Source organism: Dromiciops gliroides, chromosome 1 (assembly GCF_019393635.1).
Source record: "Dromiciops gliroides isolate mDroGli1 chromosome 1, mDroGli1.pri, whole genome shotgun sequence".
NCBI classification, from domain to species: domain Eukaryota; kingdom Metazoa; phylum Chordata; class Mammalia; order Microbiotheria; family Microbiotheriidae; genus Dromiciops; species Dromiciops gliroides.
Window position 1 is genome coordinate 605,698,656 of NC_057861.1, and position 288,358 is coordinate 605,987,013.

The following is a 288,358-nucleotide window of genomic DNA, read 5'->3' on the forward strand; positions in this document are numbered from 1 at the left end:
TCTGTAGTCACTGCCCTTGTATTCTAGAAAGGAAACAATCCAATCCAAGGTCAGTGATTCCCAGTCTTGAATTTGTGGTCTTTCCTTCCTTTTCCCCTTTGTCCTGAAATAATTTTTTATCATAGAATTATAGATTTAGAGCTGAAGGAGACCTTAGATATAATCTAATCCAGCTACTTTAAAAACATAGTAGAAAACCAAAACCCAGAGAAGTTAAAATATTTGACCAAGGTCACAAAAATAGCAAGTAGCAGAATTGAGGCTAAAAGCCAGATCCTCTGACTCCAAGTCCAGCATCTTTCCCACTGTACTATGCTTCAGTTTAAAAAATTTAAATAGTATGTGTCATCCAGAATAGTTATGGGCAATAAAGAGACTGAGGATAGCATGGATCATCATCACAAAATCAGAAAGGAGCATTTCGGTATCTTAAAGTTCCCTAAAAGTCGGGGATCAGTAGATCAGGAACATGAAGGTTGTAGCTCTCACCTTGCCCAGAATGTAGTTTCTTTATACTGTATCAGGTTGGTGACGTGGGTGACTTGACAGACATCTGAGGAGAGATAGAGAACTAGAGAAAATGAAAATTTGGAGGTCTAATGGCCAGTGTAGACTTTGGGGGACTAAATTTGCTAAGAATGGGGTTAGGTTACCTATTTGGTCGCATCAGAGCTGAAAAGCCTAGTCTGTTTTGTTAAAACCCTCAAAGAGAAAAAATCTGTAGCCTACTTAAAAACATTATAATTATGTTTGCCAATTATTATAGGCAAGAAATTCTTCCTTACAGCTGAGCCAAAACAAAAGCATGGGGTCAGAAAGGAACACAAAGTCTCTCCAGGCTAACTCATAGGTTTTTTTTTTTTTACCTCTGATAGTTAATTATTTTTATTTTTCAGATATTTTATTAATCTGTCCCTCCCACTATCACCCATTTATTCAATTTTTTAAGAATCCCCCCAAAATAAAAATCATACTCGTCAATACATTGTTACATCGTCCAACAAAACAAATCCCTACTTTGACCATGTCTGAAAACACCTCTTTCAACACCTCTCTGTCAGCAGGTAAGTTGACATGTTTCACCTTCATTCTTTTGGACTCATGGTTTTGTCAGATTTCCAAAGTTTTTCAAAGTTGTTTTTCTCTTTAATGTTGTTATCATTGTTTAATGGTTTTCTCCTAGTTGTATGCCCTTTACTCTGCATCAGTTCATGAAAGTCTTCCCACTTTCTTCTGAAATTGTCCATTTCATCATTTGTTAGGAAGTCATGATAGTCCACTATAAATATTCATGTACTACAATTGTTTTGTCATTCCCCTGTATGAGTATATTACTTTAGTTTCCATTTTTTGGTTACCATGGAAAGAGCAGCTATAAATATTTTTGTACATATAGGTCCTTTTCCTCTTTTGTTTTTTTGGGGTATATAGGCCAATCATTCTGTGAACCAAAGCACCTCTATAACATCACTGACCAGTGGTCCTGCCTCTACTTGGAGACCTCTGAGGTCCCTTTCAATTCTCTATCTATGATCCTCTAAGTAGAAGCACACCATTCCTTCTGAAGCATTCCATTCTACATTTGCACAGCTCACTTAGAGCATTTTTCCTGACATCAAGCCTGTATCTTCCTCTCTTCTACCTTTTGGGACCTGTTGAGGCCAGCAGAGAAGAGTACATACACAATACAGATTTCCCTTGTACACCAGGGGATTTGGGAAACAGGCAGCAAACCTGGCCAAGGAGAGGCCCTACACAAGGTACCATGGGGACAGTATTGTCAGCGGGTGAGCAGGCTGTGGGACCAAAAAAAAAGGTCTAACCTTACCGCTATAGGGTGAACCTTTAGGCATTTGTAGATAATTATTGTCTCCCCTTAAGTCTTTTCTTTTTTTTTTCTTTTTTTTTTTTGCAGGGCAATGGGGGTTAAGTGACTTGCCCGGGGTCACACAGCTAGTAAGTCTTTTCTTCTTGAGGCTAACCATCCCTAGTTGTTTCAATTGGTCCTTGCATGATACCACCTATCATAAACCTCATTGTCATCTTGTTTACCAAATGTAGCTCTTTAATTTCCTTCCTAAAATGTAGCACCTAGAATTGCACATTTGTTGTTCAGCTGCTTTTAGTCATATCTTACACTTCATGATGCCATTTTGGGTTTTCTTGGCAAAGATACTGGAGTGGTTTGCCATTTCGTTCTCCAGCTCATTTTGCAGATGAGGAAACTGAGGCAAACAGGATTAAGTGACTTGCCCAGGGTCACACAGCCAGTAAGTAAGCTAGTAACTCAGTAAGATGAGTCTTCTGGGGGCAGCTACGTGGCACAGTGGATAGAGCACTGGCCCTGGAGTCAGGAGGACCTGAGTTCAAATCTGGCCTCAAACACTTGACACTTACTAGCTGTGTGACCCTGAGCAAGTCACTTAACCCCAATTGCCTCACCCTAAAACAAAAAACAAAACAACAAAAAAAATGAGTCTTCTAGACTCCAGACCTGACACTATCCACTACACCATGTAGTTACCCAAAGTATATAGAATTGCACACAGTACTCCAAATATAGTTTCATGAGGACAGAGCATGATAGAACTATGATTTCCCTTGTTCTGGACACTATGCTGCTCTTAATGGAACCTAAGTTAACATTAGTTTTTTTGAACTGCCATGCCATTGACTTGCATTGTGCTTACAGTCCACTTTAACCCCATGATCTTGTTTTTTCTCCCCAGTGGAAATTATTGTACATGGGAATTATTTTGAGTTTTTTCTTTTTACATAAATCACATTGATAATTGAAAGAGATGATATCTGAAGTCCCTTTCAACTCTATGCAGTAGACATATAGAGTGTTGGAAGGACACATACTAGTTTTCTAGACTATAATTTTGATTTGGGGGCTGTGTCAACAGATGCATTTAGCAACGAGTGAATGTCTCGGCAATATGTTTCATAGATGAATAATGAAAAACAAAAACAAAGACCTTAGCACTTAGTAATGGTGAAATAAAACACCATACTACCTTTGGACAGATTGGATTATTTATAATTGTGCACAAATTATCAGTGACTTTCAAATCATAATAAAAACTGTTAAATGGCTCTTGCTTTAAAGTGTGTATCTATTACGAAAGTTGCATTTGATGTGTCCTTATACAGGATGGGCCAAAAGTCACAATGTTTTTTGGGTTTTAAAAAAAAATATTAAATGATCATTAGGTCACTGATTTTTTGGGGGGGCCAGAGCAATGAGGGTTTAGTGACTTGCCCAGGGTCACACAACTAGTAAGTGTCAAGTGTCTGAGGCCTAATTTGAACTCAGGTCCTCTTGAATCCAAGGCGGGTACCTTATCCACAGTGCCACCTAGCTGCCCTAGTCACAATATTTTAATACTTGTTTGAAAATTTTTTGTATTTTTCAGCATTTACAAGATTCGATTTTTTTCACACATAATGTCAATTCATTTCCTATATATACTGTATCTGATGCTATGGCATTATAAGTGAAAAACAAAAAAAATAAAGGAGTTATTAAATATTGAAACCCCTTTGTGACTTTTGGCCCACACTGTATAAAAACTTCTGAAAATGACTTAGCTCTCTTCATACTATGCATTAAGCAAATCTCCAAGGTTTGCTTTGAGGAAGGAAACATAGCTACAAAAATGATGGAAAGTCAAGAAAGGGAGATATGGAAAGGTTTTTTTTAAAGTTTCATTGAATGGATTTCTATATTCTATGAAGTACAGCATTGATCTCTCTTGCTTAAGACATTTTTAATAATGTGAATTTCTTTTTCTTTTCTTTTCTTTTTTTGCGGGGCAATGAGAGTTAAATGACTTGCCCAGGGTTATACAGCTACTAAGTGTCAAGTGCCTGAAGCCAGATTTGAACTCAGGTCCTCTTGAATACTGGGGCGATGCTTTATCCACTGTGCCACCTAGCTGCCCCCTAACAATGTGAATTTCAAATGCATGTCCTTCCTGTGCCGAGAGCATGATACCATTGTCATGGGGAGATATACTTTCATTTGGTGTTCCAGTAGCAGAAATGGGTTGTCTGATTAGGCTTCCCTTGTGGCCTGTGTCATGTATTTGCAAGACAAATGACAAGTTTCAGGACAATTTTTTTTTCCTACGCAAAGGTTAATTGGCTCATATAGAGATCCAGTCTATATATGCCCTCACAGTACTTTGGCTAGTTGAGGTAACAGTCAAAAAAACCTGAACTTGAGGCAATGTGTCAATGGAAAGAATGATGGATTTGATGCATGTATATCTCATATCTGATTGTTTGCTGCTTCGGGGGTAGGGAGGGAAAGGAGGATAAAAATTGGAGCCTAAAACTATAAATAATTTTTTTTATTTTTATTATTATTATTATTATTTTAGTGAGGCAATTGGGGTTAAGTGACTTGCCCAGGGTCACACAGCTAGTAAGTGTTAAGTGTCTGAGGCTGGATTTGAACTCAGGTACTCCTGACTCCAGTGCCAATGTTCTATCCACTGCGCCATCTAGCTGCCCCTATTATTTTTTAAAAAGAATGCTGGATTTGGACTCCAAGGACCTGGGTATTTGAATTCCAGCTCATCCATTTAATAGTGTACCATTTAACCTGTCTGCACCTTGGTTTCCTCAGCTATAAAATGAAGGCGTTGGGGTTGATAGCCTCTGATGTCTCTTCTATCTCTACATCTATGATCTTATTATTCTCAGCTTTAATTAACTTTAGATTTTTAGTGAAATGTTTACTGTCTGGCAAGATGGAAAGAGAAAGTGTGCGCGTGTGCGAGAGAGAGCGAGAGCGAGAGCGAGAGCGAGAGCGAGAGAGAGAGAGAGAGAGAGAGAGAGAGAATGAGAAAGTTGAATGATTTGGAATAATACCTATGTTTGCCTGTATTTTTCTTTTTCGAAAGGTGTGATTTCATCTGTATAGGGAGTTCCTGATGTGGAAATTGTTTCTTTCTTTCTTTGGGGCAATGAGGGTTAAGTGACTTGCCCAGGGTCGCACAGCTAGTAAGTGTCTCTTGTCTGAGGCTAGATTTGAACTCAGGTCCTCCTCAATCCAGAGCCAGTGCTTTATCCACTGCACCACCTGGCTGCCCCCTGAAGTTCCACAGATGTAGATCAGCAGCTATTCTGCAATTTGTAGCCTTATGAGTTGACTGGGACAACCAGAGGTTAAATGACTTGCTGCCCCGGGTCACTCAGCCAATGTATGTCACAAGAAGAACTTGAAAATGGGTCTTCTTGCCTCTAAGGGTGATCCTCTGTCCATTTTCCCATGATGCCTCTCATCCACTTTGTCTCTGTGTTTCTTTTCTCTGAAGAACTCATTGCCATTTTATATGCCCATCTCACAAATGTACTCACTCTATGGCTCTGGCTGAAGTCTTCTCAATTTGGGGGAGTAGGAACGACTGAAACCAACATGTGTTTGTACAAATAATGGCCAGAACCATTGTGCAAAAAGCCTAGGTTAGTAATCATGGCATTGAAGGAAAGAGGTGAAAAATGGTATCTGGAGTGTAAGCAGGGTAAAAAACAGGCATTCAAAAAGTATTTTTCAAGCATGTTCTATGTGCCAGACCCTGCAAAGTTCTGGGGAGAGGATACAAAAAGGGGCAAAATCAGTTTTTGAATTGAATGGGCTCCCACCATATAAATAAGTAGGGATGATGGAAGGCAAGCTCAGAAAGAAAGGCACCAGCACCTATAAGAAGGGGAGGGACTGCAGAAGGCTGACCGTGGAAGTCAGGCTCAGTAATGTCCAAGGAAGACTACTGAGAACTACAGGGAAGGTTGCAGGGTTCTCATAATGAGGCAGTCCGGAAAGGTTTGGGTCTGGCAAAGATTTCTCTAAATATTTTGCACTTATTTTTCAGGGGGTACACACACACAAACAAACACACACACAAATAAAAACAAATATATATACACATACAGATATACATACATACAAAGACACACACATATATAAATAAAGCCACAGATATACACACATATATAAATAAAAACAAATATACATACATGCACACATATATACACACATAAATTAAAACAAATGTATACACATATGTATATACATATACACAAATACACATACATACACACGTATAAATAAAAACAAATGTATGCACACACACGCGCACACATAAATAAAACAAATGTATACAATGCACATGTGTATATACACACACATACATATACATGTACACATACATATACACACACATATAAATACAAATAAATATATACATACACACATATAAATAAAACACATACACAGACCTTTATGTGTACATGCACATATACATATACACACACACACATATATTTGTTTTGGTCTATCCTTAAGTGTCTGGTTCTGCCCTTTAACTTCCTCTAAATTCATCTCAGGTGGATGGCTCCCTCCCACTGCTATAACCCTTGTTCCTTTCCATGGCCATTGTTTTTCTTCAGGCAATGCTTTCTGTCAAGGCCCTTTTACAATAGGTTGAAGGCCTTATCGTTTTCTCATGAAGAGTGGCCAATTCATTAATCACAAATAAAAAGAATTTAGCAGTAAATTGAAACATCTCTCAACTCTTTCCTTTTTAAAAAAATTATCATAATCACAGAATTTGAGTTAGAAGGAACCTCAAGGGACAACTAGTCCAACCTTTAAGTGATGGAATACACATTATAACATACCCAACAAATGGTCATTTAATTTCTGCTTCTGTCCCTGTTTCTGTCTGTCTGTCTGTCTGTCTTATCTGTCTTCTTCCCCCTTTCTCCAACCCTTTTTTCTATCTGGTTCCTGGAAACTATTAATATTGACTTTGTAGGGGCAGCTAGGTGGCACAGTGGATAAAGCACTGGCCCTGGATTCAAGAGGACCTGAATTCAAATCCAGCCTCCACCACTTGACACTTCCTAGCTCTGTGACCCTGGGCAAGTCACTTAACCTCATTGCCCCGCCCCCCCAAATATTGACTTTGTAGTACATAATCATTTTTTCACATTAACTACTGATGGGTTGTATAAATACAATTCCTCATTGAATACTTCCCTTTTATTTAAGAGAACAAATTAAGAAAGCAAACATTAAGATTTTGTGTATGTTTGATCGAACAGATATTTATTTAGTCTCCATGCAGTGCAGAGGACTGTGCTAGGCACTGGAAACAATACAAATGTTAAATTTAATGTGGTCCCTACTTCCAGAGCATTAGCAGTCTATAAAACAAACATTTTTGACCAATTATAGAATATCTTTAAACTTTACAAATAATGGGGTATTCGAACACTTGGCTTGGAACTACAATACAGCAGTTCAAAACTTTTGTGGCTGGATGAGTCACTTTCTCCAAGCCTCAGTTTCTTCATCCATAAGATGGGAATAATAATATTTTCACTGCCTGCCTCATAGCATTGTTGTGATTATATGCCTTTGTACACTGAGCTACTAATTTACACTCTCATGGGTGGCTAGACTCCAGCAATAGTTTATCTAAAAGTCATAGCAGAACTGTATTTAATTGAAAGATTGGGTGATTGTGTTCGTTTTTGTTGCATAATTCCTGGCACAGGGCCATGCTTTGTGCATGCAATGAAATAATTTATGCAAAGTTTTTCATTAATTTTTTTCACACAAGACTAAATCGTAGAAAATGTAGCCTTTTAACATGTAAGTGATATTGCTAGGCAGCATGGCATAGTGGTTAGACAGCTGGCCTTGGAGATGGAAAGAACTGAGTTCAAGTCTAGCCTCTATGTTAGTAGGGTAGAAGTCATTTAACCTCTCAGTGATCCAGGCAAGTAGCTAAGATGATAAATTACAAAGTGCCAGTTCTACATTGGCACCAATGGTTCTCCACATTTATATAAATCTCACGTGTAGACTTTAAAAAAAAGGAAAAAAAGAAAATCATTCATGAAATGCTAAGACTCCTAATTCATGGATTTGTAGCTCTATTGGAACTTAAATCATATAGTCTAACCCCTTTCTTTAATAAATGGAGAAACTGAGTCCCAAAGAGGCAAACTCACTTTGCCCAAGAACACACAGATAGTAAGTAGCCTGGCTGAGATTTGAACACAGATCTTATTGTAGCAAATCTGGCATTTAATGCCTACACTATGCAAGGTACCATGTTAGGGGAAGGAAATAGTACAAGTGATAACAAAGTCAGACCTGTGCATTAAGGACAATTAATTTGGCAACTTTGTGAAGGAGTAATTGGAGTTTTCTTGAACTAATGCTCTAAGACCTCTTCCTTCCCCACCACTCCGAGCTGGGGCGGGGGGGGGGGGGGGAACTTCAATGAAATACATACAAAGAAGTTTCTTAAATTGAGTATAGCTCAGTGTTAATGGTCTTGAGTGAAATTTGACAAAAAAGTAAACTGAGGCAAATTTCTGCACAAGATAACATTTATTAATATGGACATGCTATCTGCCAACAAATGGGTCAATGGATTACCTCTATTTAATGCCAAAGACTCCAAGCAAAAGGACAGTTCTCTCTTTCTCTCTCTCTCTCTCTCTCTCTCTCTGTTTTTGTTTTTTGTAGAGCAATAAGGGTTAAGTGACTTGTTCAGGGCCACACAGCTAGATGGACTGTTCTCTTTATATAGGTTTTGGGTAGTACAGAACAAACAACAGGGTAGATGACATCATGGAATTGAGTGCAACTTGACTGGTTACAAAGGGAACAACATGATTGGCTGGAAATTTGGTAATAGGGGCTGATGAGACTAAGAAGTGCTCATTGTCAGAGTTCCATTGTGAAATAGCAAGTCTGGCATTTGGACAGCAAACCAGATGTCTTTGAAGTATAGTGTGGTAGAGGAAAGATATTAGGCCCAACCTCTTTTGTGTTCACATGCATTCTCCAAGGTCAGTTAAATTCCTTGAGGCAAGAAAAACTGAATTTTTAAACTTAATCCATTATAGGCCAGTTGAACTCTGAACTAAATTCAGAGACAAAGAACCATGACTTAAGCAGTTATAGGACAAAATCAGTTATTGTAAATAGAATCAATAAGACAATGATACAGGATCAGTCTTAATCTTCTCAGAACCAAGCAAAAATATTTGAGCAGAGAATGTCTGGAAATCACAGAAGAAAACCTTTAGTTTGCTTATAAAAACAAACTCATGGGGCAGCTAGGTGGCGCAGCGCATAAAGCACCAGTCCTGGATTCAGGCAGACCTGAGTTCAAATCTGGCCTCAGACACTTGAAATTTACTAGCTGTGTGACCCTGAGCAAGGCACTTAACCCTCATTGCCCCACAAAAACAAAACAAGAAAACCCCCACAAACTTTATTAATATATCTTGGTTTTATCTTGCCTAAATTTCTCCCTATATTACTCTCCCTACTTCTCCTGGGGAGCCATCCTACATAACAAAGATATATATATATATATATATATATATATATATATATATTTTTGCAGGGTAATAAAGGTTAAGTGACTTGCCCAGGGTCACACAGTTAGTAGGTGTCAAGTGTTTGAACTCAGGTCCTCCTGAATCCAGGCCTGGTGTTTTATCTACTGAGCCACTTAGCTGCCCAAGAATTTTTTTTTTTTAAGAAAAAAAGAGGAAGAAAACAAAATCAGTAAATCTAATAAACACACACACACACACACACACACACACACACAAGTCAAGAAGTACAATGTTTCACTCTTGTGGACCTCCCATTTGCCCATCAGTACTAAAGACAAGCCCTTCCAAGAAATAGCAATAAAAAAGCAAATATCTCCTTGTCCCTTGGATGGATCTGCTCCTCATTTGGTTTGTCTTACTTGTGAGAAAACCTTGTAAACCTTGATGAGCTATATTTGATTTAAAGAAAAGTAGAACCCTCCAAGAGGAAAAGCTTTTAATGGTTTTGAACCAATTGCCAATTAAAGATGTACTGACTCTGTTGAATGCTGGGCAATGCTACTCTCTTTCATGAAGAGAGATGACATCTTGGCCTGTTGGTTGCAATGACTATTTTGGAAGAATGTATCTGCTGAAGTCTTAGGGACTTCTACATTAGTAGCTCTAATCATGAACGGGTTGAGAAGCAATTTAGTAGAGTGGGAAGAATACAGGATTTGGAGAAAGGAGACCTGTCATCAACACTTGCTTTTGCTACATGATAACTATAACATCAAGAAAGTCATTTAACCTCTTAACCTCAGTTTTGTCAACTGTAAAATAGAATTGGATTAGAAAACCTCTAAGATCCCCTACAAACTCTAAAAAGTAATCCTATGAAGCAGTGGGGTGTAGTAGGGTAAATAACATATTTATCCTTATTAGACTAAATAAGAGATTTTGAATTGAGTAACACAGGTGATAGAAAAGGTGCTTATTAAAAGTCAGTTTTGGGGGCAGCTAGGTGGTGCAGTGGATAAAGCACTGGCCTTGGATTCAGGAGGACCTGAGTTCAAATCCAGCCTCAGACACTTGAAATTTAACTAGCTGTGTGACCCTGGGAAAGTCACTTAACCCTCAGTGCCCTGCCCCCCCCCCCAAAAAAAAGTCACTTTTACATGGAGGTGAAGTAGGTAGGTAGCCACTTGCAGAACATTCCGATTTCATGGACATGGGATAGGACCTACTGCTCACGGAAATAGCTTCCCTCTGGGTTCCATCTGGGAGTTGAAATGATTGTGACATGAGGACAAAACACAACAATAAAATGGATTTTAGAGGAAAAAAGAAATGCCACACCTTCCACTTTGCTGATGCTAAAAATTTCCTTAAGAAGTGACAAAACCTTTCATTCCATGATCAGAAATTAAGATTTTGAAGAAGATGAAGGTGGTGGGCTAAGGAAAACTTGCTAAATCATAAGTACCTTTTGGGGTATATACAAGAAAACCTTTTGTGCCTGCTCAGGTTGTGCTGGCCTGCATGATTCTGGATTAGTAAGAAAAGAAAAAATTCTAGCTAAAGCCAACCATTGGCTCTGCTTCAGTGAGAACTGGAGGAGGCTAAGCCTCCCGTTACAAACATAACTTAAAAAGGTAAATTTGATGTCTCTAGACTCAAACATGTGAGTTTCTCTGGAAACCCCATTTCACTGTGTTCCCTTTCATGGAAGGCAGAGCTTCTGCTGAGTACTCAACAGTACCATTTCCCATCTGTCTGTTGTGGATATAAGCTACCTGAAACTCTTCCAGTTTCCTTATCTGTAATTAGGTGCTTATCTAGAGTTTGTTTTGGGCAGCTAGGTGACTAGAGGGCTGGTCCTGGAGTCAGGAGGACCTGAGTTCAAATATGACCTCAGACACTTACTAGCTGTGTGACCCTGGGCAAGTCACTTAATCCTATGTGCCTCAATTTCCTTATCTGTCAAAATATCGAAAGAGGGAAGTGGCAAACCACTCCAGTATCTTTGCCAAGAAATGGGGTCATGACGAGTTGGACACAAAATGACTAAACAACATAGGGCTTGTTTATGACTTTGGATGCCTCTATAGATCCTTAATGAAGATTGTTTTTCCATTTGATAAAGATCGATGGAAGAATTCTTTATATTCAGTAATTTTTTGTTAGCTTGGATTAAATTTGTAGTTCTAATTTAACATGTCACTTTAAGCCTGATGATGACACCAGATCCCTGATAGCTATTGTGTAATTTAAGATTCTAAATGTGGATTCTAATCTGTTCCCCCAGTTTTGGGGGAAACTGACTAAAATCACTGATTAAACAAGTTTAGGTTTTTAAGGGTTTATTGGAAAATAGAAAGAAAAAGATTGAGAACAGATTTCCAACAGCCTGGCATTCCTATCTTTCCTCAAATTTCCTGTGAAGTCCTCTGCCGCCACCACCATCCAGTCAGGAACCCAAAAAACCCCAGAGCTCTCTGCGCAGGCTCCCTTTCCTCCTTCCTGTCTCCTCCCAGACCATAGGAGGCTCCTCAAGTTGATTGGCTGGTAGCCTTGATAGACAGCCCCCATGAGCAAACGTCATTTCCTGACGCCAAGGAAAAGCCACAATGCCTCTGAGGCATTTTCCTCATGGTGGAGCTTTCCCACAGCAAGTCTCCAGTAGGTGGCATCATTCCAATCATTACACTATGATTTACAGACTATTGGCAGTTACTGATGCCAGTGGTTGGTCAAACTCCCATGTCATCATGCCATACAATTACATATTTACATATTAGGCAGTCAGACAGAACAGTCAGGGAGAATTAAATTTAAAACCTGACGCATAAATTGTGTGGCCTTGGACAAGCCACTTGACCTCTCTCAACCTCAGTTTCTTCGTCTTTAAAATGTGGATAATGATATCACCTCCCTTACAGTGTTATAGTGAGGATCAAATGAAGTAATATGTAAAATGCTATGTAAATGCTAGCCATCATCATCATTGTTGTTGTTGTTACTGTTGAAAATCTCCACTGAAGCACCCTTCTAAAGTTTCATCATGGTATAGAGATGACATTTGGATCTCTAAGGCTTTACCAATGGAGAATCAAGCTTTGACAGCTACCACCAAGCTGGAAAAAATTCAGATACAGATTCCCAAGTGGGCAATATCTGTTTTATGAAGACCAGCCAAACTGAATTAAAAGAATCATGGCCAGGTTGGTTGCAAAGTGATAGATTTTTTAGCCAAAATACTACCCACAGGGATATAATCACAGATTCTTGAAATAATGAAATGTGGAAGTTAAAATGCCAACTTTCAAAAAATTGTCTCCTACTTGCACTGATTCTGTTTTCTGGTTTAGTTTTTTTTTTATTTTTGTATTTTTCCTTGTATGATTTCTCCTTTTCTGACTCTACAAGGCAAGGTATAGGGAATTCTTAGTATTCAACATAGATTTATTGCTGGAAGTGACCTTGGAGGTTATTGAATCTAACCCCCTCATTTTATAGATGAGGAAACTGAAGTTCATAGCAGGTAATGTATTTGCCCAGAGTCAAATAGAAAACATCTGGGACAAGATTCAAATTCAAGTTACTTTAACTTCAGTTCTATCAGTCTTTCCACTATAACACCTATTTACCTGGAAGGGACTTCTGAAGTCATATAGTCCAACTGATAAATGAACAGGCATCCCCTCTATGCTCTCCCTAAAAATGATCATCCAGTCTCTTATGGAATACCTCCTGTTAGGGGGGGCCCACTAGTTCTGGAGGTAGCCATTATGCTTTGGGATAACTCTGGTGGAAAGTTTTTCCTTACCATAAATCTAAATCTGCCTCTGCAAGTAGGACCTGTTCAAGTAGAATTGGAGGTTGCTTTGCAGCTGTTGGTATTGCCAACTTAAGAAACGAAGCAAAATGGAGACAGAGTAGTGGATGAGGCGATTAAACTACTGGACCTGAATGGCTAGAGCATTGCCTTCTTCAGAAACTTACAATACTCCCTGTTTTCTAGTTTTCTCTTCATTTTCTCTGTTGCTCATCTTTTACTTGGACTATGTTAATGTTTGTTTGTCTTATCCACTTCCCCACTTCTTTCTTTGTTATAATCATGGAACCCTTTCCTGATGATCTCCAGCTGTCATAATTTAATGACTGAAAAGCACTACAGTTTATGATCATTACATATACATATATATAATACATTTATCATTATCTATCTATCTATATGTTTTTTGTTGTTTTAAACCATCCAGGAGCTGAATGTTACAAGCTGCAGTGGTCCCAGACTGAAAGGAGATAAACTTCTTCTTTATGCAAGTACATTTTGCAACAGGGTGACCGTAGTGGATATAAGTTGGACTGGGGCTACAGACTTGGGTGTGTTAGCTCTTGTTGAAGAAGCTTCAAGGTACAGTATCAAAAATTAATGTTGTCTTTCCCCAAGTGGAATTGTTGCTTCTCCTTTTCCTATGACCAGTATCTATAGAGAGAAAAGAGAACACCATCTTACTGGTTATAGCAGCCAGTTGATTTTGTGTGTACAATGGTGGACTTGGAGTCAAGAAGACCTGTGTTCAAATCCTGCCTCGGATTCTTAGTAACTATGTGACCCTGGGAAAGTTACTTTACTTCTCTCACCCTCACTTTCCTCATATATAAAATGGGGATAATAATACTACGTCACAGGGTTTTTTGTGAGCATCAAATAAGATAACATATTTAAAATGCATTATTTTAATCCTTTTTTTCTGGCCCTTGTAATAAGTTATAACCCTAGCTAGTATTTTGTAGTAATGGCTCACTTGTTCTCAATTTGGGGTTTTATTTTGGTCTTTATTTTTTCATCAGTACTGGGAACTTAGCTCCCAGTATAGAGACTTTTTTCACCCCTGCAAATGGGCAATTCTGTAATCTGAAATCTTTGAGATTTGCCTGGGATCACTCAGGGTTTCAGTGAGTTATACTAGTCAGGCATGTACTGGCAAATATTAAAAAAAACCCAAAAAAACTTGCTCTCCAAAAAAACTTATGCAGTCTATACTTTTAAATTTAATTCATTTTATTAAAAAAGTCTCCATCTCTTTAAGTTGAGAAAATCAACAAAAACAATTTTTCCCACTTAAAAGTAGTTTATTTTTTCCAATTACATGTAAAAATAGTTTCCAACATTCATTTTTGTAAGATTTTGAGTTCCAAATTTTTCTCCCTCCCTTCCTCTTTTCCTTTCCCCTTTCCCAAGATAGCAAGCAATCTGATACAAGTTACGCATGAACAATCATGAAAAAAACAAAATGTAAAAGCCCTGATTTAGGGGCAGCTAGGTGGTACAGTGGATAGAGCACTGGCCTTGGAATCAAGAGGACCTGAGTTTAAATCTGACTTCAGACACTTATGAGTTGTGTGCCCTGGGCAAGTCACTTAACTCTGATTGCCTCAAAACAACAACAACAACAACAACAACAACAACAAAACAAAAACAAAAACAAAACAACCCAGCCCTAATTTGTAGCCTTAGTTCATTTATGAGGTGTAAATTCTTGCAATGAATATTTAGCAATCCTCTATCAGTTCCATCCACTATATCCCTGGCCCTTGTGTGTGTCACACACAGACCTTGACTTTTTATCTTCCTGGCTCCAAAAACCTCCCTCTTAGCAATATCAGTAAGCGACATGTTAACACTGTTTCTCAATTTGTGCTTATATATGTTAATTCTAGAAGAAACAGACTTGAGTCACCCCACTCCTGTCTTCTCCCTTTTAGGATAAGTATCCTTAATCCTTTCAACCTGTCTGTATGGGACAGACTAGATGGGACAACTGTCATTTCCTTCACCATAAAAGTTACTTTTCTCTATACACCCTCCTCCAGCTTTCAACTGTTTTAAAAATGTGGTGCTTAATTTTCGACATAATACGTTTGATATTGCCTGAGAGAGTATGGCCGAACTATCCCATGACTTTTTTATTCTATCCTTCTGTTAATGCAGTCTAAAACAGTCTTTGCTTTTTTGGCAGTGTGTCACACTGTTGAGTCATATATAACTCTCAAACCAGGAAGAGCGATCGCTTAGTTCTAGTAAATTGCCTTGTCCTCCTTGGATTAAAAAAAAAAAAAATTACCTCCGGTAAACCCTTGAGTAACCTTAAGGTCCAGAGGCTGAAATAACACGAATAATTACAACGTGCAAATAATCCTTAAACCAAATTAAGCCATTTATTGAGACCATACTTAACCCCCTTTTCTGAGCTCCTGTCACACTTATCTATATTACTTATGTTGGCACTTTATCATATAGTGGCTTGCGTTATTACTTAACTATTTAGAGTCTGTATGCATTGCCTAAAACCTTAGATTTCTTTTTTCTTTTTCATAGCAAATACTACATGCATGGATCTCTATTTGTATAGATATCTATTTAGGAATCTATATAGAGCTATAGATAGCTATATCTTTATATATCTATATATGCCTATATCTAAATATAGATCTATGTCTAGATCTATGCAAAGGCATATGTATGGATCTGTATAGATATATTTATATGGATAGAGATATATAGATATAAATGTATCTTTTTTAAATAAAGAAAAAACGTGATTGAAGTATAACTACAATTTTGTTCGCTTTCAGCCTTCAAGGATTATCTATTAATGGATGCCAGATTACAGACAAAGCCATCAGAGCCTTACTTAAAAAACATGGAAGCAGGTAATAACATTTAACCACCTTTCATCTGCATACAACTATCACATATTAGTCATGGAAACACTGAAAACTTCTTTGGGTGTACTTATTGCTGAATTACTGGTAATTTTGAATATACATACATACACATTTAAAAGCAAACTGTGAAATTAAATAATTAGGGAAATTACTCTTCTAGGTTTTATTTATTGCTTTGGGATGAAAGAGTTAATCCCATTTAGGGAAAGTACCTATAAACAAATCTATAGTAGAGCATGGTGATTAGAAATTTGCCCCACAGTGGGAAATTTAGAGGGTGCCAGTAGCACCGATTTGAGAACATTTCCATTAATGCTCATGGTGCCTACCACAGTGACAGTAGTGGTGGCCTCATCTCAAAGGCACTTTCTCCCTCTTTTTGCAGCTCTTTACAAATCTTGTGAGGTTCTAAGGAGTGATTCCTCTTTCTGGAGCCTGTGTTACCACTGCTGCTACCTGCACCTGGTACAAAAATAGCTAATTACAGCTCTGTCTCCAAAACAGTGTATTACCCCCACGTATAAGATGGGGGAATATGGCTGCAGTTTATCTGGAAAATAATCTTTTAAAAATTTTCTGAAAATGTAATAATAATAAATAATTTCATATAGCTGCCAAGAGAGTTAATGTAATATTAGGATGCATTAAGAGATAGTATCGGGGGGGGGGGCAGCTAGGTGGCTCAGTGGATAAAAGCACTGGCCCTGGATTCAGGAGGACCAGAGTTCAAATCCAGCCTCAGACACTTGACACTTACTAGCTGTGTGACCCTGGGCAAGTCACTTAACCCTCATTGCCCTGCCCCCCCCAAAAAAAAAGAGAGAGAGAGAGAGTATCCATGATAGTTCTTTTGTGCTCTTCCCTGGTTAGAATATATCTAGAATATTATAAAATATATCTCTAAAGGCCCTTCCAATTCTGAGATTCTGTGATCCTGAAATGGGGATTGAAATGTAATGTTATATTAGCTGAAGACAAAAAGCTATGGGATTTTGAAGACTTCTCATAAAACAGGCTATTTTGCTCAGTCTAGGGGCAATGGCTATAGTTATCTTACCCCCATATTCAGAAGGACCTTCATTAGTAGTAGTTTTGCCTTTGTTCTTTTATTTTGAGGCATCTGTTCCTCTTTGACAAAAGTAAACTTGGATTGGGACACAAATTACATGGTTTTTTTGTTTTTTGTTTTTTGTTTTTTTGTGGGGCAATTGGGGTTAAGTGACTTGCCCAGGGTCACACAGCTAGTTATTGTTAAGTGTCTGAGGCCAGATTTGAACTCAGGTACTCCTGAATCCAGGCCCGGTGCTCTATCCACTGCACCATCTAGCTGCCCACATGTTGTTTTTTAAAAAATCTCATGGAACATGACTTTTGAGTAGTTTTGATCATCAATTGTTTGCCTCCCTTCTCATATAACACAGCCTTCTGTATATATCATGATTCAGACAAGAATGGAATATAGAATGGATATGTTTAGATACTAGAAATTGTTTACTATCTGTGGTTATTTCTGCTATTTCAAACTTTCTACTTGGTAGATAAAAATATGTGGTTATTTCTGCTATTTCAAACTTTCTACTTGGTAGATAAAAATATGTGGTTATTTCTGCTATTTCAAACTTTCTACTTGGTAGATAAAAATAGTCTACCCAATTGACTTAAAATCATTGCCCCCCCTTTGTTTTTAGTGAGGCAATTGGAATTAAGTGACTTGCCTAGGGTCACACAGCTAGTAAGTGTTAAGTGTCTGAGGCTGGATTTGAACTCAGGTACTCCTGACTCCAGGGCCGGTGCTCTATCCACTGCTCCACCCAGCTGCCCCTTTCCACCCCACCAGGTCATTGACTATGGGAGGTTTCAGGATGACTTACCTTGTTCTAGGATGCCTGCGCTCCTTCTTATTCTCTATGTAAATCCTACTTGTTCAAGTCCCACCCTCTCTATAATAATCCTTCTTGATTATTTCAGGCAACAATAGTTTCTTTGGTAGTTGAGCTCCCATGACATTTATAAACCATAAAGCACAATCAGATGTCCCCAAATAATTGAATCTCAAAATTTCATTGTTGGGACGGCTGTCAGCTGTCATTTAGTCCAACTTAAAACTGAATAAGAATCTCCACTAAAGCATGCCTAACAAATGATTATTCAACCTTTGCTTGAAGCCCTCCAAAGAAGGGCTGCATATTAACTCCAGAAAACCCCTGACCCTTCTACTTTTGAAATAACTCTCATTCTTAGGAATTTTCTCTTTATGAAACAAAACCAAAACCAACAAACACAACAAAAACCAAAAAACAAGACAACACCTAAATATGCCTCTTTGCAGCTTTTACCCTTTGCCTGAGTTCAAATAAAACAAGACTACTATCTTTTTTATGGTTTTTCTTTTGGGGGGGGGGGTTGGGGCAATGAGGGTTAAGTGACTTGTCACACAACTAGTAAGTGTCAAGTGTCTAAGGTCGGATTTGAACTCAGGTCCTCCTGAATCCAGGGCTGGTGCTTTATCCACTGCACCACCTAGCTGCCCCAACTACTATCTTTTTTACATGACTAGCCTTCACATATTTGAAGACAGCTTTATATTGTCTTCCATGATAAAGATCCCAAGTTCCTTCAACCAATCCTTATATATCATAGACTTGAAACATCACATTCTCCTGGCTGCTCTCCTCTAAACACTCTCCTACTTATAAATATTCTTTCTGTATATATGATATACTACTTTATTTTTGCTTTGTTCAGTCATTCAGTTATAGCCAACTTTTCGTGAACCCATGGACCATACTATCCATTGGGTTTTCTTGGCAAGGATGTTGGAGTGGGTTGCTATATTCTTATCCAGCGGATTAAGGCAAACAGAGGTTAAGTGACTTATGCAGGATCATACAATTAGTAAGTTTCTGAGGACAGATTTGACTCCAGGCCCAGTGATCTATCCACTGAGCCATCTAGCTTCCTTATATTACTTTATGCTGCTCATTAACTAGTTCATGCATGCGTGTGTATATGTGTGTATGTGTATGTGTGTGTGTGTGTATACCTTTCTCCCAATAGACTGTAAGGTAAAAATTTATTTTCTACTCCTTACATATTTTCCAAAGTGCCATACTACTATTCAATAGAAGTTTGTTGAATTCTACTTTGAAAAGAAGCATTTACCCAAATCTTCAGTAGAATGATAGACAGTGATGTAACCATGTCTTCTACATATGTGGAGCGTCCTACCATTCAATGTAAAGAGAGAGTCATTGAGAATTAGGTCTAGAAAAATAGCGTTAAATATTATGTCTTGCCATACATCTCATATGATTCAAATCTTAGCTTCAATCATTGGTATATTGACTCTAAGATATCATTTAATCATGAAGTTAGTTATAGCAACTTTTAAAAGTAACTGTAGGGGCAGCTAGGTGGCACAGTGGATAGAGCACCGGCCCTGGAGTCAGGAGGACCTGAGTTCAAATCCGGCCTCAGACACTTAACACTTACTAGCTTTGTGACCCTGGGCAAGTCACTTAACCCCAATTGCCTCACTAAAAAAAACAAAAGCAAACAAAAGTAACTGTAAATTTCAGAGTTGAGATATACACACACATATGTGTTTGTGTATGTATGTATGTATACTAGGGAAAGGACTGAGTAGAATGCACAAGAATTGTCAATGTCTGTCCTGTCCATCTCCATTCCAGTCTCTACTAGGACAGAATACAGCTAATAGGGAGCTCAATTAACATGTAAGGGTTGCCTTAAGGCATTAGAAGATGTTAGAGTACATCAGGATAAGAGAGTCCAAGCCAGGGGCTCTGGTACCTAAAGTCATGAATTATGATGGTGTTGATGCACATTAATTTGTTGGCACTATGGTGCTTTCTTCACAACAGCTGTGTGAGGCTGATCTCTTTTATAGATGTGGAAACTGAGGCTCTGAAAGATTAAGTAACTACAGAGCTAGAAACAGTTTAAGGCAAAATTCAAACATAGATGCTCTGACCCCACATTCTGTGCTTTATCTACCACAGAGTCTAGAGCAAAGCTTCTTAAACTGTGGTTCATGACCCACATAGCTGAATGTGGGGGTCATGAAAAATTTGGCAGTAAATGTTTCATTTGTATATCCATTTCATAGACCTATATACCTGGGGTCACATACATTTTCTCAGGTGAAAAGGGGTCTCGAGTGAGAAATGTTTATGAAGCCCTGGTCTAGAGAGTGCTAGAGTGACTTTTCCATTGTGCCAGTGAGTTGCAATCAAGAAGCTAAAAAGGATGTCTAAGAAAGGCTTCAGCTAAGTCAAAGTCCAGTTAGAAGAAATATGTCAACAACAAGGATGCATGGGACCAAGGGCAAGGGATCACTAACATGGAGGCAACATTCATCATTCCACTGTTTTCTTGCTTACTTTTCTGCTAGAGAGCATGGCCAAGCATGCATCCCCATTCTTCTTGGTAAACTCCAGTTATTGCTATAAATAGCAAGTCCATCTTTGTTACTGTATTGCAGAAAGTATAGTTTAATTGTCCCAAATCATATATGTGTATACATGCACAAATGCATCTCTACTATTTTAGTAAAGAGAGCAGTTAGAGTAAGATCTGAATGACAGTCAGTCAATAAATACTGGTTAAGCACATACTATGTACCAGGCAATGGGGAGACAACAAAAGACTAAAGGCACTCTCAGCTTCTAAGGAGCTCACAGCCTAATGGGAAAGAATATGAAAGCAATTATTTACAAACAAGATACACACAGGATAAATTGAAGATAATCAACAGATGGAAGGTATTGGCAGTAAGAGGGATCAGGGAAGGCTTCTCACAGAAGATTTTATTTGGGACTTGAAGGAAATCAAAGAAACCAAGAGGCAGAGATGAGGAGGGAGAGTATTTTCAGACGTGGAATAGCCAGTGAAAATGTCTAGAGTCTGGAGCTGGAGTGTCTTAAGCAAGGAAAAGAAAGGAGGCCAGTGTCATTGGATGCACGTCTTAATGCTGGGGAAGGAAACAGATTAAAGTATAAGAAAACTAGAAAAGTAGGAGGAGGCTAGGGGTTGAGGACTTTGAACACCAGATGATTGTATATCTGATCCATGGGGTGATTGGGAACTGTTGGAGTTTACTGAATAGGGGGAAGACGCAGTCAGATCTGCATTATAGGATGATTAGTTTGAATAGAACATGGATTGGAGTGGGATGAGACCAACCAGCAGGCTATGGTAATACTTCGGGTGTGTGGGGGGATGAGGATGGTGGCAGTGTCGTAGGAAAGACTTGCTTCTTGGCTACTGCATCCAGTAAAAGCATTTGTGCCAGGACTGGCAAAGTTCACTTTGTAATCTTGGGTGTCAGGAGAGGAGAAGTAGCGATCAGAAACTGTTAGCCCCTGGGAATAGTAGAGATGTATTAGCCCTGATAGGGGGCCTGCCCAGAGGAGGTCCTGATGTTTGTTCTTTTACATAAATTTGGGATGGCTAAGTTACATTAGTTGTTGCATATCAATCCTTTCAAATGTTAATCAATAAAATGCATAGCTCTGCTGAGAGTTTATAGCATTTTCTTTTTTTTAATATAGAATTCTAAAGTAATGTAATGCCTCTTTTAGACGACATCATTTACAGAGGTCAAGGCCAGCATAGATCTATGAATCAAATGGAATGAGAAGCTCTAATTATGAGACCAAATCTTTTCTTTCCACTTTGGAAGTTAATTCAATGCAATTATAGAGATTTAGCCTTTTGATGAACCCATGAAATTCTCATTAACGTTGAGGAAATAACATACAATCTCATTGAGAGGAGAATATATGACAGTGCATCTCAGAAGAAATATGCATGGCTTTTATAAGATGGTCTGAAGCTTGCATAGGGAGAGAAGCACCAATTTTTGATTAACAAATTGCTGGCATGGGGCACTTTGCTTCAATTTTCAGCAATTTAAATCCCAGCATTAATCAGCTTTTGTAGAATACCACCTGCTGTTCACAAAACAGCAAGGAAGGCATTAGCTGGAAATTGTAGCAATAGCATTTGATCAGAGACCATGTTGGCTGCTGCCTATGTTTTGTTTGAAGACAATTTTTATTATTATTATTATTATTATTATTATTATTATTATGGAGTTGGACCACGCATACCGCATCTTCATCAAATGGCTTTTCTGAGAGCTTTCTTTAAGGACAACGAGTGGTGGTGATAAGGCATCAGACCTCCTGCCAAGGAGATCTTCAATATGTGTTGTATGAACACATTAACCAAAACCAGAATTATGGAAACACAGAAAGAGTTATGAACTTGTAATTATGTAGTTTTCCTCCCTTTTGAAAAATATGTCTGTCTCAGTGCACCAAAAAAGCCTGTCTCTGAAATGATGTCCATTGGTTTTATCATCTATTTTGTGTTCATTCCCTTAATCAATATTTCTTGAATATCTATGATATTCAAGGGGGTGTGCTAGTAGTAATCACCAGTATGGGGACACAAAGGTATACAGCAGATCTGCCCTCAGAGAGTTTGCAACATTCACCTATTCCATATTGTTTGTTCCTAGACTTTTTTTCTTTTGTAGAGGAAATGTGATACAGTAATTTAATTTCTAGGCTTGGAGACAGAAAAATCTTGGTTTAAATGCTCCTTCTAACTCTTACTAGCTATGGGAACCTGGGCATGAAGTATAAGAGGGTCAGCCAACTAAGGGCATGCTGCACATCTCATTTGTGGAGTGATACTTCTTCATCTAATGGTCTAGCTTCTCTCCCCTTTCCTCCCCCCTAAGGTGCCAAGGCCTTTACAAGAGCAGGATTCTCTCAGGAGACTAGTGCCCTGGTCTGAACCTATAATTTCACTTTAGGGAATTCACACTACCCAGACATGTCAGCATCTTTTTTTTCCAACTTAAAGCCTTAGAGAATTGCCTGGAGTCTAGAGCCCAGAGAGAGGCTAGGTAATTTGTGTATGATCACATTGCCAGTATGTGTTCATGGTAGGACTTGAACTCAGGTCTTCCTGTATTCAAGGCCAGCTCTCTATCCACTGTACCATGCTGTCTGTCACACTTAGCTTTTTTCCCCTACCATTTGCTTTTTTCTTCCATTTGCTCATTTAGCTCCTTAGGTACTAAATGTGGTTCCATTTTCACTGATAGAGAGGATGATTTGGTATAGTAATCCTGCTATGTATTTTCTATCGGTAGTGCATTGTCTTTTTGGTTTTATCCTTAGATGCTCTTGATGTGATGGGCTTAATTTAATGCTAGAGAAGCCATAAAAGGTAATGAGATATTAGGCACCATTAAGAAAGGCCTGGTACCTATGAATCAAGAGGTGCTACTTCCCTTCTTCTTGCCTTAGACAACATCTGGAACATTTTGTTCATCTGTTTTTTAGTTACATGTTGATGGGTTGAGAGTATGTGTGACAGAGGGGATAGAAGACCAGGTTTGGAATGAGGAAGGTCCCTTCAAGGATTTCTCAGATAATCCTATCCTGGGACTTGGATTAAATCCCACCTCTGACACTTGATAGCTGTGTGACACCACTTAAGTCATTTAATCTTCATGGTCCTTCAGAAACACCCTACAACTCATCTACTAATAGGTGGATGGAGTACAATCTACATTGGTATATTAAGTTCCTATTCCCTACATTATAAAATCATAAGCCATTCCTGTATGAATAAATCTAGAATGACCACAGGAAGGTGACCCGAATGATCAAGGAGCCAAAGGTTATAGTATATGAAGATTGAAGGAACTGAGCCTGCTGAAGGGATTTTCCTAAAGCAGAGATCTGACCATGTCACTCTTCTCTATCAGCTCTAGAATCTAATATAAACTCCTCTGTTGGGTACTTAACATATTTTACAGCTATGTAACCCATTGGATCAGGACATTGGGCTTGGAGTCTGGAATATTAGAGTTCAAATCCAAACTTAGACACTTAGTATCTATGTTAACCTGAGTCACTTAACCACTGTCCACCTCAGTTTCCCCATTGATGTTATTATGATCAATGAGATAATATTTGTATAGCACTTAGCATAATACCTGGCGAATAGTAGGAGCTTAATAAATAGTTGTGCCTTCTGCCCCTCCTCCCTCCCCACCCCACCTTACAATCTGGCTCCAACCTAGCTTTCCAGATTTATTAACCATGCTTTATCTACACACACTGGATTTCTTTTTGTTCCTCACAAAATTCAATTTCCCTTCTCTGAGTCTTTGCACTGGCTGTTCATGGTAGCTAAAAAGCCTTCCCTTCTTGCCTCTATTTCTTTTAAATCCTTCTTTCCTTCAAACTTCAGCTTAAGGGCCTCCTTATATATGAAATGTTTCCCGATGGGAGATTTGGGCTAGGTAAGAATTCTTAGGGCTAGGTAAGAATTGGTAATCAGTAGGTCAATATCATCTTGGAGGGAAGTCTCTAAAGGAGAATCCTAGTAATGTTCCTGGCCCTGTAGTTTTCTAATAAGTCTTTAATACATATTAATTTAATAATTACTATCTAATAATTGATATTTAGCAAGTATATAATAAATATGCTGAGTATTTTTTATTAATACCTTCAGTGAAGTTTCTAAATATATCAAGTTTACAGATGACAAAGCTGTGAAGGATAGCTAACATGTTAGATGATAGGGTCCAGAGTGTTTTGGGCAGGTTAGAATGATGTACTTAATAAAATGAAAATCCATGAGGACAAATAAATTTTGGGCTCAGAGGATCAGCCACATAATTGCAGGAAGGGGGAAGTGTGACTAGATAGAAATTCTAATAAAGTTATGGGTTGGACAAGATGACCTCAGAAATCCTTTCCATTCGTGAGACTTTTTATGGTATGTTTTATACCTTTTGACTACCTTGTGATGAGTTTGGGCTGTTAAACATTTTATGGTGAAGGTTGATAAGAAATTCATACCTATCTAGAGGTCATAATAAGTATATGAAATTAAAATAAAAGGCTGCCAAGAGTACTATTCTGAAAAAGAATCTAGGAAATGCGTAGTTGTTTACCAAGAACAGCGCCAGTAACTTTTCAGGATATGTTATAGCGATCTTATTCTTCCAGTAAAGAGAAAAGCTCAGTATATATGGTCATCTATTTTACCCAGTGATTTCAAGTGTTCTTATAATCTGATAGCATTGCTGTTTTTATAGGTTCAACATTGTATCTGGCCTATTAAAAATCAACATTGATCCCCTATCGGGTATAGTTCTATGGAGCATTTTGATGAGTGAGTTCTTTCTGTTGTGATTTCCTCTTATTGCAGCGGATGCTTTAAAGGTTCCATGTTACATCTTTCAGGGGTCTCACAAAGGAATGAAGATTGCACTCTTAGGATTGCTTATGCTCATTTTTTTCTTTGTTGACTTGCTCAGAACAATAATTGCACATACTTTTTTTTTTGGCTTTGGTTATCTGTTTCTCTGAACTGGGAGAAAAACAGTTTTCCTAAGTAAGAAATTTGTCATATTTTTATACTTTTAAATAGAATTTATAAAATTAAAATTAAATACAATTTTAAAATTAGACAAATACGGAAATTTATATTTTATATTATATTATTTTATATTGTTTCTTTATTGTATTTTATATTATGTTATTTATGTAAATTATATGAAGTATAATTTATACTTTTAAATATAAAGGTATCAAAAATTCATCAGTTGCATGTTGATAAAAAAGAGACGGAATGGTTTCTTTAAGACCAAGATAGTTCCAAGTCTCTCCTAAGGGAAAACTTTGATGCCAAGATATCTCTGTCTAGAGTTAAGGTGCTTTCCCCGTTATGTCTACTTGACACAGTAGGAATTGCCTTGCTCACCTGGGGTTCACAAGAAATTTCAACCTCTCCAATTAAGCAACTCTCAGTGCTGTCCAAATGCTGTCTCTTGTGAATGGAAGGAAAAAATTCAAGATTTTTCACCTGTCTGGGGAAATGCTGTAATTGGGTTGGGGTTCTCATTGTGAAATCATCACAACATGTTTATTCCGTTTTTACCATTAAAAATTTAGCTTTGTACCATAAGTGGGTTTTGTTAGGCATTTGGCTTGTGGAAACTAATTTCAGCTTGGAGACATTTGACCCCTCCAAAAAGATTCAGACCATTTAGTAGTTTTAGTGAGACTAGAGGCAGAACTGGCTGAGTATGGAATTGGAAGTCATGGTATGAATAATAAATGCTGCATAGTAGAGACTGGATTTTTGTATATAACATATCATCCTTCTGATAGCCCCTGCTATGTGACATTTTGCTTCTGGGGACCTTAGTTTCTCAATCTCACTTTAATGTTTTTCTACAACTACCTAACTTGCCAAGATGATGAAGTTTTAAAAATTTATCCTTCCCAAGGTGTGTGGCAATGTCAAATAGAGGGGCCATCTCCTGGGGGAACTTTGAATGTAATTGCTTCAGGCAGATGTTTCTGTTCTCTTAGCCCTGTGATATGGGGAATAGCAGAAAGAAGGAAGTTATGTAGCACTATTGCAAATTTTGTGGGATCAGTGGTACCATTTTTGCTTGTCAAATATCAAGAGAAGGCTCTTTGTCTTGAGTTGCTTTTAAGAATAAAATGATTTAGGTGGGATGGGGGAAGACGACTCATAACTGATCTCCAATTACTTTATTTTTAAAAATTTAAACTTCTTTTAAAAATAAAACTTCATTGGTACTTCTTTTTACATCATATTTAATTCTAATTATACCTTTCCCCTACCCTGTGAGTCCTCCCTTCTAACAAAGTGGATAGAGTCTTAGATGTGTCACAAGACCTGAGTTCAAATCTCTCCTCAGACACTTAATAGTTGTGTGATCCTGAGCAAATCACTTAAACTCTTTGGGTCATCTCCTTTTACTAAAGAAGTTTCCAAGGACACAATGATGTTTAGTGGCTTGTGCAGGCTTAGGAAGTCATGCTGTCTCACATTCCAGCCCACTTTCCATAAAGATTTTCTTATTACCTAATAGGTCCTCACTCCAGATGGGCTCTAATGATGCCTAATCTGCCTGTACAGTTTTCCTTTCCCATCTGACCTGGTTGGTGCCTAGACTTCCTGCTTTTTCTCTTGCTCTGGGTGAGGATCAAAACCTTAATACAACTGAAGAAGTTCACAGAGGTAAAAACAAAACTTTAGTAGAAAATTAAGAGGAAAGCATTAGCAAGCCAAAGTAGTGGCAGAAAGCTTACTATGGTCATATTAACATAGACAGTATTGTTTTTTTCTTTTAATCCTTTCTGATCCTGACTACTTGATCTGGAAAATTCCTTTTTCTTTAATCTCCATCCTTTTCATGAGGAGGTGGATTAGATTCTCTTTGAGATCTTTTCCAGCTCTGAGATTCTGAGTCTAGGTTAGTAATATATGAAGTCAGAAATGGGCAGCTAGGTGGTACAGTGGATAGAACACTGGCCCTGAAGTTGGGGGGGACCTGAGTTCAAATCTTACCTCAGATACTAGCTGTGTGACCCTGGGTAAGTCAACTCCTCAAATATCCAGGGCCATTTCCAGTCATCCTGATATACATATATATATATATATATATATATATATATATATATATATATATACACACACACACACACACACACAGAGAGAGAGAGAGAGAGAGAGAGAGAGAGAGAGAGCGCGAGCGAGAGAGCGCGCCACTGGACCAAGATGGCTCTGGAGAAGAGAGTGAGGTTGGTGACTTTGCACAGCTCTCCCTCACTTAAATCCAGTTGACTGAAAGTCATGATATCACCCCAAGTTCATGGTCCTCTTTGTTTTATTTTGTTTTATTTTTGTTTTTGTTATGTGGGGCAAAGAGGGTTAAGTGACTTGCCTGGGGTCACACAGCTAGTAAGTATCAAGTGTCTGAGGCTGGATTTGAACTCAGCGTCATGGTCCTCTTTGAGAATGAAGGACAAACAACCACAAATAAGAAGTCAGAATCAGGATCAGGGGAGGGGAAGGACTCCTCCCAAAGGGAAAGAGGAGAGGAAGAGAGAAGGCAGGAGTGAGTCACCTCTCGTGTCATTTGGGACACTTTAATTTTAGAGTATTAGTGGCAAGCTTAGATTTCACTTTTCTAAAAGGTCAAAAAGCCCAGTATCAATCAACAAGTCAGTAGGTCAATCAGTAAGGAATTATTAATGACATAGCATTCATTCAAATGTTCTATCATTAGGTTAGGAGTCAGAGGGAGAAAAAACATAGCGAGTGAAAAGCCAATCTTCCCTGTCCCCACTTCCACCCTCTTGGCTCTGACAAAGTTAATCTGAGTCAGGGTGGGAGGGGGTTTGGGTTAGAAGACTGGAGTAGAAAGCGGAGAGATCAAAATCCAATAGGAAACTGATATAGCAAACAGGACTTTTTGTATGTGTATTTATGTGGAAGTTCGTGCTTCAGGTTGGGATTGAATTCAATGATCTTTCTAAGTCCATTTCAGTTCTGAAAATCTGAAAATCTTCAAAATCAAGATGGTTTAAAAGCAGCACCAGAGTTCAGGTGCACAGGACAGACCAAAGAAAGGAGAATGCTTTGGACTCTTAGATGCCTGCACCTGGTGGTGACTCATCCTTGACTGATGTAGAGGTTAACATATATTATCCAGCCCTTCTCTAATGAGCATTCCTTTAAGATAGAGATGGAAGGACTGATACTTCTAGAGTCTTAGGAACCTACCTAGAAATCAATACAAAGAGGGGGCTTATGGGAGTTTTGTCATTCCCTGGAGCCTTTTGAGATAGGTATTAGCAAAAAGACAAGTGATTATCTATTTCCATGCTGAACTTTACATCCAGACAACACTTGAAAAACACATGAAACCACCAACACTATCTGAAGCATATAGACTCTTCTGCACTTCAGTTCATACAGTATGGGTAACCTGATGTTCATAAGCATGGATGCTTTAAACATGACTCAGCTTTATTTGTTCCTCAGGTAATCCTCAGGGATCACATTCTTGTGTATCCAATTAGTTTGGAATAGAATATGAGACCAAGGGGCATGAAACTCAAGTATTATTTGAGCTCTGCTTATTGGAAATATATCATATTCTGTAAAATATTCCAGTGTCCCCTTTATGTCATCATTTTCAGTACCGTAAAATTAGCATGGGTTAAACTTGGAGAGCAACTGTGTTTGGTGAGTTTTATTCATCTACTGACTTATTTGTGAGCTCACTTCATGTTATCCAAGCCTATTTACTTGCTTCTTGAAAATGTCATTGAAACAGTGACTTTCCCCAAAGAAGAAATGGAAATGATGTACAGGTAACTGTTAGCTAATTGTTTTGCATATATATGTATGTATGTATGTTTGTATGTATGTATATATGTATGATTTGGGCCTTTAAGTATTATTGATTCCTTTTTTCCCCCTCTGCAGCCTCAATAAACTAGAAGTATTTGGCTGTCATGCTCTCACAGTCAGGTGTGTGAGCTGTTTGGCATTGTCCTGCCCCAATCTGAAAACTTTGAACATCGGTAGAGTCCCCAAGATCACTGGTGCTTGCTTTGCCAAGATACTGGGAAACTTGAAAAAAGTAACTACACTTAATGTGACAGGTCTTGAAATGGTAAGGATTCTTTGATATGAATTTAAGTTTTCTCATGGTGTCTTGTTCTCTTGGTTCTTTTCTTTTCAGGATCCTAAAAAATGTTTTTATAATATATAATACTCTCAAATTTTTCCTATGTATGACTCATAATTTTAAGAGAGGAAAAGGTATGCTGAAAATGAACATGATAGATATTTGTATGGCCTTTTCATATGGCCCCACTTATTTCCATGTAATCCAAGAGTATTGAAAATTGCATACAAAGCAGGAGAGAATGAATTTTTTACCTCATCATCCCTCATGACTATCCAGGAAGGTAGCTAGATTTCTAGATTCAATAGATAAAGTATTTGAAAGTTGAGGAAGCAAAATGAGTTCTCCAAAGAAATACAGTAAATTAATTGGGGAGTAGGGGATAGGGGCCAACCAACATTTAGACTTTGTGCTTCACTTGTAGTGATTTTTATGAATAAATTCACATGTATAACAATCTCTTGAGCTATTTAGTATAGTAGAAATGGAAATTAACCTTCTGTATGTATAAATGCTCCTTATTTGCTGAATAGAATTAATAAATATGTTGATAAAATGAAGAGAAGTTTATTTTTATTAATCATCAAGCATAGGTCTTTAGCATCCTTTATACCCTTTCCTACTACTGCAATGGAAGAAGCAGAAAGAGGCCACATAGGATGGAGGGACATTTTGGATTTTTATCCCTTTGCTGTGGTAAAAGGATTCATCATATAGGAGCCAACCTGTATCTCTAGGGATAAATATCTCTTCACTTAACTTGGCCTGTCCTTGGAATGCAAAGCCTGAAACTATATTGGAAGACTTTCTTGCTGGATAAAACCTGCTAGAGTCTATTGGCTTGGTCTTTGAGAGGCTAAGGTTACCTTCATACCAAAATGTGACATTGGGGTATCACCCTTTGGAGATCACTTGCCACTCCAAAGAGAGTGACCATAGCAACACACATAGGAAAAGCCAAATTGAAGAGTGTATATTGCCTGACCAGTCACAGTTCTAGGAGACTGATGATTCAGCATGTTTCCCAATATTTGGCACAGAGGTGATTGTCTAGATGTGCAGAATGAGATATATATATATATATCTTCAGATAAAGCCAATGGTGACTTTTTGTGTATAATGGTATTTATTTGTTATAACCCATGGTGTTTTTTGTGGAGGGACTGAGTTGGTAGAATTGGAGGGTATTGATACTTATACAAAAAAGGGGAAGAAAGGAAAGAAAAGAGTATCAATGAATCATTAAAAATAAACAAAGGAGAGAAAGGAGTTCAGGATGAAACAGACAAGTAGAACACACTGTTGGAACTACCATGTGTAATTCATATATATATATATAGTGTGTATACATATATACATGCATATTCATAAACAAACAAATAAATGTTGTGGTGATTCACAGTTTTTTATGCAGACCTTTTTATTCCTTCTGAAGGAAGATGTTTATGTTTGTTGACATTTGTCAAATTCATAATAGGAAAAAATTTTTAAATTCCCAAATTATGACAGCTAGCATTTGTATTGCATTTTATGAATGTTTTCTCATTTGATCCTTTTGACAACACAGTGAAGTAGGTGGTATTATTATTGCCATTTTACAGATAAGAAACCAGAGGCTGAAGGAGGTTAAGTGACTTGCTCAGGGTCACAGAGGCAGTAAGTGTCTGAAACAGGATTTATACCCAGGTCTTCCTGTCTCAAAGTCCAGCAACTCTATCTACTGGGCCATTTGGCTGCCTCATACCCACTGAGCAAGTCTCTCAGTCCATACCAATACAGGTAGACAGTGGAATGGATCCTGAATTGAAGAGGAGGAAGAGAGCTGGCTCAAACTACACTTGAGAAATTGGCCACTGTTTTCAATGATTCCTAAAGCTGCTGTTAGCTTTTGCTACTGCAAATAGCAAAATGAGCTATTGCTCTTCTTTCTTAAACACTATTATTCTTCCAAGGATATTCTAAGGCTGCAAATTATGGAGCCCTGCAGTCCCAGAAGAATACAAATTTTAGGTAATCCAGCTGGCTGTGGAAAGATACACAGTGGCTACTCACACATACTTATCTATCAGCAATGATGAACTACATACAAATTAGGGGGCCGTGTGGTACAGTGGGAAGTGTTGGATTTGGAGTTAGAGAGGCTGGATTCAGATCCTGACTTTACCTGTGGGACCTTCTGGTCCTACAAAAGGGAACGGGAGTAATCATTTATGGAGTACCTACTATGTGCCAGGTACTGAGCTAAGTGCTTTTACACCTATTTGGTCCTGACAACAACCATGGGAGGTAGGTGCAATTATTATCCCTCTTTTACAGTTGAGGAAACTGGGGCAGACAGAAGTGAAGTGATCTCTCCAGGGTCACATAAGTTAGCAAGTGTCTGGGGCTGAAGTTGAACTCGGATTTTACCAACTCTAGGCCCAGCACATTATCCACTGTACTATACCCCTTGCCTCTGGGAAAGTTCCTTAATTTCTCTGGTCCTAGTTTCCCTCATCTGCAAGATTAGAGGGCTATAATAGATGATATATATCTAAGGTCCTTTCTAGTTCTAAACCTATTATTTTATGATGCTAAGTGGTTTAAAGATTGTCCAGGAAATGTATCATTGAAAAAGGAATTAGGCCATTCATGAAGCAGGTTAGGAATAATGGTGCAGGGGCCTTTTTTCTTTTTCACTTCTTCTCACTTGCCCCTAGTTTCTTGTTGGCCATTATGCCTTAAACGTCTGTACCATGTGGTGACAAAAAGTTTGGGGTTTTTTTTGGGGGGGGGGCAATGGGAGTTAAGTGACTTGCCCAGGTCACATGGTTAATAAGTGCTAAATGTCTGAGGCCGGATTTGAACTCAGGTCCTCCTGACTCCAGGGCTGTTGCTCTATTCACTGCGCCATCTAGCTAACCCCCCAAAAGTTTTTAAGATAGACAACCCATATGTTGTTGTGGCATGAATAAAATATCAGATAAATTATATAAAGGTTTTCCACACTTTGTCTAGATCTTCTATAGAGGATTTATGAAGGACATGGATAAGAATCACATAGCATCAGAAAGCAAGGATGAGCCATTATTTATAGCAGTGGAGGAAATGTTTGTATCATCAAGAATCAGTGAAGTGTAGAATGTAGATTGTTGAAAAAATTCAGTGACCATTCATGACTCCAGAGGAAGTGATGGATTTGGGGTTTAGAAAGAGACATGCATTTCTGTGTACAGGCATTGGGGAAATTTGTTTTGCTTAATTATTTGCTTAACTATTTCTTGCAAAAAAGTTATTTTTCTTGTAAGAAAAATTAAAGTTATTTCTTGTAAGAAAGTTTTTTGGGGGGGAGAGGAGAGTAGTGGTGGAAGGGAGAGAAAAATCTATTTCTGTTATTTTTTTTTTAAATAAAGAGGTAGGGGATACTAGAGATGTGAAATGTTGCATGTATTTTCAGATGTGGTCACAATTATTTTAATTGTGTTTTACTTTGTTACAATATATCTCTCACAAAATGGGAGTGATTTGCAAATATATGTCAAGTAAAAACAAAGCACATTAATATAACTGAAAATGACCACTCCCCACCTCCAAGCCCCAAATGTTGGAAAGGAGCAAAGGACCTTACTGAGTACTCAATACATTCTCTCTTTTTAAGTCCAGGTTGTTTCATTCTTTGTTTTTTGTTTGTTTTATTTTGTTTTGTTTTTGTGAGTCAATTGGGGTTAAGTGACTTGCCTAGGGTCACACAGCTAGTAAGTGTTAAGTGTCTGAGGCCGGATTTGAACTCAGGTCCTCCTGAATCCAGGGCCAGTGCTCTATCCACTATGCCACCTAGCTGCCCCTCATTCTTTGTTGAGAATTAATTTCTAGGTTGTGATTAATGTGTGTTTGAATAATGTGAAATATGATTTAGTATAAATGATAAAATGATACCAGATCATATTTAAGGTGAGCCAGAATTCAACTGTGCTATGCCTTGGTTGAAATTTTTGATGTACCATCACATTGTAAGTTTGCAGTTTCCCGTCATCATAAGTGAATGTGATATGCTGCTGTGTTATTACAACAAAACAAAACAAAACAAAAACTTTAAAAAGAGTACAAAAGGAAGAATGCTTCAGATAGATACTTTGCCAGTGTGGGCGGGGAAAGGCTATTCCATCAGAACAAAAATTTGATGTAATTGAATGGCACAAATGTGGTCGCACTAATTCTAAATAGGACAAGATGTTAGATTGCATGAATCTGCAGTACAGAATATTATAAAACACGTAGGTGAAATTGAAAAAAAAAGTCATCTCAGCTTTTTGTGGTTTGCAAACAACTACAAGGAATAGAGTTGTTCCAGTGATAGAAATGGAGTGTCTTTTAGCTGTATAGATTGAAGATTGCAATAAAAAATGCATTCCTCTTAGAGTACCCATTCAGATAAAGGCTTTGGGTTTATTTAAGGTAGTGAAAGAAAATGGAAATGAAGCGAATAGTGAAGAAACTTTTATTGTAGCATTGGTTGGGTTGATTGCTTCAAAAATTGAGTTCAGGTACATGATGTTAAAATCACCAGAGAAGTGGCCAGGGAAGATGAGGACACCAGCAACTAAATTATTCTCTTGTTTCAAAGACAATAATAAAATAAAGTGGACAAACTAATCAACAAGATTTTTATGCAGACAAAGTAGGCTTATTTTGGAAAAGTATGAGTTCCAGAATTTATATTTCTAGGGAAGGAAAAAAATTCAACCTGCATTTAATTGGGAGGTAATGCAGAAAAGATTTTAAATAAATACCAGTGTTTATTTGTTGGTTTCAAAATTCTTGGGCTTTGAGAGACTACAATTATCAATGGTTTTTAGTTATATGGTGGTTAAATAAAAAAACATGGTTGACTAATACGGTTTTTGAAGACTCATTTTTCAAGTTGTTTTAGCCTAGCTGTTGAGAAATATTGCAAGGATAACATTATCGCATTTGAAGCATTACTGATTTTAGATAATGCCTCAGGTCTTTCAACTACACTTGGTTCATTGTGTGAGAATGTGAACATGCAAATTTGCTGAGACATGAATAAAGCTTTTTGCATGTAGAGAATGTAAAAAAGATTTAAGGAAAGAGTTCAATCTACACTTCACAATATTTTAAAGAACCATAATGAACCATCATATTGTCATTGTAGGCTTATCTTTAGTTATTCAATTTTTTAGTTTTTTTAAAATCTGCTTTCTCTAATCACTTTATTACTTTTTTAAAATCTTGAATCATAAATACATTTTTCCTATCCTTTGCTATTATGTTACATTAACAAACAGTTCAAAGGCTTATTTAAAAAAAAATCATTGTATATTTCCATTCAGCTGGAACCAATTACTTTATTTTACATATAATTATAACTTTAAAAAGGACAAATTCAAGTAATGTAACTGCTTCATGACATTCATTACTGATGCTCATAACAAGTTGTATTATATTTGTACTGAAAAGGAGCAAAGAGTCTTGGAGATCCCTTAATATAGCACTTCATTTTACAGATGAGGGATCCAAAGTCCAGAGAAGTTAAGAACTTGCAGGTGGCCTTGTTGAGGAAAGAGATTCTTGTAGTCTGTATTTCTACCTCCAGTGCCTACCACAGGGCTTAGTGCATAGTAGGTGCTTAGCACATGATTGTTGAATCCTGGCTAGGTCTTTAGAACCTTTTTTTCCTGATTCCTAAGTCAGTCTTCTGGGTTGATCATTACATTGCTATTTTGTATCTTTTGGGGGGGGCAATGAGGGTTAAGTGACTTGCTCAGGGTCAAGTGTCTGAGGCCAGCTTTGAACTCAGGTTCTCCTAAGTCCAGAGCTAATGCTTTATCCATTGTGCCACCTAGCTGCCCCGCTATTTTCTATCTTGCTGTAAAATTTAATTTGTTAAAGTCTTCTGGCTGAAAATAAATTCTCATGATAGGATGCTCATAACTTTAGTTACACTGATTGATTATAGTGTTTTCACTCTGTGGGCAAACATAGACTTCTGTAGAAGCAAGTGAAAGGGTTATCTGACGTATGCAGTTGAATTAATATTTTTAATAAGCTCGGTTTTCTGTTTCACCAACGCCCCCTTCCCCCACCCACCCACACCCCAGGCTCTGAGGTACTCTTGTTCTACCACAGTGCAGAGTGAAGTAATGAAAGAAGAAAAATACTTTTGGCTTTCTTTAATCAAAATGTAGCTTCCCTGAGAGGAATTCTCCATTAAAATCTGACAGTCTGCCCTCAGCTCACTTGATGCTGTAATTAGATATGTTTGGGGAAATCTTTCATAGACTCAAACTTCTGAAAAGAAATTTGCTTTAACCCTTAATCTCTTTTTATTCAAAACAACAAACAGCCCAGCCACAATGATTTTATTTCCCTGTAATTCTGGGTGTCATTGCTCGAATTTAGAAGAATGGTATTATGTGACTCTTGTGAGACTATCTCACGAGTTTGTCCTTCATTCTCAAAGGTGACCATGACATTGCAGTGATGCCATGACTTGCACTGAATTGGGTTTTAAGTGAGGGAGGGCTGTGCAAGGTCACCAACCTCACTCTCTCCTCCAGAGCCATCTGGGTCCAGTGGCAAAATATAAACATCAAGACAATTAGAGATGGCCCTGGATGTTTAAGGCAATTGGGGTTTATGTGATTTGCCCAGGGTCACACAGCTAGCAAGTGTCTGAGGTGAGATTTAAACTCAGGTCCTCTTGACTCCAGGGCTAGTGCTCTAACCACTGTGCCACTTAGTTGCCCACATCATTTATAATGGTGGACTTAAGAGGATGCTAAAAGTGGGCAATCTTATAATTAGTGGAACTCCCCCCTGGGGTATGTTCAATCAGCATTCTAATCAGAGGATAGGGTCTGGTTCTAGCATTCATGAAAGGACATACACCCTCCCACCCCCCAACCGTGGGACTCTGCCTAGACAGCTTTTGACTGCTTTCTGTTGGCCAGGGTGACTTGGAAATTTGTAGAGTGTGGTGACAAAAAAAATCTTTTAACTGGCTGCTAAGTCAGCAGGCTATAGCTATATTAAGGGGGGAGAGGGGTGATTCCCTTCTCATAGGCTTCTTTCTATTGGTTTCAAAATAGAAGAATTCTCTGAGTTGCCTAGAAGATTCATTGTTAGATGCTAGTTTTATAAATATCATTGCCACCTAATATGTGTTTCTCATCTTTGTTTAACTGGCCAAAATGAGGAATTTCTCAAAAGTACTTGTTCTGCATTCATATTTTTGTGATCCTGAGACAAGAAGGGCATTTGTGTGTGTTAAGATTGGTGTTCCTCCATATTGGGAAGTAAGCCCACTGAAATTAGCTTGGTTGTAACTGTTAATTTTTTCTAAAAGTCATAAACTTTTTTTATAGTTTTGAGGTCCAATTTTTATCCCTCCTTCCCTCCTTCCTATCCCCCTTCCCTGAGGCAGTAAGCAGATATAGATTGTACATGTAAGATTATGCAAAACATTACCATATTAGTCATTTTATATATGAAAACTTGAATAAAAGAAAGAAAATGAAAGAAAGCAAAAAAATAGCATGCTTCAGTCTGTGTTCCATGAATGTCAGTTCTTTCTTTGGAGGTGGATAGTATGCTTCATCATTTGTCCTTTGGGATTGTCTTGGATCATTGTATTGTTGAGAATAGTTAATTGTCTTTCACAATTCTTCATCACACAATATTGCTGTCTTTGTGTACAAAGTTCTCTTGGTTTGGCACTCTTCACTATAAATCAGTTCATACAAGTCTTTCCAGGCCTTTCTGAAGTCATCCTGCTTGTCATTTCTTATAGCACAATAATATTCTATCACCGTCATATACCACAGCTTGTGTAACTGTTAAATTAAAAATCCTTGTGAGCTCAAAATGGAAGAAACCCCAGGTCCAAAAAGGGGGACCTTGAATGAACCAGAGTCTGATCACAGTTTACAAAGATTATAAATGAATTTATTGCCTGAGAAGAAACTTGCAAGCTGAAACAGACAGGGTCCATGTCTGTTCAGAGAGAAGTTGGAAAGAGTGAGGCGTTTATACATTTTTAAACAAAGGAAGGCAGAGAATTGGGAGAAATGTGGGAATTGGGCAGATCCCAGACAGGAATGAGGCAGAGAGCCCCCATCCCAAAGGGAGGGGAAAATCCAGGAAACAGAGGGAGTAAGAAATTCCAGGTGTCAGAGCTGTGACCCTTTGTTACATAGATCAGAAGGCAGTCTTGGTGAGAAGCAGTCCACAGTTCAAGGCTTGAGCACAGACAATAAAATAAGAGGATGTCTACAAAAAACATAAAACAGGATTGTGTCTGAGAGCCCCATAACCAACAGTTAGGGGAGTCTTTGAAGATAAGGATGTCTCTTAAAGGTCTGTAAATCACCAAAGTCTGTCCCAGCTCCTGTTCATTGCTTCCATGACACTATCTAGCCATCTCTATGATTCTCTATCTATCTATCTTTGACTTCTTTGGGTTTCATTTTCCTCATTTATAAAACAAAGGAGGTAGACAACATGACTTTAAGGGTTCCTTCCAGTTCTAAATCTATGCACTTATGTTGGCCTGTATTTAAATAGATGGATAAGGCTCCTAAAATTCTGTTATATCATAATCCCCAGGAGCAAAAGAATCAAGTCCAAGCACAGTGAACTTTGAGCTGAAATGGGTCTCAGCCATTATGTAGTCTAGGAGCCTCTCAGATTCTTTCCATCTTCAATTCTGCATATCTCTTTTCTGAAAGAAAATAAGTCTTCAAAGGTCACACGAGGATCATTATTCAAAGCCATATCTCCATATTCCAAGTCCACTTCACCATAGGTGTCACACACACTGTAATTGGGAAATATTTAACAAAATAAAAATACAATAAAATATAGATAACATTACATTTTAAAAACTAAGTCAATATGCTGCCAGAAGGGATCCTTATGTACAGATTAGTGACACCATTGGATACTTACTTTCTTCAACCTGTATACACAGTGTTTAACGAAGCCTGAAGTACTTACAGGTGCTTAATAAACACTTTTGATTTTATTGATGATGAAGAATAGTAGGACAAGAGGGAAATCAATATAACTTTACCATGAATAGAATACTAAATAGTCCCTAAAATGGTATCATAATGAAAACAACACAAAGTTGCTCACTCTGTTCCTTTCAGATGTTTGCACAACTAAGGTGGTGAAAATAAGTAGTGAAATCAATTCTAATTGCAAATACATGCTTCAATTTTACTCGCTTCAACTGGCCAAATTTGTGATTAAATAAGCCTTGATTTTTTTTTTTTTGGTACCTTGCCATTTAAAAAATAATGCAAACCACTTGAGAGCTGTTTGCAAATTATTACCATCTTAAATTATGCAAATGCTATAGCCAGCTAATTTTTGATATCACCAACTTATCAAGGTCTCTGTCACTTCTTGCTTTCTTAAAAGGCTATCTATTACTGGTTTGCATGTAATGACTTGAAATTGATCCCAACTTGCTAATGTCTTATATCTGGTATCTGAACAAATCCCTGTTCTAACTCTCTCACTTTCTGTTTCTCCCATGAATGAGGAATGTTGTTTTGTTGGCACGTTCCATGTGGGAAAAGTCTAGCACCTGAAAGGAAACCTTTGTTTGCCTTCTTTTCTGTAGGTGAGTGATCGAATTGTCCATCTCATTGTGACGCAATGCCCGAATCTGGACTCTTTGGTTCTTAGTTCCTGCTCCCGGGTTACAGATGTAAGCTTGCTGGAAATTAGCACCTACCTGCAAACAATCAGGTACCACTTATTGTGGGAGCATCCAAACTAGAACCCCCAGGCAGATTTAGAATGTTGCAGGTAGCCTAACGCTCATCAGAATTGGCTCAAAGACCTCAATCTCATTAGAATTGACTCAAGGAGGAAATAATGTACACACTCAATTGGGTGGAATAATCTCTCTAACCCTTCAGGAAAATAAGAGGGGAAGGGGATAAAGAGAGAGGGGCAAAAGAAGGAAGGGCAGAGTGGGGGAAGGGACAGACAGAAGCAAATCCCTTTTGAAGAGTGATAGGATGAAAGAAGATGGATAATAGAATAAATATCATGGGGAAGGGAAAAAGATGGAAGGGAAACAGTTAACAATAGTAATCATGAAAAAGAGAAAAGGGGGGGAAATTGTACAAAAAATATTTATAGCAACTCTTGGTGGAGGCTAAGAATTGAGAATCAAGGAAATGTCCATCAATTGAGGAATGATGGGAAAATCTGTGCTATATGATTGTAGTGGAATGGTCTTGTGCTACAGGAAATGACAAACAGGATGATCCCAGAAAAACCTTGAAAGACTAATGAACATTGATGTATAGTGAAGTGAGCAGAGCTGGGAGGACATTGTGCGTAGTGACAGCAGTATTATTCAATGAGCAATTGTGAATGACTTAACTACTCAGCACTGCAATGATCCAAGACAATCCCAAGGAACTAATGAGGAAGCTTACTATGCACCCCTATAGAAAGAACTGATAAAAATAACACTTGTGGATTGTACATATATAACATGATTGCGATCTTGTGGAAGGGTTAGGAAAGGGAGGAAAGGAGAAAAATTTGGAACTCTAAATCCTATGGAAATGAATGTTGAAGAATGTTGCAGGTAAAAACTGCTCTCACTCCCAAGTTAATCCACTGAAGTCAGCCAAAGGAATAAATTCAAGTTAATTTTTTTCCTGTTTGTATACTAAAAGCTCTTTGAGGAGAGAGACTATTATATTTTTGTATTTGTAAACTTGGTGCCTTGCATATAGTTATTTCCTAACAATTGCTGAATTGACTTAAGCTGGGAGAATGAGACTTTATAGGAAGCCACCCTCCAAAAAAGTTTCTTTCTTAGGAGTATTTTGAGTGTAATTTCATCAGTGCTTGGGTGGGGTTCACAAAAATGGTACTATGTTGAATACATGATAGATAAGGTTTTATTGTTTGGTCAACCTGTAAAATTTTCATTGTGGGGGTTTGCTTTACCAATAACAAATCCCTGTCTTCTCTATAGCTTTGCAGATAAGTTCTAGTTAAGAATCTTGAGGAACATAGAGCTTAAGTGACTTGCCTAAGGTCATCCAGCTATGAAGTGTCAGGGATTGAATTTGGACCCAGGTCTTCTTGAGTAAAAGCCCAGCCTACTACTTTACACTGCAAAACAGACGGTGAAGTAACATATACTGCAACATGATTTAGATAGATTTAGAGATCAAAAGGACCTTTAAGTACCAACACACTCAAAAATACCCCCAAATTTATGGATCCCCAGGTTAAGAACCCATGATATAATAATAATGATGATAATGATCATAAGCTAACATTTATATAGCATTTACTATGTGCCAGAGACTGTTAATCACTTTATAATTATTATCTCATTTAGTCCTTAGTCACAACAATGCTGAGAGGTAGGTGCTATCATTATTCCCATTTTACAGATGAGGAAACTGAAGCAAACAAGTTAAGTGACTTACTTAGGGTCACATAGTTAGGAAGTATCTGAGGATGGACTTGAACTTGAGTCTTCCTGACTCCAGGCCCAGCGCTCTATCCACTGAGCCACCTAGCTGCTCTTAATATTTGATTGGCTGTTTGGTTGACATCCTCCAAAAGCATAGCTTTTTAAAAGCTTTTCATGTTTTTCACCCCTTCTGAAGAATTAGTAAAAGGTTGATAAACTGACTTCGATGGGAAATCAGGCCAACAATTAAAGAAAGATTGTATAGAGGGGATGGTCTGTGTGCAAGTGTGTGTGTATACCTTTGTGTGTGCTTGGAAATGAATACTTCAGCATTTATCTGTTGAAGCGATGGCAGAAACTAGTGTTATTTTTGCTTCTGTAAATGTATGCAATGATTTTTCATGTAGATTTTGCTTTAAAAACTCTTCAGGCATTTCCCATATGTTTTTTATGAACCAGATATCTATGGTTCAAAGAAAGTCACAGTAGAACAATTTGGCCTTCTTTTATGCTCCACTCACTGAACTCATGTTTATTTATGGTTTTTCTTAATGCCTTCCTTTTTTCCCTCCAACTCCCACATACTAACCTCTTATGACCAGAAAATTGAGTGCAAAGCCAGGAAGGGATGAGCTTATTTAGAAGCTTAGCAATTATGGAATTTTGCATATATTCTAGACTTAGCCAAATGAGCAAGGGGTGAGCAAAGGACAATTCATTATCATCTAAGGAGACGATATTTTGAATTATGAAAAATTCTTTTAATTGCTTTGGCATGCTTTCTCTTTCTATCACTGCATTCCACTTAAGTGTGTAGTGTAGCTTAGTTAGCTTGGAGAGGCAGCCTAGCATAGTGCAAAGAGCACAGGACTTGGAATGTAGAGTAACCTGGGTTTGAATCTTGCCTCCTAAATTTCCTAGTTGTGTGAGAATGGTCAAATTCACCTCATCTTATTTTCCCCACTTACAAAATGGGAATAATAACAGTCTTTACCTCACAGGGTTATTGTGAGAATTCAGCAAGATAGTATTTGTACATTGCTTTTCAAACTTTGGAGTGCCATGTAAATGGAAGCTATTATTATTAATTAGCATGGCCTGGGGGCAGCTAGGTGGTCCAATGGATAAAGCACTGGCCCTTGATTCAGGAGGACCTGAGTTCAAAGCTGGCCTCAGACACTTGACACTTACTAGCTGTGTGACCCTGGACAAGTCACTTAACCCTCATTGCCTCACCAACAAAACACAACAAAACAAAACAAAACATTAATTAGCATAGCCTGTAGCTGGTGCACTGTTTTGCTTTTTTTTTTTTTAATAAAGATCCCATCTCTTCTTATCCTAAGTACTGGGAAGGTGAGTATAACTCTGCTTGTGATTCTGCAGAATAAATCTATTCATCTTAAATCTACAGATATCTTGATGTGAGTGGATGTAAAAAGGTCACTGACATTGGGATCCAAGCTTTGGTAAGAGGCTGCCGCCAACTTCATTATCTTGACCTGAGTTCGACAGGGACAAGCGAAAGAGGGTAGGAGATTTTTAAGCTTGTCACTTTCCATTTCAAGACTTGTGCCCTTTAGACTATTTAGTCTCTTTTCTCTTCTTTAATTAACCCATTAATTAATAGGTTGAGTTGTCTGAAGATTATTTCTTTTTGAGAATAATTTTGCCAACCACCTTGGAAAGTTATGAATCCACTATGTCATCCATCTGTGCAAAAGATACTTAAGACAGAAATGGAGGAATCCAACCCTGTGCTTATGCTTTAAGTTTTCTATTTTGTTTACTGATGAACAGGAAAACTTCCTTTCCGCAATGACCAACTTTTAGATCAGATGTCCTCAACAGATTGAATCTTGGACCCTGACCAGACTGTCCCCATAGCTGTGGCCTGAGGCCCTATCATACTCTTTGAGGGCAAAGGATGTATGAAATGTTAGTGAGTCAAAGGAAGGTAAATTAGGCAGGAGATCTCTATAGGAATGCCAGGCTTGGTGAAGCCTAAGGAGGTTTAACATTACAAATCTACTCCAATTAAGTGGAGACATGTCCAGAGGCTGCTGACAAATCCCGACTTTACAGCAGATATTTTAATGGATATGGGGGATAGGAAGTAAGGGATAGTTAGAAATTGTTGAGCTTGAAATGTGCTGTCTATTGACATATCCTTTTGCTACCTAAAACCCTTGAGGCTTCCTGCCATGACCCATCCTAGACATACACTTCCCCTCTAGTAACTTCCTTCCTGTCTTGGGATTTTCAGTAGCTCTGAACCTTTGCAGGTAATGCAATTCAAAATTCACTTTTTCTTCTGGTAAAACTTTTGTATTCAAATTGGATAGCATGGTTGCTTCTTGAAATTAAATCCAAATATAATCCTGATTTCTTTATCCTAGGTCTGGTGTGATAAGAGATGATGAGAGTCACTGCAGGTTATTGAATATATGAGTAACCCCATTAAAATTGTATACAACATAAAGCTAAAGATTTGTGATTTCCTCAGTATAAGGAATGTCCTATGTAGGAATTCCTTACCCTGCCCCCCAATATGGATGTCAACCTTTCTATCACTTAGGAGAAAAATCCTGGGGAGTTACCTTGGTATTTGAAGTATTTAAAAATGGAATTTGAGAAAATGAGTCCAAGCAACTATATGTAGAGTGGGTTAGGATGATGGCATAAATGTATAGGATATGTATCTCTATCTCTATCTATCTATCTATCTATATCTTAGTGTAAATCAAAACTTGACCATTTCTACCTAAGATGTCATTGGCAGTGAGAAGCTATCTTGATGAGAATGCAAGATTCTTCCATGCATAGACCTGACGATCTCATTTTGCAGTTAATATTTCCAGCAGCAGCGCATGGCTTCACATTAGCAAGGCAGATCATCCTTGTAGGTGTGCCCTTGTCAAATTCTGTTATGAGAGGGTTTTAGTGACAATTAAGAAATACCTCGTTAACCAGGAGGACATCTTGATCATTAGTGAAGCTCACTGATTCAGAGAGCATAAGCCCAGATTTTACTGAGGTTTTTTTTCCTTTCACATTCTTGACTTTAAAAATCACAAGTGGCTATCAGTTGTATTTTTCACTATCTTTGCTTTTCATCTTAAAGATGACAAGGGTTGTACCCAATTCCATATTGTTCAGATACCATTAACTGTCATTTTTTTTTTTAGGTCTGGGTTTTCAAGGTGAATACTCTAAATGCTTTTAAAAATTTTCTGTACCTAAAGGAAGAGACTAAGGAATCTCTGTCACACCAATATTCTAAGTGGACTCTAGTGCTAATTAACTGTATAACCTTCTATATTCACTTTCTCTGCCTAATCAGTCCTTTTAATTCCCTTATGGCTAACATGTCCTTCCATCTCACTTCATTGCACCTTTGTCCCCAAATCCTTTTCATCTATCTATACTTCTTTTTTTTTTTAGTGGAGGGCGGGGGGGGGGGGAGGCAATGAGGTTTAAGTGACTTGCCCAGGCTCACACAGATAAGTGTCAAGTGTCTGAGGTTGGATTTGAACTCAGGTCCTCCTGAATCCAGGGTTGGTGCTTTATCCACTGCGCCACCTAGCTGCCCCCATCTGTACTTCTATGTCCCATTCTGCTGCTACCTATCCCTATCTTTCAGTCTCCCTCCCTGTCATTCCATATTTTCTTCTGTCTAACCCTTCCACTGCACACTTTGGAAGTTCCATTTCCACTTTTTTTTTTTGGTGGGGCAATGAGGGTTAAGTGACTTGTCCAGGGTCACACAACTAGTAAGTGTCAAGCGTCTGATGATAGATTTGAACTCAGGTCCTCCTGAATCCAGGCTGGTGCTTTATCCACTGTGCCACCTAGCTGCCTTCCATATCCCTTCATTCTGAACCTTGTTTTTCTACACTTAATTCTCTTCTTGACATTATCTGAAGCTTGGTGTTCCTCTGAGGACATAGTACCTCTAATGTTTGCCTCTCCTTACCTTGCTTGTCTATTTCTCAGGGCCTAGAGATGGAGTCAACATACTCCTTGATCCTCTCTGGCTCTTCTACACTCTCACTTTGCCATCATCATTTAGTAGTTTCTCCTTTGACATTCACATTGACCATTACATTCTCTTCTAACCCTTATTCTTGTCACCAATTCAGCTCCTGAGTATTTCCACCTTTTTATTTTGTAAATGGGGAACTTGGTTCACAGGCTTCTTTATCATTTCCTATCTTTCTTCATTTTTTCCCAGGCCAATGCAGTAACAATTTAATATTTCTCCTAACACTTTTTTTTCTCAGTAAATTCTCCTTTATTTAAAGTTTTGAGTTCCAAATTTTATCCCTCCCTGCCTCCCTTCCTTCCTCCCTCCCTGAGGTGGTAAGCAATTAGATATAGGTTATACATGTGTAATTATATAGAACATTCCATTTTAGCAATTTTGTATAAGAAAACCTGAATAAAAGAAAGAAATGAAAGAAAGTGAAAAATAGCATACTTCAGTCTATATTCAATCAATATCAGTTCTGTCATGGGGTATAGAGTACCCCAGAAATGCTCTGGAGCACATCAAGGAAACTTCTCCTTGAGAAACTAAACCAGAGGACAGATAATGCCTAGAGAGATAAGTGGAACCAAATTGGACTGAGCTAGTTTCAGATTCCCACCCTTCATTCTGGTCTCCCTTACCCTGGGGAGATAAATTTGGGTGTGGCTTTGGCCTTTGTGTCCTGAAGAGAAATCCATAGTCACCCCTTACCCAATTCCTCCAGTCACTACCAGTGGGGGGATGGTCCTCCCTCACTAAGGAACTTTCCACAGGCAGATGGTCCACCCCCATCAGTCCTCTATAAAAGTACCTTCCAGTCTCCTGTTCGAGGAGATTTGGTACCTCTGAGCCATGTGCTTTTGTGCCTGTCTCCCCATGAGAAGTCCTAGGATTTCTTTCATGGCTTCCCTCCCCCCACCCTTCCCTTCCCTTGGCCCTAAATAAACTACCATCTTATTCTAACTACTTTTGTGTGCAAGAGGGTGTAATTCTTTAAAGAGGAATTCCCAAGAACCCCAACCCATACCCCATTCCTCCCATTACAGTTCTTTCTTTGGAAGTGGATAGCATGCTTCATCATTAGTCCTTTGGTATTGTCTTGGATCATTGCTTTGCTGAGAATAGTTAAGTCATTCACAGTTCTTCATCAAACAATATTGCTGTCACTGTGCACAAGGTTCTCTTGGTTCTGCTCACTTCACTATACATCAGTTTGTCATGGGAGAATGGGGTACAGGGTTTGGGGTAGGCGTTGGGATCCTTAGGAATTCCTCTTTAAAGAATTATACCCTTTTGCACACTAAAGCAGTTAGATTAAGATGGTAGTTTATTTAGGGTCAAGGGAAGTGAGGGGAAGGGAAACCAAGAGAAATCCTTGGACTTCTCATTGGGAGAAAGGCATAGAACGTGGCTCTGAGATACCAATCTCCTCGAGCAGGAGACTGGCAGGTACTTTTATAGAGGGCTGATGGGGGTGACCATCTGACTGTGGAAAATTCCTTTAGTGAAGGAGGACCATCCCCCACTGGTGGTGGCTGGAGGAGCTGGGTGAGGGGCAGCTGCATATCTCCCAAACCATCTCTTCAGGACACAAAGGAAGTAGCCACACCTAATCTTATAGCCCCTGGGTTGAGGGAGACCAGAATGAAGGGTGGAGGTCCTGAAGCTAGCTCAGTCCCATCTGGTTCCACTTATCTCTCTAGGTGTGTCTGTCCTTTGGAATAGTTTCTCAAGGAGAAGTTTCTTTTGATGTGCCCCAGAGAACTTCTGGGGTGCTATGGGCCCATAACAAGTTCATACAAGTCTTTCCGGGCCTTTCAGAAATCATCCTGCTTGTCATTTTTATAGCACAATTATATTCCATCACCATCATATGTCACAGCTTGTTTAGTCATTCCACAATTGATGGGCAATCCTTTGATTTCCAATTCTTAATCACTACAAAAAAAGAGCTGCTATAAATACTTTTTGTACTGTGAGAAATAAAATTATTAATAATGCTTTTGGGGGAGACCCAGTGACTGTACCCCCACCCAGGAACTCTGGCTGTTTTCTCAGAGCCAGCTCAGAGTCAGTAGAAATGCAAAAAGAATGCAGATTGACTTTCCTGACTTCCTAAAGGAAGTTAACTCACCTTGGCGACCCCCCAAGGCATGTCAATCAATTGAATTGAATGATACAGGCCAATTGGCTTGGATCTATGTACAGTTTCCAGCATCTACCTGAGAGAGGATAAAAATCCTTGGGAAGGGGGGGGTCACTCTCTCTCTCTTCTTTTTCTTGCAGCTTCTCTCCCTGATACTGACTTACCTTACCACAGAGCCCCCCCCCACCCCTTCCTGGGATTCTATGCTGGGTTTACATGCAGTCAAATTAATAATAAATGCTTGCTGCCAAAACTGGTGCAATAGTCTCTAATTAATAAATAGCAATATATTAGAAACCCCAGCTAAGTTCCCCAGTAACTTAGAACAGAGACAGGTTTCCATCCAGTAATTCAAATGACACAGTACAAATAGGCCTTTTTACTCTTTTTTGGGATGTCTTCTCAGCATTATTTCATTGGGGGGGGGGAGCAATGAGGGTTAAGTGACTTGCCCAGGGTCACACAGCTAGTAAGTATCAAGTGTCTGAGACTGGATTTGAACTCAGGTCCTCCTGAATCCAGGGCTGGTATATTATCCTCTGTGTCACCTAGCCACCCCCTTAGCATTATTTCAACCTCTTTTTTCTTCATATCTAGTCAGGATCCTACTGTTGATCATTTCAAAAATATTTTCTCCTTTGCCCATGAATCCCTTGTCCCACTGACTTTTTGCTGACTTTTAAATTCTGTAACTGTGGTAATGGCTACCAGTTTATTCCTCCACTCCAACCTTCAAATTGTTGAACATTTCTAGGGGAATCACAAAATCACTTTGGATCCATGACAAATTCAACTATTGTACCTGCTCATCATGTATCTCTCCCACCCCCATAAAGTTATTTCTGTTTGAAGTGCTCTGTGGATCTGTGCCCAGTCAAACAGATAGCTCACAAGTCCCCACCAATATATGTGTTTTTATTAGGCTAGAGGATATCATTTCAAAGCAAAAAGATTTCTCTCTCCTTGTACAGATAGGATAAAATTTAAGTAGTTCCCATACCACCAATGGGGAACGCACACAAACAGAGGCCGGGCTTGACCATGAAACATGACTAGAGGTTATCCAAATAAATAATATAGGTAGCCAGATATTATGTGTGATGGGGTACTCATGTCAGTAATCAGGATGTTTTAGTTAAGAATACTTGTCTTTTCCAACACTTGGTCTATCTTTTTGCTTGTTCCTCAACTACCTCAACTACCCATCTTGGCATGAACTTGTACATGAAGAGGAAAAGATAAATTAGTATATATCTGAAGATTGTTTGGAGCCACAAAACCATGACAGACAGGATGGGAGCATAGATTTAGGGCTGAACGGACCTTATAGGTCATCTATTCCAATACTTTCTTTTTACAGATTAGGAAACTGAGACAAAGACATGATAAGTGATGGTAGCATCCATATTATCTAACAAGGAAGGAGATATCATAAATAATGTTTTCTATAAAACCTAGTATCAAAACCTTTCACAAAACAACCACTTTTCCCTCCTTTGGGACGATGAGGGTTAAGTGACTTGCCCAGGGTCACACAGCTAGTCAAGTGTCTGAGGTCAGATTTGAACTTAGGTCCTCCTGAATCTAGGGCCAGTGCTTTTTTCACTGCACCACCTAGCTGTCCCTAGAAATAACCACTTTTGATAGAAATCTTTCTAAAGTGCACTTCCCTGTCATCTTGAATAGGGTACATGGAACACAATCTCCCCTTTCCTTCAGTTTATCCACTCAAGGTTGGCATTATGAATATCAATAGTTGTTCTCTGATAAGGCAATCATCTCCAAAACTGCCAGTGTGTGTCTGGCTCTTTTGGCCTGTACTGGAATGCTGTGATTCATGAATTCTTTCTCCCTCCTCACAGCCAGGCAGGCAGCTACTGTAACTTGCTCCTATAAGGATATATGCAAGTTTTCCCCTCCCTCCTTTCCATTCTGCTCTTCTTAATCCACTAGTCTGGAAAACCAGACGAGGGTAATAGGATTGTGTCTAAAAACAAGGGTAATAGCTTCCAAGTGAGAACTCATTCTCCAAGTATAAGATTTGAGGCTTAGCACACTGAGTTTATGACCTCTATTGGGGCTATTCAGAACCTCTTTTATTTTCTTCCCTAGTTTCTCCTCAGTACAATGCATTCTACTTGAGGGGAGACATTGTTTCTCATTTTTGTATTTGTATTTACATTCCTTTTCAAGTAGTAGGTACTGAAATGTTTATTGAGTTGCATTGAATCAAATTCCTGGTTCCTAGCTCTGTTTTGAATGATGGAGGCTGACTCCTGGTACTATTCAGTAAATGGCTCCTCCCTTACTGTACTTCTTTGTGTGTGTCAAGTGCAATACTAGACACTTAATAGATGCTCAGTGAATACTGATGGGTCAATTGCTTAGCACACCTGTTATCCCTGGGTCTTTTTTTTTTTTAAATTTATTTTTTTTTTTATCCCTGGGTCTTATTAATGGTCTTTCTTTAGTAGGGAAAAAAATGAAAGAAGGGGAGTCAGCTAACTTTTATTAAGTGCTTACTATGTACCAGCTACTGTGATAAGCACTGTGGCTACAGAGAAAGGCAAACCCCAAAATAGCCCCTGCTCTTAAGGAGCCCCGTCTGGTGGAGTTAACAACTCTGTTTCAGATAAGATATATACAGGATAAACTGAAGATAATCAAGAGAGGGAAGCCACTAGCCTGAAAGAGGGATCAGGAAAGGGTTCCTGTAGAAGGTGGGACTTCAGCTGGGATTTAAAGGAAGTCAGTGATCTAGGAGGCAGATAGGAGGGAGTGCATTCCAGGCATGGAGAGACAGACAGTAGAAACACTTGGGATTGGGAGATGCAGTTTCTCGTGTGAGTAACAGTAAGGAGGCTGTTGTTGGATCACAGAGTGATGAAGAATAAGGTTTGGAAGACTAGAAAGGTTAGAAGGGACCAATTTAAAAGGGGGTTTAAAAAGCCAAAGAGAGGAGTCTAGTTTGTACTTTGAGCAGGACTGACAGAAGTACATGACTTCTGGTCTCAGCTTTGCCTCTTATTAGATAATGCTGGTCAAACCACTTAACTATGATGCCTGGGATTTTCTATCTATAAAATTTAATAAGAGTTCTGAGCTACCACATTAACTGTGGAATCAACTCTTTATGATTGCAAGATATTAATGGACAACTGTGATTCTAGGTATTATTACAAATGATTATTCTTATTAAAGTGAAGAGCGTAGGTGGGTAGAGGCTCTGTGAGCTTACAAAACATGATGTTTTTTTTTTTCCTGGAAATGAATTAATATGTCCTCTTTGCTACTTCTTCTCATTTATTTTTTAATTTCAAAGAAAACACTGTTGTGGTCAACTGCTTGTTCTATAGATTTCTCAAGCTGAGGGTTTCCAGAATAAAAATATTTTGCAGTCTTTTCCAGCTACCAAATTTAATTCACAAAGAATTCACTGAACCACTTTCTTTGCTCAGTACTTATGCTAGGCACAGTAGGGAAGTGATAACAGCTGTGCAAGAAACAAAGGAAGCAAAAGATATGGCCCCTGCCTTGGGGTGCTTACCATGAAGTCGAGGAAATGAAATATAAATGTGCACATAAACACGTGTATGTCTAGGCAGCTATAGATCTCAGCTATGTGATAACACATAAGATAGTTATCCAACATAATTTAATTTTGGAGAGTTAGAATAAAAATGCATTACAGAAGACACTTCCTCTTTTTGGACTTCATCATGAAGGATGTTCCACTTAGTTTTATATTGGATATTGCAAATGAAACATTTAATTCAGTTCAAACACGTTAAATAAATACTGTGTTCAAGGCCCCATGATAGGCAATGGAGATGCAAAAACAAAAATGAGAAAGATCCCCTGCCCACAAGGAACTTAAAAGAGACTTTAAAATACACACACACACACACACACAGTTGTATGTGTATATACACACATATATGTATATGTATATATGTGTGTATATACACATACATATGTAAATAATCGGGTGTTCCAAAAGTAATCATGCACTTTTAAGCTATTAAAGCACATTTGTGTGTATATATGTATATATATGCAGGCACACATGTATATTTTGCAGTCTTTTCCAACAACCAAATTTAATTAGCAAATAATTCATCGAACCTCTTCTGTGGAAGAAGAAGAAAGAACTCATGAACTGCAGCATTCAGGTCTTCTAGTATAAGACAAAAGAACTAAGCGCATCTTGGTAGCCTCTGAGATTTTATACATACGTATGTTTTAACATTATAATATATTTAGATTTTTTAATATATATATATATACATATTTATATATGTATAGTTATATATGTATATATAATTTTATCTACTTTTCTATATCTCTCTCATCTCTCTCATTTCCACCTCTCTTTCTATCTCTCCATCTCTATTTCTATCACCTCCATCACCTCTATCATTATATATACATCTGTTATTTCTTTAGTGGTGGTTGTGTTGTTGAATCATCTAGTCATGTCTAACTCATCATGATTCCATGGACCATACTGTCCATAGGATTTTCTTGGCAAAGATACTGGAGTTGGTTTACCATTTTCTTCTCCAGTGGATTAAGGCAAGCAGAGGTTAAGTGACTTGCCCAGGATCACAGAGCCAGTGAGTATCAGAGGTGGAATTTTAACTCAGGTTATTCTGACTCTAGGCCCAATGCCACATAGCTGTCTCTTTTTATTGATGTGGGGAGCTCCTGATGAGAAACTTTCTTTTCCATAATAGATTGACAGTTTCTCTGTAGATTGCAAACTAGTTAAATGATGTGCCCAGATTACACACGTCGTATATATCACAGTTGGGACTTGAACCAGATCTTACACAATCTGAGGTCAGTTCTCTATTCACTATGCCATGCTGTCCCTCATCTTTAAATAGTATAATTAGATACTCATATGATGAGTATACAATTTATTCATAACTTTTTCAGTGGTATAGAAAAATACTTTGAGAGTTCAGAGGAGAGAAGAGATTGTTGGGTCATAGAGTTGGAAAAGAATTTTATGGCTATCTAGTACCATTCCCCTCATTTTATAGATGAAGAAACTCATGTCTAAAGAGGTCAAGTCGTTTGTCCAAGGTTATACTTGTGGGTAAGAGTCAGAGACTATAATAAAAGTAGTAGTACTACTACAAGTACTAGTAGTAGTAGTAGTAGTAGAAATAATGATAATGATCATTGTCATTTATATAGTACCCTAAAGTTTGCAAAGAGCTTTATATGTGTTGTCTCATTTGATCCGGTATTTGAACTCAGGTCTGTGGACTCCAAATCTAGCACCTTCTGTGATGGGTATGGTATCTCTCTGCCTCTGGTAGAGGAATATGAGTTGTCATAGTTGGGGAAGTTTTCTTGGAAGAATCAAGAATCTTATTCATGCACTAGTTAAGCACCTACTACATAGAAGGCACAGGTGCTGAGTATATGAAGGCAACCATAGATTTTCAAGCACGTGGGTTTGGCTAGGCAGAGAGCAGAGGGAAGACATGCTAGTTGGGACGAATGGAAGGTCTCTTGGTAAGTCATGGTAGCGTTTAGCTATAATTTCAGAAGAAGAAAGCTGCAATGTGGGGGGTTTTTAACCTAAATTTGATATAGGCAAAACATTCTTCATGCTTGTATACAATGTTTTATTGGTATAAAGCCCCAATGTTGAAAAGATTAGGATTTTGTAATATAAAGGCAGATGATACAAAAATTGAATCATCATTACTATAACAACAAACTTTCATTTAATTATATCATGATGCTTAATGGCTGATGAAGAGGTGAGCACTATTTCCAGATATGTTTAGAGCAGGTGTTTTTCTCTATCAGGAGTTTGAGTTTATTTATTTATTTTTTATTTATTTATTTTTTTGGTGAGGCAATTGGGGTTAAGTGACTTGCCCAGGGTCACACAGCTAGTAAGTGTTAAGTGTCTGAGGTCAGATTTGAACTCAGGTCCTCCTGACTCCAGGGCCAGTGCTCTTTCCACTGCTCCACCTAGCTGCCCCAGGAGTTTGAGTTTATTACCAAACCTCCATAGAATTTTCAGCAAGCAATTACTAAAAAGGCAGCATTTGGTCTTGGCTCTGGATGGGTTTAAGAAATGGAAAGTGGGGATAGTCCAAGTTAATAGGCCACAAATTCCATTAAGGTCTGTTATTATCTTTGTGATTGACAAAAGGACAATCACTTCAGTGTACATTTTAGCTGAAATGGAAATAATTTATAAAAATGTAAACTTGCCCAAGTAATTTGGGGATCATTATCCAATATAATCCATAAATAGATCTTTAAAAGAAGATATATAAATATGTGTTCACATTTTACCTTTTCTTCTCTCCTTGAGCACTTGTCTCCTTCCACACTGAGCAGATATTCCTACCTCCTTTTTAAGTTAGGAGACCATACTGTATGAATTCCTTCATCTTTTACAGTAGCGGGGGAATTACTTAGGACAAGCCATAATTTGAAATGGTTTTATTTTGTGACTGACATGAGACTGACTCACTTTGACCAGATGAGCTTGAAATGAGCTCTTTTAATCAGCTAAAATTAGTTCTTTGTGTTGGATTCCATGCCATACACTTATTTCATTGCTCTTTTGGGGGGGTGTTTTTTTAATTCTGTCATCTTAAAGAATAGATGTGAATTCAAGAAAATATTCAAAAGTAGTAGTAGTTCAGTGAGGCAGTTGGGGTTAAGTGACTTGCCCAGGGTCACACAGCTAGTAAATGTTAAGTGTCTGAGGCCGGATTTGAACTCAGGTACTCCTGACTCAAGGACTGGTGCTCTATCCACTGCGCCACCTAACTGCCCCAGTAGTAGCTCTTAAAGAGCACACTTTAGTGACTATTTGAGATATTGCAACAACATTTGGTATAGGGAAAACAAATATTTCAAGTAGCATTCAAGCCAAGAATGAAATGGGATCATTAGCCATCAGGTACAGAGGCAAGTGCAGTTGAAAATGAAAAAACAAAAAACCAAAACACCACAATATAAAGAACTGGCAAATTATTGCTAAAATTGCATAAATAATGCACAGCAAATGAGCAAAGATCTCAGAGGCATCTTGTAGCTGGAAGGGTAGTTATTGATTCCTTTATAGTACAAGGTAGCTTTCTTAAATTTGGAAGAATGGCAAGATGACCAGTAAAAAAAAGAAAGAAAAAAACAATCTTATTTCTTATTTTAATGTAGGATTTAAGCATATGTTGTTCATGTTTATTTTCCTTTCCATATACTATAGAATTTAGAGCTGGAAGAACTTAAGGATCATTTAGTACAACTCCTTCATTTTCCAGATGAAGAAACTGAAGCCCAAAGATGTGAAATCACTTGCCCAAGTTGGCATAAGTATGTATCAGTGGATAGAGCACCAGCCCTGGAGTCAGGAGGACCTGAGTTAAAACTGGCCTCAGACACTTGACACCTACTAGCTGTGTGACCCTGGGCAAGTCACTTAACCCCAATTACCTCACAAAAAAAGAATGATGTATCAGGAAAGTCTGGTACCTCTGTTTTGTGTTATATGGTTAAAAAATGTCCCAGTTCCAAACCCCTGATTTTTTTTGGATAATTTGTTGTGAACAAGAGAGTTTCATATTAGCCATAGCAGTACTATTCCTTGCATTATCAGTTGTTGGCTTCAGTGCAAGGCCAGGTCAGTTTTATTTTTTTTTTTAATTAAAGAAGCATCTCCATTTTACAAAAGGAGGCCACATCTCTGATGGAGATGATGTATGTCAGAAGCTCCCAAGCACCATGACGACAGATTTGCTGGTAGGCTCAACGAGAGCACTTAGTTCATTGGGTTCCTTTTTCAGAGGCTAAGAGCCCTCTAATTAAAACACAGAGAAGAGAATGACCTGGGACTTAAGAGCTTATTTTGCTACATTTTCAATTTCTAGTTCAGAATGGGAGTGCATTAAAATTCCAGGTTGCATTTTTATGGTAACCATAGCAACATCCCTATTTGGTTGGCTTTTGTGCTGCTCTTACATAGGATTATCAGGTTAGTGCCTCTTTGATGTTTTCCATTTGTGTTTACCCCCTCATGTCTCAAATAAAACACCCAATTGATTTGAAATATATATGTATGTAATATATAGATAATATATTATAAATGTTTGTTATCACATACATACATATACACATATATATCCTTATGTGTATAGCAATACACACATATATACCCAAATCAGATTCCTTGTTTATTCTGCCCAATTTAGGGAATTTGTCAAATTTTCAATCTAAAGTCTATATAGATTATTATTGCCTAAACCTTTTAAGATACATGTATTTGCCTCTTCATTTGAATAAAACACTTTTAACAATGGTATGTACATGGCTTATTAATTAATTAATTTGATCGACCCTGTAATTTTTATTGGCGAACAGAGAGATGAGGAAGCAACATGGTTCAGTGAAGAGAACACTGACTTTGTTGTCAGAGGACCTGGGTTCAAATTCTACCCATGACACATTAATTATGGGACTATAGGCAAGCTCCTTAACCTGTCTGGGCCCTAGTTTCCTCATTTGTGACATGAAGGGGTTGAACCATGTGGTCTCTAAGGTCCCTTCCAGCTCTTATGATTCCAAGATCCTAATCGCAAACAGTATAATTCTGGTTTCATAGTCTGAAACACCCGCCAGAGCCTTCCTTTTCTTATCACACAAACTGTTTTCTTGGTTGAAGCTGGAACGTTAACCTAATGCCACCATCCCTGCTCTCCGGGCCATTCTTTATGTTTGTGCTCCCTTCATGTGAAACACTTGTTATGAAAATAGATTCTGAAGATGCTCAGTGAAAACCTATTAATGTATTCTAGAAGCTTTTCTCTTGGCTTTTGTAGTATTATCATTCGTAGTTGGGCTAAAATTAAAGCCAACTACATAAGAACAAACATTAATAGAATAATATAGATAAGAGAGGACAGCTAAATAACTAAGCTTTCAAGAGTGAGAGCCAAATTATCTTCCCATTAAACTCAGTGTGAGATTTCCCACCAACAACAGAGATTTACTTAAAAGTCTAATTGAGATCTTCTGTTCCTTCAATGTGAAGGGAGCTGTGCCCTCCTGAAGCATAGGATGCTGGCCTGAATTGCCTGTCCTCATGTGGGCCAGTAGAGCACATCAAAAGGATTGCAAAGGTGAACCAGTTCATCCCTCACACAAAACACTAATCCTCCATCTATAACATCTCAGACCTACAAATAAGGGACATCCTGGTCCTCAATATACTCATAGTTGTAGCCCTGGTTGTCCCTTCCCTCCTTCTTCTGTGGCTGATGAAACCTGTTGCCTCTCAAGAAACTCTTACTGGTCATTCAGGACTTCCCAAGAATCCCATAGAAGACACACTGTGTAGTTGTACTTGTTCGTATTTCCAGTCACCTTTTGCTCTCTGTTTCCCACAAAGAGAGAGCGAGTCCTGGGTAAAGTTTGTACTCTCCTTTTATGATTTTTCATTCATCTTATCCATGTTGCCAGGAGATGCCAGGAGGAAACATAGATATGTAAATTAGATAGTCATACTTTACTTTGAGAGTTTAATCTATTATACTCTAATAATCATGAACTGAGCCTTTGCTAATTGTTAATAGGTTCTCTTGCTAGCTTGCGAATATAGGACCATAAATTCTGCTGATTCTGTTCATTTTGTTGGCCTCTTTAACCTTTCATTTAACCCTTCATTTGCTGAGCCAGTGGTTCCTGTGTCTTCTTCCCATTGTCTTTTCTCTACCCCCAAGGTCAGTATGATAATGATAATAATAAGAGTTCACATTTATATGAATGAATAAAAAGCAGTTATTAAGCACTTTTGTCAGATGCTATGTTAAATGTAAGAGAAATGAATATAAACAATGAGGCAAAAAACCTTTCCCAAAAGACCTCCCATTCTAATAGAAGAATGCTGTCCAAGTAAGGATGCATCCTTCTCAAAGCATGTGTAATATTGTCTTGATTACTGATTCCAAAGAAGAATGTGGAAGGTAGGGTAGGTAGGGAGAGAGGCATGGTTACATGCCAGGAAGATTGGGTGAGGCATAGTCTTAGAATCAGAAATCTAGTTATTGGCAAAGCCAGGATTAAAATAATCAAGGTAGCCTGATTCCGTAATAAGTGTTCTTTCTATACTATTATGCTAAGCCTCAACCCTAAGGAATTTTCAGTCTGGAGTAGACTGACTCTTTCTTCTTCACAAAAGATTCTACCAAGGTATTTTTCACAGGAACATATATGCCTGATTTATATGAAAAAAAAAATCAATAGGAAAAACTGATTTCACTATTAAGGCATTCATTTTAGAGCCAATTTTCCTGGAGTGCATCTAATTCCATAAAACAGAAGATAACGTCATTTGACTGATTTAAATGGATTCCCTTATTTATGTCATTGAAAATGTCTACTTTTTTAATTTACTTAGGTTGAAGTTTTCTATCCTTCTTTGATTTTCTGTCTTAAATGTACATGAAAAAAAACCCTGCAGTTAAAATGACTACTTTCTTTAAGTTTTTATGATAAACTCTAACTTTAGTGCTTTTCGTTTTGATCATTAGCTTGACTGCCACAGCTCAAGGTATTCTTGGAATGTTAGATCTCTAGATCAGGCAGTGAGCAAGCTTACAGTGAAAGAGTGGAAAAAAAGCATTTATTAAGTGCTTACATGAAGCAACAAGACAGACAACTCCTGTCTTTGAGATGTTTATATTTTAATGGAGGGAGGACAACACATAAAGGAGAGATGGAAATGGATGGATGTACCAGTCTGGCATAAGAATATAGAAATGTCACTGAAGTGGAATGGGATCTGGTTCTGAGGCAAATATTCACTGCCCAGGGTACTAGGGCAGTGTCCAAGTCCTGATGGGATGGGTATGAGGAATATAGCTGGAGTGCAAGGCTGCATGGCTTTTATAATGGCCAGAAAGTAGAAATGATCATTTAGTCCCTATCTTCATAATATAGAACAGGAAACTGAGGGAAAGGGAAACTAAAAGACTTGTCTAAGATTGCATAGTTAGCTAGTGTTAGGGCTAGGGCTAAAACCTGTCTCTTAACTCCTAGCCCACTAGTCCTTCTCCTGTGTTATGTTGTGTTTTTTTTCTTTTTTGGCAAGAAACTAATATGGCATGTCTTTGTGTTGCCCATTAGGTACCCTGCCATTTTGATTCTTCAGAGTCTGTATTCCTTGAATCACATTCAGTCATCTCTTTTTCTCTGTTATCTCTCAGCTGATGATCTCCTTGGCTTCCATGTGTTTAATAATCAGCTCTATGGAGATGACGCCTAGATCTATATATCAAGCCCTACTTTCTTCCCCAAACTCCAGTCCCAAATCACCAACTGCCTACTAGACAATTTAAAATGAAAATCCTGAAAATATCTCAAATTTGAAATGTCTAAAATAGAACTTATCTCTTTTCTCAGATATTCTTCCCCTTTTCCAAACTTCCCTCTTTTCACTTAAGGACATCACCATGGTTCCAGCAATTCAGGGTGAGAACCTTGGTGTCATCCTCAACTTCTCCCTTGCCCCACATATCTAAGCAATTTCAAAATCTTGTTGCTTTTACCTCCATAACATCTCTCTGCTCCATCATCCTCTTCTCTCCACTCACATAACTCGTATTCTATTCTATTACCTTATCCTTGCCTGGTCTATCCCCACTTTGACAGATCCTCCACAGTTACCAAAATGTTTTTCCCAAAGTGCAGGTCTTATCATGTCCCCTATCCACCCACTAGGTAAACTCCAGGAGCTCTTTATCGCCACTAGGATCAAATAATAATTTCTTCATTTGTCTTTTAAAGCTCTTTGTGAAGTAAGCCTACCTTACCTTTACTGACATTATATATTACTCCTTTCCTTGTATTCTCTAGTTCCATCAAACTGGCCATATTGCTTTTCCTCATACAAGACATTCAAAATCCCCTTCTCTGGGTCTTTTCACAGTCTACCCCTGCCTCCATGCCTGGAATGCTCTCCCTCCTCATCTCTGTCTCTTAGAATCTCTAGTTTCATTCAAGATTCAATTAAGCTCGAGGCAGCTAGGTGGTGCAGTGGATAGAGCACTGGCACCGGAGTCAGGAGGACCTGAGTTCAAATCTGACCTCAGACACTTGTTAAGGCTAAAATTCTAGCTAAACTGTCTAAAATATCTAATGAGTGGTCGCCAATAAATTATAAACTTTAGCAAGAATTAGACTTTTAAGCATTTATTAAGGAGAATAAGAATTTGGTAAAGAGAGAGAGAAAGGCCTAGATTTCTATCTATTAAAGGGAGAGCACATTTTTAGCTCCCTTCTCCGCCAGCGTCCTCAGGAAAGAGCCCGAGACTGAGCGCCAGTCTCTTCCTTCCTCCTCCCACTAGCCCGCGTCACTTCCTGACACCAAAGAAAAGACTCCTGGTCTTGCCCTCAAAGACCTTCGCTTCATGGGCAGAACTCTTCTACAGTAAGTCTCCAGCAGGTGGCGTCATTCCAATCGTTACACACTTAACAAGTGTTAAGTAAGTACCAGCTGTGTGACCCTGGGTAAGTCACTTAACCCCAATTGCCTCACCAAAAAAAAAAAAAAGATTCATTTAAGCTCTCCTATTTTGCAGGAGGTCTTTATAGATTCCCCTGGCTGCTAGTGTTCTTTTTTTCCCTGTCAAAGTTACCTTGTATCTGCTTGGTATTTATTTTTATATATGCTTATTATATGTGTTCATATTTTTCTCTTTAGAATGTAAATTCGTTGAGTACTGGAACTGTTTCTCTTTTCTTTTCATTTCTAGCACCTAGTAGTAGTGTATTTAATAAATTCTTGTTGATTGATTGAGTTTTAAACATATAGTATCTCTGAAAGAATACTGGCATTAAAATGATAGGTTTTTGTTTCAGGGAGGAGTTTGTGGTCATTGAAAGCTTTGCATCATTTCCAAAACACAATCCTATCTACTTCCTTCCTCCTATTCAATTCTGTGTCCAGCTCAAAGTACATCTTGTCAATAGACATCTTTCATCCACTTGGTTATTGCAGTGTGAATCATTAAAACTTTTTCAAATCATTGTGAATCTCATTAAGGAGAATCCAAAGAATCCTGAAACTTGATGAATCCATCATGTAATCCACAGTATCTGAGGGATCTCATCATCAATAGGGAATCCTTCCAGTTTTATTTTATGCAGCATATCCTCTATGACTGTGACAAATACGCTTGGTAAGCAACCATCTTCCCAGCTTTCTTCTTGAAGATACTATATACATATATGTATACATTTACATTTCGAAATATTGATATAGATACCTATATATATATATATGGGTAGCTATATTTATATATCTAAATCGATCTCTATATCTTTATCTTTCTTATACATATGTGTATATGTATATGCAAATATATTTTTATATTTGCCATCCTTCCCCATGCTCACTTTTGCATTGAAGTCACTAGATACTCAGGTTGGTATTGATTTGATTTGGAGGGTGGGGTTCTACAGATTGTTTGTAAGATCTCTACTTTCTTATCCTCTCTGATGGCTCTTTGCACATAAGCCACAGTTATTTTCATGGTGCTCAGTTTGCTTATGCGTATTTTGAGCACTGAGTTACAAGAGAACCAGGTGTCCTGTGTGAAGTAATGATTTTGTTGCCTTTTGAAGCATGATGAAACTTACTCAGTTTCCACCTTTATTTTTTATTCTCCCAAAGAGAACCTATTAGTTATCCTTCCATTTGGCTTTATTCTCCTTATATCTTCCTTACATCTTATATTTATATTGAGAGTGCCAATATTTATATAATTTATTTCCTCCATTAGCATGTCAACTTTGCCATTAAATAAGGACCTCATATTTTAGAGCACTGGTAGCTAAATAATTGTGATTCTTGGGCACTTTTCATCAGCTTTTACCACCATTCTACCACCATTAGGAAATGAATGAAAAAAAGATAGTGTTTACCATGTGACAGTACTTAATAGCTTGGGAAGAAATTTGTAAAATATGATAAAAAACAAGATCTCTCAAGAATTTTACATTCTAATTGGGGAAGTCAACATGTAAATGGTGGTAGTGGTATCTTGGGAAGGGGATCTTTTTCTAGAAAATCATAGGGATGATTAACTGATTTATAGTCAACAGTCAGTTGGCATACCCAAAGTATCAAATGCTGTGTTCAGAGCAAGAGGTGAGAAAAAGTGGGAGATAATGTAGGAGAGGAGCACATGGCAACAAGACGGATGATAAATGGTCCACCTGGATATCCAGACAAGCTATAAAGTACAATCTGGTTTAGATGTGGGCTGACTGTAGTGGGGTAGTCAAAGTTCTACTTGTTGATTCATTAGTCAAGACAACCCAACTTCAGGGCAAGAGTTCCAAAGCAGAACAAATGAACTTCTCTAGGAACTAATAGCATTGATTTGGTAAGTCTTTTACATAGGATGCTGGTCCATCAACCATGACTAGGCAGATGGCAAGAAGGCTGTGCGGAAGGCCTGTGCGGAGGGGATGCAGCAGGGGAAATCAGAGGGGAAGGGAGTATGTAATAGTGAGCCTATTTTATATTTTTGTATTTTTTCTTTGTTTTATGACTTGCCATTGTTAAAAAAATTATCCCACAGTATTCAGCCTGATATCAATGAGTCTCTCCATACTTAATTGGAATGTGGGCCTCATAGAGCACCCACATACTGTCCCAGGAAACATAATGGAAGTCTTTTTTAGCATTATAGAACATGTGAGAGTTTTTCTCATCTGACACAGCCTTCAAGGACTTTTGGTCAGATCTTTTTCCATAGGATTAATGATGAAACTTGGCTCTCTCCTTTCAGTAGAGATTTAGGAACCTGAGAAACTTCAAAATGCCACCAACACTGTAAGGCATAGTCAGTTTGGGTTTCGTTATACCATTTTTGTTATAAAGGAGGAATTATGGGGATATATTGTTTAGTAGTGAATTGATATAAGTTGACAAATTTTTTAAAAGAAACTACTGTAACTTCTGTGCCACAGTGAGATATCCCAGTAGGACATTTATGTAGGTACCTAATGAATGCTGATGGGAAAAAAATTTTAGTTCTATAAAGTTTAGGAAAAAAACCATTTACTGGTACATTTTTATTTATCCTAATGAAATCACAGGTCCATTTCCTGTTCCTAAATGATGGAAGAATATTTATTGGTACTTTTTTATACTCAAATTCAAACAGCTATTTCTATGAATAGGTAGTTATGAGCAAATATTCTGGGCAGTGTAGTCAATTTGAGTTTCTTGTTTGCATTTAGAAATATATTTAGCAAGCAAAATAGATTTCATAATTAACGAGTTGTTCCTAAGTCTGAAAGAATTTCATGCTCTTATTAGAGACCATCTGGAGTACTATTTTTCTCTCCACTGCCAAAGTCACGTATTGAAATTGAGGTCAGGAAGATGCCCTCTCTAATTCAGCCTTCAGGGTTCAAGATAGGAATTGAGCTTTGAGCTTCAACTTGTCAACTTCACTAAGATTCATAAGTAACATGAAACACCATACATTTAGGAACTTTCAGAAATCCAGTCAGCTTTCACTTTGTCTACAATACAGACTGAACCAAAAATCTTCAGAATCCATTCTCCCCTTAGAGATTTCTCTAGAAAATCCATTATCTCTCATGCTTAGTCTCTTATCTCTCTTCCTGGCCTTAAGATCATTTTCACTGTGGCCAACCTTAAAGAATCGCAGAATCTCTTAGTTGAAAGAGACTTTAGAGGTCATCTAGTTCAATTCACAACCGAACAGGAACCCCCTCTTCTTCATCCCTAATAACTAGTCATCTGGTTACTGCTTGAAAACTTTTGGTGATGGGGACCTCACTATCTCAGAATATAGCCTGTTCCACTTTGGGATAGCTCTAATTATTATGAAGTTTTAAATTTATATCAAAATTAACTATGCCTCTCTGGTGTTTTTTTCTTACTCATTACTTCTACTTCTGCCCTCTGGGGCCAAAGAGAACAAATTTAATTGCTCTTTTAAATGAGAGCCTTTCAAACACACAAAGTTAGTTTTAATGTCCATCCTAAATCTAAACCCCCCATGTTTCTCTGGACTATCATTTAGTAGGGCTTCCAGGCTTCTTGGTGCTTATTCTTTTTTTTTTTTTTTTTTGCGGGGCAATGGGGGTTAAGTGGCTTGCCCAGGGTCACATAGCTAGTAAGTGTTAAGTGTCTGAGGCCGGATTTGAACTCAGGTACTCCTGAATCCAGGGCTGGTGCTTTATCCACTGTGCCACCTAGCTGCACCAGTGCTTACTCTTTTCTGAATTTCTTCTAGATTCTCCATGCCTTTTCTAAAATATGCCACCCATAAGTCAATGTGGCTCTCTAAATAGGGTCTAATAGGGTGTAATCAGGACACAGCATGCCAAAATGACTACCTCCCTCAGCTTGTGGTAATCTTTATCCTTCTCTGCAGAGGAAGACTGTGTCATTGGTTGTTGCTGACCACCTTTTCCTCCTGCATACTTTCCCCTCTCTGAGTTTTGGTAATACTGTTTTCTCTTGGCTCTTCTCACACCTATCTGACCACTTCTTCCTGCTCTCCTTTGATCCATCTTCATCCATGTTGTTCCTACCACTTGGGCATGTGTGTAACACTCTGTCCTCTCTACCCTCCATCCTCCTTCATGACCCTTTCCTCTTGGTGATCTAATTAGCTGTCATGAGGTTATTACTTCTGTGCAGACAGTTCATAGATCTGTAAGTCCAGCTCACATCTCTCTGCTTTCATCTTGCATTAATAGCTTTCTATTGGATATTTCCAACCTATATTTCCAACTCTATGTATCTTAAACTCTATGTATCGAAATAAAACTCATTATGTGTTTCCTGAAATATGTCCCCCTCCCTTCTTCCAAATGGCTCTATTTCTTTTGACGGCACCATTATTTATTTATTTATCTATTTTTAATTAATTAATTAATTAATCTATTTATTTATCTATCTATTTATTTATCTATCTATCTATCTATCTATTATTTATTTATTTTTGTTTGGCAGTTGGGGTTAAGTGACTTGCCCAGGGTCACACAGCTAGCAAGTGTTAAGTGTCTAAGACCGGATTTGAACTCAGGTCCTCCTGAATCCAGGGCCGGTGCTTTTTCTACTGCGCCACCTAGCTGCCCGAGGGCACCATTATTATTTCTGTTGTCCATGTTTGTATTTTCAGTATTTTTCTCATCTCTTCACTCTCCTTCACACTTCATATCCAATCAGTTGCCAAATATTATGATTTCTACTTCATTGACATCTTGTATCTGGCTTCTTTTCTCTACTAGCAGTTACCACGTTAGTTCAGGACCTCATGGTCTCTTGCCTAGATTTGTCAGTGGTCTTCCAAATGCCTCTTTATTTCTTTTTTAGGTCCCTCCTTACTCCATTCTATCCCTTATACAGTATCTTAAGTGACTTTCCTTAAGCAGAAATCTAAATATGTTTCTCCTTTGCTCAATAAACTTTAATGGTTCCCTATTACATCTCAGCTAGAATATATATGCTTCTATTTGTATTTAAGGCATTTAAAATTTCATTATATATTATTATATATTATATTATATATAATTTATTATATATATATATATATATATATATATATATATATATATATATATATATATATATATATATATATATATATATATATATATATATATATATATATATATATAAAGTTTCATTATATATTATTCCTCATGCTTCATTCTGTGATCCAGCCAAACTGTTCTTTCTGTTCATTGCATATGGCCCATAATTTCTCATTGCTGTGTCTTTGCACTGGCCATATTCCATGCCTAGTATGCATTCTTTCCTTACTTCTGTTTCATAATATCTCTAACCTTCTTTAATACACAGCTGAAGTACTACTTTCCTGGTTCTCCCAACTGCTAAACCTTGTGTTTAACTACTTTATATTTATTCTGTATATAATTTTATGCATACATATTGTCTCCCTCGGTAGAAAATTAAGTGCTGGGACAGCTAGGTGGATCAGTGGATGAAGCACCGGCCCTGGATTCAGGAGGACCTGAGTTCAAATCTGACACTTACTAGCTATGTGACCCTGGGCAAGTCACTTAACCCTCATTGCCCCGCAAAAACCAAAAACCGAAAACAAAAACAGAAAATTAAGTGCTTGAGAGCATGAATTATTTTATTTTTTTGTGTTCACATTTCCCATGGTTAGCACACAGTAGGCACTTAATAAATGCTTGCTGATTGACTTATTTATATCACATGAAACATGAAGCAATATTTGAAGGCTCCATTATCATAGAATCACAGAATCTTTGAGTTGGAAGGAAACTCAGGGGCATTTGTTCTAACCCAAACAAGAACAGAAATCATCTCAACAACATTTTATAAGTGGTCATTTAGTCTTTGCATTTAGATCTCTAGTGAGAAGGAATAATGTCAGCAACAATAATAAATAACATTTATATAGACTCTAGGTCTGGCATTCTAGTCACTGTGCCACCTAGCTGCCCTGGTGCTCTTATTATCCCCATTTAAAGATGAGAGAACTGAGGTAGATGGTGGTCAGGTGACTTGCCTAGGGTCACACAGCTAGGAAGTGTTTGAGGCCGGATTTGAACTTGGGTTTTCCTGACTCCAGGCCCAGAGCTCTGTCCATTGTGCCACATAGCTACCACAGGGAACCCATATCGTCCTGAGTTAGTCCATTCTACTTTTAAATAGCTCGAATTCTTAGAAACTCCCCCCCTTAAATCAAACCTGTTTCCCTCTTTTCTATATCCATGCATTATTCCAAGTTCTTGCCTTTGAGGCCAGACAGATCCAGGTCCTCTTTTGTTATCTTCCTTCAATCCCTCAAATACTTGAGGATGGCTATCATGCCCTATCTAAATCTTCTTTTTAGAATAATCATTCTCAGTTGCCTCATCTGATCCTCCTTTGGCAGGAGCTCAACATGCTTTCAATATCCAGCCTGCCTTCCTCTGGACGATCTCCAGATGACAAAAGAATGTCCTTCCTAAAATGTGGGTCCTGGAATAGAACATAGCACTTTGGATGTGGCCTGACAAGGGCCAATCAGTGCTGACCTTTCCCTTCCCTTGTCTTGGATGCTTTCTCCCTCTTAATGCAGTTTAACTCTTTTTTTTGGCTGCCATATCCCATTATTGATTTGTATTAAGCATACAGTCCACTCAAGCACATTGTTTTTTCAAACTAACTGTCTGATCACATCTCTTTCCTGACTTTGTACTTGTGCAATTGACTTTTTGAACCTATGTGTCAGTCATTAAATTTATTCCTGATATCAGAGAATCTCAGAGTTGACAGAGACCTCAGAAGTCAGTCAGTTCAACTCATACCTGAGCAGAAATTTCATCTATGACAATTTGGAGAAGTGTTTAGCATCTGCTTGAAGACCTTTGGGAATGGGGAACCTACTACCTCCTGAGAGTCTTGGCATCTATGATTATTGGGCAATTCATTTCACCTTACATAAAGCCTAAATCTTAATTTCTGGAATTTCATCCCAATATTCCTGATTCTGCCCTTTAGGATCATACTGCCTGCTTTCACATGAAAGCCCCTGAAATATTTGAAGATAGCCATCATTTTGCCCCTAAATATTTTTCCTTCGTACTTAAGATTCCATTCCTTCACCTGATCCCTGCAATGATTCCTTGTACAAACTCTGGATATACTCCAGTTTGTTGCCATCTGTAAAATGCAGCATATGGGGCAGCTAGGTGGCACAGTGGATAAAGAACGAGCCTTGGGTTCAGGAGGACCTGAGTTCAAATCTGGCCTCAGACACTTGACACTAGTGTGTGACCCTGGGCAAGTCACTTAACCCTCATTGCCCCTCCAAAAAAATACAAAAAACAAAAAACCCCTCACAGCATCCACCTCAAAACACAATACTCCAGATAAGTTCTCACTGTGGCAGTGTACAGTGGGACCATAAACCTCAAATAATAGCAGTGATAATAATTATAATTGTGAGCTCCTTGAGGTCAGGGACTGTCTCTTAGCCTTTCTTTGTATCTCTATTTACTGTCTGTGTGACTCTGGTCAAATCACTTAACCCCAATTGCCTTAAATATTCATGGCCATCTCCAGTTGTCCTAATATTTATCTTGCCACTGGACCCAGATAGCTCTGGAGGAGAAAGTGAGGCTTGTGACTTTGCACAGGCCTCTCTCACTTAAATCCAATTCACTGCATTACCTCCCAATGTTGTGTTCCAAAGTCACTTAACCTCTCTTTAGGAACTGCTAAGCTCCAGTGGATAGAGCACTGGCCCTAGAGTCAGGAAGATCTGAGTTGAAATCTTGTCTCAGACATTTGGGTGACTCTGGGCAAGTCACTTAACCCCCAACTGCCCCAAACATCCAGGGCTATCTCCAGTCATCCTGATGTATATATTGCCACTGGACCCAGATGGCTCTGGAGGAGAGAGTGAGGTTGGTGACCTTGCACAGCCTTCCTTCACTTAAACCCAATTCACTGGAATTTATGACAACACCCTTTCTTGGTCCTCTTTGAGAACGAAGGACAAACAACAGTTGCATCTCCAGTGCTAAGCATAGTTCCTGGCATATAGTAGGTGCTTAATAAATGCTTGCTTACTGACTGTCATAGCACTTTTTCCTCACAACCACCCTGTAAGACAGTACAAGTATAATTATCTCTATTTTACAGATGAGGAAACAAAAGCTCAAGAATTTTAAATAACATATGTGTGAACATTTAGTTTGTGAGTATTAATCAGAGCTAGGATTTGAACCCACATTTCCTGACTCTTTTCCAATACATCATACTATTTCTCACTCAGAACTGATACTATAGAAGCAAACTAAGCTTGAATTAATTCTCCCTCCCCCCAACCATGCCACATATATTCTAAGCTATGATTAGCAGAGTATATGTACATACTGTAGGTATATGGCACCTATTTTAGTGATATAGAAAATAATCGCTATGAATTTAGAATTAAAACTCTAATGGAACAAAAACAGAAAATAGTGGATGTTGGAGGGGATGTGAGAAGACTGGTATACTAATCCACTGTTGGTAAAGTTGTCAAAAGATCCAACCATTCTGGAGAGCAATTTGGAACTATGCTCAAAGGGCTATAAAACTTTGCATACCTTTTGATCCAGCAATGCCACTACTAGGTTTCTATCCCAAAGACATCCCCCAAAAGAGAAAAAGACCTATTTCTACAAAAATATTTATAGCAGCTGTTTTTGTGGTGGCTAAGAATTGGAAAGAAAATAGATGCCCATCAATTGAGGCGCATCAAATGAGGTTAAATGAGCTGTGGTAAATGATGGTGATGGAATATTATTGTGCTATAAGAAATGAAAAGCAGGATGATTTCAGAAAGGCCTGAGAAGACTTGTGTGAACTGATGTATAATGACATGAGCAGAACCAAGAGAACATTGTGCACAGGGACCAATACTGTTTGATGAAGAACTGTAAATGACAACTGTTCTCAACAATACAATGATCCAAGACAATCTCAAAGGACTATTGATGAAACATACTACCCACCTCCAAAGAAAGAACTGATATTGATGGAACACAGACTGAAGCATCCTATTTTTTACTTTCTTTCATTTTTTCTGTTATTCAAGTTTTCTTGTACAAAATGACTAATCTGGTAATGTTTTACATCATCATACATATATAACCCATATTTGATTGCTTATCACTGGATGGGGGGAGGGAGGAAAGGAGGGATAAAAATTGTAACTCAAAACTATAAATAAAAATGTTTATTGTTTTTAAAACCCTCTATTGGGTTGTTTTTATAAGTGCTAGTATTATCATTTTCATATGAGGCTCTTCTACATTTCATTGCCTTATCCTTCCTTTGACACTGTCAGAGTGGATAATCATCAAATATTTGAATATTATATTATTCCCAGTTCTTGTATCTGGTGACTCACCTTCTACTCAGTCTGGCTCTAGTCTGGATTTCTCTTTTCCTTTTTTACCCTGCCCCATGTATATCTTCATGGTACTGACATCTGACAACCTAATTAATATAGCATTTTGAAGTGACTGTATAATTCCTTATTGAAATGAAATAAATAGTAATTAAAGGCGTCATAGGTTTAACACCTTTCATTTTACTTATTTGATTGCCTAAGAATATGAATAGTATGTTTATGAAAATCATCACCATTAGCACTTAGAATTATTCAATTTCTCTTTCAGTCAGAAGTACAATAAAAGGACTAAATAGAAATTTTCAACCATTTCCCTTCTGCAATCTCATGTGCGTTTAATTAAGATTCTCAGAAATTTCATTCATTTATTCATTGCGCAAACTGACTAAATTCAGGGACACAAAGATACAATGTAGTTTGTGTCCTCAGGCAGCTTATAGTCTACAGGGCATACAACACTTAAGCATATAAATAAATACAATCTGAGGAGGACATGTAGATATCTCTTCTATATACCTTAAAATACTCTTTACCATAGTAGTGATGTCTTAAATTCATATATCACTGCCTAATCAATAGATGCCCTCTATTCAATAAACTGCAGGGGTTCCCTATTACCTTCAGGATCAAATATACAATTCTCTTTTTGTTTTTTAATGTCCTTTATGACTTGACCTCTTCTACTTTTTTAGTCTTCTTATACCTTACTCTCCTTCTGAGTACTCTTCCATTCAGTGACACTGGCCTCCTTGCTGTTCCATACCCAAGATGCTCCATCTTCTGACTCACAGGCTGTTCCCCATGCTTGGACTCTCTTACTCCTCCTCATCACCTACTGGCTTCCTTCAATTCTCAGCTAAAGTTCAGACTTATGCAAGAAATCTTTATCAGTTCTTTTTAAATTTTTTTCTCAAATTTATTTTATTTTTAATTTATGGAATAAAACAAGTATTTCTATGCCATTGTATAATTTTTTAAAAAAATGAATGAAATGAGATTTCAAGCCTATTATTATTCCTTTTAAATATATAATAAAGTCATCATGAAATGCTTTTCCTTTTTTTCTTCCCCTCACCCTAGAGATAATTACCATTAGATACAAATATATACACATACACATACATACACATGTTAAGTAATAGAGCTAGGATCCTCAGGCACTCAGACTGAAATTTATACACACAGACACACATATATATGTGTATACACACACACATATATGTGTATATATATATATATGTAAAATTGTCCTATACATACTTCTATTTATCAGTTATTTCTCTGGATGAACAATTTGTGATATTTGATTGTGATGGAATACTACTATGCTATAAGAAATTATGAGCTCAATGATAGACTTCCACGAAATAATGAAGAGTAAAGTGAGAAGAACAAGGGAATGTTGCATACAGTAACAGTAATATTGTTTTAAGAATGACTTTGAATGAAAAAGTCATTTTGACTATTATAAATGCCCAATTAACTACAAAGGACATATGAAGGAAGACACTATCTGCATCTCAGTTCTTCTTAATCTTGGTGCCTTCCCTCTGAGATGATCCCCTATTCATCTTGTATATAACTTATTTATTTATGTTTCTTTGCATCTTGTCTCCTCCCATTTGACTGTGAGTTTGTTGAGATCAAGGGCTGACTGATTTTTGCCTTTCTTTGTATCCCCAGTGCTTAGCACATTGCCTAGTACATAGTAGGCTTGTTGACTGACTACTTAGGAGTTCAAAGTAACACTTTCACTCTAGATTCTTTTCTCCTTCTGTTATTTGATTTTCATGCTATGGTAATTTTTTGTAAGAGATCTAATTGTGCATATTGAATATAAAAAGAAGCTTCTGTTCCCTCGGATCAGTAAGGAGAAAAGCTGGAAAAAAAGGAAATGATGAGTAACTAGAAGAAAGGATAAGGGCATAAGAAAGACATTAAGTTTAGTTGGGGTCAACATGAAATTTTTGGATTCAATGATTTGAGATGACTATTTACAAGAAGCTATAAAAACAAAGTCTATCTTGGAATGTTAACTAACGTATTCCTTTATCTTATTATGATCTCTCCCTTTCCAGGGTTAGTTTGTTGGCTAGCTATTGCCATGGCACATTGGAGTGTGTGAAACTCAGTTTCTGCAAGGAAATCACCATGGATGTTGTTAGAAAGCTTTGCAAAAATTGCAGACGGTAAGACCTTAACTTTTCTTTAAAAAAAAAAAAAGAGGGGGCTGCTAGGTGGCACAGTGGATAAAGTACTGGCCCTGGATTCAGGAGGACCTGAGTTCAAATCCAGCCTCAGACACTTGACACTTATTAGTTGTGTGGCCCTGGGCAAGTCACTTAACCCTCAAAACTGCAAAACAACAACAACAAAAACAACAACAACAAAGTGTGAAAAACCTAAAGTGAGCCATGCATTCGTTGCCCGTTGGCTTACCTTTTTTCTTCTTCTCCATTTTGTAGTACACTATTGTTCATGAATGCATAAACATTTCCCAGAAAACAGTTAGAGAATATATCATATAATGGATAGTAGAGAACGTCTTTCTTATTTGTATTGGGAGTTTTGTGTATTTTTAAAAAATGTTCAGAAAAGATTTCTTTTTCTTTCCCCAAAAAGCCTTTCTAAGATTGTTGGGTTTTGTCTTAGAATCATGGGATTTAGATCTGGAAGGGACCTTAGAGATTATGAAGTCCAACTCCTTTATTTCAGAGATGAAATCAAGGCATAGGATGTTTATAACTTACTTGTTGTCACCTACATGCTAATTAATTGAGCTAGAATCCCAAAATAGGTCATCAGACTGAAAATACAAGGCTCTTTCCACTTCTCTGCACTGTTGGCCAAGAGCAATAAGTTATAAAAAATTATGAGGGGCTGCTAGATGGTATAGTTGATAAAGCACCAGCCCTGGATTCAGGAGGACGTGAGTTCAAATCTGGCCTCAGACACTTGACACTATCTGTGTGACCCTAATCAAGTCACTTAACCCTCATTGCCCCACAAAAAAAGAAAGAAAAAGAAAAACAACCAAAAATTATGAATTACACTGATTTGTATACATATATATAATATATATATATGGTATGCATTACTATGTATCCTAATAACTAGATGATATTTATAGGGTCTACTTTTCTGACATTTTTTTTTCATGTTTCTGAAATTAAGTATCCTAAAGAAGTATTTAAAATTCACCTTACTTAGCTCATCACTGATTTTCAGAAGTTACATCAGGTAGATAGGTGGTACATTGGAGAGAACTCTTGACTTAGACTTAGGAAGACTTGGATTTGAATCCTGCCCCAGACACTTACTAGCCCTATGATCTTAGCTCTTCTTAGCTTCAGTTTCCTCATATGTAAAATAAGGATAATAATAGCACCTACCTCATAGGTTTATTGGGATGATCACATGAAAAAACATATATAAAGCACTTTGTAAATTTTCTAGTGTTATGTAAAGCCTGATTATTATTAATAATAATATTGATAGTCTTTATTTTGGGAATGCTATTAACACATTAATATATTATTGACTTTTTGAATTTGTTTGGACAAGTCCAGTGCATAAATGGCTTCATGTGACTGATTAGGGCCCTTTTGGTTTTTTGGTTTTTTGGGTTTTTTTACGGGGCAATGGGGTTAAGTGACTTGCCCAAGGTCACACAGCTAGTAAGTGTCAAGTGTCTGAGGCCAGATTTGAACTCAGGAACTCCTGAATCCAGGGCCGGTGCTTTATCCACTGCGCCACCTAGCCGCCCCTAGGGCCCTTTTGGAAACATCAAATCTTTTAAGAAGTGAGAGTTCTATTTGGTGAAGTCCATCTAAATGGAATACTAGAATATATTAACTCAGAATAATAAGATAATTAACAGAATTAGAGAGTGATTTTAGGTTAGTCAGTTGTAATGACAAAAGCATTAATTGAAAATTCTCTCTCTTTTAAAAGAGAATATGATTCTCTTAAAGCTAACAAATGGTAAAAAGAGTTCTAGATTTGGAATTAAAGAATTTAGGATCATGGGTAATAATCAATGTGACAAATCTCTTTATTTCCCTAGGTCTCAGGGATTTGGATTAGGTGATTTCGAACATCCCGTCCAACCAATCAATAAACAAGCATTTGTTGAATACCTACTATGTGCCAGGCACTAGCTAAGTGCTGGAGAAACCAAGTCATAGATTTAAAAAAATCCCTGCCTCAATGACTGAGTATTTTAGGGGTGGGGAGAAGGAATAGGCATATATTAACATAGAACTACATACAAAATAAATAAATTCAAAATAAATACAAGGATGGAAGCATTAAAAGCTAGGGAGATCAAGAATGGCCTTACGGGGGCAGCTAGGTGGCGCAGAGGATGGAGCGCCGGCCCTGAATTCAGGAGGACCTGAGTTCGGGTCCGGCCTCAGACACTTGAGACTTACTGGCTGTGTGACCCTGGGCAAGTCACTTAACCCCACTTGCCCCGCAAAAAAAAAAAAAAAAAAAAAAAAAAAGAATGGCCTTACGAGGAGAGAACAGTGAAAGTGAACTTTGCAGGTAGCCAACGACTATAAACAAAGGTAATAGAGGATTGCACTCTAGGCATGGGGGACAGCTTGAGCATAGGCACAGAGATGGTAGATGGAACTTTGCTGATCAGCAAGTAGCCAAGTGAGCCTAAAACATGGAGTACATGAAGGGGAGCCAGGTTGTAAAGTTTTAAATGACAGAGATGCTCATACTTAATCACTTAATCCTATATGTATTAGGAAATCCCTGGAGTCTAATAAGGAGGGGAATGACACGATCAGACATATGCTTTCACTTTGGCAGTTGTATAGAAGGTGGATTGGAGTTGGGAGAGACTTGAGGAAGGGACACCAATTAAGAGGCTCTTGCAAATAGTCTAGGAAAGTGATAATTATGGTGTAAGTTAAAAATTAAAGTAGACTGAGACACAAAGTTCTGAGTATGATTAATTTATTAGTAAAGCTCGAATTTACCAATAAGTAGAATCTCAGCTTCCCCAGCAAGGCTAAGACCCAGTTATGGGGTTAACAGCACATTTTATAGTTTGGGGGAGTACAGAAAAATAGGCAGGCTAGCATCATAGATGGAAGATAATATGATTAGATGGAGATTGGAAATGGAGGCTAGCAACAATCCCCTCCTTCCCTCCTGTGGCTAAGAAATGTTCATTCTTTGAGTCTAGCTTCACCTTAAAGGATAGTGATATCAAACCAGACATCCTTGAAGGATAGCTTGGTGGTGTCAGGGTACTAGACTCTCTGGTATCCACCTGCAGCCTTCAAAGTTGACAGATTTCCTTGACACAAAAATAGAACAAGAATAGTGATTAACAGGAGAACTGGATTTCTAAACTTGATTCACTACAGGCCAGCTAAATTTCTGAATTAAGTTTAGAGACGAAGAATCATGACTTAGGAAATTAAAAAGACACAGAATCAATGTGATTATTTCAATTGCCTGACCTTGGGTAGTAGTTATGTGAGCATAGAGAAGTTAATGGATTCAAGAGATGTTGGGAAGGTAGAATTAACAAGACTTGGCAACTAATTGAATCTATGGAACCAAGGAGAGTGAAAAGTTGAGGATGGTGGTAAGGTTTCCAACCTGCGAGACTGCAAAAATGGTGGTACCCTTGATAGAAATAGAGAGGTTCAGAAGAGAAGGAATTTTGTGGGAAAGACAATTATTTCTGTTTTGGATAAGGAGAGTTTGAGACACCTATGGGATGTATAAGCTGGATTTTCCCACAGGCATTTGGTGAAAGGAGAGAGATCAGGGCTGGGTATATTTATCTAGGAGTCATTTGCAAAGAAGGGATCATTGAACCAATGGGAAAAAGGGTCCAGGACAGAGCCTGAGAGGAAAACCACAGCTAGAAAGGATATTATGTGTGATGACCTCGTGAAGGAGGTTGAGAAGTAGTGGTTAGGCAGATAGAAAGAAAACTATAATCGTATTATGTAATTTATATTGTACCTGCCCCCCAAAACCACCTCCGAAAATATGGCACCACTCATGCCCCCCAAAAGCTTTTGGTGGGGCAGCTAGGTGGTGCAGTGGATAAAGCACCAGCCCTGGATTCAGGAGGACCCAAGTTCAAATCCGGCCATAGACACTTGACACTTAGTAGCTGTGTGACCCTGGGCAAGTTACTTAACCCCCATTGCCCCGCAAAAAAAAAAAAAAAAAAAAAAAGCTTTTGCTGATGGGTATTGTGGATTTCTGTGCAATCTGATGTTTTCATACATTTTCCCATGTCACCTTTCTAATTTAATCTCATATTTTAGCATCAAAGACATATAAATTAAAGCACAATGTATTGGGGAGGTGTTACAATAGAATATCATAATGGGAGACAGGAGACCTTGGTCCAAGACTTAGGCCTGTAACTTGCTATCTGTTTGACCTTGAGAAAGCCACTCCACTTGTGTAAGTCTAAGATCCCTTATCCATATAATATAAATACCTATAATACTTATCTCAACAGGTTGCTGTGAGGCTCCCTATCTATAAAATAAAAGAGCAGGACTAGATGACCTTTGAGGTTTCCCTGGGCCCCTGACATTCTGTGAATTCATAAGGTAGAACCAGAAATCCTAATTTCAGTATCTCTAATTTCTAGTACTTGGTTTAAGAGTTAAGGTCCGAAATTATTGTTCAGCTGTGACTCCAGGGGAGTGGCAAAATTGACCTTTATTTGGCTATTCTGTCCTGATATTTGCAGAGAATATCGAACTTCATAATACACTCCAGAGGACAGAGTGTAATTTTTAGAGCATTGTGGCCATCTCCCCGACTTGTCCAGTTTGCTTTGCTTTTCACTTCTGGGTCATGTGAACTCGACTCTGTTGTCTAAACAAAATGAATGGATCCTTTAACATTTCCTCGAAGTGTCAATTCTTAGGAGTGACCTTAGTTTTGTTTATACCTTTCTGCTTTCAAAGCCAAGAAGATGAATAAATTTATTTTTTGTTGTTGTTTTGGAAAGAGAAAGTGTGGTATAATGTGTTTAGAGTGGGCCTCAAAGCCAGAAAGACCTCTGACATATAATCACTGTGTAACTGGACAAGTCACTTAATCGAGTCATTGAGCAAGTCACTGAACAACCTTAGCTATTGTTCAGTCATGTTCATCTCTTAGTGACTACACTTGGGGTTTTCCTTGGTAAAGATACTGTAGTGGTTTGTCACTTCCTTCTCCAGTTCATTTTTTAGATGAGGAAAATGGGGTACATAGGGTTAAGTGACTTGCCTAGGGTCAAATACCTAGTAAGTTTTTGAGGCCAGAGTTGAACTCAGGTCTTCCTGACTTCAAGACTGGCACTATATCCACTGTGCCACCTAGTTTCAGAGAAGGTGTCAGTCTTCATTGGTAGGAGTTCCCTATATCAATGAAATCACAAGTCTAGTTCCTATTCCTATAATTTGAAAGAGATATATCTACGCATCTTTGAACTATGATTTCCCTTATTACTTGGAGATAGAGGAGTTTGGGGAAGGGGTTTAAGAGATGTACTAGAGGAAGCAGCTAGGTGAATCAGTGGATAAAGCACTGTCCCTGGATTCAGGAGGACCTGAGTTCAAATTCGGCCTCAGACACTTGAAACTAGCTGTGTGACCCTGGGCAAGTTACTTAACCCTCATTGCCCCCCCCCCGAAAAGTTTGTAGAAAGAAAACCATAATTTTGTCATATAGTCAATGTTCAAGTTTCAATCTTAGATTGCTTAATATTGCTTTTCTGAAATGAAAAGTCTTTGTTGAAGAACAATGCTTATAAAGTTTCCAAATGAAATTGAAAATAATGGTGAAATTATTCAAAAAGAAAAGATGATGTGGCATAGTGAAGAATGTGATGGACTTTGATTCAAAGACTTGGGTTCAAATCCCACATTATATACAAACTTACTGGCTGTGTGACTCTGTGCAAGTCATTTGCTCTTTCTAAACCTCAGTTTCCTTATTTGCAAAATGGAAACCCATGTAATAGTTGTTTTACAGGATTTTTGTGAGGTTCAAATGAGATATTCTATGTATGGCGTTTTGCAAACCTTGGAGTGACATATCAGTTATTATACAGGATGTCCCAAAAATCTTAGTGAAGTTTTAACCTCTTAAATCTTAAAAAAGGAAGCATTAAAAGAGTAAACATTTAATAAATGCATATTGACTGACCATAACCATCTCTCTATCTTTGCAAAAGTTAAAAAAATCAGAATGCCTATTTCAAATGAACCCTGAATGTTTTATAATGACCCACTGTAGATTAGGCATCCCTTTTAACATATCATAAACTCCTCAATGAATCTAGTTAAACCCATGGACTTCTCAGAATAAAGCTTTTAAATAATTGAAGGCGATGTTAAATCTTAGTGTTCAGTGAAAATAAGGGTGTCATTGTTTCCCCATCCAAATTCACAGAAAACTATCTACAGACCCCAGGTTAAGAACCCCTGGTATAAATCCTAATTAGGCTCTTTTAAAGTTGCTAAAGAAAAAAAAAACTGGTCCCAAATCATCACTGCCTGTTTTTCTGCACCCTCTCCAGGCCTTAGTTTCCCCTCTGTTCTGTCCTCTTGACCTCCCTTCACTCTCAGAGCATGAAGGAGAGGGTCTGAATTTGGTGTGGATGGGCTTTGGGTAGGAGGGGGAGTGTAGAAATGGAGCGTTTCCATAATATTGTATAAAGCCACTCTGTGCTCCCACTGTTAAGGAATCCTCTTTCCCCTTCTTTCACATCCATCTTTATGTTCCATTTATGCTTAAGAATCATAATGCCTTTCCATCCTCCTTGCTTACATGGAGAGTAATGCTGGCTTCCACAGCTAAGCCATTCCCTACTCTTCCCCCCTTACCATATCCCAAAGAGGTCAGTTCTGCACCTGTCATTTTCAAGTTTGGCATTATCTCTCTCCTTTGAGAAACATAAGCCAATAATCCGTTTTGCTTTAAGTACTTTTCATGCTTCAAGAACACCCTCATGTTTCATATCTAGGCTTAATTCTCCCCATTTCACATAAGCCATGGTTTTTCTTTTAGATTGAAGATGCTGCATCTCTACGGCTGCCATATCACTCCAGACCTGAGCTCAATAAAAGACATTTATAAAACAGTGGAAGTATTTCACGATGGTTCTGCCTCCAGCTGCTAATGTTTCATGAGAAAGTGGAATTCCAGAGATGATGGATTTTATTTTTCATCAGACTTCATAAAGTCTAGGATTATAGTCATAAGGAAATTTCCATTTAAGGTAGAGATCTAAATTTTATGTAGCTTCATTCAATTGGAGAGACCCACTTATAAGGTCTTAGAAATGGTTTCTTTAGCTAGAAATGATCCTTCCTACTTGAAATCACTCATTACATTTTGTTTGGACTTAACTTTTTCACTCTTTACATATAATTTCTTTGCCTATTTATGTATCTCTTATCTAACCTACTGGAATGTAAGTTCCTTGAGGGCAGAGTTTGTGTTTTTTATTTCAATTTTTATACCCAAAACTTATCATGATACATTGCACATTAGGATGTGCTTAATCAGTGTTTGCTGAATTAAATTTTTGAATGAAGACTTATACATACCTAGAATTTACGTTGAAGAATATTTATATGTGTTCAATTATGTACTAATGTGTTTTCTATAACAGATAAAAATTATAATAAAATAATAAAGTACATGGTATAAAATCCTAACATGTCTATTTTTCAGAAGAAGCTAGTATTTGGTATTATAAACTTTAGCCACTGCCATTTGTTTTTCTTTACCCATTCAATCAATCAGTCTATCAGTTAACAAGTATTTATTAAGTACCAAGTATGTGTGCCCTGGTCAATCAGTCAATTAACATTTAATAAGTGCCTATTATGTGCCAAGCACTATGCTAAGTGCTAGATACAAAGAAAGTCAAAAGACAAGCCCTGCCTTTGAGGAGAGACAATATGCAATTAACTAAGTACAAATAAGCTATTGACAACACAAATTGGAAATAATCAGTGGACGAAAGTACTAGAATTAAGAGGGATTAGGAAAAGTTTCCTGTAGAACCTAGTCCTGGTAGGTGCCTTTTATTGCTTGCTTCCTCATCCTGTGTATGCCTTTGGGTATGTACCTACCCCCTGTAATGATTGGAATGACACCACCTGCTGGAGACTTACTGTAGCAAAGCTCGCCATGAGGAGAAGGCCTTTGAGGGCAAGCCATATGGTCAAGGTCCTTAGCATCAGGAAGTGACATTTGCTCACAGGTATTGTCTATCAAGGCTACCAGCCAATCAACTTGAGGAGCCTCCCATTTCTGGGAGGAGGACACGAAGTAGGAAGCAGTTGCAGGTGAAGGGGTTCTGTCTCTTTTGGTTCCTGACCTCCCCATGGTGGGTCGGATGATAGGGTCTCTTAGAAATAGTTAGATTTTTACCTTTCTCTCTGATCCTAATGCTCTTTAATAAATACTTAAACACTTAAATGCTCTTGCTAAAGCTTATAATTTATTGGTGACCACTCATTAGATTTTAGATAGTATAGCTAGAATTTTAGCCCCTTACACCCCAGTAGTGGTATGTTAGCCCATGGAAGAGTACTTGGGGGAATCTTCTTTTATCACTTTATGTGCTGGCCTGTCATATTGTTGGGGAACCACCTATTGATTGGGTTAGCAATTTCAGGCAGTGTTGCAATAGGAGGCACATAATGAATGGTTGTCGAATTATCAAATTGAATTCCAAAGCTTCAGTTTCATAAGTATATTCACAAAGATTTAAAGGAGTTACTTCAAGTTAAACCACATCATAAATTATGTGGAAAAATCAAACAATTTTATGAAATGACCAGACAAATATACCCAAAATAATGTTTAACTAGGGCTGAATTGAAGACTTTTCAATTGCATTAATGGAGAAATTAATTCTCAGCATATTATTTATCTAATTTTATACTGATATTTGTAAATAGTAATTAAGAAACTGAATGGGTCAGGATGCTAAATGTGGTCATCTGATGAAATGCTTCTGAAAATTTATTCTCAATTTGATTTATGAGTAGGAGCTATCAATAAGTCATTGAGGCATTTATTTGTTTTTTTTTTGTTTTGTTTTTGTTTTTGTTTTTGCAGGGCAATTGGGGTTAAGTGACTTACCCAGGGTCACACAGCTAGTAAGTGTTAAGTGTCTGAGGTCGGATTTGCACTCAGGTCCTCCTAAATCCAGGGCCAATGCTCAATCCAATGTGCCACCTAGCTGCCCCCCCCCTTGTGGCATTTAAAATTATGTGGTTGCCTTATTTCCATCCCAAGTTTAGGGAAAATTAAATGGGGTTTCTAATATATTTGTTTCTTATCAATTAGAAGCTTTAGCACCAGTTTTGGGCATTAAGTATTTATTAAAGCATACCAAATATTAGGAAAGAGAGAACACTTGGCTCAGAAAGTTAAGAAAAGGCCTATCTAGTCTAGAGCTTAGCCTGGCCTGCTTCTTCCTCGAAGTCCTCCTCCCCGAGTGCATCAGAGAGCCTAAATGAGTGTGGAAGCTTCCTCTGGGTCAGAGGAGAGGCAGCCCTTCCACCCAGCTCAAAGCTAATTGACTAACATCCTTCAAGTCTATTGGTTTACTGGACTTGAGGGTGGTCCATGAACAGAACTTGCCAAGGTCAGAGTCAGAGAGCATACCCTCCCCTGAGGGCCAGGCCTTAAGGTAGGTGTGGTTCCAATCAAGTTAACTCCAAATCAGAAAAGTCAATCCAATCAATCTTAATATAATCTTCTTGGGGGGGGGGGGAAGGGGGAGGGCTCTGGGCGTCCCCAAACCCATTATTTTCTCACACGGTTTCATACAATATTAGTAGTGTGGACCATCTTTTTTACTGTACCGTTTGAGAAAATATATACAAGTTTATAGAAATATTTGGCAGAAACCTTTTTATGTTCAGAAAGACTGATGGAAGGAGAATTTAACATGTAAATGTTGTACTTAATTTTTGTCATAAAAAATCAAAATAGTGAGAACTAGAAAGTCCTGGGAATGATATAAAAGAGGAGAACCCAGTAATAACTAATAGAAATGCTGGGGTGGGGGAGATAGAAGGAGAAATGCTAAATAAGAATAGGGAACAGGTAATGTGGATGAAGTGTAAGTCAAAATAGCCTAAATGCATTAAAAAAAATGATATCATATTGGGAAAGATAAGGGTGAGCCATATGACTGACTCAGCTCTTTCAACTCACCAAGGGGAACAAATCACGACCTTACACTTATTCTAGAAAGAAACATCTGACATATTTACTGAGGAGCATATGTGAACCATGACCTATGTGACTAATATCCTTTTTCACACAGAGGAACACTTTTCAACCAGTCTGTCCTTTCCATGCTTACTAAAAAAGTGATTATATCTGTAATCCTGCTTAAATTAAGCCTCTTTTTAATATTTGAATATGTCCAGGTTTGTCCTTTCACTGTAGTGAGAACTCTGATTTTTTTATCAGTAACTGGACATACAGCAAATTAGTAAGGATAGTTCAACCCAAGAGTTGGGATTTCAGGGGCAGCTAGGTGGTATAGTGGATAGAACACTAGCCCTGGATTCAGGAGGATCTAAGTTCAAATCTGGCCTCATACACTTGACACTTACTAGCTGTGTGACCCTGGGCAAGTCACTTAACCCTCATTGCCCTGCCCCCCCCCCAAAAAAAAGAGTTGGGATTTCCCAGGCTGAAAGGGTCAGAGGAAGTCATCCATTAAGTCATAGAGGAAATATAGTTCAAGAAAAGGTTATGCAAATGCAAAAAGAAACATTTACAGAACTTTATCAGGGCTGTAGAGGGACAGTATGGCCCCATGGTTAGACCAATGGCCCTGGAACCAAAAAGACCTTGGTTCAAACACTGCCTTTGACATATCCTAGCTATGTCAACCCAAGCAACCCACTTAATCTTTCAAGGAGAAACCCCCTAAGAGTATAAGTTTCAGAGAAGATGCCAACCTTCCTTAGTCTAAGATGTTTTCTCATCCCAGGGTTTGCCCCTACCAATGAAATCATGGTCATATAGTTAGTAAGTAAGAGTCTGAGGTAGGATCTGAATCAATTTTAATACTCTTTACCCTCAACTCTCTGCCTCTCTAATAATTGCTGACATTGATCTAGAGTTATACACATTTTCCTATTTGATCCTCATGATCCTGTTAAATAAATATTGTTATCATTGTACAGAGATGATTGTGGGCATAAGAGAAGATTGCTGGACTTGGAGTCAGGAAGAGCCAAGTCTAAATCCTGCCTCTCACGTGTACTAATTATGTAATCCTGAGTGATTCACTTAACCTCTATCAGCCTCGGTTTCCTCAACTGTAAATGCTGTTAATAATACCTTCAGCACCTATGTGTGTGTATGTATGTATGTACTATGCTAATGCACTTTTGGTATCCACCTAGCATTCAATTCTCACCTCTGGCTCCAAAAAGCCACAGCATGGGCAGTGTCCACATCCTAGTAAACTATCTTAGCAGATAGGGTACACTAGGTTGAGGATAACAGACTGGCCTCAAACTCATTGTTTAGTTAGGAGGATGTCTACTCCAAGCATAGGAAGACTTTTTCTGGTGGAATGGGCTGATGAGAACAATTTCTTCTAATAGCCGTGAAGGTGGTTGAAGCAGGCACTGTGATGCAATCAGAGTTTTGTCAGATATCAAAGACGCCAACATCATCTACTGCATCCTGGTCCGTTGCCAGTCATGCTGACTTATGCCTTGCCACTGGACTTCAATATCTCTTTTTTTTTTTTTGAGATATTTTATTTTTTCCGTTACATGTAAAGATAGTTCTCAACTTTTGTTTATACATGCTTTACAATTTCAGATTTTTCTCCCTCCCTCCCCTCCCTCCCCCCTCCCCTAGACAGCAGGTAATCTGATATAGGTTATATCTATATATCTCTATACATATACATATAGATATATATATACACACACATATATATATATACACATAATAACATTAATCCTATTTCTGCATTAATCCTGTTACAAGAGAAAGAATCAGAGCAGTAATGCAAAACCTCAAAATAGAAAAAAAAAAAACAACAGCACCCAAAACAAAAGAAATAATATGGTTCAATCAGCATCTATACTCCACAGTTCTTTCTTTCTTTTTTTTTTCTTGGATTTGGAGATCCTCTTCTATCATGAGTTCCCTGGAACTCTTCTGTGCCATTGCATTGGTGAGAAGAATATAGTCCATCACAGTAGGTCAACACTTAATGTTGATGATACTGTGTACAATGTTCTTCTGGTTCTGCTCATCTCACTCATCATCAGCTCACGTAAGACCCTCCAGGTTTCTCTGAACTCTTCCTGCTCATCATTTCTTACAGCACAATAGTATTCCATTGTATTCATATACCACAACTTGTCCAGCCATTCCCCAATTGATGGGCACCCCCTCAACTTCCAATTCCTTGCTACCACGTAAAGAGCAGCTATAAATATTTTTGTACATGTGGGTCCCTTTCCCCCTTCCATGATTTCTTTGGGCAAAAGACCTAAAAGTGGGATTGCTGGGTCAAAGGGTATGGACTTCAATATCTCTTGAGGAAAAAGTGAGGCTAATGACTGTGCAACTCTGCCTAGCTCAAATCCAATCATGCATGAATCAAGATATTATCCTGTGAGGTCATTAGTCCTCTTCAAAAACAAATTACAAATGACAACACACACATATATGTATATACACATAAAGACATAGATATAGTGCTTCCCAAAGTTTAAAATACTGTATGTGCCCATGATTATTATTATAATCATAATTATTATAAGGAAAATTAGTCTTAGGAAAGATCAAGTCTTTGTCCATAATCCAATAATTAGTAAGTTTTAGTGATGGGATTTAAACTCAGGTTTTTCTTGACTTTACGTCTAGCATCAGTTCCCTTAAAGCATTTATTACAATAAATGCAGTTATAAAAAGGATAAGCATTACCATTGACTTTGCTGCCACTGCTTAAGGACCTGTGGGCCTCTCCATCTGTCCTTCAAGCTAAACATTTCTCCCTATATGAATAGCCATCCCCTATTGAATGTAAACTTGAAGACAGGAGCTGTCTTGCTTTTCCATTAGTATTCCCAGCTTAGATCAGAACTTCCCATGTAGTAAGTGCTTATTAAATGCTATCTAATTAATAATTCATCCATCCATCCATCTATTCATTCATTCATTCATTCATTCATGTATATAGACACCTAAGGTGATGACTTCAAAGGCTACACTCATTTGAATGTAAAATCTCGTCAATGTTTGTAAACAAAAAAGAAGAAGGAAAAAAAATAAACTCTATTCTCAGAAATAACCATAAACTCTCAAAAAGTTCTTAATGGAAATGAAGTCTTTAATAATAATAGCTAACATTTATATTTCACTTTAATATTTGTTAAGTGTTTTACAAATATTATTTAATTTGATCCTCACAGTAATTCTAGGAGGTAGATGCTACTCTTATACCTATTTTGCAGATGAGAAAACTGAAGAAGAGCAGCATTTGAACTCATCTATTTATCATGCTAAATCCATCACACCACTAAGCCTGCTTGCCTTATTATGTTTTACCTGTTTTGCATGTTTATACCAAAATTGTACAGATTCTGAGATGCAAGCGTGATTCCTTTAAGGGAAGGTGATTCAAAGCACACAAGTATGAGCATGGCAAACTAATAAATATTTATTGAATTGAACTGAATAGGCAGTAGGGGTCATTCTAGTTTGATTTGCTTTTCCTTGGCTTTCTTGACACTTTCTGCTTGATTTGAATTTTTACCTTCTGCCAGATATAAGGGCAGCTTTGAAACTACTGAAACCAATTAAATGAAGTAAAGATGGAAATGTTCTAACTTGAGGCTTGCTGTGTACCAGGTAAATGCCATTCCAAGTATTTTTGGATTATTGTCTGAATTGCTACCATTTTCTGGAAGTGGTCGGTGTCATTAACGTCTGCTAATGTTTGGCTGCAAGATCTGCAGCTTGAACAGGAATAGCAGCTAATTATTCCTTAGTCTTCCACTTAATTCAGAATGGAATGTGGGAATATTAAGACATCCTTTTGAAGTATTTATAACAATTAGTTTTGCAAAATGAGAGTTACCAAATCCTCTTTATTGGGCCTAGAATGAAAGATCTTCTAATGACGTATGTAGGCACCTCTGCAAAGTAATATTAGACAATTAGCTTAGATACCTAAATAGGTGAGAATATGTCTCAATCAATTAATCATTCATAGCCCTAAGACTGAATGCTAAAAGACTTTGAACTAGAATACTGTTGTACAAAAATGGTTTTTGGATAATGTAAGGCCACACTAAAGATCATATGAAAATTATCAAGCAAGTTGAAAAGGTATTTATTTCCAGAAGTTGGAGAAAATGTGGATTTCTAGCACATCCCTGAGGAGGAATCACCTTTGAACAAGTAGAGGTCTCAGCTTCCCCCTTGGTCATATCTCCTTTCTCTATTGTTCCACCCCATCAGTTATATACTCAACAAAAATTCAGCAAAGAAATTATACTATGCCAAAGGGGAACTTTTTGTGTACTCCATGAATGACAGAAAAGAACTACCAGTAAGGAGGAACTTTGTTACCCCTTGGCTACATCTACTTTCTATGCTTGAACCCTCTTTTCTCTGGATTCTATGCCCTTGTGGGAGAGTTTGTCACAGAAATTTGGGAGGATGTTTTATTCTATCTTATTGTCCTGCTTTAGTAAATGCTCCTTTCTAGAAGCTATTTAAGGCAGAATGACTAAAATGATTCTCAAGTGATAACCTTGTGAAGAAGCATACTGATGAGGACCCAAGCCATTAAAGAATTACCCATGACTCCTCAGTGATGCCCCTAGCATACTGAGGGGGTAGACATATGTCCTTGCTTTGGGGACCTGAATTGTCAGCAAGACCGGGAGTTGAAATAAGGACCCCAGAGCTTAAATAGGTAACTCAGTCTTCTGCCATATGTCAGACCATCAAATTTAATGTACTTGACCAAGCCTACCAACTCTCCCATCATGTTAGCTGTTTCTATTGTTAGACCACTTTTCTACAGTGGTCTTGGCTATAAATCTTGCTATCCCATTTTAACTTTTTGTGAGCCCGTAACAAACAGCTGCAAATGAGCCATGTTTGACTAGTTTTTAAAGTATTTGATCTTTGTGAAAGCTAAGCACATATTAGATTAAGGAATGTTATTTTCAGGGCAGCTAGGTGGTGCAATGGATAGAGCACCAGCCCTGGATTCAGGAGGACCTGAGTTCAAATCCATCCTCAGACACTTAACATTTACTAGCTGTGTGACCCTGGGCAAGTCACTTAACCCCAACTGCCTCACCAAAAAAAAAAAAGAAAGAAAAAAGAAATGTTATTTTCCTTTTAATAGAACAAATAATATTGTGCAGTGGAAAATAGTGCTGAAGTTAGAATAATAATATCTGACTTTAAATTTCAAGTTCTGGTATTTGCTTGCAAAAGTCACTTAACCTTTCTTAGCTTCAGTTTCCTCATCTAGAGAATGAGGTAATTTGACTAAGTGGTTGCTAAGGTCCCTTCCAACTATAATAATCTATGGGTTTGTGAAAATATCAAAACAAAAAGTTTTCTATTCTATGAAATTGCCCTCCCACTGCCCATATCTGGTATTCATGAAGTTAATTATCTTGCTTAACACTAGAAAAGTTGGAAATTAAGAATACCTTGAATGACCAATGTTCAACAATTGATGCTATAGATGTCTTTTTATCCATAGGACAAAGAAAAAAGATACTAGGATGAACACTTTTATTTCTTTTTTCCCCCCTGGATTTATTTATTTATTTATAATTTCCCCCAAGTTACATGTAAAAAATGAATTTTTTCACATTGATTTTTAAAAATTTTGTGTTCCAAATATTCTTCCTCCCTCCTCACCCCCCAAAATTAAGCAAATCAATATTTTATACATGTGAGGTCATGTAAAACATCTCCACATTGGTCTGGTTGTGAAATAAAACAGACAAAATATCTCTAGAAAGAGGAATTAATAAAAAAAAATTATGTTTCAACCCGTATTCAGATACCACCAGTTCTTTCTCTGTAGATGGATTGCATTTTTCATAAGTCTTTCTGATAGCATCCTGCTCATCATTTCTTTCACAGTTACTATTGCTAACTGTATTGCCCTCCATCCTATTCCCTCCTCTTGATATTTAATCTATTTTATATCTTCTTTCACCCTATCCCTCCTCAAAAGTGTTTTGCTTTTTACTGCCCCCTCCTCCAATCTGCCTTCCCATCCTTCACCTCTCCTCTTTTATCCCCTTCCCCTCCCTTTTCCCCACAGGGCAAGATTATTACTATACCCACTTGAGTGTGTATGTTATTCCCTCTTTGAGCCAATTCTGATGAGAGCAAGGTTCACTCACTCCCCCACTCCTTCCCCTTCTTCCCCTCCACTCCATAAGCTTTTTCTTGTTTCTTTTATGTGAGCTACTTTATCCCATTCCACCTCCCCCTTTCCCTTTATTCCTGTAACGATTGGAATGACGCCACCTGCTGGAGACTTACTGTAGAAGAGTTCCGCCCATGAAGCAAAGGTCTTTGAAGGCAAGACCAGGAGTCTTTTCTTTGGTATCAGGAAGTGATGTTGGGTAGTGGGAGGAAGAAGGAAGAGACTAGTGCTCTGTCTCGGCTCTTTCCTGAGGACGCTGGTGGAGAGGGGAGCTAGAAATGCGCTCTCCCTTTAATAGATAGGAATCTAGGCCTTTCTCTCTCTACCAAATTCTTATTCTCCTTAATAAATGCTTAAAAGTCTAACTCTTGCTAAAGCTTATAATTTATTGGCAACCACTCATTAGATATTTTAGACAGTTTAGCTAGAATTTTAGCCCTTAACATTCCAGTGCATTACATTTACCCCTTAACTTTATTTTAAATATGTCATCATAGAGGCAGCTAGGTAACACAGTGGACAAAGCACCAGACCTGGACCCAGGAGACCCCAAGCCCAAATCCGGCCCTAGACATAAGTCACCCCATCCTGCCTGCCCCACAAAAAAGGATAAACAAAAAATAAATGCTCTACAGATATCATCCCTTCATGTGCAATTCCCACCTGTGCCCTCTGTCTAAATTTATTTGTTTCAGCTGCCCTAATACTGAGAAAGTTCTTATGAGTTAGAAGTATCATCTTCCCATTTAGGAATGTAAACAGTTTAACCTTTTAACATCCCTCATAATTTCTTTTTCCTGTTTACCCTTTTAGGCTTCTCTAGGTTCTTGTATTTGAAAGTCAAATTTTCTATTCAGCTCAGGTCTTTTCATCACAAATACCTGAAAGTCCTCTTTTTCATTGAAGTCCTATTTTTCCCCCCGAAAAATTATACTCAGTTTTTTCTGGGTAGGTGATTTTTGCTTGTAATCACAATTCCTTTGCCCTGTGGAATATCATATTCCATGCTCTCTTATCCTTTAATGTAGAAACTGCTAGGTCCTGTACTAACCTGACCATGCCTCCACAGTATCTGAATTGTTTCTTTCTGGTTCCTTGCAATATTTTCTCCTTGACCTGGGAGCTCTGGTATTTGGTTATATTATTCTTGAGAGTTTTCATTTTGGGATCTCTTTCAGGAGATGGTCAATGGATTCTTTCAATTTCCATTTTACCTTCTGCTTCTAGAATATCAGGACATTTTCCCCTGACAATCTCTTGGAAGATGATGTCTAAGCTCTCTTTTTGATCATGGTTTTCAGGTTGTCCAATAATTTTCAAATTATCTCTCCTGGATCTATTTTCCAGGTCAACTGTTTTTCCAAGGAAATATTTCACATTGCCCTCTACTTTTTCATTCATTTGGATTTGCTTTATTGTGTCTTGATTTATCATAAATTCCTTAGCTTCCATTTGTTCAATCCTAATTCTTAAGCAATTATTTTCTTCAGAGAGCTTTTCCATTTGGCTTTTCAAGCTGCTGACTTTTTTTCATGACCCTCTTGTATCACTCTCATTTCTTTTTCTATTTTTTACTCTACTTCTCTTATTTTCCCCCAGCTTTTTTTACTTTATCTTCAAAGTCCTTTTTGAGCACTTCTGTGGCCTGAGACCAATTCATATTTTTCTTGGAAGCTTTGGATGTAGGAGCTTTGACTTTCTTATCTTCTTCTGAGGGTGTATTTTTATCTCCCTTGTCACCAAAGAAGCTTTCTATGGTCTGTATCTTTTTCTGTCTGTTCATTTGGCCAGTCTATTTCTTGATTTTTAACACCTTCTTAAAGTGGGGCACTGCTTCCAGGACATGTAGCAGCAGGGCTATGGTTCACTCTCACCCTGGTACAACAGACCTTTCCTGCTGACCTGCTAAGCCATCTTTTGCTGGAAAATGATCTCATGCCATCCTTTTGTGGGTTCTGCTGCTCCAGGAATTGTCTTCTGGCATTATTTAGATATTTTTGGAGAGATTGTGTGGGGAGCTCTGAGAGATTTCTGCCTTTCTTCTGCCATCTTGGCTCTGCCCCCCCCCCATTACATCAATAGATGCAGAAGAAGTTTTTATCAAAATAAAAACCCATTCCTATTAAAAACAATAGAGGGAAATCTAGGTGGCACAGTGAGTAGAGTGTTGTCCCTGGAGTCTAGAGGACCTAAGTTCAAATCTGGTCTGAGACACTTGATACTTACTAGCCATGTGACTCTGGGCAAGTCACTTAACCCCAATTACCTTGCCCAAAAAACCCCAAACACCTCCCCCCCCCAACCCAAACACTAGAAAGCATAGGAATAAATGGAGCCCTTCTTAAAATGATAAAAAGTATCTAAAAAACCAAGGCAAGCTTTATCTATAATGGAGATAAGTGAGAAGCCTTCCCAATGAGATTACAGGTGAAACAAGGAAGTCCATTATCACCACTGTTATTTGATATTGTATTAGAAATTCTAGAAGAATTTTAAAACATAAATGAATGTTAAAGTATATATGTTTTTAGAAGATGTGTCTTTGTTTCACAGAGAAACTTTGGGTCATTGAAATAGTTTTGTTGCATGATTTTCCAAATGTAATCCAGTCTGCTCTCTTCCTACTATTTAATTCTCAATGAAATCAATATTCCACCCCTAATGTTTGTCCAAAATATTTATATTGATAAATCCATTAATCAGCTGCACATCCCACTGGGTGGGCAGCTAGATGGTGTGGTGGATAGAGTGTTGGCCTAGGAGTGAAAAGAACCTGAACTCAAATCCTGTCAAAAGTACTTACTAATTATATAGCCTTGGGCAAATGATGATCTCTCAAACTCAGTTTTCTCATCTGTAAAATTGGGATAACAGCACCTACCTTTCAGAGTGCTTATAAGTATCAAATAAGGCAGTATTTGTAAAGTGCTTTAAAATTGTCATCAAATTTTCTATTTATTATTATTATTATTTGGAAATAGGCATTTTTCATCATGGTTTTTCCCATGTAGATTGCTCTGACAAACTCTTTTGAGTAGTTCTGAGTCTCATACAGGAAGCTCTATAAAATCACAGGACTTGAAATCAGTAAAATGCCATCTGTAGAAGGGAACATGTTGAGGACCTCATCATCTGCAGAAAATCTCTATTTTATTTGGATTCTTAACTGGTTATCCTCCATGACTGTGGAAAATATAGTTGATTAGTTTATATCTTTTAATAAGAGGATAATCAAAGAAATTTTGCATCTATTAAGGCACATTGACATGTGCATGGGTGACATCTTGTTGAAGGAGAACCTTCGTATCTACATTTTGGTTTTCTAAATCATGATTTACTTTTATATTAAACAATAATATGTCTATTATTCATTAATCTTTAAAAATCATGATGCATTTCCTGTGCCTTTCTATCACTTAAAGGAAGATGTGTTATGCTGTAGAATGTCATTTGCAAAAGTCTGCCTATTCTCTTTTCAAATTTTAGTAAGAATGTTCTCCATGTATGTGTTGATCATATTCATAACTTTTTTCTTTCTACAGAGGTAAGAAACTAGGTATATAGGATGATAATTATTGATATCCTTTTGATCACATTTATTAAGTGGTAATACCACCTGTAATTTTTTTTCTAGGTGTTTGACATCTTTGTCTCTTTAAGATATTGTGAATTGAACTGATGCCTTGACACTCTCAAAATGTGTCACTTCCATCAGAGAACTCCCATGTGTATATTTCACAGAATCACAGAATTTGAGAGCTAGATGGGACCCTAGCTGCCCTTCCTGTCTTCATTACTACTTTCTCATGTAGCACACAGTGATGTGAAAAAATACAGTATAAATGTGGTAAAGAAAACAGTTTGTTACAGTGATATTGACAGATCTTTCCCTTTTTTCCTTTCTTTTTTTCTTACTTTTAGGTTCACCCTTAGATAATCTTGGTGTGATTTGCCTTACATGGATTTCTGCTTTATATGCATGACAAGGTGCCACTAAATACATTTTTCCCTCCACTGCTTCTCAATGTTTTATGAGGCCACATGGCTCATAATCTTCAGTCATCATCCTAGTTGAGCTTTCATAAATTAGTTTATATTTTAAACTGGTATTGCCCTGGGCTTTCACATCTCTTTGCCTGGCAAGGAGATCAACAGTTTATTGACTGAAAAGGTTTCAAGGCTCCTTTGGCATTGTCTCATTGATTGCTTCATAGCAGTTAAACTTTTGTAAGAAAGTTTTGTAATAATCCTTGCTGTCCTAAATTCCTTTATTCATTCTAATTCAGTATCATTAGTTTAATAGGTCAGATTATGCACAATTATTCCCATCTTTATCATTGCTTCTAATTTGATTTTGATCTTTGATTTAACAAGTTGTTGGCCTGATATAGCTGTGTTTCTGTACATTTGTTTTTTTTCCTTCCTGGAAAGTCAGTTCCCTTTTAATTTCTCCTCCTTCTCTTCCTCCTCTTCCCCCTCCTCGTCTTCATCGTCCTTCTCCTCCTCCTCAATGTTCACCATTGTCTGACTCTCTTCTTGAAGGAAGTATACTTCACACGATAAAAAGATGTGAAGTTATACTTTGTATAGTCTATCATTCTTTGGCTTATTTTGTTTCTTGATCCCTAAGCCATATATATATATATATATATATATATTTTTTAGTGAGGCAATTAGGGTTAAGTGACTTGCCCAGGGTCACACAATTAGTAAGTGTTAAGTGTCTGAGGCCGGATTTGAACTCAGGTACTCCTGACTCCAGGGCCGGTGCTCTATCCACTTCAACACCTAGCTGCCCCCATATTTTTCAGCATGCCCACTTCTGGACTGAAGATAATGATTTCATTTGGAAGACATTTATCACATTTGTAGAATGTCTCTACCTTCTTATACTATTCTTTGCAGCAAATATTGGTACAAAAACTATACTTATCTTCATGATGTTCTTTTTTTTTTTTTTGCGGGGCAATTGGGGTTAAGTGACTTGCCCAGGGTCACACAGCTAGTAAGTGTTAAGTGTCTGAGGCCGGATTTGAACTCAGGTACTCCTGAATCCAGGGCCGGTGCTTTAACCACTGCGCCATCTAGCTGCCCCCCATGATGTTCTTTTTACTTATGTTCATGGCACATGTAAGATGACCAAGTGTGTCCCATAAAATGCTCTTTTTTTTATGTCTTAGGACACCAAAGGACGCCAACATATCCAGCTCCTTTATTTGTCTCTCCAAAAAGAAACTGTCAGCTAGCCTTCTATTTATCTGTGCCTCATATGTCCTCTGGGTTCTTTTGTAGTGCAAAGAGTAGCCACATAATGCAATTGTAAATCTCATGCCTGCAGTAGTATTTCAATTAGAAAAGGTAGCTTGTCTAAATTTTGAGCCTTGAGTCAGAAAGACTTTCAGATCTTTCTTCAGATATTTATTAGATATATGACCTTGGGCAAATCATTTAGTATTCCTCAGTCCTAGTTTCCTCAGCTGTGAAATGGCAGAGTTGTACTAGATTGTCTCTAAGTTTGTCCAGTTCAAAATCTATGATCTTATGACAATGGTCTCACATTTACAGTATCAAAATTTGTTATTGTAATCTCATGACCTTAAAGATGTCTTTAGCATAACACTTCCTACCCCCTTTATTGTTACTTTCCTATCATTCCTGCAAAAGTGGAAGGGGGCTGTTCAAGAATGAAGGTAATTTGGCATTTCTCATTTCAAGATTCACTGTGAATATCTCTGTCCTTAGCAGGGATGGCCTTTGGATAGCAGACACTGTCCAGGAACCATACAAGACATCTTTTCCTGTTAGAACTTTCATTCTTCTGGCATTCTCTTCAAATATCCATGGCTACCTTTGGGCCTCAAGGAAGCCTCAGAGAGTAACCACCAAAATTCCAGAAACCAAGTTAGGCTAATAGTCAACAAGTGTCTCCTCTGCTCTTCTACCTTTTAGATTTGGAAAGTGAATTTTATAGCCCTTGGTATCTCTTATTTTATTATCAACATGATGTAAGTAAGCTTCTTTTTTAAAAATTTAAATTAATTATTTTTTTTGCAGGGCAATGAGGATTAAGTGACTTGCCCAGGGTCACACAGCTAGTTAAGTGTCAAGTTTCTGAGGTCGGATTTGAACTCAGGTACTCCTGAATCCAGGGCCGGTGCTTTATCCACTGTGCCACCTAGCCGCCCCTGTAAGTAAGCTTCTTAAGGACAGTAATCCATTTTTCTTTCCTTTCTTCCTTCCTTCCTTCCTTTCATGATAATACTTGTCAGATTAAATTATTGGACCTCCAAGGCTGATACTACAGAACTATAATTATTTTTGTTTAGATACTATAATTTGACAACTTCTCATGCATTTGCAAACTGCTTGATAGGCAAAAATTTGCCTGGATTTTCCTGTGAAGCAGAGCAATACGGAATCTGTAGAAGCAATTGTGGCATCACAGGATTTGGGATAGAGAAAGTTGAGTGTCACCAGACAGAGACGAAATTGCTGATAAGAATGCAATTTTTGTCCCCCTTCCTTTTCCTTTCTGGCTAAGTACCTTCCCTCGCTCTTGCCAGCGGAGTCCCTTGGCACACGGAGCTCTTGGCAGGGCTGGATAACAATGTGAGCATTGACCTGAAGACCAACAGCTGGGTGAGAAGGGAGGCGGGAGGAAACTGAGGCTCTCCCAGGGAGAAGCTGCTGCTTCCCTGACCCCCTACACCTGCCGCCTTCCCGCTTCCACTTCCTTCTCCCCACTCCCAATTTTTGGCAGTAAGCATGAAGAGAGAATCCCCCGCCCCACCTCACGGAACTCCCGGAGGCATGGGGATCCGAGACTCCATACTCCGCCCTAGTCATTGGGGAAGTCCTGAGCGGGGGAGGAGCTGCAGAGCCGCTCCTGGGAAAGTTGGCCTGGGAGCAGCTGCGCTCTCAGTTGAGCTAGTGCTACTGTGGGACCCGGACCTGGCTAGATACTCTTCCAATTAGCTCGGGAGTCTTGCTGAATTTGAGAAGAGTGGTGCCCCTTTGGTCTGCGGAATATCCCTTCAGGGGGGTAACTGGCCAGCTGGAGCTTCTGTGTGGAAGCTCAGCTACAGAGGCGCTTTGGTCCTGACGGGACCTCTTCTCAAGTGACGGAACTAGCCGGGCCAGCCAAACTCGCAGGCAGTCCCAGCAGGTGGCCCCAGATCTTCCTCCAAACTCTCTCCCCGGGGGAGGGGGAAGAGGGCGGGATTGGCATCGAGCCCCAGTGGGTGGCTGCGGCTTGTGGGAACTGCTGAGTCGCCTGGGACCGAACAGGACCGAACCGAGGCGGGATGGAGCCCGACGACCAACCAGAGGAGATCAACAGACTCCGTTCCCTCTTCTTCGCTTGCGATGCTAATCGCTCCGGGCGCATCGAACGGGAAGAGTTCAGCGCCTTGTGTGCCGAGCTGAAGGTCCGGCCCGAAGAGGCCGAAGCGATTTTCCAGCGGCTGGACGCTGACTGCGACGGGGAGATCACCTTCCAGGAGTTCGCCCGGGGCTTCCAAGGAGCCAGCCGGCGGCGGCGGCGGCGGCGGAGCTGGGACGAGCGGCCGCCGCATCTGGCACAGGTTGCAGTGTCGGAGGAGACGGACCAGGAAGAAGAGGGAGAGGCAGCGGCTCTGGCTGCTCCGTGGGGCATGGAGAGTTTGGGCCAAGCGTGGCACGACTTCCAAGTCCGGCTCGGGGAGGAAGCCAAGTTCATCCCTAGGTAAGTAAGGAACAGGAGCAGGGAAAGCATTAATTGTCTCCCCCCCCCCCCGCCTTCTTCCAGGTTTCCTTTCAATGTTTTTCTCTTCTCCCTAGAGGTCTCCGGTGTTACTCTTATCTTTTCTCTCTCAAAGTTTCATCACTCTCCCCCGTGCCTTTCTATTTCAGTTTTCAAAGTCTTTCAGTAGAAATTGAGCAGAGAAAGCAACTTACGCATGAGAATGTTAGACCTCAGACCTTTTGATCAGGACGCATTCTTAATTACACTGAAGGGAGAGGTGAACTCATCTTAACGCTGCCCTTGAAGGTTATATATACCTTTCTGTCTGCGAGATAGTGGAAGAACCACCTTCAATTCACAGAGGGACAAGCTAAGGTTCAGGAAGGTTGTAAAAATTTGCCCAGTCACAAAGCTAAGTGAATGTGGAAGCTGCGCCTGGAAGTTAGGTGTTCTAACTTCAAGATCGGTGATTTTTATCACTCCTTTAAACTCAATGAAATTAGTATTTCCCTACACTCTCGCCTTTTCCATGATTGCTGTGGTGGTTTTTCCTTCATTTTAAAGCACTCTCTGTTGAGTGTGACATAAGATAATTAGAGCTATCTAGTCTTTTTACTCTTTTTTATTTTATTATTATTATTTTTTGTAGATAACTCCTTCCTTAGGAAATCTGAGTGTTCCGTAACCACACAGTATTGCCCCTTTGATTTCCCTTTTCAGAATTTAATTTATCTTCCAATGTTTTGTGGGATGCTTCCATTAATTAATTTCTGAAATCAGCAAACTTTTCTGCTTTTTGGATGTTTGGTGAGATGTATTTAAACCGTCTCTCTCTTTTATCGTGGAATGAAAAAGTCAGCATTTTGCTTGGCTAAATGCTCCTCTCCCTCCCCCAAAATGTACCTACCACCTGACACAATATGTAGTCAGAAAGAACAAGTAGTTAAAGGAAACTACACCTGGGAGCAAACAAGGCAAGTAATGAATGAGTGGGCTCCCTCTTGTTCTCCAGGTTCCAGGGCTCAGACTTCCCTTTAGGAAAAACCTCATTTCCTTCTTCCTCTTCCTTCTCACCCCCTCACCCCCCCCCACCCAGATCCAGTGTGGCTCTCACTGTAACTTCTTAAGGAATGATTTACTACAGAGTCAGAAGAATTAGGCAGAGAGAGTGTAGGGGAAGAAACTGTTCTGTTAAAAAAAAATTAAATCCTCCTCTGCAAAGCACGCAGGTGGACTAGATAACTTCTGAGGTCCTTTCCAGCATCAAGTCCTGATGATCTTGAAAAGCAAAGAGATACAATTGGGGTTGATTTCACAATCCGGAACCCTGAAACTCTCTAGCTTGCTTAAGTTGATAGGTGATGTCTCAAGGTGCTTTTCCTTGCTATTAAAATAATATGAGTGCTTACCTCTCTCTCATTTGGATTGATTTATCTCTTTCTTAGCTTGACCCCAGCTAGATGAAAAAAGTAATAGTTTTTTAAAAAGGAACAGACCCTGACATTGACAAGGTGAACTTTTATCGCATCTGTAAATCATTTAAGACAATGTATTATAGTTATTAAAACGCTACAAGCTACTGAGTGTCCTTTATTCAAACTTGTCAAGCCTTTTCTTATTATTAATAAATGATTAACACTTAAGTGTCTATATAAGAAAATATGTAATTATTTGGTTTCAAAGTACAGGCTAGCAATCCTTATTATTGGTGATTATTGTATCACAGAAATTGTGCCTTTCCCCAAACTTCAAACTTTATTAACTTTAATGGGTTCCAATGTCACCTGCTTGAGTTTGTCTTCTAAGCACCACCCCTTTCAGACCTGAGATTAACAAGTACAATATTTGCCTTCCTATACTTGTTCAAGTGGAAAAGAACTGAATTGAGTTGCTTCATCTGATTGTAACCATGGCAGCTACCAGTTGTATTTGGTAAATTCGAAACCTCATTCACTTCCTGGTGCTTTCTGTCTCCTTACCAAACCTGAAGATGGAACAGCACTTCCTGATAAACCTTTTTTAGTTCTTGGTAACAGGAGCTAAATTAAATGTAAGAGGAATTCTTTCTGTAGTAATCAGTCAGCCAATAGACACTTATTAAGTGCCTATAGTTTGCCAAGTACTGTGCTAAGTGCTGGCAGAAGTGTCTTAATGAATTAAGAAGTGGAGGATTGCTATTCTAACAGAACTTGTGTACTTATATGCAAAATTTTATTCATTTTAATTAAATCAACTTAATTCTGTTCATATTGTGATATAAAAATGTATATTACCAAATTTCAGAAGGATAAAAATGGTCTCAACTCTTGCATTAGAAACAAGTTTTAATCTACCCACCAATACCAAAATAATGACTTTGTAAATTTTTCTGTACCTAATTGTGTCAGGTTTCCTTTTTTATTGATAAAATGGGATTAACAATACAATACTAATGGTTGAAAGATAAAAAAATAATATAATGTTCTGTCTTACAAAGATGTACATTAGGCGGCAGCTAGGTGGCGCAGTGGATAAAGCACCGGTCTTGGATTCAGGAGTACCTGAGTTCAAATTTGACCTCAGACACTTGACAGTTACTAGCTGTGTGACCCTGGGCAAGTCACTTAACCCCAATTGCCTCACCAAAAAAAAAAAAAAAGATGTACATTAGAGAAAAATAGAGTTATAGCAGAATTGACAAAGTATAGTTAACATGACATGATGGTTCATGGATATATTTTTTAAGTATCAACTTTGCCTACATATGGTGCCCTGAATTTAAGGTAGCACTTGAGTAATAGCAATTATATTATGATAATACTGATATAGTTAAATGATATATACATATTATAAATTTTCCTGTGTTATTCAATATAACATACTGAATACTATAAAGATAGTTTTTTGAGATTTGGGTTTTTACTTCAGGGATCTTAATAACTCATATTTCTATGGCTTTTTTTATAATTTAAAAAGGACTTTACTCAATTCAATGAGATTTGTTAATGTGAGTTTTATTTTCTACATTTTATAATAGGAAAACTGAAGCTCCAAAGTTTAAATCGTTTTCCCAGAGTCTGACATATAAATGGTAGTGTCATAATTGTAAGCCTAGGACTTTTTCCACTGCACCATGTTGCCTTATACAATATAGTAATACCTTACATTTTATGGCTATAAAATATGTTTATCACAATGTCTCATTTGATTATCTCCACATAGGACAAGTGTATTGAATTGTAAACTCCATATAGTCAATGACTGTGTCATTGAAATTTATCATACAGTTAAGCACACAATGGACGCTTACTACAGGGTTGTTGAATGACTGAATTTCCCCCTTTTTTGACAGATAAGGAAACTGAGGTTAGTAGGGGTTAAGTGAATGTCCAAGGATCTACTGAGACTTGGATCCAGGTCTTCCCACTTCAATTGTAGTATGCTTACATCATCTTTCTTCCTACAATACCTGTCTTACTGATAGCAAAGAAAAAAAAATACTTTGCCAAAGGAAAGTGGCCAGGGTGGTATGGTTTACCCTAAATATCTATGGTAAAGAGTTTAGAATGATTTCCTGAAACAAACTAGTTCTTTTCTTTTTTCATATCAATGTCTTAGACTTTCCATATAGCAATGGCTTTGTGAGTGACATTATAAAAAGGGAATTTTAAGAGTTGTAATCCTTAGCTTTGATGCCCATACTTTCTCATACCTAAAGATAGGGTTAAATATTGGTATAAAAGAGATTGAAGTATAATTTTATTTGCTAGTTCCTCTTTTTAAAATTATTTCAGGGGCAGCTAGGTGGTGTGGTAGATAGGGCACTGGCCCTGGATTCAGGAGCACCTGAGTTCAAATCAGTCCTTAGACACTTGATAGTTACTAGCTGTGTGACCCTGGCAGGTCACTTGACCCTCATTGCCCTGCAAAAAAAAAGAGAGAGGGAGAGAGAGAGAGAGAGAGAGAGGGAGAGAGGGAGGGAGGGAAGGAGGGAGGGAGGGAGGGAGAGGTACAGAAACAATTGTAGACTTGTTTAGTTTGAAGTGAGTAGAATGGCATTGTAGAAAGCTAGCCTAGGAGCCAGGAAGACCTAACCCCAGTCCTGCTCCTGACAGATATTAAATGTATGACCCTGGGCAAGTCATTGAACTTTTCATTGCTCTAGGCTAGTGGTGTCAAACTCAAATAGAAAGATGGGGTACTAAAACCTATATAAAGATGCCTGTGGCCCACACATCAACTTAGAAAAGGCACATATAACTGTCATCTATATTATATTTTATTTTTATTTCTTTTGTCAAATATTTCCCAATTAGATTTTTTTTTTGGTGGGGCAATGAGGGTTAAGTGACTTGCCCAGGCTCACACAGCTAGTAAGTGTCAAATGTCTGAGGTCAGATTTGAACTCAGGTCTTCTTGAATTCAAGGCTGGTGCTTTATCCACCGTGTCACCTAGCTGCCCCCTCCCAATTAGATTTTAAGCTAATTCTGGCTACATTTTGAAGTAGGGAGTGTTGCCCCTGTTTTTGACACCTCCACTCTAGGCACATTTCTAATACTATAAACAAGAAAATTTCTTCATCTAGGAGCTTCCTACAATGATGAAACCATGGGTCCAGGCTCTTTATTCCCTATAAAGAATTTACTATTTCTTCTTTAAAGTGAGATTTTTGTAAAAGGAGATGTGAAGATCTTTGGAACTGAGGAGGTCAAACTGTGAGGCCAGGGTATTAGATAAGTCAGGATTATGGCTAGCTGTCCTGAGGTCTCTGATCTCTCTGTCTCTTTGCTCCAAAATTTCTTTGTCTGCCTTTGCTCTCTCTTCAGCCTAGGTAGCCTTCCCATTGTCAAGGAATGTTCCCTCTTCCTGTGAACATTAATTCAAACCTCTCATAGCATGGAAAGAACACTGATTTCGGAGTTGAGCGTTTGTTAAAAAATTGCCTCAGTCACTTGCTCTTGGTGTGACATTGGACAACTGAGCTAAAGACTCAGAGACTCAGTTTTCTCATCTACAAAATGACATGGTTGGATTCTGTGTTGTACCTATGTTTCTTTTCAACTTTAAGTTCCTGAATCAACTGAATAATTCTTCCTCTTTCTTCTGATACTTGGTCCATCAAACATTACCTTCTCATCTCTCATTAGTGGCTTCTTCCCATATTCCTATAACTATGTTTATGTTTCTCCTATTCCCTTTTTTCCCTGTTTCCCCTTTCCCCCTTTTTTCCTTTAAAACATTCTAAATTTTATGAACATCAAATTAAATAAACATTTTAATTTTCAAAAGAAAACAGAAATAATTTTTCTAATGTACTGCTTTTCTTTTCCTTTTAAATGCATAATAAATGCAACATGTAACTTTCAAAGCTGTCCTGCTTGCCCATTATTTCCTTTTGGCCTTCCTTATATTCTCTTCTGTGCATTTTAAAAGTTTCCCCAATGGCCTTTCCCCCTCTCTGGCATCCCTATTGCTAGATCCCCTTTATTTTTCATTTTTCTTTTTCCACTTCCCATTTTTCTCTCCCCTCCCCTCCTCCCTCTCTCCCCCCTTCTCTCCCTCCATCCCTCCCTCACTCCCTTCCTTGATAAATAATGCTTTTGTCACAAATATCTATAATCAAGAAAGACAAATAAAAACTCTCATATTGGCCATGTCAAAAAACATATGCTTTGTTGTACTTCTTGAGTTCATCACCTCTATGCTGGGACGTGGGTAGTAGTATGCTTCATCATTGACCCTGTGATATCATGGTTGGTCATTGTATTGATTACACTTCTTAAGTTTTATTTTAAAATCAATTTTCATTCATTCATTAATTTATTTATTATAGTGTATATAACTTTATTGTTCTCTTTTTTCTGTTCCATTTATTCTGAGCAATTTCATACAAGTTTGGTTTCACTCCAGCTCTTCCTCTTGCCATTTCTCATGCCACATTACTACTCTGTTACTTTCACATTCATATATCCCCAAATTGTGATTTAAACAAAAAACAAATAAACAAAAAAAGCATTAAACAAGCAGTGTTTAATAAACTACCTACTATGTTCCAGACACTGTGCTAGACCCTAGGGATACAGATAAAAAGAATGAAGGGGAAGGGAGTAATCATTTATGTAGTGCCTACTGTATGCTAGCACTTTTACAAATAGCTCCTTTGATCCTCACAACAACCCTTTGAGATAGGTGCTATTAACATACCCGTTTTATGGTTGAGGAAACTGAGGCAAACAGAGGGTAAGTGAGTTGTCCAGTATCCTTATACCAGGTGTTATGATTATCCCCATTTTGTAGTTGAGGAAACTGAGGTAAACAGAAATTAAGTAACTTGCCCAGGATCTTGAAGCTAGTAAGAGTTTGAGGTCAGGGGGCAGCTAGGTGGCACAGTGGATAAAGCACCGGCCCTGGATTCAGGAGGACTTGAGTTCAAATCTGGCCTCAGACACTTGACACTTACTAGCTGTGTTACCCTGGGCAAGTCACTTAACCCTCATTGCCCCACCAAAAAAAAAAAAAGTTTGAGGTTAGATCGAGATTGGAATTTAGGCTTCCTGACTCTAGCCCCATTGCTCTATCTACTACACCACCAGCTGCCTCAGTAGTATTGAGATAATCCCTCTCTGAAAGATATCTACATTCTGTTCCTTACTCCTTGTGGAATTTCTGAATAGTGAGTAATAAAGCATTTCATAGGCCATCTTAGTGGGGAAACATTGTGGCAAGAGAATATATGTTTCAGGCACTACTCAGGTATTAGCTGAGGGTGCATAGGACATTAGTGAGGTCTAAGTGATCTTTTGGCCTGACCATCTCCCATGCATTCTGTAAGAAATCATTGGTTTGAAGATCAGACATCTTTTCAATGAACTTGATGTTTTTTAGGAGGTAGGACAATTTCAAAGGCAATGACTTCAACATGAAATATCCCTAACCCCACTTTTGTTATTGTATGTGAAGTCTTAAGTATCTGGCATATTCCTAAGTAAGATGACTTAAATTCAAGAAATATTAGAGTGGCCATTGTGTATTCAACATACAGATATGAACCATTAGCACTGATATGTCCAGAGAGATCAACTACTGGCTCATACAACTATTGCTAGACTTGTAATTGTGTCACTTTTTTATAATTTGATGACTTAACACTTAACTGTGTTCAATCTGCAACCATTTCCTCCAGGGTTAAAGTCCTCAGAAAAAGGCAACAAAAGGAGTGATGGGCATTGAAACAATTTGTTCAACTATCCCCTAATTGATGGGTACTCCCTTAGTTTTCATTTCTTTACTGTAACAAAGAGATATTATAAATCTTTTTTTTTTTTAAGTGAGGCAATTGGGGTTAAGTGACTTGCCCAGGGTCACACAGCTAGTAAGTGTTAAGTGTCTGAGGCCGAATTTGAACTCAGGTACTCCTGACTCCAAGGCCAGTGCTCTATCCACTGTGCCATCTAGCTGCCCCAATACTATAAATCTTTTAGTATGAGTCATTTTCCTGTTTCTTTGTTCTCTTTCTTTGGGGTATAGACTTTGTGGTGGTATGGTTGGGTCTAAAGATATATACAGTTTAGTTAATTTGGGGACATTGTTCCAAATTGTTTTTCAGAATGAAAATTAACAGTTCCATCAACAATACATCAATATTACTGTTTTCCTACAGTCCCTCCAATAATTGTAATTTCCCCCTTTTTGTGGTCTTTATCAGTTTGATGAGTGTGAGGTGAAGTCTTGGACTGTTTCAATTTGTATTTCTCTAATTAGTGATTTGGATAGTTATTATAATTACTAGGGATTCTAGGTAGTTTTCATTCATTTCCCCCAATATTTTAAAGTAGTCCTTTGTCAGTTTGGTTTTGGCACTGAACAAGTAAATTAATAAAACAGTATTGTCATTTAAAAATTATATTTGCATAACCTAATCATAAGCAATTAATGTTTCTCCAATTCTTTAGGTGTCTATGTAAAGAGTGTTTTACAATTGTATTAATTTGTTCTTTTGGGTGTCTGGTGTTAAGGGCTATTAAGAGGTCCTCTGAACTTGCATGTTTTCCAAAAACACTGGACCCAGAGCATTCAGGCTGCCCTGAATGTGTCAAGGATGAACTCTCTACACAACAACTGACATAATTTGTTGTCTGAACCCCAAGCAGCATCCCTTGTGTGTCCTTGAGAAGCAAAACAGGTGCCAGCCAGTCTGTGAAAATGATTGTGTAGCCGAGTCTTTTGTAGATAAGCAAACCCTCCTATCTTCATAGTCTAGCAATTCCCAAGGGAAAAGAACATGGCTTTTGCAATCACCTTGCTTCTCCACTTAGGGAAGGTTTTTCCCCCATCTTTACTGAAACTTTCCCCTCCCATGCCTCGCCCCTTCCTATTGTTCTTCTTTTGTTGTACTGTCTTAAATATACAAGCTTCTGTAAGGACTGTGTACTCTTTGGGTTCCACATACATGTTCATTTCTCTTGTAATAAACCTGGTTTCACATAAATCTTGTGATATTGTGTTTGATTGCCTTTTGACTCTGGGTGATCAGATTCCCAAATATTTTATATGTTGTGTAGTCATTTCGAATGCTTTCCCTCTTTCTATCTTTTCTTGTTAAGTTTTGTTAGTAATATGCAGAAATGCTGATAATATTTTAGGATATTTATTTTATATCCTTCAATTTTGCTGAATTTGTTTATTGTTTCAATTTTAGTTGACTGGATTTCTTTTATAATCTGCAAAAAGTAATAGTTTTGCTCTTATGTTTACTTTGTCAATTTATTTTTCTGGTTTTTTTCTATAGATAATATTTTCAGGACTTTCTTAAATAGCAGTGTCAATAATGGACATTCTTGCTTTACCCCCATCTTATTAGAAAAGCTTTTTTAACCTTTCTTTATTGCATACAATGTTGGCTCTTGGTTTTAGATAGATCCTACTTTCCAGATTTTCAAAAGGTCCTGTGCTTTTCAGTATTCATTAGAAATGGGTATTAAATTTTGCCAAAGACTTTTTCAGCATCTGATATAAATATTTGGTTTTTACTTTTTGTTATTTAATATGGTTATGCTTATAAATTTCCTTATATTGAACCAATCCTTCATTCCTTATATAAATCCAGTCTTGTCATTTTGTATACTATTTTCAAAATGAGGATCTTTTTCACTTTTTATTAAATATGTTTGTATCAAAACCATTAGGGATATTGATTTGTACTTTTCTTTCTCTGCTTTGTCTCTCCTTGGTTTGGGTATCAGCATCATATTTGTATCATAAAGGAAGTTCGTTAAGATTCTTTTTTCCTATTTTTGTAAGCAGTTAATTTGAATTACTTCTTTGAATATTTTGTAGAATTTACTTATAATGCAATCTTGTTCTGATTTTTTTCTTTCTTTTGGGAGATGATTTATGGTTTATTAATTTTTTCCAAGATTGAGTTATTTAAATTCTCTATTTCTTGTTCTTTTAATTTTGATATTTTATTTCTTTGCAGAAATTGATTAACTTTATTTAAATTGCCAGTTTTGTTGCCATAAAATTGGATGACATAACTTCTGAGAGTTTCCTAATAATTAGCTAGGTGTCAGACAATGGATACCACATTGGGTCCGGAGTCAGGAAGTTGTTTCAGTTGTGTCCAACTCTTCCTGATGCCATTTGGGGTTTTCTTGGCAAATATACTGGAGTTCTTTGCCGTTTCCTTCTCCAGCTCATTTTACAGATGAGGAAACTGAGACAGTTAAAAGCGACTTGCCTAGTATCACATAGCTCATAAGTGTCTAAAGCTCGATTTGAGCATAGCTCTTCCTGACTCAAGGCCCAGGGCTCTATACACTGCATCACTTCAGAACACCTGAGTTCAAATTTAGCCTCAGATACTTACTGGTTGTCTGACCCTGGGCAAGTTACTGAACCTCTGTTTGCCTCAGTTTCCTTATTTGTCAATTGGAGATTATAAAAGCACCTACTTTGCAGAGTTTTTGAGGATCAAATGTGCCTGCACATAGTATTTATTTATTGCTGTTATTTCATCTTCAAGTATTGTGAATTCTCCTTTTTAATCTTTTAATAATGGCAACTTAATTTTCTTCTCTCATTTTAAAAATCAGACTAGCTGAATGTTTACCTAATTCCCTGGTTCTTTTTAAAACCTAGATCTTAGATTTATTTGCCAAATAAATGTTTTTCCTTTCAATTTTCTTATTCTCTTTGATTTTTCAGAACTTCTGTTTCTCCACTTAATCCTGTGCAACACTTCTCCATCTTTTCCTGCATATCCAATATGTGGAACGACCAACCTATTCAGATTCCAGTGGATTAGGTAGATTGTCCTCTGTTCTTGCTGTTATTGGACTATCTTTTTTCCTCCCTCCAGTCTTATATTTTTCTGACATCTTTTGTGCCATCTCCCCCTGCAATTTGTTGTTTGTCAGAGGTTTCTGACTTATGCAATCCTCAACCTCAAGTAAATAGACACTGCAATTTTCCTTGACTTGGAGACACATAATCACAAGAAGAATATTGATGATAAAAAAGGACCTTTGTTTCACAGAGAATTTGGAGAATCATTAAAAAGATGTGTATGATATCCCAAAGGAAATTCAGGGCATGATCCTATTCTTTTTAAATTCTGGGCCTAACTCAATTTCCATTTACATCAGGGTGTGTGTGTGTGTGTGTGTGTGTGTGTGTGTGTGTGTGTGTGTGTGCGCACGCGTGCGCATGCTCAAAAAAGAGAGAGAGAGAGAGAGAGAGAGAGAGAGAGACCCCTTTGACAGTCTGATGAAGCTTATGTACCCCATCTCAGAATGCTTTTAAATACGTAAACTATTTTACATAGGAAAACAAAAGAAAACAAAAGTTTGTGAAAATAAAGAAATATATATTTTTAAAATCCAGTTTCACTGATACTCCTGACACCTGTCCACAGACCCCTTGGGGTCCCATTGACCCCAGGTTAAATACCCTTGATTTTTACTGTCAAAATGTATATTCTCCTAGATCTCCTTTCTTCACTCAGTATTAGTTTATACAAGTATCTTAGTCTTTCTTGGTAGCTAGGTGGTACAATGGATAGAGCACTGGGCCAGGAAGTCAGAAGAACCCGAGTTCAAATTAGGCCTCAGACATTTAGTAACTGTGTGATTGTGGGCAAGTCACTTAATCCTGGTTTGTCTCAGTTTCCTCATGTGTAAAATGAACTGGAAAAGGAAATGCCAAACCACTCCAGTATCTTTGCCAAGAAAACCCCAATTGGGGTCACTAAAGATTGAACACTGAAATGACTCAACAACAAATAAACTCTCTTTGGGCTTTAGTGCTTTCACACCTGTAAAATGGAATGAGAAAATTGTTCCAATGGCTTCCCATCAGGATAAGATGGAATAAGGGATGAGAAATTGCTTTAAAAATACAAAAGCGTAAGCAGTGTTAACAATATATGAATATGCTTAATTTAGGAAGTCTGGCTTAAATATAAGGTCATGGTATTTTGAAATTTAGCTAGAACATTATCCTCTGAAAAGTCTGAAGAGAAGAGAAATTCCTATTACACAGTATGGCTCCTGATATTCACGGAATATTCAGTGAGCAGGGGAAGACCCTTAGCATATTGGCAGCTCCTACATGGATTATAGGACTGTGGTTTTAGAGTTAAGAGATGTCAAAGAGATCATCTCATCCAGTCCTTTCATTTTATAAGTGAGAAAAGTGAGACCCAGAAAAGCTAACTGACTTGTCCAAAACTACACAGAGAGTAAGTAAATAGTAGAGCTGGGATCTGAACTAATTTTCCATGATTCTGAGTTCAGTGCTTGCTAAAGAATTTATGGAATGATGTGGATAAGAATCATAGATTCAGTGGAACGAGTATCCATGTGGACCATCATGTAGCACCATCATGTATTTATCTTCCTTAGACATTTTTTTTTTGGTGAGGCAATTGGGGTTAAGTGACTTGCCCAGGGTCACACAGCCAGTAAGTGTTAAGTGTCTGAGGCTGGATTTGAACTCAGGTCCTCCTGACTCCAGGACCGGTCCTCTATTCACTGCATCACCTAGCTGCCCTTTTCTTAGACATTTTGATGTTACTCTTAGCTCCTCTTCCTAAGTAATGCTATAATAGGAGTTAATTGTTGTTCAGAATTGTTGTTCATTCATTTCAGTTATGTTGGATTCTCTGTGATTCCATTTGGGGCTTTCTTGCCAAAGATACTGGGAGTGGTTTGCCATTTACTTCTCCAGCTCATTTTCCAGGTGAGGAAACTGAAGCAAACAGGGTTGAGTCACTTGCCCATGGTCACACAGCTAGTAAGTGTCTGAGACTGGATTTGAACTCTGGTCTTCCTTCCTCTAAGTCCTGCACTCTCTCCACTGTGCCACCTAGCTACCTTTATGCCCAGCATTAAAGGTGCTAAAAACACAGAATGTTGACTTAAATTGAAGTAGAGAACATTGAGCAGGGCATGATAGAAAGAACCCAATGCAATAGAGAGAGGTCTGGACACGAACTCAGGAGGTGTGGGTTCAGACTCTCATTCTGACGTCGACTATGTATTTGGGCGAATCAGAAATCTCTCAGCTTCGATTTCCTCTACTTCAGGATGGGTTTAAACAGGCTATAGCATCTTACCAATGACAGGTTATATGTAGGACCTACTTACAAAGAGGAAGCTCTTTGTAGCTCATAAATCAGAGGTGTGTAACTCAGCAGAAACAGTGCAACTGAATTGTCCTTAAGTAGCCCTGTATACCCCACATTGTCTTAGAAAACCACATATTAATATTAGCTATGTTCTATTGTATTTTGTTAAATATCTCCCAATTACATTTTAATCTGGTTCTAAGCATCACTTGGGATGGTTGAGGCCTGCTAAAGCTGATTGTAGACACAGGGTAGTGAGGGGTCATTATTTCTGCTATCAGCATCTCTTCCAAGGCAAGGTACAGCACAAAAATAATTTTTTACCTTGCTATTCACTTTCTTTCCTTCTGAGAATTGAAACAGACTTGTTTGTATAATAAATTGACCTAGGGCAATAAGTATTTTGTTGTTGTTGTTTTTTGTTTTGTTTTTGTTTTGGTGTCTGAGGTCAGATTTAAATTTTGGTCCTCTTGACTAAGTACTCTATCCACTGTATAACCCAGTTGCCCCAGGCAAAAACTATCATTCCTGGGTGTTAGTGTATTCTGGATCATCTGCTTTGTAGACACCAGACATCCTCAGATAAATCTTTGTCATTTTGTTCTTCCAGGATGTGTAACCATCAAAGCCTTCTCTAGCGGCAGTAATACTGTTTTCAGTGGAAAAGATCAATCAGCTAGCATGAATTTCTCCCATACATCCTTGTTCTTCCTACAGCACCCTTCAATAATTTCGATGTGACAAGTAGGTGGGTGCCATGGGAATAAAGCTCTCTACAAACACTAAGTGTAATGGAATGACCTATATCTAAGGTAAGGGGATTTACAACCAGGCCATAATATTGGATCACTGTGTCTGGCTGACAGTACTGCCAATGGTGGTTTCATAGCCATAGATCAACAAGGGACTGTAGAGATCATTTTGTCTGAACACATCAATTTATAGATGGAGAGTTTAAGGTCCACAGAAAGGAAGTGTTTTATTCAAGGTCATCCACATAGGTAAGACTTGACACTTGAACTCAGAGTCTCTGTTTCCAGATCCAATGATTTTGGGTTGATTATTTTGCGGCTCTAGGTTTGTCATCAAGCAAGATATTTCTTTTTTTGGAGGGGGGTTGTCATGTTTCAGTCACATCTGACTCTTTGTGACCCCATATAGGGTTTTCTTGGCAAAGATACTAGAAGTGGTTTGCCATTTCCTTCTCCACCCCATTTTACAGATGGGGAAACTGAAGCAAACAGTCGAGTGACTTGCTCATAGTCGCATAGTTAGTAAGTGTCTGTGGCTGGATTCGAACTCAGATCTTCCTGACTTCAACCCTACTATATCACCTAACTGTCCCTAGCTTGCTTCAAGCAAGGCGCATGTACACCACAGATCAGTGAAAAACTTTTTTGGGGGTGAAGGTAAAAAGGACAGATCACTGGAATTTGAATCAGAAGATGTGAATTTGAATGTTTGCTTCAAACCTGAAGAAAAATATGAACCACAGTCAATTCAGAATTACCAACAGATATATTCTTGTATCTGCCTTCACTATTCCTCCACCTCAGAATCAAGGTAGAATTGGTGTCAAACACTGAATAAATAACTGAATGCTGGTCTGATTATTCTAAAATTGAATTAATGTTTTTGAAAGACTTACTTGTTGGATTACTTTGTGAGCTCACCAGATAAGAATTGTTTCATTTTTTGTACAAGTGGTACAGTGGGACTTGGAAGACCTGAGTTCAATTCCTGTCTCAGACACTTATTAGCTGTGTGACCCAGAGCAAGTTACTTAACCATTTTCTGTCTCAGTTTCTTCATCTTTACAATTGAGATAATAATAGCATCTATATCCCAGGGCTATTGCTAGGATAAAATGAGATAACACTGGGAAAAGTGCTTTGCAAACCTTAAAGAACTATACAAATATAGTTATTACATTTTTAGAATCTCTTTAATTTTTTTAGACATTTGTTATTTAAAGTTTTGAGTTCTAAATTCTATTCTTCCTTCCGTCACCCTCCAACACCATAGTCAAACAGATATAGGTTATACATATGCAATTATGTGAAACATTTACATATGAAAAAGAAAAAAATGAGAGTGAAAAATAGCATTCTTCAGTCTGTATTCAAACAATATCAGTTATTTCACTGGAGGTGTATAGTATGCTTCATCATTAGTCCTTTGGGATTGTCCTGGATCATTGTATTGCTGAGAATAACTAAGTCATTCACAATTCTTCATTCAACAATATTGTTGTTACTGTATACAACTTTCTCCTGGTTCTGTTCACTTCACTATGCATTAGTTCATCTTAGTCTTTCTAGGTTTTTCTGAAATCATCCTACTTGTCATTTTTTTTTTTTTTTTTGGTATGAGGCAATTGGGGTTAAGTGACTTGCCCAGGGTCACACAACTAGTAAGTGTCTGAGGCCGGATTTGTCATTTCTTATAGCAAAATAACATTCCATTATAATCATATACCACAGCTTGTTTAGCCATTCCCCAATTGATGGGCATCCCTACAATTTCCAATTCTTAGCCACCACAAAAAGAGCTGCTATAAATATTCTTGTACAAATAGTTTCTTTTCCTTTTTTGTGGAGCAATGAGGGTTAAGTGACTTGCCCAGGGTCACACAGCTAATAAGTGTCAAGTGTCTAAGGCCTGATTTGAACTCAGGTCCTCCTGAATCCAGGGCTGGTGTTTTATCCACTGCACCAACTAGCTGCCTCTCTTTTCCCTTTTTAATGATCTCTTTGGGATATAGACCTAGTGGTGGTATTGCTGGATCAAAGGGTATACACAATTTTATAGCCCTTTGGGCATAGTTCCAAATTGGTTTCTAGAATGGTTGGATCAGTTCACAACTCCACCAACAGTGTTACTTATTACTAGTGTTAGGTATTACAGCACCTAGTACAGTGCCTGGCAAATGGCAGGCTTATTTCCAGTAGAGTGAATTCAATGAACCATATAGTTTTTGAAGAGCGGTTTGTTAGTTTGTAAATATTTATATCATATAACCTACTTTGATTGAGTCCTTTCAAGAATTATAAAGTCATAGTACAACCACATCCTCCAGTTACTCATTGTGGTGTAGAATCATTTCAGTTGTGTCCATCTCTTTGTGACCCCATTTGGGGTTTTCTTGGCAAAGATAGTAGAGTGATTTGCTTTTTCCTTCTCCATCTCATTTTACATATGAAAAAACTGAGGCAAACAGGGTTAACTGACTTGCCCAGGGTCACACAGCTAGTCAGTGTCTGAGGCTGGATTTGAACTCAGGAAGATGGGTTTTCCTGACTCGAGACCTTACAGTCTATCCACTATGTCACCTAGCTGCACAGTGTATAGAGATAACCTTAGATTATTTTTGGCTATTCCCAAAAAGCATAAGCTTTGGGAGCTTATTAAGCTGGAAAAGCTTCAGGTATGTGCAGGCTTAATGATGGGACTGAATGTCCATCACCCTAGGACCAACCTAGCTAAATTAGAGAGATTCATCAGCCATCAGATGATGAATGGGTGAGAGTCCAATAACTCATCAAGACCATCTCCTGAGGTACAGGGACTACGTCAGGGGGCAGAACTGAAATCAAACATCCTTGAAGTATTGACCTAAGTGGAACTGAAAGCAGTGATCTAACAGCTTAAAACACACTGTGCTGGTTGGTGTGAGTGACATTCTCAATAAAACAGTTTTTTTTTGATCAGCTGCCATTTTTCTTCCCAGCTATGCTGACATAGTTCTGCCCTAGAAAGGGGGAACATGGTTTTGCTCTAAATAAAGTGCCATGATTTAGAACTCATATATTCTCATTCTTTCCTTTCAGAAGTTCTCCAAACCGATGAAATGTATAGGGTATCTGAAGACTAGGAAATGTTGAATAGTGTTTGCTGTAGGTTAAATAAAGTTGTACTTATAGTCAGTTGTGGAACGTGGGCCCAATATTTGTCAGAAAGGCAGGTATTCAAATGTATTACTAATAGGCTCCCCCATCCCCCCTCCATATACACATAAATACATTGTCTTTAAAGACACTTTGCTTTAAAAAAGATAGAAATGAAGACTATGGAAGCAACTTTTCCACATCCTTACTTTTATACTTAGTAAACCAATGAGCGAGTGCAAAAAGGCTAAAATTTGGATTATTAACAATGGGAAGTCAGAATAAAGACAGATACTTTTTTATTGGGTTATCAGAGCCCTGAACCTAACTGCTAATTGTTGCCTCAAGTCTGGTTTTAGGAGTAGATTGTTGCCTTTGAGTTTCGATTTAAGAGATAGGAAAAAGTCTGCATTCTAAAGTATCATCCTCTAGGGAGAGTCCCATTGTTATTGTTTAGTTGTTTCCAGTCCTGTTCAGATACTTCATGACCCCATTTGGGGTTTTCTTGGCAAAGATACTGGAATGGTTTGCCATTTCCTTCTCCAGCTCATTCTACGAATGAGGAAACTGAGACAAACAGGGTGAAATGGCTTGCCCAGAGTTACATAGCTAGTCAGTGTCTGAGGCCAGATTGGAACTCAGTAAGAAGAGTTTTCCTGACTCCAGGCTGGGCACTCTATCCAGGCACATTATCCACTGTGCCACCAGAATCCCATTAGTTTCAAGCATTAAAGATTTATATTTTCAGCTGATTAAGCATTTCCAAAATCTCCTTATGGGCCTCATTTATAATATTAATACCTTACAAAGCAGTTTGCATAAATGATCTCATTTGATTCCTAGAATAACCCTAGGAAGTAGGTGATGATATGCCCATTTTATAGATGAGGAAAGTGAGAGATAAAGTCAAATGATCTGACCAGAGTCACATATCTAGTAAATATTTGAGTAGGGATTTGAATTTGGTCTTTCTGATACCCATCCAATTCCCCCCCCCCAATACGCTACTTTATTTAGTTGCCTCTGGAAAGAATAATACATCACATTATTTCCACCTTGGTATAAGCTAAATTATGAGTGATTTTTAATGGAAAAGGAGTTTGGGAGCCTGAGGGGAATTAGGGTACCTCAGTGAGTAGAAAGGATTCTGGAGGAGGTAATAGTTCTGGAGATAGTTTGGCCTTTTCACAGTTTTGCTGCAGGTTGGTCCTGCTTGCCTATTCTGAATTTTGATGTATTGATTTTATCATATAAGATAAATATTTTATATTTAACTGAATTATTCTTTGCATACAGCAAATGTAACCTTAAGGGCAAAATTTTAATCTCTATGTTCTATACATATTTTCATACAGGATATGTCCTAAGTGTGCTGAAAAATTGTTTTGCATGCTGTTTTCTGACTGCTTATGGAAAGGGTTCCAATGTATAGGAACTTGGGAAATAACAATGGAGAGAAATAAATAAATGTTGTATATTGCATTTTTGCTTTATTGATGATAACACTTTGGATAACATTTTAATAAAGTTACTTTGTAAACCCTGAGTAAGATGGCTTTGAAAGATTCTCCTCATACCAAAAGAAGAATTCCCCCTTCCCAAGACACAGATATTAAAGCTCTCTCCTCCCTGTTAGCTTGGGCATAAGCCCAAGAGGCATCTGCTAGAAGGTCTTAAGCCCTTATTTATGCCTTGTGTAGAGTGCTTTTCAAGACCAATTTCATAGCAAACAATGGTGCTATTTAACAAGCCTTTGTGAGAAATGAGTGTACATTTAGGGAAATGCAAATTACAGGAACCAGAGCTCTGGCAAGGTAGGAAATAGAAAAGATATGGGAAAAGGGCATCAATTGTGGGAAAATGTAAATTGAGATAAATGCAAATAAAGGGTTTCACTGAAATTGCTTTTACTTGGGATGCCGGGGAGTCCTGTGAATGAAATGGATGGCTCTTTTCAAAAAGGAAGGATTTTTCTTTTAACCCTTCTCCCAGGGGTCTGGTTCAGGTTGCTTTGGGAGACATTGTTTGCCAGTCAGAAGATTGTTTGCTATTTTTGCTTTTACTATGCTCAATGTGCTATTGTATAGTGAACCTGCAGATCTAGTGATCCCTGAATAATGTGCAAAATCAGATTTTAATGGGATTTTTTGCCTTCTTACCTCATTTTAATCAAAGCCAATCACCCTTTGATGCTATAGCCAAATATAAAAAGTAATTCACTTCAGGTCATTGGATACTGTAAAACCATGTAAGATATTCTATGCATAGACCTAAAGCAAGAGGCGCCTTAGGAATATTTCAGCTTTATGCAGAGTACTCCTATGATCTGTAGGAGATGCAGGGCATACTGAATAGTCTCATCTATGTGCTGCATTATGTTGTTTTCTGGGGACAATTCTCAAATCAACAGTGTTTTCCTTCAAGAGGAGAATGAATGAAAGGAAAATTGTTGCAAGAGGTGATAGATTCAAAATGCAAAAAGGTATGTGTTTTTGGACACGACCAGTGCAGGACTTTATTTTGTTCAACAATGTATATTTGTTACAAGAGATTTATTCTCACTTTTATTTTTCAGTGGGACAGGTAGTACATGAAAAAGGTTTGGATCTTGCCTTTGACACTTTTGTGATTTGGAGCACTACATTTAAACTGAGTAGCCTCATTTTCCTTCTCTATACAATGAAAGGATTTGCACCAGATGGCCTCTTCCGTGCCTAGTTCTTTGATCTTATTATGACCTGATATGGGGAGAAAGCATGTGGGTCCTTAGGATTCCTCTGTAAGGAATTACACTCGAGCAAGTCCTATTTAGGAATAAAAGAACAGGTTTATTGGGGTACAAGAGAAACTGGCCGGGAGGAAGGTTTTGGAGAAACAAAATGCTTTCCTCCTCCACTAGCTTGGGGAGCACTCTTTTATAGGGTTCAGATGGCATGGGTAAGAAAGTCCCTCACTGGGTGATGGGCTGAGGTAGGTGATGATCGGTCATGAGCAATCTGGTGATGGGCGTTAACTCCATCCTGGTGGGTCTGAGCAGTCTTCTGGTGGGCGGTTCCAGGTGGTCTTCTCTTGGTGTAGTCATGCCCAACAGGATTACCTCATCCAGGTGGTCAGGAGGGTTGGAATGTGGGGTGGTGGTCCTGGAGCATGCTCAGTTTGATCTGGTGCTGCTTATCTCTTTTGGGAGTGTGTCCTCGATTGAGCTCAAGGAGAGGCCTAATTGATTTCAAGGGAAAACTCCTGAGGTTTCAAGGAAAAAGTTCCTTGACCTCCCCAGACAACTTCTGGGGTAACCGGGGCCCATAATTCTACCATAACAGATCAATATAAAGGACTTTAATTTCAGATGTGAAAAAAATCAGGTGTCATTATGAAATAGGATTTTCAGCTTGTAACATCATGGTATTTGAGATAATTTATTCTCCACATTTTTAGAAGAGTTACATAGATTATAACAGGTCATCACTGTTTCTAGATTATTTTCTTGCTAATCTCTCTAGTAATCAATATCAAGGTTAATATTTAGGGAATTAAAAAAGAACTAGTCCCACATAAGCATCTAGTTGCCATCCCTGGACAATGCCAACTCTAAAAAATGTCAGATTTTTAGAATGGATCATTTATTACCTAGCACATATTAGCCATTTGATAAATGATTAAAGTTTTTTTCCCTTTTTCTTTCTTTTTTGTTTTGCGGGCAATGGGGGTTAAGTGGGTTAAGTGACTTGCCCAGGGTCACACAGCTAGTAAGTGTCAAGTGTCTGAGGCCGGATTTGAACTCAGGTCCTCCTGAATCCAGGGCCGGTGCTTTATCCACTGTACCACCTAGCTGCCCTGTGTCATAGATTTAAAAACTTTAATAATTGGGGCACCTAGGTGGCACAGTGGATAAAGCACCGGCCCTGGATTCAGGAGGACCTGAGTTCAAATCCGGCCTCAGACACTTGACACTTACTAGCTGTGTGACCCTGGGCAAGTCACTTAACCCTCATTGCCCTGCCAAAAAACTAAAAACAACAACAACAAAAAATAAAGTCTATGATACATTCAAAATCTATCTATACATTGGTTTAAAAAAATCACTTAATTACAAGACTTAGTTGCCTCTTCCTTTGGAGTCACAAATTCTACTATTTAGTTTAAGATACTGCATACTTTAAGAAATTCTTTGGGAATTGGGGAAAAAACACAGGAAACTTCTTTTCTATACTGTAAATGGGATATAAGGACAGAAGTATATTACTCAGTGTTTCAGGTGACCTGGTGAAAGTTTAATTTTTGTTTGGAAAAAAAATGACTTTATGACTAAAAGTCAACTATTAAAACATTCCATTAAGTGAATTATGGGGTATGGTGATTAAAACTACATAAGAATTGTTTCTCTCTTTAAGTTGAAAATTTTCCTTTTGGATCAAGGGACTTTTAAAAATTACAATCCTCTTGAAAATATCCTTGAACTTGGAATGAAAATGCTCCTCTTAAAAATTCCCAGTAATAATACTGGGGCCTTTAGGCTCCTATTGAGAACATTACTAAATCTTTTTTAGCTCCTCATTCTTAAAAAGCTTGGTTATCGGGGCAGCTAGGTGGCGCAGTGGATAGAGCAACGGCCCTGGATTCAGGAGTACCTGAGTTCAAATTCGACCTCAGACACTTAACACTTACTAGCTGTGTGACCCTGGGCAAGTCACTTAACCCCAATTGCCTCACAAAAAAAAAAAAAAAAAAAAAAAGCTTGGTTATCTCATTTCTCGTTTCCTGGCAGATTGGAAACTTCAGACTGTACATGGGTTGGGGGAACTGCTAGAAACAATAGCATTAACATTCAGATTGTGAAGAAGAGAAAGGAAAATTTTAATAGATGCATAACTGTGTTCTATAAAAGCACATTATGGAGAAAGACTGTGAGTTACTCAGAAAAAGTTCCATTGCCTTCACTATCTTCTATTTGAGAAAGCAAGGAATCACATATTTTAATTTCATTTTTTTCTTAAAGTCACATTTTTTTAACAAGGTGAATTTAACTCTATAGTTAAATTAGTGATCCAGTGGTTGGCATGGTGCCTGACACACAGTAGGTGCTTAATGGATGCTTGTTGATCTGACTTGTTAAAAAAAGACACTTCCTCAAAGATGCTGGATTTAAAAATATCATTCTTGTATATTCATTTACAAATCTATTTTTGTTGGTGGTGTATCCCCCACATATTTTTGTTTATCCTTCCAGTGACTTCACCAATATCTACTGGGGGGTGGGACAAAGAGGGTTAAGTGACTTGCCCAGGGTCACACAGCTAATAAGTGTCAAATGTTCAAGGCTGTATTTGAACTCAGGTCATCCTGACTCCAGGGCAGGTGCACTATCAACTGCACCATCTAGTAGCCCCCTTCTATTTACTTTGGCAAATAAGATGATTGAATGTTTCTGAGAGAGCTGTGAAATGAATCCTTTCAAGTGCCCTGTGTGTGTTTGTGTCTGTCTGTCTCTCTCTGCCTGTCTGCCTGCTTTATGAGCCTTGTAGCTACCTCTGAGCTATGAAGACTTTTGATAAAGGTCAGTCAAACAGGATGTGCTTCTTCTAGGTGTACTGGGATTGTGACCTTGGATCCATAAAGGTTAGGATAAAGGTATGATATTTACCAGGATGGAAGTTAGTGTGAGGGATAAAACTAGAAGTTAGGATGTTCTCCTTTTGTTCTTTGTGGCCTGAGGTAACTCGGGAAGCTAGAATCCAAGACTAGTAGAGCATTCACTTAGATCTCATGGACTTGAAATTTTTTTTTTAAATTTTGGACCTAACGCCTGAACATTGGGATCTGGGGAAAGCTACCTACCATCCAAATGCATGTTATTGCCATGAATGATAGTTATAACAGGAAATGATTCCCAAAAGTGATCAAGAGAGGCTGTGGAAAGGGTAACTGAGGTAGGTCCTGACAGGACCTCATGCAGAGAGTATTGAGGGGGCCACTGTGGGAGCGAGTGATTTCCAAAGAAGTACAGTGACAGTAGAACGGTGTTGTCACTTGTGAAGGAGATGAAGTTGGGGCTGTGAATTCATTGGGAATATTCTGAAATCTTAGATGGAGAGTAGCTGATGGTAAATTGTTTCTGTTGTTTTCTTTTTCTTTTTAATTTATTTTTTGGTGGGGCAATGAGGGTTAGGTGATTTACCCAGGGTCACACAGCTAGTAAGAGTCAAATGTCTGAGGAGGGATTTGAACTCAGGTCCTCCTGAATCCAGGGCCAGTGCTTTATCCACTGTACCACCTAGCTGCCCCTGTTGTCTTCTTTTTCTTTCTTTTTTAAAAAATTCTTGTCTATTAATAAACATTTTTCCTTGTGAAATGTTTGTGTGCTTCCTGCACTATAGAAAGCTCTTAGAAAAATGAACCCAAATTTTTGGATGGTCCCAAGAGCCTGCCCAGGCCTTAGTCATTATTGAGAGACTGCGAATATCAAACCCTCAGATGAGATCTTGAGCCACAGGCTCCATAGGGGAAAACCACTTATAGCCCCATGCTGTAACTAACTAGCAATCAAAATGAAAGCCTTCTAATTAGCTAACTTTCCAAATATTAATGGCCAGCATTTAGAAAAACTTTAAGGTTTGCCAAGCCCTTTACATGTTACCTCATTTGAGTCTCTCAACAACCTTGTGAGGTGGTTGCTATTATTGTGCCAGTTTTACAGATGAAACTGAGACAGAGAGATTAAAGGACTTGCCTGGGGTCACACAGGTCTTTCTGACTCCAAATCTAGCTCTCTATTTACTCTGCCACCTACCTGCCTGGAGTCAGGAGGATCTTAGTTCAAATCTCATCTCAGACACTTAATAGCTGTGTGACCCTGGGAAAGTCCTATATATATATTCACACACACACACACACACACACACACACACACACACACACACACATATATATATGTATATATATATATATATATATATATATGAATGAGAGAAAAAATATTCTCAAGATATAAGGGAGGTCTTCATAATAAGGTAGCTGGGCCCTGGGAAAGAAAAAGAATTTTACTAAGAAGAGATGGGGAGATTAGCATTTTCCAATTCATGGTGACGATTGAAAGGTTTTGGAGTGGGTGATATTGCTTCTCCTCTTGCCTAAATGTAGGTGCTTTTCTAAAACTCTTTCCTTAGCCCTCTTCCCATTTCTGAGTGCTTTAAAGAAAAATAGGAGAGGGGGCAGCTAGGTGGCGCAGTGGATAAAGCACGGGCCCTAGATTCAGGAGGACCTGAGTTCAAATCCAGCCTCAGACACTTGAAAGTAGCTGTGTGACCCTGGGCAAATCATTTAACCCTCATTGCCCCACAAAAAGAAAAGAAAAGAAAGAAAATAAAAAGAAAAATAGGAGAGCTGTCTTGTGAAATATATGGGAGGAGAGGGAGCATCATTAGTGTCATATTCTGCAGAGGTCTTAGGGGAAATAAAGCTGAAAAAAGACAATTGGCTTTTGTTAAGTATGGAAGCCGGCCATAGTGGTTAATGATGGGGAATGCATAGTATAATGGGAAGGAAAGTAAATTTACAATAGGAGTAATGGGGTTCAGTTTCTAGTTCTACTAGTTGGCCTGTGTAACCTTGAACAAAATTATTTTCCTGATCTGGGCACTAAACAGGATCATTAAGGAGTTATGATTTATTTGTATAGGATAAAGGAGTCTTCATGTGTTTGGGTTTTTTTTCCATGTAAATATTTTATTTTTTTCCAGTTACATTGAGAGAATTTTCAACATTTGTTTTTATATGATTTCTAGTTTCAAATTTTTCTCCCTCCTTCCCCTCCCACCCCTCTCCCCAAGACAGCAAGTAATCTGATGTAGGTTATGTATGTACAATCACATTAAACGTATTTATACATTAGTCATGTCATGAGAGAAGAATAAGAGCAAAAAGGAAAAACCTCAAAAAAGAAAAACAACAACAACAAAAGCAATAGAAATAGTATGGTTTGATCTGCATCTAGATTCCACATGGAGAACATTTTCTATTGTGAGTCCCCCAGAACTATCCTGAGAACATTGCTGAGAAGAATCAAGTCTATCACAGTTGATCAACACACAGTGTTGTTGATACTGTGTACAATGTTCGCCTGGTTCTGCTCATCTCACTCATCATCAGTTCGTGCAAGTCCTTCCAGGTTTCTCTGAAATCCACCTACTTATCATTTCTTACAGCACAATAGTATTCCATTACATTCATATAACATAACTTGTTCAGCCATTCCCCAATTGATGGGCAACCCTTCAATGTCCAATTCCTTGCTACCACAAAAAGAGCAGCTATAAATATGTTTGTTCATGTGGGTCCTTTTCCCTTTTCCATGATCTCCCTGGGAAAAAGACCTAATAGTGGTATTGCTGGGTCAAAGGATCTCCATATGTTTGTAGACCTAGGAGTGGATGAGAGAAAAGTGTTAGTTATTGGAATAAAACCTAGAAGCCAAACAACAGAACATCAAAGATATAGGTTTGGCTTTGGCAAGTAGGTAATAGGATACCTCATCCTTTTTGAGACAGAAGAAAGGAAGAGAGGGTAAGTGAAATTCAGTTTTAAGATGTGGACAGGTAGGGGGAACAGTTGATGTCTTTGATCTTTTTGTAAGCTAAGAGGAGAGATCATTTACTAAGAAGGAAGGAAGTAGAGAACAAGTCTTTACTAAATACTTACTGTGGACCTGGCACTATGCTAAGTACTTTACAGATCTCATTTGATCCTTACCAATCCTGGGAGGTAGGTGCTATTTTTATCCTCTTTTTGCAGTTGAGGAAACTGAGGCAGGTAAAGGTGAAGTGATTTGACTAGGGTCACACAGCTAGTATCTAAGACCATATTTGAATTCAGGTCTTCCTAACTCTAGCCCTAGAACTCTATCCATTGTGTTACCTGGCTGCTTAAAGAGTCGAGGTTGATAGAACTATATATTTGAAAAAGAGAAGGTTTGGAATATTGACAGTTGAGAAGGTGATAAGGAGTAATTAAAGAGGATTAAGAGAATTGCCATGTAACTTGTAAGAACTCAATTAAAATAAGATTTCCAAGATGTAAAGTAGGCATAATCAATTTGTGTGTGTGTGTGTGCTTTAACAGTATTCATTGCATTGAAAATAATAGAGAAGGCATATGGAGAAGGTATCCCAGGTATCGGGATTATCAGGGGAAGAAACAATAGATGGGTAAACAGGAAAGGGTTCTTGAGATAGAGGGAAGTGGGGCCATGAAGTGGCTGGGTCAAGACTGGCAAGGACTGGATAAATAGAACTGGGCAAAAGAGGGGCTCATGGTATCATAGAGCTGGAATTGGAAGGGAGCTCAGGAATTATCTAATTTCATACCCCCCATTTTGCAGATGATGAAACTGAGCTTGATCCTCCAGTTGAGCAGCTCCATCACCACCCTGAAAGAGAAATTAGCTGCTTTTTATGCCCTGGAATGTTAGTTATCCTCTCTCCACATTTCAGGGGCTAGGGGCATGGTACTCCTCCCCTCTACCCCACTTTCCTCACAATCTGGAAAATCAGAGTAAAATGTCTTGGCCCTCCCATAGTACCAGAAAAGAAATCTAAATTATTATGGTATCAAAAGATAAAATATGTTGATATTTTACAATACAATATGTATATTTTATACATTTATGAGTTTGTAAACTTTTTCTGTGTCATCTGCTGGCCTTTGAGTGTTATCTGTGGCTTCTGCTAAACTTCCCCCAAATTCCCATTTAATTTCTTATGCTGACCTGAGATATATGGAAACCTTGATGGGGACGGTTGTGATGTGGAAGGGATAAATTTATATTCATCAAATAGAGAATGCTTAGGACCTGCTTTTTTGGGGGGAGGGGGATTTTCGATGGGCAGAACAGTATAGGGAATTTGTTGAATGAATACTTGGCTTTTGTGCTTAATGCTGCCTTCTCCACTAAGCTCAAAGTCCAGACTGAGACGGCTGAAGGTAGGATTCTACCAAATCTACTAGTCATTTTGGACAACTGATCATCCTTTGGTTGTGAAAAAAAAGTGCTCTGTTTTCCTGTGCCTTCTCTCCTAGATCATTTCTCCTATGTCGAGGAGTATTTCCTGAAACCTGGAGATTTCAGGTTCATAGGCAGTCGGTCCAGGAGGAAGGCAAGGAGGCTTTGTATGTGGTCACCAGGGCTGTATGCCCTGATTGCTGAAAAGACATTAGTATATTGTTTACAACGTTTTGCTACTTTACCACAAAAGTAAACTTTTAGGTCACATTACAAGTTTTCTGATATTTTCCCACACCCAACAAAAATCTCATTTCTTCATTGTTACTTTTGAGTGAGGTGTTAGAACAAAGCTGTCTGTCCTGATTAAAGCAAACAATATTAAGGTATAAGTGAGTAATGGCTTTTTGACTTCCCCCATCTCAAGGCATATTGTCTTAACAGACCATTAACCCAAAGGCACCTAAGTGGAGGAATCAGGACCAGTGACAAACTGAAATAGGCAGTTTCTGATGGCACAGGGCTTTTTGAAATCCCTTAAATTGATAAGGCCATTCCCCAAAGGGTGCATTAAGAGGCTAAGAGTGTTAGTCAACATCATCTGTCTTGGTATTGGAAAAATAGGACAGAAAAACAGTATATATTTTTGGTCCCCTCATCTACTCTTAATTCAAGTTGTGCTAGTTGATCGGGATAGATTAATGAGTGTACTTTAGTGTGCTTTAAAAAAATTACCTAGCAAAACTGAATAGAATTTCTCTAGCCTGTGAAAATGAATGAGAGGGTTTCATTGTTAGAATTAAGATTGAGATCTTTTCCCACAATGAAAGCTATTAGAGGACAAAAGAACTTTATGTTGAAAGGAAGACACTATATACATAGATATACATACACACATGAACATATGTGTGGAAATTTATTTTGATTTGGGGACCCTAGAAGAAGACGAGAGGCAGAGAAGAGGACTGAGGGGCGCCTGACGATATTAGAGAGGTTCGGACGAGGAGACGGGAGGATGGACAACAAGAGGTCAAGGGGCGGCTGATGAGATGGCAAAGGTTGGAGAAGACAGACAGGGGGCTACAAGGATGCAGAAGATGAGAAGGACTAGGAGCAGGGAAAAGAGAGGCCGAAGGGCAGACTGACGGACCAGACAGACAGAAGATGGGTGAGAGAAACACAGGGGTTCAGCAGTGACAGTAAGGAGGGGAAAGTTAGAAGCAGGGGATTTACAAAGTGAAAGGGGTTCGGAGTTAGAAGAAAGTATCTGAACAGGGAAAGTGTAACATACCCTGAGGCGAGAGGCGGCTAAGACCCTTCTTGTATTAAAAAAGTTCGAGGCACAGCAGGTGGGAAAGAGATGCACTGCAATGCAGTCAGGTTGTACATTTTATTTCCCTGTATTCTTAATTTTAAATAGTATCATAAATAAACTCTGCTTGGATTATTTAGTTAATGGGCTTCTTAATCTTTTGCTTATCAATTTGGGAGTGGAGCAGTGTGGTAGAACTTGATAAACGGCCCACATTAAATTTACAGCAGTCAGATAATCTGGGACTTTTGACTGTTTGGCTAAGTACCCCAGTTAGATTAGTCCCCCCATATTAGGCCTAGTAAGTCAAAATATTTCTACATTTGAATGGCAACTGCGGCAGGGCTTATGGCCCAATTATAGTTTTTCTAAACTCATAATTTGTCATATAATCATAAATTTTTCATAACTCAAATTATAAATTTTTTCCAGGTTAGATTAGTTAGCTAATAATAATAATTTTTTTACATATGCATGCATGAAAACAAATCTACAATATGTATGTATGTGCACATGTACACACATACATATTTTGTTTATATACAATATATTTGTAGCCTGTATATAAACATTTATATATGCCAAATTGGTATATTACCAAGACTATTATTTACTACTTCATCTAAAAGTAGTCATCTTTTATCTCTCTAGGGCTGGAAGGGAACCTTGAAGGTCATCTTATTCATTTCACTCATTTTATGCTTGAGACATCCTACTTGCAGATAGCAGTACTGAAAGAATGCTAATGTTTAAAAATGGGCCTTTAGGGGCAGCTAGATGGTGCAGTGGATAAAGCACTGGCCCTGGATTCAGGAGGACCTGAGTTCAAACCTGGCCTCAGACACTTGACACTTACTAGCTGCGTGGCACTGGGCAAGTCACTTAACCCTCATTGCCCTGCAAAATAAAGGGGGGGGGGCTTTAGGGGTCATTAAAACCCTGTACAATTTCTTCAAGTGTAATTTAACTTCTTTTGCTCCTCTTTAATTCTTGGTCAGGCTTACAGTCTTTGCACAGTGCTTGTCCAAGAATATACAAACTAACAGACCAGATTCATTAAGCTCCTTATCACAGTCTATAACTAATAGGCGTTTCCTGTGTGAATTGTTAGGCTAAAATCTTTTGAGTGATTATGTAATCAATATGGCAGGGGGCAACAAATTATAGTCATGATGGGCCATACTTTGCTGACCCTTGATAGATGAAGAAGTTCACCATCTGTAAGGAATCTCTTCTTTTGAACTCTGCACTGGTAGAGTGGCAAGCACCTTGGGCAAGTGTACATCTCCTCATTTTAAGACTCACTTGATATTAATAATCAGAGGGTCATGTAATAATATCTGTTATTACATCTCTCAAGGTATGAGACTATGATATGCATGGGTCATACCCTCCTGTAGGAGCCACCTTTTAAAGCTTTATTTTATTCTGCTGGATGAAATAATTTTTACCATTGAAAAACACAAGAAGGATCTTACATTCTCTGTATCTTTCATTCAGTTGTGAGACTATGAAAATCTGGTCTGCTCTATGATATTGTTTGAAAAAGTCTACACCTTCCTTTCCTATACATACAAGGATGTCTTTGATATCAAATTCTCAATTGATTCTGTGATTTCATCAATTCAGAAGTTCCTTCCAGTGATGGTGGTAATAACTTATCCATGTCTGCCCATACTATATGCAACTCTATGTGCTCTTACTAGTTCTCCATGGAAGGCCAACCCACCATCTTAGATAGCCTCTTCCCTTTCTTTTGACATCATCTAGTGACAATGAAGCACTCTGGCAGTCAGTCATTTTTCACCAGGTGACCAACCCATGTTTGCCTATCATCATACAGTTCCTTGATAACATCTTTTACTCTTATTAGAAGAGAATGTTATTAGTTGCAGCCTGTTCATACCCACCACGTGGCTTTCTACTCTATTTGATATTCACGTTTAATTCTTTGGAAAATGTTGTTTTCTATGTTTTTCTTCTATACAGAAATCAAGTGGAATGCTCATATTTTTTTAAAAGACTGCTTTCATGGGAAGCTTGGCATCTATAAAACTATGATCCATTGTTGAATATCACTTGTGAAAAAGCTCATTCAATCTTTATTGATGCCCTCACTGGTGTTTGATATCACTGGTGGGTGATATCAATGGAACTATAGATGACCTATGAAGATTTTGTTTAGATGAGAGAGTAGACATACAGGTCAGTAGTTTTTTGGTTTTTGTGGGGTTTTTTTGCAGGGCATTGAGGGTTAAGTGACTTGCCCAAGGCCACACAGCTAATAAGTGTCAAGTGTCTGAATCTGGATTTGAACTCAGGTCCTCCCGAATCCAGGGCCGGTGCTTTATCCACTGTGCCACCTAGCTTCTCCTCAGTAGTTATTTTAAAAGAATATTTTATTTTTCCCCGAGTTACATGTAAAGACAATGTTTAACATTCATTTTTTGAAAATTGAGCTCAAAATTTTCTTTCTTCCTCTCTCACCCAACCCTTTCCTAAGACAGTAAGCAATTTGATATAGGTTATACATGATCAATCATGGAAAACTTGGTTGTGTTGTGAAAGAAGACACAGACCCAAAGGGGAAAAACATGAAAAAACATGAAAAGTGAAAAAGAGTATGCTTTGATCTGCATTTAGACTCTATCAGTTCTTTCTCTGGAGGTGGATATCATTTTTCATCATGAGTTATTTGGAATTATCTTGAATCATTGTGTTACTGAGAATATTGCAGTCATTCACAGTTGATCAAAGTATAGTATTGCTTTTACAGTGTATAATGTTGTCCTGGTTCTGTTCATTTCACTTTGCATCAGTTCATGTAAGTCTTTCCAGGTTTTGCTGAAATCTGCTTACTCATCATTTCTTCTAGCACAGTAATATTCCATTACAATCATATGCCACAACTTGTTCAGCTATTCTTCTGTTGATTAGCATCCCCTCAATTTCCAATTCTTATCAACTACGAAAGAACTGCTATAAATATTTTTGAACAATGAGGTCCTTCCCTCTTACCCCCACCTTTTTTATTTCTTTGGGATATAGACCTAGTAGTGGTATTGCTCAGTTTTATAACTGAGTCAAATTGTTATTCAGAATGGTTGGATCAGTTTACAACTCCACCAATAGTACATTAGTGTCCCAGTTTTCCCACATGTCCTCCAACATTTATTATTTTCATTTTCTGTCATATTACAGTTCAGTAGTTTTTATGAGCTGTATTTATATATCAATAAAATTTGAATTTTTTCCCTTCCTTATGTATACACTTGGCCCATTTTATCTGCTTTTCCTGTCTTTAGTGTCATTTCTATTTCCCTTCTAAGCAGTTTCCTGGACTGTGAAGTTATCATGTATGTTGGTAAGTTCTTCTTTTCTTGATGGAAAAATCAGTTTACTATAATAATCTTTACAGATATATTTTCCATTTTTATTCTGTACGTTGGTCTCTTTCTAGTTTTGTCCTTAAATGCCCTTGGGGTGACTTTGCTTAGCTGGCTGTCTCACCAAAATTTCATTTTTACCAATTTTACTCTTCTGCTCTCTGCTTTGTTAGACAATACTGCAAATAATCTATCATTGAGCTTTGTAATATTTTGAAAATGAGAATTTTAAATTGATGTGGCCTTAGGCAAGTAGGCCATGTATTTGTTGATGCTCTCACTTTCTGGGTTCATTTGATTTCTTTGTTGTAGCAGTTAATTTATATGTTGTGAAACTTTGTGAAATTATTATAATTGCTATTGCTATTATTTCTGTTTATTTTAATTGCAAATTATTTGTTTAAATACTTCAGAATTAAGTTTTTTCAATTATGTGCCATTTCTTTTTAACATTGCTCTTCTTTCTTTTTATTGATTCTCATCTTAGCTCTGAAATGTTGATGGTCTGACTGTACATAGATAGTTGATTCAAGGATAATTCACATTAATAACAAATCTTTTCCCTTGTGTTAAAACATAATCTCTTCTGTTTATTGCAGTGTTATTTGGTGCTTACCACATCCTTTGCCTCTTAATTCTTTTCTTGAAAAAAAATGTTCAAGATATTAATACACAAGTCTTAAATGTTATCTGGACTCTCATTCCTTCTTTTTGAATGATGATTTCCCATGTATCTTCCTGTTCTCTCTTTTCCTAACCTTTGCATTGAAGTCACCATGTCATCTGAGTGTATACTGATTTCATTGCAATTATTTTTCAAATTCCTCAATCAACTTCCCTACCTCATCATTCTTAGCAACTGATGTTGATACACTGCAATTATTTTTTTCATTTCCATTTGTTAGTTGAAGCTTTTTCCCCTTGGGTTTTGGTTATAACAAGAATGGCAAGATTGATATGATTTACTTCTGCCAGCAATATGGTCATTGGTCATTGGAATAGATTTTCACATATAGAGTACTAATTATTTATTTTGATTTTACTTATAGTCTAAAAAACTGTGATTCTTACCATCCTCTATGTCCATGTCATCTCTCTGCCACTATCACTAAAGAACCAAAGGGAGATGGTCACACAGAAATGGTGGACATTTTGTATTTTTTGATGGGTTGAAATAATCAAGGAAATATCCATTAAGTGGCTAGCCTATTGGTGATCTCCCTCTTAGTACTCAGCTAGAATGGTCTTCATAAAATAGACTCGCTATAGATTTTGGGACCTTGGAGTCTCCTCTATGCCATAATGAATCATTGGAAGATTATTTTGTGGTGGAGGCCTTTGATATATGTATAAATTATTCTTAAATGCTTTTTATGGGGAATGTAAGCATCTGTGGTGTTTATATTTTTCTTTTGCCTTTTTATTGATATTAGCCCATCATTTCCAACCCTCTCAAGCATTTAACATCCCATCTTCTTTTTTGATATCTTGACAACTGATCCTCAATGCCTTCAGAATTTTGTCACCTTCAGCACATATTTGTGCTGCATATATTTGATTTAGTCCAGCTGCCCTTCTTAATTTTATTTTAAGTTTTATTTTTACTTCCTTATATGAAAATTGGGGACTATGATGTTAGAATTCAGATTTTATTGTCATTGATAAAAATGGTTTCTTATAGAAATCTTGGCAGATCTTACCATTTTTTCCCTTCTCTTTGTCCTTTCAGTTTTATCTTTAAATGATATCAGGATGGTCTGACTTAACTGACTCTTTAATAAAGCTTTCTGCAAACTTGATTTCCCCCATACTGCTTCTTACTGTTTTTGAAGTGATGCTGCTCATATTTTACCACATACCTTTATAATGTTGTATAAATATATTTATATTCTTAAACATTTTTTGCCTTTGACTACCAGTATCCCTCTGCTTGTCAAGGAGATCAAGTATTTGCTGACTAAGGAAATTGCTTGGCTTCTCTTGTCTAATTGGCAATTGATTTGCTGTGGTAGAACGTTCTTAAGAAACTGTGATAGTCTCTGTCAATGTTTATTCATTTACACAGTTCTCATTATGGCACATTAACAGCTTGCTAAAATAGGTCAACTTCAAGTTGCCTGACTTTGATGGTGTCATCTCATTTTTGTCTTTTAAATAAGGTTCTTGATCCTTGTTCTAATACTTTGATTACCAAAGAAATGATTTACAAATCTTTGTTTCCTGTTAGAATCAAATGAATTTCTTTTTTCTGAGTGTTATTCAGTGATTACTGTGTCTAGTGCATCACCACTCTTCTTGAAGAAAGTATATATAGAAGCTTCATACCTATTTACCCATGTGGGTGGGATAAGTCTGCAAACCTATGTCTTCTCATTTCTTCTCATCCATTTTTTCCAGTGCTTTTCATCATCCTTCATCATGCTTTCTACTTCTGCCTAAATGATTGTTATCAAGTGCTTTTTTGGGGTAGGATTAACTGCTTCGTCCTCTGAAATAGATGCTCATGCATAAGAATCAATTTGTTATTGTTCAGTCATGTCTGATTCTTCATGACCCTATTTGGGATTTTCTTGGCAAAGATAGAGGAGTAGTTTTGCCATTTTCTTCTCTAGTTCATCTTACAGATGAGGAAACTGAGACAGATAGGATTACATCACTTGTCCAGGGTCACATAGCTAGTAAATGGCCAAGACTGAATTTTTGAACTCAGACTTTCCTGACTCTAGGCCCAGTGCTCTATCATACTACCCCACCTAGCTGCCCCAAAGAATCACTTTCTCAGTCGGGTCTTCCAGAATCCAAACCTAGATCTTGAGCTATACCACCAACTTCCTTCCTTCCTTCCTTCCTTCCTTCCTTCCTTCCTTCCTTCCTTCCTTCCTTCCTTCCTTCCTTCCTTCCTTCCTTCCTTCCTTCCTTCCTTCCTTCCTTCCTTCCTTCCTTCCTTCCTTCCTTCCTTCCTTCCTTCCTTCCTTCCTTCCTTCCTTCCTTCCTTCCTTCCTTTCTTTCTTTCTTGTGAGACAATTGGGGTTAAGTGACTTGCCATGGGTCACACAGCTAGTAATTGTTAAGTGTCTGAGGTTGGATTTGAACTCAGGTCCTCCTGAATGCAGGGCTGGTGCTCTATCTACTGTGCCACCTAGCTGCCCCAAGCACCAACTAGCTTTAATGGAAAAGATGTTGGGTTATTAAAGGAGCATATACATAGGGCAAGAAAATATGCTCAACAATACAGAATAAAAGCCTCTGACTCACACAGCTGTTCTCAGCATCAAAAACTCTTATCCTTATTCATGTGGATGAAACCTCAGGGTTCTTAGTAGTACAGTTTAGGCTGCTTTGCAAGATGGGACATGATATTAAGGTATAAGTCAAATTACATAGTTAATAACAATATAATTATACAAGAAGTACCTCATTCATTATGAATGTTTTGGTGTTGAGTCATTTCAGTCATGTCTGACTCTTTGTGACTCCATTTTTGGGTTTTCTTTGCAAAGATACTGGAGTGGTTTGCCATTTCCTTCTCCAGCTCATTTTACAGATGAGGAAACTGATGCAAACAAGATTAAGTAATTTACCCAGGGTCACACAGCTAATAAGTGTCTGAGTCTGGATTTGAATTCAAGTCTTCATGACTCCATGCCTGGCACTCTATCCACTGTGCCACCCAGCTGCCCTAAATTACATTTTAGCTTCCTAAAACCCTAGAGATGAAGTGGAAGTCAATAACGTTAGCTGATAATTGATATAGAAATCTCATTATTGCTTAAAATTGATGTGAACTTGGATTTGCTTTTTTCTCTTTCTTTTTTTCTGGAGGGGTGATGATGTCTTTGGTGTGTGATTTCATTAGTGTGGGGAACAACTGGTATAGGAAACTCGACTGATAGAAATCAGCAACTCACTGCTTATATGCATATGCACACATGTATGTGGACACATATATGAAATCCATAGGATGCTTAGCATATTTTGCCAAAGCTGGAGCTTGTTCTAGGGTATATTTCAGAAGTTAGGAGACTAATGTGTGTAATTAAGGAAATAACTGTTCTAGTTCAACTTTAGGGCATTCTTCAACTGGTCAGTGGCTTACTTAACAGAGAAAAACTAGTCTTGGCGACTTGTCTGTCTAATCTCAAGACTGGATCTTATATCAAACCAGGTATTTTAAAGTAGGCCTTCAAGAGGCTGGAAGGGTATTTGGTTGTCTAGTCATTAAAAAGTAAGGGCAGGGGGCAGCTAGATGGCACAGTGGATAAAGCACTGGCCCTGGATTCAGGAGTACCTGAGTTCAAATCCAGCCTCAGACACTTAACACTTACTAGCTGTGTGACCCTGGGCAAGTCACTTAACCCCCATTGCCCTGAGCAAATAAAAAAGTAAGGGCAGGGCCACCCCTCCCCTTCCCCGCCTCAGGTTCCCCCACCTTCCCCTCCCCGTCAGGCCGCACGGAGAGAGCGCCCCCCCCCCCCCGAAGCCCCAGGAGGAGGCGGCCGAGGCTCCCCCGAACTCCGGAGCGAAGCCGCCCGCCCCGTGTGGTGTGTGAAGTGAAAGCCGCCCGCCTCCCCTCTCCCTTCTCTCCTCCCCGTAGCCGGTGAGCACGGAGAGACCAACCACGATGGAGCCGAAGAGACCTCAGAAAAAGAGCAACAGGAAGCAATTGAACATATTGATGAAATATAGAATGAAATAGACAGACTGAATGAGCAAGCCAGTGAGGAAATTTTGAAAGTAGAACAGAAATGTAACAAACTCCGCCAACCTTTCTTCCAGAAGAGGTCAGAATTGATCGCCAAAATACCAAACTTCTGGGTAACAACATTTTTTAACCACCCCTAAGTGTCTGCACTGCTTGAGGAGGAGGATGAAGAGGCACTGCATTCTTTGATCAGAGTTGAAGTGACAGAGTTTGAAGATATTAAATCAGATTACAGAATAGATTTTTATTTTTATGAAAACCTTTACTTTGAAAATAAAGTTCTCTCCAAAGAGTTTCATTTTAATGAAAGTGGAGATCCATCTTCAAAGTCAACTGAAATCAAATGGAAATCTGGGAAGGACTTGATGAAACGTTCAAGTCAGACACAGAATAAAGCCAGCCAGCCGGAAGAGGAAGCATGAAGAACCAGAAAGCTTTTTCACTTAGTTCATTGACCATTCTGATGCAGGTGCAGATGAATTAGGGAGAGGTCATCAAAGATGATATCTGGCCAAATCCCTTACAATACTACTTGATTCCTGATATGGATGATGAAGAAGGAGAAGGAGAAGGAGAAGAAGGAGAAGAAGAAGGAGGAGAAGAAGGAGAAGGAGAAGAAGGAGGAGAAGGAGGAGAAGGAGGAGAAGGAGGAGAAGGAGGAGAAGGAGGAGAAGGAGGAGAAGGAGGAGGAGAAGGAGGAGGAGAAGGAGGAGGAGAAGGAGGAGGAGAAGGAGGAGGAGAAGGAGAAGGAGAAGGAGAAGGAGAAGGAGAAGGAGAAGGAGGAGGAGTCGGCAGCTTGGAGGATATTGATGAAGAAGGTGAAGAAGGTGATGAAGGTGAAGAAGGTGAAGAAGATGATGAGGGAGAAGAAGGAGAGGAGGATGAAGGAGAAGATGACTAATAGAACACTGATGGATTCCAAACCTTCTTTTACCTTTTTAATTTTCTTCAGTCCCTGGGAGCAAGTTGCAGCCTTTTTATTTTTATTTTTTTTTCTCTTGTGCACATTTGCCTTGTTCTCTTGAGGTCTCTTTCTCTCCTCTTTACACCATGGTTCACAACTTTTTTGGGTGGGGGAGGGGGGAAATACCTTGAGCAGAATACAGTGGGAAAAGAATCTCTACCATTTCTGTTCCAAGTTCATATTTTTATCCCTTCCTATCCCAAAACAAACTGTTTATGGAATCAACACACACTGTGTTCTGTGGGAAAAAAGAAACCTGTTCCCTTCACACTGCTGGAAGCTGAAGGGTGCTAGGCCCCTGTGTAGTAGTGCATAGAATTCTAGCTTTTTTCCTTCTTTCTCTGTATATTGGGCTCAGAGATTACACTGTGTCTCTATGTGAATATGGACAGTTAGCATTTACCAACATGTATCTGTCTACTTTCTCTTGTTTAAAAAAATGAAAAAAAAAAAAAAACAAAAACAAAACCGCAAAACCATGGGGTTATAGCAGGTCAAAAAGGGTGGGTTTGAGATGTTTGGGTGGGTTAAGTGGGCATTTTGACAACATGGCTTCTTCTCCTTTGGCATGTTTAATTGTGATGTTTAACAGACATCCTTGCAGTTTAAGATGACAGTTTTAAAAAAAATTCTCTCCTAATGATGACTTTGAGCCCTGCCACTTAATGGAGAATCAGCAGAACCTGTAGGATCTTATTTGGAATTGACATTCTCTACTGTAATTTTGTTCTTGTTTATTTTTAAATTTTCTTTTTTGTTTCACTGGAAAGGAAGATGCTAAGTTTTAAATGTTAAAATGCACAAGTTGCTTTGTTACAATAAAACTAAATGTGTACACAAAAAAAAATGAAGTAAGGGCAGGTCACTGAGAGAAAACAAAATGCCTTGTTCCAGCAGTTTGGCCCATACCTATTCCTCTAACTCTGATATGAACTTAGCTAGATTGGGCACAGGCAGAAAGAGAGCAGGATGTATAGCCGATGTGTTGGCGTTTATTTGTTTAACCTTTGATGTCAGAAAAAAACACACAACAAACACACACGTAGAAGAGAGATCAGTAACTTTAACAATCTTGGAAATGGAACAAAAGAATTATTCCATTTGTGTTTTCTCTTCCTCTCCTCCTCTGCACCCCCTATTAAGTTATGAAAGAAATGACATAATGCTAGAACAGGAAGAGACTTTTCAATGATTAGGAAACTGAGGTGCATAACATATTTATTGTGCTTTTAAGGTTTGCAAAGTACTTTACATGTATTTATCTCTCTTAATCTTAGCAGCATTCATGGGATGTGGATGCTAGTGTTACCCCATTTTATAGTTGAGGGAATTGAGGCAGAGGCAGGTAAAGTGACTTGCTAAAGCTCACACAACCAGTAAACAAATGTCTGGGGCAGGATTTGAACTCAGGCTTTAATAACTCCAACTCTGTCTTCTAGTCTACCTTATTGTTTCAGAGAAGTTCAGTGACTTGTCAAAAGTAAAATGGGTTGGACTTAGTACAGTTGAGACTGTAAATTTGGTCTCCTGACCCACCACTCTTTCCATAGTACCATGGCTGTTAAGTTGATGCTTTTGGGGGGATGTGGAGGGCATACTCAGCTGCTATTTTAGGGCAGTACATGGGAATCTTATCATATGCATGAAGGATGATATTTTTCAGGCTTCTAATTTAAGATCTCCAAGTGCTTTGTTTTTGTCTTTTTTGTTTGTTTGGTGGGGAAATGACGGTTAAGTGACTTGTCCAAGGTCACACAGCTAGTAAGTGTCAAGTGTCTGAGGCTGTATTTGAACCCAGGTCTTGCTGAATCCAGGGCCTATGCGTTATTCACTGCACCACCTAGCTGCCCCCTCCAAGTGTTTGTTAGCACAGATTCCTAAACTCCCTGGAGTCCAAATGGGGACTCTAGGTTCACCCAGATGGTTATCCCACCTTTTATTTCACGGATGAAGCAAGAGGGTGAAGTATGAAATAAGTGAGAAAAACCAGTATTGGGGCACCTCATTTTGCACAAGAGTTTTTAACCCCCCAAATTTGAAATTCAAATCTTATTTGATTGCACTGGGGTAATAGATCCTTTTAGGGAAACCTTGCAGTGAATATTTTCTAAAGTGGAAAATTATTTAGTAATGAGAGGAATAATCCTCCTAGCACAGCAGGTTGTATTGGATAGAGTCAGGATTTAGAATCGTAGCACCTCAATTTAAATCTTAGCTCCCCTATTTATTTCTTCTGTAGCTGGGCAAGTCAGTAGATGAAGTGACATGTTCTAGTGGAAAGAGCGATGGATGGATAATCAGAGGACTGAGGCTTAAATTCTAATTTTGCTACTTGGGACTCTGTGACTTTGGGATAGGCATTTCTCTCTGGGTCTCTGTAAAGTTAGGATATTGGACTAGATATGTCAAAGGCCCCTTCTGTCTCTACAACTGGGATCATATTTTCTTCAATTCAATTTTACAGGCATTTATGAAGCCCCTACTATCTGCAAAACATGGTATTACATGCTGGGCATGCAAAAACAAAATGAACAGTCCATTCCCACAAGAATCTTCTATTGGAAGGTTCCAGTGTTTCTAGAGATAAGTAAAGTCAATATAATTTGAAGAGGGGGATATTTTAAACAACCAGGGGATCAAGAAAATCTTTCTGAAGTAAGTAGCACCTTAAATGAGATTTAAAGTAAGTGAAGGATTCTGAGAGAGTGGAATGGAAGGAGTACATTTCATTCTTACAAGGACACCTTTGGATACAAAAGCTTGGAAATAGAATTTGGAGTTTTGGGGATAGTTTGGCTGAAACTGAAGTGTGTCAGAGGGAGTAATGTAATAAGCCTGGAAAGGTAGGAGTGGAGGCAGATATTCAAAAGTCTTTGCATTTTAAGTTAAGTTTGTATTTTATCCTAGAAGGCAACAGGAAGCCACTGACAGTTCTTGAGGAGGAGAGTTACAGACTTTTGCTTTAAGATTATTTTAGTCAAATCCGACCTCAGCCACTTGACACTTACTAGCTGTGTGACCCTGGGCAAGTTAACCCTCTTTGCCCCACCAAAAAAAAAAAAGAGATTATTTTAGAAGTAGAAGGATCAGAGAGGAAAGAGACTAGAAACAGGGGGGGTGATGAGGGAATAGAATGTATGTGAGAGATACTGTTCAGGTAGAGTTGCCAGGATTTGGAAAATGATTGGATGGAAGAGAATTGATTAGGGAGAGAAAAGAGGCAAGTATGACAGTGGTGTTCTGAATTTTGGGGAAAGATGATGATGTGCTCAATAGGAAATAGGGATATTTGTAGGAAGTGGGTTTAAGGGAGAAAGATAACTCAGTTCTGTTTTGGATATAATGAATTTGAGATGCCTGTGGGTCAACGAAGTAGAGATAGCCAAAAGGCCATTGACAAGGTAGGACAGCTAGGTGTAAGGGCATATAGGTGGCACAGTGAATAGACTGTTGGGCCTGAAATCAGGAAGACTCATCTTCCTGAGTTCAAATCCGGCTTCAGACACATACTAGTTAAGTGATCCTGGGCAAGTCACTTAACCCTGTTTACCTCAGTTTCCTCATCTGTAAAATAAGCTGGAGAAGGAAATGGCAAACCACTCCAGTATCTTTGCCAAGAAAACCCAAAATGGGGTCACAAAGACTCAGACTGCACTGAACAACAATAATGTGAGACAAGAGGGAGAGGGGCAGCTAGATGGAGCAGTGGATGGAGCACCGGCCCTGGAGTCAGGAGTACCTGAGTTCAAATCTGGCCTCAGACACTTAACACTTACTAGCTGTGTGACCCTGGGCAAGTCACTTAACCCCAATTTGCCTCACTAAAAAAAAAAAAAAAAGAGGGAGAGAGAGAGATTAAGGATGGGTGTGTGGTTTGAGGAGGCATTTGTATAGAGATAATGATGGATCCCTTTGAACCCAGGTTTGTGATCACCAAAGAGAAAGTAAGAACAGGAACGGGTCCTTGTTTATTTTTCTAGATCTTGTGTTTATGGTGTGTTTATGGTATTTATGGCATTGAAAAATATTCCATAAATTCAGAATTATGCTTTTTATGTCCTTAAGTTGCTGTCAAACAAACAATAAAATATAATCTCTAAATTCCATAGGAAAGGAACAAAAAGCACATGGATTTTCCTTTTTCCCTTAAATTTGTATAATTATTGTGTATCCTTTGTTTTATTGCTTGTGAGTCAGCTATTTTTCCCTCAGTCAGTTGAATAATAAGGGGTTTGTTATTTTTTTTTTTTAAGTTTGAGAGTTGGAAGGGAGCTCTTTGACCAAACCAGCCAGAAGAGGAATCCTCAATATCACGTAACTGACAAGTGCTTATTCAACCTCTGCTTAAAGATCTATAATGAAAGGGAACCTACCACTTCTCCAAACAGCCCGTACCACTTTGAGGCAGTCACAACTGTTAGGAAGCGTTTCCTTGACATGAAGCCCAAATTTTCCTCTTTGCAGATTTTACCCTTTACCTTCTGCTTCTGCCCTCTGGGGTCAAATAGAGGAAGTCATTTCCTTCCTCGTGACCGTCCTTCAAGTACTTGGAGGCAGGATTTTTTGTTGAGTTATCTGAGAGGACAGGATGAGCAGATGACTTTCTAATGCTTGACATGTTGTTGGTGTTCAAAAATAATAATAAATAATAAAGTGACGATGATGTGTTTTCAAAGTCTTGCTGTCTAGGAAAGTGCAGTCTATAAATATTATTCATGATGATGACAATAGACTCTTAGCATTTTCCTAAGAGTATTAGACCTCATAGGAGGGGCCAAAACTCCTATGTTCTGTACTACTGCATAGAAGATACTGTTTGCCTCATTTGTTTATGCTTTATTTGTGCAGTTTGGTTGACTTGGTAATTGGCCCCAGGCAAGCTTAAACTGGTTCTGTAGATAGGGAAACTGGCAAGAACTTGTAGCCACGTGGACACCCTCAGGCCATCCTTAATTAAACTTCCTAATTGGACTGTGCATTTCATTTGTGATTTCACACAAGCTCATGGATAATATAAAATATTGGATTTTTTCTACTTATTAACCCTCAAAATTTTGGTTTTCAAGGGGATGCTGAGTTGTCATATTTTGCTTGATTTTAGGGAAAAATAGACTTTGAAGCTGATATTTGAACAGTGAGAAGGGAATTGAAGATCTTTTCTTTTTTTTCTTTATTCTCTTTTTGGTGGGGCAATGAGGGTTAAGTGACTTGCCCAGGGTCACACAGCTAGTAAGTGTCAAGTGTCTGAGGCTGGATTTGAACCCAGGTCCTCCTGAATCCAGGGCTGGTGCTTTATCCACTGTGCCATCTAGCTAACCCCTGGAAGTTGAAGATCTAGGGAGATCTTGGTCTACTGTTGGATGAAGAGAGGTGATCTGATTAATTGGAACTGATTAGACCTTATTCAAGGCAGCTAGGTGGTACAGTGGATGGAGTGCAGGGCTTGGAGTCAGGAAGACTCAATCCTCCTGAATTCAAATCTGGCCTCAGGCACTAATTAGCTGTGTGACCCTGTGCAAGTTACTTAACCCTGTTTGCCTCAGTTTCCCCATCAATAAAATTAGCTGGAAGAGGAAATGGCAAACCATTTTGTTATCTTTGCTAAGAAAACCCCAAACAGGGTCATGAAGAGTAGGACATGACTGAAAGTGATTGAATAACAAAAAGCCTTATTCATAGCCATGAAAGTACTAGTGAATGCCCAGATTGTCAGAGTTATAGAAATGTATTTAGAGGGAATTTTCTCATCTCAGAGTTCCCTGTCTCCATGAAGTTGCTGATCTACTCCCTATCCTCATTCTGTAAAAAATATGTAGCATCTTTTGGCTCAGTAAACAGTGCTAGACTTGGAGTCAGGAGCATCTGGATTCATATCCTTCATCTGATACTTAAAAGATGTATGACCCTGTTTAAGTCACTGTACTCATCCAAATCCCAAGTTCTTCATCAGTAAAATGAAGAGTTTTGACTAGGTGGCCACTAAGACTCCTCCCAGCTTTAAATCAGTTATCTTGTAACTCCCAAATGTATAACCCTATGATCTTTCCCTTAGGGATTTTCTTTTGTGTGAAGAATTGTGTGTGTGTTCATGGGATGTTCAGGCTGTGTTCGTAAGTCAGAACTTTTTTTTTTCTCAGCTTGTAATGCAGTAATTTGAAAGATAACTAATTTCAGGAGTGTAGGTCCTGACTCTGATTGAGACAATTTCTAGGCTTCAGAAGGTGGGTTCATTCAATTGGAACTGTGACCACAAAACATTCATCATTTGATAGCCAAGCTTTGTATTTATCTAAGCTTTGCTTTTGATGGAAGACACAGTGATTCTTGAAGACTTTACAACTTGGCAGGATCTGCCAGTATTATGTTGTAAGGAAGGACACCATATATCAGGGAGGCAGCTTGGCCTTGTGAATAGGGAACTGGCCTTGAAACCAGGAAGATCTAGGTTCAAATTCTGCTTGTGACATATACTGGTTCTGTAACCCTTAGCAAGTCATTCATCCTCTTGGGGCTCTAGACCAGTGGTGCCAAAGGCAAATAGAAACAAATCTTGAGCTAAATATTGACTTAGAAAAACCACAACTTAACATTATTTATATTGCATTGTATTTTTATTCATTTTATTAAATGTTTCCCAATTAAACTTTAGTCTCCTCTTTTTGATGTACCAAATCAAGCCCTGATTTGTAGTATTTGCTGATTTTTGAGGTGTAAAGGCTCATGTTGAAAATTTAACAGTTGGTTTTTATTAGCTGTCAGTCAGTATGTATGTCTATATACATGTGTGTATAAAGTATATATGTATGTAAAGTATGTGTATACATAAAGAATTTATATAGCCACATGATACATATATGTACAGGTATATGTATAGGTGTATGTATATGTATCTGAATCTGTATATGTATATGTATAAAGAATTTGTTATGTGCCAGGCAGAGGCAACTGTGTGGACCACTGAATAGAATGCTGGACCTGGAGCCAGGAAGACTTGAGTTCAAATGTGGCCTCAGATACTTAGATGTGGGCAAGTCACTTAACTTGTTTACATCAATACGCTAGAGAAGTAAATGGCAAACCATTCTAGTATCCTTGCCAAGAAAACCCCATGCATAATATTGATGTGCTATAGGGCATCTAGGTGATGCAGTACATAGAGCACTGGCCCTGAAGTCAGGAGGACCTGAGTTCAAATTTTACTTCAGACACTTAGTAGCTGTGTGACCCTGGGCAAGTCACTTAACTCCAATTGCTTTAAACATCCGGGACCATCTCCAGTTGTCCAGATGTATTATCTTGCTAAAACTTGTATTATCTTGTCCAAAAACTCTTAGTACAGTATTAAGCCTTCCGGACTAACCTGTATATCAAAAGAGAAGCATTCCATTTCAGGAATTAAGTGGCAGTTTTTTGATGGGTCCTATCTTTCTCCTACTTTAGAGTTCTGTAACTTGTTACTAAATATAAACAAGGTTATTTGGGGAAATATAATAAATGATATTTCAAATGTGTTAAAGTGATTGGAATGAATGTAGCAGAAACTTAACAACTGTTGATTTGATTTCTAATTTACTCTTTGCTCAGAACCTGTGAAATGCAGCCTCAGTAACCAAGAGCAGTCCATGTGGGAGAAAATGTTATTGGATTGGAAAATTAACCAGGTAGAAAACATCATGAGACTGGAGAAATTAACCACATCTCCTAAATTATTGGATTCTGTATAGTCTGCTAGCTAGCATGGCATAGGCTTGGCACTTGTGTGGTGCCAGGTGAATGCAGAAAGAAGTATGGACTGTCATTTTGATGCTAATGGATGACATCTAGTGTTTTGAAATACTATGAAAAATTGGTAGATGTTGGGAGTGGAGAACTTGAAACTTTATATACAGTGTGAATATGACATAGGATAAGAAGTCCTCCTGCCTATGTAGGTCATGGTGGGGGAAGTGCCTTCTAGGATGCTCAGGGTTGGCCATAGCATCTGTGTCACTGAAAAGAACCCTACAAAGTATGACAAATTTTTATTTAAAAAAAATCACAGTCGACATTTTATACTGCTTTAATGTTTTGAAGTGCTTTAGAAATACTTCCTTAATTTAACCTTACAACAACCCCTCCTCCTCTTTTCCTTTTCCCCTTCCTTTTTCCTTATTCCCTGTTCCTCTTTTTCCTTTCCCCTCCTCCTCTTTTCTCCTTTCTCTTCCTACTCACTCTCCTTCCTCCTTTTCCTTTCTTTACTTCTCCTTTCTCCTCCATCTCTCTTCTCTATCTCTCCTTCTACTTCTTCCTTCTCCCTCTTCTCCTTCCCTGCTCTTCCTCTTCCTCATTGCTTTATTAGAAATTACTTCTCCTTTGTTACTTGTATTTTCTCCCTCTTCAAGATGAAGATGTTGTGCTAAAGGCTTCCCCAAATTGAACTTTAAATCCTATGCAAACATTGTATGATGATCAACTGTGATAGGCTTGGCTCTTCTCAGCAGTGCAATGATCCAAGACAATTCCAAAGAACTCATGATAGAAAATGTTCTCCACATCCAGAAAAAAGAACTGTGGATTCTGAATGTAGATTGAACCATAATGTTTCTAATTTTTGGTGTTTTTTTCTTTATTTGAGGTTTTTCCCTTATGTTCTGATTTTTCTTTCACAACATGACTAAGGCAGAAATATATTTAATGTGATTGTACAAATATAACCTATATCAGATTACTTTCTGTCTGGATAAGGAGGGAGGGAAGGGAGGGAGGGAGAAAAATTTGGAACTAAAAATCTTATGGAAACAAATGTTAAACTCTTTACATGTAACTGGAAAATAACAAAGTATTTATGCTAATAGCATAATAGTATTTATGCTAAATTTAGCATAATAGTATTTAGCATAATAGTATTTAATAGTATTTAAAAATAGTATTAAATAGTATTAAAAATATATTTAAATAGTATTTAAATAGTATTTAAAAAATAGTATTAAAAAAAAATCCTATGCCAAACTTGTTATTTGGATGTGATTTTAAATATTGTTATTTTTAGGCCCCAAAGTTGTTAATTTCTTCTGGGAAACTGTAAACCCCTTTCCTACCCAATGAAAAAATTTCTAACTTTCGTTTTAGGAAGTGCTGCTGTGACCACAGTAGATTCATGGCTGAAATTAATGTTATTAGACAATATCAAGGCTGGCTTCTCACAAGGGATAAGAAAGAAAAATGGACTTGTAATTCTATGAATGAGCAAGCAGTCCAAGGAATGAATGAATGAATATGTATGTATGTATATGTGTGTATATGAATATTATGTATCAGAAATAGTGTATATATAAAATATATACATACATACATCTATGTATATATAGAGAGAGAGCAAAAAAAGAAACAATGTGCTAATAAAGAAAAACTTCAAAAAGGTAAAAAGTATGGCTCTGCTCAAAACCTCCTATGTACTTTCATTGGAATGTTCATTAGGAAAACATCCATTGGCTCTATCTTATCCTTTTCCTCTAAGTTCCTCTTTCTAATTAGGGAAACTGTCCTGAATTAGGTTCTGTCCTACCACTGAGACCTTATTTTCTGTTACTCTCCAAACACATTCTTTCTGTTCTAGGCAGCCTTGATGTTCCATGGGCTACTTACATTCCTACTTTTATGCCTTGGATTTGCTTTTGATACCATTGTCTATAAAGTGTTCATTCTGCAAATGGGTACTCATTTTTTTTTTTCTTTTCCTTTGGCAGAAAAGAACAAGTTAGCGTTCTGTATCAGAACATCAACATTTTGGAGCCAAGATTAATTCAACCTTACGAACATGTTATCAAGAACTTTATCCGAGAGATCAGACTTCAAAGCACTGAGATAGAAAACCTAGCCATCGCGGTGAAAAGGTAGTTTAAAAAAAAGAAATGTATATGTGTGTGTGTGTGTGTGTGTGTGTGTGTGTGTGTGTGTATCCTCTGATATTATTGGTTTAAGGAATGCTCAATGAGGAAACCCCTTCAACCAATTCATATTAGTAACTGCTCTGCTACTTAGTGTCTTAGAGAATTTCTCGGAGCATAGGGGGATCTCTGTGATTTGCCCAGGGTCACATAACTGTATAAGTATGTCATATGTGGGACTGGAGCTGAAGTCTTCCTGACCCCCAGGCTGGCTCTCCATCCTCTATGCCAGCAGTTTTCAAACTTTTGGGTTTCAGGGCTACCCTTTACTGTCTTAAATTATTGAGGACCCCAAAGATTTTTTTGTTTATATAGCTTATATCTCTAGATATTTAGCAGGCTAGTAATGAAAATATCTTAGTATTAATGTAAAAATAATTTTCACTTTGTGGATCTCCAGAAAAAGTCTTGATGTCCACTTTTCCTCCCATTGGGGTCCCTGGCCCACTTATTGATAATTGCTGACTGTCTAAAATAATATTAAAATTGTAATATGTATCCCTTAATTTTATTTAAAAAGTACTTTTAAAAACAGCTAAACCTTTGGATTAATTAATGCTAACTGCATTTTTTTTTGGTGAGGCAATTGGGGTTAAGTGACTTGCCCAGGGTCACACAGCTAGTGAGTGTCAAGTGTCTGAGGTTGTATTTGAACTCAGGTCCTCCTGACTCCAGGGCCGGTGCTCTATCCACTGCACCACCTAGTCGCCCCCTCAACTGCATTATTACTAGAATATTGGTTGAAGCAGTTCTTTGCAGTTCTATCATCTGCACTTTATCACTTACAAACTATAAGACTATGTGCAAATTGCTTCACTTCCTGTCTCCTTATCTATGAAATGGAGCCTGGTTCAATACCAGGAACATGGTAGATGCATAATAAATGCTTATTGGATAGTTGATTAATATATGTCCTACATAATCCATGCAATTGTTGTAAAGATCAGTGATGATTTTGAAAGAAGTATAATGACTTATGAAGAAATATTTACTCCTAAAACCATTTTTTTTTCCAAATTGTGGAGAAAGAATAAGGTTCTGGCCTCTTTAAAAGATCTGAGGACAGTAGTTCTGAATGGAAAAATTGGAAGTATATGGGACAGATAGTCACAATTCTTTCAAAAAGTAGTTTTGGGGCAGCTAGGTGGTGCAGTGGATAGAGCACCAGCCCTGGATTCAGGAGGATCTGAGTTCAAATCTAGCCTCAGACACTTAACAATTACTAGCTGCGTGACCCTGGGCAAGTCACTTAACCCCAATTGCCTCACCAAAAAAAAAAAGAAAAAGAAAAGGAAAAGTAGTTTTGAATCACTCTTAAGATAGCTGAGAATAGATGCTAAAATTTATTTATTTTTAAAAGAAACTTTTATTTTCCCCAATTACATGTAAAAACCAATTTGTAACGGTCTTAGTCTTTTTATATTTTGTCTTCCAAATTTCCTCCTTCCCTTCCCTCCCCTCTCCCTTTCCTGAGACAGTAAGCAATTTGATATGTTAGACATTTGCAATCATGCACTACATAATTCCGTATTAGTCATGTTGTGAAATGTATTAATTAAATTATTGGGGACTTGATTGTTTTTAGCTAAATTATTGGGGGGGGCAGACTGAATTTTTCAAAAGACTGCTACTTATAAATTGATGGCTATTGCACCAGTTTAGGTAGTAAGCATTTATTATTAAAGTACATTGAAATGTTAGTACAGAATTGATCATGTGGCATTTAACAAAAGCACAAAAAGCCCCCAGTGCCATATTGTCTCTGAGAGAGCACATTGCCTCAAATTGAGTGCAGAAGCCCTACATTACCTACTCTGGCCTAAGAGGAGAGTGCTCGCCAACTGACCGTGGGTCCAGACCAAAAGTGAATTCCAAGATGGCGCTGGCCAGGAGCCTCCTGTGTTCCTGACTTTTATCCTCTTTTAATAGAGGCGTGTTGCTACACACCGATCAAAGCTAATTGGTCAGCATCATTCAGTTCCATTGATTGATGTGACTTGAGGATGGTCCATATTAAAGTGTAACATGATGACATCAGGGTCTAATGGGAGACCAACTGATTGCAAAGGTGCATTCAAATTGGTGTGGTTTTAATCCCTTCACTTCACTGGACTAGACACAAAGGGTCTTATTTCTATTTCTTGGATTCCTCTTGACCACACTCCTAATATTGACTGCTGAAGTGGGGGGAGTTAGAGAAACCCGACTAGAACTGGGTCCCTAGGTCCCCCCACAAAATCTATTATTAATAATTATTTTCTCACAGAAAGAAAACACCCCTGCCAAAAAAAATTTTTTTAAATAGTGAAAAATAGTATGCTTCAATTTGCATTGAAACTCCAATAATTCTTTCTCTGGAGGTGGGTGATGTTAAAATTTAAAACCAGATGTCTGGACCAATGGTTTATATTGGGAAAAACTAGGAAGAAATTGTGCTGCCTTAGGAAGTAGCCCTTCCCTGCAAATATTCAAGTGGAGGATGAATGACAATTTGTCAGAAATGCTATAATCAGTCAATAAGTGTTTATTAAATGCTTACTATGCACTAGACAGAGGCACCTAGGTGGATCAGTGGATTGGGCACTGGGCCTGGAATCAGGAAGACCTGGGTTCAAATCTGGCCTCAGACACTTAATAGCTTTGTGACCCTGGGCAAGTCACTCAACCTCTGTTTGCTTTAATCTACTGGAGAGAGAAATGGCAAACCGCTCTTGCATCTTTGCCAAGAAAACCACATGGACGGTATTGAAGTGCTATGGTCCATGATGTCATGAAGAGTCAGACACCACTGAACAACAACAATACTACAATGTATACCAGACACTCTTCTGAGCACTGGACAAAGAGTGCTAGTCTTTTAGGATCTCGCATTCTAATAGGGGAGACAACATGCAAATGACTGTGTGTGTAAATGAGATATATACAATGTACAAGAAAGTTAATCTCACAGAGAAGTGACCTGCAAGGGAGCTGGGGTGGAGAAGGGACCAGGAAAGGCCTCCTGCCAAAGAACGTGGTGTCTGACGTGAGACTAAGAGTGAGTCAAGATACAAAGGTGGGGAGAAGGAACATTGTAGCAATAACGGATACCAGGCACAAGGGCTTAAAGATCATGGTGTGTAAACAAGACCAGTGTAGCTGAAACATTGACAACATGGAGGAGATTAAATGATAAGAAAACTGGAAAAATAGGATGGGGCCATATTGAAAAAGGCTTTAAATGCCAAACAGAATTTTAATTTTGATCCTTGAGGTAATAGGGAGTCATTGGAGTTTATTGAGATGAGGATGGAGGAGCTGGTCTTCACCTAGCAGCCGAACATAAGAGGAAAAAAAATGGGATCGATAGAATCAAACTACCATGGCCTGAGCAGCCTGTATTGGAAATAAGTTTAAAAATAGATCCTGGGGCAGCTAGGTGGCGCAGTGGATAGAGCACCGGCCCTGGAGTCAGGAGTACCTGAGTTCAAATCCGGCCTCAGACACTTAACACTTACTAGCTGTGTGACCCTGGGCAAGTCACTTGACCCCAATTGCCTCACTAAAAAAAAAAAAAAAAAAAAAAAAAGATCCCAAACCATATCATTTTAAGACTAAAAGTGCTTTTTTTTTTTTTTTAGAGTTCATGTACTTAATTTACTTCCCGCATAATATTGAATTACTAGGAACTGAATGATGCATGAAAAGATTTAAAATTAGCTGATTATTAAGCATAAAATACAAATCACTTTCAGTATTTTTTCCTGTCTACTCCCCCTCCCCAATTTCAGATTTTTAAAAGATGATTTATTCTTGGAATTAAGTTAAGAATCAAGTCTCATTAAAGTGTAAACTCATCTTCCATGAACTGGAATTTTAGGGACTTTTATTAGAATTCAGTTTTATCATTCTGGGAATTTGTCATTCTGTTCCCCTGTGACTCCCCCACTCTACCACCATTTTAACCTGTGGTATGATTGCTATAATTAAGTTATAAAATGTACTGTAACCGATATGTGTCTTTATTACCTTTGTTGAGGAAGCTGGGTAGTATGGTAGTAAAAGCTGTGGGCCCAGAGTCAGTAAGATGTGAGTTCAAATCCAACCTCAGACACAATAGCCCTGTGACCCTGGGCAAAAAGTTGGTTGGTCTCTGTTTGCTTGTTTCTTTAACTATAAAATCAGAATATTAATGGCATCTACCTTTCTGGGTTGCTGTGATAATCAGATGAGGTAATATTTGTAAATCCCTTAGTATGGTGACTAGCTCATAGTTGGTGCTATGTACTTAACCTTTGCCTTTACTGTTCAATATTCTTGTAGCAAAACATGCTAGACTTGGAGTGTGAATCCCAGATGAGATGGTTACAAACTTTGTGACACTGCACATATCACTTCATCTCTTCAAAACTCAGTTTGCCTATTTGTTAAATGGGCACAACAACACGTTTTTACCTACCTCAGAGGATAAGTATGAAGGAAAATGCCTTCTAAATCTTAAAGTGCCATAGAAACACGAGCTTTTTATGCTTGGCGGTTGTGGTGGTTACATGATTTAAAGAAGCAGATATTGTAAAAATTAACTGCCAGCCCCAGTAGTTTGGTGTTTATCTATTCAGTGACATATCCCTAGGGGGTGGTTAGAGTTCAGACTGTGTGCATGCACATGAAGGAAATGAAGAGAGTATCTCTTGTTATTGTGTTTTCAAATAACAAAGGTGAATTGGAGTCTGTGCCCTTTAAAATTTTCAGAGCCCAGGACAAAGCAGCCATGCAGCTGAGTGAGCTAGAAGAGGAGATGGATCAGAGGATCCAAGCCACAGAACATAAAACGAGGAAAGATGTAAGTGTTTCCTATTGCCATCACCTCCAAACGTCAGTGCTGAAGATGACCCTACTCATCGCCTCCTGCTACGTCTGTACCTGTCAGCCTTGACACAGATCCTGTCAAAGCAAATAGTTCTACTTCTGTTTATTTGAAGGATACATGCAGCCTGTTTCAAATTGTGACTTCAATAGGTCTCTAAATTTCATTGTCATGCATTGGAACTTAGCCATTTGTTTTTCTTTAATTACAGTTTGCTGCTACTGCACTGTGAATTGAAGGACATTCTTTCCATCCAGACTCTTCTTTTTCATTAAGTAAAAGTAGAAAGCAAAAGTCTCTAGTTAACATTAGAATATTTTCCCCAGGCTTTTAGCAATGATCCCACTCAGTTCCACTTTTATTGTTTCCCTGGCACTATTGATTTTTCTGTTTTCTCATTGTACAGGTGTTGTTTATTAGCTCAGTCATGTCCAACTCTTCATGACCCTATGGATCAACTATCCATGGGGTTTTCTTGGCAAAGATAATAGTTTGTTTTCCTATTTCCTTTTCCAGTTTTATGCAGGCAGGGATTAAATGACTTACCCAGGGTCACACAGCTAGGAAGTATCCGAGGTCAGTTTTAACTATGATCTTTCTGACTGCAGGTCCAGTGCTCTATCTACTGCAACACTTAGCTTTCCCACATTGTACAAACTTGGCTCCTTTCTAATCCCTCAGATTGAAAACTCTTCTTTTTTATGGGCTCCTAAGCTCCCTTGATTTCCAACTGGCATTCGATCCCAGGGTTCAGAGCATTCTTTGATATATATCTGGTGGTGGCTGGAGTTCATAATGTAGGTTTGCATATGGAGAATAAAAATAGTAGCATCCTCTCCTCCCTTCCCTTCCCCTCCTTTCCATTTGATGTTGGATCTGAGTTCAACTCTAATGTCTGACAATGACCAATCACTACTTCACTCTGGTTCTGAATCTATGCTTCTTTGATTAAGATCCTCTTTTTATGCTTCATTCTGCATTCAAACACCACCAGTTCTTTCTCTGGGGTTGGATACCATTTTTCATCATAAGTGCTTCTGAGTTGTCCTGTATTATTGCATTGCTGAGAACAGTGAAGTCATTCACAGCTGATCATCTTACAATATTGCTGTTACTTTGTCCACAGTACATTTCACTTTATACCAATTCATGTAAGTCTTCCCAGGTTTTTCTGAGAGCATCTTGCTTATCATTTCTTATAGCATGATATTATTCCCTCATAATCACACACACTTTGTTCAGCCATTCCTGAATTGATGGAAATCCCCTTGATTTCCAATTTTTTGCCACCAGAAAAGAGCTGCTATCAGTATTTTTCGTATATAACCGTCCTTTTCCCTTTTGTTTTCTATCTCTTTTTGGATATAGACCTAGTAGTGGTATTGCTAGGTAAAAGTATACATGGTTTTATAGCCCTTCAGACATAGTTCCAAATTGCTCTACAGAATGGTTGAATCAGTTTACAATTCCACCAACAGTACATTATCTATATCCCCTATAATATTTGTGATTTTCCTTTGCTGTACTATTATCCAATTTAATAGGTATGAGGTAGTATCCCAGAATTGTTTTGACTTATATCTTTCTAATCAATAGTGAGTTAGAGCATTTTTAATATGGCCATAGATAGCTTTACTATTTCATCTGAAAATTTCTTATCTTTTGATAATTAATCAATTGGGAATGGCTTTTTAAAATAAATTGACTCATTTCTCTATATGTTTGAGAAACGAGTCTTGTATCAGACAAACTTGCTTCAAATTTTTTTTAGTTACTATTGCTATATTTCTTTTGATCCTATTCCCTCTCCACATGGTTTATTCTATTCTCTATCCCCCTTCACTCTGTCCCTCCTCAAAAGACTTTTGCTTCTGACTACCTTCTCCTCCAGTCTGCCCTCCCTTCTATCACCACCACCCCCATCCCCTTCCTCTCCTTCTTTCCTGCAGGGTGAGATAGATTTCTATACCCAATTGAGTGTGTATGTTATTCCCTCTTTGAACCAATTCTGATGAAAGTAAGGTTCACTCACTCCCACTCATCTCCCCCATCTTCCCCTTTACTATATACACTTTTTCTTTCGTCTTTTATGTAAGATAATTTACCTCATTCCACCTCTCTCTTTTCTTTTCCCCCAGTGCATTCTTCTCTCACCTTTTAATTTTATTATTTTTAGATATCCCTTCATATTCAACCTACACCTGTGTCCTCTGTCTATATATGCTCAATCTAACTGCCCTAATAATGAGACAGTTCTTATGAGTTAGAAGTATCATCTTCCCATGTAGGAATGTAAACAGTTTAACCTTTTAAAATCCCTTGTGCTTTCTTTTTCCAGTTTACCTTTTTATGCTTCTCTTGAATCTTGTATTTGAAAGTCACATTTTCCATTCAGCTTAGGTCTTTTCATTAAGAATAGCTAAAAGTCCCCTCTTTCATTGAATGCCCATTTTTCCCCTTAAGGATCATATTCAGTTTTGCTACGTACATGATTCTTGGTTGTAGTCCCAGTTCCTTTGCTCTCCAGAATATCATATTCTAAACCCGCTTATCCTTTTATTATAAAAGCTGCTAAATCTTATGTTATCCTGATTGTGGCTCCACAATACTTTTGTTTTCTGGTTGCTTGCAATATTTTCTCCTTGACCTGGGAGCTCTGAAATTTGACTATAATATTCCTGAGAGTTTTTATTTTGGGATCTCTTTCAGGAGATGATTGGTAGATTCTTTCAATTTCTATTTTACCTTCTGCTTCTAGAATATCAGGGTAATTTTCCTTGACAATTCATTGGAAGATGATGTCTAGACTCTTTTTTGATCATGGCTTTCAGGTAGTCCAATAATTTTCAGGTTATCTCTCCTAGATCTATTTTCAGGTCAGTTATTTTTCCAATGAGATATCTCACATTGCCTTCTATTTATTTTCTTCAGTATTTTTTTGTGTCTCCTTTACCAAACTGTCGACTTTTTTTCATGATTATCTTGCATCACTCTCATTTCTCTTTCCATTTTTTCTTCTACCTCTCTTACTTTATTTTCAAAGTTCTTTTTGAGAACTTCTATGGCCTGAGACCAATTTATATTTTTCTTGGAAACTTTGGATGTAGGAGCTTTGACTTTGTTATCTTCTTCTGAGTGAGTGTTTTGATCTTCCTTGTCACCATAGTAACTATCTATGGTCAGGATTTTTTCCTATTTACTCATTTCCCTAGACTATTTCTTGACTTTTAACTCTTTGTTAAAATAGGGCTCTGCTTCCAGGGTGGAGGGTGCACTGTCCTAAGCTTCAGGCATTTTGTGCAGCTGTTCTTAGAGATACTTCTAGGGATTTTTAAGTCTTCAGTTCTTCTAAGGTGATATGAGCTAAGGAGAGGTGTGTTTACTCTGCCTGCCTATGCTCTAGTCTGTGACTCACCACAAGCCTGCTTTTCTGCCCTGAAACTGTGAGGAGAGTCCCTGCTCCACTCTGGCCACAAGCTCTGGTGTGTTAGTGCTTCTCCCCACTCTGGGACTGCCACCCAGGACTGGCCCCTGGATACAAGTATGGGCAAAGCAATGGAGTCCTGCCTCAGTGCTAGCAAAGAGACCCCTGTTATCTCCTTTTGGCCAACTGTTTGATCCCCTTACCATCTGTGGGCTAAGATTTCTAGAAGCGGTTGCTTTTACTGCTGATTCAATGTCTCCCAAGGCCTGTTCCTGGTTTTCTAATTATTTTACCCTTTCCTTTTGTGGGTTCTACTGCTCCAGGAATTGTCTTATGTCATTATTTGAAGGTTTTGGAGGAGTCTTGGGGAGAGCTCAAGTGTGTGCCTGCCTTTCCTCTGCCACCTTGGCTCCATCCCCCCTTAATATCTTCTTTATGCTTGGATTAGGCATTATTTTCCTACTCAGATTCCCTGACTCCATCTCATTAATACTACATAGCTAATCTTCATGAACTACTATTTTCATCATATCCTTCTAAAAACTATGAAATGCTGCTTTATTATCAAGGTCAAATTCCTCTGCTTGACATTCAGTGGTTTCATTATCCGACCTCACTCTCAAAACTGATTATCTAACTTTATTTCCCATTGCTATGCATAATAAAAACTCCTCTCCAGTTAGGGTTCAGCTTATTAAACTTCTTCAGTGCCCCACTTAAGACTCCCCCACCTTCCATGAGACATTACTTCATGACTTAATGCAAGACTGACATCTGACAACTTGACATTTTTTCTTTTTCTTTTTCTCCTTTGTTTTCTACTTGACATTTTAAATCAATGTTATTCATTAGTACTTATTTGTTCTCTAATTGCTTCATATATGTTCATTCATAATTCCCTTGTGGATTATAGGCTTCCTGAGGTCAGGACTCCTGTCTTAAAAAGTAAATAGCTCAAAGGGGCAGCTAGATGGCACAGTGGATAGAGCACTGGCCCTGGAGTCAAGAGTACCTGAGTTCAAATCTGGCCTCAGACAATTGACACTTACTAGCTGTGTGACCCTGAGCAAGTCACTTAACCCCAATTGCCTCACAAAAAACCCAAACAAACAAAAAGTAGTAAATAGCTCAGGAACTAGATAATGGAAGATTTATTCTGTTAAACATTAAAGCTGTAATCTACCATTTTGGATAAGAATATAAATCTATTACTTCCCTTTCCTGTTAAGCAGAATATTCTGAACATCCCTGGACTGAGACTTAGGACCATGTTTATAAACAACAGTTATTATACTATTATTTACTATTTGAACTCACTATGAATCTATATATCTACGAATAATACACTATTATTTATCATTTACTATATATTATCAGTTACTATATTATTCTATAATAGGATTATGCCCTCAGGACCTGTCTGAAGGTATACAGAATGACTGGATCCTCTACTAAGTGGCTCTAGATTGCTTTGCTTTTTGAGTGCTCGTGTCTGCTTTTCATAAGTACTCTGTCTTCTTTCTTCCCTGTAATGTTTTTTGCTTCTGTGTGTGTGCCTGCCTGTATCAGCCACTATTTCTTTTTCCAACTTGCTGCTTCTGTTCTGTGGAGGACCTGAAAAACAAGTGAATCACATTTGTTAGAAATGTGTCTAAATGAGACTAAATAGGCCCAGGGAGGGCAAGCTGGAGCTCTATAATTAGAGCCATTAGCTTCCTTGCTTGTACTTTGTGACTTCTATTTTGGTTTTTTGGATGTCTTTTTTGTTTACTCCCTGATTCTTAGCTGGGCTCTAGTTAAATGAAGTTGCCAAATAGTGAAGGATTCTTTTATATCACCCACAGAGTTTGGCATAGTATTGGGCAATAGAAGACGCTCAAATACTGGTTGGTTGTCTATTAAGAGGTGCTTTTGCCCACATTAGCCAGTATTTCAGTTAAGTAGGGGGAAATATATTATTTTTTGTTTCATCTCATACATAGATTCCTGAGAATGGATAACAATACCCCATAAGCCTTTTGAATTCAGCATTGGAATTAATGGCTGCTTACGATTTTGCCCAATATCACCACTGCATGTTTGCTTCATAATACACAGCTCAGGAGTTTAGGGCTCTTACTGTTGCTGTCTTCTCTGGGTAAGCAGCAAGTAAGATGAAATCCCTTCCTGATTTTGCCCTGGGGACAAAGAAAATAAAATGTTTCTGGAGGGAAATAGTATAATTGGTTTTTATTGTCTTTGTTTTATGGAGATTATCTACTTTGGGACTATTGCACTGATGTTTGGAAGAGCATTCTGTGATTCCCTTTAAAATACTTTACCTTGGTGAACATAGCACTTAAGAGATTTAGGTTTTGTCATGCTGATAGTTATCCCCATCTCATTTAAAACCCTAGTTTTCCTCTAGCTACAAGGAAATACACTTGGATACACCAGGATAATTTGTTCCATATGAATTATTTGAAAGATATTTCAATTTTTTATGCCCATTGAAATGTGTACTGTATTAAGAAGCTATGGCAAGGTGATCTAAACTCCTTGAATTTGAAATAAGGAGTCCTGTTTCTGATACTGGTTTATTGAGAAGACTTGGTGGAATCACTCCTTAACTACACCTCAGTTTTACTCTATTATAGAATGTATAGTACATGCATGCTGAAGCTGTAGTTCAGTAAATGGAAAGAGATCTTTGAATAGAAAATGTAGGATCATAGATTTAGGGCAAAAGGTCATTGAGTCCATCCCCTTAATTTTTCAAATGAGGAAACTGAGGCCTATAGATGTTAAATGACGTGCGGGTAAGTGACTGAGCAGGACTTGAACTTGGTTCTTTCTGATTCTAAACCCAATATTCTATTGATGCTATTCAGGTGAAAGGTCATTTTATTATTCTTAAGATATATTTCCCTTTTACTAACATACTTACCATATAGATACTTGCAAAACACACTACTGAAAAGTCAGGAACTACACTTTCTTTTAAAAGTAATTTAGACTTTTATTTTAAATTTAAATTATTTCTTCAGGGATTAAAAACAAATCAGGAGAGGGGGCAGATAGATGGCACAGTGGATAGAGCACTGGCCCTGGAGTCAGGAGTTACCTGAGTTCAAATCTGGCCTCAGACACTTAACACTTACTAGCTGTGTGACCCTGGGCAAGTCACTTAACCCCAATTGCCTCACTAAAAAAAAAAAAATCAGGAAAAATGGGAGGTCAGGATAAAAAAACACTTGATATTTCTCTAGCACTTCAAAATCTATCAGGTACTTTAGGCATATTACTGCACTTGATCTTCAGGGCAGCTATCTTGGAGGTAGATACAATTGTTACCATTTTACAGATGATTCCAAGTCCAGCCTTCTTTCTACTTACTCTGTGCAGCTATTCCAGCTTGAGTTTTAAATTAATGGTGATAATGGGGTAGAGAAAAGCAAGAATTGGTATAGGCTATAGGAAACCATCCCAATGGGAATGATACTTTTTTTGTGAGGCAATTGGGGTTAAGTGACTTGCCCAAGGTCACACAGCTAGTAAATGTCTAGTGTCTGAGGCCAGATTTGAACTCAGGTGCTCCTGACTCCAGGGCCCGTGCTCTATTCACTGTGCCACCTAGCTGCCCTACCAGTGGCAAGTTTTGAACATGCACCTCCTGACACTAGAGCCAGTACCAAATTGCTTCCTTACAAATAATATAATAAGAAGGTTTTGGGGTAAAAAAAACTGGAAGTTTTAGCTGAATCATTTGAGAGTTGAACGCATGCTACTGAAGCAGCTTTTGAAGGGCCTCTCTTTTGGGGAGGAGTCTGTGACAAACTTCCGGGATGCCAGCTTAAAACTGAGGGTGGAACGGAAGTTCGCTCTCTCTCTGGCTTTTCAGCTTAGCATGTGTTTGGTGTTTGGTACTGGTTCTCGGCCTGGCAGGCAGTTTGGGATTCAGTGAGTTTTATAAACGAATATAGGCCAAGCTTAGATCTAAGATTATTCATTTCTACTTCTACTTTTCTATTTCCCTAATTGGTATCACCTAATTAATTCATTCCCAAGCAATAAAAACAAATCCCTCACCGATTAAAGCTCAGAGGCTTCTTTTTCGTAGTGGTCTGGGAGATATTTATGTATATATATGGGAAAAGTTAAAAGGGGGAGTTTAATGCTAGTATATCCAATTTTAAATCTCACAATTTTGAGAAAAAAAAACAGAATAAGGAAAATTTTGAAAATTCACCAAATTTTCTCTGCTTCTTACTTTCTACTCTATTGAAGAAAAGTAGGCCTTAATAAAAATACAGAGGGTCACCTGGAATGTTTCACTTGGATCCAGACCCAGGTTCAAATTCTGTGCACCTTTGACAAAGTCACATATCCTCAGGGCAGCTAGGTAGCACAGTGGATAGAGCACTGGCCCTGGATTAAGGAGTTCCTGAGTTCAAATCAAGCCTCAGACACTTGACACTAGCTGTGTGACCCTGGGCAAGTCACTTAACCCCAACTGCCTTACCAAAAAACAACAAAACAAAAACAAACAAACAAAAACTTGGCACTGGGAGTTATTACCTATTTGACAATGAGGAAGTTACTTAATATACCTGGGACTCAGTTCCTCCATATGTAAAATTCAAGACATTGAACATCTGAGGCCCCTTTTTATTTTAGATCTAGAATCCCTATGACTCCTCTGATTTAGGGAAGACTGGGGAAAAAGTTTTGACTAACTAGTGAATGCAAGTACTTGTGATCTTTAGAGCATTAAAGGAAAAAGGAGGGAAGTGAGGAAAGCCAAAGGATCTTTTGACAAAAACACTTTGGAGGAAGAATAATAATGCTAATAACCATAACAATAATAGTGCTTTAAGACTTTCAAAGTACTTCACCAATAATACCTCATTTTATGTTCACAACAACCCTGGAAGGGTAGGTGTTATTATTATCCTTTTTTTATGGATGAGGAAACTGAGGTAGCCAGAAGTTAAGTGACTTGTCCAAGGGTCACAGAGGAAGGAAGGAAAGAAGCATTTATTAAGTATCCTACCATGTGCATTATGCTAAGCATTTTACTAATATTATCTCATTTGATACAATAGTCCTTGGAGTAATATGTTATTATTCACATTTTAAAAGATTGTTTTCATTTTTATTTATTTTTATTATTATCCATATTTGATAGTTGAGGAAACTGAGGCAGAGAAATAAATTCACAGTCTCAGAGTCACTTAGATAATAAGTGTCTGAGGCCAGATTTGAACACAAATCTTCCTGATTCCAGGTCCAGCCCTCTCTCTACTGTGCCACCCTGCTCTACCTTGGCAGACAATTATAAATCAGATAAGGAGTAAATTTCAGTGAAAGGCATGAGCTTTTCCTTGATTCCTTCTCAGCCATCAGTGTACTATTAGTAGTCAGGAAAACCCTAGAATTAATGAGCTCTCAATGAAAAATATTATATGGAGAATTCTTGCAAGTTTTGTCACAGGGGGTAGTTTCTGGATGCTGGGAACTCCACCATCACAAGGCCTGAAGTTATGGCTCATTGCTCTCCAAAGTCACAATTATTAGTTAATGGGCCACGTTAATAGATTTTGAAATATAATTTAACAACTTTACTTGGATGTGCACAAATCTCCCTCACCTCCTTTGTTGCCCTCCTACTTGACATTTCACTTCTTTTCATTTTGAGAGCCCTTTAAAACCTAGCACATTATCAGCCTCTTTTTTTCCCCCTTTGCTGTAATTTAGGTTCACTTGTTCACACTTCCTGTCTGTCATACCTGACCTTCACATTCAGCCCCTCTTTTGTTGAACTGATGCATTCCACACTTCTGATTTGAGAACAACTGCCGTTTAACATTTCTTGAAAGCGTCTTCCCCTGCTGCATTGCTTGTGGTAACACAGTGACTGTGTCAGAGCAACTTGGCATCTGCATGATCTGCTATCATGGTGATAGGCGCTGGATATTGGGATACGTGATTTTGTTTGAATGTAAATATGTCAGCCCTGCAAAGGGGGTGATTACATAGCTTACTTGGGGATTCCACTGTGGTTCATTATTTGGAGCCCAGCTAAGGACTGTTGACCATTCATCTGTGAGATGTTTTTTTTTCTTTTAATAAACATTGTTGAAGTAATTAGAACCAGGACTAGCTGGATATTGGCATTTTTTTTTTCTTTGAGGGGCTGTCTTTGCTTCCTGAAACTGGAATGTCATGTAGGCAATTGATGGCTCAGGCCATAAGAGCCCTTTTGTTCTTGTCCAATTTAAGTAGTGTCCTAGGGAGGAAAACCTTTATAACCATCAGAGAAGATAAGAATATAAATATCACAGGGGTTATATAATAAATCAGGAGCTGTAGGGGACCTCATTGTTGTTCATTCATTTTTCAGTTGAGTCCAACTCTTCATGACCCTATTCATGGTTTCCTCAGTAAAGATACTGGAGTGGTTTGCCATTTCCTTCTCTAACTCATTTTACATATTGCGGGGCGGGGGGGGGGGGCGGGCCTCAGAAGTCATCTAATAAGACTCCATCATTTCACAGATAAGGAGAATGAAGGCCATGGAGGTTAAGTGATATGTCCAAGGTCATACAAGTAGGAATGAACAGAGGCAGGATTTGAACCCATGTCCCATGACTCCAGAATCAGTTCATTGGTTAGATCATAGGGACTGTTTCTCCATTCAACAAGTCAGTCCTTTTCCCCAGGGATTCTGCTCTTGCATAAAAGTCAAATGTTTCACATAGAGTTTGTTTATATTAAGATTATTGAATCAATCATCAAACACAGCCTGAAGTAGATTGCCTTAGTCTCTTTGTTCAGGCTGTCTCTTTCTCCCTGGATTGTCTTTACTCATCCTTCTTTCTTATTGAACTTATACCCATCCTTTAAAGTCCCCCTCCTCCTAGAAGCCTCCCTAGTCATTTAATTGCCTCTTCAGACCTCAGTTATTTTCTTTCTTTTGCTGTTGTTGGGTTTTTTTTTTTGTGTTTGTTTGTTTTGTTTTCAGTAGAGTCTGATTCTTCCTGACCCCATTTGGAGGTTTTTTTTGGCAGAGATATTGGACTGACTTGCCATTTCCTCCTCCAACTCATTTCTTATAGATGAAGAAACTGAGGCAATCAGGTTAAGTAACTTGCCAAAGGTCACGCAGCTAGTTAAAGTGTCTGAGGCCAGATTTGAACTCAGGAAGATAAGCCTTCCTGAATCCAGGCCTGGAACTCTATCCACTATGCTACTTGTCTTTTCTTCAGACCTCACAAAATTGTCTATTTTGTAACTATTTAATAAAATATTGTCATTTTCAGTAGTTGTTTCTATCTTCTGTTAGATTATAAATTTCATGAGGGAAGTAACCATGACTCATTGAAGCAGCTAATTGGATGTAGTAGTCAACAACACTGGACCTGGAAAACCCAAATTTCTCCTTAGACAATTACTGGGCAAGACACTTATCCTTTCTCTGCCTGATTTCCTCATCTGTAAAATTAGGGTAGTAATAGACTCCAGCTCACAGGATTGTTGAGAAGATCAAATGAGATAATGCATGTACTGTGTTCTACAAACCTCAAAGTTCTGCAAATGCTAGCTTTTATTATCTAAGCTTTTTTTATGTTGCCCAGCATCTAACACAAGCCTCTTCACAGAATAGGGGCTGACTAAATGTCTGTTGGATGAACGGGCATTTGATCTTATAATGAAATGTCTTTTCTTCTAGGAGAAACGAAAAGCTGAAGAGGCACTAAATGATCTCAAACGTCAGTATGAAGCAGAAGTAGGAGATCTTCAGGTGACCATCAAAAAGCTAAAAAAGGTGAGCAGCCAAAGGTCTATAGGTTTCTGCCTTTAGCTCCTCCAACTCTCTGTCAACAATGGGGAATCTAAACATCTGCCTGTAGGGAATATGGGCTTCTCTTTTTAAAATCAGGTATGGGGGCAGCTAGGTGGCACAGTGGATAAAACACCGGTCCTGGATTCAGGAGTACCTGAGTTCAAATCTGACCTCAGACGCTTGACACTTACTAGCTGTGTGACCCTGGGCAAGTCACTTAACCCTCATTGCCCTGCAAAAAAAAAAAAATCAAGCATAAAAAAAATTAAATATGAGGCAAAGGTAAAATATGCTGTTAAACCCATTTACTGTTTTTTCACTTTAAAAAATATTTTTAATTTTTAATAGTTTTAAAAATTACATGTAAAGACAGTTTTTGAAGCATTGATTTATTATAAAATGTTGAGTTCCAAATTTTCTCACTCTTTCCTTTCCTTCCCCCCTCCATAAGATTTGATATAGGTTATAGATGCATTCACTGAGTCCTTTTTGTGTGTGAGGCAATTGGGGTTAAGTGACTTGCCTAGGGTCACACAGCTAATATTAAGTGTCTGAGGTTGGATTTGAACCCAGGTCCTCCTGAATCTAGGGCCTAGCTGCCCACATTCACTGATTTCTTAGGGGACTTACACCTATAGGAAGATGGTTAATTGTGTTACCCATTTGGGGCCTTTACTAAAGTGATCTAGAGGTTTATAGAGAATAGAGATTACGTGGTGTTTAGTTGTTTCGGTCATGTCCAGCTCTTTGTGACTCCATTTGGGGTTTTCTTGGCAAATATATTGGAGTGGTTGGCCATTTCCTTCTCCAGTGAAAACTTCATACAAATTCATAATTTCTGCTCTAGAGTAGCTCAGTTCTGGAAGAGGAGGAGGCTTATTTTGTTCTAGACATTTGATTTCATCAGATTTGGGAATTCTTGCTATAGAAAACCCTTCCCTGGATGTACAGGCACATCCCAGCTATAACTTTAAGACTAAAGAATTATCTGAGCTACTGAGAGGTTTAGAGATTTGTCCAGGGCAGACAGTTAATGTGGGTCAGAGGACAGGATTTGAACACAGGTCTTAAGTCCAAGACTGGCACTGTTACCATGCCTGCTGTCTCATGAGCATAAAATAGGCTACATACATCTTGAGATACAAAACTTGTAGAAGAAATCATCTTTTATTGTTTTAGTTCTTTTTGTTGTTGTTGTTGTTGTTGAGGCAATTGGGGCAGGGCAATGAGGATTAAGTGACTTGCCCAGGGTCACACAGCTAGTAAGTGCAAAGTGTCTGTGGTCATATTTGAACTCAGGTCTTCCTGAAGCCAGGGTTGGTGCTTTGTCCACTGCACCACTTAGCTGCTCCAGAAGAAATCATCTTTATCAACATCTATAAATATATGCTTATGTTTTACATCATCTATATCTTCACAGATATTTTCTAAACCTACCTATATAGCCACATGCAGGCAACTAGGTGGTGTTGAGCTTGGAAACAGATTCATCTTCATGAGTTCAAATTCAGGCTCAGACACACCAGCTATGTGACTCTGGGCAAGTCACTTAACCCTGTTTGCTTCAGTTCTTCATCTGTAAAATGAGCTAGAAAAAGGAAATGGCAAGCCACTCTAGTATCTTTGTCCCACCCCCCAAAAAACCCCCAAAATGGGGTCAGTTGGATACAACTGAATTACCGAACAACCACCACCAACAAATGTAGATATAGGATGCCTTAGAGGTCATAATGCTGCCTTAAACTTTAACATCTTTCTTCTCTCCTCCTTTTCCTCTTTCTTCTCCCTTCCTTCCTCCCTCCCTCCTCTCCCCATCAAGTTCTCTCATTTCTCAAATCACTGAGCTAAACAATATAAACACTTGACTGTAGTAGACATGGATATGAACCAAAATCAGAATTTCATCAAGTCTTGGCCACTAAGTCTTAATTTTAAAAAATTCCCCCGTATGATGTAATATTCTGAACTGACATCATTGCATGTAGAGATATGAACCTGAAATCAACATGAAATTGGTTGATAAACAGATGTATTTTATTTTCTCTTTCAGCTGGAAGAACAATCGAAGACCTTAAGTCAAAAAGAAGATGTGGCTGCATTAAAGAAAAGAATTTATGATTTGTCAACAGTAAGAATTACCTTTCCTATTTAAGGAAATATATTTATGTTGGATTCCCTTTTCAAAACACAACAGCTATTATTTCTTGGTTACAGGAATGGAGGCTTAAAAGAAAATGCATACAAAACTTATTTAAAAATTGCCTCTGGGGGCAGCTAGGTGGCACAGTGGATAAAGCACCTGCTGTGGATTCAGGAGGACCTGAGTTCAAATCCGACATCAGAAACTTGACACTTACTAGCTGTGTGACCTTGGGCAAGTCACTTAATCCTCATTGCCGCCCCCCCCAAAATTGCCCCAAGGTGCCTGTGGACCAAAGGTACTTTTTATGTCGTGGGGTTCCCTTGTCACAATCACTTTTAGGAAGTGGTAAATTCTTCATAGGAAAAAGGGTCTAGATTTTCAATTTCCTTGCCAGAAGGAGCTCCTACATGATGAAATACCTTCTATTGATCTAGGTAGACAACTTCTTTGTGACTTAGAGTACTAAAGAGTTGCCCAGAGTATTAAAAGGTTTAATAAGTGACTCATGCTGAGTCACCCAACCCATATGTGTCAGAGGGGGGGTCTTGAATCCAGGTCCTCTTGGCATCAAAGACAGGTTTTTGCCTAGTTCTATACTAGCTTTACTTTTTCATAAAAATGTTACCACTAATTACTTGTTTGTGATAATATCGAACATATGTAATTAAAGAATCTCCAAGAACTGGATTGACTATGTAAAAGATAAATGTTTTTTTAATACTCAATTGAATATTTAGTGGTAGTGCTCTATTATTAAAGAGATTTGTTATTTCTGATGTAGATTTTCATTTCACAAGGAAGTATTTTTAAAAAGTATATCTTGTGTTCCTTTTCATGAGTATGAATGTATGTGTGTATGCATGCATGTTTATATGTGTGTGTAACTCTAGAACAATGAAGAGAATAGAAATGGGGAAGGCAACTTCAGGGAGTTTAAGTTTGTATAGTTTGAAATATTTGACTTGTATAGTATATTTGAGTTTGTAGAGTTTGAAATTTATGTGATGACTTCAGATTTTGATAAGTATTTTTTTTACACTGGCACTTAAAAAAGAAACTTCATCCATATTCCCTTGATGTGCTCTATGATTCTTCAGAGAAACCCCCCCCCCCACCAGTTTTCCTTGGTTGAAAAGCAAAGTAGAAAAAAAAAAGCAAAATTACAAATAAACTTGACTTTTCTTTTCCTTTAGGAAAACCAAAAAGTTAAAAAAGATCTTTTAGAAGCACAAACAAATATAGCCTTTCTTCAGAGTGAATTAGATGCTTTGAAAAGTGACTATGCTGATCAGAGTCTGAATTCAGAAAGGTATGGAATTTTGCATGTTATTTTTTTTTAATTGGGAAAATTCAGCATGTACATTAGTGTTGGTATGGATTTGTGTATGTGTTTAAACATATTTGCAAATATTTTGCTTTCTGACTTGATAAGTGGCTATTTAATTAGATTTGTAACACAGTCCTTCCTTTAAGGAAACAAGATATAAAAGTATGACTTTAAGAATAAATTATGGGGGCGGCTAGGTGGCGCAGTGGATAAAGAACCGGCCTTGGATTCAGGAGTACCTGAGTTCAAATCCGGCCTCAGACACTTACCACTTATTAGCTGTGTGACCCTGGGCAAGTCACTTAACCCCAATTGCCTCTCACACACACAAAAAAGAATAAATTATGGAGGAATTTAGTCCCTTTTGGTTTTTATTACAAATAGTCTCCACTTCCCAAAGAGGTCTCTTTAAATAGCTACACCTTTAGCATTTATGAGGTTTTTTTCTTTCTTTTTTCTTCATAATTAAAAAAACTTTTTTTTTTGAGACTACGTCTCCCTATCTTTCCCAGGCTGGAAATATAACTGTCACTCAGTTGTATTGGTCCCATTGCTTGATGCCATTGCAAGTCAGTGCAGAAGCCTTGATCTGCTCTGTTTCTGAACTGGGCCTGTTTTGTCCTTCCTTCAGTAGGTAGATTCAAACCCAGTCCCCTAACCTATGCTCACCATTTTAGTGCTAAACTTGATGGGGACCTCTAATTGCTTTTAGGGCCACTACAGTTCAGAACTCCCAAGCTTAAGCACTCTGCCAGCCTCAGCCTTCCCAGGAGCAGGAATTTACATATGCATGCAGCAATATGTTTGCTTGAGGTTTTTTTTTTTTTTTAAACATATGGATAGGAGTCAAGAAAAGGAAAAAAAGATTAATCACAACTGCAGCTCCTTTGAAGGCAGGGATATTATCTTTATATTTCTTTTACTTTCCTCAGCAGCTACTATAGTACTTTACTAGATCCCTAGTATCTACTCAAAAATATTTTGTTTAATTGAAGATAAATTTTTTTTCTGAAAATATTATGTAGTTCAATAGGAAAGTACAATTTAACTTACTAAATTGGATTTACATACAACTTTTGGAAATCATATATATTACATGAATTTAATAAGGTACAACAGTAGTTAATTTTTCCATAATGTTATGCACCCTAATTTTTTTAAGTCATGGTGATTTCTCTCCAAGAATCCCCTATGATTAGTTGTTTTTAGCTGCAAATATCCAAATGCTATAAAAATTGGCTTATCTTTCCTGTGATTCAGGGAAATTGCTTTAAGGGTAAGAGTGCCACTTTCTGAGTTACTAACACTATCTCCCAAAGGATCAGGATGTCCTTGTTCTTCCCATCCAAATACTGACTGTCTTTCTGCTTAGTTTCTGATGAGCCTGCCAAATGTCGTAACAGTAGTAGCATGGTGTCCTGTCTGGGTGGGTGTTAATCAGTTAAGAAGTTCAATAATAGTTGCTAATTCATTTCCATTTTGAAGCTTAACAGTGGTATAAATTTTACATAAAAGAGTCTCAATAGAATTATTGTAAAGAGTCAAATGTAGAAAAACAAATAAGACTGTGTTCACACTGATAGTTCTATACCACAAAGCAACAATGTGTCAAGAGCACTTTCCCTGAAAAAACAGTGTTTTGTGCTTTTGTTTTTAGTTTTCCATAACTATTACGTCAGACACAGGGTGTATTAATTTAGCACAAAAAAGGAAACTAAATTGTAGGGAGATTAAAAGGCTTGAGCAGAGACATCCACGCTGAAAGTATAATTTTCTATACTGTTATGCAAGAGATTTTTTAAAAAATTGAAACTGATTACTTTGGGACCACTGTTAAAGAAACTATTATAAGGGCAGATCAGCAACTGCTCTGTAATTTGGTCTTTCAAAGTTTCTTGGGTCATTGAAAGGTTAAATGCCTAACCCAGCTAGTATTTATATATAAGAGATGGGACTTGAACCCAGATCTTCCTGATTCAGAAGCCAGTTCTCTATTAATGTTACCACAATGCAATGGTTGCCTACTGAAATCAAGTTATCAGCCCTAATGGCAAAGTTGTCCTTAAAGTGTTTGTGTTGGGTAACAGTGTAGATCTGTGTATAGAATTAGAATGGGGAAGGGGGGAAAGGGAGAGAGGAATGTCAGGAATGATCAGCTGGATCATGTAGAATTTGGTTTTCCCCATCTCGTATAGGGTAGAGTGATGTCTGTTTTAATTCATAGGGGAAGAGCAGATGTTGCTACATGTTGTTTGTGGAAGAAGCAAAGCTCTAGAGGAATGGAAGATGAGATGGGATTGAGACCCTTAGAGGAAGGATTAGTTTAGGGAAGGTAACAAAACTCTTTTCCTTTGTTATTGGAGAAAATAAAGTCATATTTGAGGATGAGAAAAAAATGGAAGAGGGAAAGGGAGAGAGAGGGGGGGAGAGAAAGATGGAGAGAAGAAGAGAAGGAAGGCTGGGAGAGGGGGGAAGAGTGGGAAATTTATGTTGATCAGTTTATCATCTGAATCTCAGGGAAAAGAAGTTGGTTATTCTACTAAGATCAGAAGGTAAAGTGGAATGTTGGGTTTGAAGAAAGTAGAATAGGTTTGGAATAGCTGGGTTTCATGGTGTAATATTTAAAAAAATCAAGAAACAGTTTGATAAATGTTAGCATGAATTTGTGGTGGGCTTATTCAGTGTGACTTCTGTCAATACTTTGTGAGCTGGGAGCAGGAATGGAGAATGTGGATTTGAAGAAAGTGTGTAATCTAGGAACTGGGATTAGTGCAGTTAAGAAGACAATTAAGAAGGTGAAGAGAGGAATGAATAAGAACTATGATGACTGGCCATGAATTAGAGGCTAATTGTTGCATCAAGTTTGACTGTGAGGTCATTAATGCTCATGGGGACTGGTGAAAAGAGTGTTAGAGTGGAGGGTTTTATCACGTAAAAAGATTGTAGTTGGAGAACACAGAGACAATGTGGTTGCCTGGAGGATAGAGTGCTGGGCTTGGTTGGAGTCAGGAAGACCTGAGTTCAAATCCTACCTCAGATACATACTAATTGTGTGACCTTCGTCTGGTCACTTAATCCTTGATAGTCTTAGTTTCTTCATCTGTAAAATGAAGGGTTGGACCTAATGATCTCTAAGATATTTTACAATCTTCTATGTATGATCTTATAAAACTCTATACCCTAAAGGATAGAGCATATGATAGATTATGACAAAGTGTGCCAGGTATGAAATGGAGATGAAGATCTTTTAAATCTAGACTACTGAAAGTACCTTGAGGTTAGGGTGTCAGAGGGATGATGAATTTGACTTCTGAAGTCCATGAGGATGAAGGCAACAGACTAATTGGAGGAGAAATATGGGAGCAGGAAGTGAAATCATGGAGGAAGGTGGAGAAGGTCCTACAGTGTGGTGGTGGAAATCAGAGTAGAAGTAGAGAGCTTATCCAAAAATTGTCATTTAAATGCAAAATGTAATTTTACAGGGACCTGGAAATAATCAGAGAATATACTGAAGATAGAGATTGCCTTGAGAGGCAAATTGAAATGCTTCAGTAAGTTCCTATAAATTATCTTCATTATCTGCAATTTTCACTGTTCTTTTTTCATAAACGTTATGTTGTGTGTACAGCAGAATAATAGACTGAATCCTAAGGATGGAAATGCAGGTAAATATGTGTTTCTTGTCATTACGTTTTATTCAACACAATCGCTTAGTTCTTTGATATAACTGAATTGCAAATCAAGCATTGTTTTTTCAATAAATAGAGGATGGGTCTCCAAAAGTCATCTTGGGACATGGCTGAGTGTTTCCTCCAGGCACACAGAACGTCCCCAAAGTATTAATACACCTTAAAGGTTATTAAAAGATTCTGTACTGATCCTATTTCTAAAAAAAATTAGTGATAACTCTCCATGTTATAAACTATTGACAACAAAGGATGGTTTATGAAGCACCGGTAACCAATTGTTTAGATGATCTATATGCTGATGTACGTATAAGTCTTTCTCCTAAGTCAGGCATATTGTAGGGAGTTTTTCTACTTTTGGTTGAGTCTTTGTTTTTCAAATTATTTTTAAAAAATCATCTTGAGGACTCTAAAGACAATCTACTTTTGGAGGCATGCATCAGTACTCATATTCTCATTTAAATGATGAATTAAGTAGAGAAAAGAGGAGGCAGAGTTGAGTGAGCTACATCTACCTACAGTCTTTAGCTTTGACACTTAGTTGTTTTGTTATTACAAAAGTAGCCAGTTAATTCCTGAGAAACAGAGGTAATTTAAACTAGATGTGCCACTGTCCCTGTGAGTTTTAACATCTCCAAGTGGCTTAGCTACATCACCAGTAACACTGACAATACTGGTCCTCTCTGAAATATTTGGGACCTCCCCTAAAGTACAGATCTAGTAGAAAGGGCATTGGGCTTAAGGTTGGAGGACCTGAGCTGGAATTGCTGCCCTGACTCTTCTAAGCTTTGTGACATTAGCTAAGTCATTTAGAATCTCACTTTGCTTTCTCTCTGTTTAAAATATTGGGGTTAAATGATGTGGTTTTAAGATGCTTCCCATCTCTGATATTCAATGATTCAGTACAGATGAAGAAAGAGGGTTTTGTGGGATACTGCATCAGATTTTGAAACTCATCATTTGAAAAGGCAAGATTTTACTTTTAGGCCTTTTAAATTCTGCCCCCCCCCCCTTTTGTTTTTAAACTGTAGAACAGCGAACAGAAAACTACATGACAGTAATGATGGATTAAGAAGTGCACTGGAAAACACATATAGTAAATACAACAGATCGTTGGTATGTATGTTATTTTTATAATTTGTTTTATAGTTGTCTGTAGTGTACAGTATCCTGAAGGCCTATCTTCTTAGCAGTAGCCTCTAATTATTAACAACATATTATTTACCAAAAGGAAGAAAGATACTAGCCCTTTAAAAAATTCCCCCCTCCCCACTGCAAAAACCACTGGATGTTGTTTTTTTTTTGTTGTTGTTCAGTGGTTTTTAGTCATGTCTGATTGTTCATGACCTTATTTGAGATTTTCTGGGCTACGATACTGGGGTGGTTTGCTTCTTCCTTCTCTACCTCATTTAACAGATAAGGAAACTGAGGCAAAAAGGGTTAAAAGATTTTCCAAGGGTCACATTAAGTGTCTGAGGCTGGATTTGAACTCAGGTCTTCCCGACTCCACTATACCACCTAGCTGCCTGTTGTCTTCTTTTGCATTTTGATATTTCAGATTTTAATATTCTCTATGAATTAATATTTACAGGGGGTAAATTCTGGTTTTGAGCAATCCTGTGGGATTGTGTTAAGTAAACATTTGAGATTCAAGAAATATTCCCAGATTATTTTCTGATCTCAGTTGTATAAATCAGATAGCTATGTAACAGGGGACAAGTTGCTTAACCATCCCTAGGACTGTATTTGGTAAAATGATGGTGTTAAACTTAATGATCTCTAAGTCTTCTTTGGGCTCTAGCATTCTATGATTGAAAAACTTTTACTGCTACTCAGTCAGGCAAAAGCAAGCATTGATTTTTCAGTAAGTTAATTAGTGCAGCTAACTTCACTAATTTCAATAGAAAAGCATTTGGGGTCTATCTCTTCTCCAAAATAGCTTATCTCTGCTGCATAGCATGTCTTTGGGCTTGAAAATAGAAAAGGTCTCTCTAAAACCCACTAAGGTCTGAGAGAGGAGGGAGTTAGAAAGTTTGGATAAAAGGTCTTGTCAAATTTCAGACCAGAACGTGACTAGCCTTAGAACTATGGGATTTAAAATTCAGTTATGCCAAAAAGAGAATACCAAGCAGATCTTCTTTGTTTAGACCTTTTAAATCCCTGCACCCCTTTCCCCATTCTGCCATTCTTCACCCTCCCAAAGTATTTATGGTAGCTCATATAAAGGATTTCTGCATTTCTTTTCTTTTCTTTTCTTTTCTTTTCTTTTCTTTTCTTTTTTGCGGGGCAGTGGGGGTTAAGTGACTTGCCCAGGGTCACACAGCTAGTTAGTGTCAAGTGTCTGAGGTCGGATTTGAACCCGGGTACGCCTGAATCCAAGGCCAGTTCTTTTATCCACTGCGCCACCTAGCTGCCCCCACGATTTCTGCATTTCTAATGATGCTTGAAGAAACAGTACAGTACAGAGTACAGAGTAGTAATACTAACTTTACATGTATGTGGTGATGCATGTTTTTACAGAACTTCCACATGTTAACTCATTTGACTCTCACAATAGCCCTGTGTGGGAGGCAGTGTTATTATTATCCTATCCCAGTGAAGTTTGGAAAAATTAGGTGATTTGTCCAAGGATATAGAACTGGTAAACAGAAGAGGGCACCTAGGTGCTGCAGTGGATAGAGCTCCAAGCCTGGAGTCAGGAGGACCTGAATTCAAACTCAGCCTTGGACACTTACTATCTGTGTGTCCCTGGGCAAGTCACTTAACTCTGTTTGCCTCAGTTTCCGCATCTGTAAAACAAGCCGGAGAAGGAAATGTCAAATTATCCCAGTATCTTTGCCAAGAAAACCCCAAATGGGGTCACAAATAATCAGACATGACTGAAAAATAACTGAATGCCAAGAAGTAAACAGGAGAGTAGTGAGTCAATGCAATAGGTTTTTTTTTCATATTTTGAAAAAGTTTACCTGATTAATAAATATCTTTTTTTAAAATACAGCGTATAAATAATATATCACCAGGGAGCACACTTTCTAGAAGCAGTCCCAAGTTTAATGGTCATTCTCCTCAGAATTTGCGGTACGACAGGTAGGTCAACATCTGCTGTCTTTACATTTGAAATGTGGATCTAGTCTGACAAAGAAGTAAAATATTTTTTGTAAGAAATAGAATGACAATATTTTTATTATTTTTTCTTTCTTCATCATATCCCTTGAAAATAGGATAATAGATAGGATTTTGAACAGAACTTCAGGTTTTACCTGCCTTGTTTCATTAAAGTGATCATTTAAAAAAATGTTTCAGCGCACAGTAACTGAAAACAGCTGGGTTTTCTTTTGTTCTTGGAAACATTTATGAGCAATGTATTTATTGATATTACCTTAATATTTATTGATTTATGGAATATATAACCTTGTTAAATTTGGGGGAGAGGAGAGGAGAGGAGAGGTAGAGCCTTCTACCACAGGTAGGGCACAAATAGTCCATATGAACATCTGGAGTGGAGATGTCTAAATTTGTGCATCTCACATTTTGGTCTGATCGGCCATAGCCAGACACACTATACCTTGACCCTGACATAGTGATATAATTTTGGTCCTCTTTGAGCATGAAGGACAAAAACCAACCATCCCTCATTTTTCAGAAGAGAAAACTAGTTTAGCAATACTTGGCCATTGTCACATAGCTCATAAATGTCAGAGACACAATAGGATTCTGCGGACTCCAAGCTTCCTTCTTTCCCTCCCTCTTTCCTTCCTTCCCTCCTTCCTTCCCTCCTTCCCTCCTTCCTTCCTTACCTCCTTTCTTCCTTCCCTCCCTCCTTCCTTCCTTCCCTCATTCCTTCCTTCCCTCCCTCCTTCCTTCCTTCCCTCCCTCCCTCCTTCCCTCCTTCCCTCCCTCCTTTCTTCCTTCCTTCCCTCCCTCCCTCCCTCCCTCCTTTCCTCCTTCCCTCCTTCCCTCCCTCCTTCCCTCCTTCCCTCCTTCCCTCCTTCCCTCCTTCCCTCCCTCCTTCCCTCCCTCCTTCCCTCCCTCCTTCCCTCCCTCCTTCCCTCCTCCCTTCCTTCCTCCCTCCTTTCTTCCCTCCTTCCCTCCCTCCTTCCCTCCCTCCTTCCCTCCCTCCTTCCCTCCCTCCTTCCCTCCCTCCTTCCCTCCCTCCTTCCCTCCCTCTTTCCCTCCCTCCTTCTTTCCCTCCTTCTTCCTCTCCTGCCCTCCCCTCCCCTTCCCTTTTCCCATTTCCCTTTTCTCCATTTCCCATTTCCCTTTCCCCTTCCCTTTCCTGTGGAATCCTGTTAAATATATGGAATAATCTACCTCTAGCCTATTTCTAAAGTGATCTATATGAGAATAGGATTCTGTCTTAACTTTCTATCTCCCTTAGAGTCACATAAGGGGCTGAATCTGTTTACTGTCCTAATCACCCTTCTGTGTGTATCCTTCAACTGGGAGACATCTCTTTCTTTTCTGAAATGCTTTAGAGCTGCACATCATATTCAAATGTGTGTGTGTGTGTGTGTGTGTGTGATTAACACTACAACACAATTTGTTAAGTACCCACTGTTTGGGGAACACTGTATAAGGTGCTGGGGAGAAATAAAATTCAGCTAGGACATGGCCCCCACTCCTAGGGAACTTAGAATATAATGGGAGATATTAGAAGATGACTATACTGCATAAAATTACAAAAGAAGAAGGTCTGTGAGAGATCTGAGGGAGTGAGTTATTACTAATGGTGAGAGAAGAGTATGGGGAGATCAGGAAAGGCTTCCTGGATGATGTAGCATTTAATTTAGTCTTTAAAGGAAGAGTAGAAATTCAGCAGAGGAAAGGAGGGGCATCTAGGTGTGTGGAAAAGTACAAGTCCAGTCAAGATAGTGCTAAGGTACAGAGCTTAGTTGTGTAAGGGACAGAGGGGTGTTCAGTTTGGCTACCCTCTTCATCAGTAAGAATAATTTGAATGTGTTGAAAGGAATAGTTTGAGGTAAGGCTAAAAAGGTAGGGTGGTGTCAGTTGATTGTGGACTTACTTCAATGTCTGCTGGATTAGCAGTGGGGAGAAGCTGAAAATATTTGAACAAAGAAGTAATATGGTCAAAATCTATATGTAAGTAATTATTCTGGCACTAATGGGAAGGATAGATGAGAGGAGGGAGAAAGTAGAAGAGAAATTATCTGCAAAGAAGATATAATAAAATTCTTAGAAATACTGATGTGAAGGATTGTGCTAGGGTGTTAGTAATAGGGATAAAGATGAGAAAAATGGATTGCAGATATGTTGGAGATATGGAATTGATTAGACTGAAGATGTGAATAGATATGAGGATTGAGATATAAGGTAGAATCATTGATACCACTCACATTTCAAACATGGGAATCTGGATAAAATACCAAAGGCAGAAATGGTAGAAGTAGAAAGCTGATACATAGAGAGAGGTGTATGACTTCATTTTTGGACCTATTACATTTGAGGGGGCACTGAGGAATTATACTGGAGTTGGGAGGTCCTTAGATCAGAATCACAAATGTAGATTTTTCCCAAAATAATATTTGATTTTGGGGAAGGGATCTCTATGGCCATCTGGAACAACACATATGGGAAAGGATTTCAAACTCATTCAATGATGATGGCACTTTGTGCCAGGCACCGTGCTTAGTGTCCCATGACATCTCATGTGATGCTCACAATTTAGAGAGGTGGGTACTATTATTATCCCCTTTTTACAGATGAGGAAACCAACACAAACAGAGGTTAAGTGACTTGCCCAGGGACACAAGGCTACTAAGTATATGAAGCCAAATTCAGTTCTTCCTGACTCCAATCCCAGTGTTCTGCCCACTGTGTCACCCAGCTTCCCTCCTTTAAATGAAGGTGGTGGTTGAAGTTGTAAAAGGAGATGAGATTGCCAAAGGATATAATATTTATAAAAATAGGATTCCTGTGATATTCCTTTGGGGAGTATGTACTTTTATAGAGTTCAAACCAGATTGAGGAGCTCGTAGAAGGAGGATACAGAGAAGTAGGAGGAAAAGCAGGAGAATAGTGTCTTGAAAGCCACAAGTAATGAAGTAGCCATTAGGACAGTTGATGAACTGTCCAGACTTGTAGAAAGATTGGGGAAAAAGACAGAATAAAGGCCATTGAATCTGGTATCAGGAGGTCCCTGGTAAACTTTGACAATTGCAGGGCATTTAGTATAAGTGGAAATGAGGTTATAGGGATTTTCAGATAATTATCTCATTTGACACAATAACTCTGTGGTTAGGAACTGCAGTAATTAATTACCCTTTTTTACAGATAAGAATGAGGCTAAACAATCTTAAGTAATTTATCTATGGTCATATAATTACTAAAAGCCATAGGTGGGACCCAGTGTTTCTGACTCCAAGTCTAATACTCTATTTGTGGGGAGGGGGGTTTTGGGGGGGGTGGGGCAATAAGGGTTAAATGACTTGCCCAGGGTCACACAGCTAGTAAGTGTCAAGTGTGTGAGGCTGGATTTGAACTCAGGTCCTTCTGAATCCAGGGCTGGTGCTTTATCCACTGTGCCACCTAGCTCTAATACTCTATTTGTTAAGCCACATTTGATCCATTTCTAAGAACAGAGGACAGGGTTATTAGCCTGCAGAGCAAAATCCAAGCTGTTTTATAGTTTTATAGATGAAACTGTGAAGATGATAAATAGATGAAAAAGAGATTTCTAAGTATTTCTAGAGTTTTCTCATTTCTTTATTTTGACTAGCCTCTATGTAGACCACATGAGGAAGTGTAAAGGGCAGATTGGAAAGAACTTGACACTTTCCTTTCCCCTCTCTCCCTTCCCCTGCCCCCAATCACAGAAAGGAATTCCTAGAGGTGACACCATTTTGGAAAGAACTGAAAGTTTAATTTTCAGAGTATATCAATCTGGAGAAGGGAGCAAAGGATTAGGAAAACAAATCCCATATGGTGTTTTTGTTTCCCAAAAAGCAACCAAGAAGATACAAGCTACTGCTGGGCCATGGTCTATTCCTCTCTTATATTTACATCTTAATGACTAGAATTTTGGCATAGATTCAGCATATCTTTGATCAAAAAATACAGGATGGGAATGGAATAATCAGACTCTTGCAGATGACTTTTCTTAAAAGGAGGACTTCTATCATATAGAGTAGGTTCTCCATGAAAGATTTATAGAAGGATATGGGTAAGAATTGTACAAGATGAGAATGTGTATTTGGGTTGTGACCCTCAGTGTTGGGGAGGGTATACTTATGTTGATCATGTCACAAATCTAATGAAGTTAGTATTTCTTTTTTAATTTGCTACATCATACTGGACTCTCATAGTGAGCTTTTCCTCTAAAAACTCCCTAAATCTTTTTTTTGTCAAATTGTCTATTTTCTAGCCTCAAATTTCCTGTCTTTTTATTTTTACAGAGAGTATAGGAACCATGGCCAGAACTTTGTATTTTTCCCTACTAAATTTCATTGGACATAGGCAGAGTGATAGTGGATAGAGAGCTAGACTCAGGCAGACCTGGGTTCAAGTCCTGCCTGTTACATTTATTGTCTGTGTTACTCTGGGAAAGACATTTAAGCTTTCAGTCCCCTTGGGCAAGTCTCTGAGACTGCAAGGTACAGAGAAGCAAGTGCTGACCTACATTGGTAAGAAGGAGTTTTCTCATTGGGAGCTTGCTATACCAATGAAATCCAGCTGGAGTTAGAAAAAAAATTGTCACCAGGCTGAAATTATAGAATGTAGAAATATAGATCTGTATGTATGTATGTATATATATGTATGTATGTGTGTGTCCATTAGTTGATATATCTATCTCTTTAATTTTGTGCCATCCACACATTTGATGACATCAATGGATTCATCATTCATTGATACAATTTTGAATAAAATAGGATTTCAAACTGAACTTTTAGCGCTGGAATAAATGTTGGTTATGTTCATTAAAAATTAATTGCTTTACTTACACCCCATGTTTATATGTGGTATCAGTTCCCAAATCACCTTTCCAGGTAGCTTTAAAAAAATTCATTAGGTCCAAAAAAAAGATTTATGTTCCCAAAGTTTGTTTTTATCTTGCTCATTTTTGTTGGTCTTACTCTCTCTGTTCCAAGTTACTTCCTATCAGGTAACTAGGTGGCTCAGTGGATAGGACATTGGACTTGGAGTCAGGAAGACCTAAATTCAAATCTGGCCTCACACATCTACCAGCTGTGTGTCTTGAATCAAGTCATTTAACTTCTTGTCTTCCTTAGTTTCCTCAATTATAAAATGGGTATAAGAATAGCACAATAACCCTAGAGTTTTTGTGAGTATTAAAGGAGATAATATTTGTAAAGCACTTAGTACAGCGCGTAATGCATAGTGTATTTAATAAATGCTTGTTACCTCCTTTCTTCTCAATTACTGTTAGAGAGGTGGGGGAGACTGAGAAGGTAAGCAACTGTTTGCATTTGACACATTTTCCCTCCTAAACTCAGGCTGCCATGAAAGTTAGATGAAAGGAAAATAGAGGTGAAGAGAAGTAAAAAAAAAATGTCATATTCATTAGGGCATCTGGCATCCCTTTTAGGTTTAGAGCTTTTATGTCATGTTCTAATTTTCATGGCTTTCTATATAATTACATGCTTGGTATGATTTATATGTTCCTGAATCAGATGCTCTCACTGAAAGGCAACAAGATATACTGAAAAGAACACTGGATTTGGGGGTCCAAGTACCTGCACTGGAACTCTGGGATCTTGAAAAGCCAAGTCAGTTCAGCAAGCATTTATTAAGCACCCACTACATACAAGGCACTGATATAAAAGCAAAGATCAGTAACGGAAGCTTAACTCTAAGCAACTTAAAAACTAGTAGTGGCCTCAGAGAGCAGATAATGAAGCATTTCTTCTCTCAGCACTTAGCACTGTGTTTGGAACCCAGTAGGGACTAAATAAATGCTTGATGATTCTTTTGATAGAAAAGTAGAGCAGAAGTAGGCAGAATGCTGTATGCATTTGTGATATCAGAAGTGATTATTCTATTCCATATTTTTGCTTAAAGATTTTTCTTTTTTAAAAATCAGGGTTCAGTGTAGATGGTAGGAATGGGGCAAGTTGGGTGGGAAGCATCTCCAGAAATGACAGTGATCTAAATAAAAAACAAACAAAAAAAACTAACAATGGGGCAGCTAGGTGGCACAGTGGATAAAGCACTGACCCTGGATTCAGGAGGACCTGAGTTCAAATCTGGCCTCAGACACTTGACCCTAGTTGTGTGACCCTGGGCAAGTCACTTAACCTCATTGCCCCACAAAAATGAAAAAAAAAAATGAACAACAGAAAGCATCAAGAAAACCTATTTTGCAAAACGAAAACAGAGGTGTTATAGTCTCCAAAATTGAAATTATTTCCTTGGTACTGTTTAACTTGTTCTGAGCATTCTGGACTCTTCATTAAACCACTTCTCTTTCCTGTTTATCATCAGGTCATCACGTTCTTCGTACGTGGATGAGGATTGCGATTCATTAGCACTTTGTGATCCAATGCAAAGGATAAGCTGTGAAGTCGATAGCCTGCCTGAGAGTTGCTTTGACAGTGGCCTGTCGACTTTGAGAGATTCTAATGAATATGATTTTGAGGTGGAAGACAAGCATCAAAGGAGTTTTCAAAGGTCACGGTGCACGCAGGAGAGCTTTGGGGGTGATGCGTCTGATACAGATGTAAGCCCTGGAAATCATTGATCTTCTAAGACCTTTGATGAAAAGGAAAATTAACCCCCTGTTTGAAATTAACTAGCCTAGAGAGTTCACAGAAACCAAAGCAGTTTTTAATGAAGTTATAAATGTTAAACAGGATCAATAAAACAGTATAGTTTCTCTACCCTGGCTTAAGAAGGACTTCCTTCCTGGATTGGCACAGCTGAGCATCCTTGACTTCCTTACTAGCTTGGCACATGCTGATTAATGACATCCAATTCAGTTTGTAGGGTGTATCTGCTTAAATGCAGCTATTTCATTTTTAAAAAATAATATTCTTGTGGCAGGTTCCAGAGATACGAGATGAAGAGGCCTATGGTTCTGACAACATCAGTATGATATTAGGCTGGAAACCCTCAGAATCTGTTGTTGAGGGAAACTTTGGTACTTCTTCAAGAAAGCCTATATCAGCCCTCTCACCACAGGTAGGCACTGTTTTTGTAGGATGTCTTTTTTCGTGTCCTCTGGTAATTTTCTGTTTCCTGATAAAAGCTAGGAAGAAAGGGGTGGGGGGAGTAATTTAAAAATTCTCATCCTGACTTTTCTTTTAGGCGAACTTGGCTGATGACAACCATAAATATCCTAGCTCAGAAAAGGCATATAAAATTGTCCTTGCTGGAGATGCTGCTGTGGGGAAGTCCAGTTTTCTCATGAGGCTTTGTAAGAATGAATTTCGAGGAAACACTGGCGCCACCCTAGGTATATTTTTTATTTTAACTGTTGAAGAGAAAAAAAATGCTTTCTTCTACTTCTTGCTTAACTTCTCATGGGGAATCACACATGCACAAAATATATTAGAAAATCCTTGGAACTTCTTCCTGTTCTCCAAAATTTTCTTCACCTTGTATGCTTCTCTTTTATTTTTGTTTTTAAGACTGGGTTTCTACTACACCCAGGCTGAAAGTACAGGGATGACTCACATAGCTAGTCTATCTCCAAATGACACGGGAGCTTTGACTGCTCTGATTCTAACCCGGACTTGTTTAGTCTTCTTTGGCAATCCGGTCATATCCTGCTCCTTGGGGCTGACCTTATTAATTCTAGACTTAGTACAGATAACACATAGGCTTAGCTCATTGAATGTCACAACTCCAAAGCTCAAGAGGTCTCTCCCAGATTCACATGGCCGGAAGAGAGGAGGGATTGTAGCATACTTTCTACTCCTCACTATCACTTCCAGACCATCTTTCTGCTCCATCCTGCAACCATCTATCTCTATTAAAGTCCATGAAGTTTATAGCATCTATTTATATAACCCTTTCCCCATCTATATTCCTGTGTATAAAGATTTTTTTGGTTACTCCCCCATCTTTCTCAATGAATTCGGTTCCTGGCCCACAGTCTTCCTCTGTACTCCATTCCCTGGCATCAGATTTGAGGATATCAGTATTCATATTGAAGCTCTTCTAACAACCCAAACACAAAATTCTTCAGTCTCCTTTAATCCAACCACCTTATGTATTGCACTTCAGCTATATGCCATCACTATCCTGTATTGATCTTTGCTACCTCTCAAAAATGTCATCTCCAACATATTCAACTTTGAAATTCTACTCCCTGATCACAACCTCCTATTCTTCTTGTTTTTTTTTTTTTTTGAGGGCAATGAGGGTTAAGTGACTTGCCCAGGGTCACACAGCTAGTTAAGCGTCAAGTGTCTGAGGCTGGATTTGAACTCAGGTCCTCCTGAATCCAAGGCCAGTGCTTTATCCACTGCGCCACCTAGCTGCCCACCTCCTATTCTTCTAATTCTCACATTTAGCCTTTTATTTTCCCTAAGGATGACTGCTATTCTCTTGATTCATCCCTGTTTTCCCAGTCTGCTTTCACCACTCTGATTTCACTCACCTCCATATACCAAACACGGACTACAAAGTTTGACTTGTTAACATTTTTCTTGTTTCTATCCTTTCTTACTCTGTCTTATCACATTCCTGCGATCCTTCCTGGGTGACCCTTACCATCTCCTTTCTCCAGTTCTATTCTTGGACGTTTGTATTGCTACAGATTGTGCCCATTACTAATTTTGGTGCCATTAATAAGGCCTTCTCTGCTATTCAGCAATCATTATAATCTACTCTTATAAACTCTCTGTCCAATTTACCATTGACTGTTCCAAGCTTTTAGCTCTTTCCTTTGACCTTAGCCAAAACCCCACATTTGTGTACATTCACATTAGCTGCCTTCATGGAGGTTGATACCTTCCCTCAGGTTCTACCATATTCTTGAAAATTTCTCAGCATCATAACCCATTGTTCTTTGGTCTGTTCATAAAAGAGTTGTCTTCCATTCTATAAAGTTAATTTCTCTACTTGAACCTCAAATCCTAATCTGCCTTCCCTCCTCGGTCCTTGTTCCAATATGGATAGAACAGTGGACTTGGAGTCAAAAAATGAGTTTGAACCCTACTTTAGACACTTCCCAGCCATGTCATCCTGGGCAAAAGTTGTTTTGTTTTTGTTTTTTGGTGAGGCAATTGGGGTTAAGTGACTTGCCCAGGGTCACACAGCTAGTAAGTGTCAAGTGTCTTAGGCCGGATTTGAACTCAGGTACTCCTGAATCCAGGGCCGGTGCTTTATCCACTGTGCCATCTAGCTGCCCCTGGGCAAAAGTTGTTAACCTTTTTAGGCCTCAGTTTCTTCATCTGTAAAAATGAAGGGCATGTGTGTGTATGTGTGTGTAATTTTTGGTCTCAGTGGTCTTTTGCAGCTCAAAATCAATGATTCCCATCATCTCTCTTAAGCTTCTGTAGCCATATGCCTACAATACACTTGGGTTTCCTTTTTTATTCTTTTCTTCAGGGCAATGAGGGTTAAGTGACTTGCCCAGGGTCACACAGCTAGTAAGTGTCAAGTGTTTGAGGCCGAATTTGTACTCAGGTTCTCCTGAATCTAGGGCTGCTCCTTTATCCACTGTACCACCTAGCTGCCCCCTAATCTTGGGTTTCTTAATCCTAACTCAGCTTACTATCATTCAATCTCTCTTTCCTACTCTTCTTCATTAAACTTCTTCAAAAAGCAATATATATTTTGTGCTTTCCCTTAACACTTACTGTCCCTCTAACCTTTTTAAACTGGGCTTCTACAACATTGGTGTCAGATTTTAAAATTGCTCTTTCCAATGTCACCAAATTCAATGGTGACCTAACTACCACATCCAGGACTTTATCATAACCTCTCTGAAGCACTTCATGCCTTTACTCAGTCCCATCTACTAAATACTTTTCTTCTCCCTTGACATCTGACCCACCATCCTCATCTTATTTTCTTTTTATGTCTCTACCACTGTCTGGTTCACTGGCTTTGTCATTTTCCTGACTGCTTAAGGTTGGCAGTTATTAAGATTCTTTCTTTTGTCTCTGTCTCTATTGACATTCTTAGCCATCTCATACATTCTTGTGACTTCAGCTATTATTTCTGTATAGATGATTGCCAAACCTGTTTTTCTAGCCCCTTTACCTCTAGCTTCATAGTTCCATTTTTGACTGCCTGTAAAATAGTTCCACTATCTCCTCAAACTCTGAATGTCCAAAACTGAGCTTATCTTTTTGCTTTCAGTGCACAAGCCTTGAAAATTTTATTTCAATTTAATTCATAATGGTATTTCAATATTTAATTCAGGTCATTGGAGTGTGTTTTATTAATTGAAACAAGCCTAAAGAATTTAGCTCCAAATTAACTAATTATATTGGCACAAAACCCCTTTTGTCCCATAGCCATGGAGTATACCCATGCCCAATCCAGTTGTAGATCAGAATGGGAAATGAGGCAAGAGTGTGCATGGCTCACTGCTTATTCATCATCACTATTGGAAATACACTTCAAAAGTGTTCCATACTGATTAGGTCAATGGAGTTATCTTTAGGAATGACTTCATATTTTACTTTCACACAATGTCTGCTGATGTGGGTTCCTATCATATCTTGAAGTGGTCTTTAAAATAAAAATAAATGGAAATACTGACATCTTATTCTGGACTTTTATACTTCTTTTAAAGGAGTTGATTTTCAAATGAAGACTCTTATTGTGGATGGAGAACGTACGGTTTTACAGCTTTGGGATACAGCTGGTCAAGAGAGGCAAGTAACATTCACAGATTTCCTAATTATATAGAGATTTTGTGATGAAAGCATGGCAAATACTTGGTTTGTTAAAAATTTTTTTTTACATTCTCCAGTCTCATTGTAAGTCTGGTTACTATTTTCTCCATTTTCTAATCCTTTCTCTCTCTTCCCTACTCTTCTGCTCCTTCATTTTTATATTTGGTAGATGAATAGACTTTTAGCAGCTCCTCATTTTGTTTGGTTAAGAAGGCTCCAGAGTGTCCTTTCTTTTTTTAAAGAAAAATTCAAGCAAGGTGACTTTTCCTTATGAAATGCTAATGTGGGCAGCTACTTAGCTGTGAAAGATTAAAAATGATGTGTTTTCCATGACACAGTGAGGGTTCTGACTTCACTTCATTGAAGAAAGTGAACCTTTCAGCTCTTCTCTGTACAAGGGCAGAGACACCCATCAGCACAGACCTATTTCTGTAGGAATTATAATGCATGTTCATTGCCATTGACTAAAAAGCATTAGGCAGTAGCTTCTTATCCTGTCTAGCACTCTGGGAATAGAATTCATCAGTCTCGTCTGAAGCAGGCCAGGCCTTTCAGAATTCAAGCTAAAAGATGTATAGCTAAGGTAGTCTTTCAAATGTCAGCTATGTCAAATCTGCATGAAATCCTGACAGTATCACATATGGAAGCAGAGCTAAGACATGTCACTTATGAGCTATCTCTCCCTACCACCCCCTGCTAACCCTAGCTTTCCTCTTAGTACTCAACACCATCTAACTTCCTCTGTCTCCAATCCCCACTTGCTGTGCTCCTGTGGTATTGGGTTCAGTCCTGGTGCTAGAACTCTGCCCAGAAGCAGCTCTGCCTATGACTTCACTAGAATGACCATACCCTTATCCTGATCTTATCTGGACATTGAGAAGCACCAGCACTTGGGGATATCTTGCTTTTAAAAAATATGCAAAAGGGGCGGCTAGTTGGTGCAGTGGACAAAGCATCGGCCCTGAAGTCAGGAGTACCTGAGTTCAAATCTGACCTCAGACACTTAACACTAACTAGCTGTGTGACCCTGGGCAAGTTACTTAACCCCAATTGCCTCACTAAAAAAAAAATGCAAAAAAATAATGCTTTTAAAAAATGTTTCTATGAGGAATTTCCTTCTTTAACATAAAAGATGTAGATTGAATGGTCAGTGAGAAGTAAGAGCATCAGATTAATTTATCAGAACCATTGCTTAAATATATATATTTTTTCTTTTAAGATTCCGAAGTATAGCCAAATCCTACTTTAGAAAAGCAGATGGTGTGCTGCTGTTATATGACGTGACCTGTGAGAAAAGCTTCCTAAATGTACGAGAATGGGTAGATACAATCCAGGTAAGATTGTCAGTCAACAAAGGTTTTTCATATTCCTATTGTGGGCCAAACTCATGCTAGGTGTGGTTGGGATGAAGTAAAAAAAAAAAAAATATATATATACATATAGTCCCTTCCCTCAAGGAACTAATATTCCTATATTCTAGTCAGAGAGACATCATGTACATTCAGGCTGTCTCAAAAATTTCATTGCAGTTTTAGGCTTCAATAGCTTAAATTGGGATAGCCTATATAAACATGCATGAAATAAATAAAAGGTAATTTGGGAGGGGAAGCACTAGCCACTAAGATGGATTTGGGAAACAATCATTTAGCAGCTAGTGCTTAAGCTGAGCTTCAAAGGAAGAAGCTAAGGTTTCTTTGATAAGGCAGAAATAGGGAAGGAGTACTTTCCAGGTGTGTGGGCAGTCTGTTAAAAGGCAGGACTGGAGATGAAGTGTCACGGGTGAGGAACAGCAAGGAGGCCAGTTTGGCTTGACAATAGTGTTTGAAGGGAAATTATATATTTATATCATAAACACCGTGTGCATACACATACATAAACACATACATAAGTACATACTTACACACCTACACATGTATATATGTATATATAGTAAGACATCACCCTCCTGATGTTATTGGTCTTCTCTGAGAATGAAGGATGAACAACAACTTTCGTATATGTATGTATGTGTATATATATATATATATATATATATATATATATATATATATATATATATATATATATATACATATATGTATATGTTTATACACATGTATATATTTATGTGCATATATTTAACTATGTATATGTGTAAGTATATATGTGTGTGTATGTGTACACACACATAGACACTAAATCTAAAAAGGTAGTTTTGAGTCAAGTTGTGAGGGACTTTAAAGCTAAACATATTTTTATCTTATTCTAGAGGTAATAGGAAGCCAGTGGAATGTACTGAGGTGGTAAGCATGGGGTCAAACTCAAGCTTAAGGAAAATTCTTTTGGCAGCTGAGGGAACATTAGATTTTGGAGAAAAGGAGAGACTTGAGGCATGAAGACCCAAGTGGGGATTCAGGTGAAATGTGATGAGGTCCTGGTTGTTGCCTTTGTTGTTGAAGAGGGCCAAAATGATGGAGTCAAGCTATAGTGTTTCTGACTATGGCTGATGAGAACAATGCGAGCTCAGAATACTCTACCACAGGTCAAGCACAAATAGTTCATATGAACATTTGGAGTGGAACCAACCAACTGATGAGGTCCTGAGCTGGGGAAGGGGAAAATCATGTGAGTAGAGAGAAGTAGACAGATGTATTTCACATACATAAACACATCAGTATGGAAACCCAGTTCGAAAAGGATAGCATCAAAGATAAAACCTTGAAAAATTTCATTTTCAGTCTATGTCATGTGTTGGCTCTACTGAAATATCATGCAGTCGATGAGAAGCTACCCAATCATCTTATCAGATAGAGGATAAGTCTGAAAGTGAAGAGTTTGAAGTGGTATTTATTGGGGATTTGTCTCTTCTACCCAGAATGCTGGGCAGATTCTCATCAAACCTAGGATGTTGGGAGCTTCTGGGAATAATTCTGGGTTTTGAGAATATACATCCTTTGTGATATCTCACAGGGTGAGGTTAGGATGAATGTCTGGAAAAAAACCCTTGGAGAATAGTCTTAGGTTGACCTGAAATAGAAGCCATAAATCAAAATATCACCTTTATTTCCCAGCAGTATGGAAATGATTCTTTCCAGCTGTATTCATCCTTATGGATAACAATTGTCTTCAGTACTTTCATCTTTTTGAGTCAACTAGAATCCCTATTTCAACTTGCGAAAAAGTTCATCACTTGATATATCATGAGTAGCTCCACTAGAGTCAACTAAGGTCCTAGTTGAGTAAGAGGAAGACATGAGGCTGGATCATATTTAGGAAATTGACATCACTAAGGGACCTCAAATTGTCCACCTCTGTAAAAGGTCATCTTTTTAATGACAATCTCTCATGATCTCCAACATCTCCCATCATATATCTTCCATAATTCATCAAGCAATACGTTCTCAGAAGCATAAAACTTGCAAGTTACCTATAGAACAATGAAAGTTACATTAATTATCCTAGAAAACAGGCTTCAACATATTATCGGGAATAATTCACATGCAAGGAGTGATAAAATAGATGTCCTCAGGCACATTTATGTTCACAAAAGGAAGTAGACTGGTCATGTAGTGAGAATGAGGAACATATATAGATAGCTTCAATACAGTGGGGGTTATCCATGAAGTAATGAGAGAACCAGAGGCAGGCTTAGGTACATATTAGGAAAATTCTATATCGAGAGTTCATGTAAACATATGGGAGAAAAGTCATATGGAATTGAAGGCCTGGTAAATTAGGGTAGAGTAGTGGATGGAATACTGATAATATGTGGTTATCAAGTTTCAAATATGTAGGAAACGGTAGTGTTCCACAAGTTGAGGGGGCCACACAAAACTAACAAAACTGAGAAAGAAATTTCCTCACCAACAGTTGTTTGGACTGTGATTAAATGCATGCAAAATGGTTGAGGTCAACTGGAGTATTTAAAACAGTTTAGATATTAAATGGCAGAAGATTTTTCCTGAATCTTAGCTGTCATCATTGTTAAATATTTACACATTTTAAGTAGGTTACCAAGTTGGCAGCACTCTGGTTTCCCCAAGCAGTGACCAGAATCTGAAAGAGAATAGCTTTTGATCAAAGATCACAGACTGAATTTGTAGCCAGGGATGAAATTGGATACAATCTGACATCTGATTTATGCATCAGAAAAATGACTGACCTGCTGAGCCATACCTCTATTTTATGATTTTCTAACTTGAAAGCATTCTTTCTTATTTTATACAACCTGAATGATTTAGGGGAAGATGTATAGAATTTGGTATCTTGATTTACTGGGAAGGGGTAAAGAATGCAACACAGTACAATACATGTGTTACTGTTGATTAGTCCATGTAAATTAATAAGAACCTCATGGGGTGTTGATAGGAAGTAGCCTTTGTATTACAAAACTTTAAATCAAATTTCAGATCCCAATATGCTTTAGGAACCATTCATTCATTGATGACTTATCAGTAAATTAAATATTTATGGAGTATTGAGCTGGGGTGGGGAGTCAAATGAGATATAAAGATGTAAAAGGTATGTAAGCTCTTTCATTTGGAAAGACAAATCTTTTATGTGTAAAAACAAATAATATAAGAGAATGCAATGAATGCTCAAGGAGTAGTATAGCAAATAGCATTAGTATCTAGTATTTATACAGGGATTCTATCTATTCTTAGTTGACACTCAAAATAAATCCTTTTATGTATGAAGTATAGGCATCACTATTATTATCCTTATTGTAGCTATAAGAGAAAAGAGGTTCAGTGATTTTTTCAGTGTTAAGTGATAGTGCTATGGTTGGGACTTGTGTCTTCCTACTAATTTTGGGGAGAACGTAAATCATTCCAAATTTAGTATTCTTTCTAGTCCAATCAGTCTTTCAGGTACTGTAGAGGAAAAAAGCATCCCGGTGGACTAGGTTGGTGACTGAAATCTTGAAAGAGGAGGTAGTGTTTGGTCTGAGCCTGGAAGGGTATATGGGATTTAAAGAGAGCTGATTGAAAGGACATTATAGATAGAAGGTACACTGAGCAAAGGTGTAGGAAAGGTAAGACACAACCTATTGAAGGAAATGAGCAAACCATTATGGCTTAAGTGAAAGGTTTTATCTCAGGGGATCAGTGGAAAATAAAATACATCAAAGTTGGTTGGGTCCATATTTGATAGTGGGCCATATAATAACAGAGAACTATGTATGTGTGTGTGTGTGTGTATGTATGTATGTATGTATGAATGAATGAACGAATGAACAAACAAAGCCTTTATTAAATGCTTACAATGTGTGAAGCACTGTGCTGAACTCTGGAGAAATAAATAGAAAAGTAAGAATGTTCCTGCTTTCAAGATGTTCATATTCTAATGGGGGAGAAAACACATATGGGAGATTTGAACTACAAGTCGGGGTGAAAGGTCCTACAGTTCTTGGGATACAGCAGCAAACCAGAAGATAATGCTGCCTCTTCTCTAATTTTCAGTGAGAATACCATTCTACTAGTAAGGTTAATCAGTTTCAGGTATTGAACCATTTGATCGTGCCAAGAACTGTCTCTTCTGGATCTTCAGTAGCTATGACTAATTCCTTGCAGGGACAGTTTCTGAGTTGTGTCTCCTTAGGGATTGATTTCCAGAATATCTGCAGATATGGAGGCATTGCTATTCCCAAGGCTCTAGGGTTCAGAGTCTTGGGTTGTTTCTTTCAGAATCTCTGAATGGAGATGATGCTCAGGGTGATGGTGGTTTGGTTTGCTTGGCACCTGCTGTTTCCTCTCTTTCCCTCGGGGTACCTCACTACTTCAGCTAGGTTGCCTTGCTTGCAGTTGTTTGGCAGTCAGTGGGGATAGCTGGTCCCTTTTCCACAGTATTCCTATTCCTCAGATGATGCCTATGAGGACTGGGGTGGAAGTAGGGCTGGTGGTCTGATGCAAGATGGGGTGCTGCCACTTTCTGGGCTCCTTCACTTATTTGCTTATTGGTGGCATTTGATCAACAATTGCTGGGGCTTATAAGGAGGGTGGGCCCTTTATCCACATCTCAGTGATGGCTGTGGGGGCCTGAGCTGAAAGTAGTTCTGGTGGTAGGGAGATACTGCTGTTCCCAATTGCTTTTTGGTGATTAAGTGTGGTGGCAGTTTGACTTGCCTGCCACCTGCTGCCTTCTTTTTTCCCCCTCCTGGTTCTTTTTTTTTTTTTTTTTTTTTTTTGCTGCAGCATTTAGAAGTGGCATCAAATGCTTGGTGGCCTCCAGCCACTGCATTTAAACTTGTACTGAACTGTGTGGCTTTTCAAATTCCCCTACCCTGAACTTCAGCCCGCTCCAAAGACCAACTATGAACCCCAGCTCAATGCAGCCTGCAGTCGAGCTGGGCTGACGTTCATTATGGTGCCTTCCTTTCTTACATACCAGAGTCCAGGACTCTTAGGTTGTTCTTAACATTATAGAAGTTGATGACATAAAACTAGTCCAGATTTGTGGTATCTCACATAGTGAGGATTTCCTGGCACAAATAAAGGTCTCATCTATTAGCAAGTCTTTGAAGCATTTGGTTTAGCTGCTCCAAAGGCAATGGGAAAAACCATTGAAGAATTTTTGATATATCCTTATCCAAATGAATATATAGGCAAATATCAAGAAACTTAGATTATAGAGGGTTGGCATGTTTGATTGATGTAGTGCCACTACCCTCTTCTCCCTGCCCCCTTTTAACTCTGTGGTTCCCTAAATGTATGGGATCACAAAAAATTTCTGCCATGGGGTATTCTGAGAAAGTATATGACATAGGAGCCATGCAGAAAAAATCCAAGTTTTTGTCACACACATACACACAGAATGAATATATGGCTATGTTTTTGTGTGCACATCTATAGAATACAAAGTGTCCCAAAAGTCTTATTGCGGTTATAACCTATTTAAAACTATGCTAAGACTTTTGGGACATCTTATATTTTATACACACACACACACACACACATACACACACATGTATGTGTGCCTATATACATACATATACCTTAGCTTGTAATCCAAGTGGAACTTGTGGTAAGTACACCTAATTCACATATCCTGTGATTTGAAGATTATATGATACTAGAGAATGTTAAAGTTCTCTAAGGTTTGCAAAAAGCTTTTTGTATAATATCTCAACCCATTACCCTGAATCATGGTTTCTATATAAGAACAAATTATGACCATTAGGCTTTCTGTTTTTCTGTTCCCTCCCTCTCTCTCTCTCTCCCCCCCTTCCTCCCTTTCTTCCTCCCTCCCTCCCTCACCCCTCTCTTTCTTTCTTTTTTCCCATGAACCAGATGGTAGTAAGTATGAAACTCCAGTTCCATTGATGTTATAAGGTAATTACAAGATTGACTGTATATTATGTATTGGCATTAATGTGAGTTGCCATCTAATTACTATTGTTTCAAGCAGAGATTCCAGGTAGTTACTATGTGAATCACAGCCCAATTTAATGTTTAAATTCAGGGTTGTTTCTTGAGTTAGTACTTGCTTGCTGTTTTCTTTGTGTTTAAAGTAAGTTAGATTTTTAGTTGCAATTATGCTAACGCCTGTCACTTTTATTATTAACTTACTAAGTAAAGAGTAGAAATTTGTATATGAAAGATCCCCCTGACTCCCCTCTCTCTCCCTCTCCCTCTCTCTCCCCCCTCCCTCGCTGTAGGATGCAGCACGTGAAACAATTCCAATTATGATGGTGGGAAATAAGGCAGATCTTTATGAAACAGCTTTGGCCCAGGGACAGAAATGTGTGCCAAAACATTTTGGAGAAAAACTGGCCATGGTAAGATCAACAATGAATACAAATTAGGAGAGATCTTAAATCTAGATGCGAAAGTATAAATTATCTTGCCCATTTGGGTCATGGTTAGGCACACAATGGCCTAAACACAATGAATACAACTGAGACTGCTCAGAGTGCCAAGAAGACATTGAATTAAGTATGCATATGTGTGTATATCATTTCAACCTCTAATGGATCCACACTGCTGTATTAGATTTCCCATCTTTCTTGATAACCTTCTTTCTGTTTTGCTCACTGAGGGTATAGCTCTGGTCTCTTGTACATAAAGCAGTTTTGAATCAGTTTAGACTGATCCATTAGAATGTAATCTTATTGTAAGTAGGGATAGTTTCTTTTTCCTTTTCTTTTCGTTCTTTCTTTCTTTTTCTTTTTGTGTGTGTGCAGTGCTTGGTACATGATTCTTGCTTAGTAAATGCTTGTTCATTGGCTGATCTCTTTGGTATACTTAATTACAGGGCCACAAGCAGTAAGTGTGACCTTAGGATGTCACTTACTTTTTACAAATGAGGAAATGAAGACCCTGAGTGGTCAGGTTAGCTCCTGACTGATAAGCACAGCACCCTAGTTGTTCAGTATGGGAGAAAGAACTTTAGTAATTCAGATTTTGCCAGTGAATTAAAAATGTTGAGTGTGTCCCAAAAGTCTTGTGCCAAGCTCTTGGGAATACCTTGTCTTAAGCAGAAGCTTATATTCAAGACTCTTTGATGGGTGCTAGAGATACAAAATCACAACAACAATCAAAAAGAGTCTCTACCCTTAAGAAGTTTGCATTTTGCTAAAAAAAAAAAGTAATCAAATGCTGTATATGAGAAGGGACAATCATAGAGATTGCTAAGAGTCAAATTGAGACTTGACATTATACCTAAAAACAAAAACCAGATACCAAACCTTGACAATTAAAGCTTTTCTAATGAACCAGCAAGGACTTACTAAGAGCCTACTATGTGCTTGGTACTATGGTAGGCATTGGTATCTAAATGTTTGATGGGTTGTTTTCAGAAGTTGCTGGGTTTTCCCTCCTTGGAGATCTACATACAGAGGTTGGATGGCCAGTGTCACTTATGTCATTGTAGGCTTTCCTTTTGTGCATAAGTCAGTCTCTTCAAACTCCCAGATTCTGTGAAAGAGCACTTAACAGTGACTGGCACATAGTAGGGGGTAATAAATATTTATTGATTGATTATTTATTGAAAGATTGTTCTGCCACTGATATTAAGGATGGATTGCTGGGGAGAGAGGATGGGGAGGGGAATAAGTGTATTGAAGCTACTTCAGTAGTAGTTCAGGTGAGGGACTAAATATAATGTTGGCAGTGGGAGTTAAGAAGAAGAGATGGATGCAAGAGATATAGTGAAAGTAGATCTGAGAGAACTTACTAGCTGATGGAGTCTGTGACATGACAGTGAGGAAAAGAGCCTAAGGTAATCCTGAGGTTTCTAATGTGAAGAAACTGGGACTGGGAATTTTAAAGCCCAAGAAAAGATCACTAAATTTTTTTCTTGTAAATCATCATCATCATCACCTGCAACACCACCAACATCAATAATAACAACAATAATAACAATAACAATAGCAAATACTTAACTTTAATGTTTTTCAAAACACTATGTGTATCATCTCACTTGATCCTTAACAATAACCCTGTGAGATAGGTGCAATTATCTTTATTTTACAGATGAAGAAAACTGAGGCCAAGAAAAATGAGCTTTTCTAGGGTTACAAAGCTAGTAAGTTTTTAAGTCTGGATTGGAACTCAGATCCTCTCCTTCTGACACTTAATTTCAGCACTCAGTCCATATAATTGTGTCTGTAATCCTTATGACCCTGATATTTGTCCCTCACATATTCAGAGCCTTAGAAAATCTTTGGCAAATTATGAGTCACCCTTTAAAAAGTGAAACAAGAAAATTATGGTCATGTATTGAGATAAAGTTAGTTACTCTAAGGATTTATTTAACAAAAATGTTACAATTCCTAGAAAGGCATGGCTTTCCATGTAACTGTTGAAATGTGTTTCTTCTCCCCAGACTTACAGTGCCTTATTCTGTGAAACGAGTGCTAAAGAAGGCTCCAACATTGTGGAAGCTGTTCTTCATCTGGCTCGGTAAACGTCTACCTTGTTTTTGAAAAACAAGTTATCAGCTGATTTGGTTTTTAGGTCAAACTCCCTGACCTAAACCATCCATTATAACATCAGTTGGAAAACATTCTCCTCTGCTGATTGCAGGAAAAGGAGTAAATAAACATGTATTTCATGAGAATAGGTAGCATTAGAAAATACCTTCAGTGCCAAACAAAACAGGTGCATCCGAGGTGCAGTTGACATTTCTTTAAAATGTCACTGTAAAGCTAATTGTTGACTTCTGTGACTCATTTCCAGGAACCTGATTTTGAATACAACAGTCCATTATTAGTACAATCAACCATTATGACATTTCCAGTGTTCAAAAAAAATAATTTTGAGCAATTTTCAGAGAACATTCTGGGGAGAGGGGGGAGGGGTTGGGGGAGGAGGAGGGAGAGAAGCCCTTAAAAGCTGTCTCTTCCAACTCTCTCACTCCTCATTTTACCAATGAGGAAACTAAAACCCAGAGAAGTGATTTGCCCAAGGTCACACAGATCATTATTTGACCAGTTGGGGCTAGAATGTATGTCTCCTAGATCCCAGTCTATTGTTCTTTTCACTACTCCACACTTTGTCCTAATGATATGCTAGTTTGAAAATACTTTGTCAGAACTATTTCTGAGTAATTATTAATCTGTGAAAGTGATATGAATTTTTATATTTGTTATGATAAGACTGTCAGTGTTAAATTTAATAGATTTGAATATAAGCATTTTAATTCTTCTGAATAATATGAGGAGATAAGATTATAAGTTAGTTTTTAGACTTTCCCCATATCAGATTTTACTTAGTTTTGGGGAGGTGTGACTTTGTAGAAAGAACTTTAATGGAAGAGAAATCTGACATATGAGCAACTCTGAAGAATTTAAATATTTTAAAATTAAACTGTAGATTGAAAAAAATGAGATTGGGCCTATTGTTTTTAAATGGTAGACTTACTGAGACATAATTTCAGTAGTGAAGATGCTTTGTAGGTTTTCAGAGACATTATCTTTTCTTGTATGAAAAGCCTCTTCTACTGATAATATATTCACAATTTGAACAAGTTAGCTGTATTTTAAACTTGTGCTTTACTGTAAGTAGCCACTTAATACTAGCTATTTACTATTTAAAATGCTGGTCACAGGCCTCTAGAGATCCATGGAAGGGACCTTTTACATCACTTAGTCCAGTTCCTATAATTTAGAAATGAGAAAACTGGAGCCTAGAGGGATTAGGGACTTCTATTTGTTAATGAGAGAATTGGTGTTAGAAATCAGATCTCTTCAATCCTAATAATGAATATTCTTTCCTCTATATTACATGGTTCTCTTTGATATTGTTGAGTTCTTAAAAATCTGATGAATAGAACAATTCATTTTCTTATGACATCTTTTTTTTTTAAATAAAGTCTCTTTTTTAAAAGAGTGCCTAGGCTATATATCCAGGTAGAAGGAATAAATCAATAAATTCTTACTTATTAAGTTCCTACTAGATGTCTAGGTATGCAAAAGCAAAAAAAAAAATATTTTTTGTCGAGCATATATTCTATTATTGTTCAGTTGTATCCAACTCTTCATGACCCTATTTGTGGTTTTCTTGGCAAAAATACTGGAGTAGTTTGCCATTACCTTCTCCAGCTCATTTTACAGATGAGGAAACTGAGGCAGACAGGATTAAGTGACTTGCCTCAGCATTACACAGCTAGTAAATGACTGAGGCCAGATTTGAACTTGGGTCTTCCTGACTCTATGCCCAGTGCTCTTTTCACCGTGCCACCTATCTTCCTACATGTTCTGTAATGGCAGACAACAGTGTAGATAGAAAATCAATACACAGCATACAAGATTATTTGAGGGAAACACTAGTAGCTGGGGAGCTCAGGGAAGTCCAAATAGAAGGTGTCATCTGGGCTGAGTTTTGAAGGGAACTAGGGCTTCTGAGAGGTAGTGGTGAGGAAGGTCTGCATTCTAGGCCTGGGGAACAGTGTGTACCAAAGCACAGAAATGGGAAATGGAATACTGAGTATGAGGAATTATTAGAGGGCCAGTTTGGCTGGACTTTAGCCTGTGTGAATGGGACTAATATATAACAAGGCTCTAAGGTATGTTGGAGAACTAGGTTGGGAAGGGTACTAAATACCAAATAGAGAAGTTTAATCTGTAAGCACTGACCAGCTCAAGCAGCTTGAGTAGCGATGTGGTGTGGTCTAATGCATGTCCTAGGAAAATTACATTAGCACTTGTATGGGGGATAGATAAGAGAAAGGAGAATCTTGAAGCATAGGCTATTGCAATAGTCCAGCAATGAGAGCCTTCACTACAGTTGTGGAGACAGGGATGGAATATGGAGCTATTCTGTTTATAGAGGTGATGAGACTTGAGAACTGATGAGATATATGGGGCAAGTGTGAAGAATCAAGGATGAATCCTGGGTTGTGAACCTCAGTAATAGGAAGGATGGGAGTGGCCTCAATAGAAATGGAGATATTTGAGATCAATCAATCAACAAACAACTAAGTGTCTATTATGTGCCAGGTCTAGATAGCTAGGTGCCACAGTGGATAGAGTGCTAAGTCTGGAATCAGGAAGATCTGAGTTCAGATCTGGCCTCAGACACTTACTAGCTGTGTAAGTCACTTAACCTTGTTTACCTCAGGTTCTTCATCTGTAAAGTGATCTGGAGAAGGAAATGGTAAATCCCAAAATAATTCCAAATGGGGTTATGAAGAGTCAGAGATTATTGATCTGAAAAATAATAAAAACCTGTGCCAGGTCTACATATGTATGGGAAATTATTTATTATGCATTTATTTTTTGTTTTGTTTTTTGTTTTTTAGTGAGGCAATTGGGGTTAAGTGACTTGCCCAGGGTCACACAGCTAGTAAGTGTTAAGTGTCTGAGGCCGGATTTGAACTCAGGTCCTCCTGACTCCAGGGCCGGTGCTCTATCCACTGTGCCACCTAGCTGCCCCTATTATGCATTTATGTGCTAGAAACTGGATTAAGCACACATCTAATGAAGTAAGCTAGACAGTCTGTGCCCCCAAGGAGCTCACATTCTAATGGGGGAAGATGATACTTGAAGGGGATGGGGTATGTGAGTTGGTATGGTTTGGAAATGGCTGGGAAGTGAAATGGATGCTACTTTCCAGTGCATTATGCTGAAAAGTTCAATTTTGAAGGATAGAGTCCAGGTTTCCTTGGGGAGAGGACATGTTAAGTGTTTGAAATACAAAGATGCAAAACAGTTCCTGCTCTTCAGGAGCTTACATTCTAATAGGAGAGATAACTTATAGATATCAAAGTAGAATGTATACAAAACGAATACAAGGTAATTTAAGAAAGGTGGGTGCTGTAGTGAGTTTTAAGGAAAAGATGATTCCTATTATTGATATATTTAATTTGAAGCACATAGAGGGTAAAAGGTATTCATTATAACAAAAGAAGATGCTTAAATTGTTATAAAGGAAAGAATATGTCTTTGTTAGCACAGGCATTTACACCAGATTAAAGAAAACTGTATCTTCTTTATGAGTCAGTCAATAAGCATTTGTTGTTTAGGGGTGTACGGGGTGTTCAAGACCTCTGGTTAGACAGCAGTATGTGGTTGAGATGGTTAACCACAGGGTTAAATTTACAGAGGGAGGGGAATGAGGCCAAAACAGGAATGACAGTCTCAGAGGGGAATTGGGACTAGAGATTGTGATGAAGATAATAGGTTTAGGAAAATAGAAAAAGGGAAAGATGAAAGATGAAGAGATGATTACCATAGTGGGGAATTTGAAAGTTCAGGTTCATGGAAATAGGAAAATTATGGGTAGAACTAAGGTATGATTGCCCTGTCAATGGCTGACATGGAGTAGAGATAGGGATTAAAGGTGATGAACCTTGAGACTAGGATGGTCAAGAGAAGACTCACACATCTATCTAAGTCTCCAAGTATGAGAATGGGGGTTAGGAAAAAGAGGAAAATTGTGAGCTGGGTACTAAACAATGCAGTGATCATCCATGACCAGAGGATGTGTGATGAAACATCCTATTTACCTCCTGACAGAGAGGTAATGGATCAAGAGTGTAGAATGAGATGTATATACATATTTTAAATCTAGCCAATAAGGGAATTCAGTTTGCGTGCCTATGTAGCATTATTACAAGGAATTAGTTTTTCCTTTTTTCCCAATGGGGTAAGAGTTTAGAAGGAGAGAAAATAGATTTTTCTTAATTAGAAATCAATATAAAAAATAAACTCTTGAAGAAATGAGGAGGGAGTGACCTGAAGGCTAATCGATTATATCAACAAGGATCTGTACAAGGTGATAGAGATTTATGGAATGAACCTTTAAAAGAAGAGAACAGTCAATAGTTAGTCAAAAAATATTTACTACGGACCTATTTTGTATGTGTCAGACACTGTTCTAAGCACTGGAGATACAAAGAAATTCAAAAGACAGTCCCTATCTTCAAAGAACTCAAAATATTTTGGGGGAGACAATATGTAAACAACTATGTACTAACAACTTATATGCACAATAAATAAGAAATTATCAATAGAGAGAAGGAACTAAAATTAAGGAGGTTCTTCTTTTTTTTTTTTGCTGGGCAGTGGGGGCTAAGTGACTTGCCCAGGGTCACATAGCTAGTAAGTGTCAAGTGTCTGAGGCCGGATTTGAACTCAGGTACTCCTGAATCCAGGGCTGGTATTTTATCCACTGCACCACCTACCTGCCCGTAAGGAGGTTCTTAAACTAAAATTAAAGTTTCCTGTATCAGGTGAAATTTTAGCTGGAACTGAAGGAAAACAGGGAAGCCAAGAGGTAGAGATGAGGAGGGTGAGCATTCCAGGCATGGGAAGCAGTCAGTGAAAATGCTTGAAGTTGGGGCTGCTAGGTGGCACAGTGGATAAAAGCACTGACCCTGGAGTCAGGAGGACCTGAGTTCAAATCCATACTCATACACTTGACACTTACTAGCTGTTTGACCTTGGCCAGGTCATTTAACTCCAGTTGCCTCACACACACACAGACACACACAGACACACACACAGAGTTAAAAAAAAAAAGAAAAAAGAAAAAGAAAATTATTGGAGTCGGAAATGCAAGGAAACCAGGATAGAAGCAAAGGGAAGGAAGTCTGAAAGTGACAATGGAGAATAGAGGTTATAGAATGTAGATTCTCTTTTTTAGTTCATTGGATGATGAAGGGAGGGCTGAAAAAGAAAGGATGTCTTGAACAAAGGCACAACCAGCATTGACTGGAAAGGATGGCCTGGGGATTTGGTGTTTTATGGAAAGTTAGGCTTCTATTGCTCTAAAAAGAGTGAAAGAGTTAGATGAATTCTGTTCTGTTATCAATAGTAAAGGACTCACTCAGCAGGATGGGAAGGTAGTGACTAAGGTTTGGTGCTGCTGAGCCTAGATGGGATTAGAGTGTAGGGAGAGTAACAGGCAAAAAGCATTTTCTCTTCTGCAGATGACAGCCTTGGTGTCAACAGTCTTTAAAGTCCTACAATAACTGAGAGCTGCAATGGCAAGAAGGCAGTACTTTTTCTTTCTTTTAAAAAAAATGTAGTTTTTCCAGTTACCAGTTTCCAGTAAAAATTTTTAATATTTTCTTTAACAATTTTTGAGTTCCAAATTCTCTCCCTCTCTCTTTTCCCTCCTCCATCATTGGAGGCAAGCAGTTTGTTTGCTAGAAGTTATACATGCACAGTCATAGAAAACATTTCCATATTAATCATGTTGTAGAAAAAAATCTCCTTAATTTCCAATTCTTTACCACCACAAAAGAGCTGTTATAAATATAAATGTGTGTGTGTGTGTGTGTGTATATATGTGTGTGTGTGTGTGTATGTATGTATGTATATATACATATATATATCCTTTTCCTTTTTAAAAATAATATCTTTGGGATACAGACCTAATAGTGGTATTGCTAGGTTAAAGAATTTGCACAGTTTTATAGTCTTTTGGGCATAGTTCCAAATTACTCTAGAATGGTTGGATCAGTTCATGACTCCACCAACAGTGAATTTATGTCCCCATTTCCCCACAGTATTTTCCCTTCAACATTTGTAATTTTCCTTTTTTGACATATTATCCAATATGATAGATGTAAAGGGTATTTAAAATTTGCATTTCTCTAATCAATAGTGGTTTAGAGATTTTTTTTTTGTTTTATTTTGTTTTGTTTTGTTGGTGAGGCAATTGGTGTTAAGTGACTTGCCCAGGGTCACACAGCTAGTAAGTGTTAAGTGTCTGAGGTTAGATTTGAACTCAGGTCCTCCTGAATCCAGAGCCGGTGCTCTATCTACTGCACCACCTAGCTGCCTCTAGATTTTTTCACATGACTATAGACAACTTTGATTTCTTTATCTGAAAGTTGCCTGTTTGTGACCTTTGATCATTTATAAATTGGGGCTTAAGTTATATTCTTATAAATTTGATTCACCTCTTTATATATTTAAGAAATAAGGCCTTTATCGAAGAAACTTGCTATAGCAATCACCCCCTTGCAGTTTTCCACTTTCCTTTCAATCTTGGCTGTATTTGGTTTTGTTTATGCAAAACCTTTTTAATTTAATGTAGTCAAAAGTATCCGTTTTACATACTATAATGCTCTGGATAGAGATATCTTGTTTGGTCATACATTCTTTGCTTATTCATGGGTCTGACAGGTAAACTATCCTATGTTCCCCAAAGGCAGTACATTTTCAGTTTGACTGAATGCCCATTTATTAGATGTCTACTATGTGCCAGACACTGTGCTAAGTAAGTGTTGGGGAGAAGAGGCAAAAGACAGACCCTTCCCTCGAGGAGCTTACAATCTAATGGGGGAAATAGCATGCAAATAAACATATACAAAGCATGCCAAATACAGGATACATAGGAAATAATGAAAGGAGTGGAAGCCTTGGAATTAACAAGGGTTAGATAAGGCTTCCTGTAGAAGGTAGGATTTTAGTTTGGACTTAAAGGATGCCAAGGAAGTCAGTAGTTGGAGTGGAAGAGGGAGGGTATTACAAGGATGGGGGACAGCCAGAGAAAATGACCAGAGCCAAGAGATGGAGTGTCTTGTTGTGGAACAGCTAGGAGGCTGTAGTCATTGAATTGAAGACTATCTTTCAGGGTAAGGAAGACTGGGAAGGTAGAAAGGGGCTAGGTTATAAAGAGTTTAGAATGCCAGAGCATTCATATATGATCCTGGAGGCAATAGCAAGTCAGTGGAGTTTGTTGAGTAGGAGGTGTGACATAAGACTTCCATTTTAGGAAAATCACTTCAGCCACTGAATGGAGAATGGATTGATCATTTTTGGTGTGTTATGTACATTGGGTTAGACTATGGGGGTCTGTAGATCCCAGTTCTAGTTCCATCGTTGCCACTAACTAATTGAATGACCTTGGACACTTACTCTCTTTGGAACTTTGTTTCCTCATCTGTAACAGGAGTGGATTGGACTGAATGACCTCTAATGTCATGCCAGTTATTAGCAATTAAATGCTTACCATATGTTACCCCCCCAAAAAAAAATCTATGATTTTAATTTATCTTGAAGCTACTCTTTAGAGGAATGACATGCCTTTCCTAGTCATTTTGGTACCAAAATGCTCTAAGGGTCTGAAAGAAGTAACTTTACCTTAGGGCTATGCTTAATTAATAAATTACTGTTCCCAGAGTGCTTTATTGTGTGACAATAAGAGGAGATAAGGACTGGACATAGGATTTCATTGGTCTAGGGAACTCTCAGTTGAGGAAACTGTCTTAGAAAATTGCCTAGAACATTGAGAGATTAAGTAACTTTCTCAGGGCCACCAGCCAGTATCTTTCAGAAGCAATATTTGAATGCTTTATATATCTACTTTTGTTGATGCCTTTATATAATACTTCAGATGCTCAATAGTTAAGAATATCAGTGATTTTGTTTATGTGAGCACTCTGCTAAAGTAGATAACAATCTTTCTGTGCTTTAGCAAACAATGAGTTGCCCTGGACAAAAACCCAGAACAGACACGCCCCCTCCCTCAATTTATTGGTTTTTAATTTCTTTTTATTATTTTATTAGAGCTGCGACCACCTTTCTGCTGGTCATATTATTTGAACGTAGACTATTCTCTGGGGGGCAGTCTTTCACAAGTTTGGTGTAGGACCCACCAGAGTTTGTAATACTTTGGCAGAGTCTTTGAGAACAAAGCATCACTTCCAAGCCAAAATGACATATCAGAAAGGACTTTAATGGAGGAATGTAGTAGAGATTGTTGAATAAGTTAGCACAGTAATATGCAAAATTTTACTCTGGGATTCTGCTAAAGGTAAGTGCCTTCTAAAGTGCCCTAGTCACACCCAGAGACCAGCATTTATTTTGTTTGTTATATCATAAAGATAGGAGAGGCTGATTCCTTCTTGGCTATCTACTAATAGATATAGCATGTTTGATCAGTTCAACAATGACTGTTTTTACAGCTTGGAAACTAGCTTATATTTATTTGCTTTGAAACACCTGGTGTGCAAAGATAGTTCGATAACTAGTGTAACAGAAGACATCTTTTATTTTCATCATTTTATAGCCAGATGACATTGACAACCAAAACTCTTAGGCTGCTCAAGGACTCGGAAAACTTACTTGTGATTCATATATTAGAGATTCTCCACCCTACCCCACCCTGCCCCTCATCTTCTGTTGATTTAAGGTTTCTAGGTCTGAGTTTTTCTGGTTGAGTGCTAAAACATGTTTATGTGGATTCTTTTTTTTTGGGGGGGGGGGAATGGGGTAGAAGGAGCAAAACGGCCTCCTGCAACAATAATCATTGACATTGGACATGATTCCACTTGTTAATCTGTGCCAAAAACATGTGCTTGTCAAAATAACCAGACTGAAGGAGGTAGGTGCTATAAAGTAGAGATAAAATCTGGGTTTTAAAATGACTTACAGTTTTTCAGATGGTTACTATTCATAATTTATGACAAACAAGCTCTTGTTTTATGGACCACCAAGTGAGTCATCCAGATAATTTTCAACTCCACAGCCATGGAATGGACTTGTCTAATTCTCACAATATGTTTCATGACATTTTGTCTAGAATCTGATTGATATTGAGGGCTGGGTGCATTTGAGATTTTGAATTTGTTTTGCAAGAAGCTCCAGGAATGACTTGTTGAAGCTGTAATTTATTCTACTCTATTTGTTCTTGGAAACATCATATTCTAAGAACTGGAATCTCCAAGAAATGGTATTTCCTTAGTTGTCCAGCAGGATGTTTTTCTTAACCCATTGGCAGGCAAATTTGTTATTGCCAGAATAATTTTGAAATTTGAACGTGGAAAATTCTAGGCTAATTCTAGTGTTCAAATACTATATATTTACATATTTGTATAGGCAAAATTTTTAAAATATGGGCCTTACTTTTTATAATAGATGTGTTTTTGAAGGGTTTTTTTTTGCAAATAAAATTTTTAAAGATTGAATTGGTTTAAACATAGTAACAGAGCTTATAGGGAATTCTTTTATAAAGTATATTTTTATCACCTAATTTTGCTTTTTTATATTTGAATTTTTAAAATATCAATTGTCTTCAAAATGAAGCATGTCTATTTAATTGAATTGAGGAAAATAAAGCCAAGATCACATCTCTGTATTTTTAAAAAATTGAACCAGTGACCTTCAATTTTTAAAGTATTTATTACATGTTAAGTTTTGTGCTGGATGCCAAAGCATAAAGTATGATGATTTCTGACATGTTCAGATCTCTATCTTTAATATTCACTGAATTTTGCATTCCTGAAGTTGTTATCCCATAGTTCTCCTTTTTTTCCTCTCAGCTAAGTTTCAAGAAAAAGTCTGTATTTGTTACTTCTACTTTCTCTCCTCATTTTGTAACATCTTGCAGTCTGTTTTTTATTCCTATGCTGGACTGAAATTGCTCTCTCTAAGTCATTAATGATCTCTTTATTACTAAATCCAGTGGCCTTTTCTCAGCCTTAACCCTTCATGATATCTCTAAAGTATCTGACATTGTTAACCATGCCCTCCTGTGGATACTATCTTTTGTTGTTGAGTTATCTTTCCATCATGTCTGACTCTTCATGATCTCATTAGGGGTTTTCTTGGCAAAGATACTGGAGTGGTTTGCCTTTTCTTTTTCCAGCTCGTTTTACAGATGAGGAACCGAGGCAAACAATTTTATTTGACTTGCTCAAGGTTGCACAACTAGTAAATGAGTGTCTGAGTCCAGATTTGAATTCAGGATGATGAATTTTTCTGACTCCAGTCCCAGCACTCCATCTACTGCACTGCCTAGCTGCCCACCTAGCTGCCCCAGATACAATTTACTCCCATTGTGGTTCTTTTTCTAATTGTCTGTCTGATTCTTCCTAATCTTTGTAAAAGGGCTTTGCTGATCTGGTTCTAGTCTTCTTTTCTAGGCTAATTACATATCACTCTCCCTCACACACTTTATGCTTTAGCCAAACTGGCCTATTTCATGTTTCCTATAACGTTCCATATTCTACCTCTATGCTTTTGCATTGGTTATCATCCATTCCTTCAATACCTTTTGCTTATCTGCAGGTGTTGGAACTGTTAGCTCCCTTCAAGGTTCAACTCAATTGCCACTTCCAACATAAGACATTTCACAATCTTCCCAGTTGTTAGTCATGCCCTTCTCATCTCTGCATATTTATTTTGCATATTCACCATATTTTCTTACCTGTGAAATTTTAGTTATCCCTTCCACATCACTGGGGTTAGGGATATGGTAACCCAGAGATCTGGACAATCTGCATACATTTTTGTCTCTCCCTTCATACCAGAGAAGTCTGTTTTTTTTTCTTTTTCTTTTATGGGATGTTTAGAGTATTTTAAAATTTGGGATAAGTATTTGGTTATTTGCTCTGTGTTTTCTGCTGTCTTTGTGTGTTGTCTGTAGCTTCTACAAAACTCCCACCAAATTCCCATTTAATTTCTTATACTAACCCAGAATATAACAAAGCCATGAAGAGGAAAGTTGAGGTTGAAGTAATAACTGTATATCTTCCTAGTAGAATGTAGGCTTCTTTGAGGGCATGGACTATGTGAATTTTTCTTTGTATTCCCAGTGGATGGCACAGTGCTTGAGTAAGTGCTTAAAAGTGCTTTTTCATTGCTTGACATATAATTCTTTTTTTTTTTTACTTGCAGGGCAATGAGGGTTAAGTGACTTGCCCAGGGTCACACAGCTAGTTAGTGTCAAGTGCCTGAGGTCAGATTTGAACTCAGGTACTCCTGAATCCAGGGCCAGTGCTTTGCCACTATGCCATCTAGCTGCCCCCTGACATATAATTCATTTAAAATCTTAAAAAGGATGATGGCAGTTGGAAAATAACCTCTAATAACATATGATTACATGTTAAAATTATAACAGATAACAAATATCACCGGAGGCCAGATTATAGAGAGTAATATGAGTTACATTAGTTGGCAAAGGCTTTTGGAGGAGGTATGGGATAAGTTATGTCTTACAGGATGGAAAGGCTTTGGGTATCCAGGAAGAAAGGATAGGGGAAGCATTCCACATGGGAATAAATAAAATGAGTAAAGGAGTTAAGGGATGAACACAATATGTTTTTAGGACTGGGAGCTGGGAGTAGGCTGGTCTAATTAAAGCAAAAGTTTTCTTTGAGTTGTAGAATGTGAAAGTCATATAAACCCAAGTTGATGGGAGAGTTTAAGAGCTCGGGATGTGAAGTAGTTGTCAGATCCCCAAAAAGTCAAATGGAGGAAACTGTGGCAGCTTTTTGAGCAGGGAAGTGATGTGGTTAATGTCATATTTTTCAAACAATAGGAGTAGAAGAGAAAAAGATTCAATAGTCATTCCTAAGGATGAAGCAGAAGTATTAGGTAATTGTCTGCGGTGAAGACTTAGTGTTGTGAAGGTCCAAGGGGCTTGACAATTGGAATCAAAAGGCATGGGTTTGAATTCCAATTATAACATCAGGTGTGTGACCATAAGCAAATCATTTCAACTCTGAGACTCGGTTACAATGTCTGAAATGAGGATGATACTACTGGCACTAAATACCCATAGGGTTGTTGCAAGGGAAAGTACTTAGTAAAACTCTAAATATACTATTGAAATATGAACTGTTCTTTTTAGATAGAAGGGACATAGAGAACATTTAAGAATGTTGAGTAATATTGAAAGGAGTAAACAAGATAAGTGGTAAATAACGTTACAAATACTAGAAAGCTACAGTATTTTTTTTCAGTTATAGCTTCATTATCTATATGACCTATGAGAAGTCATTTCTTTGTGCTTCATTTTTCTCATCTGTAAAATAAAGGCATTGGGGGCAGCTAGGTGACACAGTAGATAAAGCAGGGGCCCTGTATTTAGGAGGACCTAAGTTCAAATCCAGCCTCAAACACTTGTTACTTACTAGTTGTGTGACCCTGGGCAAGTCACTTAACCCTCCTTGCCCTGCAAAACAAACAAACAAAGGCATTGGACTAGATTATCTTTAAGGTCTTTTTTGCTTAAGTATTATATGATTCTTTGATTCTTTTGCTTGAGTATTATATCCAAGTTCTCTCATTTTCTTTTTCCTTCTTATTGGTTTATTGTTTGCTAATTCTTCCATACATAGTCCTTGGGGAGTTAGAAGGATGCATATGAATTATTTTGCATGTCAACAATTCTAATAAAAGGAAGACACTGAAGTCAATAGCTAAAGAGAGATTTGTGGATTATCCATGAATTTAAATTATCTATATTTTTCCTACCTTCATTACTATCACTAATCAGGACATCTGTGGTTAGGGCTATTACTCTATAACCATTAATTGAGGCTAAGGTTAAGCTTTTCATAACAGTCTGGAATTGTGGAATGATATGTCTAATATATGAATAAAGAGCAAGTGAGTGTACAATGCATGCATGTATACATGTACATATGTATATACTTATGATATATAAAAAGTTCATGTGTACACACACGCATATGTGTATAGATGTGTGTAGATACAATGTACATGTGTACATGTGCATTTATACACACTTATGTATGTACTTATGGGTATAGACACAATGCACACATGTATATACTTTTGGGTATGTACACAGTGTACATGCGTGTATGCATGTACACATATGTTGTGCATATGCTCTGGCTTTCTTTCCTCAGAGTCAGGCAGGCTACATGTCCCTCTCAGCTTTCTAGGGTACTCTGAAGGATTGGGATGTCTCTTTTTTTTCTACCACCATCTTAGCTCAAATCCTCACTGGCTGGCTGTCTTCCTTTCCTCTCTGCCATTGTTAGGTCTAGTTACTATCACCACAATTCAATTTCACATCCAATATCAGGTAGTTTTTACAAAGGGATATTTACTTTAAATAAATAGTGAGAACAAACTACAAACATTTCTCTCCCCAATACCTTGAGGGGGCATACCTCTTGCTCTTTTGGGGAGGGAGCTGGCTCACAGTTTAGCTCAGTTTCTACACATCATTAGACCCACCACTTTCAAATTCCATTGTAGCAATACTGATGGATGATTCCTCCTATCACCTTCCAATGGCCTGGGGTTCCATTGATCACTGTTTGCTCCTCAGGGCATTAGTGTTGCACAGTACTGGCATGTGTTGTGAACCAGTGTGAACACTGGTATGGTGAGGTACCCTCTGGAGCTCTTGAACTCAGTCTCAAAGACTTCACTCCCCTAATCTAGAATGGAAAAGAACAAATTCAAAGGCCATCTGACATTAAGGGAAGAAGATTCCAAGACCTTTGCCCTTACAGTATGGTCTTTCACTGGACATAATGAGCAAAAGAATGAATGAGATTACCCCAAGAGCAAATGAGGCAAGAAGAGAGGAAGTGGCTGATACTGACTAACCACTTTCAATGCCTCTCACACTAATCAAAGAAACACCTATCTCAACACATGGCTAAAATGAATTAGAACCAATTACAGAGTGTTTCCCATGTTTCACAGTCTCTCCAGGTACTTGTCTTACACATCATAACATTTCTCCTGAAAGAAAGCTTCTTAGCCTCTCCATGTGGAGAGATGCCATTCCAAGTGTTCTGTATAGGTGCAAGGTAGACATTGTGCATATATGCAAATGGGCACATATGTATAAGCATAATTTTCTGGGTTTTTCCATCATACATACACAAACATATGTATACATAGATATCTTCCACAAACTTTATTCTTTATATAGGTATCTATATCTATAGAGATAGATACAGTATCTGTGTCTAAATATATGTAGATATGAGTCATGTGGACACATGCCTTTATACTCTTTACATGTTCATGCATAAAAAGAAAAAAACAAATACATTTTGTATTATGATAGTACTATATAAAACAATGTTTAAAATATATAAAAGTATTTGCTTATATCACATTTGTGTGATGCAAATCATGTACATATACACACATTTCATACTTGTACATGCAAGTGTGCATATATACATAGATACACACATCTATGTATATATTATGGACATATAGGGACTATTTCTCTGAGATTTTTGAAGGCAAATGTTAGCATGTCATAGAGTCTACATGTCACACAATGCTTATGAATAAACATAAAAGAAACAGAGTAACATAAACTTAGCTGTGGATAATAGATTTTCATTGTTGTTTATTTTACTGCTATGTAAATGAAAATGAATTCTGTTAACTTAGGATTTCTGTGACTTGCTTTTATTTTTTAAGGGAAGTGAGAAAAAGAGCTGATGATGATGACAGCAAATCAATTACCAACTTGACTGGGACAGGTGCAAAAAAGTCAGCACAGATGAAGAACTGCTGTAATGGTTAAATCAGAAGGTTTTGGACCTAAGAAATCTTATTTTTTCAACATCACTATCATCATGAGTAATGGCATGGCATAGACCAGTGACTGCAAGAATGTGGATAGTTACATAATGTGGAGCCTCTGCCCAATCTCCCCCTATTTTTCCATGTGATTATGAGAATCCATAAATAGGGCGTTTTTGCTTTTATTTTTTGGCCATCAGAGACATTCTGTAGTCAAGTTCCAGTAACATTTCACTAGATAAACTGATTTTCAAAAAATACTAAGTAACCTTACTCTCATATCAGAACTAGTGAAAAAGCTCTTATTTAAATAGATTTATTTGATAAATTATTTTTTCCGTTACTTGCTACAATATTTATTTGACATATGTAAATATTGGTGTAGTGGAAATTAATCCTTGTCTGGAAGTCAGGGTTGTGATTCTGCTACTAGCCTTGAATCACCTAGCTGTTACTAAATGTGTTGGTGCCTCAGTTTCCTCATCTATTTTGAAAAAAAAGTGAAGGCTGGCCTATATAATCTCTGAAGTCCCAACCAGTTCTCTGTTCCTGTGGCTTCATGGTTTGAAGTACAGAATGATTTATCATACCTATATCCTTTTGGAAGAATATAGCTTCTAGCTATGAAGGTTCCAGCAACTCATTATTTTGATATAGCAAGAGTATTATTTCTCTCACTCTTAAAAATAAAGAGTAGTATTTATTAAAAGTTAAAAGTGACTGATATTATATCTTAGGCTACGCTATTAATTGAAAAATCAATCTCTTTTTAAAAAGTAATGGATTTTTTTTTAGAAGAGAAAACATTTTGATTCATGGGAACTATTTCTGTAGAGGAAGAAAAAATTATCTTGCTGTCCTAGAATATATTATGTTTGTGTAGTAAGTTAAAATCTTAGATTTTAATGAAAAATATTCCAAACTACAAAGTTCTTTTTTTAAAAAAAAAAAGGTATGATTTGCAGGACATATCACTCTGAAGTTGAAAAAAATGAAATAAGAATATTTTAGGAAAAAAACAACCTTTGTGTTGGTAGATTGAACTTTTGCTATTTTTATTAGAAAGTTTTAATAGTTTCATAACAATCCCTCATGAGGACTTCAATGTTCCATTTTTAGTATTACTTATCTTAACCATTTTAAATATAACAGATATTTAAAGACAATATCTTTATTTTTTCAGGGTTTTAAAATTGGTTCATAATGGCACATCTTATTTTAAGATATTGTTAGTAGATTGTAAAAAATCTTTTTGGTATTATAAATACATATAAATTATAAACAGTCATTCTCATTCTCACTCCAGAAAACCATAAGAGCACATGTCCTCCCTTTAGAAATGTGCATGGCCTTCTGATTTCTTTTATATCTATGAGAGAAATAGGAAATAAGAACTCTCAATATGGGAACTAAGGTATTTGTGTCCTGAACAAAACACATCTGATCCTAGGGTAAATGAGGTTGAGTGAAATAGTTTTAGGATTTTGTTTACAATTAATTTGAAAAATCCTTACATGTATGGGACTTAACTATCTACAGGGTTCAACCTAGATGGAAAAAGGGAAATTAGGGTCTCCATTTCAGTTACAGGTTATATAGAGCTGAACCATTGATTCAAGAGAGGGAGTCTTACTCACCTTGACAAAAGTGGGTTCAAGTTCACAACTTGATGAAATTAAAAGGAAAACTGTTATCAGTAATAAGAAATTTAGTACGTTAACTAAAAGAAAAATTCATAATAAGCTCTGATTTGTCTCTGAGGCAGCATAAGATTGCGTTTTTTAATTTTTAATTTTAGTATACTCATACAGATTTAGTTCTTAAAAGATGAGTCTGCTTTTGAAAATGTTGCACCGGCACAAGAGTGAATTTTTGGTCAGATAAGATGTCTTATCTGTGCCATATTGTCTTTATTTTATGTATATAAAGGTCTTAGTTCCCTTTGATTTTATTTTTCAGTAGCCTAGTGAAGCAAAGATGTTGCTGCTATCCTTTGGCCCCCTAATGTTATGACTTGTCTCTGATGATATTGAACTACTGATGGAATGCAGCTGATGTAAATAGCATGTGTTAGGACTTTTGCATACTTATCAGGATGTTCATCATATGTGAACACTTTGTAATGTAGTACACATCATTTTATGGCACCTATTTATTTCCAAGGGAATGTCTCTTCATACTTGTCTAATAGTCTGTAAATAAGATTATGTATATTAGAAAAGTATTATTTTGCTCCATTGTTGTTTGTAAAGTCAGCTTATTCATTATTAGCAAAAGTAAAATATAACTGGAGGGCTAAATGAACATCTTGATTCAATGTGGAGTTAGGTGAAGTTTTCTAATAGTGTGTTCAGAATGTGAAACTTAAGGGGCAGCTAGGTGGTGCAGTGGATAAAGCACTGGCCTTGGATTCAGGAGGACCTGAGTTCAAATCCAGCCTCAGACACTTGACACTTAACTAGCTGTGTGACCCTGGGCAAGTCACTTAACCTTCATTGCCCTGCAAAAAAACCCCCAAAAAACAAAACAAAAAAACCAAAACAGAATGTGAAACTTAACAGCTAGAGATTAATTTTGTTGAAATAAGACAAACCTATCAACAATCATATCTACTAAGGTGGAAATCAGTATCAGGATGTAGATTTGGCCAGGAGTAGATGAACTTTAACAAAACTGGTTTTCATCTAAAGACATTTATTGATTACTTTAAAAATCAGACACAAGGTTGCACTTAATCAACTCATCCTTATTTCTTTAGTTCTTTTTGCAGGTATGTACCTGGCCTTATTTATTTCACACCAATGTCATATTATATCCATTTAAAAAATCATGAATCCTGGCAATTGGAATAGGATTTTAATTTTATTCTGAAAATGCCTTATAAGGAGACATTTTTCAAGTCATAGCTTTTAGTCCTATTTTTTTTTTTACCAAAATGCATTTTTCTACTTATTGGATCATTTAATACTTAATGTGATTTGTATAAACCCAAGTTCCACAGCCTTACTGCTGATAATAAAGTTTAAAATAAAAGATTTATTTTCATATTTGTATAATGATCAGTTTCAGTAATATAATAAGTTTATTTTATTTGTTTATGTACATATATGTATGTAAGAAATGTCCTATGTCTATATGAAGTAGACCTCAGAGTATGGAGTAATGATTTTATGCTTTTGACTTCCATGGTTTATATTTTCAGAGCCTGGACTGAATTTCATTCATTTTTACTTATCTTCAAACTATTAATAATTATGCCACAAAATATACTTTTTATACCATTTCTTATCTCTCTGGAGCCACAAATATGATGTATGTATTGAAAATTCAATAAAGTGTGCTTTAATTGGCTTTTGAATGATCCTTCCCACTTGGCATCTGACTATACTAATGCTCTTTTAATTCTAGGATGAGCCCTATATGAAAACATCTCATAAGTGCATGTTGAAAGCAGTGTTCACTACTTTGAGCCAAATTGTGAGAGTCCAGGACTAGAGATCCCTTGGCAATACTGGTCTCTGTGTTCAAATAATCTGCTTGAACAGACTGTCCATCAGCACGAACAACATATACGTCTGTTTGGTGGTTCATTACCACTATGAAGACCTGGTTACTTTGATCAAGGCCCTTGTGCCTCACTGTTTAGATGTAATTTAATCCAACCATCCACTCTGTAGAGTCAGTTATTTCTGGAGGCAGGATCATAAATAATAACAGACTGCTAGGAGTTGGCAGTCATCAGCTGAAGAGTATACTTGAGGGTGGGCATTGTGGAAAGGGTCTGTAGTACCAGAAGAGAGAGACTGGTTATATTGTGAAAACAAAGGATAATCATTGGAAAGCATCTGTGTACCATTGGTATCTATGAAACATCAAGAGAACTAGAAGAAGACCCCAGCAAGTTGAGATGGAACCTACTGGATGTATACTGCTTATCCTATTTTGCACAGGATAGGGATAATCATCACATAGGATGCAAGGCCACGGATGGATTGTGTTCTGCATTGGTGAAGGGAGGGTACACATTGGTTAAATTATAGATTCATCAATTTAGTGAAGAATTATGGCCTCTCACGTATTGGCTTTTTATCTAGGCTAAACTTCTCTAGCTCTTCAACTGATGTCCATTTTTTATGTTTTCAAGTTTCCCTCCTTTGTACAGTGAATTGTGAATTGTCAGATTTATCCTAAAGTGGAATCCATCATTAAACACAGTACTCTACAAAAAATCTAATTAGAATAGAGTAAAACAGTATTTTAATTTCCTTATTCTTGGTGTGTGTGTGTGTATGTATGTATGTATGTATGTTTGGACCAGTAATTTCATTGGTAGAGAGAATTTCTAGATAGAATTCTTGGCCTAGAGTCAAGAAGATCCCTCTTCCTGAATTCAAATCCAGCCTTATATACTTGTTAGCTGTGTGACCCTGGGTAACTAACCATGTTTGCCTAGGTTTCCTTATCTATAAAATGATCTGGAGAAGTAAATGGCAAACCAATCCAGTATCTTTGCCAAGGAAACTCCAAATGGGGTCACAGAGTCAGACATGACTGAAACTACTGAACAATATCAACAACAACATCTGGGATACTGAGCAGTTTAGATACTTGCCCAGGGTTCCCCAAATAGTCTGTGTAAATGGTGTGCCTTTGATTTCCTGCCTCCTCTGAGGCCAAATCTTTATCCATAATGCCTCTTTGCCTCTTATTTTGAATGTTACATTACTATTAATGCAGTCTAGGGTTGAGTTAGTGCATTTAGCTGCTGTGTCACACTGTTGTTGACTCATGTTAACTAGAATGCCTGTGTGCTTTCTCTGAGAACTATTACATACCTACGTGATCTACTTTTTTATTTGTTTCAATCATAAAGTAGAACTTTACATTTATTCTTGTTTAAGTTTAAGCTTAACCTGTGGTATCTTTTTAGATTCAACTTCTGGCATCCAGTTTAGTAACCATGCCTTTTAACTTTGCCTCCTCTGCAAATCTGATAACACACAAATAATTAGAATTGCACAGATAATCACCACTACTGGCATTATCTTTAAAAAGATAGGTAAATGTACATACAATAAAGCTAGTTAACTACAGTGGGCAGGGAACAGGAAAGCACATTTAAATTTAATGATTAACTATGCCTATGCCAAATATTTAGACTTATAGTAAACAAAAATTCAATAGTATGAAGAGGGTTTTAAACAACAATATCAGAAAACTCCACAAGGTAAGAATGTTTTATGTGTAGATATGAACCACTGAACAAGCCATGGTCCCTTTCTAGAAGAGTAATATAACATTAAGTTCCTGCTGAGAATGATGATATAGAAAGTTAGAGTACCATTCTCCCACTGTTTCCCTTTGAAAATTTAAAGACAAGAATACTTGCACAGGATATCCCAGGACAGGATTATTTTTATATATATATGCATACATACACACACACACACACACACATATATGTATACACATATACATATACATATATATACATATACACATACATATATATAAAACATATTTTGGTAATTTTATTTATATTTTCATATGATTGCTTTTTTTTCTTTCATTTTCCCTCAGACCAAATTGAAACAAAGGGCATTTCAATTTCATTTCTTTCTTTTTTAAAAGAATTTTATTTTCCAAAATATATGTAAAAACAAATTTTAACATCATTTTTTTAAAACTTTGTGTTCCAACTTCTCTTCCTTCCCCCCTTCCCACTGCCCACCCACAAGAACTCAAGCAAGTCAAAGTAAGTTATACATGAGTAGTCATGGAAAACATTCCCACATTAGCTAGGTTGTGAGAGAAAACAGTCAAAAAACCCAAAACTTCAGATTAAGGAATTGTCAAAGAGGAAAAAAAAATTATAAAAATGTGTTTCCATCTGTTTTCAGATACTATCAGTTCTTTCTCTGTAGATGGGTTGTAATTTTAAAAAGTACTTCAGGGTTATATTAGATTGTTGCCTTGCTGAAAATAACCACATGCTTCCCAGCAGATCATCTTACACTATTGCTGTTATTTTGTATACAGTACATTTCACTCTGCTTCAGTTCATGTAGGTCTTTCCAGGTTTTTCTGATAGTATCCTGTTCATCATAACGTGTAAATAGTACATTAAACTTGACAGAAAATTTTCTTCGCATTATCCCAGCAAAGTAGGTACCATATGTTTTGCCATTATAATCAATCATCATAATTATTTCCCTCCATCCAATTCCCTTCCCATGATATTTATTCTATTTTCTATCTTCTTTTAACCTATTCCTCCTCAAATGTGTTTTACTTCTGACTATCCCCACTTCCACTCTACACTCCCTTTTTTCACCCTTCCCTCCTTATCCTCTTTCCCTCCTACTTTCCTGAAGGGTTAAATAGATTACTCCTCCCAATTGGGTGTGAATGTTATTCCCTTTGTGAGCCCACTCTGATGAGATTAAGGTCTTTGAGCTAATACCGTGTTCTAAATTTTTCTTCCTCTCTCCTTCCTCAACCCTCCCTATGAAATCAAGCAATTCAATATGTCATTCATGTACTGGTATGCAGAATATCTTCACCTTCCTCAAAAGTGTTTTGCTTTTTACTGCTCTCTCCCCCCATCTGCCCTTCCCTCCTTCCCCTCTTCTCCCCTCCCCCCCCCCCCCCGCTTTATCTCCCTCTCCTCCCTCAGGGCGAAAATATATCAGTATACCTACTTGAATATGTATGTTAGTCCCTCTTTGAGCCAATTCTGATGATATTAAGGTTCACTCACTCCACAACTCCTTCCTCCTCTTCCTCTCCCCTCCATAAGTTTTTTCTTGTTTCCTTCATGTGAACTACCTCTCCCCAGTCCACCTCTACCCTTCTTCCTCCCCCAGTCTATTCCTCCCACACCTCCACCATATTTTAAAGATGTCATCATGGGTTAGTTGGCACAATGGACAAAGCACCAGCCCTGGACCCAGGAGGCCCCAAGCCCAAATCCAGCCCCAGATATAAGACACTCCACCCTGTCTGCCCCACAAAGAAAAAAACATAAATGCTTTACAGATATCATCCCTTCATATTCAGTTCAGACCTGTGTCTTCTGTGAATTCCTTACTGAGATAGTTCTTATGAGTTTGAAGTATTATCTTCCCATGTAGGAATGTAAACAGTTTGATCTTTTAATATCCCTCATGAAGTCTTTTTCCTTTTTGTGCTTCTCCAGGATCTTATATTTGAAAGTCACATTTTCTATTCATCACAAGTGCCTGAAAGTCCTTTTTTTCATTGAATTCCCATTTTCCCCCTGAAAGATTATACTCAGTTTTGCTGGGTACATGATTCTTGGCTGTAGTCCCAGTTCCTTTGCCCTCTCAAATATCATATTCCATGCCTTCTGGTCCTTTAATGTAGATGCTGCTAGATCTTGTTTTAGCCTTATTGGAGCTCCACAGTATTTGAATTCCTTTTTTCTAGCTGCTTGCAATATTTTCTCCTTGACCTGGGAGCTCTGGAATTTGGCTATAATATTCCTGGAAGTTTTCCTTTTGGGATCTCTTTCAGGAGGTGATTGGTGTATTTTTTCAATTTCTATTTTGCCTTCTGCTTCCAGAATACCAGGGCAATTTTCCCTGACAATCTCTTGGAGGATGGTTTTTATTTTGGTCATGGTTTTCAGGTAGTCCAATGATTTTCAAATTATCTCTCCTGGATCTGCATTCCAGGTCAGCTGTGTTTCCAAGGAGATATTTCTTATCACCCTCTATTTTTTTTATTCATTTGGATTTGCTTTACTGTGTCTTGATTTCTCATAAGGTCACTAGCTTCCATTTGTTCAATCCTAATTCTTAGGCAATTATTTTCTTGAGAGAGCTTTTTGATCTCTTTTCCCTTTTGGCTTTCCAAACTGTTGACTTTTTTCTCATGACTTTCCTTCATTGCTCTCATTTCTCTTTCCATCCTTTCCTACATCTCTCTAAATCTTCCTTCTATCTCTCCTACTTTCTCTTCAAAGTCCTTTTTGAGTGATTCCATGGCCTGAGACCAATTCATATTTTTCTTGGACTCTTTGAATGTTGGAGCTTTGACCCTGTCATTATCTTCTTATTCTGAGGGTGTATTGTGGCCTGCCTTTCCCCCAAAGAAGTTTGTGATGGTCTTCTGCTTTCTCTGCCTACTCATCCTGGCTGACTATTTCTTGGCTTTTGTCTCCTTCTTAAAGTGTAGCGCTGCTTCTAGGACACACTGTTCGAGCTACAGCGTGGCCCCGGAGGTTATTGGCCTTCTTCTCAGCCTGCCTTGCCACAATTGCTTTCTCTTTGACCTGGAAACAGAAGTCTGATTGAACTCTGATTCTCTATGGTCGGAAGCTTGGCATGCCTGTGCCCCTCCACCACTGGGCCGCCACCACCCGATTCAGTCTACTTTTTCAAACCCAGGGCACTTTGCCCCAACTCCAGCAGAAACTGCCTCCACTTCACCCTGGCCTACCACCAAACCCCCTTACCAGTCTGTGATTGGAGCCTCAGAAGCTGATGATGCTGAAAACTCTGATGGGTGCTGGAAGCACTGTCTGTTCCTGGCTGGGTCCAGACTTTGTACTGAGCTGTTCAGCCTGATCAGTAGGTGATTGGAATTGCCCTCTTTTGCTGAGAAATAGTCTCACTCTGTTCTTATGTGCGTGAGGCTGCTCTGTTTTTTTTTTTTTAACTGCATTATTTGTGTGTGAGCAGATGGGTTTATCTGGAGCTTGTGGGAGTCACAGACTCTCCTCCGCCATCTTGGCTCCACCCCCCTTCATTTCTTAATTAAAAAAAAATAGAAATCAGAATTAAGCATCTCCCTAAACATATAAACATAAATTCTTTGAAAGGAGGGAGAGAAATGTAAACAAATTAAGCTATAGTTGATAAATATTCTCCCCTGACACTGTATTCACTATACTTGGTGATTTTCTCCTTCTTTTCCTCTAGTTGGTATGAGAAATGTCCACTGATTGGGATGGGGCCCATTATTCTAAGTATAAGTCACTACCAAGTTGTTAGAGGGGACATAGAAGTGGACTTGGAATCATGAGAACTGGTTTTGTTACTATGGAAAGTAAAATTCCTTTCCAGTTTCCTCTTCTGTAAAATGGGAATAATAATAATTATATTATACACATGACATGGTTGTTGAAGGGAAGCATATTGTAACTGCTTAAACACTATATATGTGTGTGTGTGTGTGTGTACATTTTGCATAATCAACAATAACATCTCTGTGTTATGGATATCATAAAGTGCTATTGCAAAATAAAACAAAATCTGATGCACATTTAATTATAGGTATAATCGTTGTGATAGACGATACTTTGAAGGTAGCAAGCTGCTTGTGGAACTGACTACATTTTGTTTTATGTTGCCAAACCATTTTTCCTTTGAGAATTATAGAGTTTAGAGTTGAAAATGATATTTGATGTGATTTAATCCAACTTCCCACTCTATGTAGAAAGACTTGATGTCTTGAAAATAACTCTGAATTTGAAATCAGACGACCCAAGTGTGAATCCTGGTCTTGCTACTTGCACTTATGTGTGACCTTGGGTTTGTTAATTCATTCCTCTGGACCTCTGTTTTCTTGTTTGTAAAATGAGAGGGTTGAATTAGATGAACTTGCACATTCCAGATCACACACTATTACATGGTCAGCTCAGCTTTGGTTTGAGAAGCTTCTTTCTTATGTTGTTGAATATTTCTTCTTTCCACCAGTGGTTCTACTTTTGCTTTGTAAAGTAGCACAAAGCTCTGGTGCCTTTTCTACGTAACAGTCCTAAGGAATTTCATCTTCCATGTAAAATATATCTAGTTTCTTTACTATGAAGTGGTAAAAATCCCCTCACCATCTGAGTCATCCTTTTATAGATATACCTTATGTCCCACAAAATGTGGCATCTAAAGTTGAACTTGGTATTACAGTTGTCATCTAACAGTTTCTCCTGATATTGTTTAAACTCTAATGCTGGTTACATGTCCACACAGAAACACAATCACTAAATAATGATACTTATTGGGGCAGGGGAGGGGAGGAAAAAATGAGGGGAAAGGGCCAAGAACAATAATAATGATAATAAGAACAACAACAACAACAAACATACATCTCATTTTAAGATCTGTGAAGCACATCACAAATGTTCTCTCATCTGTTCCTTACAACAATCCTGTGCGGTGGGTGCTATTATTATCCCCATTTTTACAGGTAAGGAAACTGAACTTTGGAGAAGTTAAGCCATTTGCAGAGTAAACACCTGGTCCAGTATACTCTTCACTATAACACCAAAAGCAGGGAGGTTGAGAGATCTGAACACAAACATCAATTACATTACAATTTTAATAATTGTCAGCCTGGTTTATCATTTACATTCTGTGTATGGGACAAGCCAAAGAGATATAGAATTATAGCAGGAAGGCTTGGGGTGTGTGTGTGTGTGTGTGTGTGTGTGTGTGTGTGCGCAGAAGAGTTGGCATAAGTTGGGGCTGGGGGAAATTGAAACAATGCAAATATGTAGTTATACCTCTGTTGCTTCTGTTACCATGCATCCTTTTGCCATGTGGCATTCATTCTGTCTCATTTATGAGAATTGCATTATTTCCAGTGCTTTATAACATGATGCCATGTTCCATGACATTCTTCTTCCTGCCAAACACTGTGGGAGTAACACAATAGCTATTGTTTTATGTGGCTTAAAGGTAAATCCGGTAAAAGAATGGAATACGAGTGGTAAGCACAGACTACAGTTCTCATTGACTCTTTACTACTCAGTCAGGTTGAAGGTTAAGTACCTAACCTATGTATTGCTGCAAGAAAGATACATAAACCTCAAGAGTTTCTCTTAGGAGATGACTTCAGCAGGATTGGAAGCACTGGGGGATAGAAATGACAAGACTGAACCTTTGCCTACCCACAAAAAGAAAGCTACCAGTGGTGATGGTGAGCTTCTTACCAATATCATTTACACCCCTTTCACTTCTATTCTTATTCACCCAGGGTAATTGATACCATCAGCCTTGGCTTAGTTTGTGGTATTTATAAAGAATCCTGGCTGGGACTGTTTTCTTATAATTTAAGTTGTCAGTGGTATTAAACTTATTTATTCTCCTTAAAGACAATCATTTTCTGAGTTATTTTCATGTAGTCTTCTTAAAAAAAAATAAACATTTTTATTTGAAGTTTTGAGTTCCATTTTTTATTCTTCCTTCAGTCTGTATTCAAAGAATATCAGTTCTTTCTTTGAAGGTGGATAATATGCTTCATCATTAATCCTTTGGGATTGCCTTGTATCATTGTATTGCTGAGAATAGTTAAGTCATTCACAATTCTTCTTCAAACAATATTGCTGTCACTGTGCACAAGGTTCTCTTGATTCTGCTTATTTCACTATACATCAGTACATACAAGTCTTTCCAGGCCTTTTTGAAATCATCCTGCTTGTCATTTCTTTTCTTTTTTTTTCTTTTGCAGGGTAATGGGGGTTAAGTGACTTGCCCAGGGTTACACAGCTAGTAAGTAAGTAAGTGTCAAGTGTCTGAGGACAGATTTGAACTCAGGTACTCCTGAATGCAGGGCCGGTGCTTCATCTACTGTGTCGCCTAGCTGCCCCCCTTGTCATTTCTTATAGCACAATAATATTCCATCACCATCATAAATCACAGCTTGTTTAGCCATTCCCCAATTGATGGGCATTCCTTTGATATCAAATTCTTAGCCACCACAAGAAGAGCAAATATGTCTTTTTGTACAAATATGTACAAATATGTCAAGATATGTTTTTTTTTCTCTTTTGGGGATGTCTTTGGGATAGAACCCTAGTAGTAGTATTGCTGGATCAAAGGGCATGCACAGTTCTATAGCCCTTTGGGCATAGTTCGAGTTGCTCTCCAGAATGGTTGGATTTTTCACAACTCCACCAACAGTGGATTAGTGTTTCAGTTTTCCAACATCAAATATTTCATGTGAAGTTTCTTAATGTCAACGTCAAAAGTGCAAGAGGCCTTTATTATCTTTGTTATCTCTTATTTTCTTTTTCATAGGGCCAGATATTTTTCCACTCTGTTTCTTGGGGGGGAAGGTAGTCATTAAAATAGTGGGATCATTAGGGAAAGTCCATGAAATATTTAAAAGATAAATTAAACTTTACTAAAATTTTTTGTTTTTAAGTAATTTAAGAAGGCTAGGGTGAGTAGGCACCCAGGCTTATTAGGATTGTTTATTTGAGTGTGTGTGTGTGTGTGTGTGTGTGTGTGTGTGTGTGTGTGTGTGTGTGTGTTGAGCTTGAGGTATTTTTTGAGCCTTATATTATTTCAAACAATGTGTATATCTAAATGTCCAAACCCCTGATATAGGGTTACACATTTATAAAACCTTTATACTATTGAAAACAACCTAGTACTAGGTCCTGTTCAAGAAGACAAAAGATATGGGACCTCCCTTATTTGTGAAATTAAAAAGAATTCCAAATGTCAACTAACTGTGCAGGGCATGTTTTAAATTAAGCACCTGGTAAAAGGTGCATGCCCATGTGTGACTTTGTCACCTAATCAGGGAGCTCTCTGGATGGCCGCTAATGTGTTATCCAGCTTTGATGATGCGAGTCTGTGAGGCTCTCTGTGTGTGACTATAGTGAAGGTTACTTTGACTAAATTAGATAGATCCAGTCTCTCAGGGTGTTTACATCCTGTGACAGATTACACTGATATGTTTAGATGTTACATATAAAAGTAGGCAAACATGATGCAAATATTTGAATAAGTAAATGAAATGTACATTTTGTTTATGTATAAGTAAGAATCTCATTTCTACCCAGAGCATCAGTATTTCATGAAATAACAAGGAAGTGAGGTAGATGTTTCCTGTATTTTGCAGGACCAAAAGCACATATTTATGAAACATGAAGACTACTTTGTGTGTGTGTGTGTGTGTGTGTGTGTGTGTGTGTGTGTATTAAGGATCTCTTGTATTCAGTCTTAAAACAATGGAGAAAAAATGGTCTAAGATTTCATGTACATAATGTATATCTACCAGACTGTATGAAATATTTGTACCTTTCATTGTCCTGTGTTCACTGAACTGCAGTGACAGGGAGGCATTGGTGTTGCTTCAAGTTGTCATGAGTTCTATAAAAAGATGCTGTCCTGGAAGGCCTCACCCTCTAAGTAGGCCTTGCTTTAAGGGTCTAGGAATTCTTTCCAGTATACTTTAAGGAGAGAACTACCAAGCATCCTTAAGGGCTGGCTCTTTATTTTATTTCCATAGAGGAGAAAGGGGAAATTATTAGTTCTCCACCGATTTAGAACAAGGATTGTTTTGCTGCAGTGGAATCATTACAAAACACTGTCATTTTCAAATTTATACATAAATCTTCCATCATTTAGATTGTTTTATCCACTGTATTATCTTTCTCTCTAAAGAAAAGGACAAAAGGTTACATTATACTACAGACTTTCCTTAATGACAGTCATAATTACTCAAAAGGATTTAGCTTAATAACTGAGAATATTTGGAAAATATTTGGAAAACCTTAGTGTTTTATCTATTCAGTCAATGAACAAGGTTATACTCTCTAAGGAAAGGAACCACTTTGGGACCATTGCCTCCTAGTAATGCCAATGTGGGAAATGTCTTTGTAGACTTTAGCAAGAATATTTCCAAAGGAACACCTGGTTTTGGAAACTGTTCCATTTAGCCTTGGTGCCAGCACAGCCAGGATTGGTTTGAGTGAGGACACAAGGAAAGACATAGGATGGTGTGCAGAGCGTAATCAGATGGCATTTGGGACTCCTGGAACATGTAATTAGGGATGTTATACTTCAGAATATGATCACCAAATTGAAAATGTCTCAGGGCTAGCTGTCCCTATGGAAACACCATCCCCCAAATTATGATATCATGCCCCAATGGTCCAATCCCCTTCCAAAAAACAAAAACAAAAAACCAACACATTCTTCCTTAAATGCATTGAATTGTTAATCCAAATTGATTTGCCAAGTTATTATTAGATGTATAGAGAGAAGTCAGGGGAAAGATTCCCAGTCTAGAAAATGTGACCAGGCTATTCACCCCAATATAAACTATCCCTGATTTGGACTTTGGAGTCAGTGATTTGTTAAATACCTGGGCCAGGTGTGCTATGTGCCAGGTATTGTGCTAAACTCTAGTGATACAAAGAAAGGTTAAAAAAAACACAGGTCTGATCTTAAGGAGCTCCCAATTTAATGGGGGACATAGCATGCAAACAATTATGTACAAACAAGGTATATACAGGATACACTGGGGGTATTTTTAGAGGGAAGGCACTAAGATTAAGGAGGAATGGGAAAGGTTTCACATAGAAGGGGCAGCTTTAGTTGAGACTTAAAGGAAGCCAAGAGTTGGAGATGAGGAGGGGGAGCATTTCAGGTATGGGGGAAATGCTTGGTAATGGGAAATGCCAGTGAAAATGCTTGGTATTGGGAAATGTAGTATTGTTTGCAAAGAATGGCAAGAATTCCAGTGCCACTGTATTAGAGAATACATGTAGGAGAATAATGTATAAGAAGACTGGAGAGATAGAAAGAGGCCAGGCTATGAAGAGCTTTTAAAATAAGACATAAGGTTTTATATGTGATCCTTGGAGTTAATAGGCAACCATTGGAATTCATTGAGTGGGGGTGGGTGGTGTCCTGGTGAGATCTCCACTTTAGGAAGATCAAGTTGATTGCTGAGTGGAGGATGAATTGAAGTGGGGAGAGACTTAAGGCAAGGAGACCAACTAGGAAGCTGTTGCAAGAGTCTAGGAGTGCGGTGACAAGGGCCCGCATCAGGTTGGTGCTAAAGATATAAAAATAGAAATTACAGAACTTGACTACTGATGGGCTATATGGGGTATGAGAGAGGGAGGAGATAAGAATGAAACCTAGGTTGGGTACCTGGGAGGACGGTGGTACTCTTGACAGTAATGGGGAAGTTAGGAAAAGAGGAGGATTTGAGAAGGGATAGATAATGAGTTCAGTTTTGTTTAATTTAAGTGTGTCTTTGAGTAGTTGAGTTTAGGGTGTCTGTGGAGCATCTAATTTGAGATATCTAAGAGGTGGTTGGAGATGTAAGACCTGAGGTAAGGAGAAAGGTTAGGGCTGGACATATAGATCTGAGAATCATCTGCATAGAGATAAGTGAAACCTTGGGAGTTGATGAGATCAAGTGAGATAGTATAAAAGGAGAAGAAAGGAGGATATAACACAGAGTCCTGAAGGACCCCATGGTTAGTGGGTTTGATCTGGATGAAGATCTAGTAAAGGAGCCAGAGAAGGAGTGATCAGGAAGAGAACCAGAAAAGAGTAGTGTCACAAAAACCTAGAGAGAGGATAGGAAGAGGGAGAGGGGAAGGGAGAAAATGGAGAGAGGAGGAAAATATAAGAAAAGGAAGAGGTGAAAGTTACTCACAGATTTGTAATTCTATTTTAAAGAAAGTGATAAAAATGTCCTTATGCTTTCACCCAGGGACTGAACTCCTTGGGATATACCCAACAAAGGTTAAAGACAGAAAGAAAGGTCCAGCATACCAAAATATTCACACTGGTACCTTTTATAATAGCAAAGAACTGGAAATGAAGTAAGATGATTCCCATCAACTGGGAAGTGGTTAATCAAATTGTTGTACACAAATGGATGGAATTTTATTACATTGTAAGAAATGATAAACATAAAGAATTCAAAGTAATGGAAAGACATGAATTAATGTAAAATGAAGTAGGCAGAAACATGAAAACAATACATACAATGTGCACAATAACGTAAATGAAGATGCAATAACCAATGAAACTGAATGCTATATTTTTATACTGACAAACTTGGAAATGAGAAAATGCACCTGTTTTTCTCCCTCTTTTCCTTCCTTTTTTTTTCTTCCCTTTCCTTTTCTCCCTGCATAGGTAAGGGGCTATAGGTGTAGACCATTGTATATATTATCAGATTTGACTGATACATTTGTTTTGCCTAATTGATTTTTTAAAAAAACAAACTATTTTTTACTTTGTTACTGGGTTAAAAAAAACCCCAACAACAACAAAACAAACAACCAAAAATCAAAAAACAACCTTTTGTTATTTGTTACTCCTGAGTGGCCAAAAAGAAGGGATATGTTCAGAAATGTAGGAGATGCACAACCAAACTATATCAATGAAATGATTATTTTTCTCATTGCTTGAAATCCCTTAGAAGTAGAGAGCTCACTTAATCTGTGATGGGAGAACCTAGAATACAGAAATGTTGGGATGTAGCTCTTCTCCATCCATTATACCCTGAGTTATGATTATACTTCTATCCCAACTCATCTGATGTTTTAAAAATTAGAACACAATAATTCAAGAAAACAGTGTGATGGAGAGAGTAGACAAATGTGCGGGAATTTCCTGTCCCCTAAACCTGCTCCTGACAAAGAACAAGAGTATGAAATTATAGGATTATGAATTGTGAGCTGGAAGGGTCCTCGGAAGTCATTTTGGCCACTCCTCCCAATTTTTCAGATGCAGATTCTGAGGCCCAGGGAGATGGAGTAATTTGTCCAATATTATACAGGTCACTAAGTATCTGAAATAGGATTTGAATTCAGGTTCTCTGACTTTAGAGCCAGTGATTTTCTTTGTTCATTATGCTGCATCCATATTTCATTTCACAATTGGATCCTTTAGCCCAGTGATATCTTATATTTTGAAAAATGTGCCTTTGGGATTCACCTATCCAGGTCTCTCCTGTCCTGAAGGGAATGATTGTAAATGGCTTTATATAGCAAGGTACTGCCAAACCAGGTCTGTCAGGACAGATTGCACTAGGTTTGCCATTGCTTCCACAGGGGATTCAAAAATATAAATGGATTGCTATAAAAAGATGGAAAGGCATAAAGCCTTCACAGCCTCTGAAATAAAAAGCTATCAAAGGAGCAATTTACAAATTAATAGCCATCTTAGAAGAAAGTATGCCACTGTGGTTATTTGGATCATTTTTGTCTTTCTACTTTTATATAAGGTGACTGAATGGCCAGGCACGGTCATAGGCTATCAGGTGATGGGGACACAGAGGTGGAGTATAACATAGATATAAGCAGGGTGCCAAAATAATTGATCTGATGTGTAAAAGGCCATGTGATTGAGGACAAATATCTTAGTTGCTCCAGAATGGGGAAAGAGGGAGAAAGGAAAGGAGCCAGAGAGTAACCAGTGGAGAGAGATTGCAAGGGACTTATGAAAAAGGAAAGATTTCTCTTTAGGAGATGTGAAAATCAGGAGAGAGAATTAACTTTGGTTTTTGTTACTTTCTATTGATTTGACGACTCAGTTATTTGAAGGATTATTTTAAACTTAGATAACCCAGGCTCATTTCTTCTCCTTAACTGATTTCTCCTAGAGTCTGCCTTTTGGCCATCTCCGATAGAATCATAAAATTTGAGACCTTTGGGATTATTGTATAATTCCCAATTTTCACAGAGAAGGAAACTGAAGTGTAAAGACATTTGTTCAAGGTTCCACAGTTAATTAGTGGCATTAGTTAATTAGTGGCTTTAGGATTAGAGCAGAAGTCTCCTCTTAGTTCTCTTTTTTTAATCCTTAGTGCCTAGCACATAGTATGTGCTTAATAAATATTGATTGATTAATTTCAATGCTCTATTACTTCTTCCATGCTCTTGTCAATAGTAACCTTGAAATCAAAAAGTGTTTGTTTAATTAAGTACCTACTATTATCAAATGAGGTATTTGTAAAGCACTTAGTCTGGCACATAGTAGGCACTTAACAAATGCTTGTTTTCTTACTCCCTTCTGTGTATTATGCATTATTCCAAATACTGGGGATACAAAGAAGAAAAGAATGTGGTCCTTGCTTGCAAGGAGCATACCTTCTAATGCATGGAAGATAGATTTACATGATACAAAAATATACAAGGCCATGCTACTAAATGTCTTGTTTCTGGAAAGAAAAACTCAAAAGAGGCAGTCTAAAAACTAGGATCAAGCTCACCTAGTTGGGACATATATTTTATCTTCCTTGGCAGGCAAAGGGGAGTGGTTAGGGCAAGTAACTCCTCCCTTATCCATCATAGGAAGCAGCTCAAAATATAGTCTCTATATTATGTTCAACCAGAAAGGAAGAGAACCTGATGGGTCATGTTGTATTCTTTAAGCAACCACCCAGTTATGGTATCTTCTTCCTCAGCTGCCAGGAGGGAGAGTGCCTTGTCATCTTGAAGCACCAAGCTTCAACAGTGCTGAGCCATGCACATGTCACCAAAAGTCAGCCATGGGATCTTTGGCTATGCTCTGTGGCTTTCTGGACATCACTTTTCTTTTAGAAAAAAAAAAAGAAATTTACTGCAGAAGGAATGGAGAAAAAATTACCAAAGAGTGAAAGAAAGCAAAAAGAAAAGTAAGTGATATTTCTCCCTCCTTTTCTCTATCTTGCTGCTTTTCAAAAACACAAAGAATGGGGCAGCTAGGTGGTGCAGTGGATAGAGCACTGGCCCTGGATTCAGGAGGACTTGAGTTCAAATCCAGCCTCAGACACTTGACACTTAATAGCTGTTTGACCCTAGGCAAGTCACTTAATCGCAATTGCCTCACCAAAAACAAAAGAACAAAAAACAAAGAACAAAGTTCAAAAAGAAAGTCTCACCCTCTATTTTGATGAAGAGAAGGCAAAGAGACAATAAGGAAAGAGTGAAATGGGAGAGGCTATTTTCTTTCCTTTCTCTGTTTTTATTTCTTTTTTCCTCTCAGTTAAAATATAAATAAGGAGTAAGTGGTAACAAGGAAAGAGAGTTAATGAGATGGGCAAAAGAGAGGGGGAAAGAGTATGAAACAAAAAGAATTCACTTTATCTCGTTGTTTCTTCTTGTTTTTCTTAAAGAGAAACATCAAGAAGAAAGAGAATAAAAGGGAAACCAAGGGGATCACAGATGGTAAGAAAGGTCCAAAGTAGACCAACACATTCATAGCAGTACTTTTTATGGTAGCAAAGAACTGGAAATAACAAAAGTTCCTAGCTTTCGGGAAATGGCAAAAAGCCAAATTGGCACATTACTGTGCTATAAGAAATGATAATTATTAGACACAAATAAGTATGTATATTATTTATGTACATGTCTATTTTATAGATATATACATATATGTAAAATAGTTCTACATGTACTTCTATTTATTATTTCTTTGTCTGAATGCAGATACTGTCTTCCTTCATAGGTCCTTTATAATGGGGGAGGAAAGAAAAAAGAAAAAAAAGAAAGTTACATGAAAACTTTGTTATATATTTAAGAGGAATAGCAAGTTGTATATAAGAGATTTGTAGTTTCACGTGCAATCATCTTTTTTTGGTTCTGCTATGTTATGGAAATGTTTGTTTTATTTCTTAAGTTAAGAATAAAATAAATTCAATTAAAAAAAAGAAATGGTAATTATGAAGAATTCAGTCTCACAGGAGAAGTTTCAGATAAACTGATGCATAGTGAAGTTAAGTAGACCCAGGAAATCAGCCTACACAAATTGACAACAATTTAAATAAAGGAAACAAATAAATGAAACCCACTACTATGTAATTATAGTGGCTAAACTTGGCCTTAGAGAAGAGTTGAGGTAACATACCTCCTTCCCTTCACTGAGGTAAAGGATCATGGATATGATATCTTGAACACATAACCTGCCCTCTGGGACACAGAGAAATACATGCATGGTAGAGGCTGGAATGGAAACTTTTAGAATTGTGTTGTGAGAATGAGCAAAGGAACTCCAGTGGAAGCATGCTAAGACATCTTGGAAGATGGCTGGATGGAAGCCAGCACAGTGGAAACAGTACAATGGCCGACTTTGAACTAGCTGTCAGAGAGAGCCTCTAGCAGGCGTCTTAGGATGAGAGTAACAGGAACTAGTGGCTTGGTTTGCAGGCAGCTGCCCCCTTTTATTCAAATTCCTACAAAAGGGTATGGATAAAATGGGCTGAAGTTGTTGACTTGTAACTCTAGGAGACCTGCGAAAGTTGGTGAAGTGGTTTAACTGCTATCCTGTTCTGCCTATAACCAGCAGACATTGGCTTCAGAATTTTTTTTTTTGTTTTTATGTTGCATGGCTCTGGAGGAAAGAGAGAGGTTGGTGACTTCCCACAGCCCTTCCTCACTTAAATCCAATTTGCTGCAGGTCATGACATCACCTGATTTCAATGTCATGGTCCTCTTGGAGAACAAAGGACAAACAACAACAACTTGTTCATAATCCCTGATTTGCATAGTATTTTGAAAGCTATCTTATCTTTGGTATAAAATGATGACTGATCATAACTGTTTTGTGATATCTATCTATCCTTAAATTTCCATGGGGAGGGCTGTAAGAGAAAGATAAAATGAATGGTTTGTGGTACATAGAAATATTCTATTAAGAGAGGATGAACCTTCTCTGTCTGGGACAGAAAAAATTCTTTTCTTTTCCCTCCACCCCTTACTAGTGGCTCCCAAGCTAATAACTGGAGAAGTAATCTTGTGAGTGAGTTATTGATTTGTTTTGGTAAACTTCCCCCCAAAGAGCAGAATTAAACTGAATCTGGGACTTTTCTGTTCTCCTTCTAGAGAGCCAGTAGATACTGTTAGATAAGATCAGGTAAGCCCTGATTACTTCCCTATTGTTTCCTCTCTATACATACTCAGTTGCTCTAGGGAGCAGGTCTGTCCAATGGGATTGGGAAAAATGGACCTGCCCGCATTCCAGAGATGGAGACCAGATGAAAGATCATGTATCTCTTCCTTTCATTTTTACTTTACACTTCAAATCTCTAAATCCTGCTTACACATATACTATAAAAATCAGTTGACATGTCTGCTAGTTTTGCTACACTGCTGTCTTTCCCTCCTTTAAAAAAAACAACTCTTTATTACAAGGGATAGTTCACTGGTAGGAAAAGGGGTGGAAGAATGTATTCATATATAAATGTGATGTTAAAACAAAAGATATCAATAAAAATAAGATTAATATATCAAAAGCTTAAAAGTCAGAAAGAAAGGCAGAAAAAATTGAGAGAAAAAAAACAACAGAATAATACAGGAAAGATAGAAAAGCTTATTTCTATTTCTCTTAGACAAAAGAGATAATGTATACAATTAAATGCCTACAATCCTATCCAAACTAACATGCCCAGAGAGGCCATAAAAGGACAACTAATTATTAATTATTATTAATTAGCATTTTCAGAAGAGAACCATTTTAGAAGTATGTTATTTATTTATTTTTTGTAACTAGAAAAAATAAAATAGGCAAAGTCATTATTTTAGTTTGTTCATTCCAGTATTGACTTTTTATCCCTTGAAAGTATTTACCAAGACAATTTTCATTATTCCAAGGGATATCTACCACTGTTTAGCTGTGAGTGGGTGGAATTGTAGCCCCTCTCAGGATTTGTAGGGCTGAAAAAATGTGGTCAGAGAGCTCACCATGATACCAGGTTAGCCCATTGAACTATCCTGCTGGAAACAATTTTTTCCTCCCTTTTTCCCATTCCCTTAAAAAAACCCCAAATTTCTGGTCCTACAGGGCTTATATTTAGGTCAATAAACTTGGAATATTGGGGTGGCTAGGTGGCGCAGTGGATAAAGCACTGGCCCTGGATTCAGGAGTACCTGAGTTCAAATCCGGCTTCAGACACTTGACACTTACTAGCTGTGTGACCCTGGGCAAGTCACTTAACCCCAATTGCCTCACTAAAAAAAAATATATATACATACATACATATATATATATATATATATACACACACACACACACATATATATGCATATATATATATATATATAAACTTGGAATATTTATAATACAAATAATATTTATAATACAATCACTTTGTACTCTCATTTTTGCTCTGTCCTGATGAATATCATAGTTGGGAATATAGCCATTTTCAATGGCAATGGAGACTGGTGAAACCTTTGGGCTACTTCTCAGAGTACTGTTTTTTGATGCATAAATATAGTTTTACAAAGGAAACAAAAAGTGAGAAGAAAAATATTTTCTCCCCACAAAAAGTTTACGGACTCCCTAAAATCTATCTATTACCCCTTTGGGGTTTGTGGACCCCAGGTTAAGAACCCCTGCCTTAATCTATAAGGGGAAGGATTGTGTTTCATCTATATTTTGTCTCTAATTTAACCCTTAAGAGTTGTAAGGGATCACCAAGGTCATTTTATCTACTAACCCTTCCATCAACAGGAATCCCCCTAAAGCATCCCAATAAGTAGTCATCCAACAATGTTTTTATTTTAAATTAAAAAATTAAATTTTTTTTTCTCAATTACATGTAAAGATTGTTTTTGAGTTCCAAATTTTTTCTGCACCTTCCCTCTCCCCTCCAGAGGCCAGCAAGCAATTTTATATAGATTACATATTACTCTCATGTTAAACATATTTCTATATTAATCAGAAAAAAGGGGAAAAACACAAGAAAGAATAAACAAGAACAATAACAAAAAAAAGCAAAAAACAAAAATGAAAATAGTATGCTTCAGTCTGCATTCAGACTCCATAGTTCTTTTTCTGAATGTGGAGAGCATTTTCCACCATAAGTCTTTTGGCACTGTCTTGGATCATTGTATTGCAGAGAAGAGTTAAGTCTATCACAGTTGATCATCACAAAATGTTCCAACAATCTTTTGAAGATCTCCAATGAAGGGGACCTTATTACTTCTAGATGCAGCCTGGATCACTTTTGGGTGGCTGTAGCCTTAGTGGAGCCCAAATCTGCCTCTCCTAATTTCTACCCCTCACTTCTTGTTCTGGCCTCAAGGTCCAAATAAGATAGGTCTAATCTTACTTTGGCATGACAAGATTTAAATATTTAACAGTCATTATAATGTTCATTCAAACATTCTTCTCTCCAGGCTAAACAATACCATTTCCTCTAAGCAATGCTCAGACCAGAGTTTCCAGTTCTCTTACCCTCCTTGTTGCAACCAATCACAGCTAGGTAATGACCTTAGAGTCAGGAAGATCTAAGTTTGAATCCTGCCTCAGAGGAGTACTGGCTAATGTGACCCTAGGCAAGTTATTTGATCTCTGCCTCAGTTTCCTCATATGTAAAATGTGGATAATAATAGCACCTGCCTCAACAAGGTTATTGTGAGGGTCAAGTGTGGTAACATATGTAAAGAGTTTTACAAACCTTAAAGCATTATTCAAATGCTAGTTATTATTATTATTTGAGGGGGCAGGGCAATGAGAGTTAAGTGACTTGCCCAGGGTCACACAGCCAGCAAGTGTCAAATGTCTGAGTCTGGATTTGAACCCAGATCCTCCTGAATCCAAGGCCAGTGCTTTATCCACTGTGCCACCTAGCTGTCCCGCTAGTCATTATTATTGATACAAATAGATGGCATAGTGAATAGAATACTGAGCTTGGAGTTAGGAAGACCTCTGAGTTAAAATTTGGCTTCAGATACTTACTAGTTGTGTGACCTTGGGAAAGTCACTTAACCTTCATCTTTCTCAATTTTCTCAACTGTAAAATGGCATCTATCTCCCAGGGTTGTTGTGAGGAGACAGTACTTTGCAGAGTATATAGTATCCACTTAGTAAATGTTGACTCCCTTTCCTTCCCTCTTCTCTGGACATGCTCCAACCTGTCAATATCCTTTCTAAAAAAACCAACCCAGTGCCCCCAGGACTGGCTCTTGCTTTTTACAGTTGATAGAATATCAAACTTGGAATCTTGAGGATCTGAGTTCAAATCCAACCTTAGTAGCTTGTATGACCCTGGACAAGTCATTTTACCTCTTCAACCTTCCCCTTTCTGTACATGTATTTTTGTAATATAAGTTGTTTCGTGAGTTTCTTGTCTACATAGATGTTGATTTCTTTAGCTGTCTCTGACTTTTCTTCCTCATTGTGATTACTTGTATTTATATTATTAGAATTTTATTCTTGAGAGAATAACCTCTTTCTTAGGCTGACCACTGTTGCAAAATTTTTCCATGGGTATAAGGGGAGAGTGCTTAATAAAACAGAGGACAAGGGGAATCACAAATGATAAAGGAGATAATTTAATGAATGCCACTTGGACAAGAAGAGAAGCTGACAATTGAGGGGGGAATTCTTTGCAGTGTGGTATAAAACACATGGGGCTAGGAAGACCCAGGTTTGAATCATGCCTAGCTAGCTGTGTGACTGACTAAGCTGTTTAAGCTCTTTGCCTCAGTTTCCTCATTTATAAAATGAGGGTGATGGACTTGGTGACTTCTAAACCCTAATGTATGACCATATAACAATTTTATGATCTCTAATAAGGGTCTGGTATCCAAGTTATTCATATCTACATCTATCTATATCACTTATATAGATATATCAATGTATTGATAGATATCTTGCATATACATACACATATACACATACACACATATACATACACATACATACATACATACACACACACACACACACACACACACACACACACACACACACACAAACATTTTTTACCTGGTTGCACTACTTTGAAACTTCTCTGATTTTTCAACCATGCCTTTGAATTGGGTACCACCTCACTTCTTTGTAGTATTCTTTTGCATATTGTCTTCCCCAATTTGATTGTGGGCTCCCTGAGAGTATGGACTATTGTATATGTATGTGTGTGTGTATTTGTATCCCTGGTGCTTCATTAATATTTATTGATTGACTTACTGACAGAGAGTATAGCTAGCACAAATATAGTAAACAAAGAACCATTCCCTAGTGACAAATAAAGGGTCAAAGGATATTACAATTACAATTCTCAAAAGAGGAATGAAAACTACTAACAACTATGTGAAAGATTCCTCTAAAACACTGATGAGAGAAATGAAAATAATTTTAGCTTGATATTTCATCTCACAGTCAGCAAATTGTCAATGATGATGAGGTAGGAAGATAGGAAGATAAGTAAACTAATGTACCGTTGGTGGAATTGTGGATTGGTCTAAGCATTCTGGAAAGTGATTTGGAATGCACACTCTTGGACCTGGAGATTTCCCCCAAGAAGGTCAAAGAGAGAAAGAAAGGTCCCACATGTACTAAAATATCCATAGTATCCATTTTTAAGTGAGCAAAGAACTGGAAACAAAGTAGATGCCTGTTAATTGAAGAAATAGAGAAACAAATTATGTTACAAGAATGTGATGGAATATTATTGGACTGTAAGAAACAACAAATTGAGAAATTCAGGTAATCATGAGAAGGCTGATATGATTTGATGAACACTGAAATTAACTGAAACAGGGAAACAATACCCATGATAACTATAACAAAACTCAAACCAAACAGAGACAGTTATAAAGACCAAACTTGACCTCAAGAAGAAATGAAAAAATATATTTCCATCCCTTCTTTGCTGAAATGAGAGATTATGGATGTGGAAGTATTGCATACATTGTCAGAATTGGTTGATGTGCTGGTTAGTTTTGCTAAACTGCAAACCTTAAAGCCTACATAAATTAGAGTTGTTTTCATGTTGTCTTCCTCATTAGACTGTGAGTTCCTTGAGAGCAGAAGACTGTGTTTTGTCTTTGTATGCCTGCACTTAGCACAGTGCCCGGCACATAATAAGTACTTAATCATTTAATAAATGATTCCTTCCTTCCTTCCTCCCTCCCTTCCTTCCTTCCTTCCCTCCCACTTTCCTTCTTTCCCTAGGACCACTCAAGAGAAGGAACATTATCAGAAATGAAAGTGATATGAAAACAAAAGATATTAGTAATTTAAAAAAATAATCTTAAACCATGGGATTTTTCCTATCTTCGATCTGACATCATTCTCTCAAAGTTTTGCTTGTGCATCAAACTCTGGTTAACTGTAAGCCTTCCTTATTTAGTATTATGCTTTCCTCCCAAGATTCCCATCATCTCCCCTTGAATTTAACTTAGACCTGTGCACAGAGGTGTATTGGGTTGGTAGCTCTCATGTTGATAGGGCCTGTTCTCTTCCAGCTCTAACATGCTTTGAATCTAGGGTCCTGTGAATATCAACTTGACATGCTGAAAAGAGGTCATATACATACCATCAAAGGGTTTTAGTAACCACAGGAGCATTAAGGTAAAAAAATAATTTAATAATAATATTTAATATAATTACTATAATATATAAGATAATTAATTCATATAATGGTTTAAAGTTTATGAAGCACTTAGATATCTCATTTGATCCTCATAAACAACTGGGTAAGGTATATAGGAAAACTTTTATCACTTTGGTTTTTGGGTTTCTTTGTCCAGATCTGTGATTTGATCTGTGAAGAGATATCCCTGTGTGGAAGCTTTCTTATCCATCTGCCCCTCCTTAATAACTTAGAGTTTCAGAAAGTTTCCTGTGGCACTAAGCCTTGCCCCAGGGTCTGGCCTGAGTGAAATCCTCTTATTTCTGTCTCCAAAGCTGGCTCTTTATCCACTATACTATGCTGCCTCAATACAGGCTTTATTATCTGTATTTTACAGATGAGGAAATGAAAGCTCAAAGAGGTTAATTGTTTTTCCACTCCCATTTCTGGTATCCCAGGCAAGATTCAAACCTGGGTCTTTTCCCAGCTCAACAGTCTTTACTGTCCCATTTTATTGTTGGTGAGCTAATTCAGGGAAATGAATCTTAAGTGTAGAAGCAGTAAAGTCTGGCAGAGAGTAACAGGACATTTTATGTCCTTATAAGAAAGACATTAAAAAAGTTATCTGTTATGGTATCTATTACTGTAATTTTAGTAAATAATGGCAAATTTAGGTCATTCATGTACAGTATCATCCTTCTTGGAAGGACAAATTCACTTAACAAGGATGATTAGATTCTGCCTTGATTTGATTTTTAACTTCTGGAAAACCAGGTCTGAAGTCAGGAAGACCTTAGTTCAAATTCAGCCTCAGACACATATAAGCTATGTGACTGTAGGCAAGTCACTTAACCTCTATTTGCCTCAGTTTCCTCAACCGTAGAATAGGGACAATAATAGCTCCTACCTCTCAGGGTTGTTGTAAAGATCAAATGAGATTATATTTGTAAAGCCCTTAGCACAGTGCCTGACATGTAGCAGGTATTTTGTTGTTTATTGTGTACAACTCTGTATAACCTTATGAACCATAGCACTCCACTGCTGTCCATGGAATTTTCTTGGCAAAGATACTGGAATGGCTTGCCATTTCTTTCTTCAGTGGATTAAGGCAAACAGGTTAAATGACTTGCCAAGGGTCACATAACTAGTAAGTGTTTGAGATTGGATTTGAACTCAGATCTTCCTGACTACAGGCTCAGTCAGTGCTCTATCCACTGAGCCACCTTGGTCCTCCAGTAAGCAATTAATGAATGTTTATTTCTTCCTTCCTTCTAAGTGAAATAGAATTTTTGCTTTGAAAACACTCCCCTCCCCTCTTGATCTTTCTCCTTTGTCCTTTACTAGAAGTCTAGGGCATCAATCCAAGAAGTGACTACCACATTATTAGGAATACCCGGAGACTATGGCAGATTTTTATGTAAAGCACTTTGGTGAACCTTATAGTGCTACATAAATGTGAGCTATTACCATGAGGAAGAATAAACAGCACCTTGCACATAGTTAGCAGACAGTGTTTGTTGAACTGAATAGAATAAGAACCCACATTTATCTGATGCTTTACAGTTTCCTCACAAACAATCCCATGAGGCAGGTAGGGCAACTGTCATTCTTGTTATTCTGTAGAGAAAAGAGTCCTATGTTGGGGAAGGTCACACATACAGCAAAGTCAATATGAGCTGTAGCTTGAATTTGGTACTCTAAGTCTATAGCACTAGAATACCCAAGGGGCAGCTAGGTAGCTCAGTGGATAGAGCACTGGCCCTGAAGTCAGGAGGGCCTGAGTTCAAATGTGACCTCAGATACTTCCTAGCTGTGTGACCCTGGGCAAGTCACTTAACCCCAATTGCCTTAAGCATCAGGGGCCATGATGTAAATCTTGCCACTGGACCCAGATGGCTCTGGAGGAGAGAGGTTGGTGACCTTGCACAGCCCTCCCTCACTTAAATCCAAGTCAGGGCAAGTCAATAACATCACCCCAATGTCACGGTCCTCTTCAAGAACAAAGGACGAACAACAACAACTAGAATACCCTCTGAAACATGGAAGGATGTTCTCTTCTTAGTAGAAAACATTTTAATTTCTTCATACAGAAGTGGCAGATGAATTTTCTTGAGACAGCTAGTTGGCACAGTGAATAGAACCCTGGAGTAAATTTAAATCTGGCCTCAGACCCTTGCTGGCTGTGTGACCTCAGATGTTACCCAGCTTTGTGGGCAAGGCACTAAACCTTTGTTTCTTGCCTCAGTTTCTTAAATTGTAAAATGGGGATAATAATAGCACCTATCTCCCAGGATTGTTTTGAGCAGGGCTTCTTAAACTTTTTCTGCTTCCAAAACCTTTTCACAAGAAAAATTTTTATTCAACCCCAGATATATAGGTATATAAAATAAGGATACATAACCTTTTACTGTTGCCAAATTTTTGTAGACTCAACCACATTCAATTACATGACCCCATATGGGGTCTTGACCCATATTTTAAGAAGCTTTGGTTTTGAGGATCAAATGAGGTAATAATTGTAAAGCACTTGGAACATAGTAGGTGCTTAATAAATGCTTATTTCCTTCCTGAGAACTAGAGGGTTTTTTTTTCTCAGCTTGTCTACTGATCTTTAATCTGAATTGTTCAATTATTATCCATGTTGAATAGATCATTAGATTCACAAAATTTGAAATAATCTTTCGCCACTATACCAAATGTCTTCAATTTATGTAAAGTTTCAAAATCTATGGGCCCCATCTTCCATCCTTCATGTTAATTTAAGTTGGTTTCTTTTTCTCTCATGAATCAGTTGGCCTTGACTGCAAATCAGACAAAGAAAGACCTTGTCAAGAAAGACACTTTTGTAAGTGGCTTCCCTCAAAACAGTGACAATAGTTACCTGCAGATCCTGTCACATTTTGCCTTTTGCAGAACACAGCAAGCAAGCAGCCTTGTTGGATGCTTTGTCTTCTGTTTTCTTCTTCCTGCCCTCCCCCATCAGGACTTCCTACCTCGACTGTCTTCTAAACTGAGCCAGACTCATTTTGGAACATGCTTTATTTTTTACAATCAAATCAGAGATCATACCATATGGAGCTGTTCAGTCTTTTATAACAATCAATTCTAAATGATTTTCTGTCATTGCAATTCAGGCTACAAATCAAATCTAACCTTTGTAATGAAAAGAACTATGTGGAGAGAATAGAATACTTATGTCTCTCCAAGGAGCCCCCATAGGCGCTGTTAAAAAAAAATCTCAACAATGCCTTATGGTTCATTTTTATTTAAGGTCAGTTTTGTGAAGTAAGGGAGCAATCATAATTTGCCTTGAACATACATCCCTTTTATGCTTAAAAAATTCTTTTAAATCATATTTTAGGGTTCCTCATTTAGTTATTAGGCTAAAGGAAGATTTTTTTTTTCTTTTTAAGGCAATTTTACCCTCAAAGGATTCTTGATGGGGTAAAGTTTCCTAGCAAACCAACAGATGTTGATCTGCCTGTTTTGTCTTACCATGAAATAATACTGCCTTCACACCTCCAGATGGCAGCCAAGGCCAAGAGAATAGTTGGAAGGACTTCCCACCCTGTCCCCTCCCCCTCTGGCTTTGGGAGAACACCTTGGGTTGGCAGAAAGGGAAAATAATCATTAAAAAAAGCAGTGCAATCACAAGAAGGAGGTTATTCTAGTGCCCCATTCACGTGGCTTCAGTTAAAGGTCTGTCAGCATTCCATTATGATTTGTGTCTTTTTCTTTCTTCTTTTTCTTCCCCCCCCCCCTGCCCTCCCCTTGAGAGCAGTTTATCACTCTGCTGTGAAAATGTACTTTAGGTGAAAACTGCCACATTAGGGTCTCCACCTTGAAACCAATTTGCTTCCCCTTTATTTGGTTTCAATCGGTTGGGGCAATTAGAAAGTGTAACACAAAGAAGCAAATACATGTTTTAGTAGCTAGAGACACTTCAAAACCATCTTGACCTGATAAAATAGGTTATGTATGACCCAATGGAATATTGCAGCTTTCTTGCCTGCCTCAGGATTGCATTTTCATTTTAGAGTCCTGAGTGTCTGTGAGGTCTTTCCATGTCTTCTCTCCACTCTCCCTGTTGTTAGTTCTGTCTCTCTATCCCCTAATCACTTTTTAAAATTTACTTTGCATAGTTTATATTTACTTAACTGTAGAAAGAGTGCTAACCTGCATTGTAGAAGGAATTTCCTCACCTACCAGTACCGTATGCCAATGTAATAACAGGTTTAGTCCCGAACATTTCTTACACATCTATGAACCTGTTGTTCTCTCTAGGAAAATGGGAGGTCTTTGAGTCAGTGTGTTACAATGGAAAGAGCATTGGCTCTGGACCAGTCAATCAACCAGCATTTATTGAGTGCAGCTTATGTGTCAGAGGCCCTGGATTTAAATCCCATTTTTGATATTTACTACCTGTGGAACGTTGGCAGGTAATTTAACCTTGCTGGACCTCAGTTTCTTCAACTGCAAATAAGGCAGTTGGACTAGATGACCTCTTAGGTCCCTTTGAGCTCTAGATTCTTTTTCTTTCTTCCTTCCCCCCCCCTCCCTCCTTCTCTCTCTCTCTCTCTCTCTCTCTCTCTCTCTCTCTCTCTTCTTTCTATCCCTCCCTTCCTCCTTCCCTTCCTCTTTGTATTCCCAGAACCTAGCAAAGGGCCTGGTGTATACTAGATGCTTAACAAAATACTTTGTTTTTGTTTCAGTCATGTCCTGCTCTTTGTGACCCCATGTGAGGTTTTCTTGGCAAAGATATCCAAGTTATGCCATTTCCCTCTCCAACTCATTTTCCAGAGGAGAAAACTGAATCAAACAGGGTTAAGTGACTTTCCCAGGATCACACAACCACACAGTGCCGGAGACTAGGTTTGAGCTCAGGTCTTCCTGACTCCAGGCCCAGTGCTCTATTCACTGTGTCATTTATATTGAACATCAGTTTCAGATGAGTTAACCCATCTTTAATAAAAAATATACTGCTTGTATTAAATATGGGTTAACTCAACTAAAACTGATGTTCAATATAGAGTAAATAATTTCGACTCTTTCAGGTTTGGTTTCTCCCTTCTGTGGCTTCAATTGCCTTATCTGTCAACAAGGGTATTAGAGGATATACATTGTTCTTTCTAGCTCTAAAATTCTGCACTTCTATGGTTCCATTTTGAATAATTGTGAAGATCTTCTTTGCAAAGCTTTCTAACAATTTGAATGTTTTTAATAGAACAGACTTCACTGAGTGATTATTGTGAAGAAATGTCCCATCAGCTTAGCAATACATTTCTAAAGAGCCCAAATAGTATGTTTAGGGACTGTTGATTCACCTGCTTTGTAGTTAAATTAAATGTGTTGACCCATATTGTTTTAAACAGTCAAGCCCTATATAATGGATCAAAAACAATATAGAATGAAAAAAATTAAAAATAGAAAAAGTCATTCTCTTCATTTTATAGGTGAAGAAATGGCCAAGAAGACTAGGTCAAGATCACATTGTAATTATGGCAGAGGATATAGAGATCCATATTTCCAGTCGAGTATTTACCCCACTGGTTAAAGCTGCCTTTTAACAGTGAAGATTTGGTTTGTAGAGGCATCTGCATCACTTGCCTACTAGATGATCATTCAGGTTTGTTTAATGACCAGCTGGCAAGTATTTGATTAACTGTGTACACCTCCCCCTTGTTAGTTCTACAAATTTTGATAAGGCAGAAGTTGGTAGAAAGGATGACCCCAATTAAGAAGAACATTGGGTGCTTTGTTCAGGAGAGAGGTGTAAGAAAGGTGTTTTGGAAAACTGGAAAGTGTGCTCATTATGAAGCCAGAAGATATGGGCTCATATCTTGACTTCTGCTTTCTTAAACAAGTCACAGAACCTTTTTGTACCTCAGTTTCTTCTTGTCTAAGGGCAGCTAGGTGGTCCAGTGGATAGAAGGCTGGGCCTGGAGTCAGAAAGACTCATCTTCCTGGGTTAAAATCTGACCTTAGACACTTGCTAGCTGTGTGACCTTGGGGAAGTCACTTTACCCTGTTTGCCTTAGTTTCCTCATCTGTAAAATGAACTGGAGAAGGAAATGGCAAACTAGTCCATTATTTCTGCCAAGAAAACTCCCAGGGAGGCAGCTAGGTGGTGCAGTGGATAAAGCACCAGCCCTGGATTCAGGAGGACCTGAGTTCAAACCTAGCCTCACACACTTGACACTTACTAGCTGTGTGACCCTGGACAAGTCACTTAACCCTCATTGCCCTGCAAACAAGCCCCAAAACAAAACAAAAATGACTAAACAACAACAGAATTTCCCATGTCTCAAATCTGAAGGAGATGGTTGGAGTTTATGGCCTCTAAGATCTGTTCCAGTTTTGAATCTATTATCCTAAGTATTTATTTTAACCGAGGGAGGCTCTTACCTTAACCATACATTTGGGGCCAGGGAATATTGTGCACATTTCAATGAACAGACTATAGAATATGTGGCATTACTTTCCTCAGGGGCAAAAAGAAAAAAAAAGTGATTTATATTATTAGTGAAGCAAGTCAACTACCATTGTTGGATTTTAGTTTGAAGCCAAGGAGAATCATTCCACAGCAACTTTCAGATGCAGCCAATTGCTAAATTCCCTTGATTTCCATGTACATTTTTTAAAGGATCTCATACCCAGAGCAGAATAATTCATCTAAATCATTTCAATCAAGCTGAATATACTATATCAGTTTTATAGAATATTATAGGGATTTACTTCATTCTATTTATGAGTTTCCCCCTCCTCCCCTCCTCCCTCAAACACAGTTGCCATGTTCCTATGATTGTTTTTGTGTTGCCTCAGTAACTCTAAAGCATTTATCCATGTAATAGCATGGTCTTCTGCTCCACTGCTTATATAGTCCTCACGCTTCAGTGGTTATGTTTGATAGAATTCAGACAAAAAGCTGCTTAGTATATTTTATGTATTGAAATGAATATTTATAGCAAGCGAAGATAGCAAACATTTTTTAAAAAGAGATCGGGTTGAGACAAAGGGCTAATTAAGCTTTAACAGATGTAAAATAAATGCACCGTATGACTGAAAACCCCCTCCTTTTGCAACAGAAGGCAGTCATTGCACTGTTTGAAATGTGAGTGATTGGGGCCTTCCAGGTTATGTGTACACACACTTGGGCTTATTCTTGTACCTAAAGACATCTTAATAATAAATTACATTTTAAAGATCTTGCCTCGGTGAAAGGAGGAGACATTTAGGTTTACATGATACATTCAGGTCAGGGAGGAGGGTGCTGTCAACTGTGTTGTAAGATAAACCGAAGTATTTTCTATTTCTCTTGATGGAAAAAAGGCTTAGATGACCCACATTTTCTCTACTTTGAACTTCAAAAAGAGCAAAGAAAATTGACTTTAGTATAGGTTGTAAATATTGAAGTAAATCTACTTCTATATTGTGGATTTTTTTTTTTGATAAGTCAGATATTTACTTAAAGTCATTCTTTGAGCCCCAAATCCTAAAATATCCCTATCTTTAGTTGCTGATTGTTCAGTTGTTTTTCAGTTGCGCCTGACACTTTGTGACCCCATTTGGGGTTTTCTTGGCAGATAGTGAAGTGATTTGTCATTTCCTCTCCAGCTCATTTTACAGTTGAAGAAACTGAGGCAAATAGGGTTAAAGTGACTTGCTCAGGGTCCCATAGCTAGTAAATGTCTGAGGCTAGATTTGAACTTAGGAAGAGGAATCTTCCAGACTCTATGTACAGTGGCGCCACCTAGTGGCTGATCATAGATCTGTAAAATTTGGCATAATAGATAGTACACCCAGTAAGAGTTAGGATTCCTGGCTCAGCTACAAACCAGCCAGTGAGACCTTGGTAAATTGTTTCACTCTAGCCTTGTTCCCTCACTGATTCAATGAGAGGCTTGGATGAGATGCTCTTGAAGATCTTTTGCAAGTCTAGAGTACTATTATTCAATCTCTGGTTGTGAGGATGGGAAAAGCATTAGATAATGAAACTTCATTGCTGCCCTGTGACAGAGGTCTCTCTTATTATTGCATCTCCATTTTCCAGATGGGGAAACAGGGGCATTGAGAGGTTAAGTGGCTTCTGCAGGGTCATACATTGGATTGGTGGCAGAATTGTTAATGATACAGACTCTCAATCCTAGAGTCTTGCCACAAAATTGCACTCTAATCTCTCTGTATTAAGAGTGAAGGCTGAGAGCAGAGCATATTGAAAAAGATCAGCTCCCCACACAGAGAGATGTCAAGGAATTTGAGATGCCAACGAATGTGGCTAAATACGAAAAAAACAAATGATTTCTCTGGTGCTAACCACCCCCCCCCAATTGGAAATTTAGAAGATGAGTATACAAAAGGCCCTTCTCTGTCTATATAGCACCTGTGATTGTAGGTTCATGAAGAATATGCCACTTAGAGAAGGCTTATAGAATAACTTTTTTGTCCTCATACTGAGGTCAAAGAGTTTTTATTATTGTTGTCTTTATTATTTTTCTTATGTGAAAGATGGGCAAAGCTCATGAGGAGGCTTTTTAGGTGTATTATGCTAAACATTAGTATGAGGATAGAGACTAGACCTATTTCTTGAGTGTAAAGAACTTCCAGGTGAGGTTCCTCTCTCCAACACTGCAGAGTAGCACCTTCTCTGCAATTTTTAGTCTTAAAGATTTGTTTAGAGTCGTGGTGTCAAAGTCAAAAAGAAATGGATCTCTGTGGGCTGCGTATTGACTTAGAAAACCACAAATAAAAATTATATATGTTGTGTTTTTCTTTTGTTATTTTTTAAATTATAAAAGTATTTTATTATTTCCAGTTACATGGAGAGATAGTTTTCAACATTTGTTATTATAAGATTCCTAGTTTGAAATTTTTCTCCCTCCCTCCCCTCCCTCCCCCTCCCCAAGACAGCAAGTAATCTGATATGTATGTATATGTACTGTGAGATTAAAATTGTATATGTATATATATATGTATATATGTATATATATGTACTGTGAGATTAAAATTGTATATTAGATCATAAATCTCCCCTACTTAACCTTTCCCTTAATTTATGTCCCAGACTAGTAAATGGAAGAAGCTTCTGGTTTTCTAGATAGAACCTTTATTGTATGGTAGTCACAAGGTGATGTTGATTAGAAGGATAGGAAAGTAGAAATACAATACAAATCATCTTAAGTCTAGGCTTAGTCTGTGTTCTGTATAAAACTCACCAAAACCCAAGGCCACTTTTGGGGAGAGAGACCGAGTCAAGCGCGTGCTGTTAACCGAGAGCCGGGCCGAGTCAAACTCCAGTCCGTGCCTGTCTGTGCAGCGCAGCCAGGAGACAAGTGGAGCAGGAAAAAGCCCCCACTTCCGTTCTCTCCTTGCCTTTTAAGCTCACACCCCGGAAGTCAGAAGTCGAGTGTTCAGCAGGCAATGCTGTTGGTCTCCTCCCCAAAAGGGTGGTCCTAAAAAAACCCCAAAACTGGCGTCTCTCCACTATCTAACCGACTGTTAAAACTTTTTACCACAGTACAATCACATTAACAAATTTCTGCATTAGTCTTGCTGTGAAAGAAGAATCAGAGCAAAAAGGAAAAACCTGAAAAAAGAAAAACAACAGCACCAAAACCCAAAAGAAATAGTATGGTTCAATCTGCATCCATATTCCTTAGTTCTTTTTTTTTTCTGGATTTGGAGAACATTTTCCATGATGAGTCCTTTGGAACTATATTGTACCACTGTATTGCTGGGAAGAATCAAGTCTATCACAGTTGATCAACACATAATGTTGTTGATACTGTACTCAGTGTTCTCCTGGTTCTGCTCATCTCACTCATTAGTTCATTCAAGTCCTTCCAGGTTTCTCTGAACTCCTGCTCATCGTTTCTTACAGCACAATAGGATCCCATTACATTCATATACCACAACTTGTTTAGCCATTCCCCAATTGATAGGCAACCCCTCAATTTCAAATTCCTTGCCACCACAAAAAGAGCAGTTATGAATATTTTTGTACATGTGGGTCCTTTTCCCTTTTCTATGATCTCTTTGGGAAAAAGACCTAATAGTGGTATTGCTGGGTCAAAGGGTGTGCACAGCTTTATAGCCCTTTGGGCATTTTGCCCTCTAGAATGGTTGGATCAATTCACAGCTCCACCAACAAAGCATTAGTGTTCCAATTTTTCCACAGCTTCTTCAACATTTATTATTTTCCTTTTTTGTCATATTAGCCAATCTGATAGATGTCAGGTGATACTTCAGAGTTGTTTTAATTTGCATTTCTCTAATCACTAGTGATTTAGAGCATTTTTTTCATATGGCAATAGATAGCTTTGATTTCTTCATCAGAAAATTTCCTATGACCATTTCTTAATTGGGGAATAACTTGGATTCTTATAAATTTGATTTAGTTCCTGATATATTTTAGATATATTTTTTCTTTTGTTCAATATTTCCCAATTTCATCTTTTTAATTTTTAATTTCTTTAGAATTTTATTACCAAATTACATGTAAAAACAAATTTTGACATAAATTTTTAAACACTTTGTGTTCCAACTTCTCTTCTTCCCTCACTTCTCACCCCCTATCCCCAAGAACTCAAGCAATTCAATATAAGTTATATATGAGTAGTCATGGAAAACATCTCCACATTAGCTAGGTTGTGAGAGAAAGCAGATAAAAACAAAACTTCAGATTAAGGAACTGTCAAAAAAAATTGTGCTTCAGTCTGTTTTCAGCTACCATCAGTTCTTTCTCTGTAGATGGACTGCAATTTTCATAAGTCCTTCAGGGTTATATTGGATCATTGCATTGCTGAAAATAACCACATGCTTCCTAGTAGATCATCTTACACTATTGCTGGTATTTGGTATACACTACATTTCAGTCTGCTTCAGTTCATGTAGGTCTTTCCAGGTTTTTCTGATAGCATCCTGTTCATCATAACTTTTATATAGTACCTTAAACTTGACAAAGAATTTTCTTCACAATAGTCTAGCAAAGTAGGTACCTTTAATTTTGCTATTATAATCAATCATCATAACTATTTCCCTCCATCCTATTCCCTTTCCATGATATTAACTCTATTTTCTATCTTCTTTTACCCTATTCCTCCTCAAAAGTGTTTTGCTGGGGCAGCTAGGTGGTGCCTTGGAGTCAGGAGTACCTGAGATCAAATCTGGCCTCAGACACTTAACACTTACTAGCTGTGTGACCGTGGGCAAGTCACTTAACCCCAATTGCCTCACTAAAAAAAAAAAAATGTTTTGCTTCTGACTGCCCCCTGCCCCCCTCTGCCCTCCTTTCACCCTTCCCTCCTTATCTTCTTCCCCTCCTACTTTCCTTTAGGGTTAGATAGATTACTCCTCCCAATTGGGTGTGTATGTTATTCCCTCCTTGAGCCCACTCTGGTGAGATTAAGGTCTTTGAGCTAATTCAGTGTTCTAAATCCTCCCTTTCTCCTCAACCCTCCCTATGAAATCAAGCAATTCAATATGTCATACATGTGCAGTTATGCAGAACATCTTCACCTTCCTGAAAGTGTTTTGCTTTTTACTGCTCTCTCTCCCAATCTGCCCTTCCTTCCCCTCCCCCCCTCCCCCCCCCTTATCTCCTTCCCCTTCTACTTTCCCTCAGGGCAAAATATATTACTCTACCCACTTGAGTATGTATGTTATTCCCTCTTTGAGCCAACTCTGATGATATTAAAGTTCACTCACTCCCCAACTCCTTCCCCCTTTTCCTCTCACCTCCATAAGCTTTTTCTTGTTTCCTTCATGTGACCTACCTCTCCCTAGTCCACCTCTCCCCTTCCCCCTCCCCCAGTGCATTCCTCCTACCCCTAAACTCTATTTCAAAGATGTCATCATAGGTTAGCTATGTGGCCCAGTGGACAAAGCACCAGCCCTGGACCCAGGAGGCCCCAAGCCCAAACTGAACTCAGACATAAGCCACCCCACCCTGCTTGCCCCACAAAAAACAAGGATAAACAAAAAATAAATGCTTTACTGATATCATCCTTTCATATTCAGTTCAGACCTGTGTATTCCTTTGATCTACCCTAATACTGAGAAAATTCTTATGAGTTAGAAATATTATCTTCCCTTGTAGGAATGTAAATAGTTTAATATTTTAATATCCCTCATTATTTCTTTTTCCTGTTTACCTTTTTATGCTTCTCCAGGGTCTTGTATTTGAAAGTCAAATTTTCTATTCAGTTCAGGTCTTTTTATCACAAATGCCTGAAAGTCCTATTTTTCATTGAAGTCCTATTCTTTCCTCTGAAAGATCATACTCAGTTTTGCTGGGTAGGTGATTCTTGGTTGTAATCCCAATTCCTTTGCCCTCCAGAATATCATATTACATGCCCTCTGGTCCCTTTAATGTAGATGCTGCTAGATCTTGTTTTAACCTTATTGTAGGTCCACAGTATTTGAATTCCTTTTTTTTGCTGCTGCAATATTTTCTCCTTGGCCTGGGAGCTCTGGAATTTGGCTATAATATTCCTAGAGGTTTTCCTTTTGGAATCTCTTTCAGGAGGTGATTGGTGGATTCTTTCAATTTCTATTTTGCCTTCTGCTTCCAGAATATCAGGGCAATTTCCCCTGAATATTTCTTGTAAGGTTCTGTCTAAGCTCCTATTTCGGTCATGGTTTTCAGGTAGTCCAATGATTTTCAAATTATCTCTCCTGGATATATTTTCCAGGTCAGCTGTTTTTCCAAGGAGATATTTCATATTGCCCTTTAGTTTTTCATTCATATGGATTTGCTTTACTGTGTCTTGATTTCTCATAAAGTCACTAGCTTCCATTTGTTCAATCCTAATTCTTAGGCAATTATTTTCTTCTGAGAGCTTATGTATCTGCTTTTCCATTTGGCTCTTCAAGCTGTTGACTTTCTCATGACTCTCCTGCATTGCTCTCATTTCTCTTTACTCCAATTCTCTAAATCTTCCTTCTATCTCTCCTACTTTCTCTTCAAAGTCCCTTTTGAGCACTTCGATGGCCTGAGGCCAATTCATATTTTTCTTGGAAGCTTTCAATATAGGGACCCTGAAGTTGCTGTCCCTTCTGAGGGTACACCTTAATCTTCCTTTTCACTAAAGAAACTTTCTATAGTTCTCAACTTTCTTTGCTTGCTCATTTTACCGTCTTTTACTTGACTTTTAACTTCCTCTTACAGTGGGGCCCTACTTCTGAACTACACTGTATCAAGCTTCAGAGGGTCCCAGGTGTTTTGGTTTGAAGGAGGGCAGGTTGTTCTCTTCCCTGGCCTGTTCTCTGCTCTGAAGATAACCTCAAGCTAACTAGCTAATTAACCAGCCAGCAGAACTTTGTGTGCTATGGTTCTTAGCTTCAACAAGCCTGTGCTCCTCCCCAGTTTGGGCCTCCTACCTCTCAAGATTTCTTCCTAGTTTCCTGCTGGGGTTGCATAGCCAAATTCCTCCTTAGGTCCCACAGACACTCTTTTATTCCCCCCTCACCTGACTGTAAGCTTAGTTCTAGAAGACACTGGTGCTGCAGCTGATTTGGAGGGTTGGGGGTAAATTCCTCTGGCACAGCATTCCTGGGGTCTGTGTCAGCACACTCATGGGGTTGGACTCTTTTTGCAGCCCAGAATGGCCCTCTCTAATCTGTCTTTGGCTGGAAAATAATCTCAGCCTTTTTTTGTGGGTTTTGCTGCTCCAAGGTTTGTTTTATTGCTCTTTTTGGGGTAATTGTGTCAGGAGCTGTTTGCATTTAATGTCTTTCTTCCATCATCTTGGCTCCACTCCCAGAAGTCCACAATGAACTTTCCCAATTACATCTTTTTTTTTTTTTTTTTTAGTGAGGCAATTGGGCTTAAGTGACTTGCCCTGGGTCACACAGCTAGTAAGTGTTAAGTGTCTGAAGCCGGATTTGAACTCAGGTACTCCTGAGGTAGGCCGGTGCTCTATCCACTGCGCCACCTAGCTGCCCCCAATTACATCTTAATAGAATTTCTTTCCTCTGCCCCCTTCTTGGAAGTGAGTTTAACATCTCTAATTTAGAACACTGAGAAGTAAAATGACTTTTCTAGGGTCACACATCCAGTAACTGTTAGAGGCAGAACCCAAGTCTTTCTGGCTTCAAAACTGGTTATGGGTTTCCTATGCCCTATTGTTTCTCAGCCAATAATATGAAATAAAATAAATACTTTTGGGGCATGGGTTCATTATTCTGTACAATAGCATTTCCTGATGGTGTCATTTGAAATCTAAATTGATTTTCCAGATCATTCTATATCTTTAGATTAACCTAATGAGATTCCTAATATTACATTGAAATATAAAAACAGTTGAGAATGTCCATAAATCAGTACCTGGAAATAGTATTTGACCTTAATTAATTCAGTTAAAAATGTTAATGTGTCCAGAAAAGAGGCAGGGTTTTGTTTTTGTCTACCTCTCTTAAGAGCCATTAAAAAAAAAATCTTTAAAGTGATAGGTCATAGGCTACATTAGCAAAATTGGAAAGGGGACCAAGAGATAAGAAACCTCACAACAAACTCACTTTTCCACTCTATTTTTTGATATGAGAAAATGGTCAAATTTTACAAACTTCAAACTATACACATGCCACCATTGCCAGTAGGTTAGTATGAACAGTGTACCTCATTTCTTTGATTAGAGAAACAAAACACATATGTATTGTGGTGATGATATGAACAGCAAAGAAAACATTCTCTCCTTTTCAACATTGGGATTGATGATACTATGTTCTAGGTGTAGAAATATTTTGAACTACAGGCCTAATTTGGGGGCTAATTTGGCTGAAGGACTAATCTGGGGACTTTTGACTGACTGGCTATCTGACTGCTATTAATTTAATGTGGGCCATTTATAAAGTTCCACCACACTGGTCCACTCCCAAAATTGATAAGCAAAGGATTAAGAAGCCTCTTAACTAAATAATCAAAGCAGAGTTTATTTATGAGATACAATTTTAAATTAAGAATACAGGGAAATAAAATGTACAACCTGACTGCGTTCTGGGCATCTCTTTCCACCTGCTGGCCTGGAACTTTTTTAATACAATAAGGGTCTTAGCCACCTCTTGCCTTAGGGTATGTTCCACTTTTCTTGCTCAGCTACTTTCTTTTAACTCCTCTTAATATTTTCTTTCTCCAAGGCCTGTACCCTGTGCTGACCACTTCTGTGCTCTCTGCTGCCTCCTGTTCTGTCTGTCTGTCTGCTCCATCAGTCTGCCCTCTGCCACCTTTGCCACCCCTCTAATCTTGTCAGCCCCCCTTAATCTTGTCCGCTGGCCTTCCTATCTTGTCCTTTAGCATCCCTATTCTGTCTAACTCTCAAGTCTATATATATCTTTCTTTTCTCCACTCAAACCTTAGGGTTTTTTGCGCCCCCACAGACCAAGCTAATATGCCAGCTAGGGCTGTGGCTGGGGCTGGGGGGACGCTCGAACATCCCGTGCCTCAGCACAGGTTACGCCAGAGCCTGGCCTGGACAAGCCTGGGATCTCTCAGATAGATCTGCTCAGTATGGAGGGAGCTGGGGGCTTTTTACCCCCAGCTGTCTGACCTGGCATCTCATACAGCCCACGGGGTTTTTTGGCTCAGCTGAAGCGGAGGGGGAGGGGCACCAGCACCTCCCACACAGAAGAGACCCTGAGGGCCTAAAGCTTTTTAATCTCAGCCCAAAGGTAGGGTGCTCAAATCAAAATAAATTTCCACATAGGCAAAGCAAATTCCAGGAAAACTCAATTTCAGGAGGTATGCAAAAGGGGGGAAAAAGTGAATTCTATAGTCTTTAGTCAAATATCAAAAGAGTCTTGATTTAAAAATGCTAAAAACTAAACAAAATTGGAAACTTATGAAAACAAGAGAAAACCAAAAGGTATAGAAATCTGTAAAATAGACTAAAAACCCTCACAGCTCTCACTTTCAGCCTGTCTGACAGGTGCAGGGGACTCTAGGACCTAGGAAAACATTGTTCCTCAATGCTGCCAGCAATTTCTAGACCTAATGAGAACTCTAGCATGATAGTTATCCAAAATGATCAAGGTCATGAAAAATAGAGATGACCATGCCTTATTGGATGGTCCCTCTTTTAAGATTCCTAGTGTCTTTTCTCCAAATATGATGGTATATGATATGAGGGTATATGATATATTATTGATATGATATAACATAACAATGTAATTATGTCATATTATTAATATGACGTATAATATTAAGAAACTGTTTAGGAAATTGATGTTGAAAGTATGGCCCTCAACAATTCACCATCAGTCTTTGGTTTTGAGTGATATTTTTCCTCAGATAGTCATTAGTAATACTGTTTTCTTTGAGAAGAATATCTTTTGTTTTGTTAAGGGTAGATAAGAGTGCTCAATCTCCAATTTCCATGTACATACAAAGGATGGTTTAACAAAATGCACATATGCTTTAGAAACCCATTTGTTCACAAACAAAATGGTACCATTAGAATATTGTATCATTTAACTTACTGAAATTTGTGCATTATCAAATCATTCACTTTGCTTTTTTGAGGCAGATATACTACAGACAGATACTTAGGAATGCATAGCAAGAGAAAAAAGGATATTTATGGGTATAAAATATAAGTTCCTTATTTTATAGATGAGTATACTGAGGCCCAGAGAGTTGAAGAAACTTGCCCAAGATTATATATCTACTAAGTAGCAAATATGAAATTCAAACTTGGGTCTAGTGACTCTAAACCTATTTGCTTTCTAATGGACCATGAGGCATTAGAATTTCTCTTAGAGCCTATAAATAGCTAGACATATTGGTTTGGTTTTGAATTTATAAGTTGATTATTCATATTTAGTTTTTTATATATTTTACTGAGACTTTTTTTTTTGTTTTCCTGGTGCAGCCACATTTCCCATTGGTATTATTCTCTATTTTAAAACTAATTATTTTGTATCAACTCCATGTTTCATTCATTTTTGTGAGAGTTGTATGGCTAGGGGTAAACAAAGAATATATTTGCTCTGTAAGGGGGCTAGGCCTGGAGGGTATCAAGACAGAAACCCAGTGTTTCCTGCTACATCAAATGTGAAAGTCACTGAGAGTAGGGTCTTTGTCGTACATGTCACTATTCAATCTGTGACTAGTTCAGAACCTTGAACAAAGTTGGAGCTTCATAAATGATAAAGTAAATTAAATATTGCCTGATGGAAATGCAAGGGTTGGTAGCTACAGAGCCATGAAAAGATGAAGAAGAAGAAGAGAGAGAAGAAAAGGGAAAGGGGGAAGACAGAAGATAAGTAAGGGAAGGGAAGAACTTCAGTAAATAAGAGTATCAATGTGAACATTTTGGGGGAATAGGTTACTACAGAGTATTAAGAAGTAAAATACGAGATTACAAAAACACAATTTATACTGTCTAGTCACCTTTTTTATTGTGGTAACATTTCTTGCTACCCTAATTCCCACTGGAATGGGAATCAGTGGGCCTAGGTACTTATCCCAGCTTCTCTCCCTTCATTTCTCTTGGATTTAGTTTCCTCATCTATGAAATGGGGTTGGAGTAATTGATTTCCAAGCTACATTTCAACTTTATAATCATATGACTTATGTATGTGATTTTTTAAGATTTTTTTTTAGCCATCTCTGCATATTCGAAGGAAGGGCTTGGAAATCAAGGAAGAAAGACAGTTAAATCCTTTCAGGAATGGCAGAACTTGATCCTTTAAAAATAGAAAAATGAAGGCTTCTTTTCATGTTTTTGTTACAAGGAGATTTCTTGCATTGAACTCTAGGGGTGGAGATGGTGGAGAGATACTTAATTCTGCAATACAGAACATCTAAGTAACTTGCATCAAAATGTAATGTGAAAACATTAAGCTCTAATGTTATGCTGAGTACAGATTAATATTTTCCAGTTAGCAAACTTGTGCTCTCTTCTTTTGCTCATTAAAAATAGAAGCCCGGAAGAATGTTCCCTCTTGTGCACTTTGCCAATTCTAATATCACCCTGTAAGGGGAGTTGTCAGTAACTGCCATAGGCATGTGGTTTGGAAATTTAGGGACACCTTTTAAACACTAAAGCTGTGTCTCTAAACTGGCAGAACCTAAGGGATTGATGCAATTGATGGAGTGCAGTCTCATAAAGGAGATCAACAGTCTGTCTGTGTCCATACAAAGGGAAGAGGAGAGAGGGGGGAAGGACGTATTCTCATTAAATCAGTTTTGTCTCTTGGTCTCAAAGGGAGACTAACAGGAGTGAATTATGACTCTCTGTTGCTTCTATCTCTTTCTGCCTTTTGCCATGCATAGCGTGATTAGTATAAGTTAACAATCAAAACAAAACTCATAAAAGAAAATAAGCATAGAGATCAATTCCTCTCCCTTTTGACTATTATCCATAATAATATTTGTATAACTTTTTATATTGTTCAAGGTGCCATCACAGATGTTAACACATCTGACCTTCAAGAAATGCTAGGAAGGTAGGAAGAGCAGGTTTTACAATTCACATTCTACAAAGGAGTTCTTGCAATTAATTGAGAGGCAGAGGTGAAACTAGAATCCAAGTCTCCTGACTTTCAGGCTAGTCTTTGTTCTATTATGTCAAATTGGTTCCTTAATTAAACTTTGGCTAGATTTTTTTTACTAGTGTTTCTCTCTTCATTTCATTAACAGAGAATAGATGCATATAGGAAATTTTTAGATGACTAGGTCACCAAGAAGAAGTAGGAAGATAAATTTTTCTCCTTCCTCATTCATTACAGAACACTATTTCTCTAGAGTATGCTCTGTACCCTACACACAGCTCATTTTAGTTCATCACAACAGAAAGGATGCATAGAATAAACCATAGTAGACAGGGAATCAGGAGAGAGATTTCCAAATTCTGCCTCTAATCCTTACTAACTACGTTACGGTAGCAAGTCATTTTAACCTCCTTGCACTGCAGAATCCTCATTTGTAAAATGAAGAAGATAATAGTCATACTTTTTACCTCACAGGGTTACAATTGAGGAGTGCTTTGGAAACTTTAAAGGACTATCTAAAGGCAAGTTATCATTAGTGTTTTCCAGAGGTTTTCTCAAATCTTTTTCTCATGCCTTAAGAAATGAAAGTTTATAAAATGCAAATAACTTTTGTTTATTTAAGGGGTTTGAAAACTTTTTTTTTCCTTATGCATCCTTATGGGATTCTGGTGAACCTTTCCCAGAATAATGTTTGTAAATGCATAAAATAAAATTAATAGGATTATACAAAGGAAATTAATTACCAAAATGCAAGTTATCAAATTTATTTTTAAACCCCTTGGTTTATGTTATAGTTCAATATAGTTTACAGTTCAATCTAGTTTAAGAGGCACAATTTCATGCCACTTAATATATCTGATCATGGTCCACAAAAAAATAAACATTTGGGGGGGGCAGCTAGGTGGTGCAGTGGTTAGAGCACTGGCCTTGGATTCAGGAGGACCTGAGTTCAAATCCAGCCTCAGACACTTGACAGTTACTAGCTGTGTGACCCTGGGCAAGTCACTTAACCCCTGTTGCCCCGCCAAAAATAAAAAAAATAAAAATTTCTCCCCCCCCTTCATTTTACCTGATTTTATTTGGCATAATATTATAATTAACTAACACATCATCAAGTTATCTAGTTCTTTTATGTTTGAAAAAATGTTTGAGGAGTAGATTGCAGTATAAGAGTAGAAGATGATTGAGTCAATCAATCAAATCACTCAGCTCAACTTAATGTGTCAAGATGCTATGTCCTGATACCTTAGCCAGGTAAGAACACTTCTTGTTTGAATAAATTGATAATAGACTTTAGACTAAGTGTGGAAAAAGTTCTTGATCAATTTATCTGTCCTTGAAAACCATTGAATGAACTGATGCTGAATAGGAAGTGTGTTTAGATTTGTAAAGGAAACTTTGTCATGTTCTTTGTGTTATTTACACAAGAGCAAGCTATTTAAAAACCCAGAAATTTGAGCATATGGTAGCATAGAATTAAAGCAGTTGAGTCGAGTCATGAGAAAAAAAAATATTGGAAGAAGGGAGAAGAATCACCTTGGTCATGGACATTGTCATGGTCTCTTTTGCAGTCTCCCTGCCTTCCCTTAGGCAGGAGAGGATTTCAAGAACTTTAGAGAATTCAAGGATTTGGAATTTTTCAACAATATCCTAGCAGTGTCAAGGGGATAGCAATGGTTGATGGCATCATCTACATAGAGAGCCAAAGACAGATCGGATGTATTGAAGAAAATCAGATTCACAGCTCTTCAAGTAGCTCAGAAGAAAAGCTACATTATACCTAAGGGTAAAATTTTGAAGAGTCCAACAAAAAGACTTCTAGGAACTGTGGGTTTCTCTTTTGTTATATGTCCTCCCTAAGCTTTATTACATTTTTCCATAGACTCTTCTGTATGTACTGGTGAGAAAGTGTGTCAAAGATTTTGGAGGCAAATAGTTTACAACTATATACCACCATGGTAAATAACCCTTTCTTTAAAACAAAAACAAAAACAAAATTGTTTGGTGACTAATATCAATTGATAATCATTGAAGGAAAAACACTGATGGGGGCTCAGAAGATACCTCTAAACCTTTATTGCTAACTCTAGAATCTTGACGGGGGATGTAGGTAGCATCTGTATTCTGGGGTCCTAGTCTGCCAGTGTGAGTTGGGGTAGGAAAAATAGTTCCCAAGCATGTGCTACAATAGAAGCATAGATTTAAAACTGCAAGGAACCTTAGAAGTCATAGTCCAGCCCCCTTATTTCACAGATGAGGAAACTGAGGTTGGGAGAGGTTAAATGACTTGCCTAAGGTCACACAGATAATAAGTAAGTGACAGAGTCAGGATCTGAACCCAGTTCCTCTGCTATCCAGTCTGCTGACCTTTCCACTGCACCAAACTGCTTCCCAATCTTTTTGATGTCACAATAACACAAGATTCTAATTTCCCTCTTGACTTAATGGTGTGCATTTTAATTTTCTTTTTCAATATGCTTTTTTTTTACATCAGCTCTAAAATCAACTGCTTTTCCATGAGCATATATTAAAAAAGGAGAAATGCCATGTGCTATTTTATTCAGTTTTCATAGTAACCTTTCCTCATAAGACACATCCATTATGATTGATGATGGTTCACTTTTACAGCTACATAAGCTTTCTAAGCTAAGAGTTCCTAAAAGACAGCTGACAAAACCTTAACTTTACTGAACATGATGTTATAATTGGGAAAATATGGACTTTGCAGATAATAATTAGTTGCTTCATATGAACATCTAGCCTATGATTTTGCCACCTACTATGTTTTTATTCTAATGATAATGTTTTGAGCCTTCCATAATAATCGAAATTGCCCCCTTTTAAGAACTGCTGTGTTGTGATCATGTAATCTCATGATGAGTTGGTAATGGAGAGATGCAGACAATTTACTGGCAGAATACTGAAATGAGCAGAAGATATTTCTTTGAAAATTTCATGGTCAATTTCTGCTCCATTCCCTAGGTATATGTTTCAATAACCAAACTAGCTAGTGACTGGCTAATATTACATAATTAAGAGGACCTTGCTTCTAGATTATTAAGGTAGACTGACAAGCTCTTAAGTCACTGTGAATGTAGGTACCCTGTCTTATACCTAACACCATCCTGAGTACAGGGTAGACCTTTAAGAAGTACTCACCAGTTAATTTGATGATACCTATGATCTTAAAAATATCTGGGTTTTCTATACTGTGGAATACTTCTTATTTATGAAAATCATATACCCTTTAAAAGTTCTATTCCTTTCTTGAGTTAGAGAACAACATTCACTAAGTCCCTTCCTTTGTGTGGAAGGAAAATGGCTACCAGCTACCTCTTCTACCCAGTATTTTCCTTTTCATTCAGAGTTGGTAAGCATGTTCTTCAGGTTCAGTGTAAGAAGAAAAAGAGTATGTTTCCCCTTAATGTAAATCCTTAACTTAAGGTAAAAAGTTAATTTAGTGGATAGAAGCTTTGCCTTATAGTCATGAAGACCTGGGGTTCAAATTCTGTCCCTGACATATGTTAGCTGTATGATAATGGACAAGTCACTTGACTTTTCATTGCCTTTGGCAACTTCCTAAGGCTCTCTAAAGCTAATGGTCTACATTGGTAGATGGATTTTCCACAACAGGAATTCCCCACATGGATAAAATCACAAGTCCAGACCAAAAAGAAACAGATCATCAGTTATAAGACAATTCACATCTTGAATGTAATTGCTTATACACGTCCACATAGTAATTTCAGAATCCATAAGAAGGGAAGAAGAAAATATTTTCTCCCTCCCTTTTCTTTGAAGGCAAGGCTAGCATCCTTCTGATGACCTATTTCTTTCTGAATGGTCAAAGCAAACAATGATACATAATGCCCCCCTTTTAAAATTTTGAGTTATTGTGTACCTTCCCCCACTTTGTGCCTCTGGGGTTGCTGACAAGGCTCCCCTGAAATCTCACCAGATTACCTTTCTATGATTGGGTAATCTGAGTTGTTTACTAAACTGGAGACCCTCATTACTCGACCTATTTTTTGGGGCTGTTCCCAACTGACATGTTTGTATTGAGTCATGCTGCTTAGTGTATAAAAAAAATCTCTCCTCAACTGCCTGCTTCATTGTTCATTGCCCTCTTGTTGTAGCTTATGACTGTTGGTCCCTGTGGTTGGTAGAAAGTCTTATAACATCTGTGTCATTGCATAACCTAGATTTCTAGAGTAACTACATGGGGAGAAAATGGCACATCATTCTTTGTCTCTTTTGCTTAATAAGCAGATGACTCCATCAAAAAGTGAGTGCTGCACAATATTCTTTGGTGTGACCCAAAACTCATGAGAGCATCATGGTTTGATCAATAGCTTGATGAGTTGATGTAGTCAATTTTTTTTTCATTAAAAAATGTCGATGTGCCTCTAGGCCTGTATTTTGCCACCAGATTTCAATTTAGAGCACCTGCATTTTGGTGCCGATGCCTGGGATGGATGCCCCATGTAATTTAGACAGTAAAGAAGAGAACTGATTATAATGACAGCACATTCTTTACCAACCTGCCTGTAGCTGGTTCCAAAAAAGTCAGAATAGATGAAAAATGAATGGTTTAATAAGAATTTCTTTGACATAAGGATTTTTAGTTTTTATTTGCTTTTATTTGTTGTTAATAGAGTGGTATAGACTAATGACTGCCAGAATGTAAATAGTTGGGTAACATAAGAAATCTTAACCCTGTTTTCACCTCCATGTGGCACATAAGTAGTCTTTCTGTGTTGGAGTACTTAGGTTCTAGAGAGGATCACTTGTAATGAAAAATTCCTTAGTCTACATGTTCTAGAGGAAGTATATCTGGCCACAGGGAGGTGATATCAACAGGTGATGACTGTGATTTGTGAGAAGTGACCTACAAGGAAGGAGATTTTATAAAGCAGGGCCATGGAGTAGAAGAAAAAGTGAGAAGAAAAGCAGGGAAGGAGAGAGGGAGGGAGAAAGAAAGAGAGAGAAAGAGAGAGAGACAGAGAGACACACAGAGAGAAACACAGAGAGAAAGAGACTCACAGAGAGAGAGAGACACAGAGAGACAGAGACACACACACAGAGAGACAGAGACAGACAGACAGAGACAGAGAGAGGCAGACAGACAGACAGAGAGGGACACAGAGAGAGACAGATGACAGAGAGACAATGACAAAGACAGACCGATAGGCAGGCAGACAGGTAGACAGATAGGTAGTAGACAGACAGATGGATAGATATATTTGGGTAGAACCCCGGAACTGATTTAATTCCAGTCTACCACAAAAGGATATTTGATCTTCAAGGTGGTCAGTGATAACTTGCTGCCTTGCTGAGAGATTAGTCAAGTGAGAATTTGTTTACCCTTTCTACTCATGGAATGAAGGCCAATTTCCCAATCATTTTTTAAGTGCCTGTAGAAGAATTCTATCCCATCTCCTCATTTGGAGAGGTATGGGAAACTGTACCCATTTGTGCACAGGGCAAAGTGATACTAATACCTGATTTCTTCATTATTTAGATTTATTTCATGACTCAAATTTATTTTACTATGAACTTAAGAAATGAAACAAGCATTTCTGTAACATATTAGAATAGGAAAAAAGATGATCACAAAGGAAATTGCATACATATCTCTTATGTACTTTTATGACTCTTGCATGGTATGGTAGTAGATGGTTGTAGTTTTCCCACTATACCTGTGTTACCTAGTATTTTCTGTTTCATGAACCCCTTTCAACAACAACAACAACAAATGGATTGTGAATACAGGGCAATTTAGTAAATTACTTATAATATTCTGTAATTACTTATAATATTCTGTAATTATGTATTGCTTAAGGCTCCATTAAATAATTTTTAGCATGAAACTCTTGGATGATTGTCATGATCCTCCAATGGATTCATGACCCATAAAAGGAGAACCCCCTACTTCCCTTCACTATACCATAATGACTCACAGAATGTAAACACAGTATCACACACAGATGTTTAGCACTTGGTCCTGAATATTCTCTTCATTTGCCACCAGTGACTCTGCTTGGTTTCTATTCCACCACCACCACCACCACCACCACCATCATGCGCCTTGAACTTCATTTGTGCATTGTCTTCCCCCATCATATTGTAAACTGTTTGAGGGCAACGACTGTTTTTTATTTTTGTATGTATTCCCAATACTTAGCATAGTGCCCATCCCATAGGAGGCAGTTAATTCTATTGTACTGTAATATACTACCTTGTAGTAAGTCTATGGAGTTTATGCTAATGTGAATACAATGGAGGTCAATCTTTCTACAAATCTCAAGAAATCTGCAGCAGAGGGGGCTGAAACCTATGGAAAGTTATCAGAAGAATTAATCTACACAGTCAAGGAAAGTGGATTGAGAACAGACTCTGAGGTCTATATTTGGCACTTTCTTAGGTCTTGTGAGGGAATATGAAGAAGCATAATACAAGGTCCTTGCCTTCAAAGGGCTTTCATTCTAGTTAAGACACACTAGAAATCTAAGTAACAATTTATTTCATTAATAACAAGTAGAGGGGTTATTAAGGACAGCTAGGTGGTACAGTGGATAGAGCCCTGGGCCTAGAGTCAGGAAGACCTGAGTTAAAATCTGGCCTCAGATACTTACTAATTGTGTGACCCTGGACAAGTCACTTAACTTTGTTTGCCTCAGTTTCCTCATCTGTAAAATGATCTGGAGAAGGAAATGTCAAACCAGTCTAGTATCTTTGCCAAGAAAAACCCAAATGAGGTCATGAAGGGTTGGGCATCACTGAAATAACTGAAAAAAAAAAAAACATTGGAGCTGTTGCAAGTCAGTGTATGATTGTGTACTATATTAGTGCTATACATATTATGGGTATCCTAGCCGAGAAGATAGAAGCATCATTATGTAGTGGTTAAAGTGTTGGAGGAGAAGCCAAATGGTTTAAAACCTGGCTTTGTCACTTTAAGTCAGTTCAATTGGTTTTAATCTTATTCAATTCAATAACCATTTATTAAGAACATAATACTATATATAAGCCACTGAGGTGGATGATAGAGATACAGAAACATGAAATTGTCCCTGCCCATCAGGAGCTCACATTTCCTGGGAGGCAGGGTAAGCAGTGGGGAAAGGTGGAATAACTGGAATGCATGTATGACAATGCAAAATATATACAAATTAAGTATAGATAACTTATATGGCAATATCCATATTGACTTTTAATGTAAAATACTGAGTAAAACATTGGCAATGGGGCTTAAGTAACATTAAATATCAAATATTATGTCCTGTTCAGTAATGCCCAACTCTTCTTGACCCTGTTTTGTGGTTTTCTTGGCAAAGATGATAGAGTGTTTTGACATTTCTTTGTCCAGCTCATTTTTTAGATGAGGAAACTGAGGCAAAAAAAGTTAAGTGACTTGCTCAGGGTCACACAGCTAGTAAGTGTTTGAGGTCAGATTTGAACTCAGGAAGATGAGTCTTCCTGACTGCAGGCCCAGAATTCTAACCACTGTGCCACCTAGTTGCCCATACATTATGCCTATGTTGGATTTATTTCAGGAATTACAGATTCATTCAATATTAGGAAAAGTATAACCATAAAAGGCTATAATAATAACAAAAGAAAAACATGATTATATCAATAGATGCAGAAAAAAGCTTTATATGTTAGTCATTTTTAAAAATAGGAATAAAGGGATCTTGCCTTTGTATGGTAAATAGTGTTTATGTGAAACTAAGAGTTAGCATTATCTGAAATGGAGAAGCACTAAAGGCCTGTCTAATAAGATCAGGGTTAAAACAAAGATGTCCACTATAATCACTATTATTTGATGTAGTTCTAAAATTGCTAGTTATACAATGCCAAGAACAATAAATTGATGAAAGAAAAGGCATGAGGATAAAGGAAACAAAATCATCTCTTTCTCTGAAGATATAATGGTTACTTAAATAAGCTTAGAAATTTTACTAAAATTAAAACAATTTTAGTACAGTGTTAGTATATAGAATAAAGACATAAAATCATTAGCATATATACACATATATAAAACCAATAAAAACCAGCCAAGAAGAGAGAAAAATTATATGTGAAATTACTACAGAATTTATAAAGTATTTGGGAATCTATTTACTAAAGATATGTATATGAAATGACAAAATACTCTATTAAGAAATACACACCAATAAGTGGAAGTATATTAATTACTCCTATTGGGACAGACCATACCAATCAAACTACCAGAGGGTAACTTTATAGAATAGAAAAATATTTAGCAATGTTCATCTGTAGGAATAAAATGTCAAGAATCTTGAGGAAAATGTTAAAATAAAAATGAAAGGAGGGAGTCTTGTGGTAGCAGATCTTGAAACTATACTAAAAAGCAATAATCATCAAACTATTTGCTACCAGTTAAAATAGAAATTATTTTTAGTAGAGGGGGTTGAGGATATAAGATTCAAAAGTAAATGAATATAATCATATCATAATAAATCCTAGGAACCCAATTTTTGCAGTAATGATTCTCTAGGTGACAAAAACTGCCAGGGAAACTGGAAAGCAGTGTAGCTGGAATTTCGTTTAGACTACTATCTTACCATATAACACAATAAAGTCTAAATAGATGCATGAATTAGATATAAATAATCACATCATAAACAAATTAGGGGATCAGGAAAAGAAATAGCTTTTACAAATGTACAAAGGGAAGAGTTCTTGGCTGAAAAATGCATGGAAGCGGAAAAAAATTCTTTACATCAAACTTTGAAATACATCGGTTATCCAATATGTAGAAGTTTATTGCAGTAAAAAGCAATTTCTCAATAGAAAAATGGTTCAAGGATATGAAAAGTAATTTCTCAAAAGAAGAAATTCAAATTGTCAATAACCTTATAAATTGCTTCAGATCATCAGTAATAAGAGAAATGCAAATTAAAACATAAGTATTTTAATTATATTCATGTAATTCAGATTGATGCTTTGGTTCCACCTCACATCAATAAAACTGGTAAAAATGTTCAAAAAGGAAAATGGCAATTGTTATAGGACATTTAGGAGGACAGACACATTGATGCATATTAATGGAATAGTTGGGTCATTCAGCAATTCTGGAAAGCAATTTGTAATTATAACTAGAAAGTCATTGAACCCTCTCTTCTCTTTAATCCAGCGATAGTATGATTGGGCATATACCCCTAAAGAGAAAAAAAGAAAGAGTGAAACAAACCATATGTACAAAGTTATTCTTGGCAGGACTTTTTATTCTAGTGAAGAACTGGAAACTGGGAGAGTGCTTATCCACTGGGGAATTCCTGAACAAAATTATAGTATATGAAATATAACAACACAAAACATAGCATAGCACATTATATGTATATATGCATATACATGACATCTGTTTATCTCTCTATCTTTCCACTTCACAAGATGGTTGTGTGACTCAAATTGATAATTGATATAAAATGCTTTATAAACTTCAAGCACTATATAAATGTTTTTGTTATTGCTATTATCATTATTATTTTATGAATATAATATGTTATTATTATACCATGAGGATGTCTGAAGCCATGGATTAGGAGGAACTGGGGAAGAATTATGACCTGGTGTATAGTGAATTGAATAGAAACAGGAGAATAATTCATGCAATAACTATAGTCCTATGATGAAAAACAACTTTGAAAGACTTAAGAACTCTAATCAATACAATGACTAACCACACCTTCAAAAGACTAATGATGAGTCATGCTTCCCATCTCTTAACAGAGAGGTGAATAACTACAGGTACAAAATGAGATAACAGTTTCAGAAATGGACCGGGCATGGATCTGTTTTGCTTATTTGTTGCAAAGGAGCACTCTTTTCCCCCTTGGGGAATGGACATGGGAAAGATAGCAGAAGTGATTAAAAAAAGGAAAAGATCATCAATAAAACATGTTTTAAAGGGCACAGGAGCCATTAGAAAGAAGTTCAGTGAGAGACAGAGAGGCAGGCTACTTTTGAAACTACAATACTAAATTTGTTACATACTTTAAAAACATATACGAGTTCATATAATAAAGATCTACATAAACATTTCACATGTAATTCTCTTTTCTATTCTTTTCTTGGATATGGGAATAATCATGTGATTTTGTCAACTTTATAATCCTCCTAAAAGAAAATTTTTTAAAAGAGAGGCATAGTACCTGGTACAAGGGCAGTGATGCTCTTGCTATGTTCTGTCCCATTGTATCTCATAAGACAATGGCTGCTATTTTATGCTTGTTCAGGCACTCTTTGGAAAATGTCCTAAAGAGGACAAGCAACATGGTAAAAGGTCTTAGGATAATTCTAAGCGGGACTGGTTGAAGGAATTGAAGATGTTTATCTTGGAGAAAAGTAAACTGAGAAAGGACATGAAAATTGTCTTCAGGCATTTGAAGGACTTTAATATGGAACTGCCATCACTAGAAGTTTCCAAGAAAAAAAATGGATTGACCATTTTGGAGGGGTTCATAGGAGGTGATTTTTGTTCCAAGTTTAGTTTGAATTAGATGGCTTCTGAGATCTCACTGTGGATAAGTCATTGGAGTTAGTGTTTAGAAGACCTATATTTAAATTCTGCATCAGACCCTTACTGGCTATATGATTCTGGGTGAGTCAATTAAATTATCTGAACCTCAGTTTCCTTATCTGTAAAATGAGGAAGTTGGACTTCATCAATTCTAAAGGCCCTTCCAGTTCTAAATCTATGATCCTATTATCCTTCCAACTCTGAGACTCTCAGCTATACCTGAATAATGCCTCATGTGATTTGTTCTAAGTTGGCATTACAAAGCTAAAGCTTATATAGTTTGTTTTACAGTTGTTTCAGTCACATGTAACTCTTTGTGACCCCATTTGGGGTTTTCTTGGCAAAGATACTGGAGTGGTTTGCCACTTCATTCTCCAGATCATTTTACAGGTGAGGAAACTGAGGTAAACAGTTAAGTGACTTGCCCAGGATCACAAGGCTGATAAGTGTCTGAGGCCAGATTTGAACTCAGGTCTTCCTGACTCTAGGCTGGGCTCTCTATCCACTCTGCTACCCATCTGCCTTCAACCTAATATATAAGTGTGAGATAACATTAATAGTATTTTATGGGTTTTCTTTTCTCAAACATGAGACATTTTCAAGATGATTTCTGAAATACTATGAATTCCTTACTGTTCCAAAGCTTAGTAAAATAATAGCTTGTCCAGCAGATTGACCTTGCTATTGAATTTGGCCCACCACGAATGTGAAAGTACTAAGATTTCAGGACAAGGATATTTGAAAAGGCCTTTGAGTTTTTAATTAGCTGATGCTTTGTCTGCCATTGAACACGCTGGACAGAAGTACAGTAGAATTTCTTGATTCACAGTTGTTCCTGGGAGACTCATTACAGATCGTTGTGTGCTATGAATGGGTAATGAAAGAAAAGGGGATCAGAAAATGGTGACTGCCTTTTGGGGGGGGTACAATGGGGAATAAAGTGTTTCTGCATAAGTATGGCAAGGTGTTCTATCATTTTATGAAAGGAAGGGCAGAGCTGGTAACATAAATCATTGTCAAATTTCCCTATTATTAAAACTTGGCCAGGCCATGGAATAGAAATACAAGTGTGCATAAAACCAACCAATCAATAAACAGGCATTTATTAAGTGTTTAGTATAAATTGAGCACTGCAATGAGTACTGCAGATAATGGGAAAAGTAAAAATAATTCTTTCCCACAAGGAGTTTATATTCTATTGTGGAGATTATACACATAAATCAGTACATGGAAAAAATACAGAGGAGATGCAAGGAATCATCTTTTACAATTAATTTGTGGCCACATTCAAGTAGATTGTGCTTTTAGAGAAGAAAGCACTAATAGCTTCCAGGAAAAGGACTCCAAAGGAGTCTTTGAGCTGAGTCTGAGAGGAAGCCAGGGAATCTGACTCTGATAGAGAACTGTCATGATGTTTTCTTGGGTACAACCCAACAGACATATGTCTTTCTGTCTTTTCATATTGTACCTCCAACTAGTACAAGGGAAGAAAAAATAAAGGAGAGATTGAAGAGGCTTTTTCAGAGCATCTTCCCTATGTGAGTTGAGGTGTTTTAGCAAAGAGTAGGGAAGTTACTTCTCTATCCTATACAACTTCCCTCCCTACATCAAATTATTTTCCAGCATTCCTTGCTCACTTTTGTCCCATAGCTTCTTTTTCTGTATTTTTGGGTAGATGGCAAATGAAAGGAGACTTGAATACATTTTAAGATATGGCTCAGTGATTCAAAATGTATTTTTATGTCATTGATGAGCTAGCTCAGATGGTTAACACATGAAATTAACATGGAAAAGCCACGTATTTGATCTGAAATGTCTCTGATATGTAACCTTAATCTCAACTACAAAATGCTTCTTGTTGAATGTGTGTGGTTTAGTGATAATCCATCATTCAGATTAGGAAAAAAATAAAAACAACCCAGATGCATGCCTTACTGATGGGAATTAAATGAATTCACCTTTAGGACCAAAGGACAGCATATCATTACTTGACATTTGTGCAAAGGGAAGGTGTTTAAATGATTTCTTTAAGAGGAAAGGGAAATTCATTTTTCTTGTCCTGTCTTTTCTCTACACACATGGCTACTATCTTTTTCAACTTGTCTTTTGGTATATTGCAATAACTTCCCAATTCATCTCTCTCCTTCCAGTTTTTCCCCCTCTTCAATTCATCTTCCATACAGCTACCAAATAAATATTTTTAAAATGTTGTTATTTAATTAAAAAAAATAACATTTTATTTCCCCCCCACACGTACATGTAAAACTTTTTTGCATTTGTTTTTTGGGGGGACAATACAATTTTTTTTAACATTAAAAACGTTTTTATTTCCAAATTCTATCCCTCCCTTCCTTCTTTCCTCCCTGAGATGGGAAGCAATTTGATATGGGTCATAGATATGCAATCATGTAAAACATTTCCATATTAGTCATTTTGTGTAAGAGAACTCAAAAAAAGAAAGGAAAGAAGAAAGAAAGAAAAAGAAAGGAAGGAAGGAAGAAAAATAATATGCTTTGCTCTGTATTCAGATGACATCAATTCTTTCTCTGGAGGCTGATAGCATTTTTCATCATGAGTCTTTTGTGATTGTCTTGGATCATTGTATTGTTGATAATAGCAAAGTCATCACAATTCTTAGGTCTATGGAGAGGAGAAGAATTTATGATCAAACAAGAGGCAAAATATTATGAAATGCAAAATGGATGATTTTGATTACATTAAATTGACAAGTTTTTGTATAAACAGAAGTAATGTGGCCAAAATTAGAAGGGAAACAGAAAGCTAGGAAACAATTTTTAAAGCCTGTGTTTCTGATAAAGGCTTAATTTCTAAAATATATAGGGAACTAAATCAAATTTATAAGAATGCAAGTCATTCTCCAAAGGGAATATCAAAAGATATGAACAGGCAGTTTTCAGATGAAAAAAATCAAACTTATCTATTGCCATATGAAAAAAATGCTCTATATCACTACTGATTAGAGAAATGCAAGTTAAAACAACTCTGAGGTACCACCTCACACCTTTCAGATTGACTAATATGACAAAAAAGGGAAAATAATAAATGTTGGAGAAGCTGTGAGAAAAATTAGAACTCTAATGCATTGTTGGTGGAGTTGTGAACTGATTCAACCACTTTGGAGAACAATAGCATTGTTGGTGAAGTTGTGAACTGATTCAACCACTTTGGAGAACAATATGGAACTATGCCCAAAGGGCTATAGGACTGTGCATACGCTCTGATCCGGTAATACCACTGCTATTGAGGGAATGCCCATCAATTGGGGGATGGCTGAACAAGTTGTAGTATATGTTATTGACTTTTTTCATGACTTTCCTGGATTACTCCCATTTTCCTTTCCATTTTTTCCTCTACCTCTCTTACTTTATCTTCAGAGTCATTTTTGAGTACTTCTGTGACTTGAGACCAATTCATATTTTTCTTGGAAGCTTTGGATGTAAGAGCTTTGACATTATTTACTTTTGAGGGTGTAATTTGATCTTCCTTGTCATCAAAGAAATTTTCTATGGTCAGCATCTTTTTCTGTCTGTTAATTTTGTTATCCTATTTCTTTATTTTTTTGACTCCTTTTTAAAGTAGGGCACTGCTTCCAGGACACACTGCCCCAAGCTTCAGGGGCCCACCACTCAAGACTGTTCCCTGATTCCCAGCACAGGCAAAACAACTGAGTTCTGCCTCAGTGCCATCAGTGACCCCTGTATTCACCCCACAGCCAGCTGCTCAGCCCTCTCACCAGACCATGAGCTTAGTTGCAGAGGAACATGCTGCTGCTACAGATTCAGAGACTCCGGAGGTCTTTTCTCTGGTGTGACCTAAGGCTGAATCTGCATGTGCGGCAGTGGGGCTGTGCTTTGTTCTCACCCCAGTACAACAGACCTAAGCCGTCTTTGAGTGAAAATGATTTCATGCCATCATTTTTGTGGATTCTACTGCCCCAGGAATTGTCTTATGACATAATTTAGAGGTTTTTGGCATGATTGTGTAGGGAGCTCTGAGAAGTTACTGCCTTTCCTGGGCCATCTTGGTTCTCCCCAGCAAACCAAGTTATAGTATATGAATGTAATGGAATACTACTGTGCTATAAGAAATGATGAGCAGGCAGATTTCAGAAAAAACCTGGAAAGACCTACATGGACTGATGTCGAGTGAAGAGAGCAGAACTAGGAGTACATTGTATACAGTAACAGCAACATTGTGTCATGATCAACTGTGATAGACTGAGCTCTTCTCAGCAATACAATAATCCAAGATAATTCCAAAGGACTCATGACAGAAAATGCTCTGCACATCCAGAAAAAAGAACTGTGGATTCTGAATGTAGATTGAACCATTCTGTTTCTCCTTTTTTTTTTTAGGTTTTCCCCTTTTATTCTTATTCTTATTTCATAATATGACTAATGCAGAAATATGTTTAATGTGATTGTACATATATAACCTATATCATATTGCTTTCTATCTTGGAGAGGGGGGAGAGAAGGGAGGGAGGGAAAAATTTGGAACTAAAAATCTTATAAAAACAAATGTTGAAAACTACCTTTATATGTAACTGGAAAATAAAAAAATACTTTTATGATTAAAAACAAAACCAAAAACAAACAAAAAACCTCCTCAAAAACAATCATGTACCAGAACTTTGTTCAGCCAATCACCAATTGTTGGGTATTCCTTCAATTTCCAAATCTTATCCACCACAAAACGAACTGCTAAAAATATTTTTATACAAAAAGGCTCTTTCTCCTATTTTGTGATCTCTTTGGGATACAGACCTAGTAGTGGGTATTATTGGATTAAAGAACATATACAGTTTTATACCCTTTTGAGCATAGTTCCAAATTGAGCTCCAGAATGGTTGGATCAGTTCGCAACCAAATTAATATTCTTAAAATATAGCTTAGAAAATATCACTCCCTTGCTCAAAAAGCATCAGTAGTTCCCTAGGATAATTTTCAAATTCAGCCTAGTATTATACTTAGATCCTGTCACAATTGGGTTTCCACTGACCATTCCAAATTCATTTTATGTTAGTCCTTTTCAGGAACAGGAATGCTCCAACATAACTGATCTTCTCACTGTTCCCTGAATTTGGAATTTCCTTTTTTACCCCTCAGATTTTCCATCCAATCCCTGGGAAGCCCTCTCTACTTACTGCCACCTCACAAGAACCCTAATTTTCTTCATATTTCAGCTTTGATACCACTTCTTTTCCTGATTCTGGCCTAGTGGCTAGTGCTCTTTATGTCTCTCCTTATATTATCTTGTATTTCAGGAACTTCTTGTTTCACATTTATCTTTGCACTTCCCATTGACCTAGTACTATATTTTGAATATAGGCATTTCATAAATGCTTGTTGAGTTTGAATTTATTTTCAGAATTTAAAATGTCATTTCTCATCTTTGATTCCAGAAATGTATTTTCTTAAGATATGAACAGGTTATCTCAAAAGTCTCTGTGTAGTTTGAAGCTTTAATAATTTCAAAAGCATATATGGCTACATGCTTACAAAAACTATTTTTGAAAAAGTAATTACTTTTAATTTTCAAAATATTGATATGTTTCTTATTTAATATAACCATCATCTTGGACTATTCATCTTTCTGGTCAATTTTCAAATTACGTAAAAATTTTCATTAGCTGCTTCTTGGTGACTGAAAGGATTTCATTTGTCATCCTAGACTAAAGATTATTGAAAGAATGAGATTTGGATGCATACATGACAGTTTTGATGAGACTCTACAAGAAAAAAGTCTAATGGAGATCGATCAGGTGATGGAGGGGGTGACTAAGCTCTATTGATTGATCTAACAGTCTGAGATAGTGTCATACAGAAACAGTCACCAATACAATACATAATGACAGAATGTCATAAAAATGAAAATGAAAATTTTAGTATTCAAATTTCCCAAAATTAAATAAATACACAAGAAATTAAAATAAATATTTCACATGATGCTTTTTTGTAAGTTTGTGGCATTCATACTTCTGAATTAAAGTTTAAAACCACACTAAGAGTTTGGGGACACCTTGTATATTATACCCCCTTTGAAGATGAAGATTTGAACCATTTGGGTTCAAATTGTGGTTCTGCTATTCATTACCTGTGTTATCTTGGCAGCTGTGTGATGTCTTTGTATTTCATTTTCATTATCTGTAAAATGAAGGCACTGGCATAAATAAGCTTTAAGATTTCTTCTATCTCTAAGCCCTATGATCCTAGGGTAGGAAATCTAATTCTAATCACTTGTTCCAATAATATTGATGGACAATTATCTGGAATTCAATAAATATGTGGGAGCTATTCATATGAAAAACTTCAATGGAATACTTTTAAAATGATTTTAGAAAAAAAAGACCAATTGAATTTTGGACACTTAAAAAAGAAGCAGTTCTTCCTCAAAATATCATTTAGAGAAACGCTGACATTACTTTTACAGAGTAGGGCTAGTATCAGTACATGAACAGGCACTTCTAGGATGTATTTTTTAGGAATCAGAGGATAACTTTTCTTCATCATGATATCAGGTTGAAAGCATCTAAAATAATTATAGTTGAATCTACCTTAAAATATATAACATTTTAAGGGATCAATTTAATTATACTCTAGATTAGTACCACTGACAGAAATCTGACTTGAGTCAACATTCCATCCCTCTTACACAATTTCAATATATCTCCATCCTTTCAGGAAAAGACCCAGTTCTCTCTGTTTGCTCTTTCTTTGTGGGTTTTTTTTTTTGTTTGTTTTGTGTGGGGCAATGAGGGTTAAGTGACTTGCCCAGGGTCACACAGTTAGTAAGTGTCAAGTGTCTGAGGCTGGATTTGAACTCAGGTCTTCCTGAATCCAGGGCTGGGGCTTTATCCATTGTGCCACCTAGCTGCCTCTCTGTTTCTTCTTTCTAATCAAGTTCTTTTTCTTGCTTTCCAATATAGATTTAAAAAAAAGAGATTTTCTGGGGTCAGCTAGGTGGTGCAGTGGATAGAGCACCGGCCCTGGAGTCAGTAGTACCTGGGTTCAAATCCGGCCTCAGACACTTAACACTTACTAGCTGTGTGACCCTGGGCAAGTCACATAACCCCAATTGACTCACTTTAAAAAAAAAAGCAGTTTTCTTAGAGTTCACCACTGTTTTGCCCATCTCTTGTAGCTCATGTTAACAGTGCAGAGTTGGGTGGGGAGAAAGGAAGGAAGGGGAATGAGAGAGCAGAGGGGGTAGCAAATAACAATCTATAATAATATTTAAGATTTATGTAACATTGTAAAGCTTGCAAATATTTATTACATATTATTATCTCAGTTGGTTCCTTCCTTTCTCCCTTCTTCCTTTTCTTCCTTTCTTCTTCCTTCCTCCTACTTATCATTTATACTTTACTTGATTTCAACTGAGATATTATGTATATATACATCTCTATTATCTATCTATGAAAAACTCTGCAAACCTTAAAACACTATATGAAAGCTAGGTATTATTATTTAACAGAATGTGAAGTAGTTCACAAAGTTGACAAAAATAAGAATAATAAAATTTTTTAAAAATAATGAACTCCTGTTAAAAGTAACAGAGATATAGAAGTCGTAAACTCCTGGGATAACTTAGTAACTGCAATTGAGCACTGACTTTATTTCAGCATCCTAGCAGCTACAGCAAAAAGGGAAATCCCTTGGGTTACACAGTTGTCATTACATAGAGGGAATAATCCATTATACTGGTATGGTCTTGGCTTGTGTGGCCCAGCATTTGGCAGAAGGTACATGATAAGGGAAGTCCTGGGCCAGCAGAGGTAATTAAATCACTGGACTGCCTATTGTTGTCTACCAACAACACAGCCAAACTTCTTTTGTTTGTTTTGTTTGTTTTGTGTGTGTGTTTGTGTGTGTGTGTGAGTGTGTGTGTGTGCGTGTGTGTGTGTGTGTGTGTTTTCTTTTCTGACTTCCATAGATAAAATGCAAAGTGGGCAACTCACAGCCAGGAAATCAATTGGCTCATATAATTTCCAGTTAGTCCCATTGTCAGGTACTTAAAGGCCTGTGTAGGGCATACACTAACTAATACACCTGCTGCCACACTTCAGTTTTGATCAGTGAACACATTTTTAGAAGCTTATGGTTTGATCCAACAACTGGAATTCCATAGCTCTCTGTACTACTTCTGGGCATTATTGAAGACTATCAGTCAGTCATCTGAGTGATTTTAAGTAGATCCTCATTTGAATTTTGTCAGGCTGGTAGCTGTTCTACTTGCATTGAGCTTGAATCTCTTCCCACTCTAGGTGAGGGACCACAGGTTGGGCCAGGGTGCCTTTCTGTTATGAGGGACAAGGGAAGGGTATTCTCTTCAGGTTATAGAGTGACTGACTCTGCATGAGCGCTTCCTTAGGGATGTGACCCCAAACAGAGGCTTGGCCCAGCCCAGAGATGGCAGCCGTGGGCAGATGGCGACACGGCTGTCTGCACAGTAGTTTGGCCTCAGCAGCTTTGGAAGAGCAGTGCTGAGCTCATTTTGAAGTGGGTCTAACAACATTCCTCTCCTGGCAGCCTTGTACTCTCCCCTCCAGTCATGTGCAAGCAAATGGTCTTGCAGTGACTTTCACTCAATTTTCCTGGTGCCCCAGGATGCAAGCACCCAGGCCTATGGATTTGAATTCATTTTGATTATTTAAATAATTTTTCACCAAGGCTTCCCTAGCTTGGATTCCCTCCACCTTTTCCATGTGTTACCTATGCCAGGACCCGGCTCATTCCTTTTACTCAAGTTCAAACTTTAAATTCAAATCTCTCCCTCAAAACTCCCCCTAGTCCTCAAAGCTCCATCCTTTGTAATATGATCTTAGCCTTTTCTTTCATCTTCTAATTGGGGACATTTTGTAATACTATTGTTCCCTGAATGTTTAATGAATAAAAGATCTGATTACTATCAATACTTTTTAACCTTATTAGAATAGAGCCTCCTGCAAGTTCTCCTTCCCAGCTTTCCTCCCTGTCTGTTTTAGCCTCTTTATCCTGTTTTCTGCCCACTCCTTCATCCGCTATTATCTTCCCTCAACCAGACTTGCTGAATTATATAGGCCCATCAGCCTTCCAGTCACTTCAGCCAACAATGGAACAAAAGGGCAAGAAGGTTAGGAGTGGAAACCATCCCTCTTGATGATACCCCAAGAAATTTCTCCTTCTTGCCATCTCTCCTCTTATTCTAGTGTTTCCTTAAATTTTGTATTGGATGCACCTGATGTATTCCCAGTAGGCTGGGGCCTGATGGGCAGAATGCTAAATAAGTACTTAGTGAGATGGGGAACTGTGAGAAGGAACCTGTTATTTCATATCTCCTGGTTTTTAAGATCTGGGAGACACTGTGCAAATTTTTCTTTGACTTGTGGAGGTCTAAAATAGAAGTTCACAGTAACTCTTGGGTAAAGAATAAAGAAAGACTACTGTTCTTTACCATTGGTCTGCCTTCCTAATTTCCTCAACCCCATGCCTGAGGAAGAATTGGAGGTAAGTTGTCTGGATAATTTTAAAAAAAGAAATTTCAGAATCAAGTCTGGTTTAGCCATAATATTTTATGATTAAGGGAGAGGTGGGGAGGTGTAGAGTGAGGTGGGTGGAAAGAAAAAAAGGATGCTAGAAACAAGGAAAAAGGAATGTTTTGATAAATTTGTGTTAATAAATAGTTCCTTCTCATTAAAAAATGTGAATAGGAATGATACATGTTTTCCTATTTGGTTCATTCAAAAATGTTGAGGAATGTCTTGAATGTAGAGACATCAACTATTCCCTTTAGCAGCTTTATTTAAGCTAAAGGGAGGAGAAAACTCCTCCAACAATGCATAATCTTAGATCTTTAGAATTGTAGTCCAATTCCCTTATTTTTAAGGTAGAAAAAAAAGAAGTCTAGAGTGAACATTTGACTTGCTCAGAGTCATCCAGTTAGCAGAACTGGGATTAGAACTCAGCTCTCTAAAGTATATCTTTCCTACCCCCACCTTCTGTTGGCTTTAAGGAAGCTCTTTTCTCTCTGCCTGAACATCTGTGTTGAATTTGGTAGCTGTGGTGTTTGGATTGCTGCAGCTGTAATTAATCTCTAGGCTAATTATGAGCTCTGTTGTCATTTTGCTAGATGTAATTAAACTGCATAGCTGGAGAAAGTTTGGAAAGTAGGTTTTCCAAGAAAACTCCTCCCTAAAACTTGGCAAGGAACTCTAGAGTGACAACATAATCAGCCAATTAAATACAAACTGGAAGCCTCCTGTCCTTCAGGATAAGTTTGTATGAAGAAAACCAAAGTATGTAAACACACTAGTGATATCTTTGCTGGGTCTAAGCTGCATTTTGGGGAAGGGCTCAAAGTACTTTGCAGACTTGTTCTCATTAATCCTTATAATAAGCCCCAGGAAGTAGCAAGAGAATAAAGGTGTTTTGAATCCCTTTCTCAGAAAGAAGAAAGAGAGATCAAGTGACTCACCCAAGGTCACATTGTGGGTGTACCAAAGGAAGAAAACAAGCATTTGTTAAGTGCTTACTATGTGTCAGGCATTGTACTAAGCACTTTACAATTCATTTACAAATATTATTTCATTTTATCCTCACAATGACCTTGGGAGAGAGGCTCTATTATTGTCCCCATTTTACAGGGGAGGAAACTGAGGCAGAGGTTAAGTGACTTGCCCAGATCACATAAGTACTAAATATCTGAGGTGGGATTTAAATTCAGATCTTTCTGACTCCAGGCCCAGTGCTCTCTCCATTACACCTATACTTCTGACTCTGAGTCCAGTCCATAGGGATCCTTTTTAGATAATGCTTCCTCCTTTGACAAATCTTTATGGTGAGTTTTTGTGTTTTCTATCATATTTGAAAAAATTATGATAGACAAATGGTTTCTATCATATTTGAGAAAACTATGATAGACAATAAATAAATAGACTAAATTATGATAGACTATGATAGACTGATTTGAGGGGAAAACTAGTTCAGGAGACAAGATGTTAGTCTTTTTTAAACATAGTTTGGCTGCATTCCCATCCTTTGCTTCCCGGTGGGTGTTTGAGGTGGGCTGAATAATCATCATCCTTTAACTGAAGGAGAAGGCTTGCCGACAAGAACTCCACAGCATGCCCATGATTTCATGGAATTTCAGAGATGGAAGAGATCTGAGTGACCAACCAGTCTAACCTGTGCCTCTATATTGTAGTCAGAGATTTGGAGCTGAAAGGAGCTGTTGAGATCCCCTAATCTAAACCCCACATTTTAAAGGGGAGGGAATTGAAACAGAGAAGTTAATTTACTTGCCCAAGGTCACATGGGTGGTAGAGTTGAGATTTGAACACAGGAAGTTCTTTGACTTCAGATCTGGCATTGTTTCCATTTTACATATAGGGTTTTCCAAGAATCTTTGTGCAGTTTTGAGCATTAGTAGCTTAAAATTAAAAAAAAAAAAAGAAAGGTTTAAGGGGCAGCTAGGTGGCGCAGTGGATAGAGCACTGGCCCTGGAGTCAGGAGTACCTGGGTTCAAATCCGGCCTCAGACACTTAACACTTACTAGCTGTGTGACCCTGGGCAAGTCACTTAACCCCAATTGCCTCATTAAAAAAAAAAAAAAGGTTTAGTAGCTCAAATTAGCATTCTAACCATCATACTTATAACTGCACTAAGACTCTGGAACATCAATGTATATTCATGTATGTTTATACATTTGTGTGTAGGTGTATATGAATGATAGCTAACAAACAGTCACTTGGTCTTTAAAGAATTCTGGCTTTTTTAATAACAAGGTAGAAAAAAGAATCAACAGATTTCTAAAAATCTGAATTTATACTGCATGAGTATTCCTTGTCCCAACCTATCAAATTAGTCATTGATCTGAATCTGTAATCTAAATGGCATGGAGAATTCTTTAGGTGGAAACTCCCTACACTGAGTGTAGAGCAGATTTGTCTGTAATTTATAATTTTAGTTACTTGTAGCAAGGCAGTGTGGGGACCAGTTTTTAATTGGGGAGTGTTAGCTAAGCGGCTCACCACAATATTGGGGCAAGGAAGGAGACAGCCTCCCTCAAAACAGAGCAGGATTTATTTAACAAGAACGAACTTAAAAAAACACAAACAGGATAAGTAGGATCAAGGGAAAGGAAATGAAATGGGGAAAGGGAAATTATACAACCTGAACAACACCACTACCCAAGAATCAGCTGGGAACATATAGCAGCATTCTGTCATCTTCCAGCTTTAAGCTAGAATGGCAGAAAACCCCGCCTTCTTCCCAGTAGACCCCAGGCTGACCACACACAGCCCCCAGCCAATTGGCTGGCTGCTCTGACAGTCACATAACTGCCCTCACTGGGCTTTCAATCATAATTTTGCCAGGCCCATGTAGGCATTGGCGAGTGGTGATGATGTGAGGTGCCAGCACCATGGCAACAGCTACAACCAGTGGGTGGAGCACCATGCCGTTTGCAGAGCCCCAGAGGCCAGTGCGCACTGAGGTTTTTTTTTTTTAATTCTAGCCAAAAGATGGGGTCATGAAAACCTCAATTAACAATTAATTATTTACAGCAGGTAGGTGGTATAGTGGACAGAGTGCAAGGTCTAGAGTCAGGAACACTCATCTTCTTGAGTTCAAATATGGCTTCAGACACTTAACAGCTGTGTGGCCCTGGACAGGTCATGACACCATTTGCCTCAGTTTTCTCATCTGTAAAATGAGCTAGAGAAGGAAATCACAAATCATTAAAGTATCTCTGCCAAGAAAACCTCAAATGGGGTCACAAAGAGTTGGACACAACTTTAAATGAACAACCACTAAGTGCTAAGAGGGTGAATAACTTATTGTAGGTTATACCATTAATACATATCAAAGGCAAGATGTACCTATATCTCCCTTATTATGAGGCAAGTCTTCTATTTACTGCATCATGGTACCTCTCTTTAAAGTAGTATTGGGGGGGGGGCAGCTAGGTGGCACAGTGGATGAAGCATCAGCCCTGGATTCAGGAGTTCAAATCTGGCCTCAGATACTTGACACTTACTAGCTGTGTGACTCTGGGCAAGTCACTTAATCCTCAATTCCCTGCAAAAAAACCAAAACAAAACAAAAGTAGTATTAGGCAGCTTACCTAATTCAGTAGAAATAGTTATGGATATGGAATCTGCAAAATTGGATTCAAATCTGTGCTATGACAACACCTGTGTGCTCTTGGACAAGTGTCTCTAGGTCTCCATTCCTTGACTGTAAGATGAATTGGTTGGTCCCTATGACTTCTTTAGGCCCTTCTAGCTATAAATTTATGAACTTATGATCATCTTATTATAAATCTAAATGGCTTGTTTAAATCTACTCTTGGACCTCTCAGAGCCTAGATATTTTTATTTATTTATTTATTTTTTTGCACAGGGCAATTGGGGTTAAGTGACTTGCCCAGGGTCACACAGCTAGTAAGTGTCAAGTGTCTGAGGCCAGACCTGAACCCAGGTCCTCCTGAATCCAGGGCCAGTACTCCATCCACTGTGCCATCCAGCTGCCCCTAAAACACTTTTTTTTTTTGGTGGGGAAATGAGGGTTAAGTGACTTGCCCAGGGTCACACAGCTAGTAAGTGTCAAGTGTCTGAGGTCGGATTTGAACTCAGGTCCTCCTGACTCCACGACCGGTGCTCTATCCCCTGCACCACCTAGCTGCCCCTAGAATTTTTTTAAAAAAGATTTATTACTAATTGAGAAGAAGATTGGCTTGCTTTTCCCCACATTCCTGTTGTGCTGAGAAAATTGGAGAAATCCATTCCTAATAGTAGATGCTAACGTACTCACAACTAGGAATCTTGGATCATAGAGAAACATTTTTCTTTCTCAGTAGGACAAGTGTCTGATTTCCTTTTTAAGATGGTCATCCGAGAATCCCCACTTCTGGGAAAAAAAGGTGAAAGGATTAGAAAGTAGCCTTTGATATCTATCTGCAGGAAGTATACCTTTGAGAATCTGTCTATCTTTTGTGTGCCTGGTTGCCAACCTTTAGTTTGGGCAGTTTATTTCTTTGCAAGTGGCACAGACGTTTCACAAAACTAAAAGGCTTTAATGTTATATCACATCATCAGTAGTAGTAGAAACTTCCTAACTCAGATATTCAATGAGTCAGCAAAAGAGCTGGAGCCTCGGGGAAGCCGGATTCAAAACCAAGTAACTCTCGCCCAAAATTCCTTAGTATCCCTAAATTTATAAATGATGCAGATTCCCTATTGCTTTGCTTCTGTATGACCTCATTCCATGAAGAACACCCTTTGAGTCAAACAAATCAGGTAAGACACTTTAACCCTTTGACTCATTTTGTGTGAGATGGCTAGTGCAATAAAGAATGGAGAGCAAGGTTCTCACTTTCTAATTTCTGTGGTCAATAGTTTGAGTAATAAAATATGAATGGCTGTGTGAATATTATCTGATGAACATACAGATTACTGCCTCTAATAACCATGGGGTCTCATTATCTTCTGATTGTCTTCCTCTTTATACTATAATTTCAAGTAACCCAATGGCCATAATTATATTAGCTTATTTTTAAAACTGTGAATTAGTTAGGTTGAACTATAAATTGCCATCAGAAATAGTGGGTATGGGAAATTAATCTTGTTGTAATAAGAGACTGTGTCAATCTGTATGTAAAGCAAACAAACATAATTAGATAGTACCATGAGGAAAAAAAAATCTTTGTTCTAGAAATGTTCTAATGTGGGATCCCCCTAATTTTACATACACACATGCAGACATACACACACATTCCTCTCCCTGGCTTCAAGCATAGAGCATTCATAAAAGACTCTGCTTATTGGTGGGTAAAATGATAGCTAGACTGTGAGACTTCCTAAAGGAGGCCATTGGTGTCAAGCCTTTGGAGAGACATTCTTTTTCCTTGCTGTTTCAGGAGATCTCTCTGTCTCTCTTACATTGTATTCTCTGTCTCTCTCCCCCACCCACTCCTGTCTCTTCCCCCTCTGTCTCTTCCCCCTCTGTCTCTCTCCCCCCCCAACTCCTGTCTCTCTCCCCCCTCCGTCTCTGTCTCTACCCCCCACCCCCGGTCTCTGTCTCTCTCCCTCCTCTATCTCTCTCTGTCTGTCTTCCGCCTTCTCTCTGTCTTCCTTCTTCTCTATATTTTGGATAACAATGATGTAGGGAATAATTTTTAGGTGGCCTTCCTAGAGGCTTCAGGAAATTTCCGAGTAGTTATGATCAAAGATTTTCTCTGGGTTGTGATAACTTATTTTCAGTGGAAGAGCTCATTCACTTTGAGTTTTATCAGGAATATTTTGATGTATAGAACTGATTTATATTTATTATCTACTTGAATAAATGGATTTATTCACTATTCTTTATTTATGATAGTCCTTTGTGTAACTAGCATTTGTTTGGAAGAGATCAAGTTTCTGTATATAAGCTCAGACCAGTCCCTTCCTCTTTAAGGAAGGAACACTCATGCTGCTCTATCTGCTCCATCTGCTCCCTGCTGATCTCAGTTGCACATGAACAAGATACATCTCTCAGGTTAAACTCATCACTTGTTTTTTTGTTTTTTTAAGTGAGGCAATTGTGGTTAAATGACTTGCCCAGGGTCACACAGCTTGTAAGTGTTAAGTGTCTGAGGCTGGATTTGAACTCAGGTCCTCCTGACTCCAGGGCCAGTGCTCTATCCACTGTGCCACCTAGCTGCTCTTCTTTTTTGTTAATCATGAAAGTATTTTATTATTTTCCAGTTACATGTAAAGATAGTTTTCAACATTTTTTTTTTAGTGAGGCAATTGGGGTTAAGTGACTTGCCCAGGGTCACACATCTAGTAAGTGTTAAGTGTCTGAGGCTGGATTTGAACTCGGGTACTCCTGACTCCAGGGCCGGTGCTCTATCCACCGCACCATTTAGCTGCCCTCAACATTTGTTTTTATAAGATTTCTAGTTTCAAATTTTTCTCCCTCCCTCTCCCCTCCCCAAGATACAAGCAATCTGTTATAGGTTATGTATGTACAATCATATTAAACATATTTCTGCATTGGTCATGTTTAAACTCATCACTTCTAATTTCATCACTATGTTCTAACTCAAGACCTTACTGATGCCCCCTCCATGAGCCTCTTCTCCCAGGAGGACTGAAGGTGGAATACCAAACTCATCCCAATGCTTTCCTTAATAGAGGGCAGAAACTGCCTTTCAGTTTTTTGTCTGTATTTTCTGACATACCTGGTTTCAACTCAATAGAATAAGATGCCACCATACTGGGTAGCCCCTGGCTTCCCCAACTCTGCTATGTCCTGCCTCCTTTCCTGCCTTCTTTTGAGCACTGTGTCCCCCAAACCCCATTAGATTCTAAGCTCCTGGAGGGCAGGGGTTGACTTTCTTTTTATTAATTGTGTCCCCAGCATTTAGCACAGTACCTGGTACATGGTATGACCTTATTAGTTGTTTATTTATTTATTTTTTGGTGGGGCAATGAGCATTAAGTGACTTGTCCAGAGTCACACAATTATTAAGTGTCAAGTGTCTGAGACTGAACTTGAACTCAGGTCCTCCTGAATCCAGGGCCAGCGCTTCATCCACTGCACCACCTAGAAGTCCCCAAAGTTCACCTTATTAATTGTTTATTGGATTGGGTTTTATTTATTTTATTTTTATTTTTTTTAGTGAGGCAATTGGGGTTGTGACTTGCCCAGGGTCACACAGCTAGCAAGTGTGTGTTAAGTGTCTGAGTCCGGATTTGAACTCAGGTCCTCCTGACTCCAGGGCTGGTGCTCTATCCACTGCACCACCTAGCTGCCCCAATTGGGTTGGATTTAAGGGAAAATTCCCAGGAAAGTGGCTTAAACCAACAAAACAAAATAAAACAAAGCATTCCTTTAGACTAACAATATTCAGCATGGGGAGATAGAATTCTAGTCTGTTCTGTTGTCCTTCATGCTTGAAGAGGATCAAAATGACATCACTATATTGGGTCAAGGTACAGTGTTCCCAATCAGACTAATCCAAGTTGGGAAGTCTCTACTACAAATTGAGCACAAATACGACACATCAACATTTGGAGAAGAAATGTCTCCAAGTTTGCTCATCTCGCATTTCTTTTGAGCTGCTTCAATTCTGCTTTGCTCAGAAAGCACAGCACCTTCTCTGATGAGGTCCTGCCTTCCTGGGTGATCCTGTGACAGTGTCTCTCATGTCATGTAATCAATTCAATTTTAAAGTTCTTAAGAGAGACTTTGAGAGTGTCCTTATATTGCTTTTTCTGACCATCGTGTGAGTGCTTGCTTTGTGTGAGTTCTCCATAAAATAGACTTTTAGGCAAGTGTACATTTGGCAATTGAACAATGTGACTGGTCCATCAGAGTTGTGCTCTCTGTAGTGGAGTTTGAATGCTTGTTGATTTGGTTTGAGAAGGGACTTCAGTCTCTTTTACCTTATCTTGCCAGGTGATCTTCAGAATCTTTTTTTTTTTTTTTGGTGGGGCAATGGGGGTTAAGTGACTTGCCCAGGGTCACATAGCTAGTAAGTGTCGAGTGTCTGAGGCCGAATTTGAACTCGGGTACTCCTGAATCCAGGGCCGGTGCTTTATCCACTGCACCACCTAGCTGTCCCCCCAGAATCTTCTTAAGACAATTCAAATGGAAGTGATTCAATTTCCTGGCATGGCACTGGAATACAGTCCAGGTTTTACAGGAAGCCATGAGGTCAGCACAATGGCTCCATAGACCTTTAGTTTGGTAGTCATTCTAATACTTCTTCTCTCCCATACTTTTTTTTTTTTAGTGAGGCAATTGGGGTTAAGTGACTTGCCCAAGGTCACACAGCTAGTAAGTGTTAAGTGTCTGAGGCCGGATTTGAACTCAGGTACTCCTGAATCCAGGGCCAGTGCTCTATCCACTGAGCCACCTAGCTGCCCCCCCCCCATACTTTCTTAAGGAGCCTACCTAACACCAAACTAGCTCTAGCAATAAGTATGTCAACCTCCTTATCAATGTGTACATGCCTGAAAAGTATACTGCCAAGGTAAGTGAACTTATCCACAGTATTAAAAATTTCTCCATTTTCTGTAACTGATGGTACCATGTATGTATGGTTGGTGTGATGCTGGCAGGTAGAGCACCTTTGTTTTCTTGGTGTTTATTATTAGGCCAAAATTAGCACAAGCAGCAAAGAATAGGTGCATACTCTCCTTCCACTTTAATCTTGGCTTTTACCCTTTTCAAGTTAAATAATTTACCATCAGTGTGATAGTTGACCTTGATGCCGTGTTCGTCCTCAATGAAGGTGTCTGACAACATTGCTGAAAATGTTAAAAAACATAGGAGCAAGCATGTAGCCTTGTTTCTCTCCATTGTTGACTGGGAAAGCACAAGAGCATGATCCATTATCCAGAATGTGGGAAAGCATGCTATCATGAAACTGATGGACAATACTGATGAACTTTTTTGGGCAACCACATTTTGACATAATTTCCCCTAAACTCTCATGACAGACAGTATCAAAAGCCTTGGTCAGATCTATAAAATAGTCTTTTAGGCAAACATACTCTTGGCCAGTCTATTGGAGTTGTGCTTTCTGCAGCTGAGTTTGAATATTTGGCATCTCAGTTCAAGAAAGGACATCAGCGTACAGTAACTTATCTCTTCAGAATCTTCCTAAGACAATACAAATTGGAGTGATTCAGTTTCCTGCCACAGCACTGGCATAATGTCCAGGTTTCAGAGTCTAATATATTGTCTCTCCCATACTTTCTTTTTTTGTTTATAATTTATTTATAATTTTATTGCCCCAAATTAAATGTAAAAAACCCCAAATTTTTGTATCGTTTTAAAAAAAAACTTTGTGTTCCAGGGCAGCTAGGTGGCACAGTGGATAGAGCACTGGCCCTGGATTCAGGAGGACCTGAGTTCAAATCTGGCCTCAGATACTTGACACTTACTAGCTGTGTGACCCTGGGCAAGTCACTTAACCCTCAATGCTCTGCAAAAAAACCCCAAAGAAACAAAAAAAACTTTGTGTTCCAAATTCTTTCCCTCTCTTCCTCCCCCCCCCCACCTTAGGAACTCAAGTAATTCAATATAAGCTATACATGAACAGTCATACAAAACATTTTTACACATTAGTAGCCAGGTTGTGAAAGAAAACAAACAAAAATAAAACTTCAGATAAAGGAACTAACAAAAATATTATCCTTCAATCTGTATTCAGATACCATCAGTTCTTTCTTTGTAGATGGACAACATTTTTCTTAAGTCCATCAAAGTTTTCTTGGATCACTGTGTTGCTGAAAGTAACATTCACAACAGATCATCTTACAATATTGTTGTTATTTTGTATACAGTACATTTCACTTTGCATCAGCTCATGTAGGTCTTTCTAGGTTTTTCTGATAGCATCCTGCTCATCATTTTTTTTATAGTAAACTACATTTATATAGTACTTTAAAGAGAGATTTCCTTACAATAAACCCATGAGGTTGATTATTGCAACAATAGTAATAGATAACATTTATATAGTACCTTATACCTGACAAATAATTTTCTTCACAATAGCCCAGCAAAGTACCAATTAATCCTCATCAATCAATTCTCATCTTCATCCAATCATCAATCAATTAGTCAATCAGTCAAACATTGTCCATCGTCATCATCTTACATTGTTCTTGCCTCTGCTTCAAAATTTTTTTCACAGTTACTATTGCTAACTGTGTTTCTCTCCATACTATTCCCTCCCCATGATATTTACTCTATTTTCTATCTTCTTTCACTCTATCCCTCCTCAAACATGTTTTGCTTCTGATTTCCCCCTCCCCCAATTTGCTGTCCCATCTCACACCCCTCCCCCCTTATCCCTTTCCCTTTCACTTCCCTGAAGGGTTAGATAGATTACTCTGCCAATTAAGTGTGTATGTTATTCCCTCTTTGAGCCAATTCTGATGAGAGTAAGCACACTCACTGCCCCACACCTTCCCCATCTTCCCTTCTACCCCATAAGCTTTTTCTTGTTTCTTTTATGTAAGATACTTTACCTCATTCCATCTATCCCTTTCTCTTTCTCCCAGTGCATTCCTGTCTCACCCCTTAATTTTATTTAAAAAAAATATCCTTCCTTCATGTTCAACTCACATCTGTGCTCTCTGTCTAAATATACTCCATCCACCTGTCCTTATAATGAGAAAATTCTTGGGTTACAAGTATCATCTTCTCATGTAGGAATGTAAACAATTTAACCTTTTAATATCCCTTATGCTTTCTTTTCCCTGTTTCCCTTTTTATGTTTTTCTAGGGTCTTGTATTTGAAAGTCAAATTTTCCATTCAGCTCAGGTCTTTTCATCACAAATGCCTGAATGTCCTCTCTTTTATTGAATTCCCATTTTTTCCTCTGAAATATTATAATCAGTTTTGCTGGGTAGGTGATTCTTGGTTGTAATCCCAGTTCCTTTGCCATCTGGAATATCATATTCCAAGCCCCCCAATCCCTCAATGTAGAAGCCATTAGATCTTCTGTTATCTTGGATGTGGCTCTGCCATATTTGAATTGTTTCTTTTTTGGCTGCTTGCAATATTTCCTCCTTGACCTGAGAGCTCTGGAATTTGGCTATAATATTCCTGAGAGTTTTCATTTTGGGATCTCTTTCAGGAAGTGATTGGTGTTCAATTTCTGTTTTACCTATTTTACCTTCTGCTTCTAGAATATTGGGGCAATTTTCCCTGACAATTTCCTGGAAGATTATGTCTAAACTTTTTCCTTGATCATGGTTTTTAGGTAGTCCAATAATTTTCAAATTATCTCTCCTGGATCTCTTTTCCAGGTCAGCTGTTTTTCCAAGGAGATATTTCACATTGCCCTTTATTTTTTTTCATTCTTTTGGTTTTGCTTTATTGTGTCTTGATTTCTCATAGTCATTAGCTTCCATTTGCTCAATCCTAATTTCTAAGCAGTTATTTTCTTCAGAGAAAATTTGTATCTCCTTTTCTGTTTGTTTTTTCAAGTTTTTGACTTTTTGTTTTCCATGACCCTTCTACATCACTCTCATTTCTCCTTCCATTTTTTCCTCTACCTCTCTTACCTTATCTTCAAAGTCCTTTGTGAGTACTTCCATGGCCTAACACCAATTCATATTTTTCTTGGAAGCCTTGGATATAGGAGTTTTGACTTTGTTAACTTCTTCTGAGGGTGTATTTTGCTCTTCCTTGTCACCAAAGAAACTCTATGGTCCTCAGTTTTTTTCTGTCTGCTCATTTTCCTAACCTATTTCTTGACTTTTAACTCCTTCTTAAAATGGGGCACTGCTTCCAGGACATACTATCCCAAGCATAGGGAGTCTAAGGTGATATGATTTAAGGAGAAGCACATTCTACACTCCTCTAACCTGTGCTCTGTTCTGTAAGTAAACACAGGCCTACTTGCTCTTTAACCTGGGAACAGAATTCTGTTTCACTGCGGTCGTAAGCTCTGGCCTGACTGCACCCCTCCCCATCTGTCTCCCATACTTTCTTTCTTTTTTTTTTTTTTTTTTTAGTGAGGGAATTGGGGTTAAGTGACTTGCCCAGGGTCACACAGCTAGTAAGTATTAAGTGTCTGAGGCCGGATTTGAACTCAGGTACTCCTGAATCCAGGGCCGGTGCTCTATCCACTGCACCATCTAGCTGCCCCTTCCCATACTTTCTTAAGGAGCCTTCCAAACACTGTGTTAGCTCTGGCAATGCATGTATCAATTTAACCATCTATATGTATATCCCTGGAAAATATACTGCCAAGGTAAATGAACTTTCTCCACAGCATTCAAAATTTTTCCATTTGGGGCAGATAGAGCACCGGCCCTGGAGTCAGGAGGACCTGAGTTCAAATCCGGCCTCAGACACTTGACACTTACTAGCTGTGTGACCCTGGGCAAGTCACTTAACCCTAATTGCCTCATTTAAAAATTTTTTTTTTCCATTTGCTGTAATCTAGTCCAGTATCATATCTTTAAATACAGCAGAAGTAGCCTTGTGGCCCCTTCTATTCCTCTCTAGGCAATTATTATAGTCTCCCTTGGTGAAACAAAACAAAACAAAGTCTCCCTTAAAGAGAGGGAGACAAGAGTCCCAGAATATGTATTAAAGCCTCCCTATGAATCACATTTATACAGCTCAAGTTGACATAAACATAAATACATGGGAAATACATATACAATATATTTATTTATTGTCTGTTTATAATTTTGTCAATATAGGAAATATTCCTCTAGGGATTCAGATCACCAAATCATATGTAACTTATAGTCTTAGAGTTGCTTGAGGCCCTGAAGGATGAAGTGACTTCAATTCAGCAAACATGTTGAATTCCTAATACAATATGTGCCAGGAACTAGGATCAAAAGACTTGTCCTTGCAATCCCATAGCTAGTTTGTTGTGTCAGAAGCAAGACTTGAACCAAAATCTCCTGGCCTCCATCAATGGAGAATTTTTTGTCTTTTGCTCTTATTTGTTTCTCTAGACAACTTGCTACTTTTGTTCCTTGGCAATGAGTCAACAGATATTTATTGAGTATTTATACTCAACAAATATACTAGGTCCCCAAAGGGATACACCCATATACTGTGTTCAGTAAATATTATTTGATATAATTAACATCCATAGCAAAATGCCCTATGGCAAATTAATTATCTGCAATTTATTTCCTCATGCACAATGGTGTTAAGGATCAATCAGAATCACTGAGGATCTGAAATCTCTGAACTGATCACCATCATCTTAATTAATATGGATGTAGTGGAAGTATCTAGGGTGTTTTGATTTTTTCTCATGTGTTCACAGCTTCTTTGACTGTTTTTTTTTCCACAATAGGATTAAATTCTGCTCTTGTGAGTCCTCATAAAGGATCAAATGTTTTGGGCTATAAGATGCCATCTGAAAGAATGGAAAATTATATAATTCCAAACTAGATATAGTTTGGCAGTAATAATATGATGATAACAATGAGTTGAGGCTCAGGAACATAGTGGTTCCCAACTTTTGAAAAAAAAAAGTGTTGTTATGTGAACCTTTTCCAACAAGAACAAAAAGTATTGTGAACCCCTAGGGAAATTTAATATACTACTCATAATATTCTGCAATCATTTACTGCTTAAGATGGTAGTAAAGAATTTTTAGCTCAGACCCCTTGGATCATCTTTGTGAACCCCCAAGGGGTTCCTATAGAACTAAATGGACATCACTGTAGTAGTACAATATCCCCATAATTAGGTTATATTGAGACATAAAGTTGAATAGGAAGCAATTGGCAAAATATTACACAGTAAAGTTGATATAGCTACTTTGGCTAGGAAGTAGGGATATTCTAGTTAATGGTTGGTGTGTGTGTGTGTGTGTGTGTGTATGTGTGTATGTGTACATGAATGAGACTTTGTTATATATATGTGTGTACATGTGTGTATGTATGTGCACATGTTTATATATATATCATATGTGCTTGCCTTTTTAATAATTACAGGATTCCTTTATTAATCATAAAGACATATGTTTTTCTAAGAATAAGGTTAAATATTAGGAAGACCTTCCTTATTGAAAATTATTAGATGATAGAATAAATTTCTAAGGAAGGTTGTACAGTTCTCTTTTTGGAGGGATTAGTAATCCTGGGATAGGCAGGTATTTTTCTGTGATGATTTGAACACAGTCTTTCACAGTAGCAAGAAGTTAGACTTTATTTTTTGAGATTTCATCTAGCCCTCTGGTTCTGCGAAATAAAAACCTATTGAAAGTTAATGAGGCAGCTGGTGGTACTAGGCCTGGAATCAGAAAAACTCAAGTTCAAATCTGGCCTGTGACACTTCTGTTTGCCTCAGAATCCTCACCTGTAATGGAGATAATAATAGCAACCCCTTGAAGGGTTGCTATAAGAATCAAATGAAACAATATTTGTAAAGTGACGTGGTGACTGACATATAGTAGGTTCTATATAAATGCATAGCCCCTCTCTTCTCCTTACCTCCTCACCATAATGACGGCACTGAGACATAAATTAGTAAGAGCCGAGTTCAAAAATGGCTTGAAGCATTTATTTTACCTGTGTGACCATGGGAAAGGAACTTAACTTCTGTTTGTTTCCTCATTTGTAAAGTGGGAATAACAATGCCTTCCTAATAGGGTTGTCATAAGGATCAAATGAAATACTATAAGTAAAGTCCTTTGCAAATCTTAAGACATTGTATGTGTTCATTATTTTTATTATAAGTAAACTAGGGGGCAGCTAGGTGGTGCAGTGGATAAAGCACTGACCCTGGATTCAGGAGGACCTGAGTTCAAATCCAGCCTCAGACACTTGACACTTATTAGCTGTGTGACTGAGGGCAAGTCACGTAACCCTCATTGTCCCACCCAAAAACAAACAAACAAGTAAACTATTTGGATATTTTAAGGAAAAAGCAGGTTAAATATTCATGTTTAAAGTTATGTAGTGGGGCAGCTAGGTGGCACAGTGGATAGAGCACTGGCCCTGGATTCAGGAGGACCTGAGTTCAAATCTGACCCCAGATACTTGACACTTACTAGCTGTGTGACCCTGGGCAAGTTACTTAACCCCCATTGCACCCCCCCCCAAAAAAAGTTATGTAGTGAAAATGTAGGTTAATGTCAAATTTATTTTCATGGGCATCTTTTTCACAGAACTACTTGATTACTGTTTTAAAGCATCTAAATCAGCTTTCTGAGTCAAAGGATAATTCCATAGTTCAGATATGGATAGGAATGAGGTGACCTTTTGCTAGCATGCCAACATTTTTTATATAGTACATAGGTGTTTGATTAAAATGTATTATCATTCTTATCACTTTGATGGTTGTAATCCAAAAGGTGGTTTTTTTCATCTTTGCTTAACAGTACATTTATAGTTCTTTCTTTTATTTTTCTCCCCAACTCCCCTTCCTTCTCTCCCCATACCCCTTTATGATCAGTCCTAGAATGCAAACTGTATTCTCCATCTGCCCCTCCTGACATACAAGATATCATTTCACATCATAAAAGACAGAGCCGAGTAAGCCTCTAGAAGTGTTTATTAATCACAGAATTATTTCTTTTCAAACAGCACAGGCAGTCAAATCAGCTTTTTATATATTTTGTGTGTGTTTTTTTTTTCTGCCTGTATACAGAGATAGGCAGGTAGAGCTGGGACCTCCCTCACACATAGCTATAGAAAACTACTCCAAGGGAACAGCACCCACTGGAAACATAATTTTTGAGTGCCCATTGATATACCTATTTTTACATGGCCATAGTGCACACTAATTTAAAGTCAAATACATTTAATCTTATGATACTAAAATGTGACTAAAAAAATACAACCTCCAAAAAATTGAAACTGATCCCATGTGTATACTTGGGGTACATCCTTCTATAGGATATTTTTTTTTGACGGGGCAATGGGGGTTAAGTGACTTGCCCAGGGTCACACAGCCAGTAAGTGTCAAATGTCTGAGGCTGGATTTGAACTCAGGTACTCCTGAATCCAGGGCTGGTGCTTTATCCACTGCGCCACCTAGCCGCCCCCGCTTCTATAGGATTTTATACCACAAAGGGAAGGTCACATATGTGGCCAGGTCACATATATAGGTGCCCATATGCCCAGTGCACATAAGGCCAACTCATAGAGTACCTCTGACTTTGTCGATGCATCATTATCCTCTGGTAATGTCAGTCTAGTACTCTGCTGCTTTCTGATGGTGCCATGAGATCTCAGCTGAGTGATATATCTCCACTGGTTTCTATTTACTAAGATTCCTTCTGCTACCACAAGTTAATCCTCAGGATCACATACAGCTCTACTACTATTTGCCAGCATGGTCCTGCAGTCTCTTATAAACCCTACTCTGTGTGTGTGTGTGTGCACGCACATGTGGTGGTGGGAGTAGTGGGGCGATAAAGTACTTTTAATTTATCATAAAAAATTTTGAGGTACCATATCCAGTCAGGTAGCCAATAGAAGTCAACAGAATAATTGAAGCTAAGATGGCCTTTTTTTTTTTTAAACCTTTATTCCTGGTGTAAATCCAGGTTCCTTGACCCTAGCCAACTCTATGACTTAAGGTTAGAAAAATCTTTTTGTCTTTCCTTAAATCACGTGCCAGTCTGTATCCTCAAAACACAATTTGGGAGCCTCATTCATGTAGTTCTTCAGTTCTCCGAAAAGCTCTTTGACTAACATGGAAATAAATGCAGGGACAATAACAAAAAAGTTTGGACAAAGCCTGTAGGATCATTAACCTGCTCTCAGTTCTGTATTCTTTCCATCATTATGAACAATTAACAACAACATTTAAAAATTTTTGCATGACATTCTGGCCAGTCACAACCCTTATAAATTTCCTTAATGAATATCTAAGGCACTCTACAAAGTTTGCTTGCAAATTTGTTGTGGGGTGTTGAACTTTTTGACCATAAGAAACCTTTAAAAAATGTATTCCATTTCATGGTGGGTGTCATCATTAGGTTGAAGATGGTGCATGAGCAGAGTATTGAAAAAAGTGAGGAATTCCATGAAGCAGAGGTGAGTAGGGAGCACATTTTAGGCAAGGAGGGATGTCAAATACAAAAGCTCAGAGATGGGGAATGGAGTCCTGTATTTGAGTAACAGAGACAAAGCTAGTTTGGTTGAATTGTAGAGTAGGGGAAAGGAAAAAGAAGGTGGGTCATGAAGAAATTAAAAACAAACAGAAGAGTATGTTTTATGCTAGCCACTTGAAAGAGTGGCCTCGCCTAAAAGTTTTAAATATCATTATGATCATGTATATTGTCATGTGATTAAATCTTGATATACTCTTGCAAACATAATACCAACAGTAATAATTCATTACAAAATATGAAAAGAATATCCATTTTAAAGGAAAAAATTTAGTCGAAAACCTATACAAACATCTATATGAATCATCTAGACGAAGGCTTCTTGAAATTTTCCCCCCTTGGCCCCTTTTCACCTGAGAAATTTTTACATAATCCTGGGCATAGAAGTATATAAAATAGATATACATAACCTTTAACTTGCCAAATTTTTCATGACCCTCACATTCAGTTACATGACCCCATGTGGAGTAGTGACCCATAGTTTAAAAAGCTAGAATCTAGAGATATGTGACCCATCTTTAGCTACTGAAATGTGTTCCCAGTAATATATAATCCCCAAAACATATTTAAAAATATTTATCTTATTTTTAAGTTCTGGAATAAAACAAGAATTTCCATAGTATAAAAAAGATGATTGCATATGAAACTGCAACTCAATTATATACAACGTGCTATTCCTTTTAAATATATAAAGGGCAGGGGTAGCAATTATGATCCCAAACCATTTTCAATGTACCTTGTTTTTGTACTGTTAGAAGTGGATATTGAATTTTGGAGAGGTAAAAAAAGAAACCTCAAAAATATATCAATAAAATTTCTTTTAAAATTACAAAAAGAAACCTAGTCAGGATCTGTACATGCAAGTTTTCACGGGCAAATTTCAAAGTTAATTTATAGGTTTCTTATTTTAGTGAAGCTTGGATTATGCTATTCATAGAGAAGAAGAAATCAGCTCAACTCAGCAGTATTCAAACATGGTTTTATGAGAAAGAAAGCCTGCCCACAATATAATCTATGTACTTAAACCTTTATCATTTATTGTATTAAATTGTTCTATTGTCTCCCATTAGATTGTGAGCTCCTTGAGGACAGGGATTATCTTTTTACTCTTTTTGTATTCCTGGATTTAGCACAGTGTCTGGCACACAGTAGGCATTTAATAAATGTTTAACACCTGTCTTCCAGGCTAACTTAAATACTCATTTATTGAACGAATGCACAGTGCTGGGATCTATGTAGGATATAAAAGTAAATAAAATATTATCCCTCCCCTCATGAAGCCATGGTCTAGTCCATGAAAACCAAATACAGGAAAGGAAAAGTGAACAAAAATATCATAGAGTCAACAGGGCAGAAGCAATTAGTTGTCATAGAAAGAACATTACATTCAGGGTCAGAGGACTTCGGTTTGAATCTTTCCTCTGTCACTTTCTACCTTGAGCAAGTAAGTCATTGACTCTCTCTGGTTCTCAATTTCCTCAACTGTAAAGTGATGAGGCTGCTATAGAAGTCCTTAACAGTGATTTTCAGGTCTAAATCTGTGATTCTGTGACCCTAAAGGTGGATACATTCATTTGTGATCCTCTGTGATCATTATACAAAAACTAATAAAGTCACATACATAGGCTTGTCTTCTTCTCTTCCAGTGCAGTGAAGAAAAGGTAGGGGGCATTTTCATATATACAAAGTAGCTCTCCATCATTGCTCAAGCTAGGAGAGTGGGAAATGCATTTAAATTGCAGTATGAGAGATTTAAGATGGAAAAAAAAAGTTATACACAAGAGGTGTTGTTAAATGTCAGAATGCTTTTCTTAGAGAGGTTGAAATGCCTTTCTGCTGAATGTTACTTTCTCCTCTCTCTAAGGTAGCATAAGAACAGCTTGCCAGAATGATGGAAAATGGACTAGATGCCCTCTTGAGCCCTAGAATCTCTGCTTCTTATGAATACTTCTTTTTGAGGGAAATTATCCGTCCCACTAGTTGGAGGTGTTTGGCAGTTCATAGAGGTAAACCATTTATAGAAAAAACTCCAGCCTTCATCCCACCTTGGGAAAAATCTTTCTGCAACAGTTGTAAACAGCTTCTTACTCTACTTGCCTTTTATCCCAACTGTTACTGTTGTGCATAGAGAATAATGAATCTGGTGATTTTTGTTATTCATATTGCAACTGGGTAGTAAATGTGTTAAAGGGCTCACTTGGGGGCACAGCTAGGTGGCACAGTGGATAAAGCACTGGCCCTGGATTCAGGAGGACCTGAGTTCAAATCCTGCCTCAGACTCTTGACACTTACTAGCTGTGTGACCCTGGGCAAGTCACTTAACCCTCATTGCCCTCCCCCCCCACACACACACACAAAAAAAGGTCTCATTTGGAGTTAGGAAGAACTGTGTTCTTATCTTGACTCAGATGTCTGTGTGTATGATCCTGGACAAGTCACTTCATCTTTTTTTTACTGTAGTTTCCTCATTGGTAACATGAAGATAATGATAGCACCCTCTTTATAGGATAGTTGTGAGGATCAGATGAGAATGTATGTATATAAAGCTCTATAAATACAAACCACTATAAATGTTAGACATTATGATTATTATTAATTTTATTTTCTTGGTTTAACCTGATTATTTCTTTATTTCT

The 288,358-nt window shown here is 37.9% G+C and overlaps 1 protein-coding gene and 1 pseudogene across 1 annotated transcript; both read left to right on the forward strand.

The window, feature by feature from the left end:
• Positions 1 to 95,052: 95,052 nt before the first annotated feature.
• On the forward strand, positions 95,053 to 204,019 carry RASEF (RAS and EF-hand domain containing). The gene is made up of 17 exons (XM_043975626.1): positions 95,053 to 95,471; positions 142,050 to 142,196; positions 146,982 to 147,072; positions 158,232 to 158,327; positions 160,396 to 160,473; positions 161,682 to 161,797; positions 165,298 to 165,366; positions 166,533 to 166,617; positions 168,500 to 168,588; positions 174,961 to 175,195; positions 175,519 to 175,656; positions 175,783 to 175,930; positions 179,228 to 179,309; positions 180,550 to 180,664; positions 186,967 to 187,086; positions 189,135 to 189,211; positions 203,914 to 204,019. The coding sequence occupies exons 1-17, from the start codon at positions 95,053 to 95,055 to the stop codon at positions 204,017 to 204,019; spliced, it is 2,211 nt and encodes a 736-aa protein (XP_043831561.1).
• Positions 114,954 to 132,787, forward strand: LOC122737403 (annotated as a pseudogene).
• Positions 204,020 to 288,358: the final 84,339 nt, after the last annotated feature.

Bases quoted from the DNA above. Each gene is read 5' to 3' on its own strand.
- RASEF (XM_043975626.1), top strand. From the start codon at position 95,053: ATGGAGCCCGACGACCAACCAGAGGAGATCAACAGACTCCGTTCCCTC. The intron at 158,328-160,395 runs GTGAGCAGCCAA...TTTCTCTTTCAG, and splicing joins CCATCAAAAAGCTAAAAAAG to CTGGAAGAACAATCGAAGAC. The intron at 175,196-175,518 runs GTAAGCCCTGGA...TTCTTGTGGCAG, and splicing joins GTGATGCGTCTGATACAGAT to GTTCCAGAGATACGAGATGA.